Consider the following 288358-nt stretch of genomic DNA (forward strand, 5'->3'; position numbering starts at 1 on the left):
TACTCAGAAGAAGTAGAGCAATGTGTTTTGGGGTGTATTTTTACATATACCCATGCTGGGTGAGAGAAATATCTCTGTAAATTGACAACTTTGTATAAAAAAATAAAAAGTTGTAATTTACAGAGATATTTCTCACACACAGTATGGGTATATGTAAAAATACACCCCAAAAGACATTGCCCTACTTCTTCTGAGTACGGCGATACCACGTGTGACACTTTTTTGCAGCCTAGGTGCACAAAGGGGCCCAAATTCCAATGAGTACCTTTAGGATTTCACAGGGCATTTTTACGCATTTGGATTCCAAACTACTTCTCACGCTTTAGGGTCCCTAATTTTCCAGAGCAGTATAAATACCCCACAAGTGACCCCATTTTGGAAAGAAGACACCCCAAGGTATTCCGTGATGCCAATGATCGCTGCCGGCAGGCTGTAGATGAACTTCTGAACTGCGTAATCCCGTGAATGCGCGCTCCTGTGAGCGCACGTTCACAGGAAATCTCGGCTCACAAGAGATGACGCCGATAGGCGTCACTGAGCCTGATACTGCCGCTGCCTGGACGCCGATCGGCGTTAGGTGTGCGGCAAGCGGTTAACAGGGGTGTGTATACTTTTTATATCAACTGTATATAAAAATGAGTTTCTGTGTGTCTGGACGTTCTTTATCGACCAAACGACTGGACCGATCTTCACCAAATTTGGCACACATGTACATCAGGTGTCCGGGAAGGTTTTAGACCGGGTCTCAGCTCTCTAGGATGTACCGTTCCACAAAAATTACCTGCATTAGCCAATAGAAGCCAGCAAGCCTTTCACTTAAATCCGAACTGCCGTTTACACGGTGTCCCTTATTAGCCAATAGAAGCTTGCAGGTCCTACTCCAAGTTGTCATAACAACTGATCACAGGTTTTAACAGTTCGCAGGTGCGTAAATATTCAGTCATATGATGGCACAAGTACGCTGTTATATGCATGAGGGGCAGGGGCCACTATTAAACGGACGGGCACTGTGGAGTTCACTGTTAAACGGGCGGGCACTGTAGAGGTCACTGCTAAAGGGAAAGGCACTGCGCAGGTCACTGTTAAAGGGGAGGGCATTGCGGAGGTCACTGTTAAAGGGGCGGGAACTGTGGAAGTCACTGTTAAAGGGGCGGGTACTATAGAGGTCACTGTTAAAGGGGCGGCCACTATGAAGGTCACTGTTAAAGGGGTGGTGTAACAGGGCGCCGAAGGCGCACTCAGTCTCCCATCAGCCGCAGACCTGCTGCTTAGCTTCGGGAGCGAGGATCTGTGTTTGGCCTCGTTCCCTAGCTGGGAGGCTCCCTGCTCCTAGGTCTGCCTTGAGCGCCGAGCTGATCACTCTGTGCTCGTCTTGTCTGTCTGTCGGTCATGTGACGCTGGCCACGTCACATGACCCTCACTTCCCACTATAAATACAGGCAGCCTGCTGGCTACAGGTTGCCTGTGATTTTAGTCTCTTAGGCTATGTGTATTGTGAGCTACTCTATTGACTAACCTATGGAATTTGACCTTGACTGTTCCCTGACCTCCCTTTGCCTGCTCCCTTGGTTTTGACGCTACATCTCAGATTCTGACCTCGGCTCGTTCTCGGATTTGCCACCTGCCTCTTCCCTTTGTATTCATGTGACCTCCCGGACAGACCTCGGCTAGCTGACCCGCCTTTGCCTTCTCCTTCACAGGGTACCTCTCTCTTGTCCACTTCCTTGTCCATTTGTCTGCCTGCATCTCGCATACCGTTCTCTGCCTAGCTGTCTGGTACCCTCTCTGTTCCTTCCTCCCCTACCCGGCACTTACGGAGGTTAGGGACTATCGCCAAGTTGCGCCTCGTCACCTAGGGCGGGTGGTGCAAGTAGGCAGGGACAGGGTTGAAAATGGCAGTCTAGGGGGTGCACTTCCTTCTACCTTCCCTTCCTGTGACAGGTGGTCAATGTTAAAGGGGCAGGCACTGTTGAGGTCACTGTTGAAGGAGCGGCCACTATGAAGGTCTCTGTGGTCAATGTTAATGGGGTGGACACTGCGGTGGTCACTGTTAAAGAGGTAGTCAATGTTAAAGGGGTGGGCACTGTGGAAGTCACTGTAAAAAAAGGGTAGGTACTGTGGATGTCACTGATAAAGGGGCGGGCACTGTGAAGGTCAGGGTTAAAGGGGCGGGCACTGTGGAGGTCACTGATAAAGGGGTGGGCACTATTAAAGGGACGAGCAATGTGGAGGTCACTGTTAAAGGGGCGTGCACTATCGAGGTCACTATTAAAGGGGCGGGTACTGTGGAGGTCACTTTAATTGGCTGGCACTGTGGAGGTCACTATTAAAGAGGCAGGCACTGTGGAGGTCACAGTTAAAGGGGTGAACCCTGTGGATGCCTCTGTTGAAGAGGCAGGCAAAGTAGAGGTCTCTGTTAAAGGGACGGGCCCTGTGGATGTCTCTGTTGAAGAGGCGGGAACTGTGGAAATGACTGTTAAAGAAGTGGGCACTGTGAAGGTCACTGTTAAAGGGGCAGCAACTATGAAGGTTACTGTTAAAGGGGTGGTCACTGTTAAAGGGGCGGGCACTGTGGAGGTCACTGTTAAAGGGGCTGGCACTGTTAAATGGGTGGGCACCGTAGAGGTCACTGGTTAAGTGGCGGGCACTGTGGAGGTCACTGTTAAAGGGTCGATCACTGTTAAAGGAGCGGGCACTGTGGAGGTGACTGTTAAAGACGCGGTCATTGTTAAAGGGGCAGACACTGTGAAGGTCACTTTCAAAGGGGCAGGCACTGTGGCGGTCAATGTTAAAGTGGCGGACACTGTGGAGGTCATTGTTAAAGGGGTGGGTACTGTAGAGGTCACTGTTATGGGGGATACTGTTGATATCTTTTTAGGACACACATAAACATGAAATAAAAAATATGAAATATACCTGTTCTGTCCCCACATGAAGGCGAATGAAGGTGTAACTGATAATGACCTTGTGACTGTCCTACCTTCGTATCCAAGCAGTGGAGCAGACCGGACCGGCAGATGCTCAGGTTAGATGGACCCAGACGTAGACATGAGGGTGCAATCAAACGTGGGTTTATTTGATCCAGAGCAGTGACATACGGTGATGCAGTACAGGAATGCAGTAGATGCTGTCATGTGGATGTCTTTCCGGAGGCAACTGCTGAGGCAACTGCTGGTCAAAAACTGATGCCTTCACAAGCCATGGTGTAGTCTCCAGTCACAAGGAGTGCAGCACTGAAAATGGCTACAGGAAGTGACAAGAACCAAGGCTGCTAAAACCACGCCCAGCAGAGAAAAACTTTATAGATAAGGAACAAGGCGTGCAGCATACAAATTCCGGCCAGCAGATGGCAGCAGAGAAACAATACGTAGAAACAACATAGTAAAAGGAGATATAATATTACAGTGCATTAATTAAATTTGAAAGAAACAGCACACTCCCCGTCTGAAATTCACTTTGGGGATTTCACTATGACGAATGTCCATAAAATATAAACAACCTGTAAAAAAAAACATGTTAGAATGCAAAACATAGATAGTCCTGTTTTCAACTTGGAATGGAGAAGATCTGCGAAGCTAAATACAGTCCTGTTCACCCGTCAGGGACGTTCTCGATGGGTAGTATTAAGATGAGTTCATTGATTGGTCTTGAGAACGTTTTAAGCTCGCCTTTCCTGAAGATCTTCAACTCCACCTTCCGGACCTTACCATCCTTGCTAGGGAAAACCTTTGAAATTAGCCCAACAGGCCAGTCAATCCTTTCGGTTTGTTGCTCTTTCATCAATACAAGGTCTCCTTCCTTCAAGTTTGGTTTGTGGTGTTGCCATTTTCTTCTTCCTTGAAGAACACTGAGGTACTCCTTTCGCCACCTGTTCCAGAAGTAATCTGCTAGATATTGTACACGTTTCCAGTGTTTTTGATAGATGTTAGCATGAGTGAATTCTCCACTAGGAATAAGCGTACTCTCAGTTTTTTGGGTAAGTAGAATAGCCGGAGTCAGAATGGCTGGTGTCTCAGGATCCATAGACACTGGCACAAGGGGTCTTGAATTGATAATGGCTGAAACTTCAGCGAGAAGAGTAACTAGAGTCTCATGTGTGAGTCTAGACGAGTTTACATCCATCAACATAGAATTTAAGATGTTGCGTGAGATGCCGATCATTCTCTCCCAGGAGCCCCCCATGTGGGAACTGTGAGGAGGGTTGAAAATCCAGGTGCAACCTTTTTCCGCCAACTGATCTTGAATGGACTTGGTGTCGATGTTAAGTTCTCTACAGGCTCCGATGAAGTTGCTTCCCTGGTCAGACCTCAATTGTTTTACTGGTCCTCTGACGTCTTTACCGTACTCTGATTCTCCCTCTATTGCAGTGCGCCGAAGGCCGTAAGTTGCCACGGCCGGTGAAGGGCTGTTTCCAAATACGTGTACCCTCATTCGATACTCTGCCATCTCTGCATTGGTGTCATTATTCTTGTACCACAGAAACCTGAGGAAATTCCGGTGGTCCTCTCTGACTACGAAACAGTGGAACATCTGTTCAATGTCGGCGGTGATGGCAACGAGCTCTTTTCTGAACCTCATCAGCACTCCAACTAGGTTATTTGTCAGATTTGGACCTGTGAGAAGGACATCATTAAGAGATACACCTTGATGTTTGGCGCTTGAGTCGAAAACAACCCTAATTTGATTAGGTTTCCGTGGGTGATACACTCCAAATGAAGGCAAGTACCAGCACTCGTCGTTCTTCCCTAAGGATGGAGCTGGTTCTGCGTGGTTGTTGCGGAATATTTTGTCGATAAAGGCAACAATGTGTTCTCTCATCTCAGGCTTACTGTTCATGGTACGCTGAAGAGAGTTAAATCTAGACAGAGCTTGTTCCCTATTGTTCGGGAGTCTCACCCTGGTAGCTCGGAAGGGTAATGGAGAAACCCAGTGATTGGTTTCGTCTTTAAGGAACTCATTGTCCATTATCTTGATAAATTCTCTGTCTTCTACTGACAAAGCTACTTTATCATCGTCCTTGCTTGTGTGAAAGACTAATCTTCCCAAGTTGTTGGCAAAGAAGGGAGGAATGTCGTCAGGTGGTTGTATGAGGTCTGGAGGCTTCTCTTGCACCTCGTAGTGATGAGGGCAAGGCTTAATGCAAGTTGTGCGTCCGTCTCCACGCACGTACGTTTTGAAAGAGTGGATTCTTGGTTGATCCAAGCATACATTTCCTATGACTACCCATCCCAAGTCCAGTCTCTGGGCGTATGGTGCATAGTCGGGACCATTACACTGTTGACGCACCTTGTGTACCCTTAGATTGTCTCTGCCAAGCAGGAGTAGAATCTCGGCGTTGTTGTCCATAGGTGGGATAACGTTGGCTAGGTGCCTTAGGTGTGGTTGGTGAAATGCAGCTTCCGGGGTAGGAATTTCATCCCTATGGTTGGGTATTTGATCGCATTCGATCAGCGTCGGTAAAGGTATTTCTGTATTCCAACTGACGGAACAAGCGATGAATCCTTGTGCCCTCCTGCCGCTAGTCTCTATGCGACCCGAGCAGGTGTTTAAGATGTAGGGTTCTGACGGTCCCTTTATTCCAAAGGCTTCAAAGAATTTAGGTCCTGCTAGGGAGCGGTTACTTTGGTCGTCAATGATGGCATACATTTTTACTGCCTTTTCTGGTAGCCCCTCCGGGTAGACCTTGATTAGGCATATGCGGGCACAACATTTCTCACTCTGGCCCTCCCCACATACGTCCAAGCATGAGCAGGAAACAGCAGTGGCTGTGTTGGCGTTATTTTGGGGCTCCCCGCCGTGACTTGGAGCGGGACTGGTGGTGACAGCAGCCGGTGAATCCCTTGTGAGTGGAGTTGGGTGCATAGCTGAGGCGTGTCTTTCACTATGACACTCCTCACACTTGATAATGGATTTACAGTCCTTTGCCATGTGCTCCAATGAAGCGCAGCACCTGAAACATACCCCAAGCTCGGTGAGGACTTTCTTGCGCTCCTGTATGGTTTTGGATCTAAATCCTCTGCATTTGTTCAGCGAGTGTGGTTTTTTATGAATGGGACATTCACGATTGAAGGCCTTGTCTCCTGATGAGGTAGTGTACTGTTTACCAGTGGGTACTGCAGATGATGGTAGGTTAGTCTTCCTAACATTCACGCTGCTCTTAAAGTCTCTGTGTTTATGCACAATACTTTCATACCTTGATGATGGTGTCACTGAAGCTGTAGTATTGAACTCCAGGAAGTCGAGGCTGGGGTCGTTCCTCATCTGGGACTGTTCATCGATGAACCTACAGAAATGAATAAATGGGGGAAAGGTGACGTCATGCACTCTTTTGTACCTTGAGACTGATGCCGCCCACTTCTCTTGCAGGCTGTATGGTAGCTTCACGACAATTGGGTTCACCCCATGGGCAGTATCCAGGTAGCACAGCCCGGACAGACGAGGATCTCTTTTGGCGAGCTCCAGTTCCATGAGCAAATCACTTAAATCCTGAAGCTTGTGGACATCCTTGAGACTGATCTTGGGAACGTTCTGCAGTCTCCTGAATAGTGCCTTCTCTATTGCTTCTGCACTGCCAAAGGTCCGTTCGAGTCTCTGCCAGGCTGCAGCGAGACCTGCTTCTGCTTGTCCTACATAGACAGTTCTAAGGCTCTTGATGCGATTTGTGGAGCCTGGGCCTAGCCAGTTGATCAAGAGGTCGAGCTCCTGCTCTGCGGTTAGGTTGAGGTTGGCGATGGCGGCTTTGAAGGTTGCCTTCCAGGCTCTGTAGCTCTCTGCACGGTCATCAAATTTTGAGAGACTGGTGTTAATTAGCTCTCTGCTCACCATAAACCTGGCAAACTCAGACATATCTGATCTCTCACTGCTTGTTGCCACGACAACTTGTGATGCCCCTGGGGCGTATGGGCTGCATGGCGTGAAAGGGTGAGATGCTTCCGGGTAGAATGATGTTGCTGCAGGGTTGAGCTGTGGTCTAACCTCTGTAGATTCTGATGACTGCTGCTTGAGCTGTGGAGGTAGGCCAGGAAACACCTGGTAGCCATCTTGCTGTAATAGCTGTCCTTGAGAGGGCGCATCTGGGCGACTGTTATTGGATTGCTCGGGTGCTGTGGGTGTCACTGGCACTGTGGGTAGAGCTGGCTTGGAGGTTTCAGTGTTATTGGCTTGGACAGTACTGCACACTGGGGGTGGTGCAGATAACTGTTTCAGTACATAGTCGCTGGTCCGATCAACTGGATCGTCTATCTCCTCTGGTGGTAAACAGACTGAATCAAGGCCTTGGCTCAATGCTTGCTCAAGTAGTCTTACCTTTGCTAATGCAATTTCCTCTTCCCTCTCTGATTCAAGGATCTTTATTCGAGCCTCTGCTTCTGCCTCTGCCCTCTTGGCTTCTGCCTCCGCTTCTGCCCTCTTGGCCGCCGCCGTCTGTGCTTCTGTTCTCGCAAGGACTTCTTTTTCGGTGAAGGAACGCCTCACTTTGGATAGCTCTGCATTTATGCGGGCCTCTAGTAATCTGTCGCTCAGGGCGGAGCTTCTAGAGCATGATGATCTGTAGGACCGCGAGGAATGTTTGGATGAATGCGATCTGTGTGATCTAGTTTCTTGCATATGAGAGATGCGGAGTTCCACTTTATCTTTAGCGTCCAGCACCATGGCGTCTCTTTATCTGTCTATTAATTCTGCCTTGCACAATTCTGATGGGGCTTCTTCAATATTAGAGTCTTTTAGAAAGGTTATATACCTTGTGGACAGTCTCTTATATCTTTCATGGGCTGAGTTCAGCCGTCCGACGGCAACTTGTAAGCTGGTGGCATCGCCTGAGGAGGACTTAAGTCCTGATATGAGGGAGGAAACTCGTTCCCATAGCTCTTCCAGGTTGTCGCATAGCTCATCTTTCCTGGTGTGATAGTTTTCCGTGATCTTTATAGTTGGTTTGAGAGAGCGCCTTGGTCGCGTGACTTGGTCTGCTGGAAGTGTGGGTTCTACCTCCAGCTCTTCATAATCATCAGTATCAGGTTGCATTTGCTTTGTTTCATCACTGGGGAACTGTACGAGGTCCATTTCGGCCATTTTGATTTAAGGTGCGCTGTCTCTTTAAGAAAATAAACTTTTGAATTGGGGGCTGAAAATTGCCGTGCGGCTCAGATGAAGCACCCCGATAAGGTTTCTAAGGTGTTTTGAGTAAATTGTGGGGTTTTGGTTTGAGGGAGGCCCCGCGTGCGTGACCAGTTCTTATATCTTGCGAGCAAGGGTTAATATAGGATGTAGAAAGTGGCTTGGCGAGTAGTGGAGGACTTCCAGGCAAGAGTATATCTACTGCGGACACCCCGTGCTTCCCCTTAGGCTTATGGGACGTGCACTGTTGCCGGGCAGATTTGCTGCGAGTGGGCCTGTTGCAAGGGAGGTTCCCGAGTGTGGCACTGGGCTCTGAGGGAACCTGTAGCCGGGCATTAGACTTTGAGACGGGTATTTACTGGGGTATAAGGCTTTAAGGCAGTTTTTGACTGTTCTGTCCCCACATGAAGGCGAATGAAGGTGTAACTGATAATGACCTTGTGACTGTCCTACCTTCGTATCCAAGCAGTGGAGCAGACCGGACCGGCAGATGCTCAGGTTAGATGGATCCAGACGTAGACATGAGGATGCAATCAAACGTGGGTTTATTTGATCCAGAGCAGTGACATACGGTTATACAATACAGGGATGCAGTAGATGCTGTGATGTGGATGTCTTTCCGGAGGCAACTGCTGGTCAAAAACTGATGCCTTCACAAGCCAAGATGTGTGTCTCCAGTCACAAGGAGTGCAGCACTGAAAATGGCTACAGGAAGTGACCAGGACCAAGGCTGCTAAAACCACGCCCAGCAGAGAAAAACTTTATAGATAAGGAACAAGGCGTGCAGCATACAAATTCCGGCCAGCAGATGGCAGCAGAGAAACAATACGTAGAAACAACATAGTAAAAGGAGATATAATAATACAGTGCATTAATTAAATTTGAAAGAAACAGCACAATACCCGTGCGAAGCCGAAACCTTCTGCTAGTTAAAATAATAAAAATATCCCATACGGTGAGTAACATAACTGAAAGAAAACTCAAACTAGCCAATTAGCCATTTTTTCATCATTTTATCTCTCCCAACAAATGGAATGTAATCAAATAATGAAATGTGATAAAAAAAGTCATACACATCCCAAAATGATGTTATCAAAAACTACATATCTCGCAAAAAATGAGCCCCCACATATCTCTGTAGATATAACTGTAAAAAACATTTATGGTGGTCAGAATATGGTGATGAAAAGAAAAAAATAAGTTTGTCAAAATGTTTTTTTTCAGTATTAGGGCTCACGCACACGAGCATGTGTACACCGAAGGGTACTTTCACATCTGTAACTTCAATTCCGCTATTGAGATCCGTCAAAGAATTTCAATAGGCTTCAGTTTTGTCCCCATTCATTTTTAATGGGGACAAAACTGAACTGAACGAAACTGAATGCGCCAGAATGCATTCCGTTCCTTTTGGTTGCATCCCCATCGCGGACAGAATGACGTTGCAAGCAGCGTGGTGTGGGCGCAAGACGGATGCGATTTCTCTGACACAATCGAAAACTGATCCGTCCCCTATTGACATTCAATGGTGTTCATGACGATCCATCATGGCTATAGAAGACATAATACAACCAGATCCATTCATGACGGATGCATGCGGTTGTATTATTGTAACAGAAGCGTTTTTGCAGATCTATGACGGATCCGCCAAAAACCGCTAGTGTCAAAGTAGCCTAACCTGTATTACGGACCGCAAACATTAATTTGAACGGGTCCATGATCCACAAGATATGGAGCAAAGGCACGGATTGGAAGCACTACGAAGCGCTTCTGTGGGAATTTGGTCTGTGCCTCCGCATTGCAAAAAATAGAACAAGTGAATGGATCCGCATCCATAAACTGCGTGCACTCGGCTGGTACCCTTGAACTGTGGACCATTTGCAGTCCGCAGCATGGGCACGAGGCACAGACGCTTGTGTGCATGAGCCCTTATTGTCCACATTACAGACAAGGATAGGACTGTTCTATTAGTCAGGAAAGGGTCAAATGAATATCTTACAGGTCTTAGGGCTCATTCACACGACCGTATTCATTTTTTGCGGATCCGCAACACAAGGATAAAGGCCACATGCGTTCCACATTTTGTGGATCAAAACGTCCTTCTCCATGACAGAATGCAAATACGGACAAGAATAGGACATGTTCTATATTTTTGGTGGGGAAACCAAACGGAAGTGCAGATGCGGACTGCACACGGGCTGCTGTCCGCATCTTTTGCGGCCCCATTTAAATGAATGCGGTCAGAAAAATACGGTGGTGGGAATGGGTCCTCACTGAATCCTTTCCTATAAAACTATATATCAATCTGTACAGCTCTTCCTGCTCTATAACATGGTACATTGGTGACAAGTCAACCTGAAAGGTTGAGAACCTTGGGAGAACCTGCAGCACAAAGCCCACAGCACATGCCAGTTTATGCTATGGATTTTCTCCACATCTTGTGGATGATATTTCTGAAATCTCGTCCCCTTTGCTTGTACTGTAAATCCTGAGGATTTTCTATGAAAATTGCGCTGCTGAAAATCCTCAGCATTTACACCATGTGTGGCTGTACTCTTGGGGTTTAGCCAGATGATGTGGCTGTGGATAGGGGATAACTTCTAACAACCAGAATACCCCTTTAAGTGCAAAAAATATAGAGCATAGAAGAGGCTTGTCCAGTATGTAACTAGTTAAAATGTGTACCTTGCTGCGAAACGAGGTCAAGTCTGAAGATTTCAGAGTTTAATTGTCTGATAAGACTTCACATCACATAGAAGCTGGCAGCTGGCGGATTACACCATGTGCTGCATACCCATAAACAGTGTCCTTACTGATTACATGACCTGGCACTTGGCAGAGAGACGTATATATGTGTGTATATGTATGTGTGTATGAATGTATGTTCCGCGATCACTCAAAAACGCAACCATCGATTTTAACAAAACTTGGTATACACATCCCTTGCTACCTGGAAAGAAATCTTGTGGGGGTCTCTGCTCTCTAGGATATACCGTTCCTGAGATATTCTCAAACAATGACCTGCATTAGCCAATACAAGCCTGCAAGTCTTTTTCTTCATATCCATATCATCATCATCATCCATATTCCCAACTGCCATACACACGGTCACATGTCCCTTATCAGCCAATAAAAGCTCACAGGCCCTTAGTCTCCACATACACACAGTTTTACTCCAGATTTCCATAACAACCCAGCCATTTTTCTTCACTGCTGTAGGTCAGCTTTAGGCTAGGGCTACACGACAATAAGTTGCACGACACATAGGGCACAACTACACTGCTACATGTGCGGTGAGCTGGACCAGGGTATGAACTCTGATGCCAAATTATGCAATGGCTGGGTCAGGTGTAGGTGATAGTCTATAGTCTTATTCGTGACGCCAATTGCAGTGTGTGCAGGGTACAGTCACAGGGCCCTTTAAAGATGTTATAACTCACGCCCCAGGTTAGGAATGCCAGAGTGGTGTAATGTCTCTGTATGGTAGTGGCAATTGTGTCAGCGGTGTCTCCTACCTGGGTACGGCTGGACTCCTGGCTCACTTGCAATAAATTGAGTGTAGCGCTAGTTGGAGTAATAGAGGAATTTGCAGCAGAAATTGAGATCCAGACTTTTGGTGAAGTACAAACTTGTCTTTACTGATGGTAACTTTCATCCAAGCAAGATACAGCTTTAGTCTAAGGTCCCAGCAGGTATTGGCAATGGTTGGCAGGGATTTATCTTCTGCTCTATCAACCTGGAGCTTGCAGCAGTGGCGTAGGGATCGCCATAGCAACCATAGCAGTGGCTATGGGGCCCTACGCCACTGGGGGCCCGTCCGGACCGCATTCTTTTTTTTATTTTTTATTAACACACACAGGCACTGGCAGCCAGGCCCGCCCGCCCTCCCAGTGTAGTAGGCGGGGCGTGGGCGGGCGGTCCGCGGCTCGGGCCTGGCTGGGGATTAGGAAGCCAAGGAGTAGACAGGTCATGTGCTCCGCCTCCTTGTCTCAGTCTCCCGGCGGCCAGCGTCACGCGCCTGCTCCGCCTGCTTCTAAAGTGGGAGGAGCATGCGCGTGCGGCGTGACGGAGTGAGTGACGTCACGCTGCCGCCGGCTGCCTATTTTGAATGTGAAGAGTGGGAGCCTGCCTGCCCGCCCGTGCCCAGTGTGCCTAACTGCCCATGCCCAGTAGGCCAGAAGTGAACGGATTCTGATGATCTTCTTTTCTGCACTGCCAGCAGTCTGCCACAGTAAAAAGAAAAAGTCTGGAGTGGAGAGGAGTCCCGACTGTCCCCGACTCCCCAGTAAGTTAGTGAAGTGTCAAGTGATAGATAAGGATTATTAGATAGTAGTATACATACTAGTACATACTTTGCACAAGTTTATTATTTACAACTTAAATGACTGCTTCAATGCCACGCCGCATTGAAGCAGTCATTTCTGCAAAAGGATTCCCAACCAAGTATTGAGTGCATAACTGAACATAATTATTTGAAGGTTGACTTTTTTTTGTATTAAAAACACTCTTCTTTTATTGGTTGGATGAAATATGCAAATTTTTTTAGATAGGAAATTTGGGTTTTCATTAGCTGTATGCCAAAATCATCAATATTAAAACAATAAAAGGCTTGAACTGCTTCAGTTGGTGTGTAATGAATCTAAAATATATGAAAGTCTTATGTTTATCAGTACATTACAGAAAATAATGAACTTTATCACAATATGCTAATTTTTTTAGAAGGACCGGTATACTGTGGCAGGAATTTGGCTTCTGCACTCTATCTTCTGCTGTATGGGAACTGACTAGCTGAGGAGGAATGGCTTCTCCTGGGTCTCTGGACTTTACTCACAGTTATCTTCTCAGGGTATGTTTTCTTCCTGTAACTGGAGGTGTCTGCTTGCTTCATCCAGCCGAGGCTGCAGGGCTCAGACTGGGGGTGATGATCAATGCCTCAGTCGAGACAAGATCCTGGTTTTTTCCCTATATCTGGGAGCTCCTAACACACACAGCCTTCCCCAACAGGGGTGGTTGGCACACTGACTCTAACTTCCTTCTCTCCTCATGCTGCAGGATATGGGCATAGCCCACTCTGCTCAGAGAGGGGGGGAGCTAAACTGGAATGAACTATTCCCGCTTAGAAACACTAAACTGAAACTAAGTCCTTGCTAACACATTGCTGCCACCTGCTGGTGAACATGGAAGTTACAGCAATATACATTTAACAAGGTTTACAATGCACAGTTGTGAGGATATAATGTAAAATGACATCAGATGACAACATTAATGCTCTTAGGAGATTGTAGCGGGGTAAAAGAGTTTAGTAACACAACTCTGGGGTGTTACACATATGTTGCGTGACGCGCATGGATGGATTTTTTGCAACTGTCGTGTCGCAGTTCCAGCAGGTCACATGTCTCAGTGCAACACCATAGACTATCATTATAAAAATTAAGACAAAATGTTGCGCGACACATGTCATTGTGTAGCCCTAGCATTAAAGGGCAGGGTGCTGTGGAGGTCACTGTTAAAAGGGGGGGGTCACTGTGGAACTCACTGATAAAGGGGTGGGCGCTGTGGAGTTCATTGTTAATGAGGCAAGCACTGTGGAGGTCACTGGTAAAGAGGTGGGCACTGTGGAAGTCACGGTTAAAGGGGAAGGCGCTGTGGAGGTCACTTTTAAAGGGGCAGGCACTGTGGATGTGGATGGCTGCCTCAATGCCTTGCAACCAGCTGGTCTCAATAAAGATTACTGTTGGCAATAATTTTACAATTAAGTTGACCATGATTGTAATGCAATTATGAATGCTGATATTTCAACCTTGTGTCTTTTCTCTTTGTCTTATAGGGCCTTTGTCGTCCGGTAGCGAGTGGTGACCCTCGTGAAGCACGTTCCATGGGCCCCACTTCTACTGTCCTTGAGGTGATATAAGCACCCCTCACCCCCACCCCCGCCTTTTTTGGTTCTTTATACTGGTTGGGTTAATTATCAGGTTGCCAGTGGTAATCGGCTTTGCGGTTTGTGACATATACGTATATAAGATACCATGTTTATGATTTGAATACTATGTAGTGACATCTACATCTTGGTGTCCCACTTTCTCACTGTTGTACTGCCATATCAGTATGTGGCATATTCTGCCACTTCTGTTATGACATACTAATAGCCTTTTATACTGACAAGCGCTTTATGTCAGCATTAGTTTGTCTTACTCCTAAAATAGTTATCTTGTTCTCAGCACTCCTTGCGCCTGCGCGATAGCACTCTGCATGTTTGTCAAAATCTGCTCCTGCCCTTATCCAAGATAGTGATTGCATCCCCAGCGCCTAATGCGCATACGTGGTCACACTCCTAAGCCCCGGCATCATTCCAGAGCCAGATTCAATGTGTTATTGCTTTGATGCCCGCCCCTGATCTGCTCCGCCCACCAGGACTATTTAAGATGGTGCTGGCCATCCTTGCATCCCAGCGCCGGCGTCCACATGATTGTGCTTATACACAAGGGTAAGCTTAACAAATTTATTTTTTCAGACTTATTTTACTTGTTACCATAGGTTTCCCCCTTTTCTTTACTGCTTGCTTCGTCTCTTATACCCCCCCCCCCCCCCCCAAGGACTCACTTATTCACTGTATCACTACCACTTATATTCATCATCTATTGCTATTTATCTATTGTAAGAAGGAACAAGGAGCTGTCTTTGACGGAAGATACGTGTCACCGAGGTTCCTGGCCTCGGTGAGGTAAGAACCAGGTTTTTTCCTGAAGTGTCAGGTCTGTAGTGCAATCTGACACTTCAACTGTTAGAATGGCTGTAAAGCCAATCCGGGCCGGTTCTTATTGGGAGCAGCCAAAGAGCAGGGTGGGTGGCTGTTCCCCACGGTTCCAGGCCGGGTTTTGGCTGGAATATAAAAAACCCAGCCAGCATGTTCAGGTGGAAAATTATCCTCCATGACAGAGGAGCTGAGGAGTCTGTGGTTTGAGACACTGAGGGATCTGTTTGTGTGAGCCATAGGCTGGGGAAACAGGCCACTAAAGACTGCAGCGGACTCTGGGTGAAAATCATCTGCTGACCAGGTGACGTCTTTTTGCACTGTGAACTTTGTGTGGTGTGAACAGGCACCAAGACTGAACACTTTCTTTTGGCTTGTTTTCTGGCTATGTGTGAATAAACACTGAACTTTGATTTAAACCTTGTTTTTTGCCTCTGTACTGCGTCCACTTACCCTGCCTACCAAAGCGAATCCCCACATTTGGTGTCGGATGCGGGCAAACGCAGTGAGGCAGGCCTGAAGGCCAAAAAGTTTTTGTTTATCCGGGCACAAGTGCATGTCCTACATTAAGCCGGCAAGGTTACGACCCGTATCCCCTGACAAAATGGAGGCGGTCGTGAAGGCCCTCGTGGAGGCTAACTTGCAGCAGCGGGAGGCTAACAAGCAGCAACAAGAAACGAACCAGCTGCTATTGCAACATGTGATGGTGTTGCAGGCGTCAGGAGCGTCCCAGAATGTCCACGATGCCCGGAAAGCTGTCCGCGCGGCGATTCCGAAGATGACCCCCCTCGGATGACGTCGAGACCTATCTGGCGGTCTTCGAAAAAGTGGCCGTGAGGGAAAAGTTACCCCGAGACCAGTGGGCTGAGGTCGTTGCTCTGGTCCCCAGCAAGTATTGTTTGATCTCCCCGATGATCAGGCTGCCGACTACCCGACAGTAAAAGGTGAGATCCTGGCGAGACTCGGGGTGAATGTATTGGTCCGGGCCCAGAGGGTGCATCGGTGGGAATTTAACCCGGCTGAACCCGCTAGACCACAATATTATGATCTGCTGCACCGTTTGCAAAAATGGCTGCAGCCGGACATGTTGACTCCCACTGCTATGTTGGATCGGCTGTTGGCGGATGTGTTTTGGAGGGCTTTGCCGTACCCTCTCCAGCACTGGATCGGCCAGGTGTCTCCGAATAATGCCCTGGAGATGGTCGACCTGGTGGAGCGCTATGAGGCCACCAGAAATCTACAGGGGGGGTTCTTTTAGGGGGCCAGTCAAACCCCGGAAAACTCCGCCCCAGACCCGGCGGCCGGTGCCAGCTAGACCCGCCCGGGATGTACCCCCTGCCGACCTAAACCCGGTGGTCTGCTGGCGTTGTCAGGAGCCTGGACACATAAGGGCGGACTGTCCCCATCGGGGGGAACCCATGGACACCAACTATGGCTTCCGCCACTCATTATATGCCAGGATGTTGTGTGCCACAGGAACTTCAGAGACTATGGACAATAGCCACCTGTGCCAGGTGGAAGTGGGGGGCACTCTGGCGGTGGCTCTGCTGGTAAGAGCTGCCCTGGTGCGGCCGGCTGAGTATACTGGCCGAAAAGTCGGTGTTGTTTGCATACATGGGGACTTAAAGGAGTATCCCACCGCCCGGGTCTCTCTGTCAATGGTGGCCGGCAGGTGGATGCATGAGGTGGCAGTCGCCACAAAGCTACCATATGAATTGATCATTGGGAGAGACTTCCCCGGGTTCCCGGCACTCTGGCCGGATACGAAAGTTACCCGGGAGACAGATGTACCCCTAGCAGAGTGGCCTGACTCAGGGGGGAGGCCAGAACCTTGGGAACCGGAGTCAGAAGGACCAGCTGTAGGGGTGACCGCCACTTCGGTGGAAGAGGGGGAGACAACCCCGTTAAGTGTGATGGTGGGAGACGTAGAGGATTTGCCGCCGGGTCCTGAGCTGGCAGACCTCAATGTCTCTAGGGATAATTTCGGTACAGCACAACACCAGGATCCGACTCTATCTCGAGCCTGGGAAAATGTGGTAGTAGTTGAGGGTGAGCCGCAACAACCGGGGGCCGAATCTATGTTCCCCCGTTCTGTGGTTCAACAGGAGATGCTGTACCGGGTAAATAAACTACGGGGTGAACATATTGAACAGCTGGTGGTGCCCCAGGCATATCGCAAGCTCGTGTTGAAATTAGCCCACCAACATGTTCTTGGGGGACACCTGGGCCAGCAGAAAACGCAGGACCGGATTTTACAGAGGTTTTACTGGCCCAGTGTGTTCAGAGAGGTAGAAGAGTTTTGCAAGTCTTGCCCAACCTGCCAGATAACCAGCCCCCAGCCACATTTCCGTAGTCCTCTGGTCCCTCTCCCGATTATTGAGGTTCCCTTCGAGCGGATCGCTATGGATCTTATAGGCCCAGTACCGAAGTCAGCTAGAGGGCACCAGCACATCCTGGTCATCCTCGACTACGCCACGCGGTACCCGGAGGCGGTGCCATTGCGTCATACGTCAGCCAAACTCATAGCTATGGAGTTAATGGAAAGGTTTTCTAGAGTGGGTCTGCCTAAGGAGGTTCTAACTGACCAAGGGACCCCATTTATGTCCAAGGTCATGAGGGAACTCTGTAAGTTGCTCCAAATAAAACAGTTACGGACATCCGTGTATCATCCGCAAACGGATGGCCTGGTAGAGAGGTTTAACCAGACGTTAAAAAATATGCTGAAAAGAGTGGTGTCTAAGGATGGGAGGGACTGGGACCTTCTTCTGCCCTATCTCATGTTCGCAGTGCGAGAAGTGCCCCAGGACTCTACTGGGTTCTCGCCCTTCGAACTACTATACGGCAGACACCCTCGTGGTTTATTAGACGTCGCCAAAGAGGCGTGGGAACAACAAACCACACCGCACAAAAGTGTAGTTGAGTATGTCACCCAGATGCAGGGACGGATGGAAACAGTGTTACCTCTGGTTAGGGAGCATATGGAGGCAGCGCAGCGAGCCCAGAGTAGGGTCTATAATCGGCAGGCTCGGTCCGAAACTTTAACCCGGGTGATCGGGTGTTGGTTCTGGTACCAACGGTAGATAGTAAGTTCCTAGCTAGGTGGCAGGGGCCCTACGAGGTACTAGAAAAAATTGGACCAGTAGATTACAAAGTACACCAGCCAGGGAGGCGAAAGCCGGAGCAGGTGTACCATGTGAATCTACTCAAGCCGTGGAAGGAAAGGGAAACCTGTACGGAAGACAGCCCACGACCAGGGTTCCTAGGGGAAGCGGTTTTGGCCCCTCAGTCTGAAGCAGGGGAAGCGGCTGTCACAGTGAAAATTGCTGACAGCCTCTCCTCTAAACAGGCTCAGGAAGCCAGGGAGTTCATTAGTCGGAATACGGATGTGTTCTCAGACCTCCCTGGACGCACGTCCGTAATCCGGCATGACATTGTCACTGAGCCTCAGGCGAAAGTCCGGTTAAAACCTTACCGGGTACCCGAGGCTAGGCAACAAGCCATCACGGAGGAAGTGCAGCTAATGCTCCAGCTGGGTGTCATCGAGGAGTCAAAAAGTGAGTGGGCCAGTCCGATAGTATCAATACCCAAGCCAGACGGGACATTGCGGTTTTGTAATGACTTCCGCAAACTTAATGAGGTGTCCAAGTTTGACGCGTATCCCATGCCCCGAGTGGATGAACTTATTGAAAAGTTGGGCCAAGCCCGGTATTTTTCTGTGTTGGACCTCACCAAAGGGTACTGGCAGGTACCCTTGATGGAGGCTGCCAAAGAAAAAACGGCTTTCGTCACGCCAGAGGGGCTGTATCAGTACAAGGTATTACCCTTTGGTCTACATGGCGCTCCCGCCACGTTTCAAAGGTTAATGGATATTGTACTCCGTCCACATCGTCGATACGCTTCAGCGTACCTGGACGATATCGTTGTCCATAGCAACGACTGGGAAAGTCACTTACCTAAAGTCCAGGCTGTAGTGGACTCCCTTAGGAAGGCTGGCTTAACCGCTAACCCAAAAAAGTGCTCGATAGGGTTAGAAGAGACCAAGTACCTGGGGTATGTCATTGGGCGCGGAGTGATCAAACCTCAGGTGAACAAAATTGAGGCAATTAGGAATTGGCCCCGACCTGTCTCTACTCGGCAAGTAAAATCGTTCCTGGGTATGGTGGGGTACTATATGAGGTTTGTCCCCAATTTTGCTACAGTCGCCGCACCATTGACAGGCCTTTTGAAGGGACGCAAGTCAGTGACTGTCCACTGGAATGAGCAGGCGGAAAAGGCTTTCTCCGCTTTGAAGTCGGCCCTGTGTGGGTCCCCGGTTTTGGTGGCGCCCGACTTCAAAAGGGAGTTTATAGTGCAGACCGATGCCTCTGAGGTAGGTCTCGGTGCTGTACTATCTCAAGATATTGACGGGGAGGAGCATCCCGTTGTCTTCCTCAGCCGGAAGCTCACCCCAGCTGAGACTAGGTACAGTATAGTGGAGAGAGAGTGCCTGGCCATCAAGTGGGCACTCGAGTCTCTCCGCTACTACCTTTTGGGGAGAAGGTTCCGTCTGGTGACCGACCACTCCCCTTTGAAATGGATGAGCCAGGCCAAAGAGAGGAATGCTCGGGTCACCAGGTGGTTCTTATCTTTGCAAAGTTTTAAGTTTTCCCTGGAACACAGGGCAGGCAGGTTACAGGGAAACGCGGATGCCCTATCCCGCGTACACTGTCTGGCAAGTGTTCACCCCCTCAGGGTTGAACAAAGGGGGGAGGTATGTAAGAAGGAACAAGGAGCCGTCTTTGACGGAAGATACGTGTCACCGAGGTTCCTGGCCTCGGTGAGGTAAGAACCGGGTTTTTTCCTGAAGTGTCAGGTCTGTAGTGCAATCTGACACTTCAACTGTTAGAATGGCTGTAAAGCCAATCCGGGCCGGTTCTTATTGGGAGCAGCCAAAGAGCAGGGTGGGTGGCTGTTGCCCACGGTTCCAGGCCGGGTTTTGGCTGGAATATAAAAAAAAACCAGCCAGCATGTTCAGGTGGAAAATTATCCTCCATGACAGAGGAGCTGAGGAGTCTGTGGTTTGAGACACTGAGGGATCTGTTTGTGTGAGCCATAGGCTGGGGAAACAGGCCACTAAAGACTGCTGCGGACTCTGGGTGAAAATCATCTGCTGACCAGGTGACGTCTTTTTGCACTGTGAACTTTGTGTGGTGTGAACAGGCACCAAGACTGAACACTTTCTTTTGGCTTGTTTTCTGGCTATGTGTGAATAAACACTGAACTTTAATTTCAACCTTGTTTTTTGCCTCTGTACTGTGTCCGCTTACCCTGCCTACCAAAGCGAATCCCCACACTATTCAGCTGCTTTTCAGTTTTTTTCTGTTATATGTGTGGTTCTATTACATGGGGTACCTTAATCCTCATACACCTTACATTGCCTAATATGTTGCACAGTTGCATGAACTGTATTTGTCATATGTAAAATATTTCTGGATAATGTAAAAACATTTTCTGGATCATGTACTGTAAAATGATATACCTCCATCATGTATGCAAAAAAGGTTCAAGGAATCCAGCTTCACTTCGATAAAGGAATCTTTTATTTTGCTTGTGGTAAAATCTCATCCATAGTTAGGCTACTTTCACACTAGCGTTCGATCGGATCCGTTCTGAACGGATCCGATCATATTAATGCAGACGGAGGCTCCGTTCAGTACGGATCCGTCTGCATTAATAACTTAGAAAAAATTCTAAGTGTGAAAGTAGCCTGAGCGGATCCGTTCAGACTTTCAATGTAAAGTCAATGGGGGACGGATCCGCTTGAAGATTGAGCCATATGGTGACATCTTCAAGCGGATCCGTTCCCATTGACTTACATTGTAAGTCTGAACGGATCCGCTCGCCTCCGCACGGCCAGGCGGACAGCTGACCGCTGCAAGCAGCGTTCAGCTGTCCGCCTGTCCGTGCGGAGGCGAGCGGAGCGGAGGCTGAACGCCGCCAGACTGATGCAGTCTGAGTGGATCCGCTCCATTCAGACTGCATCAGGGCTGGACGGAGGCGTTCGGGTCCGCTCGTGAGCTCCTTCAAACGGAGCTCACGAACGGACCTATGAACGCTAGTGTGAAAGTAGCCTTACAAAAACAGTCTTGCTATGCGTTTCGGGCTACCAGAGACAATTCCAGCCCTTCCTCATGACACAGTAAGACATTAAAAGTGGCACCTTTTAAAAGGGATGCCGCACCTGTTTTCTCTGATTGTGTTCACATGACTGCAAATGCCCTCAAAAAGGTGCGACGCCTTTAGACAACTCTGAAAAGAAAAAAACATATAACATAGTAAAAAACTGAAAACTATGCAAAAACACACATAAGGTATATGCTGGATAGAAAATTACTAAGATATATTAAAAAAGGGGGGAGGAGGGAAGATTTTCTTATGTTCCTAAAAATAAAAGCTGCATGGGCTATAAAGGTATGGATTATTGTTGCAAGATTAAATCTAGACGTTTATTCAGACCATCTGGTTGGCGCGTATTTAATGCAAAGATCCAGAAGGACTCTCCATTTAATCATTTTCTTCTGTGGTCTCCTCCACATTTGGGCAGAAAAACCTTTTCTATGCCCTGTACCACCATATCCGATGTGTCCCCACCATGGCAAAGAGCAAAAAGCAAACTAGCTGCAGATACATTGCGGTTGTCATGGTGGGGCACATCAGAAATGTGTTTGCATATTCTAGCTTTGATTAATTAGTTAATTAATGGTGCACCCCACATATTGCAGCTTACATTTTTTGCATGTAATTAAATAAACTGCATGAGTTGTATTACAGTTGAGGTACGATTTTACTTGAAATACTCTATCATTTGATGCTGAAACAAAGGTCTTGGAGATCAACATATGTGTACAACAAATGCACCTATGGTGTCCACACCTATAGCTCCCTTTGGTCTTAAGCCAGACTGGTTGCAATTTTTTCTTTTCTTAATATAGATTGGGGCTGACATAGTTTGCGATTGTGGGTGCTCTTCTAGCTGCACATTGGACCCCATCTGCAACTATGTCGGTCCATTCCTTGTCATATGCCAGGACAGGAAAATGTTTTTTTATAATGCGACGTATTTGTTTAAACCTCCATCATGTAATAGAATTTTCTGCAAGAATATGGATCATATATAGTCATGTATACGTGTATTTGACATAACTATAAATTTTATCAAAATCATGCATTTAGTTAATAGTAATTTCCTGTTATTTCTTTATTTATTAGCCTGATGAAGGGCTACATATAGCCCGAAACGTTGCCTGAATTTACTATATACCATTATGTCCGGCTGAATAAAAAACACTATTTCACCTTCAATTTTGAAGTGCTAAATTTTATACCTATATTGGAGTTTGGAGGGCACACCAAAGTTATATTGCTATACAAGCTGTACACTGATTACTTTACATTGTATCAAAGTGTCATATCTTTAGTGTTGTGGGGTGTACTCAGTTTTGTGACATACTGTATGTATGTGTTAAGGAAATTATCCAGCTTTTCTGAAAGTGTATATAAAATTCATAAAATGTTTTTCATTTTATCTGTATACGTGATATAATTTGCTGACATTTGAAAAGAACAAACGCAAGCTAAAAAACCTATAGAAGTGAACTGTGTGTGTTAAGATAAGATAACATTTGTACTACTCCTGGGATATTTTGCCTCTCTTGCTTAAAATTCTAAACCCATTAGTTAACACATTTATGTAAAGTGAAACTTGAAAAATAACTAACCAATCAATAGATGGATTCAAAAGCCATTATTGAAATGTCTGTAAACCAATCATGTTTTACTTTGAGGGGTTACACCCTGTGAACTGTGTATAAATAAAGGGTGCCGGACACTTTCACTTTAGGGTCCTGACAAGGTTTTGAACTATACTCAGACTTCTGTCATTTTCCTCCGTTGACGTAATTCACCTGAACACGAGGCAACGATCATCAAGTGGCTGACCCTTGGCCTGCCGCAACATATGTGTGTGTGTATGTATGTATGTTCCGTGATCACTCAAAAACGCAACCATCGTGTAACGGATCTCCTAGCACCCCGACCTCGTACCTTCGTTGATGGATGCTCCCAGTGCTTCCCGAAGACTTCAAGCACTCCGCTCTACACCAAAACCACCACAGGAGCCAGGAACAGGAACAGCTCTCACAAGAGCTAGAAGTAATAGCCAGGGGAGTATACACGTATAGCAATCCCCAGACACATGAGACGAGGCTCTATGTTGAATGTAAAACAGTAACTCTTTAATGGGTTATTGTTCAGCCTTTTATGCAGGTCTCCTAGCAAGGGACACTCCCCCTGGGGCCCTTTTAGAAGACTGTGACAGTTTATATTTTAGCCAATCACATGCATTTACAGTATTGAAACCTTCCCAGCAATTGTACACGAAACCCCCTTCCCTCTGTCTGTAACGCAATCAACAAAATATAATGAGCATTGTCTTTGACGCAATTAACTAACACACTGGCATTGTCTGAGACGCAATCAACAAAATTAAATTACCAAACGTAATGGGCTAACTTAATCCCTCACAGACAGAAAACACACATTTTTCCCAACACACAGAAAACACCTCAAAACCCCACACATCCCCATAATGTATACATCCATGGATAGCTCTGATCTGGGTGAACAACATATCCAAAAATCACCCAGATCCGGGCAGGGGTTCCTGAATTCCATGGAAGTCACATTTGGCCGGCCGCAAGCATGGCTTTCCTGCCCAAAACAGTTCCAAAGATTTCAGCTGTGCAGCCAGTCTGTCTTCTCCTTCAAAGTTAGTATGGGCCATAATCCTGGGGGAAGAGGCTGGTAGCCAGGCCCCTCTAAAACCCAGTGGCGAGGTTGGTTTCGCTACACATCAATTTCAACGAAACTTGGTATACACATCCCTGGCTACCTGGAAAGAAATCTTGTGGGGGTCACAGCTCTCTAGGATGTACCGTTACTGAGATATTCTCAAAAAATTACCTGCATTAGCCAATTCAAGCCTGCAAGTCTTTCTCTTCATATCCCAACTGCCATACACACGGTCACATGTCCCTCAGGGGCGTAGCTATAGGGGAAGCAGGGGAAGCGGATTCTTTGGGGCCCTGACCTAGAAGGGGCCCATCCAGGAGGAGGAGGACTAAAAGGTTTTGTCAGGGCCCCCTCAACAGTATTAGGCCTCATGCACACGACCGTTTTTGTTTAAGGTCCGCAAAAAAGGGGTCCGTGATCCGTGACCGTTTTTTCGTCCGTGGGTCTTACTTGTTTTTTGGAGGATCCACGGACATGAAAAATGAAAAAAAAAAAAAAATCAAGTTTGCCATTGAAATGATAGGAAAAAACGGAAAACGGCCACGGATGCACACAACGGTCGTGTGCATGAGTCCTAACACAATGAAATTATATACAGTGGCAGTATAGAGGAATGGAACAGCTGCCGGGCCTGGTCTGAGAGAGCAATCTTTACTAGCCACAGGAATGGGGGCGGCATGAAAGGAAGGGGTTGCGAAAAAATTACTGGTGGAGGGGGGCCCCATTCAAAAATTTGCTGTGGGGCCCAGTCATTTCTAGCTACGCCACTGATGTCCCTCATCAGCCAATGGAAGCTCGCAGGCCCTTAGTCTCCACATACACACAGTTTTACTCCAGGTTTCCATAACAACCCAACCATTTTTCTTCACTGCTGTAGGTCAGCTTTAGGCTAGGGCTACACAACAACAATAAGTCGCGCGACACATAGGGCACAACTACACTGCGACATTGATGTCGCACCAATGTTGTGCAACAATTTTTATAATGATAGTCTATGGTGTTGCGCTGTGACATGCTGCGACTGCGATGCGACAGCCTGTCATTCTAAAAATTGTTAAGACAAAATGTTGCGCGACACATGTAGTCGTGTAGCCCCAGCATTAAAGGGGCAGGGCGCTGTGGGGGTCACTGTTAAAGAGGCGGGCACTGTGGAGCTCACTGTGGATGCTACTTTTAAGGGGGCAGGTCGCTGTGAAGGTCACTGTTAAGGGGGCAGGGGCGACTATTAAAGGGGCAACTGCTGTGGAGGTCACTGTTAAGGCAGAAGGGTACTGTGAAGTCACTGTTAAGGCAGCGGGGTACTGTGGAGGTCACTGTTAGGGTCCATTCATACGTCCGTAAGTGTTTTGCGGATCCCGAAAAAACGGAATTGTGGATCCCGAAAAAAAGGATCCCTGAAATGTGGATGCGGATCCCGGAAATGCGGATTTGCAACCGTTCCCATTTAAAGTGAGTGAATGCGGACCCAAATTACGGACGTGTGAATGAACCCTTAAGGGGGCGGGCCCCTGAGGATGTCACTGTCAAGGGAGTGGGGTGCTGTGAAACTCACTGTTAAAGGGGCGGGCTGCTATGAAGGTGAAAGTTAAGGGGATGAGCTTCTGTGGAGGTCACATTTTAAAATAGCAGGGCACTGTGGGGATTAGGGTCCCTTCACACGTCCGTAATTTGGGTCTGCATTCGTTCTGCAATTTGCGGACCCATTCACTTTCAATGGGGCTGGAACAGATGCGAAACCGCATTTCCTGGATCCGTATCCGCATTTTTGGGATCCGCATCCGTTTTTTCAGGATCAGTTTTTTCGGGATCCGCAATTCCATTCGTGAAAAAAAATTGCGGACCAGAAAAGGCATTTTCTATCATAGTATCTGTGATGTGCGGTCCGCAAAATGCGGATCGCACATTGCAGATGTCCATGTTTTGCGGATCTGCAAAACACTTATGGATGTGTGAATGGACCCTTAAGGGGTGGGGGACTGTGGAGTTCACTGTTAGGGTCTATTCACACATCCGTATGTGTTTTGCGGATCCGCAAAACACGGACACCTGCAATGTGAGATCCGCAATTTGCGGACCGCACATCACAGACACTATAATAGAAAATGCCTTTTCTGGTCCGCAATTGCGGACAAGAATAGGACATGTTCTATTTTTTTCAGGAACGGAATTGCGGATACCGAAAAAACAGATCCCGAAAATGCAGATGCGGATCCCGTCAAAGCGGATTTGCATCCATTCCAGCCCCATTGAAAGTGAATGGGTCCGCAAATTGCGGAAAGAATGCGGACCTAAATTACGGACATGTGAATGAACCCTTAAAGGGGCGGGGTGCTGTAGATGTCACTGTTATGGGGGATACTGTCGATATCTTTTAACGACACACACAAACATTAAATGAACTAGATGAAATACACCTGTGCAAAGCCGGGTCCTTCTGCTTGTCACATCATAATCAGTGATGCTAGTAACAGGGGGCTGGTCTCTGACAACCTCACAAAAAGTAAGGACGGGGCGCTGGCAACACAAAAAATGTTAAAAAGCTGGAGAACAGGGATGAGGGACTCCTGGCCATGCTGAGAGGCAGGCAGCTGTCCACTGTTCCAGTGATATACTATACGATCTATACTATATATATATGATCTTTAGTCACGTGACTTGTACACATGAAACACATTAAAACCAGTTTGATTTGGTTTCGACTGCAGGGTCAAAAATGTCTCCATACAGAGTTACTGCAAACGTATGACGATTATCACAGTCCGAAAAATCCGTTCCCTGCATAAGATCATGTTCAGACGAAGGATTTTGGGCATATGTAGGAGAGCGGATTCGGAGGTGAAAACTGGGCCGATTCTGGGCAGATTCTGCAACTGGTGCAACACACCAGACCTGCAGGGTATAGCGAAGTGAGGTCACGGTTATGGGCAATCGAGGGTTACTCACTGTATTGGAGAACCCTGGGCAGGCGCGTGGCAGTGAAGGAGAGGTAGACACGGTTCCTCTGGGGCACACTCTGTATGTAGGGACCAGGCCTGATGGTGGATGAGGTGCCCTGGATGTTACGGGTATTTTGAGTGCCTGGGGGCAAGGTCCCTGTTGGATTCGTGACTAGAGTTGAGCGAACACCTGGATGTTCGGGTTCGAGAAGTTCGGCCGAACTTCCCGAAAATGTTCGGGTTCGGGATCCGAACCCGATCCGAACTTCGTCCCGAACCCGAACCCCATTGAAGTCAATGGGGACCCGAACTTTTCGGCACTAAAAAGGCTGTAAAACAGCCCAGCAAAGGGCTAGAGGGCTGCAAAAGGCAGCAACATGTAGGTAAATCCCCTGCAAACAAATGTGGATAGGGAAATGAATAAAAATAAAAATTAAATAAATAAAAATTAACCAAAATCAATTGGAGAGAGGTCCCATAGCAGAGAATCTGGCTTCCCGTCACCCACCACTGGAACAGTCCATTCTCAGATATTTAGGCCCCGGCACCCAGGCAGAGGAGAGAGGTCCCGTAACAGAGAATCTGGCTTCATGTCAGCAGAGAATCAGTCTGCAAGTCATAGCAGAGAATCAGGCTTCACGTCACCCACCACTGCAACAGTCCATTTTCATAAATTTAGGCCCAGCACCCAGGCAGAGGAGAGAGGTCCCGTAACAGAGGATCTGGCTTCATGTCAGCAGAGAATCAGTCTGCAAGTCATAGCAGAGAATCAGGCTTCACGTCAGCCACAACTGCAACAGTCCATTGTCATAGATTTAGGCCCAGCACCCAGGCAGAGGAGAGAGGTCCCGTAACAGAGGATCTGGCTTCATGTCAGCAGAGAATCAGTCTGCATGTCATAGCAGAGAATCAGTCTTCATGTCATAGCAGAGAATCAGGCTTCACGTCACCCACCACTGTAAGAGTCCATTTTCATAAATTTAGGCCCAGCACCCAGGCAGAGGAGAGAGGTCCCGTAACAGACAATCTGGCTTCATGTCAGCAGAGAATCAGTCTGCATGTCATAGCAGAGAATCAGGCTTCACGTCACCCAACATTGGAACAGTCCATTGGCATATATTTAGGCCCCGGCACCCAGACAGAGGAGAGGTTCATTCAACTTTGGGTAGCCTCGCAATATAATGGTAAAATAAAAATAAAAATAGGATTGAATGAGGAAGTGCCCTGGAGTCCAATAATATATGGTTAAGGGGAGGTAGTTAATGTCTAATCTGGACAAGGGACGGACAGGTCCTGTGGGATCCATGCCTGGTTCATTTTTATGAACGTCAGCTTGTCCACATTGGCTGTAGACAGGCGGCTGCGTTAGTCTGTAATGACGCCCCCAGCCGTGCTGAATACACGTTCAGACAAAACGCTGGCCGCCGGGCAGGCCAGCACCTCCAAGGCATAAAAGGCTAGCTCTGGCCACGTGGACAATTTAGAGACCCAGAAGTTGAATGGGGCTGAACCATCAGTCAGTACGTGGAGGGGTGTGCACACGTACTGTTCCACCATGTTAGTGAAATGTTGCCTCCTGCTAACACGTTGCGTATCAGGTGGTGGTGCAGTTAGCTGTGGCGTGTTGACAAAAGTTTTCCACATCTCTGCCATGCTAACCCTGCCCTCAGAGGAGCTGGCCGTGACACAGCTGCCTTGGCGACCTCTTGCTCCTCCTCTGCCTTGGCCTTGGGCTTCCACTTGTTCCCCTGTGACATTTGGGAATGCTCTCAGTAGCGCGTCTACCAACGTGCGCTTGTACTCGCGCATCTTCCTATCACGCTCCAGTGCAGGAAGTAAGGTGGGCACATTGTCTTTGTAGCGTGGATCCAGCAGGGTGGCAACCCAGTAGTCCGCACAGGTTAAAATGTGGGCAACTCTGATGTCGTTGCGCAGGCACTGCAGCATGTAGTCGCTCATGTGTGCCAGGCTGCTCAGGGGTAAGGACAAGCTGTCCTCTGTGGGAGGCGTATAGTCATCGTCCTGCCTTTCCCCCCAGCCACGCACCAGTGATGGACCCGAGCTGCGTTGGGTGCCACCCCGCTGTGACCATGCTTCAGCCTCATCCTCCTCCTCATCCTCGTCCTCCTCGTCCTCCAGTAGTGGGCCCTGGCTGGCCACATTTGTACCTGGCCTCTGCTGTTGCCAAAAACCTCCCTCTGAGTCACTTCGAAGAGACTGGCCTGAAAGTGCTAAAAATGACCCCTCTTCCTCCTCCTCCTCCTCCTCTTCCATCATCGCCCTAAGTGTTTTCTCAAGGAGACATAGAAGTGGTATTGTAACGCTGATAACGGCGTCATCGCCACTGGCCATGTTGGTGGAGTACTCGAAACAGCGCAACAGGGCACACAGGTCTCGCATGGTGGCCCAGTCATTGGTGGTGAAGTGGTGCTGTTCTGTAGTGCGACTGACCCGTGCGTGCTGCAGCTGAAACTCCACTATGGCCTGCTGCTGCTCGCACAGTCTGTCCAGCATGTGCAAGGTGGAGTTCCACCTGGTGGGCACGTCGCATATGAGGCGGTGAGCGGGAAGGCCGAAGTTACGCTGTAGCGCAGACAGGCGAGCAGCAGCAGGATGTGAACGCCGGAAGCGCGAACAGACGGCCCGCACTTTATGCAGCAGCTCTGACATGTCGGGGTAGTTGTGAATGAACTTCTGCACCACCAAATTCAGCACATGCGCCAAGCAAGGGATGTGCGTCAAATTGGCTAGTCCCAGAGCTGCAACGAGATTTCGCCCATTATCACACACCACCAGGCCGGGCTTGAGGCTCACCGGCAGCAACCACTCGTCGGTCTGTTGTTCTATACCCCGCCACAACTCCTGTGCGGTGTGGGGCCTGTCCCCCAAACATATGAGTTTCAGAATGGCCTGCTGACGTTTACCCCGGGCTGTGCTGAAGTTGGTGGTGAAGGTGTGTGGCTGACTGGATGAGCAGGTGGAAGAAGAGGAGGAGGAAGCCGAGAAGGAGGAGGTGGCAACAGGAGGCAAAGAATGTCGCCCTGCGATCCTTGGCGGCGGAAGGACGTACGCCAAACAGCTCTCCGCCTGGGGCCCAGCTGCCACTACATTTACCCAGTGTGCAGTTAGGGAGATATAGCGTCCCTGGCCGTGCTTACTGGTCCACGTATCTGTGGTTAGGTGGACCTTGCTACAGATGGCGTTGCGCAGTGCACACTTGATTTTATCGGATACTTGGTTGTGCAGGGAAGGCACGGCTCTCTTGGAGAAGTAGTGGCGGCTGGGAACAACATACTGTGGGACAGCAAGCGACATGAGCTGTTTGAAGCTGTCTGTGTCCACCAGCCTAAATGACAGCATTTCATAGGCCAGTAGTTTAGAAATGCTGGCATTCAGGGCCATGGATCGAGGGTGGCTAGGTGGGAATTTACGCTTTCTCTCAAATGTTTGTGAGATGGAGAGCTGAACGCTGCCGTGTGACATGGTTGAGACGCTTGGTGACGGAGGTGGTGGTGGTGTTGGTTGTACATCCCCTGTTTGCTGGGCGGCAGGTGCCAACGTTCCTCCAGAGGCGGAGGAAGAGGCCGAGGCGGCAGCAGCAGAAGAGGCCGAGGCGGCAGCAGCAGAAGAGGTAGCAGGGGGAGCCTGAGTGACTTCCTTGGTTTCAAGGTGTTTACTCCACTGCAGTTCATGCTTTGCATGCAGGTGCCTGGTCATGCAGGTTGTGCTCAGGTTCAGAACGTTAATGCCTCGCTTCAGGCTCTGATGGCACAGCGTGCAAACCACTCGGGTCTTGTCGTCAGCACATTGTTTGAAGAAGTGCCATGCCAGGGAACTCCTTGAAGCTGCCTTTGGGGTGCTCGGTCCCAGATGGCGGCGGTCAGTAGCAGGCGGAGTCTCTTGGCGGCGGGTGTTCTGCTTTTGCCCACTGCTCCCTCTTTTGCTACGCTGTTGGCTCGGTCTCACCACTGCCTCTTCCTCCGAACTGTGAAAGTCAGTGGCACGACCTTCATTCCATGTGGGTTCTAGGACCTCATCGTCCCCTGCATCGTCTTCCACCCAGTCTTGATCCCTGACCTCCTGTTCAGTCTGCACACTGCAGAAAGACGCAGCAGTTGGCACCTGTGTTTCGTCATCAGAGACATGCTGAGGTGGTATTCCCATGTCCTCATCATCAGGAAACATAAGTGGTTGTGCGTCAGTGCATTCTATGTCTTCCACCGCTGGGGAAGGGCTAGGTGGATGCCCTTGGGAAACCCTGCCAGCAGAGTCTTCAAACAGCATAAGAGACTGCGGCATAACTTGAGGCTCAGACAGTTTCCCTGATATGCATGGGGGTGATGTGACAGACTGATGGGGTTGGTTTTCAGGCGCCATCTGTGTGCTTTCTGCAGAAGACTGGGTGGGAGATAATGTGAACGTGCTGGATCCACTGTCGGCCACCCAATTGACTAATGCCTGTACCTGCTCAGGCCTTACCATCCTTAGAACGGCATTGGGCCCCACCATATATCGCTGTAAATTCTGGCGGCTACTGGGACCTGAGGTAGTTGGTACACTAGGACGTGTGGATGTGGCAGAACGGCCACGTCCTCTCCCAGCACCAGAGGGTCCACTAACACCACCACGACCATGTCCACGTCCGCGTCCCTTACTAGATGTTTTCCTCATTGTTATGGTTCACCACAACAACAAAAATATTATTTGGCCCAATGTATTGTATTCAAATTCAGCTGAATATAAATTTGAGGCCTAGTATTTAGGCGCTGGGTGACCGGTATGGATTTAGTGACAGAATTAGACTTGGAAATGCACAGTAGCGTGTGTGTGAAGTTATTCTGAATGACCCTATGTGCACCTTGAATATTATATACCTTTTAGGGATAGATTTCAAATAGCTCTGATATAGCAGAAACCACTAAATTATGAAATTGCTAAATTGGGAATTGTATTTCAACCCAGAACAAAAAATGTGCTTTGACGGACACTAAATAACTTGCCCAGCCACAACAGTACAGCGGTAACGACAGATTTAGCGGGATATAAATTTGAGGCCTAGTATTTAGGCACTGGGTGACCGGTATGGATTAAGTGACAGAATTAGACTGGGATATGGCCAAAAAATAACCACACTATTGCTGGTTAAATGCACTTGGTGTGACAGCTTGACCAACCACACTACTAAGGGTTAAATGCACTTGGTGACGGGCACAGCTTGCCCCTGATGTAGTATATGGCCAAAAAATGAACAGACTATTGCTGGTTAAATGCACTTGGTGTGACAGCTTGACCAACCACACTATTGCTGGTTAAATGCACTTGGTGACAGGCGCAGCTTGCCCCTGATGTAGTATATGGCCAAAAAATGAACAGACTATTGCTGGTTAAATGCACTTGGTGTGACAGCTTGACCAACCACACTACTGAGGGTTAAATGCACTTGGTGACGGGCGCAGCTTGCCCCTGATGTAGTATATGGCCAAAAAATGAACAGACTATTGCTGGTTAAATGCACTTGGTGTGACAGCTTCACCCTGATGTAGGCTTTAGCCAAAAAACAACCACACCATTGAGGGTTAAATGCACTTGGTCGCAGCTTGTGCTGGCGCACCACAAGACACAAAATGGCCGCCGATCACCCCAGAAAAAAGTGACTGACAAACGGTCTGGGCAGCCTAAAAACAGTGAGCAATTGAATTTCAGCAGCTCAATGATCCACAGCTGCAGATCGATCGATTAATCAAGTCCTTTGGAGGAGTTAATCAGCCTAATCTCGCCCTACTGTCGCAGCCGCAACCTCTCCCTACGCTAATCAGAGCAGAGTGACGGGCGGCGCTATGTGACTCCAGCTTAAATAGAGGCTGGGTCACATGGTGCTCTGGCCAATCACAGCCATGCCAATAGTAGGCATGGCTGTGACGGCCTCTTGGGGCAAGTAGTATGACGCTTGTTGATTGGCTGCTTTGCAGCCTTTCAAAAAGCGCCAAGAAAGCGTCACAAAAGCGCCAAGAAAGCGACGAACACCGAACCCGAACTTTTATGAAAATGTCCGGGTTCGGGTCCGTGTCACGGACACCCCAAAATTCGGTACGAACTATACAGTTAGAGTTCGCTCATCCCTATTCGTGACGCCAGTCCCTTTGGACGGTGGCACACCGGTTGGTAGTTGGAATGATGAAGGTACACAGGTAGAATAGTGAACCAAACGTTACTTTTACTGAACAGTTCAACTTTGTACAGCAGGTAGTAACACAGTCTTTCAATCACAGTTTCACAAGTAGGCTTTCTTCACAGAATGGCAGGTATTAATTATGCAAGATACTCAGAGGGTAACTTCACAATGCACTCAGAAGCAGGTTGTACCTTTCCTCAGAAATAATGTACACTGTCCCTTCTAGAACTCCTGCTCTGGCTTTATATCTCAAGGCCCGGATGCCTAAAGGGTGGCTTAAATCCTTGGTAATTATATCTTCCTCAGGTATTAGGCTACTTTCACACTAGCGTTCGGGCGGATCCGTTCTGAACGGATCCGCCCATAATAATGCAGACGGAGGCTCCGTTCAGAACGGATCCGTCTGCATTATATTAGCTAAAAAAAGCTAAGTGTGAAAATAGCCTGGGACGGATCCGTCCAGACTTTCAATGTAAAGTCAATGGGGGACGGATCCGCTTGAAGATTGAGCCACATTGTGGCATCTTCAAACGGATCCGTCCCCATTGACTTACATTGAAAGTCTGGACGGATCCGCACGGATCCGCACGCCTCCGAACGGCCAGGCGGACACCCGAACGCTGCAAGCAGCGTTCAGCTGTCCGCCTGTCCGTGCGGAGGCGAGCGGAGCGGAGGCTGAACGCCACCAGACTGATGCAGTCTGAGCGGATCCGCCTCCATTCAGACTGCATCAGGGCTGGACGGCTGCGTTCGGGTCCGCTCGTGAGCTCCTTCAAACGGAGCTCACGAACGGAAACCCGAACGCTAGTGTGAAAGCAGCCTTAGATTCTTGCTGCACTTTCTACTGCATCTGCCCATCAGGGTTACTTATCTTTCCCTGGGATGTCCCCTTCTTGTGAGGTGGATGACTGTGGGTTTCTTCCAGGAGGTTCTGTCCTGCGACTGGGGTGTCTCTACTGAGCTAATCCTAGCCTCAGGAGCTTCAGGTGGACGAAGTGACTCAGTCCCCTGGAATGAACTAACTCTCCCCTGTCTGGGCCTTCCTATATGTATCTAGGGCTCTCTAGCTCCCTCTAACGTCTGGGAGGCTAAATTACACCCTGACAGGCCTGACACCCAGCTAATACAGGGAAAAACATGCACATGACATTCAATGCAATGAAACACATTAACCTGTGCAGTGCCCACCTTAACCTAGTGGGACACTACACTGGGACTCCACACCGCAGTTCATGCGGCCGAGGGTTTTGCTGCTTGTTTTCAAGACTGCGACAAGAACGTACAGGTCCATTCTTGTGCAGTTACCATGCAAAGCGACAGCAGGCGCCTGCTCACCACCTACTGGAGCTAAACCTAGAACATGGGCCCTGTACCCCCTGCAGCTGTCCTGAAATGACCGGAGGGGCTGGTCGTACGCGTGCACGGCCATTCCATTCATTTCTATGGGAGTTCCGGAAATAGCTGAAATAGCATACGCCAGTCATTTCAGGGGACCTGCAGGGGGTAGGGGCCCCAGTGGTAGGACCTCACCAATCTAATAGTTATCCCCTCCCCTGTGGAAAGAGGATAACTTTAACTAATCGGAATACCCCTTTAATGTCCACCTAGGTGTTCTTAGGCGCATTCCTTCTTTCTTAAGGGCACAGTACACCTGTACTCTATTCTCTCCATTTGTTTTAGGGCTCATGCACACGAAAATATTTTCTTTCAGTGTCCGTTCTGTTTTTTTTTGCGGACCGTATGCGGAACCATTCACTTCAATGGGTCCGCAAAAAAAAACAGAAGTTACTCTGTGTGCATTCCGTTTCAGTATGCCCGTATTTCCTTCCCGCAAAAAAAATAGAACATGTCCTATTATTGTCCGCGTTACGGACAAGGATAGGACTGTTCTATTAGGGCCAAGCTGTTCCGTTCCGCAAAATACAGAATGCACACGGATGTCATCCGTATTTTTTGTGGATCATTTTTTTGCGGACCGCAAAATGCATACAGTCGTGTGCATGAGGCCCTACAGGTGAATAGGAGAAAATGATCTATTATCCCCTGTTATCAGCAGTTTCAGGGTATGACCACATGGCCCGCTCATGTCACGGTTGTATCAATAGCCTTCAATCCCGCACAGTTTTTCAGCCGTGCAGTACTCAACCGGAGTGTGGCCACAACTGTGCCATGTGGTCGTACCCAGGGGAGGATTGGGAATTTACGCTGGGTTCAGACCTGAGCGTTCGCGATGGAGCGCTCTGTATGCGCGTTTGCAATCGCGCATACAGAGACAAGCGAACGCCCATTGTCGCGCGTTCCCGCTGAAGTCTATGTACGGGAACACGCGACAAGACGCCCCAAAGAAGCTCATGTACTTCTTGGGGCGTCGGGCTTTTTACAGCGCGATCGTACGCGCTGTAAAACGCTCAGGTGAGAACCATTCCCATAGGGAATCATTGGTTCTTGCCTGTTGAGCGTTTTACAGCGCATAGGAACGCGCTGTAAAACGCTCAGGTGTGAACCCAGCCTTAAAGTTGCCCCAATGTTGTAGGTGGGTCCAAACTGACAGACAGCGGGGCAATATAAGTAGATGGGGCCAATACCATAGTGCAGCACAAAATACCACCCCTCTCTGGTGGGCGTCAATAGCTGCTATGTTCTGTCCTCCCGTAATGAAGCAGGGGGCTTAGATACAGCCCTACATTCAGCATGCTGCCTGGACTTCTTCTAGTAATGACCCCTATAGTGCCCCCAGTAGTACTTACCTATCCAGAGGCAGTGAGGACGGCTCTAGTGGCCCTATGAGCATTGGCCAAGATGAAAATTTTCCAGTCCATCCCTGGTTTTACCCGTAGGGCTTATCCAAACGCCTGTAAGTGTTTTGTAGTCCACAAATCACGGATTCGCAAAACACAGATTCTGCATGCCGCCATTTTTTTTAAATTTAAGTTCTACAGGAATAACCTATCCTTGTCTGCAAAACAGACAACAATAGGACATGTTTTATTGTTTTTGCGGGGCTGTGGAAAGGACTTATGGATGCGGACAGCATACCGCCCCATTGAGATAAATAGGTCCACATCCAATGCGCAAAAAATGTGGATTGGATGCGGACCAAAACTATGGCCGCGTGGATGAGCCCTTAGATTGGGGAGAAGTTGGCTGCTGGAAAATATATCTATATACACTGGCAGGTTGATGGTTACTGATGATATTGTCCTCCACCCCACCCAGTGCTTGGGCAGCAGGAGCCGCTTAGCACAGGAACCGGTAAGCATGGACCCCCTTGTCCTTGCTAGCGCTGTCCAATAACATTTGTAGCTTTTTCACCCCAAGCACATGACTGACGGAGATGTGTCTAATTAATGACGACTGTTCTTTGTAAATTTGTAAATTACTCCCTATGGGTCTGTGAAAACCACGGACACAACATGGACGCAATCTTTGTTTGGTCCACAGTTTTCATGGACCTAGGATATGTTCTGGAAATTAATTATCAGCCTAGCAGGGTCCGTAAAATACAGGCAGGCATGCTCAACCTGCGGCCCTCCAGCTGTTGCAAAACTACAACTCCCAGCATGCCTGGACAGCTTACAGCTATCAGCCTACAGCAGGGCATGGTGGGAGTTGTAGTTTTACAACAGCTGGAGGGCCGCAGGTTGAGCATGCCTGCTTTATGGGAATCTTCACAAATGCACCACTGACCATCTTCTCACCGATGTCACCACAGACGTGTGAAAGAAACAGTGCTAAGGCAGGTGACAAGAGTTGTTGCTCTCATTTATCAGAGATCCTTTTGAATGTTATATCCGATACCTGATTGGCTAGGGTCACCATTTGTTTTTTTTCCCTTCAGTTACATGTAGTACATTTCCCCAAAAATGATATCTTTTGTATGAATTAAAGTTTAAAAAAAAATAAAAAAAAGAAGTTGCTGATGTCTGAAGCTTCCTGGCCCTCTGATATAATGTTGCTGCAGTTCTGCCTAGTGTCCACAAAGGGGCAGTGTCTGAGCAGTTCTCCTGATGGGGGAGGGATACATCAGGAGCACATAAGTTGCTGAGTGGAGCAGACACCTGCTTTATATTATGCAGATGGTGGGAGTTTGATTCCCTTCACAGGGGAAACAACTGAACCTCCAGATCTAGTAAAGAGTTCCAGAAAAAAACTGGTTGCAGGTCTGTTCAATTACATGTGTATTCTTCTGGACTGTGTGTATAACATCATAGTGCTCAGATATAATGGAATAAGTGTCTTCTAACAACTCAAATCTCTATGTTGGTTTATGATATGTTTAGTATTTGTAAGGCCTCATTCACACAGTCTTCTGGTCAGTGATTTCCATCAGTGATTGTGAGCCAAAACCAGGAGTGGAGCCTCCACGGAGATCAGGTATGCTGTGAAAACTGCAGTATTTAATGTTTTTTGTATAAAAGGGTATTTCAATAGGTATAAGTGTGGACAGGGCATAACTATCAGATCTGTGGGTGTCCTACTGCTAGGACCCCCACGAATCACAAGAACAGGGCCCCATACCCCCTGCACGCCCCTTACTGATCCTCTAATCCGCTCCATTCATTTCTATGGGTGTTCTGGAGATCGCCGAGTACAGTGTTTTTTGGGAGCAGCAAGGAGCCTGCAGGGGGTTATGGGGCCCCTGTTCTTGTGATCATGGGGGTCATGTAGGTAGGACCCCCACCGATCTGATAGTTATTCCCTATCATGTGGGTTACACATAACATGGAAAATAACCTCATCAAAAATGTTTTAAGAATGTAAAAAAAAAATTGATTTAAACAATAGGTCATTTTCTGATGATTAGTGTTGAGTGAACTTGTGGTGCAAAGTTCAGGTTATCTAAGAATTCCATTATGGATTCTGCTAATACGGACCATAACTTCACTGGTTGAATCTCACAAGTTTGTATATGATTTGAGCTTCAGATATAATAAGATGTAATGTTGCTACGCTGTATCCTGTGTCGCCATCTTCCTAGAATAGACGTAAAATTGTATGGTTTCATGTACATAATGTCATTTTGAAGCAGTGCAGATGTCCCTGAATGTCTACATCCTTCTTAGTGATCATACAATTTGGTCGTTATAAATCCTCAGTGTCAGTCCCCCGAGTACTGCCCAGAGCCCCAAAAATGTAATTCTGCTTCATTGTTCTGTCTGGTGCTTGGAAGACTGGATGACGTATAATTAGGCGGACTTGCCATTTAGGACTGAAACCGTCAATTATTAAGTGGCATACATAGTCATCACAGTAGATTAAGACTACTTTCACACCTGCGGATCCGTCTTGTATCTGCACAGACTGATCCGCACCGATAATGCAAACGATGGGATCCATTCAGAACGATCAGTCCTGACTGACATTAAAAGTCAATGGGGGATGGATCCGTTTTCAAATGCACCATTTTGTGCCAGTGAAAACGGATCCGTCCCCATTGCCTTCCATTGTAAGTCAGGACGGATCAGTTTGGCTCTGCATCGCCAGGTGGACACCCAAACGCTGCAAGCAGCGTTTTGGTGTCCGCCTCCAGAGCGGAATGGAGGCGGAACGGGGCCAAACTGATGCATTCTGAACGGATCCTTATCCATTCAGCATGCATTGGGGCTGAACTGATCCGTTTTGGGCCGCTTGTGAGAGCCCTGAACAGATCTCACAGGCGGACCCAGAAACACCAGTGTGAAAGTAGCCTAAGATGGCTGTAGAACATCCTATCAAGGCTGTGCCCAGTGGTGTAATGGCAACTATTAAATGGCTCTGTGAAAGTGTTATTCGGTGGCCTAAAGATATTAGACCTGGCCCGAGTTGGGCAGAATCTAGGGGAGAAGTTATTAGGAGCGCCACCTGGTGTTGCATTTTAAAGCTCTGTCCTGTGTGTTTTTTTTTTTTTTTTTTTTTTTTTTTTTCCCTTTCTTTTAACTGTAGGAAATTCATAGTAAAGATGTCGGAGTCTGGCTCTGCCACCAAGCGCCATAACCCGGTGGACAGCATCCGCCGGAAAATCAAAACCATCGAAATGCGAGATCAAGAGTCCAATCCATCTTTACAGATCCCCAAGTTCCAGTCCCGGAACTTTGACAGCCCGCAGTCCAACACGAAGAAAAACTTGGAGGAGGTTTTGAAGAATCGGGCCATGAGGAACACCAGCAAGGATCTGGTCAGCTTCTCCAGTCCTGGGAATGGCACTTTGTTCTCCCCAGCTGTGCAGTCTCCAAGTCTGCAGCAAGTGACAGACTGTGCCAGCCTAGTATCCAAGGATCAGAACAAGAAGGTGCGGTCAACCTGCGGGTCACAGAGCTGCTCAACCCCCCTCGTGGGACCTCGTGACACTCACTTTAAGTTTCAGTCAGTCCTCCCCAGCTCTGAGTATAAAAGCATCATACTGGAAGATCGACTCCTCCCATCTGTCCCCAGCTTTTACTTTGACCGTAAATCTGATCACTTTACATTGAAATCTCCTGTCGTGAAGAGGCTGTCGATGAGTGAGAGCGCAGGTAATGGGAGAAAAAAATCTGGCCTACAAAAGTAGCTGAAGGTCAAAGAGGACTTGTTGGGTAAAAAAGCAAAATAAGTCCATGTGCTCAGTCACTTGTTCCCTGAATATAGCACATTTTTGTTTTGTTTTTCTCTTGATTGTCCATAACATATCAGAGATCTGCCCCCCCCCCCCCCTCAATAGTATTTGGCATACTGTATGCTAATACTGTGGTCTGCCATGGGGCATCAACCACATAACTGTAAGTGATGTCTACAGAATCAGCGGTCAGCCTTAGAGGAATGCAGAAGCCTAGTGAGATCCTTCTCAAGAGACCAAGCTGGGTAAAGATCTCCTTCTGGAACAGAGTGGCATTGCAAGCAGATGGAATCTTCAGCAGAGACCAGCAGCTTCAGGAGACCAGTCATGGTAACAGTTTATAAGGCTGAAAAATACATTTGTCCATCCAGTTCGGCCTGTTATCCTGCAAGTTGATCCAGAGGAAGGCAAAAAAAAAATGAGGTAGAAGCCAATTTTTCCCACTTAAGGGGAAAAAAATTCCTTCCCGACTCCAATCAGGCAATCAGAATAACTCCGTGGATCAACGACCCCTCTCTAGTAGCTATAACCTGTAATATTATTACACTCCAGAAATACATCCAGGCCCCTCTTGAACTCTTTTTTTGTACTCACTATCACCACCTCCTCAGGCAGAGCTCCATAGTCTCACTACTCTTGCCGTAAAGAATCTTCTTCTTTGTTTACGTACAAACCTTCTTTCCTCCAGATGCAGAGGATGTCCCCTCGTCACAGTCCTGGGGATAAATAGATGATGAGAGAGATCTCTGTACTGACCCCTGATATATTTATACATAGTTATTAGATCTCCCCTAATCTTTCAGGGTACTGTAGTTCCCCCATTCCAGTTATTACTTTAGTTGCCCTCCTCTGAACCCTCTCCAGCTCTGCTATGTCTGCCTTGTTTACAGGAGCCCAAAACTGTACACAGTACTCCATGTGTGGTCTGACTAATGATTTGTAAAGTGGTAGGACTATGTTCTCATCGTGGGCATCTAAGCCCCTTTTGATGCAACTCATTATCTTATTGACCTTGGCAGCAGCTGCCTGACAATGTTTTCTACAGCTTAGTTTGCTGTTCACTATAATTCCTAGGTCCTTTTCCATGTCAGTGTTACCGAGTGTTTTACCATTTAGTATGTACTGGTGACTTGCATTATTCCTTCCCATGTGCATAACTTTACATTTGTCAGTGTTAAACCTCATCTGCCACTTATCTGCCCAAGCCTCTAATCTATCCAGATCTATCTGTAGCGTATACTGTCCTTCTGTGTTAATTACTTTACACAGTTTAGTGTCCTCTTCAAAAATGTATATTTTACTGTGCAAGCCTTCTACAAGATCATTAAGGAATACCGTATTTTTCGCCCTAGAAGACGCACCGGCCCTTAAGACGCACCTAGGTTTTTGAGGAGGAAAATAAATATTTTGAACCAAAAGGTGGGCTTTGAACTAATGGTAGCCTGTGGATGACACTGTGTTATGGGGGGGGGGGGGGGGAAATCTGTGGATGACACTGTTATGGGGGGGGATCTGTGGATGACAGATAAATAGTATCTTATGCTATGTCTCATCCACAGATTCCCCCACCCCCCATAAGTGTCCCTGTGTATTGACCCCCAAAACAGGGGGTGGGGGCTGGCATCTACACTAGTGTTATAATGGCAGCGGGGCTCGGTGCAGTCATTGTATTCTATTGCACCGGGCATCACTGTACTAATCGTAACTGCAGGCAATGTTTAACTATACAATATCTTCAATCCAGCAGCCTGTACTCATGAATGTAGGAGGCAGGAGACTGGGTGGGTGGTCAGGCACTAGTCACGTGCCCGCGCCGCCTGCTTCATTCACAAAGTGGGCGGAGCAGGCGCGTGACATAGTGAGTTGCACTGCCAGTGCCCGCCTGCCCACCCTCCTGCCTGCTACGGACATAAGTACAGGTTGCTGGATTGAAGATATTCTATTGTTAAACATTGCCTGCAGTTAGATACGATTAGTACAGTGAGCGGGGCCGGTGCAATAGAATACAATGACTGCACCGGGCCCCGCTGCCATTACAAAACTAGATGCTGGCCCCCAGCCCCTCCTTGCTGATACACCTCCGACCGCTCTGTGCAGCATGCGGTCAGCGGTGTATCAGTGTAAACGGCAACATTCACCCCTTAAGACGCACTGCCATTCTCCTCCCCCCCCCCCCCCCCCCACACACACACACACCCACACAAAAATACGGTATATTGAGGATAATAGGGCCCAATACTGACCCCTGAGGTACCCCACTAGTGACAGTGACCCAATCTGAGTGTGTACCATTAATAACCACCCTCTGTTTTCTATCACTGAGCCAGTTGGGCAGACTAGATGGGCCAAATGGTTCTTATCTGCTGACTTATTCTATGTTTCAGTTACTTACCCAGACTTTTTCTCCCTGTCCAAGCATTTTCATTTTCTATACTAAACTTTCATGCAGTACAGTGTCAAATGCTTTGGAGAAGTCCAGATATACGACATCCATTGATTCGCCGCTGTCAAGTCTCTAGCACTTACCTCCTCATGGAACCTGATTGATTAGTTTGACATGACCGATCCCTCATGAAGCTATGCTGATATGGCGTTATTTGCTTATTTTCATTGAGGCACTCCAAGATAGCATTTCTTAGAAAACCTTCAAACAGTTTACCCACGACAGATGTTAAACTTACCGGCCTATAGTTTCCAGGCGCTGTTTTTAGACCCTTTTTGAATATTGGCACCACATTTGCCATGCGCCAATCCTGTGGGACATTCCCTGTCAGTATAGAGTCCGCAAATATCAGAAATAATTCTCTGGCTATGACATTACTTAATTCTCTTAGAATGCAGGGGTGTATGCCATCTGGTCCTGGCAATTTTGTCTCTTTTAATCTTTTTAAGACACCGCTGTACTTCTTCCTGGCTTAGACCTCCCATCCCACTGATTGCTCTTCTGAAGCTTCTGTCTACTTGAGATGCTGTTGAGCTTGTTTGTCACTTTGAGGCTATCTGCTGGGAATGGACAGCATCAGAGTGGTGCTGTATGTAGACATCACCCAAGAAATGAAGATGTGGTTGCTGCCCTGATAAAGGACCACACTCTATAAAACATACCGATTTACTATGGGGGTCAGCTATCGGGAACAGGTCTGACCAGAAAATAATAAAAGCGCTTTACTCAAGGAGCATAGAACAGTAAGTACATGAATTTACTTTGCACTTTTTACTCCCATGACAGATCCTCTTTCACACCTCCGGTATTATGGTTTTAATTCCAGCAGGCTGTTCCGGTAGAGAAGGATCCGTTACTAAATAGATTGAAAGTCAATGGGTGACCGTTTTATACTTTTATTTTTTTTTACGGATCAGTCACCATTGACTTATATTGATTTCAGTGCCGGATTGTTTTTTTCCGTTTTTATGACTGGCACAAAACCACAGCTTGCAGAAAACTGAATGCTGATGAAACTAAAGACATCCTGAACGGATCTCTTTCCATTCAGAATGCATGAGGACTAAACTGAAATGTTTTCTTTTTCCGTTATTGAGCTCTTCTGCCGGATCTCAATACCGGAAGACGACACAAGTGTGAAAGTAGCCTGTGTGGTTTTTTTTTTTACTGCTTTGATCACCCAGCTTTGTCTGTAATGTTGCTGGTAGGATCGTTTATAGCAACGATCTCATGGACAACTGATCATCTGCATTGTGGCCGATCAAATCATTTTGTTTATGGGTAGCTTTACTAGAGATGCGTAGTGGTGCTCTGACAACTTTTCAGACATAATTATAAAAAAGAAACTGGCTACACACCATTTTACATACAAACAATAGAGCTAAGAAATGGGGATCATTCTAGATAAAATTGGTACAATACCTACTATAAATGAGTCAATGGAAGCTCTTAGCACACATAGTTGATCAAACGTGTGTTGGGCCCATCTACCAGGCATCAAGGTAGCTTCCACAGATGGGTCCCTAACACTAAATATACTGCTTCTCTTGGACTTGCCTAAGCCTACAATATTCAGAGCAGTGTAGGAACCAGCTACAAACGTATTCTGCTCAGAAGCCCCAGGTAGATGGGCGAGTTCAGTGCTACCCTCAATTAATACTACAAGAAAATTTAGACTAGAACCTTCAGAATCACAGGTGCATATCCATGAAGCAAACATGATATTAAAAAAGAAAATGGCTGCACAACATTATACCTTTCAGACCTGCTATAGAGGCTGGTTGTCAGCAGTAATAGATGGAATAGCTGTTACTGTAGTATAAGGTGTGTGATCTCATGTCTGATCACAGTGTAATTATATTACTATTATATTCAGTGATGTCAGTAATGGGAGCTGTGACAAATTAATGGAATAAATTCATACTTTCGAATAATCTTGTTGTAGGTCTCAGGCTTATGATGGAGAACAAGCCGGAGCCCGCTGCTGAGGTCAGCCTAATCTGTGAGGAAGACTTATTGAACAGTATCTTCTACGCATGTGATACAGAGCACAGAGGTGGGGAGTAGAGGGTTATTGAAATTATGGACTGACGAATTTGTCGCTTGTGCCAATTTTCTCATCTTCTACGACAGGTAAAGTGGCAGTGTCCAAGATTGTGGATTACTTGCGGCACACAACTAGTCGTGGCTCTGAAGATAGCGGCCTTAGTGAGCTGTGTAACATGCTAGACCCTGAAAAGAGGGACATCTCCATGGACCTGGACACCTATCACGCCATCATGAGGGAATGGGTGGATGACTGCAGAAACAATGGGTGAGCAGCTTAACCTCCTCCCGTCACACTAACGCCGAAAGGCGTCAATGCTGCGGCGCTCCCAGGTCACACTAACGCCAATAGGCGTCATCTCGCGAGACGCGAGATTTCCTGTGAACGCGCGCACACAGGCGCGCGCGCTCACAGGAACGGAAGGTAAGCGAGTGGATCTCCAGCCTGCCAGCGGCGATCGCTCGCTGGCAGGCTGGAGATCCGAATTTTTTAACCCCTAACAGGTATATTAGACGCTGTTTTCATAACAGCGTCTAATATACCTCCTACCTGGTCCTCTGGTGGTCCCTTTTGTTAGGATCGACCACCAGAGGACTCAGGTAGGTCAGTACAGTCGCACCAAACACCACACTACACCCCCCCCCCCGTCACTTATTAACCCCTTATAAACCCCTGATCACCCATGATCACCCCATATAAACTCCCTGATCACCCCCCTGTCATTGATCACCGCCCTGTCATTGATCACCCCCCTGTCAGGCTCCGTTCAGACGTCAGTATGATTTTTACGGATCCACGGATACATGGATCGGATCCGCAAAAAGCATACGGACGTCTGAATGGAGCCTTACAGGGGTGTGATCAATGACAGGCGGGTGATCACCCATATACACTCCCTGATCACCCCCTGTCATTGATCACTCCCCTGTAAGGCTCCATTGAGACGTCAGCATGCGTTTTGTGGATCCGATCCATGTATCCATGGATCCGTAAAAAATCATGCGCATGTCTGATTGGAGCCTTACAGGGGGGGTGATCAGTGACAGGGGGGTGATCACCCTGATTACCCTGATCACCCCCTGTCATTGATAACCCCCCTGTAAGGATCCATTCAGACGTCCGCATGCGTTTTGTGGATCTGATCCATGTATCCATGGATCCGTAAAAAATCATGCGGATGTCTGAATGGAGCCTTACAGGGGGGGTGATCAGTGACAGGGGGGTGATTACCCTGATCACCCCCTGTCATTGATAACCCCCCTGTAAGGCTCCATTCAGACGTCCGCATGCGTTTTGTGGATCCGATCCATGTATCCATGGATCCGTAAAAAATCATGCGGATGTCTCAATGAAGCCTTACAGGGGGGGGTGATCAGTGACGGGGGGTGATTACCCTGATCACCCCCTGTCATTGATAACCCCCCTGTAAGGCTCCATTCAGACGTCCGCATGCGTTCTGTGGATCCGATACATGTATCCATGGATCCGTAAAAAATCATGCGGATGTCTGAATGGAGCCTTACAGGGGGGGTGATCAGTGACAGGGGGTGATCACCCTGATTACCCTGATCACCCCCTGTCATTGATAACCCCCCTGTAAGGCTCCATTCAGACGTCCGCATGCGTTTTGTGGATCCGATACATGTATCCATGGATCCGTAAAAAATCATGCGGATGTCTGAATGGAGCCTTACAGGGGGGGTGATCAGTGACAGGGGGGTGATCACCCTGATTACCCTGATCACCCCCTGTCATTGATAACCCCCCTGTAAGGCTCCATTCAGACGTCCGCATGCGTTTTGTGGATCCGATACATGTATCCATGGATCCGTAAAAAATCATGCGGATGTCTGAATGGAGCCTTACAGGGGGGGTGATCAGTGACAGGGGGGTGATCACCCTGATTACCCTGATCACCCCCTGTCATTGATAACCCACCTGTAAGGCTCCATTCAGACGTCCGCATGCGTTCTGTGGATCCGATACATGTATCCATGGATCCGTAAAAAATCATGCGGATGTCTGAATGGAGCCTTACAGGGGGGGTGATCAGTGACAGGGGGGTGATCAGGGAGTCTATATGGGTGATCACCCCCCTGTCATTGATCACCCCCCTGTCATTGATCACCCCCCTGTCATTGATCACCCCCCTGTCATTGATCACCCCCCTGTCATTGATCACCCCCCCCCCCCCCCCCCCTTGGTAAGGCTCCATTCAGACATTTTTTTTGGCACAAGTTAGCGGAAATTTTTTGTTTGTTCTTGTTTTTGTTTTTTCTTACAAAGTCTCATATTCCACTAACTTGTGTCAAAAAATAAAATCTCCCATGAACTCGCCGTACCCCTCACGGAATCCAAATGCGTAAACATTTTTAGACATTTATATTCCAGACTTCTTCTCACGCTTTAGGGCCCCTAAAAAGCCAGGGCAGTATAAATACCCCACATGTGACCCCATTTCGGAAAGAAGACACCCCAAGGTATTCCGTGAGGGGCATATTGAGTCCATGAAAGATTGAAATTTTTGTCCTAAGTTAGCGGAAAGTGAGACTTTGTGAGAAAAAAACAAAAAAAAATCAATATCCGCTAACTTATGCAAAAAAAAAAAAAATTCTAGGAACTCGCCATGCCCCTCATTGAATACCTTGGGGTGTCTTCTTTCCAAAGTGGGGTCACATGTGGGGTATTTATACTGCCCTGGCTTTTTAGGGGCCCGAAAGTGTGAGAAGAAGTCTGGGATCCAAATGTCTAAAAATGCCCTCCTAAAAGGAATTTGGGCCCCTTTGCGCATCTAGGCTGCAAAAAAGTGTCCCACATGTGGTATCGCCGTACTCAGGAGAAGTTGGGCAATGTGTTTTGGGGTGTCATTTTACATATACCCATGCTGGGTGAGAGAAATATCTTGGTCAAATGCCAACTTTGTATAAAAAAATGGGAAAAGTTGTCTTTTGCCAAGATATTTCTCTCACCCAGCATGGGTATATGTAAAATGACACCCCAAAACACATTGCCCAACTTCTCCTGAGTACGGCGATACCAGATGTGTCACACTTTTTTGATGCCAAGGTGGGCAAAGGGGCGCATATTCCAAAGTGCACCTTTCGGATTTTACCGGCCATTTTTTACACATTTTGATTGCAAGGTACTTCTTACACATTTGGGCCCCTAAATTGCCAGGGCAGTATAACTACGCCACAAGTGACCCCATTTTGGAAAGAAGACACCCCAAGGTATTCCGTGAGGGGCATGGCGAGTTCCTAGAATTTTTTATTTTTTGTCGCAAGTTAGTGGAATATGAGACTTTGTAAGGAAAAAAGATAAAAAAAAAAAAAATCATCATTTTCCGCTAACTTGTGACAAAAAATAAAAAATTCTAGGAACTCGCCATGCCCCTCACGGAATACCTTGGGGTGTCTTCTTTCCAAAATGGGGTCACTTGTGGCGTAGTTATACTGCCCTGGCAATTTAGGGGCCCAAATGTGTGAGAAGTACCTTGCAATCAAAATGTGTAAAAAATGGCCTGCAAAATCTGAAAGGTGCACTTTGGAATATGTGCCCCTTTGCCCACCTTGGCAGCAAAAAAGTGTGACACATCTGGTATCGCCGTACTCAGGAGAAGTTGGGGAATGTGTTTTGGGGTGTCATTTTACATATACCCATGCTGGGTGAGAGAAATATCTTGGCAAAAGACAACTTTTCCCATTTTTTTATACAAAGTTGGCATTTGACCAAGATATTTTTCTCACCCAGCATGGGTATATGTAAAATGACACCGCAAAACACATTCCCCAACTTCTCCTGAGTACGGCGATACCAGATGTGTCACACTTTTGTGCTGCCAAGGTGGGCAAAGGGGGACATATTCCAAAGTGCACCTTTTGGATTTCACCGGTCATTTTTTACACATTTTGATTGCAAAGTTCTTCTCACACATTTGGGCCCCTAAATTGCCAGGGCAGTATAACTACGCCACAAGTGACCCCATTTTGGAAAGAAGACACCCCAAGGTATTCCGTGAGGGGCATGGCAAGTTTTTAGAATTTATTTTTTGTCGCAAGTTAGTGGAATATGAGACTTTGTAAGAAAAAATAAAAAAAATGAAATCATCATCATTTTCCGCTAACTTGTGACAAAAAATAAAAAGTTCTATGAACTCACTATGCCCATCAGCGAATACCTTAGGGTGTCTACTTTCCGAAATGGGGTCATTTGTGGGGGTTTTCTACTGTTTGGGCATTGTAGAACCTCAGGAATCATGACAGGTGCTCAGAAAGTCAGAGCTGTTTCAAAAAGCGGAAATTCACATTTTTGTACCATAGTTTGCAAATGCTATAACTTTTACCCAAACCATTTTTTTTTTTGCCCAAACATTTTTTTTTTATCAAAGACATGTAGAACAATAAATTTGGCGAAAAATGTATATATGGATGTTGTTTTTTTTGCAAAATTTTACAGCTGAAAGTGAAAAATGTCATTTTTTTGCAAAAAAATCGTTAAATTTCGATTAATAACAAAAAAGTAAAAATGTCAGCGGCAATGAAATACCACCAAATGAAAGCTCTATTAGTGAGAAGAAAAGGAGGTAAAATTCATTTGGGTGGTAAGTTGCATGACCGAGCAATAAACCGCTAAAGTTGTGGAGTGCCGATTTGTAAAAAAGGGCCTGGTCACTAGGGGGGTATAAACCTGTGGTCCTTAAGTGGTTAAAGGGGGTATGCTTGATTGCTTTTTCTTCTTACCTCATGGGGTCACTGTTTATACTAGAAACAGACTAGAAGTCAGAGGTTATTGGGTGAGCTAAATGCCAATTCCTTTATATTTTTTATTTATTTCATATAGGACAGAAAACAAAACCAAAGAGTCCATCCTGGCTGCAGAAGATTCTTTGATAAAACTACGAGAGGGTCTTATTGCAGGTAAGAAACTATTGTTCCAAGAGAATCATAATTTTTACACAGTGGCCATTGTGTATTGAGGAACAAATAAACCACTTACATACCCTGCTTATTACAAGGTGGATCCCATCTTTATGATGGATTCAAAACTCTCAATGGAGGAGGCCCCAGGACAATTGCCCCTTCTGTCCTGTAAACATCTAGTTCTGATTGCACCTGTATGGTCTCATCCTTCTGTAGAATAAGCTCCACAGCTCTCAATCACCACACCTGGTCGTACCTGGTACTGCACTACCCTACATCACACACCTGGTCATACACTGTAGTGCACTGTACTACCCTACATCGCCATACCTGGTACTGCACTACCCTACATCACCACACCTGGTCATACTGCACTGCACTACCCTACATCACCACACCTGGTCATACTGCACTGCACTCATCACCAGCCACTGATCTCTAGAACAGGGGGATATCGCGCTCTCTCTCCTCACTGCCTCATAGGAAGTGAGACCCACTCGATGGAAACTCTAGGGGCCCATCTTGCTACCATTTCATGTAGCGAGAAGAGCGGGCATGATATGCGTGTGCTTCTCTCACCTCGTTGTAGAGATCAGTGGGGGTCTCAGTGCAAAGACCCTACCAACCTAAACTTTTGATAAGTCCCTACAACTTATAAAGTTTTTTTTTTTTTCAGTGATTGATAGCATTCTATGTGTAAGGGTCCATTAACACACCTGTAGAATGGGTGCGGACCCATTCATTCTCAATGGGGACGGAAAAGATGCGGGCAGCACACATTGTGCTGTCCGCATCCGCATTTCCGGTCTGCGTCTCCCAAAAAAAAAACAAAAAAAAAAACAGGTCCTATTCTTGTCTGCAATGGATCCGCAATATGCTACGGACGTGTGAATGGACCCGGAGTGTGTATACACAGGTAGCTGTCGGTCACTGATGACATGACCCCCATGTACAACTGGGCTCAGAGAGAGTAGAGATATAATGTATAAAATGCAGTTTTTACTGTATCTTTCCCTACAAAATAATACACCAATCTGCCCAGCTCCTCCTGCTCTATAACCTGGTGCCTGCCAATTGCATTCCATGGTGACAGGTTCCCTTTAAGTTTGCACTGTCTAAATATTAAACCCGATCAGCAAATCTGTCCCGTTGTGCTTTCCTTGTGTTTAGTGCGAAGAATTTCTGGCACCACTATGAATGTAACCTGTGGAAGTCTGGAGGCTTTCGGAGGCGATGTATCCAGAGGAGATCTGTGAGTGGCAGTAATATGATATATACTGCACCGATATAAGAGATAACAGGATTCACTGCCCTTGCAGAGGCATCACACAATCAAATATGTGAAAGGAACACCCTGCACCCCTGCCCATCAGGTGTAGCCCTGGCACCGTAAATCAGCGTAAAGACTACACAGCTCTGCCAACCTTGTAGTGGAGGGTGCTTGCTACTAATGCGCTGCTCCTAAGTCAATGAGAGCAATGCTGTAATAATGAGGTCCCTCCACTATAAGGTTGACGGGATGATGAACAGCTGATCGGCAGGGATGCAGGTTGTCAGACCCCAACATAAACTAGTGATGGCCAATCCTGGGGACAGGCCATCTCTTGGTAACGGCTGGAAAACCCCTGTAAATTCTGTTGCCAACCTTTCACAGTTGCGTTTTAGCCTGATCCGGCAGGGATCAGCAAAAACACATCCATTTCTGATAATACAACTATCTGTGTCTGTTACGAACGGATCCGGTTGTATTGTCTTTGAAAATAGCCATGTTTGATCCGGCAGTAAAACCGTTAATGGGGAACAGATCCGTTTTGATATTGTGTCCAATAAAATGGATCCGACACCATTGTATGTCTATTTTGCTCAGTATCCCGTGCCGGACAGAAAACCACAGCCGTTCTGTTCAGTTTTGTTCCGGTTGATAGTGAATTTGCACAAAACTGAAGCGTTTTTCTCCGGTATTTAGATCCTTTAATGGAAAAGTTACACAAGTGTGAAAGTAGCCTAACACTATAAGAATATAGATTGATTGTATCTTGTCCTGCTCGTACAGAGGAGTTTGTTACAATTTATCATGTATGTAACAGCTATAAGGCCCCTTTCACACGAGCGAGTTTTCTGTGCGGGTGCAATGCATGACATGAACACATTGCACCCGCACTGAATCCTGACCTATTCATTTCAATGGGTCTGTGTACATGAGCGTTGTTTTTCACGCATCAGTTCTGCGTTGCGTGAAAATCGCAGCATGTTCTATATTCAGCGTTTTTCACGCAGCCCTGGCCCCATAGAAGTGAATGGGGCTGCGTGAAAAAACGCATTGCATGTGCGGGTGCGATGTGTTTTTCACTGATTGTTGCTAGGAGATGTTGTTTGTAAACATTCAGTTTTTTTATCACGCGCGTGAAAAACGCATCAAAACGCATTGCACCCGCGCGGAAAAATCTGAACGCAATCGCAGACAAAACTGACTGACTGAACTTGCTTGCAAAATAGTGCGAGTTTCACTGAACGCATCCGGACCTAATCCGTCACGCTCGTGTGAAAGGGGTCTAAGGCCTCTTGCACAAAGCCGTAGTGCTCCCGTGGCCGTATTGCGGGCCGCATACGGCAGTTCTGCATTACACGGGGCACCAGCCGTGTGCATTTCGCATCATGGATGTGGACCCGTTCACTTGAATGGGTCCGCAAATCCGGAGATGCGGTACGGAACGGAAGCACTACGGAGTGCTTCCGTGGAGTTTCTCTGTGTTTCCGATGAGCAAAAATATAGAACTTGTTCTATCTTTTTGCGGAACGGAAGGATCGTTGACAGCATTCAAGTGAATGGGTCCGCATGCAGCTGGCCCACGGTTGGTGCACGGGCCCGGCCAGCACACATGGTGTGCAAGAGACCTAAGCCTGGAGTCAATGGCTGGAGTGATCTTGCAGTACACAGTCTGTCCAGCAGGGGGCTCGGCACACTTCAGAATAGTACTGCGTATAGCCCTGACAGCGGGTATAACTTTTTATATGGCTTCTAATAGTATTGGTGAAGACATTACAGCTTGCAAAGATTCCCTTACTGACTACACCCTTCGTATATGTGTTATCAATGGAGCGTACTGATCTACAGAAGATCATCTCTCTAATCAGATATTCTACACATTGTCTATTCCTTCCCTATTTGAGGTTTTCAGCTGAGCTATGTAAAATGCTCCTGCAGCTCTTTCTCCTGTGTAGCAGTCGTTTGGCATCTATCTGTTAGTACATTTATAGATTGTTTCCACTTACTTGTTCAGTGTCTGCACAGATCTTGCTTTGATGATTTGCATTCTGGAAAGTGTCATTTATACATGTATTTTACACAGTTGTCTGATCTAGGAAAGAGTAAGGGTACAGCCACATAGTCAGTCAGGTTTCTGCATGCAGCTCTGGAAGCTAAAATTAGGAGTGGATTATAAAAGGAGAAAAAGTATAAAGGAGAGATTTTTATTTTTTATTTTAACTCCTGGCTTCGGCTTCCAAAATTGCATCCAGAAATTTAGTCGTACCCTAACTGCCCCTGCATTATTGAACAAATATCCACCAGCAGAATAGTGAGTGAAGCTCTGTAGTATAATACAGTCCATGTCTAATACAGAGATACTGCCATACGGAGCTGTGTATAAAGAGGGGTGATCTCCTGCTTTGGGACATAACTCGTGACCCTATTTTCCCACAGTGACACCTCTGACCTCATCACCTGCATTGCTGATCTTCAATTTAACAACCAGAAGCTAAAGGAGCAGCATGGCAAACTGAAGGCGGCCATCGAAGCGCAGGACGAGTCCAACCATAGGCTCCTGGAGGAAAATGAAACGTTACGCAACCATTGGAAGAGGTAACATCCCATATGCCAGTTTTTTACTTTTTCCCCCTAATCCTCACTATACCATCATTGGTTTAACTTTTTGCAGCCTCCTTGTCCTTAGTGTAATTCTCAGGCCATGGCAATGCAGGTTAATGAACCACTTACCTTCCTTTTGGTAATGGCCGGAATTTGGGGCAGAGCCTTTAGGGGAGGCCCACATGACGGGGGTTTGGTTCAGAGAGACCCCAGGGAGTAGGGATAGGTCAGTGTGGTTAGAGGGGTTGGGTTAGGGAGAGCCCGAGGGGGTAGGGATTGGCCAGTTTGAGTTTAGGGGTGGGGAATAGGGGGTTAAGAGGGGGATGCAGGGGGAAGAAGGGTGCCATTTTGGGTAAAAGAAAAGATCTACGCCACGTTCTTGCAGTGCAGGGCTCGCCTTAGCAATGGAGCAGCTTGAGGAGGCCATCAGAGAGTTGAGGGCTGCAGCGAAGGTTTGTGGCACCAGGTGGGTCCATGACCAGGTGCAGTAGATGCTAAGGGGAGCTGCTGAGGCATCTGTTTCACCTCAGCCAATGGCAGAGCCCACGAGGTGGCCGGGCTCTGTCACCTCGGCCTGCAGTGAGGAGAGGCGTGGGAGCGGGACCAGGCATGGCGGGCACCTTCTCATATCCAGGGGAGGAAGGTGCCCCCCAGCATGCCCAAGATATCAGGAGGCACAGGGCTGCTGCGAGGTCTACGGCAGTGTGCAAGCAGCCCGCTTTCACCAAGGCGGCAGTAGCAGAGGAGGGTCACAGCAGGCGGCAGCCATTCATGGAGGAGAACAGCTCGATCGTTCCTGGCTTGAGCCCAGCCGTGGGACAGAGTTTGGAATCCATTTCTACAGGATCCGGAAGGTCATCGCAGAGGAGTGGACAATTGGAATCCAAGATCTGCGGCTGAGGGGGTCACAGCAGCCAGGTGAGATACCGTGGGGACCTTTAGCACAGTTAGTGGCGGGTATGGGTAATGGGGGTGGCAGAGGGCCCCAGTTGGATTTATATAGGGGCTTCGGACAGTTAATGGGGGGGGGGGGGGTTGGCAGGCTTGCCGGCATGGGGTCTGGCGGGGGCCCCTGAAGTGTCCGAAGTTGTGGGAGGAGGTTGGTTAGGGATAACGGGTAATCTGGCGTTGGTACAGAGGAAGGCGGCACGGCGGAGGAAAAAACTGAGGTTGGATGATAAGGCAAGAGGGGAGGTATATTTGTTTTGAGGGCCCGTTGGGGGCTCATTTAAAGCAGGAGGTAAGGGAGCGAATTTGGGAAGTGGAATACGTGGAGATTTTTTCTTTGTTCCCATTGGAGAAGTTTAACCTGGATAGGGCAAGGAGAGAAGAGGGCAAGAAAGAGGATGAGGGAAAGTATAGCTATCGGTTAATACCTCAAATGTTTCCGAATTGGTTACAGGCATTTGCCATATTAGCTAGTCTGCAGGGGGGGAAAGGCGCCGAAGTGTTCGGCGCTGTTTTGCTATTTGGACGCGATTGGCCAAGCGTATTGGGTATACGGGGGTATAGATAGCATGGCTGTGCTATGAAGAGCAGTTTCTGCAGCGGAAGGTGGTGCGTCCAGAAAGGAGATGGATCACAAAGAGAGAGAGGGAGATATAGCTTTGCGGTTGAAGGTAACTGCGCAGTTTAGATCGGGTCAACCATTTCAAGGGGAATCCGGAGATGGGGGTCAATCCAACATCACGGCAGCGTACGCAAGGGAAATGTGTTTCTTGTATAACGAAGGGGGCTGTAAATTCAGAACAAAATGCAAATTTAAGCATGAATGCTCCATATATGGTGGGTCCCACGGTGCGGCGTGATGCTTTAAGGGTAATGGGCAAAGGGGTGGCGACATCAATAGCAAAGGGGGAGATGCCGGTCCGTCTGGAAAGGATGGAGCCGTCCCTTGATACCGGTAGATACCCGAATAAAGGGGCTGCGGCGTTGCTACAGTAGAGGTTCTCATGGGGTTTTAAAATTCTGTTTGTTTCAGGGGATGCAGTGTTGCTAAAAAGGAATTTGAGGTCTGCTATGGAACATCCGGAGGTAGTGGCAGAAAAACTAAACAGAGGTCATGCTAGGTAGGATGGCGGGCCTGTTTTTTGAACCGCAGCTAGCAAATTTGCAGGTATCGCCACTGGGGGTGGTCCCAAAAAAGGAGTTAAATAGGCTTCAACTTAATCACCTGTCTTTTCCAAAGGGATTGTATGTCAATGACTGTATTGACCCTGCCTTGTGTTCAGTAGTTTATACCTCATTTGAGCAAAGACTGATATTGAGGCGGCGTTTCGGTTATTGCCAGTGCATCTGGATTGTTTGCATTTGTTGGGGTGTTTGGGACAGGGGATTTTTTGTGGATCATTGTTTGTCGATGGGTTGTTCCTTGTCCGCATATTTCGAGATGTTTAGCTCGTTTTAAGAATGGGTGGTGGCGAACGGGTCAGGTTGTGAATCCATCAGTCACTACTTGAACAATTTTCTTTGTATTGGGCCCCCAGATTTGAGCATTTGTGCATTGTTATTGCACACTTTGAGTACGTTGTTTGGGGTTCCATTAGCAACGGAAAAGACGATGGGGCCAGTCACAGAATTGAGTTTTTGGGGATAGTGATTGATACGATTAGGATGGAATGTAGACTGCCTATAGATAAGTTGGAAGACTTGAAGTGGGAAGTAGCGAGGATTATGCCCATGGGGAGGGTTTTTAGCAGAAGGTTAGCGGGGCCGACTGCAGTGGTAGTTGCACCACACCATTACATTTGTTTAGGTAAGGAATTGCATGCGGACTTGCTAGTTTGGAGCTCCTTTCTGGAGAGTTATAACGGTTGCTCGCTATTCATGGGGGAGGTGGTGGACTCGGCGGGGGGTTGCGGTTTTGGTGTTTGTTGCGGCTATTAACCTAATCATCTGAATCAACTAATTAACTCTAAATACCTGCAAAAGATTCCTGAGGCTTTTAAAAACTCCCAGCCTGGTTAATTACTCAAAACCGCAATCATGGGTAAGACTGCCGACCTGAATGCTGTCCAGAAGGCCATCATTGACACCCTCAAGCAAGAGGGTAAGACACAGAAAGAAATTTCTGAACTAATAGGCTGTTCCCAGAGTGCTGTATCAAGGCACCTCAGTGGGAAGTCTGTGGGAAGGAAAAAGTGTGGCAGAAAACGCTGCACAACGAGAAGAGGTGACCGGACCCTGAGGAAGATTGTGGAGAAGGACCGATTCCAGACCTTGGGGGACCTGCGGAAGCAGTGGACTGAGTCTGGAGTAGAAACATCCAGAGCCACCGTGTACAGACGTGTGCAGGAAATGGGCTACAGGTGCCCCATTCCCCAGGTCAAGCCACTTTTGAACCAGAAACAGCGGCAGAAGCGCCTGACCTGGGCTACAGAGAAGCAGCACTGGACTGTTGCTCAGTGGTCCAAAGTACTTTTTTCGGATGAAAGCAAATTTTGCATGTCATTCGGAAATCAAGGTGCCAGAGTCTGGAGGAAGACTGGGGAGAGGGAAATGCCAAAATGCCTGAAGTCCAGTGTCAAGTACCCACAGTCAGTGATGGTCTGGGGTGCCATGTCAGCTGCTGGTGTTGGTCCACTGTGTTTTATCAAGGGCAGGGTCAATGCAGCTAGCTATCAGGAGATTTTGGAGCACTTCATGCTTCCATCTGCTGAAAAGCTTTATGGAGATGAAGATTTCATTTTTCAGCACGACCTGGCACCTGCTCACAGTGCCAAAATCACTGGTAAATGGTTTACTGACCATGGTATTACTGTGCTCAATTGGCCTGCCAACTCTCCTGACCTGAACCCCATAGAGAATCTGTGGGATATTGGGAAGAGAAAGTTGAGAGACGCAAGACCCAACACTCTAGATGAGCTTAAGGCCGCTATCGAAGCATCCTGGGCCTCCATAACACCTCAGCAGTGCCACAGGCTGATTGCCTCCATGCCACGCCGCATTGAAGCAGTCATTTCTGCAAAAGTATTCCCGACCAAGTATTGAGTGCATAACTGAACATAATTATTTGAAGGTTGACTTTTTTTGTATTAAAAACACTTTTCTTTTATTGGTCGGATGAAATATGCTAATTTTTTTAGATAGGAAATTTGGGTTTTCATGAGCTGTATGCCAAAATCATCAATATTAAAACAATAAAAGTCTTGAACTACTTCAGTTGGTGTGTAATGAATCTAAAATATATGAAAGTCTAATGTTTATCAGTACATTACAGAAAATAATGAACTTTATCACAATATGCTAATTTTTTTAGAAGGACCTGTATATATAAGACCGCGGCACTCGAGTTGAAAGTAAATGTTTGTTTATCCATCCAGAGAATTAAGGCCAACGTTTCGGTCTCATCCCGAGACCACCTTCACGGCCTAAGATAAAATAATAAGTTGAAATGCATATATTATATATAGGGTTGTACATAATCCTGGATTTTAGAGGTGTATATATCGGGGGTGTATTATTGTACAAATCCATAACGCATATAGTAATGTAGCAACATTAGAGATCGTGGGGTAAGGGTACAAGGTACACAAAAAAAAGTCATTATTTAAATATCTGGATATCATGTATCAAAGGAGACCATAAGCAACCATTAGAAACAGCAGTCAGGTGCAATGTAGTACAAAGGGTCAGAGGATTCCTAGTAAGCAAATGGAACATGTAAAAGGAATGTATGATTCTCTATTAGTATAGGTTAGTGTTGGGGGGGGGGGACACACTATATCTATGTATCAATATTCACATACTAGTTATACATTGATATGGAATTCGAGCATTGTCAATCTTATCATTGTCCAAATGGTGCCAATATTTACCTAACGGCAATAGATGATACAAGTCTGATATATAGCATAATACAGACGGAGACAAAATGAGGAGAAGGATACAGCTGCATTTGCGGTAACCAACCTGAGTGAAAAAGAACGTCTGCTGCGGAGGATGGAGTTTGATTAAGGTTTGATGAGGTATACAACATTGGGTTGGAGATTTATTGGTGGGAGGGGGCAGGTAAGTATGAAGGGGTGAACATAAAGTAACCAATACCACCGTCATGTATGGCCATTTATTCTAATACATGTAGCTACATATACACAGTAAGTACTGTCTGCTGTACAGTAGACGACTGACATTACCGCTGACCACCTCGCCATGCTGCACAGTCTAGTTATAGGACCCCTGACAATAGGATTCAGTGAGTCACTGTTTTTTAGTTTATTTTTATTTATGATCCTCCTCAACCTGAAGTGTAGTTATAAGGGATCTTATCCCAGACACATAGGAGAAGATGGTAGATGTGGGGAGGGGGCTGTTACGGATTTTTCACTGAGAACCAACTGCTTTAGCTCACCCCTCTGTCCTTACCTGAATTGCTCTTCAGTAATTTTTTTCCATCTTTCTGTGTCTTATAGTGCTCAGCAGTCCATCACCAGAGTGCGGACCCTTAAAGGTGAAATAGAGGAGTTAAAGTTAAATATGACAGCACTGGAGGAGTCCAAGTCCCAGCTGGTCGCACAGAACAAACAGATGGTAATCAGGTTTGATTTTGCCCGTTAAAATGTAATATTTCCAGGACGTCCCTCCATGACAGCACCCATGGAGGTTGTCCTATTGGTCTCTGTAGGGACAGGAAGCGAGAGGGATTAAAAGGCCCCCACCCCTCCCACTCTCCAGTGTTCTTCCTGTCCCTACGGGGATAGGAGCAGAGAGTCATTCCCTGCTCTGGAAATACAAGTGGGGCCGAGTCTGGTCGGGGGGGTTCTCCTCTCTTCTTCAGTCTCCTGGGGCCTAAAGATGCTAGCACCTCTCGGGGTAGAGGTCCCCTAGCTGTCCCCGATACCTTTCCGTCGCTGTACCTCTGGCCGCGGTATCGTGGGAAGCCAAGGCTGCTTCTTCCGGGTGGGAGCTCTGGGATCGGCTGCGGCTCCTGCGCTCGGACACTCCTCCTGTTCGGCATGCAGACCATGTGACCGGAAGTCGAGGTCACATGGTCGGAGGAAGATGGAGGCGCCCAGGGAACGCTAGCCCGGACGGAAAAAGCATGCAGGGGGGGTTGACTCTTCGTTTGAATGAGTCCCCCACCAGGAAATAAGGAGGCGGAAACGGGTGGACCAGGTAGGACATAAATTGCGTGTCAGTTTCTTGTCCAGGTGAGGTATGGAGGTCCAGATGTCAGCTATGCAGGACACTAGCGCAGACATCCCTACCCCGGGTCATGTAAGTGCCTATGAGGCTAGTATTCCGGTTTCCTCTTCTTTTATGCACACGGCTAACGGTCTCTCTCTCTCTTCCTGCCAGGGAGAGAAAGACACCACGGTTAAATCCTTGGGAGAACCTAGGAAGAAACCCAGAAGATGTGCTTTATGCTCAAAAAGACTGGCGGAGTCATATAAAAAAGCCCTGTGTAGTGACTGCCTGGCGAAAATTCTCAAAGACGAACAATCTTCCCTCCTGGCAGACTTGAGAGTGATTGTGAAAGAGGAGATCCAGACGGCCAGCTCTAGTATGGTTCAGAAACACTGTGCTGCTTCTCCTCCCCCCAAAAGACCCCGTATACTAAGGGAGTCTGAATCTGAAGAAGAGGGATTATATCTTTCAGAGGGGGAAACCTCAAAGGGGGATGACTATCAGGGTTCGTCTTATATAGCTGACGATCAGAGAAGATATCGCTTCTCACAAGAAGCTCTAGATCCCCTCCTGTCAGCCGTAAGGCAGACAATGGATATAGAAGAAGAGGAACAGACTCGCTCGGTACAGGACGAGATGTTTGGCGGGTTAAAAGCTAAGAAAAAGTTGTTCCCGGTAAACGAGAACTTAAAAGATTTAGTAATCGACGAATGGGCAGATGCTGATAAGAAATTATATATACCACGTGATATTAAAAACAGATTACTGTTCAACCCTGAAGATACAAAGCTGTGGGATGTAGCCCCTAAGGTGGATATTCAGGTAGCAAAGGTGGTGAGGAGGACCACACTACCCGTTGAAGATTCAGCCCAGTTAAAAGAGCCAATGGATCGGAAGATTGACGGATTACTCAAAAGAGCATAGGAAGTCTCTGGCAACAGTATCAATACCAATATTGCTGCTACCTCTGTGGCCAGATCTCTGTATTTATGGGTGAACCAGCTGGAGGAACATCTTAAGCAGGACACCCCTAAAGAAGAAATCCTGGCATCACTACCCCTTTTTAAGATTGCCACATCCTTTGTAGCAGACGCCTCGGCAGAGTCCATAAAGTTCGCAGCAAAAACGGATTCTCTAACCAATACGGCGAGGAGAGCATTGTGGCTAAAATCCTGGTCAGGGGATATAGCCTCCAAAAATAAATTGTGCGCTATACCCCTTAAAGGTTCCCACCTCTTTGGACCTGTACTAGATGAGATCCTGGAGAAGACAGCGGACAGAAAGAAGGGGTTCCCGGAGGAGAAAGGCAAGAAACCTTTGCCCTTTCGTAAACCGGCCAGCAGCTTCCAAGGCACTCCCAGAGGTAAAGGGAAGACGGGGAGGTGGAGCTACCCAAAAGGGGGGAAGAGGTCGAGGTTTCCTCTTTAATCCCAACTCCAAAACTGAGAGACAATGACGCCAGACCAGTAGGGGGCAGACTCCAGTTTTTTTGGGAAGAATGGACCCGAATAACCAAAAATCGGTATATTCTGGAATCCATCCAGAAGGGGTTCAAAATAGAGTTTTGCCTTCCTCCTCCACAACTATTTCAGACCACAGTTTTTCAGTCGACTTCACTTCAGGATCAACTTCTGACAGATATCCAAAAACGTTTGAATTTAGGCGCAATAGTGCAAGTCCCTCCTTCGGAGGAGTTCAAGGGTCACTACTCAAAGCTTTTCCTCATAACGAAACCAGATGGATCCAAGAGAACCAGCATCAATCTGAAATTCTTAAACAGATGGATAACACATTACCATTTCAAGATGGACGCCTATTATCACGTCCCCATTCACCCTCAATTTCAGCAATACTTGAGGTTCGCAATCAAAAAGGACGGCAGGATAGTGCATTTCCAGTTCCAATGTCTCCCGTTTGGTATATCGTCAGCCCCACGCATCTTCACAAAGGTAGTAGCGGAGATAGTTGCCTATCTAAGACAAAGACGGGTAACGATAATTCCTTACCTAGACTACTTTCTTCTTGTTGCAGACTCAAAGGAGGAATTAGAGCTTCACAAAGGAAGGACTCTATCTTTACTCACACGTCTAGGATGGAAGATAAACCTGGAGAAATCGGATTTACAGCCAGCAACACAAAAGAAGTTCATAGGAACCCTCCTAGATTCGGTGACTTAATATTCCCTTCTTCCCCTGGACAAACAAATCAGCATAAGGGAAAGGATAAGATCCTTCAAACTAAAGAAAAGGCGGACACTACGGAAGGCCATGCAGGTACTAGGCCTAATGACCTCGTGCATCACGACAGTTCCTTGGGCCCAGTTCCATTTAAGAACTCTCCAGGCGGAGGTCCTCTCATCTTGGGACAGGGACCACAGATCATTAAATGCCAGGATAGCTCTCTCAGACAGAGCAGTAAACTCCCTCTCCTGGTGGTTAGTGACAGAGAACCTGTCCCGGGGGGTTTCCTGGAACATGATACCACTCAAGACAATAACCACGGACGCAAGCAGCCGGGGTTGGGGTGCTCACTTAGAGGATCAGTTCTTTCAGGGCAGTTGGTCCGACAGACTCCCTAAAATCCTCAAACTACAGGGAGTTAAAAGCGGTTTGGGAGTCCCTGAAAGCTGCAGAACATCTCCTCATAGGCAATCATGTCCGCGTACTATCGGACAACATAACAGCAATCTGTTACATAAAGAGGCAAGGAGGGACAAAAAAATCCTCAACTCCAGGAGTTAGCGAATCTCATCTTCAGCTGGTCAGAAAAGATCTTGTCCATTTCAGCCACACACCTAAAAGGATCTCTCAATTACACAGCGGATTTTCTCAGTCGACAGTTAGTCAAACCAGGGGAATGGAAGTTGAACCAAGAAGTATTCCAGATGATTTGCCAGAAATGGGGGGGAAACCTCAAGTGGATTTATTCGCGTCCAGCAGAAATACTCAGCTGGACTATTTCTTCTCGCTAGACCCAAGAGGGAGACCACTGGCAGTGGATGCTCTTTCCCAGCAGTGGGACATGAGTCTAGCTTACGCCTTTCCTCCACTTCTCCTCATACCGTTAATCCTAAAGAAATTGAGAGGATGTTCAACCACGCTGATTTTGGTAGCTCCAGCTTGGCCCAAGAGAACCTGGTTTTCGGTTCTAAAGACCATGTCCATCAGAGAACCGATAACCCTTCCAAAAAGACAGGATCTACTGTCACAAGGACCACTGTTTCATCCCAACCTGGACAAACTGAATCTTACAGCGTGGATCCTGAGAGGCAAACCTTAAGAAACAAAGGGCTCTCGGATAAGGTAATTTCAACTCTACAGGGCTGCCGCAAACCCGTCACGAGAGCAATATATAACAAAATATGGAACAAATTCTCATCCTGGTTGTCACAGAATCATACGGATACCAGATCCCCTTTGGTAGGTTGCATATTAGAATTCCTTCAGGAGGGGTTTGATGCAGGACTAAAACCCAGCACGCTTAAAGTACAGATCTCGGCACTCAGCTGTTGTCTGGATACTCCCCTTGCAGATCATAGATGGATTAGAAGTTTTCTAAGAGCAGCTTCTAGATTGAGACCCACCTTGAGACAGTCGGTTCCCCCCCTGGAATCTAAATGTAGTTTTAGAAGGTTTATGTGACCCTCCTTTTGAGCCGATCGGTCAGATATCCCAAACATTTCTTTCTCTCAAAGCGGTGTTTCTTCTGGCCATAACCACAGCCCGCAGGATAGGGGAAATTCTGGCTTTATCGATTAAACAACCATATCTAAGGATTCTGGATGATCGCATAATCTTGAAGCCAGATCCAACCTTTTTACCTAAAGTGGTCTCAACCTTCCATAGAGAGCAAGAGCTAACACTCACTCACTTAATTTTGTTCCTTTCCCAAAAATATACAGGAGGAAAGATTCCAGAGTCTGGACGTTAGAAGAACAGTTCTAGCCTATCTTGACAGAACAAGTACTTGGAGATCAAGTAACCTGTTCATCCAGTTCGGTGGGAAGAATAGAGGCTTGAAGGCTTCAAAACAGACGCTGGCACGGTGGATTAAAGACGCCATCAGAGAAGCATACAGGCTGCAGGAGATGACCTGTCCTTTAAACCTGAAGGCACATTCTACGAGAGCTATGGCAACTTCCTGGGCAGAAAAGGCAGACGCTACAATTGACCAGATTTGCAGGGCAGCAACCTGGTCTAATGTCCTGACTTTTGCTAAACATTACAGACTAGATATATTGGCCGGACAGGACTTGGCTTTTGGGCGAAAAATCCTTCAGGCAGTAGTCCCCACGTCCCCCCCCCCCCCCTCCCCCTAGAAGATTCAGTTGTTAGTTCTCCATGGGTGCTGTCATGGAGGGACGTCCTGGAGATCCTTTTCCAGGAGTCCGACATGACAGCACCCTGTACTACCCTCCCCGATATACTGGTTCCAACTTTGTAGGCAGTGTGAATGTAACATTGTTGTTAATAAAGGAGTTGGATCCTATCCGGTGTAGTAATTTGGAAAAACACTGGAGAGTGGGAGGGGTGGGGGCCTTATTAATCTCTCTCGCTTCCTGTCCCTACAGAGACCAATAGGACAACCTCCATGGGTGCAGTCATGTCGGACTCCTGGAAAAGGATTTACCGGTAAACTAAACCAGTATTTTTTATTTTATTTTTTTAATTTTTTTTGCTTTGTTTTTAGGAAAAAGAGAATTTGTCACTAATCCATAAGATCAGCTCTCTACAGGACGAGGTGGGTGCAAGACTTGCTTGGCAGTTAGGCCTCTTTTACACAAGCGTGACGGATTGGCTCTGGATGCGTTCAGGGTGCATTCAGTGAAACTCGCACCATTTTGCAAGCAAGTTCAGTTCATTTTTTATTTTATTGTTCCACGTGGATGCAATGCGTTTCTCACTGAAGCCCCATTCACTTCTATGGGGCCAGGACTGCATGAAAAACGCTCATGTACACAGACCCATTGAAATGAATGGGTCAGGATTCAGTGCGGGTGCAATGCGTTCACGTCACGCATTGCACCCGCGTGAAAAACTTGCTCGTGTGAAAGGGGCCTTACTGAGAACTGGATTCTGTTGGGCTGAGCCCTGCATTAAGTTTTAAGGGGAGCACTGCCAGTCATAGACTAGACATAGGAACAGTTGGACACATGCTGGTTATATTAGATGTTTTCCATCCAAACTAAACACAGTGACTGGTTTGAGTGTTTTTAATACTGATGAGCTATCCTGAGGATGGGTCCTCAGTATCTGATGATCAGTGGGGGTCCAACTCCCAGCACCTCACCCATATTTTTTTTTTTTTTTTTTTTATTTATTTTTTTTATCTGTTTAGAAGCAGTGACAGTCACAACCTATTTCTTTTTTTTCTAATTGTATTTTTATTCAAATGTAACAGTACACATTTGTTACACGGTGAAATAAGCAAGGCAATACGTACAAAGCATTTGGCAGATGAAACTAAAATAAAGTATCTAAAATCGTGAGCAATTTAAGTCAAATGAACACTAATAAAGACTGTGATTACCTAGCTTCTTGTTGTATTTTAAAAGAGAAAGGGACAAATATCAAGCCACAGCCTATTTCTAAGCAATGTGTTGTCACTTTCATCGGTCACATGGCCCAGGAGCAGCTCAGTCCCATTCAAGTGAATGGGACAGACTTGCAATGCCAAACACAGCTTCTATGTACTGGATGGCGCTGTAATGAGGCTGTGGCGCTCAACTTAGCTCCGCTGCCTCTTCAAATGGATTATTTCTGGGGGTGCTGGGAATTGGGCCCCTACAACAAGATACTGACGACCTATTCTTAGGATAAATCGTCCGTATTAAACACTCAGAAAACCTCGTTAAAGCCGCGGTTAATATGATGGGTGGGCAATTTAAAGGGATTGTCTTTGTTTTATATTGATGACCTATCCTGAGGATGGGTGAATCAATATCAGATCCGCAAGGGTGCCTGGTTTCAGATCCCTGCCGATCAGCTGCTTGAAGAGAAAGCAGCGCTTTTATAAGCGCTGCCTTCTCTTCATTGTTTATCCAGTATGCTGTTGCAACTGCAGTGGTGAGCAGTGTAATTACAATTATGGCGTCGCCATTCACTTTAATCGGATGGCTCTGTCCTCTTTCAAGTGAATAGGATGGGGTTGTTCCATAGAAGTGAATCCGGACCCCTTTAAATATTAGCATGACTACATATAGAGGATGGAGACCAGTGCATTGACTACATATGAGTCACCACACACACAAGTGACTGTTCTTCCTGGGTCTTGATGTTGTCTTGTTTCATTCACAGAATTTGCGCAGCGCCCTGGAAGTTGAGGACATCAGAAAGACTTTGTCTCAAGTCACTGATAAAGCTGCTGAGCTCCAGGTAATACCCGGACTCTGTGTCCACTGAGAGTCTTCATCTCCCATAAAACCCTATACAATGGGGGGGGGAAGGAGGGTGATAATAGTTTGGAGTCCTCCCCTGTTCATTATTTTCTTTGATCGTTTCCATCCAGTTACAAATGACTGATTTGGAGAGCGCGCTGCAGAAGAAGGATGCAGGATTGTTGGTGGTCAGTGGAGTATTATAGCCCCTTTATCAGTCTCTGAAGTTCTGCAAATTGCTAACATTGTGTTTCAATTACCATTTATAAAATCTTTGCTTGCTGCCAATGAATGTTGACATTTATCATTTACATTCAGTGGACCTAATACACTGCAACAACTTCAAAGTATCAGCCAAGGCAATCCTCTGTTTTGACCAGTGGCTCCCTTTAGGGGTAGATAAAGTACACGATAGACCTTGGGACGTTCCCCAAACCTTGTGGGAACGTCACATGTACAGTCAACCCCCATAAATAAATTCAAAGCCCTAATACAGACCCTGGACAAGAAAAACTATATATTAGTTCCAGAGGCCAGACAACTTGCCCTCCTATCTCTGACATGTTTCAAGTCTAGGCCTATATAATATCATGATCTGAAAAAAAGAGGGTCATTTCTGAGACTCTCGCCTTGCCATTACAGTGGTAGCTGCCATCTGGGTTTTTGCTCTTCCAGCTTCTGCCCCCATGCTGCCTTGTATGTAGTGCATTTATCATATATGAAAAAATGAGTCCTTATAGTTCCAAATTAAAAGCATTATTTTATTAAATTTCTTTAAAAATAGACAACTCAAACCACTGATAAGGCAGTAAAAATATGAATGTATCACTTCCATGTATGACTATGTATTAACACCCTATGTTATCTCTGTAAAATGAAGGCCAGTTTGACTGACCATGGATCTCCTAGGTGCCCCGGGCAACCACCTGAACCACCACTATTATAATCCGCCGCTTCTCTTCTTTATTGCAGAAAGATCTTTATGTCGAAGAAATGAAGTCCTCACTAATGGAGTATAGCTCAGTCATCGAGGTAACAACGTCCTCTTAATCTACCCACACAATGGAAGGAAAACCTTTTTTGTGATAGTGCTTCTTTAAAGGAGTCCTGAACCCCAGGCCTGGTTCATCTTGTATGACACTTTTCCCAAGATAATATAGGTGTGCTCTGATTCTTTAGATGCTACTCTTCCTGCTTCTTAGAAGTTAGGCCATGTCTTCTTTGCCTGCACTTCTGATTAGCTAATGGCTCACAGAGGGAAGGGATTTGTGTAACAAGCCATTTTCCAGGGGGGAGTCATTCAGTAGGCACAATTGCACAGCAAGCTTTAAGCTTATTAGAGCATCCATAATGGGGTATAATATAAAGGAGGCCTCATCTGGTGCCTTTTTAACCTAACTTTCTTCATTAAAGGGCGAAAATGCCCCTTGGACAACTTCTAGTGATAATTGGGTCAGACTTTCCTGTGAGTGTGGGTTGACCGTGTCAGCCTTTATTAAGCCTAAGATTGCTCCCATATAATAGATGCGCCACGTTGGTGGAACGCCCTCTTTAATTCTCCTTTCTTCTAATGTCCTTCCCAGAACTTGAGAAACGAGAAGAGCAAAATGGAGAGTATTCTGCAACGAATGGAGCAGGAGCTTCTCTCGTGAGTCCCACAAGCAGATACCTTAGATTTGTGACCTTAAATCATGATCCTTTATCTTATGACTGGATTCATTCTGCATCCATTCCAGGAATGGAATAAACTCTCCAATTACCTGCCAACTTAATCGTGTCATTAACGGAGGCCCAAACTCGCTGCACACAGAGCTGGAATATGCGCAGCATTCATTAGAGGTGACCGCCATGTGAATTTACTATGAAACTCCAGATGCCTTTCTTTTTTTTTTTTTTTTTTTTTTTTTTTTTTTTTTTTTTTTTCTTCGCTCAAGTCACCTGCATAGACATTGTTACATAATGATATTGTCTGTCTGCAGCCACCACTAGAGGGAGCTCACTGCATATACAGTGCCTATTGAACTCCATAATATATGCGTCTTCACTAATATCTTTCTAGTGGTGGCTGCAGGCATTCAGAATATTATGCAATTCTTCTGTGCAGGAAATCTGGAGCTATGTATCTGAAACCGAAGTTCTGACTCCTGTCAAGATGAATTAAGATTAAACTGCTTTAAAAAAAATTTTTTTACCTAACTGAAAAAAATATAGTGGTGAATGGAAGACCTTTATGCTTCCTAAAGGTCTCTGCCCACTGAGCCTTATCTTCTGTGCCCAGGTGTCTACAGCTGACTGGATGTGCTCTGCCGGACGAACATCTTCTCTTGACGTCACGTTGGATCGGGAGGTTTTGTTGTTGCTTCAAGGACCTGGCCACGAACAAGTAGCTGCAGATTTCAAAGCTGTTTTGCAGACACTGGTGAGGATGGTGGTTGGTTGTTTTGGTACCTATATCAGTTGTTTTAGTCCTTGTGCAAAAACCTGGACCGCAGGGCAGAGACCTCTAAGAGGATGGGAGTGGTGGTAGTTACTCATGGTGACCTGTCCTTCAGCTCTCCCTGGGCCAAGTGTTCAGTATATGGCGGGGTACAACCCTTCTTTCCTTGATGGCTGTGTGGACAACTGGGTGCAAGGCAGGAGAACAGGTGCAGCTGCATGGTGGGTGGATGGTGGTGGAGGAAAGGACGGGACCGTTTTGGTTATAATAAACAGTCTCTCTTTACTGAACAGATGAATTGCAGCACATACAGCAGTAATCAGCACAGTTCTGAGGTATAGTGGAGAGTAAGCTTTTCCCAATAGTTATTTATAAGCAGCAGCAATGCTTGTACAGTCCTGATCAAAAGTTTAAGACCACTTGAAAAATGGCAAAAAATCATATTTTACATTGTTGGATCTTAACAAGGTTCCAAGTAGAGCTTCAACATGCAACAAGAAGAAATGAGAGTGAGACAAAACATTTTTTGAGCATTCAATTAATTTAAAATAATGATTAAGGCTACTTTCACACTTGCGTTCAGAGCGGATCCGTCTGAGACGGATACGCTCATATAATGCAGACGGTGGATCTGTTCAGTACGGATCCGTCTGCATTATATTGTTAAATTTCTAAGTGTGAAAGTAGCCTCAGACAGATCCGTCCAGACTTTCAATGTAAAGTCAATGGGGGACGGATCCGTTTGAAGATTGAGCCATAGTGTGTCATCTTCAAACGGATCCGTCCCCATTGACTTGCATTGTAAGTCTGGACGGATCGGCACGGCCAGACGGACGGCTGAACGCTGCCAGACTGATGCATTCTGAGCGGATCCGCGTCCACTCAGAATGCATTAGGGCTGGACGGATGCGTTCGGGGCCGCTTGTGAGCCCCTTCAAATGCAGTAAGACAGTCATTTGGAATTTTTTAAATGATCCTGGGGGTTTTGGAACAAAAGTCAAGTGGAAGAGCCAACAAAATTTCATCAGCACTGAGCCGGAGGATCCAATTGGCTGTCCGTCAAGACGCTGGACGATCCTCGACCCAAATTAAGGCCCTTACTGGTGCTGACTGCAGCCCCATAACCATCAGACTGCATCTGAGACTGAAGGGCTTTAAAAACTAAAAAAGTATTCAAAGACCTCGTCTCCTTGGACGCCACAGAACTGCTTGTTTGGACTTTGCAAGAGAGCACCAAACATGGGACATTCAAGGTGGAAGAAAGTTTTATTCTCTGATGAGAAAAAATGTAACCTTGATGGTCCTGATGGTTTCCAATGTTACTGGCATGACAAGCAGATCCCACCTGAGATGTTTTCTACCCACCACAGTGGAGGGGGCGCCATAATGGTCTGGGGTGCTTTTTCCTTCAGTGGAACAATGGAGCTTCAGGAAGTGCAGGGACGTCAAACGGCCGCTGGCTATGTCCAGATGTTGCAGAGAGCATTCCTCATGACTGAGGGCCCTCGTCTGTGTGGTAACGACTGGGTTTTTCAACAGGACAATGCTACAGTACACAATGCCAGCAGGACAAGTGACTTCTTCCAGGAGAATAACATCACTCTTTTGGCCCATCCTGCATGTTCCCCTGATCTAAGTGCAATTGAGAACATTTGGGAATGGATGGCAAGGGAAGTTTACAAAAATGGACAACAGTTCCAGACAGTAGATGGCCTTCGTGCGGCCGTCTTCACCACTTGGAGAAATGTTCCCACTCGCCTCATGGAAACGCTTGCATCAAGCATGCCGAAACGAATTTTGGAAGTGATAAACAATAACGGTGGAGCTACTCATTACTGAGTTCATGTTTGGAAGTTGGATTTCTGTTTTGGGGGGGTTTATTTTTTTGGAGGTGTGGTCCTAAACTTTTGATCAGCTGAAAAACAGCCTGTTTCAGTTTATTGTTTTCATTAAATTGAATGCTCAAAAAATGGTTTCTCACTCCCATTTCTTCTTGTTGCTTGTTGAAGCTCTACTTGGAACCTTGTTAAGATCCAGCCATGCTAAATATGATTTTTTTATATTATATTTTTTTTTTGCCATTTTTCAAGTGGTCTTAAACTTTTGATCAGGACTGTAGTAATCCTCACTGAGTCTCACCCCAAGTACACTTTGCAACCGTCCCAAATAACCACAGGCATGCAATGCCATTCTCATTGAACCTTTCTGCAGTTCCCAGTATGCGGGGTGCAGAAACTAGATCTAGGTGACCAGTCCATCTCAAACCGTGGTGTGTGTACAGTAAAGCCTTTTGCCATAAACAAACGCTCTTGATGGTTCTGTACCTTCCATAAGTCTGTTCCCTTTCTGTCAGGGGTAGTCTTTTTTTGTTTTGTTGATGAAGGTTCCCTGGATCAGGCTTCCATCTGGTTTCTACAGCCAGCTATCTCTGGGTATTGTCAAAGGGGGGATAGAGCTCCATCAGCCACTAGAGCCAAAGGGCAACTGCTACATCTGCACCCTGTATAGGTACACCTTTTATCCTATGAACCCACAGAAGACTATATGAGGTCTGGTTGGCTGATGAGGCTGTCTTTTTTTTTTTTTTTTTTTTTTTTTTTTTTGTTTTTTTTCTCTCCAGCAAGAAGACACCAGCACAATATTTGACCAACTGTTGGTCCCCCTCCAACATCTGATTGAGTCAGATATTGATGTGAAGGTTCTCTCTGGGAAGATGCTGGAGGTAAACATGTCCCTAGAGTGTGTGTTATGGCCAAACAGAAAATGCTGCAAAAAATACACCAGGAGGAATGTTTCTTTACCCTATAATCTTCTTTATGTCCTTTTGTGTGGTTTCTTCATCCACTTCATTTGCCATTCTGTAATCTCGGAAAGCGGTAAGAGTCCCGATTTGCATCCATATTGGTTGTCATCCAACTTTTCCAGTAGCAGATTTTACTGGGGCTTTTATTCTATAGGTTTGTATTTTGGGTCCTTTCCCCTTGAACCTTATGCTTCTCCATAGATATTACAAAAGGATTTGCGGGAAAGGAGGAAAATCTGGGAGCAAAGCCTGAAGCAGCTTGAGAAGCATAAGAATTCTCTGGACAAGGAGTTTGCACAGTTATCGGGAAATCTGCGGAGAATGAAAACTGAGCAGCTGCACCTGAAGAAGGAACTTACTGCCAGGTGTGTAATGGGGAGGGGAAAGGTCATCTGCTCCATGTGGTGACCGAATCATATTGCCAAATTAATGATCTCTACTTAATATGTGGCTCCTGCAAAAAAATGGTAAATTGCACTTGCGAGTTGGCTCATTGACTATAATGGGTAAGTGTTCAGTTCGGGTGTTGTCCATTTTATGCTTAAACAGCATACAAACATTAACGTTAGTAGTCTGAATGGGCACAAACCTGACATCTTATAGGAAGTCATGTTTAAATAATCTACCCAGTCAAATCTATGCACTCTATAGGGGGCAGTATTATAGTAGCTATACCCCTGTACATAGGGGCAAGAGTTATAGTATATCCCTGCACATATGGAGCAATATTGTAGCAGCATTTCTCTTGGACATAGAGGCAGCATATTTGTAGTTTTTTTTCTGAATATGTACAGTACATGTATTCGGAAAGTCTCTAGACCCTTTAACTTTTTTTTTTTTTTTTTTTTAATATATTTTAAGTTGTGGCCTTGTGCTACAATAAAAAAAAATCCAAGCTTTCCCAGTCAATCTGCACAGGTACTCTGTGGGCATTCCGTTTACATATGTCCGTATTTCTGTTCTGCAAAACGATAAACATGTCCCATTATTGTCCGCATTACAGACAAGGATAGTACTGTTCTATGAAGGGCAAGCTGTTCCATTCTGCAAAATACATACGGTCGTGTGCAAGAGGCCTTACTTGAATAGAATTCAATCCAGACAATATTGGATCTTTCTCTTGGCTCCAGCAGGTTTTGGGGTAAATTGGCAGGCAAACTTGGATACCTTGCTTTCTTTCTCTGGCTTCGGTCTGATAGCTGGACTTTTTGACCGTTCTGGTACCTTTTGAGCAGTGTGCCTTTAACTGTTGACCCCATCATAATACTCGGTCTGTAAACTGTAAGGAGTTATGGTGCTCTATGAGCCGCTTCCCGAGAGACTCCTGCTGCAGGAGGCAGGCCATTTCCCTCCAGCGCCATGTCTCCTTTCAACTCTAGACTATCTGTAGCTTCCTGCAACCCTTCTCTTGGTAGAAAGCAGGACTATCCCACTCGAGCCCAGCAAGGGGGGGGGGGGGGGGTGAAATGGTGAGTTCCATTCTATCGAGAGATTTCTCTGTCAGATACATTGCCATCTGCAAGTGAACCAGGCACAGTACATGAACATAAGTTTCATAGCAATACTATTAAGGCACAGTGTAAGAGGACCTGGAATAAATACACAGATGACATTATTGGTTAGCCATTAGAGACAGTAGCAGGGTATAGGAATGGTAGTGCCCACTCTTGGGTACTACACCTTTGTGCACATGGGAGAAAATTGCCAAAGGTCAACCATCACTGCAGCACGCCACCAATTCAGGCTTTATGGCGGAGTTGACAGAATGAGTCTCTTCCCAATAAGACACAAAGTTTGCAAAAATAAAAAAAGCACCTAAAGAAATCCTACTGTGAGAAAACAAGCATTTTTGGTCTAATTAAACCAAAATGTAAATTGTTGGCCTAAATTCTAAGCATCATGTCTGGAGGAAACCAGAAACTGCTCATCTCCCCACTAGCATCCCTACAGTGAAGCATAGTGGTAGTAGCATCATGCTGTGGGGGTGTTTTTCAGCGGCTGGAACAGGAATACTGGTTATGTTTGAGGGGAAACTGAATGGAGCAAAGAGAGATTAATGAAAAACTGATCCTGAATTATCTGGGTCTTAGACTGAGCTGAAGGTTCACCTACCAACAAGACAACACAGGAGTGGCTTTGGGACAACATTGTGAATGTCTGAGTGGCCCTGCCAGAGCCCTGACCTGAATCCAATCTAACATCTCTGGAAAGACCGTAAAATGGCTGTTCAGAGTGTCCACATCCAAGCTGACAGAGTTTAAGAGGATCTGCAAAGAAGAATGGCAGAACATCCCCAAATCTAGGTGTGAAAACCTTGTGGTATCATACCCATGAAGACTGGAGGTTTAATCACTGCCAAAGGTTCTTCAACAAAGTCCTGAATAAAGGGTCTGAATACTTGTTGTATGTCTGCAAGATTCTAAGCTTTACTTTTCCAGTAAACAGCAAAGATTTCTAACATTGTTTTCACTCTCTCATTATGGCGTATCCAGTGCAGATTGATGGGGGTAGGGGTTGAATTTTTATTTTATTTTAGCATAAGGCCACAACATAATGTATAAAAACTGAAAGGTTCTGAAGTTTTTTTTCTAAATGCACTGTAGGACAGTATTGTACTTATGGGGGCAGTATTATAGTTAAATTCTTGTACATAGTGGAACAGCATCACCCCAGCCTGATATGGCTGATAACGGGGAGAATTACTGTATATGGTATTCAGCTCTACAGGAAACAGAGGAGCCAGACTACAAAAGTAGTACCCTTTTTAAATTCCTTGACCCACATGAGGGGGTTAATGAGCTGTACTTGACATTTGGGGTTGTAGAGATTTGGCAGGTGGAGCAGGAGATTTGTCCTTGATGGCGCCTGTGTACTGTATTCATGATGTGTATGTAAACATTACTTAATCGTTCGGCGAAGCGTCATGTAGGGAGACAGATCTCTCTCCCGCCACTGTACTGAAATCACGTCATGCAAGCATTTACTGCTCGGCACCTCCCCTGACCTTTGCTAGGTTTACTGCTGGTGCTTAAGAGTCTGTTAGGGTTTTAAGCTAGACATGTCAGGATGATGTGACTGGGGTGTTTTTTTTTTTTTTTGGTTACAATATAGTTGTGTTTTGCTCTACACTTAAGGCCTCATGCACATGGCCGTTGTGTGTTTTGCGGTTCGAGGATCTGCAAAACACGGATGGCGTCTGTGTGTGTTCCGCAATTTGCGGAACGGCATGGACAGCCATTGATATAACTGCCTATTCTCTTCCGCGAAACGGACAAGAATAGGACAGGTTATAATTTGATTTTAGTTTTTTTTTTGCGGACCACTGATCGGACAGCACACTGAGCATGAAACTGAGCATGTGCGGCAAAAAGACAAACAGCAGGTGGCAGTATACAAATACATTTTGACTAACAGTGTCTATGCTAAATGTTTAATTACATGCAATTATAAAATAATTCAGAGCCTGGTGCTGGTTTGAAAACTGTAGAATATTTTTCGCTGAACAACCTCTTTTAAAGTCTCCAAACTGTAAAGATGCCCCTTAGTGCCTCCTCACATGGTATGGTTCCACCTTAGAGCCTCCCCACACAATATTGTGCCTCCTAAATTGAAATGCACGTAGCCCATGTTCCCATGATGAATGGAGCAGATCTCTCACTGCAGTTCTGGTCCAGTCAATGCTGTCTCGGGCTTGGCACAGCAGCTGCGATGATGTAAGTGAATCATGCCCACCTGCACTAATGGCATGTGTTACAGGGTGAATTAGGAAGAAGGGAGCAGACTGCTCCTAGCTTCACCATTTTATTCAACTGTATCTGCTTCCAGAAGAAGCTGATACATCGGCAATTGGGACACGTGGCCGGACTCCGGAACTGGATCCGAGATAGGTGGGAGGCATGCCTTCTCATAGTTCATTTTCTTTTCCCACCTTTATGGTTTTACACTTCCTTCCTCTCTAATCCCCATTATCATGTAGTTTCTGCCCTTCTGTCTCCTTTTCCATTAATTGTAGTTTTCTTTCCTCTTTATCTCCTGTCCCTTTCATCGTCAATTCTTCTTCTTTTCTTCCAGGTTAGCAATCTTCTTTAGATATGCAGAAAGCCGGACCTCAGGGGCAATATGTAAGTGTAATGGTGATGATGTGCCGAGTGAGGGTAGTAGTACTCACAGTTCAGTTGTCCCCTGGGCCGGCCTGCAGTGGAGGGGAAGATGGCACTAAATCCTCCGGGGCACTCTCTATTGCAGGGAACACCAGCCAGATGGAAGTTGAGATGCTCTTGATGGCAATGGGTATGCTTGGGGTGCTTTGGTGGCTGGGCCCCTGTGTTGTTCGTGACGCCAGCACCATAAGGTGCAATTAGGAGATAGTTGAATGATGAGCGAGACAGTTGTTGAACTTAACAGGAACTTTACTTGTCTTGCCATAAGTATAGCAGCACTTTGTCATAAATACAGATGGTAAAGCTGTAAATCCCAATAGCATGCTCAGTGAGGTGGTGGATGTAGGTTCCAGCTCAACTGTATAGGAATGATGATCTTACTTGTACTTGGTTCCTGATCTTGCTCTGGTTACTCAGCCTTTCAATAATAGTTTGGATCCTATGTAAGTTCTATTCTACACTTAGCAATTTAGCAATATTCAGTGCTTCAGCGATTCAGCAACCCAAGGGCAGTCTTCCTCATGGCAGGCAAACTCTCTGCTCTATTCTTCGTGAAAGGTTGCACAAGATACAGCAATTATGCTCTTAATCCCGGGAAGGGTCCCTGGGAGTGGTATTACAGAAAAGGATCAATAAGGATCAATAAGTCCTAGTCTTGGACTACAAAGGTTGAAGTAGCTTCACTTCCTTGGCTAGGTCTAGGAGGACAGAGATAAGTCTGTCTCCTTTCCTCGCCTCCTCACTCCTAATCTCCTCTCTAACTTCCTGTGTCTGACCTATATAAATGGTGTTAAAGTGACACCTAGAGGTGGATATGTGTAATGCATTGAACCAGCCTGAAATGGGAATTTAACAGCATTGACAAAGGAAAATACAATAAATGACATAGGATGGCACAAACTATTTTGGAGTGTTCCCATCCACCTGGAGTGGGACACTACAGATATCCAATATGGCCACCTAAATGCTGCAGCCAGGCTCATCCATCTGTCCACCCGCTATACTGATGCTACTAGTCTGTGCCAGTCACTTCACTGGTTGCCATCCACCACAGAATACAGTTCAAACTTCGCACCCTCACCCACAAAGCTCTCCACAGTGCTGCACCTCCATACATCTCCTCCCTCATCTCCATCTACCACCCTACTCGTGCTCTCCGTTCTGTTAGCGACCTAAGATTAATAACCTCCATAATTCGTGCCTCTCACTCCCGTCTTCAAGACTTATCTTGAGCTGCACCCACTCTCTGGAATACTCTGCCCTGAAATACTAGGTAAATTCACAACTTCTCCACCTTCAAACGTGCCTTAAACACACATCTTTTCAGGCAGGCTTATCAGGCTACCTAAACTGACTATTCCCCGACTAAACCTCTCCCCCACCAACTCCTCTGGCCTAAACTCGATCCTCTAGTTCCCGAAGCAGATCGTCCGGCACCACTCCTGTCAGTTCAATAATGACTCAAATCCTACTTATTGCAATCCACTACCTTATGTACTTGGAAAGTGTAAACCGATGGCTCACTGTGAGTGATCACGCTAGGTGCTCTGGACGAAAAGAGCCACCCCTTGCTCTGGTTGGGTAAATTGATAGGTGATTTGGACCGGCACTCAAAACACCCAGAGGAATGTGAATCCAAACTAGTTTATTCAGATACAATAAAATAAATCTAATATATATGACAGAAATACAATATTATCGATGGATATCGATTATAAAAAAAATCGATTACAACTACTAGTAGTTGATTTTTTTTTTTCATAATCGATATCCATCGATAATATTGTATTTCTGTCATATATATTTTATTTTATTGTAGCTGAATAAACTAGTTTGGATCCACATTCCTCTGGGTGTTTTGAGTGCCGGTCCAAATCGCCTATCAAACTACCTTGTGTCACCCCAGTTCCTCATAGATTGTAAGCTCTTGTGAGCAGGGCCCCGACTCCTAGTGTTTCAGTTGTAGATTAGCCAGTTACTTTTGTTTTGTACACTAACCCTATGAATTTGTAAAGCGCTTCGGAATATGGTGGCGTTATATAATTATTCATTCTTATTAATCTCCCCTAAAGCGCACCTTTTCCAGTTTGCTTAAAATCCACTTTTCAGTACACTGCTGACTTCTGAGCTGTGTATGGAGTGCAGGCACTTTATGAATGGGGCCACAGTCCCCCGAGGTTTACTAAATGCTGGCATAGCACATGGGTACTCTGTAACCATGTACTATGGGCTCCTGCCTGTGCCTGATTCGCTAAGCTATAAGCTTGCATGTAGGACTCTTAGCTTAGCGTCGCAGTCAGAAGCCCGCTCCTCTCAGCTATTCCTGGCATAGCACATGGTTACAGGGTACCAATGTGCTATGCTAGGATTTAATAAACCTCTGGGAGGCACAGGCAGGTGTGGCAATTTAGGCTCCTGCCTATGCTCTATGCATTACAGCCCATACGCCATACACCGTTGAGAAGTCAGCGGTGTACAGAAAAGTGGATTTTAAGCGTACAGGGAAAGCTGTGCTTTAGGTGGTTGGGGGGGGGGGGAGAGATCTCTATAAAAAATTCAACGTTTTATTAGGGTATTTAGGACATTTTACAAAAATTTATTTTGGTTACTCTTTAAATTATCCTCTATCCACAGGATATGGGATAACTATTAGGTCGGTGGGGTCCTACCGCTGGGAACTTCCACTAATCCTAACAGGGTCCTGTACCCCCTACAGCCTCCTTGAAATGAAAAGAAAGGCTGGACTGCACATGTGTGTGGTCACTCTATTAATTTCTGTAGGACTTTCTACATTCAGCTATCTCTGGAATTCCCATAGAAGTGAATAGAGCAACAAAACACATTCCCCACTGGCCGCTCCTTTCATTTCAGGGGGGGTACAGGGCCCCTTTCTCGTGATCGGTGGGGATCCCACCGATCGAATAGTTATCCCCTATCCTATCTAACTGGAATACCCCTTTAATCCAGCCTAGGTAAAGCTCAAGCCTTTTTTTATTCCATATGTATTTGATGTCTAAGGCTATAAAAAAATAATACAATCGCCATAGAGCAGATAACCACCCAATATATTCTATTGACTGTAACCGGGACGATCAGGTTTCCTGTACGAACTCTGGCATTGTGCCAGACAAGCCACTGCATGCAACGATATTGTGAGAGAGTGTGTGTGTGTGTGTGTGTGTGTGTATATATATGTATGTGTATATATATATATATATATAAAATTTATATTCACGAAATCAACTATGGAAGCTCCTGCCAGAACCTCCACTACAGATGTAAACCTAGTCTTAGCTGTCACCTGAGGAAGATCCTTTTGGAGCCATATTGAATGGTTGCCAAACTTTTACAGGAGCTGAAAACAACCCAAAGACGCAAACTTGTGTTTTATTCCTTTGATGTGGTGAGCTGCACTTCGTTACAGTCTCACCTTATTAAAAATCCTGCTCTGCTTTATATCTGATCTCAACGAGGAGTCAGCTCATGGTCCTTTATAGCCTCAGAAGGTTTTAGACCGGGTCCCAGCTCTCTAGGACATACCGTTCCTGAGATATTCCCCAAAAATGACCAACATTAGCCAATACAAGCCTGCAAGTCTTTCTCTTCAAATCCCAACTGCCATAAACAAACCCAGCCATTTTTCTTTACTGCTTAAAGGGGCGGGCACTGTGAAGGTCACTGTTAAATGTGTGGCCACTATGAAGGTCCCTGTTAAAGGGGCGGTCACTGTCAAAGGGGTGGTTATGGGGGACACTGTCTATCTTTTTACGAACCACGGAAACATAAAATGAAATATACCCGTACAAAGCCGGGTCCTTCTGCTAGTCTCTTTATAAATGTATTAAAGGGGTTGTCTCACTTCAGTAAGTGGCATTTATCATGTAGAGGAAATGAATACTAGCCACTTACTAATATATTGTGATTCTTCATATTGCTTCCTTTGCTGGCTGGATTTCTTTTTCAATCACATTATACACTACTCATTTCCATGGTTACAGACCACCGTGCAGTCTATTAGTGGTGGTCGTGCTTGCACACTATGGGGGAAAAAGGAGTCATCATCCTCTCTGGTGGCCGTGACCGTGGCACCGCACATAAGCTGGCGCTTTTTCCTATATTGTGCAAGAACGACTACCACTAATGGATTGCAGGGTGGTCTGTAACCATGGAAACGAGCAGTATATAATGGAATGTGATGGAAAAATTAATCCAGCCAGCAAAGGAAACAATATGGATAATAATTTTATATTAGAAAGTGGTTCAAACTGCAGAACGTCTCTATGCTATCTAGGCATTTTAGAGAAGTTAATCAGGGTGACCTGACAAGCCTGAGTGTTATGGGTATAGAAAGGGTATATAAATCCGCACAAGGAGACCAGAATAGTCGATTGCTGAATAGAGAATCTTTCTGGATTTTGAGTACTGACTCGCTCCCTTTTTTGTTTTTTTGTTGTTTATAATTGAGTAGCATTTTAAGTAAGCCATTGGAAGCGGCACTAGATTAGAGCTGATTATTCGGCACCTGGCTGGGGGCGTGCCTCATGGCAAGAGGATTTTTAAACCAGAGTATGTGACAACACAATGTGGTCATGATTAAGACGTGCAGTCGAAACGTGTAGACGTTGCCTGTCTGGTCAGCCTTTGGATTTTATAATGAAGAAATGAAGAAATTGGATTTTATCCTGCTGCTGGATATTTTTTTTTTTTTCTACTGTTCTGATTGATTTCTGGTCCAGGATCCATGTGCTGCGAAGGAAGACGGTGGGTGAGCTGAAATCCCCCCCCCCTTTTTTTTTTTTTTTTCCCCACCATACATTAGTAAGTGCCTTGTATTAACTTTCTCTACATAATAAATGCCGCTTATTAAAGTGAGAAAACCCCTTTAAGTCTGAGGTGCGCAATATCTGTTCAGATGCAAATCTGTGCAGAATTCTTATTCTGAGACCTTGGAAGGAAAAGATACAGTAGTATGACTTTATCCATAAGTGGCGTTATTACAGTAGTAATCTTGTACGTGGGTATTATAATAACTATAGTCTTTTATTTAGAGAACAGTATTATAGTAAATATATTTTTGTACCTAGGAGGCAGTATTATAGCAGTTATATTCTTGTACATAGAAGGCAGTTTTATAGCAGGTATATTCTTGTACATTGGAGGCAGTTTTATAGCAGGTATATTCTTGTACATAGGAGGCAGTATTATAGTAGTTATATTCTTGTACATTGGAGGCAGTTTTATAGCAGGTATATTCTTGTACATAGGAGGCAGTATTATAGTATATTATACTCTTATATATAGGTATAGTATTATAGTAGTTACATATTTGTACATAGGAGTCAGAATTTTCAAGATTTCTTTATACATTTGACCTAAAACTCTAGTAGTCCTAAAAGTAGATAAAGGCAAACAAATCAAATTAGTCAAAATATTAGACTTAGGTGATTTATTTATTTAGGAAAATGATCCAATATCACATGTCTGTGAGTGGCAAAAGTATGTGAACCCTTTCTTTCAGTATCTGGTGTGAACCCCCGCCCCCCCCCCCCCCCCCCCCCCCTCCTTGTGCAGCATTAACTGCAACAAAATGTTTCTGGTAATTGTTGATTTAGTCCTGCACACTGGCTTGGAGAAATTTTAATCCATTCCTCAAACGGTATCAAGTCTGTTATGTTGGTTGTTTCCTCCCATGAAATGCTCTCTTCAGGTCATTTCACAACATTTCTATTAGATAAACCACCTCCCGTCTGCACGTTGACTATAAACGTCCGGGAAGTGGTTCTCCATCTCTGAATGGACGTTTCTGAACGTCCATTCAGAGATCACAGCTGCAGATCGGGTTGACCGTTGTCAGTGACAGCAGGGCAATCCTTAGAGAAGGCAGGGACAGTTCCAAGGTGTCCCTGCCTTTTCGATCGCTGTATACACAGCGCTCACCGAGCACTGTGTATACAGAGCAGGAAGCGCTATACGCATGTGACCGCAGGGGCTGGGAGAGTGCAGGAGCTGTCGGGTCTTTCCCACACCTCGATCAGCCCTGCACTGAGGCTTTACAGTGCAGTATATCGCTGTACAGCCTTCTCTGGGGGGTGCATTTCCTTGTAACTGGGGCTACTATGTCCCCAGTTACAGGAGAAATCAATAGTGGAAAAAATTAAAAATAAAATGAAGTTAAAAGGTCTTGTATGATTATAGGGGACGAAAAGTGTTAAAAATAAAAAAAATAAGGTTTCACATGTAATAGGGAATTATAAAAAGTTATAATAATTTAAAAATAGAAAAAATAAAATAGACATATTTGGTATTGCTGCGTCCGTGACGTTGGGCTCTATAAATATCACATGATGCACCCAGTCCGATAAACACCATAAAAAAATTAAAACGGTGTCAAAAAATGCCATTTTTGTCACCTTTAAATAATAAAGTGCAACACCAAGTGATCAAAAAGGCACATGTCCCACAAAATGGTACCAATAAAACCGTCACCTCATCCCGCAAAAATTGAGCCCCTACATAAGAAAATCATTTAAAAAATAAAAAGACTATAGCTCTCAGAACATGGACACATTAAAACATATTTTTTTTTCTTTCAAAAATGCCATTGTGTAAAAATTAAATAAGAAAGTATACATATTGGGTATCGCCACATCCGTAACATCTGCTCTATAAAAATGTCACATGACCTAACCCCTCAGGTGAACGCTGTAAAAATAAATAAAAACTGTGCTAAAATAACCAATTTTTGGTCACCTTGCCCCATAAAGTGTTATAATGAATGATCAAAAAATCATATGTACCCAAAATAGTACCAATAAAACTGGCATCTTATCCCCTAGTTTCCAAAATGGGGTCCCTTTTTGGGAGTTTCTACTGTAAGGGTGCATCAGGGGGCTTCAAATGGGACATGACATCTAAAAACCAGTTCAGCAAAATCTGCCTTCCAAAAACCATGTGGCGCTTTTTTTCTTCTGCGCCCTGCCATGTGCCCATACAGTAGTTTGACCACATGTGGGGTGTTTCTGTAAACCGCAGTATCTGGGTAATGTTAAATTTTGTTTGGCTGTTAGCCCTCAATGTGTTAAAGAAAAAAAAATTGGATTAAAATGGAAAATCTGCCAAAAAAGTAATTTTTAAATTTGATCTCCATTTTCCTTTAATTCTTGTGGAACGTCTAAAGGGTTAACAAAGTTGGTAAAATCAGTTTTAAGTAACTTGAGGGGTGTAGTTTCTACAATGGGGTCATTTTATGGGGGTATCCACTATCTGCTCTCTGGTAGAATGACCTGAGTGCTTATGGTCAGTCTTGCTGCATGGATGGTTCTAACACTCCCTGGGCTTGTGCAGTGATGGGAAGGCACACTGGTTCTCCCCTTTTAGGGCACACCCTGATTTTGGGGTTCTCACGCCTATTGATGGTTGAAGTGCCCTTGGTGTTGATGTTTTTTGAGGTGCAAAGCAGGGTCCCAGTTCATGACTCCAACATCTGCAGTGCATGAAGCAATGATGCAGTTGTGCAGCAGAACAGTTCTTTACTGAAGATTCAAATGCACACAGATCTGTTCTTTAGCATGCAAGGGACTGGTAGATGTTCACAAATGCACTTTCCACGGACTACAGGTTTTATGGCCGCCCAGGTAGTTAATAAGCCAAAGTGACTCTTTAGTAGTCTACTTGCTCTGCAACACATTAAAGCCTCATGCAGACGTCCGTGGAACACGGTCCATGAGATACCGTACTGGCATGGCAGGAGCGCACGGCGTTGTCGCGCTGCTGCTGTACAGTGATACACTCCTATGATCTATAAGAGTGTATCGCTGTACTGCGCCGGCACAAAGCACACAGCGTCATGGCACCCAATGATGCCGTATGCTCCTGCAATGCCAGTCCGGTATCTCGCGGACCGTGTTCAACGGATGTCTACATGAGGCTTAACACATAATCATACATGCATGCTTGGGAGGTACACTTTAATTTAGGAAATGCAATTCAACCAACTGGGAAGTTCCCCCTAACAGCAAAACTCTCTGCTCCTTTTTTGAAAAAGTTGCTGTACTCCCAGTACACTTCCACAGAATCCACCTTGAAATGTGGGGGTAACTCTCACTGCTGGATATGATCAGGCACTGGAAGCAACTCCTGAACATAGATGCCGTATTGTCAATAAGTCCGCATAGACAAGTTATCTCTACTTGGCATTTCACTACATCTCCTTTTTACATAGGACTTACTCTTGTAGCTGTTCTTTTTTGGCCTTGTCCTGGTTGGTACCGGCTTCAGGACAGGGAAGTCTGTCAGCACTACATCTTTGCAGCCATTGTGTTTGCTAGTTAGACTCAGACTCTACTGATTGATTAGATTAGACTCCTTTTGAATGTTTTTCCCCTCTGTGTATATAGTGGGTGACACTAGCCCCATCTAGTGGTGGCTAAAGATATGGTCTATTAATGCTGTGTGCATACAAACACATTTTAAAATTTCTTTTTGCACTTTTTAGTTTACCACTACTCTGGAGTTGGACCCTGCACATGGCCAACATTCTCTTTAGACATAAAATGGTACAGTGCCTTAGGGCTCATCCACACAACCATATGTATTTTGCAGTTTGCAAAAAACGGATCCACAAAAAACACGGATGAGGTCCGTGTGCATTCCGTATTTTGCGGAACGGAACAGCTGTCCTCTAATAGAACAGTCCTATCCTTGTACGCAATGCAGACAATAATTGGACATGTTCTATTTTTTTTTTTTTTTTTTTTTTTTTTTGAGAAACGCACATACAGAGACGGAATGTACACGGAGTAACTTCAGTTTTCTTGTGAACCCATTGAAACGAATGGTTCCGCATATGGTTTGCAAAAAAACTGAATGGACACGGAAAGAAAAATGTTTGTGTGCATGAGCCCTAAATGGAACTTTTATGCTGCCGTAAGTCCTTGGGGTACTTTCATACTTGCATCAGAGGATTCCGGCAGGCAGTTCCGTCACCGGAACTGCCTGCCGGATCTGGCAATAGACGCAAACCGATGGCATTTGTCAGACGGATCGGGATCCTGATCCATATGACAAATGCGTTGGAATGCTGGATTCGTCTCTCCGGTATCATCCGAAAAAACCGGATCCGGCACTTATTTTTCACATATTACTGGTCTGAGCATGCGCAGACCGTAATGCCGGATCTGTTTTGCCGGCACGTATTCCGGAATTTTGGACAGAGCTTAAACCGCAGCATGCTGCGGTATTCTCTCCGTCGTGAAAAGTCAGACTGAACTGAAGACCTCCTGAGGCATCCTGAACAGATTGCTCTCCATTCAGAATGCATTAGGGCAGGCATGCTCAACCTGTGGCCCTCCAGCTGTTGCAAAACTACAACTCCCAGCCTGCCCGAACAGCCTACAGCAGGGCATTGTGGGAGTTGTAGTTTTACAACAGCTGGAGGGCCGCAGGTTGAGCATGCCTGCATTAGGATAAAACTAGACTCTGCATACTCTGGAGCTGTAAGGACTTGGGGAAGTGTAAAATTGGTGACATATTCTCTTTTAAGCACTCTACTATTGTATATCAAATTTTAATTAAGATTGTCCTTGCCACTCTGTACCCACAATCTGGTAGAGAAAAAGTATTTATTTATTAGAGCTCTATTAACCTTTTGAATGCTAGTGTGCTAGAGGTTAACCTGTTTGACGCTAGAGAGCAAAGTGTCATTGTGTGCTTATGCATTAAAGTGTCGGCATCTCATTGACAGTAAGGGCCCTTCCACTCAGTTTTGTGTCGCTGATTTTGGTGCATTTTTTGCACAAGCAGCCTCCTATTCATTCCAATGGGAACAGGACTTGCTTTTTTTCCACGTGAGAAGAAAGAAAAAAAAAAAAAAAAAAAAAAAAAAGCAAAACAGTATGTCTTATCTTGGCGCAGAATACAAGCTGAATCTCCCATTTGAAATTAATAAGAATCGAGAAACTGCACCGTATGGTTTAGCCTCAAATAAGTGTTTAAGAGGGGGAATGTGGAAAGATTAACACCTAGTTGCATTCAAGTCATGTGCAGGGAATCATGCGTCTGTTATATTCTTGTACATAGAGGGCTGTATTATAGTAATTATATTCTTGTACATAGAGGGCTGTATTATAGTAGTTATAATCTTGTACATAGGAGGCAGTATTATAGTAGTTATATTCTTGTACATAGGAGGCAGTATTATAGTAGTTACATTCTTGTACATAGGAGGCAGTATTATAGTAGTTACATTCTTGTACATAGGAGGCAGTATTATAGTAGTTATATTCTTGTACATAGGAGGCAGTATTATAGTAGTTACATTCTTGTACATAGGAGGCAGTATTATAGTAGTTATATTCTTGTACATAGGAGGCAGTATTATAATTGGTATATTCTTGTACATAGGAGGCAGCGTTATAGTAGTTATATTCTTATACATAGGGGGCAGTATTGGGTAGCTTGTGGCTTGGGATTTTGCACAGGAGATGATCAGCCCAGTATTTTGAGTTTTCCTCTGAAGTATCTCCCTGTCTCGTCCTCTGGAGCTTGGCGTGAGGCAGAATGCTCTGCAATCATTGTGAAGGACATGTTTGTTTTACCCGTTTTTTTTTTTTTTTTTTTTTTGTGACATCATTCAGTGGTTTATAAGGAACAAAGAACCTTCCAAACAGGTGCCATTTCTGTGTTGTGTGTGTTTTGTTGTGTGTTGTTGTTTTTTTTGTTTTTTTTTTGTTTATAAATATAATGCAGTATGTCATTCTCTTGTGGTTTCCACTCATTGAACAGACTTCACGATCTGGAGGCTACCCGGCATCAGCAGGAGGTATCTGAGGGGAAGGAGGCTACCATTCTCTCCCAACTACAAGCCTCTGCATTGAAACGAGAGGACTTGACCAAGCAGGTAATGTTCTCTCCCAGTATACCCTGTGGCACTGCCCTTATCTGTGGGTGAATTTGACACTGGCCGTCCTTCGTGGTTGCTCAACTTTGGCCAGTTGGGGGTTGGTTATGGGGAAGTTGTCATTACCCAATCTGCTGCTCTTCCTGTGGAATTATGAAGCTTGTTCATGCTCTATACTCTGGTGTCTGCTAAAGCTCTGATAACCATGACTGCCACAGTCAGAGCCGTCAGTTTTACGTATGGTGGCACTGATATTCTGTATCTGAGGGTGTGGGTGTAATATGAACATCCAGCCGCCTGAGGATCTGCTAATAATGATGCCCTTTAGCCTCTTAGATTAGGTTGAGCCCAGCTTGGGTAGCCTAGTGGAGCCTCTTCCTGTGAGTGCAGCACCTGCTGCTTCTCATGGGTAAAATATTTGCATCTTTCTTTCTTTTTTTTTTTTCCTGACATTTCTGCACAACCCTTAAGCCTGATTGGCTGGAGGTTCAGAAGTGGACTTAACACTTACCTTACTACAAAAATGTGAACTGTTTTCAGCACTGGCTTCTCGCTATGTAGTTTCCTGATTGTTAATGATATCTCATGCCATCTGCAGATTGAGGAGTTGGAAATCTGTCTCCACACTGTGCGGTCAGAGGCAGACGAGCTGCAGAGAGACTTGAAGGAAGCCCAGAGGCAACAGCAGGAGCTCCAGTCAGCAGTAGAGGTGTTAACTAGTGACTGTCGTAGCAGAGAGCAGAAGACCACTGAGCAGGAGGGTGAGTGAGTGACCAGAATCTATTTGACAATGTGTCGTCTATACCAGCTGGAAAATCGCGAGTTAACTTTACAGTTACGGAATTGAATTGTACGAATTTACTCAACTCGGGTCTGCACTCAACATCTGCAAAATTAAGACTTGATAGATCTAGGTTAATAAAATACTTTTTATTTTTTTAATCTTTTTCCCTTATAGTTTCTGAGCACAAAACGTTAAAAACTGTTTTGGTGTATTTGCATCTAGTTTTTCATCATTTTAAGTTTGCTGTTATGTTTGTACATTTCTAAAATATACTATACAAGTATTTAAAATATTATTCATTTATAAATTGAGATTTTTATTTTAGTGTTACATTGTTATGTTCACATCAGTTTCTGCTTCATTTGATGTAATACTTCAATTTTCTGTAAATTGATGTGACTGGAAAAGGATCTAAATTTGAAGATTGAAATGCCTTACATTTTGCTTTTTATTCTTCCAGAGACTATTCATTTTCTGCAGGACAGATTACTGGATTACCAGGTAGAGACCATCATTAAATAATTTGTGAAACTTTAAGGGACTTTTGTTATTAAATTCTGCAATTACTTGGGTCTTTCTTCTCCAAACTTAGTGGCACTGTGCTTTCAATAAACCTATGATGTGTCTCTATAACATAGCGCTAGGACCCCCACCAATCTAAACTTTTGATGAGACCTCCACTGATCCCTCCCCTTGTTCTAGAGAAGCATACAAGGGGGAAAGACAGACTTAACAGAGTCTGTGGACCCGTCTCCCTCATCTTTAGTGCAGTGAAAGGGAGAGCACCTAATAAGCGCACACTTTTTTTCCCTCTAATAGAGATCAATGGGGGTGTCAATGCTCAGACCCCCACCAATCTAAACTTTTTCATACGTCCCTATAAGCTATCAAAAGTTGTTAATGCCACTTTCTTTACCAAGAGTTTTTGCGTAACAACCAACATGATCATCTTTACACAGTGGCGTAGCTAGAAATGACTAGGACCCACAGCAAATATTTGAATGGGGGGCCCCCCTCCCCCAGTAATATTTTTGCAACCCCTTCCTTTCATGCCGCCCCCATTCCTGTGGCTAGTAAAGATCTCTCTCTGACCAGGCCTGGCAGCTGTTCCATCCGTCTATACTGCCACTGTGTATAATTTCATTGTGTAATACTGTTGAGGGGGCTCTGATAAAGTCTTTTAGTCCTCCTCCTCCTTGATGGGCCCCTTCTGGGTCAGGGCCCCAAAGCAGCCGCTTTCCCTGTAGCTAGGCCCCTGTCTTTACAGCTTCCTTGGGGTTGACCCAGCTTTCAAAGTCCTAAATGGCTTATCTGCCTGTTTTTAATAAACTGATGTGACCATAGGTAAAATTACTGTTCGGGATTCTAGAAAAGCGGGGTGTCAGCCCCTGTGTGAGCTATCATGTTGTCTATATGGATTGTTACCCAGCTTTCCCTGAAACCGATATAACTAGAGAACCTCTGAACAACTTGAGAATGACACAAGGACCATGGAAGTTCTGATTGTAATGTCTGAATCTGCTCTTTCTCTGATTTAGAGTCGGGTAGAGGGGTCGGGCGGTGAAGCTGAAGTGGAGCCCCCAGTACGTGGAGTAGAGGTAGGTGTGGGGTCCTCTCCTCAGTCTGTGCCATCTCGCCATAAACCCACTGTGCTCCCAGTAAACCAGTCTGTGTAGGATTTTATCTGAGGAAGTTTTCTTCGGCAGACGCTCCCCATGGTCTGGTAACTTGTACAGCCTGGAACAGCTGTGATAAAATCCTCAAAGAAGGAGCCGAGGGTGTGGGTTGCCTCCCTCCTAGACCTTATAATATGGGGGAGTCATCAGCATAAATATTTGCTCTTAATATACAAACTTGCTCTCTACTCTTCCAGACAAGTTGCATTTGTGAAGAGTTTGGTGTCCAAGAATCCAGCTGCTTCTCTGGACGTCTCCAACCCACACCACGGAAGGAGGCTCGGATCAGATACACACCGTTATTAGGTAACCTCTTTTGCTGAGATGCATCTGGGTTCCAGTTACTTTATTCTGTGCCCCCCTTCTACCACCTCTGCTGGGTGTCAGCTCCAGATGTCCATTACTACTTGAGTACAATTGTCCAGGCTAGTTTGGTGTAAAAGATAGATTTAGGAAGTGTTAGTATACAATTTTGCATAATGTCTTCACAGATTCACAAAAAGTATGGGTGTGTATGGCCCCATTGTATGTGAAAAAGGCAGACAGCACATGAATGAGAAATAGTCACGTGCACGAGGTCTGAAACACCCCTAGATCTGCCCCTTCCCCAGCCACAGAGATGATGTGTAAATAAATTAATATACATTTCAGACGCGCTGTCTCTGGAGGGAGGGAAGCAAGCACCAAGTTATCACCCAGCAACGGCAAATCGCTGGAAACCTGACCCTGGACCTCAGGACGAAAAACAGAGAGGATCTGCCTCATCACAAGAAGCTTCACTGATCCCACAGCGGTGAGTGGCCTTGTACCACAGGATTAGGGGGCGGTTAAAGGGGCAGAGAAGAAAAGCTGCTGCTGTTACACCAGTGTACTGAACAGCTGCAAAAACATACACCCTCTCATACACCGCCGAACCCCTCAGTTACTGATTTCTGGGACAATGACTGGTGATGCCATCAGAACACTGCCTCTTTCAGTGTTCTGATGGCATCACCAGTCACTTGTCCCAGAAGTCAGTCTTCAACTTTTCTAGAGTCCGAAAAGGCAAATTTCTGTAGTTACATAGCAATGCATCATTTAGTTTAGGACTAGCTGAGATGGTGACCATATCACCCAGCTTTTCCAGAAATGGAAATATTGCTATATAATTTTTTAATTTTTATTTTTTACTCTAGTCTTATTGACATCAGCAAATGGCCTAAAAAATCCTGTCTCAGTTGTCTCTGTGCTAAACACAGCCGTGGAGCAGATCCAAGTAGTGAGAGAGAGTGGGGTTCAATGGGTACCATTATATTGGTGTCTATGATGGGAGCTGCTGCGCAAATAATTTAAGTACTAACGTAGATCATGATCAACCCATATTTGACCCCCAAATTATGTAAATAAGAGGGAGGAACCAGACTCTCCAGAAGGTCTAACACTGTAAGGCTATGCTCATATTTCACTATTAGGAGCCTCATGTTTGACTGGAAAACTAGTGCAGCGTGCTGCACTTCTTGTCGTACTGAAAGACACTGTGATGGTGTCTGTCAGGCTCCATTGGTGCATCATAGGTTGGATCCAGGGCCCCATTATTTTAATTCATCTGCTCCTGTGAGGGAGCCAAAAAAACACTGTTTAGTGAAAAGAACCCAAGAAAGATTAGGGTTCATGATAATTTATGTAAGAGAGTTGGAGGTGAGTGGAGATTATCTACCGCTTCGGACCGTTCTGTACAGATAAAGTGGCTTCTTACGACCAGGTATTTTTATGATTCAGTCTCGTCATCAATAACCTTTTGGTTCCTGTAGTGATGGGGATGGTGACAGGGTTGGAAGATTTGAATACCTTCTTGTGGGTTCATTACACTGAACACATGCAAAGCTCGGCAGACAATACATATGTGTGGAAAGAATGAGGAGATAAACAAATCAGGGTGTAAACTTTCCCTTCTGGGCAAAGCGTTCTAATAGAAGCTGCCAAGTGTGCTGGTGTGACCATCTATAGAGCAGAGCGGCCCTATCATTTGAGAGGTAAGAAGGTACATGCCTGAGGGGGGGATTGGTCATTAAAATCATTTTTCTTGCCATGAGTTCCCCCCCCCCCCCCCCCCCAAAAAAAAAAATCTTTAGGGTGGGGGAGGACACAGGTGGACAAAGGTGTAACCTAAACAAGTTGAACGTTATATGATTCGCATTGGGCAACAAGCTTGGTGATTACAGTAGTTCTTGGACAGGTAGTGGTTATAGCCTTTCATTGAAGGCACAGGCTGGGTTGTAGGCAATCTGTTAATTAGCTAAACAGGCAAATAAAACACACTTCCTTTTAAAAGGCAACAACTATCTCCCCCTGCCTTAGGTTGCACCTTCCGACCTGGGCATAAACATTCTGGCTTTATTCACCTCAGTGGGCATCAATGAAGATGGTTCCATCACCATGGCTTTCTCTCCACATGACACAGTATCGCACACTTGGCACAGTCCCAATCAGTCATGCTGTGCCTTTCCTCGAGACACACAGTATTGTACACACAGTCTTTTATACAGGATTGCTTACAGGTAGCAGGCTAGATGGTCTTGGTTACAAGCCAGACTATTATACAGCCCTTGGCTGCTTCCAGGTTGCACAGATGAGGTGGCTTGTTTCTTCCCCTCCGCTCTGGCCTCAACTCCTTTACAATGCTCATCTGCTCTGTGGCCCTATCTATAATCTGAGGTCTGTGTGCTTCATGTCTAGTACCAATCACCTCAACTTGTTAGCTAGCTTCAAGCAGTTATATTGCTGGCATTATTTCCTTCATCAGATTCCCAGCTCACTTCAATTTGCCTGTTACTGTCTGCTGTTTATCATCTCTCAGATGTGCTATTGTTGTCGCAAATTCTACGAAACACTTCTTCTTTGTGGCTCCGAATCAGTTAGAATTATAAGTATGAGCTCATACAGCTTTCTCAATGAGACCAATACAGGCTGGTATCATGGAAAATATGCAGTGCTTTATTACAGTTACATACACTTATATAGGCAATATGAGGTAGACAAAAGGGTGTTCCTAGATGAAAGTTTATTGGCTCTGACAAAAAGGGAGTAGTTTACTAACTTTATTCCTGAGTTTGATTGGCACATTTGAAACTAGCAACTTAACTCCTCCTATCTTTCACTAATGATCTTAGAACAAAGAAAATGTGCACGAGGCACTTAATTGATTTCTAGTGGAGAATAATGTGTACTACAGCAGAGAGAGTAAAATAAAATCCTGTCTCTCACACTATCATTATTGCTTAAGGACCTAAATACAATGTCATATGGCCAAGATGTTCTTGTGCATCAACAGCATATTATTTAAAAGCAATAATACATGGCTAGCATGTGACAGCATACCACCATCAGTGCAGTTCTCCACACACATTTACAGTACAGCGACCTATACTTATGTCACAGTGCACTATATCCACAGGACATTTGCCACTATCCCCAGTGCAGCCCACCTGCATGGTCCATGAGCATCATACATAAGGCAATATGACTGCCACAGGCTGCAGGACAACATCAGTATGCAGCTATGTCCTGGTCTTGTGCACATGGCACTCTTTACCCACCCTAGTGCTATACCTTCTTTTGTGGTACTCTTTCTACCATGTCCACAGCAGTGTAAGACCTGCATAGCACATATGTGACATTTCACATTACATATCCAACATGTCATATCTATTTTGGTAAGACTGTGGGCCCTTTCCAGTGCGGACAGATGTATGAAGCATAACGTAATACATTGGCATTATATTTTACCAACACTTCAAGTTGGAGTAACCACTGTTAACAAGGTCAAACTGTAACCCAATGAAACAGTGTGCCTGCTGGGCCCATGCTGCGGACCGCAATTTGCAGTTCTCAATGCACGGGCACCAACCTAAGGACTCTGCAATCGGACCCATTCACTTGCATGGGGTCCGATCCGCATCCGACTGTCCTCTCAGCAAAAAAGTAGTGCAGAGGCATGGAGAGAAACCCCACGGAAGCACTCCGTAGTGCTTCTGTAGGGTTCCGTGCCTCCATTCTGCACCGACCTTCTGGATTGCGGACCCATTCAAGTGAATGGGCACGTATCCGTGATGCGGGGTGCACACGGCCGGTGCCTGTGTATTACGGACCTGTTTTAGTCGCAATACGGCAACGGCCATGTGCATGAGCCCTTAATGGAGTAAATTACTCCAGCCCTTTTCTGGAGTAAATTAATCAAAAATCTGTTGCAATGTAACTTTTATGATACATGTGTGGCAAAGGAGACTGGCCCTGTCCACCCTTTTGAAAAGTGATGTGAGCGGTGGGAAATATCTAAAATGGTATGTTGCACAAAAATTCTACTTTTGTGCAATGGTGTACAACTTTGATAAAGTCCCCCCCCCCCCCCCCCCCCATGTGTTTAATGTGCTTGCCATTTTCAAGATCTCTACTTGCTGTCAATGAATGGGAACATTGACGGTTAACGTTCTGACCTAATATTTCTCAAATCTGAATGTTGTTGTTTTATACAATTCTACCCAATGTAGACAGTCCTCTGTGAGTAAAGTAGCATGGATTCCAGACGGCTTTACCTGTGCTAATACATTGTTACAAACTAGTTCAGAGGATTTTGTAGACTGGAAATATTGTGACAAACCCTCATTTGCGAGTAGTTTTTGGTCATGGGTGGCTTACGTGTAAACTAGAATTGTCCCATTCACTGCCAGGAAGCAGGTCTCTTGAGAATGGTGAGTAATTGACACAAAGTTAGAGACTCTACACCGGAGTCTGTTTTTGGGTTTGCCTCCTATCTTTAGACGTCCACATCCTGATATTTGCTGTATTTTTTTTGTAATTTGCAGTTTCCAGTTCTCCATTTTTGCACCTGTTTTAGTTGCACGTTTTTGTCATAAGAACCAAAAGCCAATATAAAGTCCTACACTAAAACCCCCCAGGGGTGGCAGAAAGCAGGCATTTTGTTAAATCTGCATTTAAAGGACTGGTAACCACAATATCCAGCTTTTACCTGTGCAGGAGTGTTAGAGGAGCGGCTGATGTATCACACACATGAATGTAAATGCCCTTGAGGTTCTCAGCACTGGACATGTGTGGCAAAGAAGTCGTCATGGGGGACAGGGGGACCTCTACACTTCCTGTCACCCATCCATCCCACTGAAAAATACTGCTTTCTCTCACCAACCTGAAATTGCTGGTAACTGCGCAATAGATTATATTCATCAGTGTTGGTCGTCTTCTCTTCTGCTTGAATTGGCTGATAACGGAGAGCAACAGATATTTGCCTTCTGTCAAGAACATCAACTGCTGCTGTGAAGATGGAAAACTGGATATGTTATGCTCTTTCTTGTCATGTGCACTTTTGAGGAATGAGGTTAAGATTCTGCTCAGTCTAGAAAATATCATTTTGAAAATGTCACTATCTGAAATTTCATGACTTAACCATAAGTAGAACAAAAAGTGAAACTGGAGGAGATAACCAGCAAAGAAAAGCAGAAGTCAGACAAAACAGGAAAATATATTGGTGTATAGTATAATTATATTTCTTTATCTCTATTAGGCAAGAATTTGCAGCTGTTGGGGTCCAGACGGATGAGGAGATTTCTAGTTGCTCTGAGATGGAAAAATCTTTCTCCAAGGTAAGAACCTGACAATTACTAATACTGCCTCCTATGTACAAGAATATAACTACTAGAATACTGCCTCCTATGTACAAGGATATAACTACTATAATACTGCCTCCTGTGTACAAGAATATAACTACTATAATACTGCCTCCTATGTACAAGAAGATAACTACTATAATACTGCCTCCTGTGTACAAGGAGATAACTACTATAATACTGCCTCCTGTGTACAAGGAGATAACTACTATAATACTGCCTCCTATGTACAAGGAGATAACTACTATAATACTGCCTCCTATGTACAAGGAGATAACTACTAATAATACTGCCTCCTATGTACAAGGAGATAACTACTAATAATACTGCCTCCTATGTACAAGGAGATAACTACTAATAATACTGCCTCCTATGTACAAGGAGATAACTACTAATAATACTGCCTATGGAGGGGTACAGGTAGCTGATCACTTACTCAGTGATTAGTTGTTCTCTGAGGGATGATGATTGTGGGATCCATTTCCATTTTGTTTTAGGATTGCCACTGTGGCTGCTGTTGACTGCAGACCCTTCTGGGTTCATACATCTACTAGATTATATTCAACTGCCTCCATTTCTATCTAAGATTTTTATTTTATTTTTTTGCTTTGTGGCAATTGATCCCTAGAAGCTGCTGACCTGTAATTTGCTGATTTATGGGACACTCTGGATAGGATTCAAGCCAGAGGCTCGGGATGAGTAATCTCCAGTTGTCAGGATCTGTATGTTTTTTTTTTTGGGGGGGGGGGGGGGGTTGTGATTGCACAGTATTTGTCTGTAATTCGAGAGAATTGAGTTTTTCTTGACATTCGTTTGTGGTCCGATTCTAACAAATCTGTCGAAAAATTTGATTAGTCAGAATTGATTCTACCCAAATGAAAAGTATGCTATGAGAGAGCTATGAATTTAATTTGTATATTAATGCAGCAGTATAATACGTTGAACTAGTATATTGGCACAGTAGTACAATGCATTGAACTGCTCAATTTTAAATGGTAGCAAATTTGGAGATGGATTTTAGAAAGAAAAGGCACGATTGTGTAGCATAGCAAGAGAAATGCATATTGTGGTGCTGGGATTAACTGGGAATATGCAAATAAAACACATTTTAGAAGCTTTTAAAAACATGGCTGGTTGATAAAATGATGTTTCTGCATAATTTTGGTTATTGTAATAACTTAGCACTTGCCAGCAACTGAACCACAAAACTCTGACTGGCCCTATGCTCCCAGGTAAAACTCTGACTTTTCTACCTATTGATTCAATGTTCCTAACTAAAAAGTCCTGCCCCCTGATTGGCTCACAGGTTGTCTAAGACTAAGCACCCTAGTTTTAGACCTCATGGACATGGCTCCAGATGTGGATATAGAGCCCTTAACATACTAGTACTAGTCTTCCATATGGCGCCCCTGAAGCGACTATATCCTCTGGGGCCTTTTTTTTTTTTTTTTTTTAGGTCTGTAAAATTTGCTAGATACTAGTCCGTTGTCAGCCCTTTCAGACTGAGAAGATGTTGAGTGCAGAATACTGCTGAGGTTGCCTCTTATCAGCACGGATGAAGATGTGCCCTGGGCTAACAATCCACTTTTCACCCAGGGTATTAGGTGGATGGGGCCAAAAACCTGAGTTTTTACACCAGATAAAGGTCAGGTAAAGCCTCTGCCACCCTTGATTCCCACCTCATACATCTACTTGTAATATGTCTGTGTTGCCGCCGGGTAAGCTTTGTTAGGCGCCACTGGCGGTGAAGTGGTTAATTTGCGTCTTGGGTGATGATCGCTGTTTAGTATAATAATCTGAAGTGTTTCTGTAAGACTCAGCTCAGGGCAAACATGGCTCTAAGTAGCTGAAGAAGAAGCAGCGGCTCTTATGTCAGGAGCGTAAATCTTCCTGTCAACTCCGGCTGTAAGGCAGTCATAAAAAGATGGAAAAATTCCTGCAGTACATGGGGGGGGGAAGAGGGGGACACAATGGTGAGATGCGATTAACGCTTTGTGGGAAAGCTGACCATACTGTGGATATAGAGCCCTGTCCCCCAAGATGGCAACTTCTGTAAGGTAATTCAGCTTTATATGTTGTATCTGTTAGGGAAAGCTGGCTGACAACAACCAAGAAGGTCAGCTGTGCAGCTGAACTCCCATGGGGATTGCGGCCCAGCTTTCCCGGACTCCTCAATGGCAAGTATTCCTCCTGGCACACACTCCTGAAAGGCATGCTTTGTCTAGTTTTAAAGCAACACAGAAGTCTTGGAAAAGTTGAGTGACCTCCATTGTGGGCCCTAAGTCTCATAATATTGGTTGTCGCTCCGCTTCCAGAAACAGATCTATGAAAAAACGCTGCTTGGAAAGTATTGGAAATTTTCCGCAGTACGAAACTCATCAGACAAATTCTTCATGGGAAAATTCTTACATGTTTATTAGAGACACAGCAGCAAGATGGGCAACAATCTAGGTGGAAGGCATTGAATCAGTAGAGTAAGGTTGATGGTAGGGACGTCGATGCTCTACACCAGGCATGTCCAAACTGCGGCCCTCCAGCTGTTGCAAAACTACAACTCCCAGCATGCTCTAATAGCTGCAAGCTATCCAGGCATGCTGGGAGTTGTAGTTTTGAAACAGCTGGAGGGCCGCAGTTTGGACATGCCTGCTCTACACTATCGTCCCGTTCCGCGTCAACTTTTATACCCCAGAGAACGAAGGAAGATCATTAGTATAATTCAAGATTGCCACCGTCCATAAGCATTAATCTTTCTTCTTAAATCCTTAATATCTTAATATCCATTTGTATGAGATCGCACCAATTCTTGACTGGTTAAAAGTTCTTGCTATGTGACAACCTCCAAACCTCAATATGCACAAGAAAGACATACTCCTCCTTGTACTTCATCATGAGAGTTAATTGGCCAAAAGTTTTCTAGCACGTGTGAAAATGAATATCTAATGCACCTTTTGATCCATCGTCCCCTGATCTCATTGTCCTTAAAGGGGTTGTCCAGGTTCACAGCTGAACCCAGACATACCTCCATTTCACCCCGACAGCCCCCCTAACATGAGCATCTGAGCAGTTCATGCTCCGATGCTCTCCTTTGCCCTGGCTAAATCGCGCAGGGCAAAGGCCTTTTTTTTTTAGATCCGGTGACTTATCGGGGCTCTCCATGGGGCTGCCAGGAACCCCGGGAAAGTCACCGGCACTGATGGGTGGGATTTAGCGCTGCCTTAGCTAGTGAAACTGCTTGGGCAGCGCTAAAGCCCACCCATCAGAGCTGGTGACTTCACCGAACACACGGCTGGGCGGAAGTTTCCGCCCGGCAGTGTGGTATTGAAAACAAAGTAGACCTTGCAGTGCGCATTGGAGCATGAGCTGCTCCGATGCTAGCCTCAGGGGGGCTGCCTGGGTGAAAATAAGGGTATGTTCGGGTTAAGCTCTGAACCCAGGCAACCCCTTTAAGTGTTTGCCATACACTAAAGAAGCTGACAAGTGTCCAATATTCAGGTATCTAGAACAACCACTACATGGCATAAATGTCACGAAGACTCCATAATCTCATGGCTAGCTAGTGCTAATCAGAGAACATCTCCTGGGGACCTCTATTTTCTTTAAAAATAAAAAAAAAAGTACATCAGACTTATTCAGTAACAAAGATATTTCTTCACGCTAACCCTTTGCTAAACTTTGAGGTACAAATAGAAGAAAGAAATACAAGATGTCTGACCAAGACAACATGGGGACCCACAGTTAGTATCCTACAGAAAGCTGGGTCCATAGTCCTCATTTTGTGGCCAAGAATAGGACATGTTCTACATTTTTGCAAAACGGACACACTGATGTGGACAGCGCACAGATGACATCCGTGCAATCCACAAAAAATGCAGATTGGACACTGCAATGAGGACAGTGGACAATTCAAGGATTCTTAACCATTTTCTAGATTGCTGTCAGTTAATGCAAACATTTATTTACACTCAATCTTGTTTGTTACAATTGTATCCAGTCTAGAAAGATCCTGTTGGGTACACTGCCTGGCCTCCGGACTGATACATTGTAACAAATGACCAGCATAGCAGAGGGACTTGTGTTTTAGCCTAGAACAGGGATCAGCAACCTTCGGCACTCCAGCTGTTGTGAAACTACAACTCCCAGCATGCCTCTTACACTTCTGTGGGAGTTCAGAGAACAGCTAAGCAAGTGTGCATGATGGGAGATGTAGTTTCACAACACCTGGAGTGCCGGAGGTTGCTGATCCCTGGCCTAAAAGAACACAGTGAGCTGTTGCCATCTGCATGCAGTGTGGTTAAAGGGGCAGACAGTGAGATCTCCAGAATTGCCGGTCATGGTTTAATGACCTCCTCTGCTGCGACAGATCCTGCTGAATATACTCACTTTCTGCAAAGATTCAAATCAGATGGAAAAAAATAGCCAGGATTTGCATGATGTGAATTATGAGCTGCCCTCGGTCGACAGCACATCCCCGCTTCCTCTTTTAGAAGCCTTGGCTCCTAAGCGGATGTCTCTTCTAACCAGTTTTAAAGGACCTGTAATGCCACAGTCTGGAGTCTGTAATCGTGCAGGAGCATTATAAGACGGGCTGCTGATACTGGTCACAAATATGGATGTAAATGCCTGAAGGTTAATCATTTTGTCCTTGCTGTCACAGAAATAATTTTACATACTCGCTTCCTGCTGAGAATGTGCTTATATACAGTAGTCTGGACAAGCGTAGCTTCAGTGTAAAGTAGGGAGGTGGACATTAGACTAACATGGCTTTCTGTTGGAGTCTCTGATCATAGCAGCGCCCAGTGTAATGCATAAAAACAGGAGTCTGAGTGTCAAACTACTACAGACACCCATAGACAATGCATCTGATCTAGAGTCACTAAACTTGACACATGGTAAACTACATCCCACCACCCAGGGGCGTAGCTATAGGGGGTGCAGAGGTAGCAGTCGCTACCGGGCCCAGGAGCCTGAGGGGGCCCAAAGACCCTTGTGCCACATAAGACACTGGCATTATAGAAAGTGCATACTGGTCAATTTACACCTCTGGCTGGAGGGAAGGGGTTAGGTTAAGAATTTGGCATGAGGGGGTGCCCTTTCAATGTTTGCCTCTAGCAGCAGGAAGGCTATGTGCTCCCCTGCCCCTTGCCAACAAGCACTGAGGGACGGGGGCCCCAAGCTGAACTCTTGCACCAGGGCCCATGAGCTTTTAGCTACGCCCCTGCCACCACCGCCACCATTGGTAGCACAAGCTATGACTCCCTCCTGGCTCCTGTGTCACTTTTTATATCTAGGCTGATTTTTCAGGACTCTAAGAAAGCAGAGTGACCAGCATTAATGGTGGCAATATTGGTGTTGCCAAGCTTTTCCAGGACCCAATCTATTTCTATTGGTGATCTTCAAGTCTTGGGGAGACCCTCTTAATAAGAGGTGTTCCATTTTTTTTTTTTTTTTTCTCGTGGTTGGTTTTGGTTTCTCCTCTGGTGCTTACTGACCGATTTTGAGAAGAGAGCCCTTTATAAATAAGATTATTTGCTTCATTTCCACAGTTTACATGTGGTTTCTGTAGATACTGAGGAGGTGGTGGGTTCCATGAAGCACAAGCTCTCCAGCTGTAGCTCACTGCCTTCCCCCAAGAGCGCTCCACCCCTTGACCAGGACCAGAAAACAAAAATTTGGTCAGCCACTCTCCGCTACTATGTAATCCTGTCTGTATATCTTCAGTATAGATCTGGCATTCTATTCACGAGCACGAACTAGGAGGCTCAGAATAAACAGACCTTTTTATGTGTGTTTTAACAAATGTGATCCTTCTACATTGGTCTATATACAGCTGAATCATGGTTTGATATTTATAGTGGGACCTAAATCTGAAATACACCCACATAACTTCAGTATTTACTGCCATTAACTTTTTCTGGGAAAGCTAGATGAGACATTCTGGCCACCATTATAGTCTCCCAGCGGTGACATGAGCGCCTTAAAACAAGGGCTATTGAAAGGTCCCATATTCTCAGGAAAGAAATGTAAGTCACCAGGGGGCCCGGCCTTGGAGTAAAGGCCCCTAGATAGGTGGACACTAAGTTAGTTGGTGGACACCAATATAGTTAGAATAGCTGGTTCCAGCTAGTCCGTGGCAGGCTTTTACTGGAAATAGGCAATGTGCTGGGTGGGTGCCTGTTCCCCATGCTCCAGTCCGGGACTTAGGGCATGCTAACGTCTAGGGATTCCATTTAATCTGGTTGCTGGAATTGGGTGTCTCTCACTCTGGAGAGTGTGCAGACGGAACTGGGCAAAAGAAGAATGAGGCAGATTTATTTTGGCCTTAAAGGGGAATTCCAGTTACATGACGTTATACCATAGGATTGCTGGCACCCCCACTGAACATACCCTTGAAATAAATGAAGCAGCAGTTCGAGCATGTGCACCGATCCATTGGACTGCCCGAGTACAAGCGCTCCACTTCCAGCTGTCCCACAGTGATGAATGAGTGACAGTGCGTGTGCTCAACCTGCTGCTCCATTCATTTCAGGGGTCCCCATGGGGTATGAGGCCCCCATTCTCGGTAGGAGTGTCAGTGGTTGGCCCCCTACTGGTCTCTAATAGTTATTTCCTATCTTGTGGTTGGGTGATAACCTGATGTAACTGGAATACCCCTTTAAATGTAGACCACTTAAAACGAGACCAGATGTGCCAAATTTATCACATTGGCGTGCACACTGAAAGATGTGACTCTTGCCAGATATGTTAGATATTTCACTCTTCCTTGTGCCTCTTCTATTGGTGTACTTTTAATATTTTTTTGACTAAAATGTTGGCACAGACTTTGACTCCACTTGGCCATATGTCTTTTTCTACTCCCCTCATTGACCTAGGTCAAAAGTCTGCAACATCTTTTTTCTAGACACTTTAGAAAACTTTCTAGGTGCAGAAAGTGTCTGATACATAATCTGGAGCAAGGCATGGATCCCAGATTTGTCACAGGTTAAACCTGAATTCTGGCACATTTTATCTTGGTATATCTTCCCCCCCCCCCTCCCCCCCAATGTATCAATCTGTTTTGTCAGGGACTTGGCGAGCACAGTGAAAAATATTCTGGCAGTATAAATTAATCCATTGTTGTGTTATGTTGCAGGAGATTTGCACTAACAGTCCTCCAGAAACTGTGGACACGGCCAGGTTAGGATTCTGAAATTTTGTATTTTTATTTTTTTTTGTATTTTGTAGCTTGTTTTATTCTAATTTTTTTTAATGTTTTTTTTTTTTTCACTTTTTCAGCATATGTGTGAATTCTCGGACCTCGGCTGACTGTGTGTCCTCTCCCCTTGATAACACACTCTCATCATCTGGTCAGTGGCTGTTTCCTGTCACTTTGACAATTTAAATGTGCTTGTAGTGTGATGCTATTAGTAGAAGCTGTATAAATATGGGTGTTGTATGCTCCCTCTAGTGGTGGCTGTATAAACATGGATGTAGTGAGCTCCCTCTAGTGGTGGTTGTTACTGTTGAGCGAGCATGCTTGGCCGAACTGCTGTTCAGCTCAAGCATCGCTATGCTCGGTACATGGCGGTACTCGGCCAAGTACTGCATGTCCTCGAACGCCATGCTAGAGTCTCCTCCTCCTTCCCACACGTTTTGCGGCTGCTAAGTACTGCCATCACTGTAATGCCAGTAGCCATGTTGGCTACTGGCATTACAGTGATTGGCTGGCCGGAACACGTCGTCTGGTGCTATATAGCACCCGATGACGAATGTTCGGCTCATTTGTAGTCAGGGAGAGCTGCGCTTCAGAAGGGACAGATGGTGTAGGGAGTGTAATCGCAATATAGAGGGTGTCTGCAGTGACTTGTGACATCTGTCCAATACCTTCTGCGTGTCAGGGCCAGAGATTGGAGAAATATAAGTGAAATCTATTTTCCTTTTTCCATACTTTTCCATACTTTTTCAATATGCTTGGCTTGCTGTAAACTGTGACATGCGTGCATATAACATATTTAATATGAAGAAGGCGAGCACTAAGGGATGGGGAAGTGGTTGTGATGCTCATGGTTCACACAGAGGCTGTGGCCCTGGGCGTGTTGAAACTGTGCCTGCTGCCAGAGAACAAGAAAAACAATCCTCCACGATACCTAGCTTCAAGTCCCAGTTTGTAGGGCGTTGCAGGACAAAACTCTTGAAGTCAGACCAGTGCGACCAGGTGGTCGGTGGGATTGCGGGAGAATTCTTCCAGTCTGTTAAGCACCACCCTGTCTTCCACCAAGTCCAGTCTCCGTTGCCAAGAATCTGATCAACAGAATCCTCTCCCTGATCCTCCTTCCTTCCACCATGGAGAGTCTGGTGGTGATCCCACACTTGGAAATTCCGAAGAGCGCTCTTTTCATCGCCATTACTTGATTTGGCCTCTCGACAAGCACGCTTGAAGAGGGACATGAGATCTTGTGCCCTGATTCCAAACCTCTTGAGCATCCACAGTCACAAGAACATGGCGGTGGGGAACGGCAATTCATGAGGTGGATGATGATGAGAGACAGTTGCAAATGAGTCAACTGCAATTACTGTCTCAAGAGGTTGTCAATCACTGAGGTTGTGGTTAGGTCAACAAATCAAGAGGATGTTCAGAGTGAGGAAGAGGAGGTGGTGGACGATGAGGTCGCTTACCCAACCTGGGAAGGTAGAAAGCCGAGCGAGGACAGCAGTACAGGGGGGGGGGAGGGATCCGCAGCACCGCAACAGGCTGGAAGAGGCAGTGGGGTGGCAAAAGGGAGAAGGCGGGCCACACCAAACAGGCCCGCAACTATTCCACGGAGCAATACGACAAAAAAAAAATATAGTTTGCAACCTGTGCCACACCAAAATGAGCCAGGGCGTGAACACTAGCAACCTCACCACCACCAGCATGATTTGCCACATGGCATCAAAGCACCGTAATAGGTGGGCCAAATGCTTGGGTCTACAATCTGTCTGTGGGTCACACCACTGCCTTCTCTTCCCCTATGGTACGTGCTGGCCAATCGCCTGTCGAAGGCGCAGGGGAGGATGCCTCCTGCCCTGTGCCTGGACCTTTGCAAGCATGATCAGCGACCACATCAACTTCCCTGTCCCAGCGTCCAAATGTAATTAATCCAGGCATTTGAAAGCAAGTGCAAATACCCAGCCACCGCCGACAGGCCATAGCACTAAATGCGCACCTTTCAAATTACTGGCCCTGGAAATGTTGCCATTTAGGCTTTTGTACACTGAGGCCTTCCCCAGCCGCCACTATTTTTCAAGGTGTGCCGTGCCTGCCTTACACCAACATGTGTCCCGAAACGTCACACTTACCCTGACCAGCGCAGTTACTGGGAAGGTCCACTTAACCACGGACACATGGACAAGTGCATTTGGCCAGGGACGCTACATTTCCCTGACTGCACACTGGGTGAACATTGTGGAGGCCGGGAGCGAGTCGTACCCTGGGATGGCACAGGTGCTACAGACACCAAGGATTGTGGGCCCTAATTCAATCAGTTTCCGCCAGTACCTCAATTAGTGCCTCCTCCGCTTAGGGGACAAATGGCACACCGCCGCAGAGCTGTTGCAAGGGATAAGAGACCAGACTGAGCTGTGGCTCTCGCCACTCAACCTACAACCAGGCACGGTTGTGTGTGATAATGGCCATAACTTGGCAGCTTTGGAGCTCTGCAAGCTCACTCGCATCCCATGCCTAGCCCATGTCTTAACCTTAGTGGTTCAGCGGTTTCTCAAAACCTACCCCAATTTGCCTGAGCCTTTGGCTGTGTGGGCATGCTGGGAGTTGTAGTTTTGCAACAGCTGGAGGCACACTGGTTGGGAAACACTGGCCTAGAAGTTATCTAGAGTCGTCAAAGTGGCAGCAAGCCCTCACCTACAAGTCCAGTCTCAGTAGCCAAGAGTCTGGTCAACACAATCCTCACCATGATGGCACACTGGGCGAACGTTATGGAAGTTGAGAGCAAGTTGGCTGCTGGCACCAGACTTGCCCTCCAATAGATCCTCATTAATAGAAAGTGTACTCATTCCAATAACGGGGCTGCTTAGGAGTGCTGTATTTTTATTTAGCATCACTACCTCCCAAAGTTGGGAGTGGGTAATTGCCGCGCGCCTGCTGCCTTCCTTGGATGCTTGTGCTTTAATAACTTGACCCACCCTCTCTGGGTGGTTCACAATTGGGACAAAAAAGGGGGCAAGGAATCATCATCAGATTTCAGCCATTGACCTCACTTGGATGTGGTAGACAATTCTCAGGCTCCCTCTCCGGCATCGAACCATGATTCCCTGTTACCCATGATCACAATGGTAGGCGCAGAAAAACATCGAAAGTTTATAGGGCAGACATCCGACTGTATCGTCGCTGTCACGGAGACGTGCAATCACCCAGAGGTGATCTAGAGTCGCCAATGCAGCAGCAGGCCCTCGCCCCTAATGTTTTAGATGGTCAGATCAGCAGGCCCTTGCTCCAAATGTTTGAGGGTCACCAGCAGGCCATCAGTCATAATTTTTCAAGGGTATGTATGATGCCCTCCTTTATGTGTAACGAAGGGTGTTTTGGAGTGCCAGTTCCTTGAAATTTTTGGCAGCCCTTTCACGTAGTGCATAGGCTTTATGAATGTAGGAGTCTCACTACCTGAACTATTGTACCACAATGTGAATGAGGCCCTCCATTAAGTAATATACAGGTTGTATCGGAGTACCTCTTTGTAATTTTTGGCAGCACTTGCACTTTATATACAAGTAAATATACAGGAAAGAATGTTTTTAACAATTTCTCCCCTAAGCAGGGGGTATCTGGATTAATACTCGGGTTGTTCCATTGACTTCCATTATACTCGGGTGCTCGGTCGAGCACCCAAACATCTCGATGTGTTCGGCCCGAGCACTACGGTGCTTGATCAGAACTAGTGGCTGTATAAATATGTAGTGAGCTCCCTCTAGTGGTGGGTGTATAAATATGTACTGTATGTAGTGCGCTCCCTTTAGTGATGGCTGTATAAATATGGATATAGTGAGCTCTCCCTAGTGGTGGCTATATAAATAAATATGTGCTGTATGTAACGAGCTCCTTGTAGTGGTGGCTGTATAAATAAGGATGTAGTGCCCTTCCTGTAGTGGTGGCTGTGTAAATAAGTGCTGTATGTAGTGAGCGGCCTCTAGTGGTGGCTATATAAATATGTACTTTATGTAGTAAGCTCCATCTGGTGGTGGCTGTATAAATATATACTGAATCTGGTTAGCTCTCTAGTGGTGGCTGTATAAATATGTATGTAGTGCCCTCCCTCTAATGGTGGCAGTATAAATATGTACTGTATGTAGTGAGCTCCCTCTAGTGGTGGCAGGGGTGGATCCAGGATTGAAGCCTTGCTGAAAAACATTTATTGTATGTGTATAAACCTGCTGTAAAGGGTGCGGCAGATCACAGTTGACTGACCATAGCATTTACAGCAGTTGCTATGTAACTGTATGTATACCCAATAATGGATATGCAGCTTGTACAGTGTAGATCTGGAAACCAGATGTATATTTAAAGACTGCCCAAGGTTAATTCCTATAGTACAAATACAGTAAAGAATTTTTGTACAAGTAATTTCCATAAAACTGTTATAGCTGTGGGGAAACTAATCTTTACAGAACCAGCACTTCTTCCTTAACAATCCTCCATACAAATAATAAATAAATAATAAAAAAAATCTACACCCATTTCCTTGTCTTGTTGCTGTGTACTAAATACAGCCCCTATTCAGGCCAATGGGAGTTGCACACAGCTGAGTACAGATTGGATTACTCGGGTGGCAGTGGGCTGCGGAGAATCCTAAAAGTATTTGTATGAAGAACATTAACCTCTACAAGGGTAAGCTTTGCGTACTCATAAACGCCATGGTACTGATGTGAATGGTTGTGGTAAGTTGAATTGACCTACTATAAAATATTTATTGGCTGCTGATCAGAATCGTCATATATTGGACAAGATGCATTTCATGAATTTATTCTACTCTACTGGATTTTCAGTGCATGATGAAGTATATCCTCACAGGGCCATACACAGATATCATAGGGCCCCATGGCAAAACTATGGCTGTGACACCATATCCAGGGACATAGAGCCCGGTTATGGGATTAGGGTACCCCGCCCAGTGGCATTATGAAAAAAACATGGATGTAGTAATTTCTCCCTAGTGGTGGCTGTATAAACATGGATGTAGTGAGTGCTCCCTAGTGGTGGCTGTGTAAACATTGCTGTAGTGAGTTCTCCCTAGTGGTGGCTGTATAAACATTGCGGTAGTGAGTTCTCCCTAGTGGTGACTGTATAAACATTGCTGTAGTGAGTTCTCCCTAGTGGTGGCTGTATAAACATGGATGTAGTGAGTGCTCCCTAGTGGTGGCTGTGTAAACATTGCTATAGTGACCTCTCACTAGTGGTGGCTGTATAAACATTGCTGTAGTGAGTTCTCCCTAGTGGTGGCTGTATAAACATTGCTGTAGTGAGCTCTCCCTCGTGGTGGCTGTATAAACATTGCAGTAGTGAGTTCTCCGTAGTGGTGACTGTATAAACATTGCTGTAGTGAGTTCTCCCTAGTGGTGACTGTATAAACATTGCGGTAGTGAGTTCTCCCTAGTGGTGACTGTATAAACATTGCGGTAGTGAGTTCTCCCTAGTGGTGACTGTATAAACATTGCTGTAGTGAGTTCTCACTAGTGGTGGCTGTATAAACATTGCAGTAGTGAGTTCTCCCTAGTGGTGACTGCATAAACATTGCGGTAGTGAGTTCTCCCTAGTGGTGACTGTATAAACATTGCTGTAGTGAGTTCTCCCTAGTGGTGGCTGTATAAACATGGATGAAGGCAATGCCCCCTAGTGGTGACTGTATAAACATTGCTGTAGTGAGTTCTCCCTAGTGGTGGCTGTATAAACATTGCTGTAGTGAGTTCTCCCTAGTGGTGGCTGTATAAACATTGCTGTAGTGAGTTCTCCCTAGTGGTGGCTGTATAAACATGGATGTAGGCAGTGCCCCCTAGTGGTGGCTGTATAATTATGGGTGGAGGGGTCACTACACTGGTGGCTGTATAAATATGGATGCAGTTAGTGCCCTCCCCGAAGTGGTAACTGGAGGCAGCAAGAATTATATTACATTTTATTGCACTAAAAGGGAAATGAGACAAATCCCTTTCTGTAGATGTTTTCTGGAATGTTGGAATCCTGTTTGGCTTCCATTTGCTGGACAGATTTTGGGATATAAAACAGCTGCTCATGATCCTAAAAGCCACAACCTGTAACCACAATGGTGCTGAGTTTTGCTTTTACGGTGCCTTTTTCTATTTGTCTCCATATTTTGAGTGCGGCTCCTCTGGTTCATGTCTCTCCTACCGTCAATATTATTAATGACCACACGAAGCGCTGACTATTAAGTGATTGGCGATTAAGTGGCGGTTTGTCCTGTAAACAGGAGCAGTGCCTGGTACTGAAGCTCATGGAACACTAGGGCTGCTCAGGACGTTTACATTACATACTCCTCACACCTAGGAGCCGCCATTCCGGCTCTGCTACATCGCACTTTCTGGGAAAGCTGGGTCATGGCCAGTATGGTTGATATTACATACGGATTTTTCCTCTACCTGCTCATTCTTAGAGAGGCAAGAGATGTATTGTTACCTGTCTGACGGTCTTATTAGATCTCACCCAGCTTTCCCAGGAACACTCAGAGCAGCCTGGGGTTCTTATTTACCTGGGATTTTTGGGGGAAGCGCCAGCCATTTGTCAGTGATCATTCATCCCATTCTCTGTGTAGCAGAGGCCAGCGCTGAAGTGATCATAATGCAACAAAAAGACTCCAATGCAGAAAGTAAAGACGTCGCGGAGAAGGGAAACGCGGTGGAACGTTCAGAGGATTCAAGCTTCTCTGCAAACGGTGGTGAGTCAGGAACCACCATAGTATCTGTAGGCTACATTGATCCCATTGTTTGGTTAAGCGCTTGGTAGCGGTTATGATTATTTTTTTTGAAGGAGTTGCCCAGAAATAGAAAAATATGGCTGTTTTCTTCTAGAAACAGCACCTCGCCTGTCCGTGGGTTATCTGGTATTGCAGCTCAGTTCCATTTGAAATGAATGGAGCTGTCGCTGTAAATATCGCACACAACCTGTGGCCACTGGGTTTGGTAGAAAGCAGCCATGTTTTTCTAAGGGTCCATTCACAAATCCGTGTGTTTTGCGGATCCGCAAAACACTGACACCGGCAATGTGCGTTCCGCATTTTGCGGACCGCACATCGCCGGCACTAATAAAATGCCTATTCTTGTCCGCTATTGCCGGGCCACACATCGTGCGGCCCCATAGAAATGAATGGGTCTGCAATTCCGTTCCGCAAAATGTGGAACAAAATTGTGGATGTGTGAATGGAGCCTTATCCTGGACAAACCCTTTATTAAAGGGAGCCTGTCACCATGACAATACAGTGCAATCTGCAGATAGTGCGTTATAGAGCAGGAGGAGCTGAGCAGATTGTATATAGATTTGTGCGAGAAGATTCAGTATAACCTGTATTTCATTCATTTAAATTCCTGCAGATTCTTGGCTTTGAAGTGAAGGAGGCGGTCCTACCAGTGATTGACAGCTCTCCCTCTATAACTGGCAATCACTGATCGGACCGCCTCCTTGACCTCACAGCCCAGAAATCTTTATATCAATCTGCTCAGCTCCTCCTGCTCTATAACATGGTGCTTGCAGATTGCACTGCATTTTCATGGTGATTGGTTCCCTTTAAGGTGGCTGCCATCTGTACAGATTAGTGAGCGACATATGGTAATTCCTAGAAGTTACAATGTGTCTGTCTGTCTTGCAGCCTCATCCGTGCAACACAAATCTGGAGACTGTTCCAAAGAGGACGGCTCTGTGAGTAGACAGTGTTGATTTAGGACGACAATCCTCAGCAAGCAACAAAGACAACTAAGGGGAACATTACCCCAATGCTCCCTGTATTTTATACAGGATTATTTGGCTCTGGTCACTAAATGGTTACACTTTACGTTTTTCTAAATAAGACCTCTTTTCTCTTTTCCTCTAGGAATCCTCACATGTGAAGCCTGAGAGCGAGGAGAAGCGGCCACCTCCAGAGGAAGGTGAGTTGGTAATGGGTACGGGAGAACTTTGGGGGGTGCAGCATGGGCACCAATCCTTTGTCCCAATAAGATTTTTAATGCAGGCTGTAAACTGCTTTCTTTCCTGATTTGGACTTTAGTGCTGACCTCTAGTGGCTAATAGTCAAACTGCAGTATAACTGTAGCATCACTGTTGTATCAAATACCTCTGATATAGTAATCTACCAGAAGTTTGTGTTACCCGCATCATCACCCTTTTAATCCTTGGAGTAGTAATGAGCAAATCGATTTGTTCATCTGCACAAACTTACACCTCTTGCACACGACCGTATGTATTTTGCGGTCCGCAAAAAATATGGATGACGTCCGTGTGCATTCTGTATTTTGTGAAACGGAACAGCTGGCCCCTAATAGAACAGTACTATCCTTGTCCGTAATGCGGACAATAATAGGACATGTTTTATTTTTTTGCGGAACGGAAGTGACTTCCGTGCTTTTTTTTTTTTTTTTGTTTTTCAAACCCATTGAAGTGAATGGTTTCACATACGGTCCGCAAAAAAAAAAATGGAATGACACGGGAAGAAAATCCATTCGTGTGCAAGAGGCCTTACACTGAGGCGTTCCCACAGCTTCAGACATTCCCTCTGCTGACGGATTAACATGGCCGCACATCACACGCGCTGTTACTGCGATTCTTGAAGGGACATGCACTGCACGGATGATATGCCTAGGAGTCCACATCAATGAATTTACAAGAGCCTCTAAGTGGATTTTAGCGGAGTAGGTACAAGCGCTGATCTGTTTTTGTAGGCATATCATTTGCGCTCGCGCAGATACTTGCAGTAATGGCACATGTGCAAGATGTGCGGCCATGTTACTCCTCCAGCAAATTGTATAGGGGCAGTCCCTCACAAATGGAGTATTCCTTCGGATGAAGGGTCAGAAGCAGTGCCCCATGTTTTATTTCCAGCCTCTGAATTTGCTCTGTCTTCTGCACGTTAGGATCCTTGGCTGCATCTCTAGTGATGAATTCCCAGCCTGTGAAGGAGAACCAGTAAGTGCTGCTGGAGTCCTCCTTTACTCCTGAATTGTGCTTCTTCTTTCCTCAATGTAATATCGGTTTCTTCTGTTGCAGTTCCACAAATAATGAGAAGGAGATGGAGGTGAGTTCTGCACAGGCTCTGAAGACGGGTGTTTATCTTACCATCATGATTTATAGTTGAGTTACATCATTTTCTAAACTCTAGTCACATCCAAAGCTGCCTTCAAGATATTGTTGACTCTGCGCTTGCACCTTCTACCATCTCCTGCTTACTCAGGCAGCGCTCCCCAATCTGTGCCTCTCCAGCTGTTGCAGAAGTACAACTCCCATCATGCCATGCCAGGCCTCAGCAGGAGAGTTATTTAGTGTAATGAATGCAGCTCTGGATATGGCTTGAGAACGAAACCTAATGTAACTCAAGACTAAGGCTCCATTCAGACATCCGATCCGCAATTATCCAGAATGGGTGCGGACCCATTCATTCTCAATGGGGCCGGAAGAGATGCGGAGAGCACACTTTGATCTCCGCATCTGCATTTTCCGGAGCGCGACCCCGATCCGGTCCGCAGCTCCCCAAGAAAATGTATCATGTCCATTTGCAGACAAGCAATGAAAATGGCGCGTGGCAATTGTGGACAAGAATAGGCATTTCTATAGGGGTGCCGGCCGAGTGTATTCCGGATCCGCAATGCACTACGGACGTCTGAATGGAGCCTAAGGCTTTTATTTTTTATTTTTAGGGTGAGTTCTTGCGTCTTTCCCTTGGATTCAAGTGCGACATCTTCACATTGGATAAGAGGCTGCGTCTTGAAGAAAGGTCGAGAGAGTTAGCTGAAGAAAATTTAAAGAAGGAACTGGCGGGCTGCAAGAAACTATTAGAGGTTTGTGTGGAAATAAAAAGTGAAATCCACTCTGTCCAGTTACTATTAAGGCCCCTTGCAGATGAGCGTGTCCAGATTAGGTCCGGATGCGTCAGTTTTGACTGCGATTGCGTTCCGATATTCAGTTTTGCACACGCGTAATAAAAAACTGACTGTGGTACCCAGACCCGAACCCGGACTTATTCGGGTTTGGGTTAGGTGTTCTGTATATTTTATTTTTTTCCCATAAAACATGGTTATAAGGGAAAATATTAGCATTTTTCATACAGAATGCTTAGTAAAATTGTCGATTTGAGGTGTTAAAAAATAAAAAAAATTAACTCTCCTCATCAAATTGATCGCGCAGCCGGCATCGTCTTCTTGCTTCTTTCAGGACCTGCAAAAGGACCTTCGGTGACGTCATCGCGCTCACCGCGTGGTGAGTGTGGTGACGTCGGCGCAGGTCCTGCTGAATGAAGATAAATCTTCCATCTTCATATCTTCATTCAGCAGGACCTACACTGACGTCACCGCGCTCACCACGTGGTGAGCGCAATGACGTCCCCGAAGGTCCTTTTTCCAGCCAGGTCCTGCAAGAAGAAGAAAAAAGACCAGCCCGGCTGAGCGATCAATTGGATGAGGCGAGTTACATATTTTTTTTTTTTTTTTTTTTTTTTTTAACCCCACAATGTACCTTTTTTACTTAGCAGTCTGAATTATAGAATGCTATTATTTTCCATTATAACCATGGTATAATGGAAAAAATTAAAGTAAATGGGATCCTGGGTAACTCATCCCTTGTTTCCTTAGCAACCATGCATGAAAATCGCATTGCATCCACACTTGCTTGCAGATGCTTGCGATTTTGCACGCATCTCCATTCATTTCTATGTGTCCTGCGTTGCGTAAAAAACACAGAATATAGAACTTGTTGCGATTTCACCGCTAATCTACACAGCCCCATTGAAGTGAATGGGTCCGGATTCAGTGTGGGTGCAAAGCGTTCACCTCACGCATTGCACCTGTGCGGAATTCTCGCCCGTGTGAAAGGGGCCTAAGAGATTTAATTCTGTTTAGCGCATCTTTTCCTCAGGAGGTAGTGATGATGCTGAGACGTGAGGCCTCCTGTGCCTCAGGATGGCAGGGAGCTGATAGGCTGTACATTACAATGGTGCGTGCGGCACAGATATTTATCTAATATAATTTTTTATTTTTTACCTGTATTTTGGCTTCTGGTTGCAGGCGCTGACTCCGCTCTGTGAGGAAGATAATCAGACACATGAGATTGTGAAGAAGTTGGAGAAAAGTTTACAGTTCCTAAGCCAGCACACGGCACGGGTGGCCAGCCGATCAGAGATGTTGGGCGCCATTCATCAGGTGAGCATTGGCGAGGAAAACCGTTTCCTAGAAGTCTCGTGAAAAAGCAATTCAGACAATGAATGGAAAATGGTGCAAAATTGTCTCTGCCACATGTTAAAGGCACAAAATAAATCATATCCAGTTTTTTTTTTTTTTTTTATGCACATACAGTTTAATTATCATATTAAAGGAGTTGTCCAGAAAAGCCTTTTGATATTGCCAGGCAGGTTGCATGGGTTTAACAAAAAAAATACAGGTGCACCAAGCTCCCTTCTCCCCTTTACTTTCGGCCCCCATTGGACTGCCATATTCATGGCCAATCTGTAAGCAGTGTACCAGGGTGGGCTCCCCAGGATACAGTGCAGTCACGAACTAGAAAAGCAACTCTGACACCAGCTTTTGCAAAACAGACTTTTTACTGAAATATGACATAGAACGCAAACCTCAGCCTCTGGGAAATATAGAATGGATTTACATACACTGAGCCCGCAGGCTGAGACACTTGCGTTGCACGGCGCCCTGCAGTGGCTACCAGACAGAATCGCACTAGTTTGCCTACTGGCGGGCACAACTCAAACGGCCCTGTTATTACCCTAGAAATTACACAAACTATTAGGTGGGTGTATGATACGGGCTGGCCTGCGGTGCAGCACAAAAGTTCACAATCTTATAATAAACTACAATATTCCCCCTCCCGTAACTGGTTCTATGGCACGTGCATACGTATTACTCCTGCGCAACACGCTGAGCTGGATTGAGCTGGTGAGACGTCTATCAGTTCTCAACTCTGCAATGTCGCTTTTTAATTTGGAGACTTTTTGTGAACCGTAGAAGCACTTTTTGGCCTGACACACGAAACAGAAGCCCTAACTAGCTAACTACAGGCCTGGTCTAGTGTCTAGGTGCCAATATTTCAATGAGGTGCGTGCACAATCTTACCAACCCGGGTCTGCTCTGTCTCCGCTGATTCCGAACCGAACAAGCAGTATATGTGCAGAAAAAGTAGTTTTGTTCCTCAGCTCCCATCAGCACTCCTGTCAGAATTCTTCTGTCCCCTGGGCAGAATCCAGGTCCTGAACAACGATCAGCTTAACTGTAGATGTGGTCGCAAAATGTTGATCCCACACTTGGCTGTGTCTGTATTCACTCCTCTGTGTCCTTTCTCAATCAGTCTGATAACTCCACCTCTCATGAATATGGAAATATGTATAGCCAGTCAGTCAGCTGTGCCTGGGAAATGGCGGCCCCTTGTTGCCAAACAGCAGGATGTCAGTCCAGAACATTTCATTTAATTTACCGTATTTTTCGCCCATAAGACACAACTAGGTTTTTGAGGAGGAAGATAACAAAAATATTTTTTAACCAAAAGGTGTGGGTTTTGAACTGGGGGATCTGCGGATGACACTGTTATTGGGGGTGGGGGGGGGGGGGGTGGTCTGTGGATGACACGGTTATTGGGGGGGGGGGGGTCTGTGGATGACACGGTTATTGGGGGGGGGAATCTGTGGATGACACACATACATAGCATATTTTATGCTATAGAGGTGTCATCCACATTTCCCCCCCCCAAATAACACTGTCCTTGTGTAAATAGTGACCCCCCCCCCAATACAGGGGCTGGAGGCCAGCAACTTGTGTTGGAATCGTGGTGGGGCCTGGTGGTGTGGTCACTGTTCTCTATTACACCGGGCCCCGCTCACAGCCGTATTAAGTAAAGTCATGGGTAAAGCTTTAAGGTATAGCAATCCTCTGCAGCAGTAGCGCACGTATACTCACTATGAAACTCCCATAGCAGGCAGGGCGGCTGGCAGCGTAACGTCACTCACTCCATCACGCGCCTGCTTCATTCATAAATTGGGTGGAGCATGCGTGTGAGGAAGTGAGTGACTGGCCAGCCTGCCTGCTACGGGAGTTTCATAGTGAGTACTACGTGCGCTCCTGCTGCAGAGGATTGCTATACCCTAAAGGGATTCTGTCACCAGTTTTTGACCCCCACATTCAAAAATATGGTTGTGCATGGAGCCCTTGTGATTCCTAACGTGGTCTTATAAGCTAAATCTGTAGGCTCATTTAGTGTAAAAAACGTTTTATCTAACCGGTCATTCATCAGATTAAGGTGCCCAGGAGGACGCTCATGTCTCCAAGATGCCGCCTGCCGCCGTTCGTGCCCAGCTCCTCCTTTGCTGTCATCAGCGATGTGCCCAGCTCCTCCTTTGCTGTCATCAGCGATGTGCCCAGCTCCTCCTTTGCTGTCATCAGCGATGTGCCCAGCTCCTCCTTTGCTGTCATCAGCGATGTGCCCAGCTCCTCCTTTGCTGTCATCAGCGATGTGCCCAGCTCCTCCTTTGCTGTCATCAGCGATGTGCCCAGCTCCTCCTTTGCTGTCATCAGCGCCGCCTTAGAATCCTTTTTAACGCCTCCGGCTCTCCCTCACTCCCCCCTCCTTCTCTAAGATCCCGCGCGTGCGCACAGGCCTGTGCCTGATGCGCCCGTGCGGACTTCTCCATTCAGCTTCATTGAGCGAAGTGCGCATGCGCCGGCACTTCGCTCAACCTCCCGATGACCTGAACAGTTCAGGTCATCGGGAGGTTGAGGAAGTGCCGGTGCATGCGCACTTCGCTCCATGAAGCCGAACGGAGAAGTCCGCACGGGCATTCCGATCCCTAGGATGAAATTCTTCAGCCTCAGCTCGTAGTTGAGGAGTGATACCTTGCTCACTGTATTGAAACAGGTCAGGACAGTAGTAATACCCTTCATCTGAAGAATCTGAGTCTGTGCTTTCTGCATTGCTGTTAACTTCAGGTCTAGCTACTGGTCTGGTGTGAATCCTCTTCCCTGTTTTTCTTGGTGTGTTTTCCAGAGGTAAATCTCTGACAGGAAGCAACAAATTGCGATGAATCACTCTTGTTGGTTTATTGCCTTTTTCTGATTCAACTTTATAAATATGTTCTGGCCCTATCTGTTCAACCACCCTGTATACATCTTTTTCCCAGTAAGTGCGGCGTTTCCCTGGCCCTCCCTGCTCTGACAAATTCCTTACAAGAACACGGTCACCAGACTGAAGAGCGACTCCTTTGACATGCCTGTCATAGTACTTTTTCCCCTTTTGAGATGACTTTTGGCTGGTCTCAGATGCAATTCTATACGCTTCCTTCATTTTCAAAGCCCATTTCTCAGCATAGTCTTGAGGTGAAGCTGCTCCGCTTCCATTATCCAGGTCAAATATCAGATCTATTGGTAGACGAGGTGTCCTACCATAAAGCAGGTGGTGAGGGGCGTAGCCAGTTGCCTCATGCCTGGTACAGTTATATGCATGGACTATGTGCGGGAGTTTTCTTTTCTTCTTCTAACGTCCGAAGCATTTGCAAAAGTGTTCTGTTCAGTCTCTCAACTGGGTTGCCTTGTGGGTGGTACGGTGTAGTCCTAGAATGGGCTATTCCTGACAACTGTCTCAACCTTCTAAAAAGGTGGTTCTCAAATTCCTTGCCTTGATCGTGATGTAATTTTTCAGGATATCCAAATACAGGGATGAAATTATCAAAAATCTTCTCTGCAGCTGTTTTTCCCGCTTTGTTGCGAGTAGCATATGCCTGGGCAAAACGGGTGAAATGGTCCATGACTACCAGTATGTATTCATAGCCACCTCTGCTCTTCTCCAGGTGAAGGAAATCTACTGAGACAAGTTCAAAGGGAGCACTTGTTTTAATAGCACCCATAGGTGCCCGGTCTGGTACTGTTGGATGCTTCTGTTTGAGACAGCTACATCTTTTAGTGACATAATCTGTTATCTCTTTCTGCATGAAAGGCCAGTAAAATCTTTCTCTTGCAAGCTGCATCACTTTATCTGCTCCACAGTGGCCCATGTCATTGTGTAAGTATTTCAACACTATTGGGGTTAGTTTCTCTGGAACCACTATTTTGTTCTGCCGTAGTAAAATGTCATCTTTCACACTCAGTTTGCCCCAATCATGTATGAGTTGTTTCCCTCTCCTTCCCAAGTCCGTTTTGTCTTCCCTTGAGGGTACGTCCTTCTTCAGTTTCAGATCCATCACCACTCAAATATCTTTGTCTTCTGCCTGAGCAGTTCTGAGCTTATCCTTTGTAATAATTACCTGAGGATCAATAGCTCGAAATTTTTCTTCAACTTCTGGTTCTAGGGCTAGTGACATGGCCCAAAGATCTGCTTCATCAACCCTTGCATTGCTTCCTTTCCATATAGCCAGGGGCGTAGCTATAGGGGGTGCAGAGGTAGTAGTCGCTACCGGGCCCAGGAGCCTGAGGGGGCCCAAAGACCCTTGTGCTGCACAAGAAGACACTGGTATTATAGAAAGTCCATGCTGGTTAAGGGTACTTTCACACTAGCGTTGTTTGAATCGGCCGGGCAATTCCGTCGCCGGAACTGCCCGGCGGATCCGGAAAAACGTGTGAAAACGGATTACATTTAATGTATTCTGATCACAATGAAAAAATGCATTGGAAAAAAACGGATCCGCCATTTATGGACTTTTTTTTCACATTTTTAGGGTTTAACATGCAAAAGCCGGATCCGGTTTGACGGAACACACGGCGCCGGCATTAATGCAAGTCAATGGGAAAAATGCAGTTCAGTCAAAGTGTTCCGGATTTTTGGCCGGAGGTAAAAATACAACGTGCTATGGTTTTCTGATAAGCCTGATCAGTAAAAAAGACAGAACTGGATGCATCCTGAACGGATTGCTCTCCTTTCAGAATGCATGGGGATATGCCTGATCAGTTCTTTTCCGGATTTGAGCCCCTAGGACGGAACTCAGCGCCGGAAAAAAGAAAAACGCTAGTGTGAAAGTACCCTTAGTTACACCTCTGGCTGGAGGGAAGGGGTTAGGTTGGGAATCTGGCATGGGGGGGGTACAGTTTCAATTTTTGCCTCAAGGCAGCATGAAGGCTATGTGCTTCCCTGCCCCTGGCCACAAAGCACTGACGGAAGGGGGGGCCCAAGCTGAAGTCTTGCACCAGGGCCCATGAGCCTTGAGCTACGCCCCTGCATATAGCAGAGATAATCTGTGATGGAATCACCTTTGTAAATTCATCTTCATCTTCGGCCGTATTCAATGGCATCCTTGACAGAGTATCAGCATCTGCATTTTTCTTCCCTGGTCGATATTTAATATCAAAACAGAAATCAGCTAACTCCCCTACCCATCGGTGTCCCACGCTATTTAGTCTTGCTGAGCTGAGGACATAGGTCAGGGGGTTATTGTCGGTAAAAACAGTGAAAGTCGAAGCATAGTACAGATAGTCCCCCGAACTTATTACAAATGGCCCACTTCAAGGCTAAGAATTCCAGTTTACCTGAGTGCAGGTGATAATTTTTCTCGGTGGGTGTCAGTGTCCGTGAACCAAACCCAATAATACGTAGTTTATTCTCCTGATGTTGGTACAGCACTGCACCCAACCCATCCTGTGATGCGTCAGTATGCAAAATAAATGGCAGGTTAAAGTCCGGATAAGCAAGAATTGGGGGTTTGGTTAGCAACGCTATTATCTTGTCAACGGTTTCCTAATGCTTTGTTGTCCATTGCACTGAAGTTCCTGAGGGTAACTGTTGTGTTTTTCCTGCCTTTACATGCAGCCTCTCCTTCGCTAAATTATTTCTACTTGTCTTCTTGGATTCTTTCTTTGTCTGCAGCAAGTCATATAGAGGTTTCGCAATTCGGGAGAAGTTTTGTATAAAGCAGCGGTAATAACTCAAGAACCCCAGTAGTTTTCTCACATCTCCCACTGTCCTTGGTGTTTTCTCTCTGACTGCTTGAATTGCTTCTGTATCTTTTGGGTCCAGTCGAATCCCATTGCCCGACACAAGTCTTCCTAGGAACCTCACTTCTTTTTTGAAAAGTTCACACTTATTTGGTCTCAACTTAATCCCATATGCACGCATTCTCTGAAAAATCTTTCTTAAACTTTCAATATGTTCTGGAAAAGTCTTAGGCTGAGTTCACACGAGCGTGACAGATTTGGTCCGGATGCGTTCAGGGTGCGTTCAGTTAAACTCGCACCATTTTGCAAGCAAGTTCAGTCAGTTTTGGCTGCAATTGCGTTTAGTTGTTCAGTTTTTTCCGCGCGGGTGCAATGCGTTTTGATGCTTTTTTCACGCGCGTGATAAAAAAACTGAAGGTTTACAAACAACATCTCCTAGCAACCATCAGTGAAAAACGCATTGCATCCGCACTTGCTTGCAGATGCAATGCGTTATTAACGCAGCCCCATTCACTTCTATGGAGCCAGGGCTGCGTGAAAAACGCAGAATATAGAACATGCTGCGATTTTAAAGCATTGCAGAAGTGATGCATGAAAAAAAATGCTCATGTGCACAGCCCCATTGAAATGAATGGGTCAGGATTCAGTGCAGGTGCAATGCGTTCACCTACTGCATTGCACCCGCGCGGAAATCTCGCCCGTGTGAACTCAGCCTTAGAATAACACAGAACGTCATCAAGATAAGGTGAGCAACATTCATCTCTCAGCCCTTCCAGGGTCTCTTCCATACACCTTTGGAATGCTGCTGGGGCATTCATCAAGCCAAAAGGGATCCTCACCCATTCATGTAGCCCCCATGGTGTACTGAATGCTGTCATGTGCTAGCTTGGTAACTATTTCTAGCAGCACATCATCACTTGTAGATAAGTCAGAAATATATAACTTAATCTCTCTTCTAATGTCACTATATTTCTCACTTAACCCCTGAAATAACGTGTGAAGAAACACTCCTTGTACCAAATTCTTGTCATAGGTAATTGCAGCACCAACTTGTTGGGAAGACCACAAAACTTTCTGTTTTAGCCCCATAATTCTATACACAAACTGCTGCGGAGTTTCTTTATCATGCTGTTTAGCGTTCATCAGTTCCTGAAACAAGTCAGTGCTGCTCCTGTCCTGAAGATGTGAGCGCAGAAACCTTTTCAGCTCTGCTACAGAAAGATCCTCCTTGTTTACCAGCATCTCCTTAAAAGTTCCTGGTTTCACAGTTTTCAGCACAGTTCTGATGATTTCTGACTCTGAGTATCTTTCTTGTATACCTTCATCAATCTGTCTACATACACTGCTATATGTCAGTTCAGAGTCCCAGTCTGAAATTTGCCCACCATGAATTTTAAACTCCTTCCTTGGCAGGTAAGCTGCTAAGTCCTTTAATGTAAACCCACTTTCTGCCATTTGCCCTGTCCTGTCCTTTGTGTGAGTTGTGCTGTGCTCTCTGTTCACACTTCCATGTGGAGTGTCAGTGTCTTTCTCCTAGCAAGGACTCAGCCAGTTCTTTTATCTGAAGCAGGTATGCCTTGCCACTGTCCTCCATGCTGTACACCGCTTCTCCCTGTAAATGTCCCAGGATGTACTCACAGATCTCCTGCTCACTTGAACCTGTAGCTTGGGGAACTTCTTTTCCAGCATCTCCCTGAATCTGTACAGCAAGTGAGTGCAACTGATCCTCAGACAATGTGTGCAGCAGCTTCTGGATCTGCCACTGCAGCTTCTTCACTGATGCTGCGTCCACCATCTTAGATCCTGTATAGCTTGCTTGAAGCCTCCTCTCTCCCTTTACTGTAATGGCAGCCTTCTCACTCTGTGACTGTCTTGCACGATAATTACATATCACGGACGAGCCCCCAAATGTTAACCGTGTTTGTAGTAGTAGTGCAGACTAGTGCCACGATGCAGCCGACAGCGTCTGTTTTAACAGAGGAGAGACATGACATGTGGCTCAGTTGATGTCCAACTTTAATATATCAGTATCTTGTAATAATATACAGAAGAGAAAATAGGCAACCCTATAGGTTAACGTAACAACAATTATATTCCATCTATAGTTATAACACTAACCTGTTTTAACAGAGGAGAGACATGACATGTGGCTCAATTGATGTCCAACTTTAATATGAGCACCAGGCCCTAACTCTCCTCAACCAGTGTAATCATGTTAGAGCTCCCTCTAGTGACAGCCTTATGTTTTTGTGCTGTTGGGAAGTCTGAATTTAACCCTGTCACACCACCGGTAGGCACCCTGCTTGGCAATAACTAAAGGAGTTCACAATCTTGGAGAACCCCTTTAATAGTCAACAATTTTATGATGTCCTCTTCCCTTTTTGGCATCAGTGACTAGGAACATTCATTGTTTATATGCAAAGCCTGAAAACCTGTGCTGTCCAAACACTTCTTACATCTGAGGGTTTGTTACAGAGTATGCAATCCTCCGCCAGGCTACAACAGTGCAAATCTCCCTTCTGTCCACCTAGTTTGTTACAATGTTTTAGGGCAGGTAACGTATCGGTCTGCTAAGCTCACAGATGTTGGCCCAAGCTGGATACAGTTGTAACAAACCCACAGCTGTGAAGAAAGATTTCAGTCAGGACAGGTATCCAGCCTCTGGATATAAATTATGAACTCTTCCATTCACTGGCAGCAAATACCCATGGAACTTCTTTGTATTTTAGGAAAGCAGAGTCAGTAAAGCGGTCGAGGTCATGATCCAGCATGTGGAGAACTTGAAGCGAATGTACACCAAGGAGCACACGGAGCTGGAGGAGCTGCGGCAGACCATGCACCAAAACGAACGCTCCAGCTGCGCCACGGACAGAGGTGAGAACTGTTATTCGGTGGGGTCAGAACGAACTGATCACGATTGTATTTGATCACCGCTACCCCTACTGGCAGCAGGAATGGTAACTTCTAATGTCTGCTCTCTTCCAGAGGATTCCCAGAAACTGGCGTCATCTCTAGTGAGTAAGGCAAGTCCAGCGAGGAGCAGAATGCTGCTGGGTCTTGGTTTTTATGGTCTTCCCTGTTTTCCATGTTCTGTGTGCCAGGTGTCACCAGCTAGGAGAGTCAGCATGCCAGCGTACCCCAGAGGCCTCTGCACCGGATCACCCATGGTATATCTCCTCCTGTAAAATTAATAATTTTGTGCACGTTTTTGCAAGCTTTTTCTATAAATAAAACTTAAAGGGTTTCTCACAGTTGACCTTTTATCACCTTTCCATAGGATCGGGCAGGGCTCGGCAACCTTCGGCACTCCAGCTGTTAACTAACTACAACTCCCGGCAGGCTCTATTCTTTTATGGGATTTCTTAGAAAAGCTGAGCAAGTAGGCATGCTGGGAGTTGTAGTTTTACAACAGCTGGAGTGGCGGAGGTTACTGATCCCTGGGATAGGGGAAAAATGTCTGACCATTGAAGCCCTACAGATCACTAGAATGGGGCGCCCGCGCCTCCATCGCACCTCACTGCTCGACTGCTGCTTTATGCAGACTGCTCCTCTGTCATTCAGTAAGAAGGAAGGGGGGGACTTGAAAGCCCCATTCTGGTGATCCCGGCAGTGGGGCCCTCAGTCATCCGTTCTGGGCAACCCCTTTAAGAAGGATTATACTGACTGGGTACATTGCAACAAGCCCTCAACTGTGAGAACTGAGTGTTTCTATTCACTGACTAGCAACCAAAGTATTAGAAAGTTGCTGAGGTGTTTTTTTTTATGACTAGATGATTAAAGGGGTCGTCTCACTTCAGCACATAGCATTTATCATGTAGAGAAAGTTAATACAAGGCACTTTCTAATGTATTGTGATTGTCCATACTGCTTCCTTTGCTGGCTAGACTCCATCACACTATAGACTGCTCGTTTCCATGGTTACGACCACCCTGCAATCCATCAGTGGTGGTCGTGCTTTCACACTCGGAAAAAATGTCAGCCTCTCTGGTGACTGGGACTGTGGGAGCTCACATAGCTGGTACTTTTTTCTATAGTGTGCAAGTACGACCACGCTGCTGGATTGCAGGGTGGTCGTAACCATGGAAACAAGCAGTGTATAATGTGATGGAAAAATGAATCAAGTTGGCAAAGAAAGCAATATAGACAATCATAATTAAGTGCCTTGTATTAACTTCCTCTACGTGATAAATGCTATTTGCTGAAGTGAAACAGCCTCTTTAAGGGTACTTTCACATAGCGTTATTCTTTTCCAGTAGTGAAATCCGGTAAAGGGTCTCAATACCGGGAAAAAAACTTATCAGTTTTGTCACAAAGCATTCTGAACTAAAGCAATCCGTTCAGTATGCATCAGGATGTCTTCCGTTCCGTCCCTTGTATAGTATTTGACCGGACAAAATACAGCAGCATGCTGCGGTATTTTTTCCGGCCAAAATCCCGGAACACTACTGCACTTGCTGGATCCGGCATTAATTTCCATTGAAATGTATTAATGCCGGATCTGGTAACAAGTGTTCCCGGAAATTGACGGATTCGGTTTTCCGGTCTGCGCATGCTTTGAAAAAAATGTAATACCGGCTCCGTTATTCCGGATTATACCGGAAAGACTGATCCGGTATTTCAGTGGAAAAGTCTAACGGATCCATATCCGGAAGAAAGATAACCATTTGCATACGGATTTCCGGATCCGGCAGGCAGTTCCGGCAACAGAAATGCCTGCCGGATTCTTCTAACCCAAGTGTGACAGTAGCCTTAGGTTTATTTACTGGAAGCAGAGTGCAGAGTGTGGGATCTTATAGAAAAAGTTGTATCTGGTGACTCTACATAGAGCATCATCTCGTGACATCATGGAGTGCTCCATATTTGGCATGATCTGGTTTTTTATGCCTCCTACCAGGTTTTCACTTTTGGGTATGGATTTAATTTTGTGCCACAGTCCAAGATTCTAAAATATTTCTTACCTACCCCCCTTCACTTAGGACTTATTTGGAGAGAAACCTGATGGAAAATTACAGCACAGAAGATCAAACAGCTGGTGAGGGAGTCATCTACATGTTAATCAACTGGACTAATAATATGGATTTTCCTTTGGCCTCCACTACAGGAGTTCTTATTGTAGTGGAAAACTGTCAGTAGGGAGATTCACTTGCTTAGGGCCCTTTTAAATAAATCATGATGCTTGTATCCTCCAGGAAGCTGGTGGGATCCAGACAGAACGAGAACCGCCCAACACTGCAGCGCTTTGTGGACAATTACACCCGGCCAGAGCCAAGCGAGGACATCATAAAGGAGTAAGTAGTGACTCCTCTGCCCATCACATCCCATAGCCATCTGATGGTCCAGCCCTGTACAGCCTTACTCCTGCAGTTAAAGGGGTATTCCGGTTACATTGTTATCCCCTTTCCACAGGATAGGGGATAACTATTAGAACGGTGGGAGTACTACCGCTGGGACCCACACTGATCACAAGAATGGGGGCCCCGTATCCTCTGCAGCCCCCTGAAACGAACAGCGTGGCCGGTTCAGCATGCATGTAGCCACGTCATTCATTTCTATGGGAATTCCGTAGATGGTGGAATACAGCGCTCGGTTATCTCCGGAATTCCCATAGAAATGGAGGGCCGCACACATCTGACTGGACACTTCATTCATTTCAGGGGGTACAGTGCCCCCGTTTCTTGTGATCAATGGGAGTCCCACCACTTTGGATAGTGGAATACCCCTTTTTTTAAATACTGATTTCTACTGAAACCAGATTGGGGGAAGTTAGCGACTTTCTCTTGCGCCAATACTCTTTCCACCATTTCATCATCCTAATACACAAACATTTGGTCACTGGTTCACAGACCAATTCAGTCATGTCCACGGACAGTGAGAGGGACAGATCTGTTATTGCCAGAGACAGCTGACAGAAAACGCAACTCCATGAGCGAATATATCTGCCAATGGTAGGTGATGTGATCATGTGACAGGCCGGCTGTCTCTGCCCATGAGGAATATGTTGGATCAGATTTGGAAGCCAGTCCATGCGACTTTCTGTATGACTGCCCTGCCAATATTTTCACTATGGTAGTATAATGATTTGAATGGAGGGTTTCACTTCACCCAGTCTCCTGACCTCAGCTGTAACCACAATCTGTTGTACATGACCTAGGGATGAGCCGAGCACGGCACTGGTGGAAGATGCAAAAGAAGAGCTAGTCCGAAAATATAGCTACATCCAGAAAACCCTCCCGCCAACAAAGGCCAACTCTACGTAAGTTTGTGATTTTAAAGTTCAAGTTATGAAGTGAAAAAATGACAAAGGTGCATGTATACTTATAGATGCAGCTTTGGATGTGACCAGGGTATAATTCTGATTCCGGCAGCACTAAAGACTTAGAGCTGTGCCTTATGGGATCACTGCTAAGCTACAATACACTGTAGGAACTTTTCTCTCTGTATAGCACCAGGCGTAGACGCTGCAGCTGCTACATTGTAGATCGGCAGAGGATCAACCAGTGTGCTGCTTAGAGATGTGATTTAACAGGTTTTTATGCTGCACAGTATTTAAATTTCCTATGTTATACAGTTGTGTTCAAAATAATAGCAGTCAGACATCATTAACCTGATCAATCACAGTTTTTGGTAGAAATGATATTTCTACATGGCAAATTTACTAGCAGGTGTAGTAGAGTAATAGAAATCCAACAGACCCAACAGTCAGGACATGCATGCTGATGATTCTGTTTAATTGAATCACTAATTGAAAGGGGCATGTTCAAAATAATAGCAGTGTGGAGTTCAATGAGAGAGGTCATTCATTCTTTGAAAAACAGGTGGCAATTATTGCCCTTAAGTAAGGAAGGCAGCAAATGTCGTACATGCAGGTTACAGTGCATTTCTCTCAAATTCTGAGGAAAATGGGTTGTTCCAGACATTGTTCAGAAGAACCACGTACCTTGATTAAAAAATTGATTGGAGAGGGGAAAACGTATAAAGAAGTGCAGGAAATGATGGGCTGCTCAGCTAAAATGATCGCAAATGCTTTAAAATGGCAACCAAAACCTGGGGGCGTGGCCTGACCGAGCTTGATGGCGGCAGCTTGAGACCAGAGCTCCTGCCACTAGAACCTCTCTCAGCACTAGTCTAAGCATCACCCGACCTGCGGTATGAAGATTCAGCCGAAGGATTCGAACAGAACCATTGCAGACCAAAAAAAAGACCCCCCCGCAGCAGTCCGACATGGACAAATACTTGCAGAAGCAGGCACCTCAGGCAACCTCGCGTCCTGGCAAGATGGCGCCGAAACGAGGAGAAGAGGAAGAAGGAGCAGAAGACGCTGGCGGTGCAGCGGTGTGTGAAGCTCCGACCGAGGTGAGCAGAAAACATATGGGGGAAGACCCGACAGCTCTGACTAGGGACTTTCTAGAATGTGCCCTGCAACGGGCTTTAGCTCCGATAGCAGCCGACCTAACCACCATAAAAGCAGAGGTCCGCCATATTGGGGACAGGGTAGAGGCGCTGGAGCAAACACAAGATGCCATAATTACCTTCAATTCAGCGGTTAAAAGCTCCCTAAGCTCACACACCAGAGCTATGAATAGCTTACTGCTTCAAATGGAGGATCAGGAAAACAGAAATAGAAGGCGTAATATACGAATAAGAGGGTTTCCTGAGTCTGAGACCAGCGAAGATTTATTTACAGTGATGGACTCACTTTTTGTTTTCCTGCTGGGCACTGAAAGGGCCAAAGGCATTACAATTGAGAGGGTGCACAGGGCACTCAGACCTAAACCAGGGTCATCTGAAAACCCCAGAGATATAATATGTGGGTTGCTCAGTTACAGAGACACAGAAGATATTCTACAAAAGGCAAGAGAGAAAAAAGAGATATTAGTGCAGGACAAGAGCGTGCACATATACCAGGACTTAGCTGCCTCTACGCTTCAAAAGAGAAGGCTGCTAAAACCGCTGACTGACACACTGCGCTCAGCAAAAATCCCTTATAGATGGCTGTTTCCCTTCGGCCTCCTGGTCTCAGCAGGGAATCGTCGCTTCACAATACGCACTCCAGACGATTTGAAACCGTTCTGGGAAATGACGGACATAACTCCTGTTGACATTCCATCATGGTTGCCGGTAGCATCTGAGGAAGAACTGCCGCCATTGCCAAAAGCGTCGTCCTGGTCTAAACCAAAGCATCAGAGGATGGGACGGAACAAGAAAGCAACGTACAGAGACATGGATATCTGATCACCAGTTGGACGGGTGAAAGGGTTATGCCTGATGTATCTTCTTACCAATTACCTCATGTCTGCTAGCAGTCTGACATGTTAATGTTATATTATATTGCTTTTAGCGCCTATATCTTTGGGCAAAACTTTACCTTGTAATGGGTTAAAACCCCCTTTAGGGTTAAGCAATGGGTTAAAAGTAGTTAAGCAAGTGATCTCTTAAATTGTTGAATTCAATCCGATTGATAATGGATATATAGATCATAATCGGGTGTTTAGTTGCTATTGGTAACTACCTTGGTAGGCTGAGAGAGTTCTAGGCCGATCAGGGTGTACCGTTGACAACGGATCACCTCCCCCCCCCCCCCCCCCCTTCCCGGCCAAAAGGAAGTACATGCTGACAATGCAGTCGTCCACTGTATCATGTGGTTCCTCTTTGGTTGAATGTTGGTTTGCACTCCATTTGTTATTTATGTTTAATCTTCATGTCTGGTCACATTGGTCATGCAGCACACGTATTGCTCTCATCACGAAACATAGATGGCGCCACTGACACTAAAAATAGCAACCTTTAATGTTCATGGTTGCATAGGCCCTGTTAAAAGGAGCCGTATATTTAGTACAATTAAGAAAGCGGCAATAGATTTAATAATGCTGCAGGAATCCCACTTTACACCTCGCAGATTGCCCAACTTGGGTAATACCTCATTTCATAACTGGTTTCATGCCTGTTCGGATAGGTCTGCTTCTAAAGGGGTTAGTATTGGGCTGAAAAAAGGGATACCTTTCACTTTTCATTCCCAACTAAGTGACCCAAACGGCAGGTACTTATTGGTAAATTGTGAAATTGGTCACACAAAATTCACTTTATGTAACTTATATGCACCAAATATTAAACCAGTGAAGTGGCTAATGGAGACTCTGGACAAGATATCTGCATTTTCTACTGGCTGGTTGATTATAGGAGGCGACTTTAATCTAACTTTAAATCCTTTATTAGATTCCTCATCCCAGAGATCGGTTATCTCCTTCAAAGCGCTTAAATCATTGAAAACGCGTATGAGAGACCTTCATGTAGTGGATGTATGGAGATCAATACATGGTGATAGAAAAGACTATACCTTCTATTCAAACCCACACAAGTCTTATCAGAGACTAGACTACCTCCTAATCCCAGATCACTGTTTAACGTTAGTTAAATCAGCTGAAATAGATGGCATAACAACGTCAGACCACGCCATGATGCATCGCACCATTATGATCCCAGGGATATCAGGAAAGGAGTGGTCGTGGAGACTAAATCACACATTACTGGATACACAAAAGCATGTCGAAGGTATATCTAAGAAACTAAAAGACTATTTTGATATAAATAAGTCCCCGGATATATCGCCTACTATAGTGTGGGAAGCGCACAAGGCGGTTATACGAGGAGAATTCATAGCTCTGGGATCCCATCTCAAGAGGGAACGCACAAAAAAGTTGACGGATTTGTTGTTGAGAATCTCTCAGCTAGAGAGGACACACCAAAAATCTCTGGCAGTAAAAGATTACGAAGCGCTGGTTAATCTTAGGCAGGATTTGAAATCGCTTCTTAATGTCAAATCCGCAAAAGCGTATTTAAGAGTTAAACAAAAACATTATATACACGGGAACAGGGGTAGTAAAATTCTATCTGCAATGATTAAAAAGAGAACAGAACAGGCGTTTATTAAACAAATGAGAAAAACTGATGGTTCATTGACCACGAAAGCTGAGGATATTTCTGAGGTGTTTACAACATATTACCATGAACTATATAACATAAGGAATAATGAGCCCATAGAGGAAAGCCAGGCCAGGAGTGATAGGATAAAGGTCTACTTAACAAATCTCAATCTACCAGTAATGTCAGGAGGAGACATCGAATCATTGACAGCCCCCATAACCGTAGACTAAATAGAGAAAGTTCTGAAAAGCATTCCTAAGGGTAAAAGCCCGGGACCGGATGGTTTAACGGTTGCTTATTATAAAAAAAAATTCCCTACGCTAGGCCCTCATTTGGTATCTTTTTAACGCCCTATTACAAGGAGTACCTTTGCCCAAACAGTCACTAGAAGCACATATTACAGTGCTGCCCAAACCGGGTAAAGACCCGGCCATCCCAGCTAGCTATAGGCCAATATCACTGCTTAATGCAGATATTAAACTATGGGCCAAGATCCTAGCTCACAGGGTCGCTCCCTTGCTCAAAAGTCTGATATCGCCTGAGCAGTCGGGGTTTGTGGGAGGCAGGGAGTGCAGAGACAGCACATTTCGGGTAATACAGGCTCAGCAGTATGCTATGTCTCGAGGGGAAGGGCTCACATTCCTGAGTACTGATGCCGAGAAGGCTTTTGATAGGGTAGACTGGCAGTTTATGGAAGCTACTCTGCATAGGTTTGGCTTTCCTGCTCAGTTTGTGACCGCTGTGCTGTCTCTGTACTCCTCACCCACAGCAAGGATACGGGTAAATGGTAATCTTACACCTCACTTTGATATTAGAAACGGAACCCGTCAAGGCTGCCCTTTGTCACCAACGCTATTTATCTTGTGTCTGGAGACCTTTATTCAAGCCATCAGACAGGATGACGGAATTCAAGGACTTAAAATAGGTTCACAGACACACAAGGTAGCGGCATTCGCGGATGATATGCTTTTACTGCTCCCCAAACCATTAGAAGCGTTCCCAGCATTACTGAGACAATTGGATAGATTTGGAGATCTATCCAATTTTAAAATTAATCTATCAAAGTGTGTCGCGCTAGGTGTTAACACTTCTCGAACCACCATAGCCCACCTTAAGGACAATTTTCCTTTCCAATGGCAGGAGGACAACATAAATTACTTAGGGGTTTGCATAACCAGGAATCCCGACCAGCTATTTTTACAAAATTACCCCAAACTATTAAAAGACATTAAAACTCAATTGAATGAGCTTAAAATCCCCTTTTTGACATGGCTGGGGAGGAAAAATGTGTTGAAAACATATATATACTTCCCAAATTCCTATACCTGATGCAGACAGTGCCAGTACCTTTGCCACCGCACTATCTGAGCCAGGTGAGAAGGACCTTTTCCAACTTTGTATGGAATCAGGCCAAACCCAGACTAGCATATAGGAGATTAATCCTACCAAAACACAAGGGAGGGTTTGGATTACCAGATATAAGTGGATATTATTGTGCGATTCAGATGAGATTACATTCGGAACTAGCGAATCCCCGAGTTACTAAACTCGGTTGCCAAGTTGCTAGGAGGATACTAGGGCAGAGGAACTTAGCCCTGTTATGGGACACGAGTAGAAAGCCCTCTAGTAGAGATAATATACCCAGCTCACTACGAGGTGTATTTGATTACTGGTTTAAGGTATCGAGACATCTACATCCCTCCAAGAAAATATCACCCTTCACGCCTATCAGCTATCTTCCCTATCTGTTACAGGCGGATTTCCAGGATGACATGGGTATATGGGCAGCTATGGGAGATGTGGCAGTTGGAGACACGTTAGAGAGCAGAGAGGTCCCACCTATGCATAGCCTAAAAGACAAGTTCAAACGTATCCCATGGGCTCCAATCCAATACTCACAATTTCACAAAGTATGCTCTCAGTACTTGGCGTGTACCACGAGCAATTACGTCCCCACCTGGTACGACACGTTATTTAATCAACAGACATATATGAAGGGGGTTGTCTCACGTCTCTATAATAAAATACTAGAGATAGGAGCGGACCTCAGACCACCATTTATTACAAAGTGGGAAGAAGAGATTGGGCAACCAATGGATGATAGCACAGTTAGAAGACTACTTACACACTCACATGGCTATTCCAGGTGCATTAAGATACAAGAGAATGCGTTTAAGATAGTCACGAGATGGTACAAAACGCCGGATAAATTGCATTCTATTACACCGGAAGTATCTGCCGAATGCTGGAGATGTGGAGGGGCTGATGGCAACATGCAACATATATGGTGGTCATGCCCGCAGGTCACTAGATATTGGGATTTGATATCAAAGGAAATCCAAAAGATTTGTAGGATAAAATCGCCCCTTACACCGCAAGTAGTACTTCTCAATTTACCAGATAGTCACTATAAGCTGACCAAAAATTTGTTACCGGCGCAACTGATAGCTGCGGCTAAGCTCCTTATTCTGAAATATTGGCTATCCAAGCAGATACCCAGTTTAAGGGAATGGGTTTTTAAAGTTCAGGAGATCTACCAAATGGAAGAACTCACTAGTTGGGAGACTTTATCCCATGACAGATTTTTACTAATTTGGGACAAATGGTCTGAGTGGTATAGGGAGTTCACTTCCAGAACGATTAATACATGTGGGCTGATTACCTGAGAGGGTGTTTAGTATGGATTCATTAATGTCGGCTTCACGTTTAAATACGATAGCTCTTCATTTAGAATTTAAAACCATTTAAATGTATATAGAAGGACAGAAGAAAAGATAGAGAAACCCTCTTGAAGCAGTAGCATTATGGGCTGCTAAAGAATTTTCACGCTGCCGTACCATCGAATGTGTAATTCTTTTTCATAAGGGAGCTAATGTAATAGCACTTGTAAGAAATATAACTTGACCAAGTTGTGACAACTAAGGATATGGAGTATATTCTTTGTTCATTTTATTGTGGTTTGTATTTATCTGCAAATGTCTTACTATTGGATATGAGCACTAAAATTCTAAATAAAGAGTTGACAAAAAAAAATGGCAACCAAAACCTGAAAGATGTGGAAGAAAGCGAAAAACTACTATTCAAATGGATAGAAGAATAGCCAAAATGGCAAGGACTCGGCCAACAATCAGCTCCAGGAAGATCAAAGAAGGTCTAAAGTTACCTGTGAGCACTGTTACAATTAGAAGACTCCTATGTGAAGCCAAACTATCTGCAAGAAGCCCCAGCAAAGTCCCACTGTTGAAAAAAAGTCATGTGCTGAAGAGGTTAGAATTTGCCAAAAAGCACAATGACTGGCCTAAAGAGACATTTTGTGGACTGATGAAAGTAAGATTGTTCTTTTTGTGTCTAGTGGCCAGAGACAGATTGTCAGACGACCCCCAAACACTGACTCCAAGCCACAGTACACTGTGAAGACAGTGAAGCATGGTGGCGCAAGCATCATGATATGGGGATGTTTCTCATACTACGGTGTTGGGCCTATTTATCGTATACCAGGGATCATGGATCCGTTTGAATACATCCGAATACTTGAAGAGGTCATGCTGCCTTATGCTAAAGAGGAAATGCCCTTGAAATGGGTGTTCCAACAAGAAAACGACCCCAAACACACCAGTAAACGTGCAACATCTTGGTTCCAGACCAACAAGATTGACGTTATGGAGTGGCCAGCCCAATCCCTGGATCTTAATCCAATAGAAAACTTGTGGGGTGACATCAAAAATGCAGTTTCTGAGGCAAAACCAAGAAATAGAGAAGGAACGTAGTCCAATCATCCTGGGCTGGAATACCTGACAGAAGTTGGTTGACTCCATGAAACACAGATGTACAGCAGTTCTCAAACAGCGGTTACACAACTAAATATTAGTTCAGCGATTCAAAGGAAAGCAAAATCTTCAAACGGTTTTCAGTTTATATAGTGAATGTTTGAGTTTGTAAAGAAGAATACAATTTTTTTTTTTTTTTTTTTTTTTTTTTTTTTAGAGGAACAACTCAAAGTTGATATATTTTTCTTCATGGTTTGATTTGGAATAGAATGTGTAGCGTTCCCAATGCATTTGTGTGTATGGAACTAAGAGCCATTAGAAGGATTTTGAGCTTTATTCACTTTTTTAAACACACTGCTATTAGTTTGAACACAACTGTACATAATATCATCTGATTTTAGAAGCCGGCATAACATTTTTCTATATTTAATTTTCTTTATTTTTACTATTTTTGTATATTGAGTGCAGTCATTGCAGCTTCTTGTATTTGTAGTTACAGTAAAATTCTGTCCTGGACGGCAGACCTGAAACGATCCATCACAAGCATCAACAAGCCTGTGGTAATCGCAGTCCTGGCCATCTTCCTGCTCGTCACGCTGCTTAGCTTCCTCGTGGGCCTTTCCTTCTACAAACCTGCCGATGGAGCTCCTGTGGGAACTGGCACTTCATGGACTTCAGTCCAGCAGCTACTGTGGCCCTACACTGGTCTCCACCACAATGCGCCCCCTCCAGTATGAAGCACAAATAAGACAGAACTTTTATATATTTTTTTGCTTTCCTAGTTTCCAGCTCTGAGGTTTTGTACAGTAGTGTGAGGATGTCGGGTGACGTGGCTATAATATAATTTAAACATATATATATATATATATATATATATATATATATATATATATATATATATATATATATATATAATTTTTTATTACAGGCAATCGCAGGTTCTCAAGGGGGTACAACCTGTTCTGTAGAGCAGATCTCCAGGACCTGAAATATTTCAAGAGATTACATTTTCTTAGATTTTGTCCCCTCCTGTCCTGAGCGGTTTTTATGTGCCTGAATGTTGTTGGTTGTGGTATTTATTTAATAAAGTCTTTAGGAGTATGTCAGCACTCTAGTCCCGTTCAGCAGCCCGTAGACGCAGTCTATGAACAGGTGGTCGGAGCGCTGCAGCCTCTCGGTGGCCTCGGGGCTGCAGTAATCTCTGATCATGTGATAGAGAGTGGTGTGGAACTCGCTGCCGTCGTAAAGCTCCTCAGAAAAGGTGTCGCTGGATTCTGAGATCTTGAGGCGTTGGGTCCTCTGTGTGCTCAGTAGGTACAGGGACCAGTCCTCCTCGTTGTGGAATCCGGAGCTTTCTTTCACCTGAAAGGTAACAGACTTTACATTAAGCAGTAGAAAATAGATTTAGACAAAAAAAAAAAACATTTGTTTGCTGTCCTGGCCTGTGGAAGAAGCAAGCTCCCCCAACTCATCCCCGCCCCCCCTTCCTCCATTTAACCCGGCCCTGATAATCTTGCGGGTGCACCGATGCTTCGAGTAGCAGCCGAAGGACAAAGACTCTGCCTCCGCCGCTACCTCTATTGTTAGAACCTTGTATTGTGCACACCTCTTACTCCTCTTGGAAATGTGTAAATAGGTGTTAACATTTGCTTTGTCAAAGGGGTGTGTCCCTACAGTCTGACACTCGGCATTGCCTGGTCAGAGTGCAGGGCACGCCCCATTGATAATGTCCTGTTATTAATTTATTCACAAATTGCTCAGGCCATGCTCGCTCTGCACCTTCACAATGATCTCCTCGTAGCTGCAGTTATGGTTCCATTTGCTCCACCCGAAGGTAAATGAAGGTGACAGAAGAGCCATTTCCTGGTATGCCATTTTTTCCACTTGTTCATTCTGGCAAAAAAAAAATAGATTACAGAATAAAGTTATAAAATACAGAGATGCACGATTCAGCCGTATCTGACAATGCTGCGTCTGCTTCATTACCAGCCAGCTCCATATTGGTGAAAAATATCAGAATGTTAGTTTGAGGGAAGATGTTACAGCAGATTAAGAAACCACATAGCCTGTTGATATAAAAATATAGAGAGGCAGTTCTACCTCCCAATCCCAATCATCAACTCTGGGAGTATGTGAGGTCATTATGTGCAAGTAGAAGTGCTTGACTTTTGTTGCTACCTTTTTATTGACGCTGACGTATTTCCCAGAATCCTCTTCAGGGAAGACGTTCAGTCCAACTCTTTTCATTGCAGCTTTGAGACACAGAGGAGTCATCCACCTCCCGATGATGTGGGATAGGTCACCATCAATGCTAGACACGGCCGCCAGTCGGCATTGCTCCTCCTGCACCATACAGATAGTTAATACAGAGTTAGCCTGACACTTCAGAGAACTGGTCGAAGATGCCCGCACTGTGTCATAAATTGCCACAGTTTTGTTATGCGGTCTTAGAACTCAAGGCAAATACAGGTGAAGCATTTTTATTTATTTTTTATGTTGGTGAGGCCTAAAACCGTATTGTTAAACTGTGTGCAGCTTTTAACTTGCAGTTCTGTGTATGGACACCCTTAAAAAAATTGCCACCAAAGGTGTACATAGCATTTATTATTGCATTGAACTCATTTTGAGCTAAAACATTTTTTTTCAACCAGTCTTTATTAAAAATGATGAGCCGTTTTCCCTGCACAGCTTTGAGTTTATCTACTAGCAGAATCTTTATTTTCTCTCTGCTCTTTCAGGCAGGGAGCTGATGGGCTCCTTATTTCTGACCTTATAAACACTCATTAAAGAGGACCTTTCATCCATTTCCCCCCCCACCCCCGATGATTTGGCGCGCTGTATTATAATGAGCATTAATGGGAAGGAGACGCAGTCTTCTGCTGTGGGCGTCTCCTTCTCCCTGGCTGTAGGCGTGATCCAGAGCGGACTGCTCACAGCCAGGGAGAAGAAATCTTGCTACTTCTCCCTGGCTGTGAGCGGTCCGCTTTGATTGGATTGCTCTCACAGCCAGGGAGAAGACGCCCACAACAGAAGACTGCGTCTCCTCCCCGTTGCGAGTTTAATGCTCATTATAATACAGCGTGCCAAAAATCATGGGGGGGCCACAGCGGACGAACTGGAGGGGTTTAAAAAAATATATGTATGTATGTATGTATGTGTATATAAATAATTATACCCATACCCATGACATCAGCGGGGGCCGCCCTACAAGGTAATACCATAATTAGCCTATGTCAAAATGCATGAAAGGTCCTCTTTAAAGCTCAATTCTTATCTAAGTGTTAATGACCTTTTAGTAATTTACAGATGAGGGTTATTAGATAACTGGCAGAAACTGTAAGTACCATTTGCACAGCTAGGAAAAAAAAAAAGTGAAAGGGTTTCTGTAACCAGATTTAACCCCATTAAGCTAGCTGACATTAGTGATGTGCTAATGTCAGCTAACCCTAACTAGCCTATTCCTACTTTTATCTATGCCTCCCTTACAGCAGAAATCTAACTTTTATAATATGCTAATTAGCCTCTAGGAGCAGGGGGGTATTGCTCCTGCTCCTGCTCGTAGAGGCTCTGTTCTTCCACCTTTGTCGCCTCCCTCCCAAGTCCTGATCGACAGGGCCAGGCAGTGCTCGCATCTGTCTGCCAGCCCTGTGCTCTGGTGAAATTTTGCGCCATTCGGCACAGGCTCGGTGTGGGAAAGACGCTCGCAGGCTGCCAACTTCCTCACCGCGCCTGTGCCGAATACTGAATGGTGTGAGATTTCACCAGAGCACAGGGCTGGCAGACAGATGCGAGTGCTGCCTGGCCCTGTCAATCAGGACTTGGAGGGAGGCGACAAAGGTGGGAGAACGGAGTCTCTAGGAGCAGGAACAACGTCCCCCCTGCTCTTAGAGGCTAATTAGCATATTATAAAAGTTAGATTTCTGGTGTAAGGGAGGCATAGATAAAAGTAGGAATAGGCTAGTTAGGTTTAGCTGACATTAGTGATGTGCTAATGTCAGCTAGTTTAAGGGATTCTGTCACCAGATTTAACCCTATTAACTTTTTGTGACAGAGCAGCTCAATATTTTTAATTAAAAAAATGAGGTAAAAAATTGTCCCTGAAGGCCTACATAGCCTTTAAAGGGGTTATCCTGGAAAAGATGAGGCCTCTTGCACATGAACGTTGTGCATCCGTTCTGTGCAATAGGAACCGCAATTCCCCAATGCACGCGCAATGTCCGTGCGGCGGCCGGGACAGATCGAGACCCATTCAACTTGAATAGGTCCATGATCCATCTGCACTGCAAAAAAAATTTGAACAAGTTCTATTTTTTTTTGGGGGGGTGTGGGGGCACGGACAGAAACACCATGGAAGCACTCTGTAGTGCTTCCGTCATGCATCTCCGTGATTGCGGGCCCATTCAAGTGAATGGATCTGCATCAGTGATGTGGAGTGTATATTAAGGTAATCAATTATCACAATGGTGGGGGTCCGAGTCCCGGCATCCCAGACGATCGGCTGTTTCAGGGAGCCATGCTTGGTACTGCAGCTCTTCCCCATTGATATTGAGGATAGGTTAACAATATTTTTTGGGTGGATAACCCCTTAAAGGTCTTCTAAATTTTTCTTGCACCTCGCTAATTTCAAAATCTTTGACTGCTACATTTCAAAGGTCGGTGTGCAGTTTTAAATAAATAGTTTGACTGTACACTGGAAAGTTCTACATAGACTTTTACTAATGAGTGCATATTGAGCAAATTGTGCCAGAATTTGGTGCATCCAGGTTTAGATAAAATATTAGAGCCTAATCAGAAAAGGATTGTGGGCTATTGTGCTGCCATTCTGTTGTAAGGTAAGCCAACCGATAGTTGGCATGCTATGCCAGATTTGTCATCCATCTGGTGCAGGTCTATAGACACCATCTCTCTATTCTATAGCATTAATACATCTGCCATGTTGTGTTTCAGTTCTTCAGTTTTCAAGATTCTTGCTTGAATATCCTTGTTTACATCCAGAGGTTAAAAATCCATCCCACCCTAGTCCTGCTTACTCATCTGGGGGGTTACAAGGGATGGAGTACAAATAGCATTTCCTAGACTGGATACAGTTGTAGCAAATCCTCAGCTCTGAAAAGTATCAAGTCAGGATGAGGAGTCTGAGTGTAAATCAGGAGGATTGTGGTGTGAAACTAACAAAAGGGGGGGACATTTATCATTCCACTACACCAGTTTACTAGCAAAGTTGCAAAATTTGGTGCAGACTACACTTGCGCAAAGATGTGTGGCCTTTACATTCTGCTACTTTTCACAAAAAACAGGGGGTGGGGGCCAGGCATAGCTGTCCTAGCACATTTATTATAAGCTATGACTGGAAACTGGCATGGTTATACCTTCAATTTAAACTAGTGCCCTTAGTCTATGACCCCTGCTTAAAGAGGACCTGTCACCACAAAATGCAATCTGAAAGCGCCATGTTATAGAGCAGGAGGAGGTGAGCAGATTTATAAACAGTATATTTTTGTGGGAAAAGATTCAATATGACCTGTGATTTCTACATTTAGATCTGTTCTTTTCCACCACCTGTGAACAGCTATCGGTACAGGGCGGAGGGGTTATCAGTGATAGCACTGAGCGTATAACGTCTCCCTCCTGTACCGATAGCGGTGATGGCACTGAGCGTATAACATCTCCCTCCTGTACCAATAGCGGTGATGGCACTGAGCGTATAACGTCTCCCTCCTGTACCGATAGCGGTGATGGCACTGAGCGTATAACGTCTCCCTCCTGTACCGATAGCGGTGATGGCACTGAGCGTATAACATCTCCCTCCTGTACCAATAGCGGTGATGGCACTGAGCGTATAACGTCTCCCTCCTGTACCGATAGCGGTGATGGCACTGAGCGTATAACGTCTCCCTCCTGTACCGATAGCGGTGATGGCACTGAGCGTATAACATCTCCCTCCTGTACCGATAGCGGTGATGGCACTGAGCGTATAACATCTCCCTCCTGTACCGATAGCGGTGATGGCACTGAGCGTATAACGTCTCCCTCCTGTACCGATAGCGGTGATGGCACTGAGCGTATAACATCTCCCTCCTGTACCGATAGCGGTGATGGCACTGAGCGTATAACAGCTCCCTCCTGTACCGATAGCTGTTCACAGGTGGTGATAAAAAGTAAAGCTATAAATGTATGTTACAGGTTTTACAGAATTTTTTTCCATAAAAATATATATTTCATTCTGCTCGGCTTCTTCTGCTCTAGAACATGCTTCCTACAGCTTGCATGGAATTTTTCGGTGACTTGGTCCTCTCTAACTCTTTTTACCTTGATTTCTATCTGGATGTCTGTAAGGGCGGAGGCGATCGTTAATGACACCTCATTTACGCCTTTGGGGGTGAGTTCCCATGATTCATATGGCATGTGCAGGTGGGATTCCTGGATCAGGGCGAAGGTGTAGAAGGCGTCCATTTTGAACGTCAGCTCCCGCAATTCTGGATTGTAGTTTTTGTCTGTGATTGCATCGGTTTTCCAGTTCCTGCCTAAAATACATAAAAATTGAGTTTAACTGATGAGCAGGACATGAAAATAATGCCAGAGGTGGTGCAATTCAAGTAAGGAGGGAAAAGAGGAAGTGCCACTATAGCAAGATGGCTGCCAATAGCTGAAGAATTACTCTAACAGACCTACTAATGTCAGTGAGAAATGTTAATGCATTAGAACTATTATAAATTTTTTTAAATTTACATTAGTACTTCTTTTATTTTTTTCTATACATAAGTAAGTCTACTTTCCCACTGGCGTTTTGGCTTTCTGTTGGTGAGATCCGTTCAGGGCTCTCACCAGCGGTCCAAAATGGATCAGTTTGCATTCTGAATGGAAAAGGATCCGCTCAGAATGCATCAGTTCAGTCTCCGTTCCGCTCTGGAGGCTGCCTGCAGCATTTTGGTGTCCGTCTGATTAAACTGAGCTAAATGGATCCGTCCTGGCACACAATGTAAGTCAATGGGGACGGATCAGTTTTCACTGGCACAATAGAAAACGGATCTGTCTTGGCTATGTTAAAGATAATACAAACGGATCCGTTCTGAACGGATCTGTCCATGCTGGATCTGCACAAAAGTAGCCTAAAAACTGTCTGGAGTAGTTTATGGTACGTTACTTTCTGTGTCCCATCGAGCCACCTGAGGTTCTTCAAAGAAGATCACGTTACTAGGAACTTTAAAGGAAACTCCAACTGGGGGAGAGTTCAGAGCCTCCATGTCCTTCTCCTGCAGTGACATCCCCAGACTGGTAGAGAGGTACGAATCCTGAGGGAAGGGGAATTTCTGCAGACCTCCTGCCAGTAGCTGCAGAGGAAAAGAAATCGGCACAGATCATAGGCATGGAGCAGGGAACTACGGCAAAGCCCAGTATAAGGGACATACACACACACACCATTTTTTGGGCATCAAAAAAACCGCCTGTATTGAATTTTGCCCATATGGTGCTTTACCACCTGGTATTTTTATTTGCATGCCTAGATGTTTTTAACTTTTTTTTTTAGGAAAGTATATAACGCCATAATGTCACTTCCTCTGTAGAGCTGTATTGGCTTCAAAAGCATTATTAAAAACACATTGCACATATGTTTCTTTAAAAAAAAAAAAAAAATCCACAATACCCTAAATAATGAGTGCAGCTCTGGAGTATGAGGCTGCTTTAACGCAGCAGATTTCGTTGCAAATTGTTCTGCAACTCAAAATCAGTTCCATCCATTTGAATGGGGCAGCAAACCTATGGATTTCTGCAAGCCCCATACAGGTTAATGGAACTGATTTTCAGTTGTGGAAACTTCTGCAACATGTGAAGGTACCCTAAGGCCTCCTGCACAAGAATGTGTGCGCCCCGTTGCCGTATTGTGGACCGCAATATACTGGTGCTGTTCTATGAGCATTCCGCATCACTTCAATGGGTCCGGAGATGCGTAATGGTGCGGGACGGAAGCATGAAATGGAACCCTACGGGAGCACTATGGAGTGCTTCCGTGGGGTTTGTTCTGCAAAAAGATAGAACATGTTCTATCTTTTTGCCGAATGGCCGGGTCGCGGACCCATTAAAGTGAAAGGATCCGCTGCGGCAGCCCCACGAACGGCGTTCGTGCACTGCGGCCTGCAGCACAACCACGGGGCGCACGCGTTTGTGTACAGGAAGCCTAAGGCTATCTTCACACGTTGCAGATTTTTATGCCAAAGAAACACTGTGTAAGGGCTCACTCGCACGACTGTGGTTTGGTGCCACATATTTTGCGGATCTGGAGCGGACCTATTCACTTCAATGGGGCCATAAAAGATGCGGACAGCACTCCGTTCCGTTTTGCGGACAAGAATAGGCATTTCTATAAAGGACCTTCTATAAATTCTGGAAGGCACACGGGTGGCATCTGTGTTTTGCGGATCCGCAATTTGCAAACTGCCAAACATGGCACGGTCGTGTAAACAAGCCCTAATACTGTATTAGCAAAGTGAATTTGCCAAATCTCATGTACACTTTGTCTATTGTTTGTAATCCGCAGTATGTCAAGTGTTTCTGCAGATTTTTAGTGCACATTTCAACCTTTGCAATTTAAACGGTGAGACCAGGAAAAATCGCAACAAAATCCGAAAGTAGCAGATGTGGATTTTAGTGCAGGTTTGGTAACAGAGAAATCCGCACCTATGTGCAGACAGCCTACGGCCTCGTCCACACTTCAGTGTCATGTCCGTGTATCATCCGTGAAGGATCCATGAGTCTGTTTTTTACTTCTGTGTGTCATCCATAATTCATGGAAGTTGCTCAGCTGAAAATTAATTTCAAGAGCATTTTCGATCTGTCTTCTGTGAAAAACTGATGCCATCCATGTGTTTTTACAGGCCCATAGACTTCAATGAGTGTGCTTGGTCTGCATCACTGATCAAAATAGTGCAAGTATCAGTGATTTTTTTTTTTATTCACCCATGGTCAGTACAAAAATACTGAAATGTGAACAGACACATTTAAAGCAATTGGTACTCGTGCTGTCCATGGAAAATGCTGACAGCGCACGTCCGTGCAAAACGGAAGTGTGGACAAGGCCTAAGAGCAGGTTCAGACAGAGGCACTAATACCGCGCTGAAACCTGCTCCCAAAATCTTCCATGTGAACCTAAGGATGCCTTCAGATGTCGGGAGAAAACTCTGCCAGAAAATCTGCAGGTGCGGATTTTGTTGCAGATTACATCCCCTATTGAAATAAATGGAGATATTCTGCTTTAAAAAAAGCACATTATTTATACTGCACAATATAGGGCAGGGATTGACAATTGTACACCATAAAATAAAAGGGGGAGGTATTTATGCTGTGTATTTTCTGGTGGATGAATGCACCCTAAGGCCCCTTTCACACGGGCGAGTATTCCTTGCGAATGTGATGCGTGAGTTGAACGCATTGCACCCGCATTGATTCCTGACCCATTCATTTCTATGGGGCTGTGCACATGAGCAGTGATTTTCACGCATCACTTATGCGTTGAGTGAAAATCGCAGCATGCTCTATTTTGTGCGTTTTTCACGTAACGCAGGCCCCATAGAAATGAATGGGGTTGCGTAAAAATCGCAAGCATCCGCAAACAAGTGCGGATGTGGTGCGATTTTCACGCACGGTTGCTAGGAGACAATCAGGATGGAGACGCGATCATTATTATTTTCCCTTATAATATGGTTATAAGGGAAAATAATAGCATTCTGAATACAGAATGCATAGTAAAATAGCACTCACCTTAATCCACTTGCTTGCGCAGCCCGGCTTCTCTTCTGTCTCTTTCTTTGCTGATTGCAGTCAAAGGACCTGTGGTGATGTCACTCCGGTCATCACATGATCCATCACCATGGTAAAAGATCATGTGATGACCGGAGTGACGTCACCACAGGTCCTGTTCCTGCCACAGCAAAGGAAGACAGACAGAAGAGATGCCGGCTGTGCGATCAAGTGGATTAAAGGGCTTCTGTCACTCCACTAAACTCATTTTTTTTTTTTTGTCTCCCTACAATCCTTATGCTGCGATTTCTTAATATATATAGCTATTACACTGTTTGGTTCAGTAGTTCTATAAAAAAACTGACTTTTATATTATTCAAATTACCTCTAGCAGCAGGTAGGGCAGCTACCTGCTGCTAGCAGCCGCATCCTCCATTCATAATGACGCCCCCTCCTCATGTTGATTGACAGGGCCAGCGGACGCGCTCGTCCTCTGACTGGCCCTGTCTTCGTTTTAAATCTCGTGCCGGTCTTCAGTTGGTGCAGGCGCACTCAGAGGAGGACGCTCGCTCAGCCGCTCCATCCTCAGCGCGCCTGTGCCGATGACGTCACATGTACACCCGGCGCAGGCGCACAGAGGATGGAGCGGCCGAGCGAGCGTCCTCCTCTGAGTGCGCCTGCGCCAACTGAAGACCGGCGCGAGATTTAAAACGAAGACAGGGCCAGTCAGAGGACGAGCGCGTCCGCTGGCCCTGTCAATCAACATGAGGAGGGGGCGTCATTATGAATGGAGGATGCGGCTGCTAGCAGCAGGTAGCCGCCCTACCTGCTGCTAGAGGTAATTTGCATAATATAAAAGTCAGTTTTTTGATAGAACTACTGAACCAAACAGTGTAATAGCTATATATATTAAGAAGTCGCAGCATAAGGATTGTAGGGAGACCAAAAAAAAAAATAATGAATTTAGTGGAGTGACAGAAGCCCTTTAAGGCGAGTTAAATTTTTATTTTATTTTTTTTAACCTCTCCAGCCCTTTTGTACTATGCATTCTGTATTCAGAATGTAATATTTTCCCTTGTAACATGGTTATAAGGGAAAATAATAGCAATCTACAGAACACCGATCTACCAAACATGCAGATTTTTCTCACGCGAGTGCAAAACGCATTACAATGCTTTGCACATTCGTGGAAAAATCGTGCATGTTCCCGCAACGCCCGTCTGAAAGAGGCCTTAGGCCTCATGCACACGACTGTTGTGTGCATCCACGTCCGTTCCGTCATTTTTCAAAGTTTAGCGGAGGTCCCATTCATTTCTATGGAGCTGTAAAAAAAAAAAAAGTGATAGTCCTCCGTTTTTTGCTCCGTGATTCCAGTCCGTCAAAAAAAAAGTAACTTGTCCTATTCTTGTCAGTGGAAAACGGAGGACGGACCCATTCAAGTCAATGGGTCCGTAAAAAAAATAAAAACGGATGCACAACTGATATGTCATCCGTGTTTTTTTCTACAAGACCATGTTGCAATAAAATTACACTTTTCATTAACCTTCCTTTTTTTTCCCCTGTCAGACAAAAAAAAAGGAATACACAAGGAAACACAACTGAAGCCAAATCACTGACAGTGAAGGCCTAACCCTAAGTTCACACCTGAGCGTTTTACAGCACGTTCAAACGCGCTGTAAAACGCTCAACACGTGAAAACCAATGCTTCCCTATGGCCCTGGTTCACACTTGAGCGTTTTACAGCGCGTTTGAACGCGCTGTAAAACGCCCGACGCATAAACAAGTTTTGAGCTTTTTTTGGGGCGTTTGTCGCGGGTTTTGGCCCATAGACTCATTGGACAACACTGCAGTCAATCACACAAACGCGCGTTTACTATTGCAAAAAAAGCGTGACAAATACGCGCGTAAAACGCGCGTCTCAGAAACGCTCAGGTGTGAACCCAGGGTTATTCACACATCAGTGTTTGGTCAGTGATGATCATCAGTGATTTTAAGCCAAACCCAGGTGCGGCTCTAAACACAGAAAAGGTGCAGATCTTTCCCTTGTACCTTATGCCTGTGGAGGCCCCAATCCTGGTTTTGGTTTAAAATCACTGATGGAAATCCCTGACCAAACACTGAAGTGTGAATGAGTGCTAATTCCGGATTAGTACAAGATAAGTAATGTAATCTATGTGCACTGTGGCCCAGATTTACTAATGTATCTGTGCCACAAATACATCTAAAAGGTGGCTCAATTTGGCACATCTAGAGTTTCTACCCTCTACCCTTTTTTCCCCAAAGTGCTTGACAAGAGGGTGGGGCCTAAGATGTTTTAAAGTAAACCAACCAATAGTTGGTATAGTCAGCGAAAAATGTCTATCCCTGCCCCACGTTCATCATCCAGCCTGAGCCCCTGTGATAGATCTTCTGCAGGTCTAGACCGCCTGTCTAAGCTCACACCATCTTTAAGATTAGTAAATCTGGGACAGTCTATACTTGCAGAATGTGAAGTATAATATGTATGCTCACTACCTGTGTAATACATATTTAGGCCGCCTGCACATGACCGTAGGTGTCCCGCTACCATATTGCGGACCCGCAATACACGGGTACCGTTCCGTGTGTATTCCGCATCACAGATGCGGACCCATTCACTTCAATGGGTCCGCAAATCCAGAGATGTGGAACGGAAGCCTTACGGAGTGCTTCCATGGGGTTTCGTCCCGTACTTCCGTTCCGCAAAAAGATAAAACATGTCCTATCTTTTTACGGAACGGCCGGATCACGGACCCATTAAAGTGAATGGGTCCGTGATCCGCTGCGGCTGCCCCACGGTCGGTGTTCATGCATTGCGGGCAGCAGCACGGCCACGGGGCGTTCGTGTGCAGGAGGCCTTAATAGCAGTAATCCACGCTGCTCCAGGTTAATGTGGTCATCACTTGTCCTCCTCACCTGCACCATGCTCCAGCTGTTCACCTGCTTACACTGTGGTGGCAGAACAAGGACATCGAAATAATAAACTCCTCCCAGACTTGTGAACTGACACAAATCTACGACATCTTCGTCCTCCAGCAGTTCCTCATCTTGGGCCTCGCTCAGTAATGAAGTTTGAGAATGACCTGAATAACACATAGTGAAATTCCTTAATTCCCGATTGTTCGGGTTTTTTTTCACAAGAAATCTAACACTTAGGCCTCTTGCCCACTACCGTATGCCCTCCGAGATATACGGTCCGTGAGCTCCCGTGCACACGATCAAGGCCGCTTCGGGACATATGGCCCATTGACCGACCGTATATCGCGGAGGGCATATGGTCCCGTGCAAGAGGCCTTATAATCAGCTAGCTGCTTCTGTGATTTTTTTGCAGCAACTTACAAGGGTTCTTTTAAGGGCTCGCGCACACAACTGTGGTTTTTGTCTGCATCCGATCTGCTGACCTATTCACTTCAATAGGGCCGCAAAAGATGCGGACAGCACCATGTGCTGTCCATCTCCGTATGTCCATTCCGGGGCTCCGCAAACAAAAAATCTGAACATGTCCTATTGTCGTCCGTTTTGCAGACAAGGATAGGACATTTCTACAAAGGGCAGGATGTTCCGTTCCACAAAATGCGGAACACAGAAGGCCATGTGCATGAGCCCTAACACTGCTAATTATTGCTCATCCCAATAAGCACCATCATAGGATTCTGATTGTCACAAAGTCCAGTCCCATCTAAAGCTGCATCCACGGACCTGCTGCTTTCCTGTGCAGAACCTGACCTTATACTGGTGTTTGGTGCTGCCAGATTCCAAACCACATCCAGCAGAATATGATGTGATACCCAAAAAATGTGAATGCAGCTCTAGATGGGACTGGAGTATGAGACATGATGTAATAGGAGAATTATGAATGTAACAGCAGAATTGTGAACGTGGCTCTAGATGGGACTGAAGTATGAGACATGATGTAATAGCGCACTGTGAATGCAGCTCAGTGAGGGAATGAACTATAAAATACAATGTCTCAGCAGAATTATGAATGCAGCTCTAGATGGCACTGGAGTAGAAGAGCTGAAGTAACAGCAGAATTGTTAATGCAGCTCTAGAAAAGATTGGAGTATGATATAATGAGATTCCTATGAAGCAATGGCATACACATCATAGAGGCATTTCGTGCAGCATCTAATAAGGGCTTGAAAAGGCATTCAGCACTGTATAGAGTATTAATAGAGGAGGAAACCTCCTTTCTCTGATACATGGAGCTAGGGAAACAATCCGCAGGCTGCTCTCTAACAGGATGGCGGGGTGTAACGGTATTGACCGGTCCCATAGTGGGTTCACACTCATGTCCCTCTTTTCTGTTCTTACCGACCTTCACTGGTGTCTCCAGCCTGACTCTCAGTCTTCCTCTCCACTTCATTAGCGGTCTTCTCCTCTAGGTCAGTCACATTTGCCCTGGGTGACGTGGCGCTGAGGACACTCTATGATGGAGAAAACATTGTGCAGGTTTTGAATTATTTCTATGCTGCTGCTGTTCCTGATATGAATTATTCACCATGACAAAAATACATTTGTGAACCTGAAAGCTCAGGATGAGCAATGCCATAGGTCAGTATGACTTGCAACAGAATGGAGCCTGAGCTAATAGAGAACTTTATGAAGATGCACTTATTTATCCTCCTGTGTAGTCATAGCTTTACCTTCCTCTCCTCGGACTTCACCTCCTCCTCTTCCGCTGCTGCAACGATTTCGGGTGCAGGATTTTCATCTTCGTCAGCCGGTGGCTTCCAATCTTCGGCTTCGCTATCTGGGATGATGGTCTCGGCAGCTGGATTTTCTTCTGACTCCTTCACTTGTAGCTGAGAAACCTGACATTGACAGGACAAGTGGTCATAGTCCGTGTGAAGGATGCGGACCGCAATGTTACTCAGGGCCAAAGGTTTCGGCAAATCGAAAGCGATCGCCTCCTCCTGGAACTCATAACCCCGAAACCTGTGTGAACGAAAGCAGAATAGTAAATCCCCAATACTAAAATACCTGGAATATCTCAGCCTTTACGAGTGTTTGGGTCTTACCTGGGGTTCTTGTTAAGATTCGCCCAGATACAGAGAGTGACGTTGTTATTTTTAATGACTTTCTGCATGTTGCCTGTATCAATGTCGGACAGCGCAGCCGCGTTCTGCAAGACAGACATTACACACACAGTAGAGTAATTGGATCAGTGCAGTTACTTACACCTACATCTACATCAATTGTTGAGGTGCAAATACTTATGCTGTCCTCCAGTCACATCCAGAGCTGCACTTACAACTGTTAGCTGTCAGAGTGCAAGACATTACATCACCCTTCTGCCCAGCATCTACAGATGACACATTCTGCTGTGCTGTAGTATGGTGGCTCGGCACTAAATTTGCAATGCTAAGATCCTTATCAACATCTGCGTGAATCCTGTATGATTTTTTTGGGCTTACTTGAGACCGGGATGAATTGATGGGATCGATGCATAAAACGCTGCCAAGTATGTGAGCGCTATAAAAGTATTAGGAAAAATAATAAAATACACCATTCCCGCTGCACAGCAGTGCAGAGAGATTGCAGCATAACTGCAGTACAAGCCAAACATGGACTGTAAGGCGTCATGCACACAACCATATTCTTCATCCACAATAAGGCCTCATGCACACGACCGTAGTTCTGGTCCGCATCCGAGCTGCAGTTTTTGCGGCTTGGATGCGGACCCATTCACTTCAATGGAGTCGCAAAAGATGTGGACAGCACTCCGCAAAAAAAATATAACATGTCCTATTCTTCTCCGTTTTGCAGACAAGAATAGGCATTTCTACAATGGGCTGCCCGTTCCGTTCTGCAAATTGCGGAAGGCACACGGGCGGCTTCAGTTTTTTGCGTATCCGTGGTTTGCAGACCACAAAAAAAGGCATGGTCGTGTCCATATAGCCTAAATGTGGCTAGCACACTGACCCAATTTTTTCTTTGGGCTCATGCACATATCCGTATTTTTTGCAGATCTGTGTGGCTGTTCTGCAAAGTTTGGAACATGTCCTATTGTTTTGCATATAGCAGATGAGAATAGTCCTTTCTATTGATGGGAGTGAGAAAAACGCAGAGTGCACATGGAAGGTATCCATATTTTGCAAATCTGAAATACGGCCATGTGATTAATGGCCTAAGGCTCCATTCACACGTCCGCAAAATGTGTCCGCATCCTTTCCGCAATTTTGCGGAAAGGGTGCGGACCCATTCATTCTCTATGGGGACGGAATGTGCTGTCCGCATCCACATTTGCGGATCCGCACTTCCGCATCCGTGCTTCCGTTTCCGCAAAAAAATAGAACATGTCCTATTCTTGTCCGCAATTGCGGACAAGAACAGGCATATTCTATTATGTCGGCAATGTGTGGTCCGCAAAATGTGGAAAGCACATTGCCTCTTTCCGTGTTTTGCGGATCCGTGTCTCCGTGTATCCGCAAAACACATTGCGGACGTGTGAATACAGCCTAATCCTGAGATGAACAGCAAGAAACTAGTGCTCCCCATAATGTCACCACGTTATCATTTTTTACTTTGGGTTCAGCCCTGGACGATGGTTACCTTCAGGAGATGCTCTGTGGCCTCATCGAATTTGCGCTGCAGTAGCGCCTGCAGCAGTCGGATAGTCTGTGTGTACTGGGCGGCTTCAGCTTCTCCCAGTTCCTCCGGTGGAGTGTCAAGTAGAAGGAATTCCAGCTCCTCAATCAGCTACAAAGTCACAAGAAATCAGTTTACTGACATGAGCCACCATCAAACTGACATTTATATATTAACCCTTGGAACACCTTATCATTCATGTAAAGGGGTTGTCTCACTTCAGCAGATAGCATTTATTATGTAAAGGAAGTTAAGACAAGGCACCTACTAATGTATTGTTATTATCCATATTGCCTCCTTTGCAGGCTGGATTCATTTTTTCATCACATTATACACTGCTCGTTTCCAGGGGTTATGACCACCTGCAATCCATCGGTGGTGGCCTTGCTTGCAAATTATAGGAAAAAGCACCGGTCTCTCTGGTGGCCGGGACTGTGGCACCACACAAAAGCTAGTGCTTTTTTCTACAGTGCTGCTGGATTGTAGGGTGGCCGTAACCATGGAACAAGCAGTGGATAATGTGATGGAAAAATAAATCCAGCCAGCAAAGGAGGTAACATGGACAATCACAGTACATTAGTAAGTGGCTTGTATTAACTTCTTCTACATAATAAATGCTATTTGCTAAAGAGAGACAACCCCTTTAACTTAACCCTTTCCTACCATGTACAACGCTGGAGCGATAGGCAAACATGGCGCCCGCTCGCACGAGCAGCGGGCATCAATAATTCTGATTGCAGTAATTAAAGGCTTTAGATGGCGTGATCAAGTGTGATCACGGCATCTAAATGCGCAAAAACCCGGAAGCGAGCGCTTCTGGGCATCCTACTAGCATCCCCTGCGGCCAATGGGGATGCCGGTAATTGGTTTGAATGGGCTAAGCCTCGCTGGACAACTCCCTTTAAGCGGCTAAGGAACTGCATAACCATACACTGTCCAGCATGCACTCTTCAATAGGGTCACAGGACTGCAGGGAACGCCCAAAGCATCCATCTACAGGGTGCAAGTGCAATTTACAGAAGCCTGTATTCTGTCTCATACAGAATGCTGAGATAAAACATTGTACAAAATGCAACCGAGCTGTAAACTCACACTCAGAACCAGGCTGCTTTTATTGAGCACGGACTGAAAATCCTCATCAGCTTCCTCACTCCACAGACTCATGAACGTGTTGATCTCCTGGGGTATTGTAGGATCAGGGCTTCCATCGCAGAGCATGTAACGATCCCACTGCGAATGTCACAGCAGACAATTAGTGGAAAGAACAGAGATCATTGAGAGTTAGGAATGTAGGGGTTTACGATCTCTGCTCGGCGCTCAAGCTACCATACCACCCCATATACAGTATTTGTCACTGCTGCACTTAGACTTTTTTGCTGTTATGTCTCCCCCTGGTGGTGACCACACAACACTACAAGCTGCAGGACACTAGCACCACTTCTTCAACACAGGAGCAGCTACACATAAGGGAGCATTCACACGACCGTGTTGGTTTTGCGGTCCGTAAATCACAGATCCATGTGTTACGTATGTCTCCAGTTATCTTTCCGTTTCCGTTCCGTAAGTCCGTATAATACGGACGTGGTGCTTCCGTGTGTCATCAGTTTGTCATGGTCCGCAAAAAAAAAAAAGAAGGGTTAAAATTGACAAATTTAAATGTTCAACCTATGTCCATCTAATGGGTCAGCTTGCTAGAATTAACGAAGTTAACGAATATAGAATATAGCAGTGCTAAGTTAATATTGCAATGTGATTAATATAACTTGAAGTAATGGCATTGCGATTTCAACTTAGCACTGCTATATTCCATATTCGTTAACTTCGTTAATTCTAGCAAGCTGACCCATTAGAAACCCAGCTCTAAGTTGAAATCGCAATGCGATTACTTTGTTATATTAATCGCATTGCGATTTCAACGTAATTCTCAAATCCGACAGTACATTCTAGTATGGAGGCGTTCCCATGGTGAAGTAAGTCGGCAGAAGCGGCAACCAGTTCTGACCTGGTGTCCCATAATAGGGGCCGTTCTTGTACAAGAATGATGAGCTTCTCAACATTGATGATGGCCATGATTCTCTTGCAGCCTCCTTTCTCTACTTCCTGGTCCTAGGTGCAGCCACATGTGACTGAAATGGGGTTTCCTAGAATGTTTTCAGTCCAGGGGTCCGCAAAAAACGGATGACATACGGATGCATTTCCGTGTGCTATCAGTTTTTCACTGACCCAATGACTTTCTATGAGGCCACGGACCGCAACTTGCGGCCAAGTATAGGACATGTTCTAAAATAAAATGAACGGACACACGGAACGGACAGCACACGGATGAGAATAAAAGGCATTCCGCAATTTTCGCGGACCCATAGAAATGAATGGGTCTGTGCATTGTCCACAAAAATTGCGGAACAGATACGGAATATAAAAACACGGTTGTGTGAATGCTCCCTAAGAAAGTGCTTCCTGGATGGGACGTGATCTCGACAGCCCAAAAGATGCCCTCCATAAGCCTCGAGGAGGCAGAATGAAGGCCGGGTGTCTGCGCCCCATTTTGATGGCAGCAGTGTTTTAGGAGAGCAACAAGACCATTTCATTTCATTTTTATTTTTCTATTTCCATCTGATGACCCAGATTATTATTTTTTTTTTGGGGGGGGGGGGCAGTTCTAAAGAGTTGTAGATTTGGAGCAGAATGGACCGGTTGTGTTGAGGATGTCATGATATTAATGTGAAGCCATTTTGAGGATGTCATGATATTAATGTGAAGCCATTGCAATATGGCGCTGGCACCAGAGGCGTAACTTCCATGGTGGCAGACCAGGCGACTGCTATGGGGTCCAGGGCAAGAGGGGCCCAGTTGGGATTATCTTCTCTTCTACTGGAGGTGAAAACTTGGTCAGGACTCTACCCTCTAAAGCAGGCATCCTCAACCTGCGGACCACCAGCTGTTGTAAAACTACAACTCCCACAATGCCCTGCTGTAGGCTGATACCTGTAGACTGTTCGGGCATGCTGGGATTTGTAGTTTGCAACAGCTGGTGGGCCGCAGTTTGAGGATGCCTGCTCTAACCCTGCTTTCACACCTGAGCGTTTCGCAAACGCGCGTTTTACGCGCGTTTTTGTAGCGCGTTTTTTGTAATAGTAAACGCGCGTTTGACGCGCGTTTGTGTGATTGACTGCAGTGTCCTATGGCCACAAACGCGCGTCAAAACGCCCCAAAGAAGCTCAAGTACTTGATTATGCGTCGGGCGTTTTACAGCGCGATCGTACGCGCTGTAAAACACCCAGGTGAGAACCATTCCCATAGGGAAGCATTGCTTTTCATGTGTTGAGCGTTTTACAGCGCGTTTGAACGCGCTGTAAAACGCTCAGGTGTGAACTTAGGGTAAAGGAACAACTTTTAGCAAATGAGGCAGTGGAAAAATAGCCCAATGGTAATTGAAAAAGAGTTTAGGCAGAAACCCTTCTGTCCTGTGTGGGGGGCCTGGTTTGATCCTTGCTATGGGGTCCTTACTTCTCTATGTACGCCACTCTTTGGCACCTAGATAATTACATAGTTTACATACCAAGGTTTGTAAAATAATGCACAATGCGCAGATGTCAAGTGTCATCTCTTTTCTTGTATTTTAGCCAATGAAACAATGGCGTGAGCCTCAGTAGAGGAACGCCCTCTCTGATGATATAACAACTGCTTAACTTCCTGTAATAAATGAGTTCTGCGTTGATACTTGGTATCAGCGTGGTCCTTCCATGCACGATAAACTAACACTTTGTCATTTGGAGCAGACAGTCAATAAACTGTAAGATGTATCCTTTGGATCATACTCAGACCTTCGCCCGTATCCGCAGGTCTTTCTTCCACTGAGCTGCAGCTTCCAGTTTTTCATCGACCAGCACTCGATATTCTCCCAGCTCCTCCTCACGGTGTTCTAGTCTCTGTTATAATGAGGGAACAGAGATGGGAACACTTTACATTTTAAAGGGACACAACACCTAAAGGGCAAGCGCACAGAGTCTATTGCTCTTTGTTATCATTTCAGGGAGACGGAGACTGTAAGACAATTTTAGGCAGAGGAGAGGCGGATTGTAGGACAAATGAATATAATCTATTGTTTCCTGTTATCAGCCATTTCAGACTGTACTGACTGTAGTGTTCTACAATGGGATGACTGAAGAATCTTCCCAGACCCCCATGATTACTACTTTATGTCACATATGCCCAGTTCCCCCCAAAAGTATATATATCTCTAGAACATATATATCTACTTGTGACTTATAACACTCCTGCACTATTATAAGCTTAAAGGTTCTCGGGCATTAAAAACAGCAAAACAGTCCATTTTTAACAGCAGTTTTTTTCCACGGATGCCTTTCTGAAAAAAAAAAAAATGCCATTAAAAACCAGTCCCCTTCAATTGTATAGGGCTGTCCGGCGGGGATAACAGACAAAATAGGATATGTACTATTTAATAAAATAGAACCACAGACAGTGATTCTCAAAACAGATGTTGACGGCCGTAAAAAAATAAAAAATAAAAAACCGCCGTCCCATGGCCGTTTTTCACTGTTTTGTGAATGTACCGTTACAGACTTTTTAGCTCAGGATAAGGATCTGGGCCTCACCTTTGCTTCCAGACGCTCAAGCTCTTCTCTTTCTAGTCGCTCTTTCTCCAAACGAGCTGCTTCAATCTGCTCATTAAGAAATCGAGCTTCTTCTAGAGAACACAAAGACATAGGAAGGAAATTGTTAAATCCAAATTTTGCTAAGGGGTCTTCTACTCTTCTATAGATGAAGCTTAAAGGGAATCAGTGGACTTTCACACAATTTCATATAATTTAATAGAGAAAGGTGTAAATAGCAGATTTCTAAATCACTTCATTTAAAAATCTGGCTGCAGACACCTGAAAAAAAAGCTGTCAAGTCATGGCCACTAGGTCTCAAGTCCACCTAACCTGTAGTCCACTGCCTTTTGTCAGGCAAGATCCGGCCCTGGTAACAGAGACACAGAAAACGGCTGAGAGGAAGTGGGGGGTGGGGGGGGGGGGGTCAGGGCTAGCTGAGGTCATGAGCCTAATCAAAGAACTGCTTCTACACTGCTTCCGGCGTCTGTAAGTATGATCTCTCCCTTCTTATCTGTTCTGGGAGCTCAGGAGCTGAAAACAAACAGTAGGAAGTAAGGGAACAGACGGCACAGCAGCACAGTTCTGGCAGATTCAAAAGAAGGGAGACACCCCTTGCTTGTGAGAGAAATGCATCTAGCTGTGCAGCTGAAACAGGGAATAATAACATTAGGGAAACCTAAAAAAATTACCTGTTCCTTCACAGTTGTAATTTTACAACTAAGCACAGCCATTATGCAAACGTTTTATTAAGGGGGATTTATTATCTGCCTAATGCCAGTTTTCTGGTGGAAAAAAGTTGCAGACTTTTTAAATAGCACTGTGATAAATAGTAGTTGCAAGAGGAGTTTCTGCATGGGCATGGCGAGGGCAAGAATAGGACGGGACCAGCGGGCCTGGCACATTGATCTTCTTTTACATCATTTTTCTGGTGAAAATGAAGACTGCAATCTACAGTATGGACTGCCTGAGAATGCAAATAGTTTATGCTGCTCCTCATCATAAATTAGGCGCATGCCCTGACAGGGAATATCAAGACCGTTGTAGCACACACTTGATAAATCTCTCCCTTGGTGTTTTCAATTCCTTGCCAGCTCTGCTTTCAGTCAGTGAATTGGAACATTCTCATTTACATCCAGAGCCTGAAGAAATATTTTTTTCACAGCTGATAGTTTGTTACAATGTATAAACCGTATAGCATTAAGGAGTGATTGGTGTAGAGTTCAGTAGGTATGCAAGCAAAGCATCATCCAGAAATACTGCTAAAATCATACAGTCACGTTATGACTGACTTGTGAGCTTTCCGTGTGATTATCCGGACCGCTGGATGCATCCTTTACCTGCAGCCTTAGGCCTCATGCACACGACTGTTGTTTGGGTCCACATCTGAGCGGCCGTTTTGGCGGCTCGGATGCGGACCCTTTCACTTCAATGGGGCCGCAAAAGAAGCGGACAGCACTCCGTGTGCTGTCCGCATCCGTGGCTCCGTTCCGCGGCCCCGCTAAAAAAATATAACATGTCCTATTCTTGTCCGCGCTTTGCGGACGAGAATAGGCATTTATATTGCCGGCACCCGTTCCGTTCTGCAAATTGCGGAAGGCAACACGGGTGGCTTCCGTTTTTTGTGGACCGCAAAAAACTTCACGGTCGTGTCCATGAGGCCTAATGTAAAACACCAGGACACCATGAAGCAGTGGATGAACAAAGTGGAAAATTCCTTTAAGAGTTAAATCAGGTCATTTGATAGGAATGCACACAGAGGTAGACCACCCAAGAGCCCCCTGGATGCATGATGACCACTGACCTTCTTCTCTCTGCCTTCGCTCCTCCTCCTCTTTCTGCAGTCGCAGTTTTTCCGCTTTGCTGACTTTTCCTTTCTTTCGAGAAGTGGCCGACGTCCCTTTTGATGACTGAAATGATGAAAGAAATGTGGGTTGTAATAATAATCTCATATAATGGTGCTAAAGCCAATAATGTAGAACTTCTTCACTCCAAAATCCGATCATCTGGATATTCTGACAGAAAATTGCAAAATAGTCATAAAAGCCGAAGACTGAGAAGAGAGAAACAATGATTATAAAATACAGGGACATTTTATCTCGGGCTTCATAGAGTTGAATGGCCTTTTCTAGGACGGTGTGATAATCCATCACCTGTGGATGTTGGATTAAAGGAATTTATTTCATTCTACTGTAATATGTCTGCTACACATTTCTAATCCATTTTTGCAATCGTTAAGATCCCATAAAAGGGAGATGTGTGTGTTTCTATGGTAACAGACTACAAACAGACCTTGTGCAGTCTGATTTTGCATTCACACCCATGTATGTACTTCTTGTTATCTTGCTGGGCAGTCATTAGTGGACAGGCAGAAGGTAATAACATATGGCTGAGATCAGGAATGTAACGCGGTGAACTATGGTCTATATCAGGGGTCAGCAACCTCCGGTACTCCAGCTGTTTGGAAACTACAACTCCCAGAATGCTTCATTCACTTCTGTGGGATTTAGAAGAACAGCCGAGCATGTTTGCTGGCTGGGAGTTGTAGTTTCACAGCGGCTGGAGTGTCAAATGGTCTATACGATGACATATTCTTCACCATTACAAATACATAAATGATAGAGGTAAAGGATGCATTTCAGCCACTTAGAAAATGCAATGGAAGGGGGGATCTAACATCATGGAGCAATTTCATAATGAAGCACCCCTGCCCTGGACCCCTGGTCTGTTCCTCCCATTCTGTTTTCAAATACTTTCGCATCAGTAGGGAAGCGAGATTCAGAGGAGTCTCTGGGACCGCGGGTCAGGCAGGAGAAATCAGTAATTGATCAGCCTCTAAAGGGGACATGGATAGGGCCCATAGTCATTCTCTTTTTGGGGGGGGAGACGATGCGGTCCGCAAACTGTGGATACGCAAAAAAACAGAAGCCGCCCGTGTGCCTTCCGCAATTTACGGAACGGGCATTGTAGAAATGCCTATTCTTGTCCACAAAACGGACAAGAATAGGACATGTTATATTTTTTTTGTGGGGCCATGGAACGGAGCAACGGATGCTGGGGATTTTTTGGGGGATCCGCTATGATAGTTATACCCCGGCCTGGTGCACATTACTGGGTCCGATACCAGACTGCTGCTCTGTTGTACTCATTCACACTAATCAGGCTGTAAATATGATCTATTTCTACTATTACCGACTCTTAAAGGGCTCCTCCACCTCAATGAATGTTTACAGAGCTATGATATAGTAAATACTGGACATCGCAGGTCACCTCACACCTCAGCTCTCTAGTTACTTGCCTTTCTGTTCTTTTTCTACAGATCAGTGAAGAAAGTACAAAGATATAATCAATGAGAAGAAAGACCCTAAGTCTGCAGCAGAAACAAAGTATCAACCTTACTAGACTTTAATAGCACATCCATAGGACATAAGAGAGATGAGGGAGAGCGGCGAGAGTCCGGACACTCGGACCTCACTTACGTCCATGGCACATCAGATAACTCTCTCGAACGGTGATTGTTGGTGCACACACTTTATGGGGGCCCTTATCAGCATTTTCCAGGTATTTTTTTTTATATAAAATCTGAGGACGGGACTTATTTAGACTCCTATATAAAACACTCTTTGTACAGAAACATGGAAGGTGCTATTTAATATGGCCACTAATGATAGAGAGGCACTATGTGGCCATAACCAGGGCCATGTGACGCACCACAGTCAATCAGGCTATAATAAGATTCCCCTCCCAGATTTATCCTGACGTCATCATTAAAGGAGTTAGTACAAGGCACTTATTAATGTATTGCTATTGTCCATATTGCCTCCTTTGCTGGTTGGACTCATTTATCCATCACATTATACACTGCTCATATCCAGGGATTACAGCTGCAGGGCAGATACGAGGTGGCTGGGATGCAAGCTAATGGACATTCCTACTTATGCATGCTCCCATGGTATCAGCCACCGGAGAGGCCTGAACTTTCTCCTATAGTGGGCAAGCATGACCACCACTACGGGGCTGCAGGGTGGTCGTAACCATGGAAACGAGCAGTGTATAATGTGATGGGAAAATTAATCCAGCAAAGGAGACAATATGGACAATCACAATACATTAGTAAGTGCCTTGTAATAACTTTCTCTACATGATAAATGCCATTTTCTAAAGTGAGACAACCCCTTTAAGAATTACTCCTAGATGAGAGACCCAGACCATGGCACTATCATCTGAGAGACCCTCCACACTGTGACAATCCCTACATACTAATAGTCCATTAATGAAACGTGTGATTAGTCCTCAAAACTGCCCCCCCCCCCCCCGCCGAGATACCCTATTTAAAAATACTCTTTAATACCACTGCCCCCCATTAATAACCCCCACCAAGTGCTTCCCCAAACCATAACTTGCACTCTCTTGATTAATAATAACTCCTCATATGTCATCGATCCCTTTAATATAACTCTCAGTACTTGAGTGTTCTCAGGACTGACTGACACTCCTCAAACCTACCCTTCTCGCCCACCAGATTAATACTCCCAATACCCGAGGGACTATGACCGACCCTTCTTATTATTAAATCCCCCTCACATCTCATTCAAATCCCCCCTCTCGTCTCACCATGTTGTCTCGCTTCAATCCAGGCGCAGCGTCTCCGTTGCCATAGAAACCGCGGGGACTTCTGGGAGCGCGGCACGTCTGGTGACGTCATGAGAAGGCGCCTCCTTGTTGCCGGAAGTGGTTTGGAGGTCAGTACAGGGGATTGCTAGCGAAAGACTCCTACCCCAAATCCTGTATCCTCCATTCCCGACCCCTCCACAAGGCCCCAAAGCTTTACTTCATATCGGTGACCCTCACTTTGCTAGCAACAAACTCTCTGGGCATGCTGGGAGTTGTAGTTTTACCACTGCTCTACCGATGCTAGCCCTGTGTGTCACCATAGTAACCAAGAAGTGGAAGGGGCAGGATTTTATATGCATTTGTCGTCATCCCTGGTCACTCAGCCTGCCAGGAGTTCATAGAAATCACAGGGAAATTCTCTAGAGGAAAACACATTACTTTTGTTCACCGCCGTATGCGTTGTGGCCATATTGGAGTATTATTTATGTGATGGCAGGCGCCGTGTATATCAGTGAGGGTGATTTAGGGTTCATCTACCCTGATTTTACAGTAACAGCAATTTTCCCAATGGATTTCACCTGTTACAGTGCATAGGGTAAATCCTGCAGCCAAAACCACTTGGCGCTGGTTCAGATTTTGCAGTTTATGTCCCCTGTGGATTTGCCCTTAAAGGGGTCCTAAACCTTTGTTGAAACCATGGTTGTGCAGCAGCGCTTCTCAGAGTATGGATCCTGCAGCACCATCATGGTATCACTAAAGGCTTAGGTCCCCTTTAAGGGACGGTTTGCAGTGCTCTCAATAAACCTGAATCTTTGCGTAAGGAAACTTGATGCAGCGCTCTGATTTAGTGTTTGGTCAGTGTTTTTCATCAGTATTTGTAAGGCAAAACCAGTAGTTGTTCCAAAACATGGAAGTTACAAATATGTCCATTATTGGGGTAATTTATTAAACTGGTGTAAAGTAGAACTGGCTTAGTTGCCCCTAGCAACCAACCACATTCCACCTTTCATTTTTGACAGCTCCTTTGGAAAATGAAAGGAGGAATCTGATTGGTTGCTATAGGCGACTAAGCCAGTTCTACTTTACACCAGTTTGATAAATGACCCCATGTTTTCTCTGTAGGTTCCATTCTTGGTTTTATCTTACTATCAGTATTTGTATCAAAGCAAAATCATCCGAACTTAGCAATTTTCCCAGGACCATTCTACTGTCTCATGTGTACGGAGCCTCCTTTATTTTTCTGCAGACCAATGATGATGAGGGAAAGAAGGATCAAGCGTGTTAAATCATTTTTCAAAGAGGAGATAAGCTGCTGCCAGAGCTATATGGCAATGGCCTACTCCTCTGTCCTCATGGACAATACATACACTGAATTAAAGTGTCCAAAACCCGAAGCAGATCACCCGGCACCACTCCTGTCAGTTCAATAATGGCTCAAATCCTACTTATAACAATCAATCAATTACCTTATGTGTCACCCCCAGTTCCTCATAGATTGTAAGCTCTTGCGAGCAGGGCCCTGACTCCTAGTGTTTCAGTTGCATATTAGCCAGTTACTTTTGTTTCGTACATGAACCCTATGAATTTGTAAAGCGCTGCAGAATATGGTGGCACTATATGAATAAATATTTTATTATTATTAATTAAAGGGGTTGTTCAAGATAATTAAAACTCTCAGACAAGCCCTGCAGACAAGCGCTGTTGTCTGTGGCACTGATCTGTCCTTTCTGCTGCTGCAGCGATGTGCCGGGATACAGCACATGACCGCTGCAGCTAAGCACTGTCCTCAATGGTCTAATGCTAAGGAAATTGATTGGCTGCAGCGGTCACATGCTGTATACTGCCACACCACTTAGCCTGTACTGATCCTGAGTTACATCCTGTATTGTGGTGTAAACGGCCGACCATGTAATGCATAGGGGGGATTCCCGACTGTGCCCAGATGTCAGAGGAGTCTTCCAGTGGCTTTCTCTTCTTACTGAAAACACGTTTGCTCTGCCTAGGTGAGCAGATATGTTTACGTGGGTATCAGAAATGATAGCTGTCAAGTGTTTAGCTGGCATCTATCTTGTATGTAATGGCTGGCCTAAATCAGGAACCGTACAGGATAAGTAATGTAGTGTATGTACACGTTGAGCACACTACTTACATCTCTCTGTTTCCTTACAGCTATGCTCCCCATGATGTGCTGATCAGAGCGATCTATCCTGTAGGATGGCCAATCCATTGCGAGGAGAGGTCGTGAAGCTGTACAAGAATGTAAGCCCCCCCAGAATCACACATTATAAGTATCCCGAAATCCCAATCACAGGGAAGCTTAGATTTTTCTATTTTTATGAACGTTTCTTAGTTTGCTCTTCAGATATATACAGTGCACTGCAACACTTCCTATCTGGGAGGGATCTATAGATAGCTCTTTTCATCCTGAGCCTTCTGGTTCACAAACTATTCTATATTCACTTTCAGAGCCTTCTCCCAGTCCGTGGTTCATTTACAGTGTTTTGTTACATGCAAATACAAGGTTTGTAACTACAGAACAATTCAGGGTTTTTGGGTGACATTCAGTGCGGTCACCCATCAGGAAGAGAAACAGCTGAAGACTTAGGTGCCGACACCTCATTTTTCAGCAAATCATCCATCCTTCTCTTCTTTGCAGCTTCTCTTCTTGGGACGGGAATACCCAAAAGGCGAAGTTTTCTTCAAGGAACGGTTGAAGAAAGCCTTCATGAAGAATAAAGACGTCAGCGACCCTGAGAAGATCCGGGAGCTCATCGCTCGGGGGGAATTTGTTATTAAAGAGGTGGAAGCGTTATATTATCTGCGCAAGTACCGGGCAATGAAGCAGCGATATTACGAGGACAGCCCAGGGTCCTAGCACCTCAAAGAAATAAGCAGCATCACCTCACGGAGGGTTAGGTTACTCAGAGATACTTACATTGGGGAGGAACATAATGGGAAAGAAAATATTTTTGTGCCTTACATTACGCAGCTCACACACCAGGGCAGATTTACTGGATTGTGCTTAATGAGAAATCCGCAGAAAAATGTACACAAAATGTAAGAAAAATGTCTAATAAAGCATAATCATTGCATCGTGAGAAGGTCTCATCTATACACATTGGCCAAGATTTACAGGGTCTACATTTTTTCCAACATGCTCGACAAGGGGTGAGACGGCACTTAGCAAAAAGGGGACGGGGGCTACGACACACCATTTTGCTCCAAAATTTCTCTGCAATTCTGGCATAAAAATGGGTCTCAAAGTAGGTATAGAGTCAGAAAAAAGTGTCTGTCCGTGTACCAGATTCATCATCCAGCCCGAGCCCCTGTAATAAACCTGGTGCAGGTCTAGACAGCCTGTCTAAGCTTACACCATCTTTAGGATTAGTAGATCTGAGCCATTGTGCTCCTATTACTCAGGATCTCAGCTTGCAATCATTGATAAGAAACACTGCTGTTCATGTCCAGATGCTGAACCTCATCCTGATCTAAAGGTACAGAGTGTTATTACGGGACATAGTCGGGAAGGAAGCCTTCCTTCCCGACAATCTGCTGATCACTGGTGGAAGAGACTGCTGCATTTACATGAACCGATCTCCTCCACAGTATGGGGAGAAGTGATCGCTAATGCCATCACTTTTCCCCATACTGTCTCGTTGTTTCCCGGCAGCAGATCGTGTTCACACAGCACAATCTGCCACCGGGAAACAAGGATTTTTGTGTTTGCACAAACGATCCAATTACCCGATGAATGTGCATTTTGCTAGTTCATCAGGTAATCGGCGGTACATTTACACCACCTGATCATCGCTATTGATCATTCAATAATCCGTGCGATTCTCGGCCATGTAGAAGGGAGGCCTAGTACAGTTGTATCTAGACAATCTTCTGTGAATAAGGCCACCTGCACACGGTGGAAGGTAAATGCACATAAGATCCGCACGAATTGCCATGTGGATTTATGTGCGTTTCTGCAGCATATCTGCACCAAAATCCACAATGTCAAACTGTGGTTTTTGTTGCGGATATGATGAAAAGGGTTTGAAATCCGCACTGCAGGTCAATTTCCACACATAAAAAAGGTGCAAAGTTTAGATGAGATTTGTGTAATCTCATACACTTTGCTGGTACTGTAATACAATGCGGTTTGTCTGCACGGGAATCCACTCAGAAAAACCGCACGTATTCTGAAGCGTGCGCAGGTGACCTAAAGCTAAGACCATGCAACCCAGTCCTTTCACTGCCACACTTCTTTCGAGTACCACACAGCTGTACGAGCCATAGCAGGCTCTAATTAAGCTAATTATGACCCGACTGTTTAGTCGGTCGGTATTGTTAAAGGGGCATCTTTTATTTATTTATTTTTTATAACATTTTTCTTTACTCATAATACAAAAATACATAATATAGAATTATACAAAACAATCAATTATTTTTTTCCATTTTCTTTTTCCTTCCCTCCACCCTTTCGTACTCAGAGAGAGAAAAAAAAACCACAATAATTTATACCATATTATTCAACCAACAGTTCCAAAATTCAACTAATTAGTCTTTTCCCTATTACTATATATTATTCTCTCTACCTTTATCATATTTTCCACTCTGCCACCAGAGGTGGGTCTTTTTCAATCCATTTTTTTAAAAGTGGTTGTCCTAGATTGGTGTAAGTGTACTAGAGTGACATACATATTACACACATGTATGTCCTACCTTTGCCACACATTTCTGAAGCCCCGTTTTGATATAACAAATTCTTAGCTGGAAGTGCCTATTTTCTTATACTCAGTGACGTACCGGGTCCCTTGCAGGCGAGCTAAGGCTCTTCTTCCGCTTCGCAGGGAGCCCAGTGATGTCACCATCAGCCTAAGCAATTATGCAGAGCACACGGAGGGGCGGTAACTAGGCTGGCAGACATTGCGCTAAGCCACGCCCCTCTGGTTCGGTGACATCACCGGGCATCATGGAGATTTCTAATGAACGAAGGAGGCAGATCACTATGCTACTTAGCATAGAAAACTCCTCCCATGTAAAATACAGGCTAATGGGGCAGAAGGCTGGAGAATTGGGGGGGGGGGGCGGATACATGGAGGGGTGGATGATGTATGAGGGGGGCGGGTGCAGGGATGAGTTGATAGACAGTTGAAACCAGGAGATGCTGACCCACAGTGCAATGTGGCAGGAAGTCGTCACACACATAAACATTGATGTCAACAATCTGTTGGGGACCATAGGAGCCATGCAGAAGTGTAAAAAAAAACTAAAAATAATGGGGGGAACCTTGACTCGTTAGTAAGCTAGTAATAGTGAGTAAAGTATTTAAAATAAAATAAAAAATTTGATCCCGGACAACCCCTTTAACTATAATAAGTCTTGCTTGGAACAGGAGTTTACAAAGTACCTTCTCATCTATTTTTCAGATCGACAGCTGTATTGTACCTCCTAGTATACAGGCCACGGGATCTTTTTCTATTTGCACTCCCATAATTTTTTTTAATAACATCCGCTATCCCAGTCCAATAATGGAAAAGTTTGGGGCACCTCCACACTAAATGAAGAAGACCAGCTTGTTCCATACCACATCTAGGACATTCATCAGTGGATTTCAGACCCATCCTTGTAACAGTGGGGAATAGTACAGCCTATGAATAAAAAAAAGTGAGGCCCTCATTGAGACCAGAGACCTATTTCTTAATATATCTTTCCACTGCCCCTCCAATATACCATTAATATCTTTCTTCCATCTCTCTTTAGCCAATAACTCAATCTTACTCTGATTAATTTTTTACAATAATCTGTATCTTCTTGAAATACTCCTTTTTTCTTCCCTATTATCCAAAAGCTGATTGATATTTTCCATAGGTGCTTTTTTTATACCTCTGAAAGTCTACTTCTGATGAAGTAATTGCCTCTCTTAATTTTAGATATTTAAAACGCTCTATTCGAAATCCCAAATTCTTTTCTCAATGTCTGAAAATCTTTAAACACCTCTCCATTAAACAATTGTGACAAAAAAATAAACCCCCTATTCTCCCAATTGACATGCTGCTTTATTTTCTGAATTTCTTTTAAATGAAACCAAATAGGTGTGAAATCTATATATCTTTTAATTTCCATAATTATTTTAATTTCTCTCCAAACGTGATCCATTAAATTGTTAGTGTTTGTGCTCTTCAATATTCCAGATTCTAATACTACCATCATCTTAAAGTAATAATCTTTGAACCCCAAATTCTCCAAGTGCCATCTCAAAATAGGTGCTATATTATCCCCAGCCACAAACCAAAATTGTGCCACCAGAAAGTATAAATACCAATTTGGAAGTGCCATTTCCCCCTCTTTAATTGGTAACTGGAAAATTTCCTTCCTTATCCTAGAATTCCTACCATTCCAAATAAACTCCCTCATCACTATCAATAATAGTAAAAACCCTAAGTGCCAACCACACCCTGCTTTCGAGTGCCACAGAAGCTGTACGAGCCGCAGCAGGCTCTAATTAAACTAATTATGACCCCACTGTTTAGTCGGTCTGTATTGTTAAAGGGGTTATCTGAGATGTGCCACCACTTTAAGGCCTCATTCACACATACGTGGACCATGGTCCGTGAAAACCCATCCTGCTGAGTGCATGGCGTCATTGGTTGCTATGACGCTGTGCGTCGTGCCACTGTACAGTAATACACTAGTATGATCTATACTAGTGTATTACTGTATGGCAGCACAAAGTGCACGCGTAATAGCAACCAATGATGTCGTGCGCTCGTGCACTCACGGACCGTGGTCCACGTATGTGTGAATGATGCCTAAGGGGTGAGCGGCGCATGCAATACCATGCAACCATTAACAATACAAACTGACTGAACAGTTTGGTCATAATTAATTGAGCCCACTGCAGCTCCAAGGGCTGTGTCACAACTGCACTGTGTTAGTACTATTTTATAACTTTTCAGTTCAGACTTGTATTAGTGCACTCCTGTATGCTAGTTCATGTGTCTCTAGGACAGAGAACAGACAGCCCATGCGGTCCTTTATATGTCCTCAGGACTGTGGATGCTTCTCCCCCTTTTTTTTTGTTTTTGTTGTCCTGCTTAAAAAAAAGCAAGTACCCTTACACGTGTTTTTATGTGGCTTTTTAATGGAATTTTTTGTAGTAATTTATTTTTCCCATACTGGTCTATAGGGGAAGTGACATCCAAGTGGGGTAGATTCTTCTATATATAAAAATTTTAACCATGCAAAAAAAAAATATATATATATATATATATATATATATATATATATATTTATTTAAATAAATAACAGCAAGTAGTCAAACACTATTTGAGCACAAAAAAAACAAAAAAAAAAAAAAAAAACTTCTAAGCTCTGCTTTCCTAAATGATCTTTGAAGAACTAGAGAGTGAGCAGTCTGGCATATTTGAGGGTATGACTACACTGGTCATAGTCAGCATCGCAGAGTAGCAGTGATCCCATGGAAATGAATAGGATCGGAGCACAAGTCACCAAAAAATCCAGCAGCACTGGCTCACCGCTCCAGTGCAATCCTGGCCGAAACCAGTGTCACTGCGTAGTCGTACCCTCAGTCTATATGGCTCCAAGCTGCCTGCATTGTACGTGAAGGTGTACATAGCATTTAAAAAGGTATTCCCATCTCAAGTGGATATACTATGAATTACTGATATGTAGTAGTCCCATCAACCTTGTGTACGGTCTGCCTTTATATCCGCTTCAATATATGGCAACACTTGCGCATGGCTATCCACTGAAATACATGCTGCTTGCTCAACTCTTTCCTTACCTATTAGAACGCATGCACATGAATGTGTGCCTGCCGAATCACTTGAAGGGGTCTGCAATCTGGAAGATACAGAGAAGAAGGCCACGGAAGCACTACAGAGCACTTTTGTGGCATTTCAGTCTGTGCCTCCGCATCACAAGAAATTTAAGATTACACTTACTGGTAATCACTTTTCCATGAGCCCATGACAGCACCCATGAGAGGCCGCCTCCATCCAAGACCGGAAACGGGAACTTTCGTGGAGAGCTCTTAAGGAGGGGCCCTGCCCCTATACCACCAGTTAATTGCAAAAACTTGTCTTAGAATACATCTAACACAAACTCTTAATTTCCCTTACACCCATGACAGCACCCTTGAGAGACGACTAGAATAGTAATAGCTTAGGGGAGCTACATCCTGCAGGAAATAGCAAGCTTGAAACAGCGTCTGCATCCAGCCAAGAATATTCATTACATGAGGCCACAGACCCCTTGACAAAGGTCGGTTGTCGACCGAAACGTTGGGACTAATCATATGGCCCTCTATAATATTACAAAGTCTGGATAAAGAATGAATACAGAATTATGTAATTGCACATTATATATTAAAAGCATCACTTAACGCCTCTAGGGGGGGAAAATGAGAATCCATCCTTTTTGGCTTTCTCTCCTGACCCAGAACGATAGAATCCCTGACCAGTTGCGGGTTTTTCTGGAAATGCAAGGAGATGAGACGGAGAGCTTATTATTATGGGACACCCTGAAAGCCTATCTGAGGAGTTGTTTAAAGTCCTCAATATCTTATGTAAAGAAGGATACGGCTAGACAGGAACTGGATCTGCACACTAAATGTAGGGAAGCTGAGGCTGCTTTCTGTGCTGACCCCACGGAAGCGAATAGAATGGAATGGATGGTTAGGGGCAGGTCCTACATGCTGCGTCTTAAAGAAAAAAGTGAGCGCAGGATATTCTTTATGAGGCAGCAGTCGTTTGAATCTGGAGATAGGGCGGGTAAGCTTTTAGCTCATATTGCTAGAACCAATCAAATGTCGTCGTCCCCAGGGTTGCGTATACTGAACCCAGATGGACAACTGGTGGAATCCGTAGGTGACATTTTAGATGGCTTCAAGCGGTTCTATCAAACACTGTATAGCTCCGCAGTGCATTACACTGAAGGGGAGCTGAGCGACTATGTCGGTGAGGTGACTCATCCTAGACTTAGCACAGAGGATAGGAATTTGCTAGATGCGAACATAGCCTTAGAACTACAGCTTGCCATCCACGATCTACCTGCTGGGAAGGCGCCGGGCCCGGATGGGATTCCTGTAGAAGTCTATTCTAAATATAGCGAGATTCTAGGCCCCCAACTCCTTGAAATGTACTCAGCTTCGTTTCAGCGGCATCAACTGCCTGAAACGCTATACGACGCTACTGTGGTAGTGATATTAAAACCAGACAAAGACCCAAATTAGTGTGGTTCTTATCGGCCAATCTCATTGCTAAACTTAGACTATAAGATTCTGACTAAGTTACTTGCCTCCCGCTTGAACAAAGTGATTACATCTATAGTGCACCCAGACCAAGCTGTATTTATACCTGGTAGGACTACTTCTGATAATATCAGGAGAGCGCAGGTCATAGCACAGATAGGGCTGGCGGAAGGGAGAAGGTGGGCCATGGCGTCTCTTGACACGGCTAAGGCCTTTGACTCTGTTGAATGGCCTTTCCTCCTGCAGGTCCTACGGGAATTTGGATTCGGCCCAAGGTTTATTAGAGGGGTTGAAATCCTGTACCAGAGACCCAAAGCTAACATACTAGTTAATGGCACCCAATCGGATCACTCACGCTCCATAGGGGAACCAGACATGGGTGTCCCCTCTCCCCACTGTTGTTTGCTGTGGTGATAGAACACTTAGCCCTACGTATCAGCCAAGACAAGTCCTTTAAGGGGATCTCCAGGGGAAATAGGGAAGAAAAGATAGGCCTGTATGCCGACGATCTCCTCCTGTTTATGGATGAGCCTGAGCGGACTCTACCGAGTGCAATTGCTGTGATAGGGAAGTTTGGTATATACTCGGGCTTGCACATAAACTGGACGAAATCGGTCATTATGCCTCTTTGGGCACACGACTGGCCGGAGAGTTTTCATAACCTACCAGTAGTGGAGCAATTTAAGTATCTCGGCATTGTAATTACAAAGGACCCTCATGCATCGGTGGCGAGAAATATAGACCCTATAGTACTTCTGTTTATGGATAAGTTTAAGACATGGACATCTTTGCCGCTTTCAGTGATGGGGAGGTTAAATTTAGTTAAAATGATACTGCTACCTAAGGGCTTATATCTCCTGTCGCATGCATGCTCCCCGATTCCCAAGGCTTTTTTTGACAGACTCCATTCTTTAATTACCACTTTTGTTTGGGGCAAGGCAAGGAGGAAACTCTCTGAGAGTGCTACAGAGGTCTAAACTTCAAGGTGGAGCGGCCCTGCCGGATTTTTTCTTGTACTACTTAGCTGGTCAGCTGAAGTATATTGCGTCGTGGGTGAGGCAGGGGGAGTTGCCCGGGCCGGAGTATTGGCTGAGGGAGTGCCTTGGTATTTCTACCCTGTGGCAGGTGTTGGAGTCCCCGAGTCTAGTCCCTGGGAGACTACTTCCTGTCCATAGGCTAGCTAACCAAGTGTGGAAGGCTGCCAAATTTAACACGTTTAAAGATCTACCTGATGCTGCTCCTCTTTGGGACAATCCTATGTTCCCACACTTGGCTAACCTTGAGGGTTCAACGGTTGGGAAAGGCTGGGGGATCATATCATTGGAAGAGTTATATGTTGGGGGTGTACTTAGATCTTTGCAACAACTACAGGAGAAGTTTGAGATTCCTCATACTCTCTTCTATAGATACCTTCAGCTAAGACACGCTTTGGATGCGCAGTTTAGGGGGATGAGCCGCAGCATCTCCAAGTATCCTTTGATAGGGGTGTTGAGGTCTCAAGGTCCTAAAGGAATCATTTCTGTCCTATATACACAGCTGCTTGGGGATAGAATGCTACTCCAACCGTTGGAGATGGAAGCTAAATGGAAATCCACTATTCCTACACTTGATGCTGAAGAGTGGGAGGAAGCTCTGCTGATTCCCACTAAGGTTTCCCCGTCGGTAAATAATAGATTAACTCAGCTGTTTATTCTGCATAGAAGTTATCTGTCCCCTCAGGTTGTATAAAATGGGGAGATTATCTAGCAGCCGATGCCACGGGTGTCAGGAGGAGGGAGCTGACTTCTGGCATTTAATATGGAGCTGTAGCTATGTGCAGACCTTTTGGGAGAGAGTTGTAGTGATTCTGTTGACATTGGTGCCCGCTCCGATAACACTTTGCCCTAAAATATGTATTCTGGGAGTTTTAGATGAGGAATTGTGGACACATCATCAAAGAGTTTTTTTGGGAGAGACTCTGTTCTTGGCCAGAAAAGCGATAGCTCTGAGGTGGATGGCGGACAGGCCCCTTACCGTTAGTCAATGGAAAGGCTTGGTAAACCAGGCTATGTCTATGGAAAAAGTAGTTTATATCCATAGGAAGTGCCCGCAGAAATTTGAGAAGGTATGGGGGGAGTGGTGCTCCTCAACTCATTCCCTACATCACACTCACTTGCACTCTGTATCGGAGGAACCTTGGGGATGATATCTACTGCTGACTGACTTATCTCAAGGTACCGGAGATTTAATTGATGCGATGTGTTGCGTTGGTTTGTCTGCTGCTCTCATGCACAATACCACTGCCTCTGATGTTGTCCTCTGTGATATGTACCTGAACATTTGCCTGTGAAGTCTGGGACTCCCCTGCGTGGGCTGTCACTACTTCTTGCTGTCTTGACTTATGCCTGATGTTAAACTTCAATAAAACGAGTTTAACAAAAAAAAAGCATCACTTAAAAAAGAAACGCTGGTGTGCCATAGATTCCTCTATTGATAAATCTAATCTGTAGTGACAGACTTCTAGGTAGCAGCCCTACAAATTTGTTCTAGAGATGCATAAGCCCTCTCTGCCCAAGAGGTAGAAATGGATCTGAGCACCAAATCCCAAGGAGGAGTTTCCCCCGCTGAGGAATAGGCTAAGGTAATAGCACCCACTATCCATCTAGATAGTGTTCTATAAGAAGCTTTGAGACCTCTGTTTCTACCCCCAAATTGTACAAAAAGTCTAGAGGATTTTCTCCATTGACTAGTGACTTTCAAGTATTTAGACAGGCATCTTTTCACGTCTTGACAATGGAGCCTATTCTCTTTCTGATTCTTTGGGGACTGACACAAGGATAGAAGAACAATGTCTTGGGTTCTATGAAACAGAGAGACCACTTTAGGTAGAAAGGAAGGATCTGGTTTAATGCGCACTCTATCGTCCAAGATTTTAGTATAAGGAGGACAGGCTGAAAAGGCAGAAATCTCCCCCACGCGCCTGGCAGAGGTAATTGCCACTAGAAACACGGTTTCAAACGACACATTTTTAATAGACAAATCCTGTAGTGGTTTAAAAGGAGGCTCCATCATTCTAGACAAAACTAGATTAAGATCCCACGGGGGAACTGAGGGTCTGATCATAGGTTTAATCCTACTAATTGCTTTAAAGAATCTCCTAATCCAAGTATGATTGGCAATAGGGAAATAAAAAAAAGCACTAGGGGTAGAAACTTGCATCTTAAGAGTGCTAGGGTCTTAGGTTCTTATCGAATATTTTACACATAGAAGGATAACTCAAGGGATCTACTGGGTTTTTAGAGAAGTTTAAGAAAGTCTTCCATATTCTGAGGTAAATGGTAGAGGTTACTTTTTTTTCCTACATGATAATAGGGTAGATACAACTTCCTTAGATAGACCTCTGCGTTATAGGATTTCCTTTTCAAATACCAGGCTGTTAGATGAAGGTGTCTCACTTCCGGACGGAAGACAAGACCCTGAAACAACAGATCCTTCCTGTCCGGGGGCGATCAAAATAATCCTCACCTGTTGCTGCCTCTGCTTTTGTAAGACTCTCGGAAGAAGCCTCAGGGGAGAGAAGGCATACAGAAGCTGATTCGGCCACGGAAGGAGTCTATTCCTGTCGGAGAATCTTCCGATTTTAGGGAAAAGAATAGGTTGCATTTTTGGTTTTCTCTGCTTGCGAATAGGTCTACAAGGAGGATGGCTCCAGAGCTGAATTATCTGGTTGAAGACTTCTTGATCAGGTCCCTCCTTGACGGTTTAGGTAGGATACCACCGTGGCATTGTCCGAGATGATTTTTATTCCCTTTCCTTGTATTATGGGTAGGAATTCTCCAAGGCAAATAAAACTGCTCTGAGCTCTCATGTTCTGGGAGTCCTGACTCTCCTTTGAGCTCCATACCCCCTGTGGAACGCCCCACTGACAATAGGCTCCCTACCTGGTCGGACTGGCGTCTGTGGTGATGGTTATCTGCTCCTGTAGATCCCAAGGGAGCTCCTGAGACAGATTTGAAGGATCCAGCCACCAGATTAAGGATTTTATCACTTGATGGGTGAGAGGAAGTGGGGCATCCAATGGGATAGTGATCCCTGCCACACCTTTAGAATCTGCTATTGAAGTGTTCTCGAGTAAAACTGGGCCCAACTGATTGCGAGTAACGCGGAGGTCATTCTGCCTAATACTGCCATTCCCTGTCTGATGGTTCGATCTTTTGAGGAAACCAGGGACTGCACATCTTCTCTTAATCGGGATATCTTGTGCTGAGGAAGGATACAAGTTTACTGAGGCAGGAAGGTTTACTGAGTCCAGAATCAGTCCTAAAAATACACAACTTTGGGAACAGGTCAGTTTTGACTTTCCCCAGTTTATCTGCCGCCCTAGTTTTGTCAAAATTTGCAATACTTCTTGGAGATGAGAGGTTAAAAGGTTTTCTGATTCTGCCACCACTAGAAGATCGTCCAAATAAGGAATAACCAAAATGTCTCTTTCCATTATGTGGGCCATTACCTTTGTAAAGAGTCTGGGGGTCTGAGATATTCCAAACGGAAGTAGATGATGGACTTGGCCTTCCATGGAAACTGCCACTCAGATATTTTGGGAAATCTGCATGAATTGGGATGTGGTAATAGGCATCTTTTATATCTATGGTGGTCTTTGAATAGATGTTCTATAGATGCATTATTGTGGGGAAAAAAAAACATTTCTCAGCTTTTATTTACATTTGGGCAAAAAGTGTCCAGTCCAAAATTATTCATACCCCTTTCAATAATCAATAGAAAAGCCTTCATTAACTATTACAGCAATCAAACGCTTCCTATAGTTGCAGACCAGCTTTTTGCATGTCTCCACAGGTATTTCTGCCCATTCATCTTTAGCAATGAGCTCCAAATCTTTCAGGTTGGAGGGTCTTCTTGCCATCATCCTGATTCTTAGCTCTCTCCACAGATTCTCAATTGGATTCAAGTCTGGACTCTGGCTGGGCTACTCCAAAATGTTAATGTTTTTGTCTGCTAACCATTCCTTCACCACTTTTGCTGTGTGTTTTGGGTCATTGTCATGCTGAAATGTCCACTGGTGCCCAAGGCCAAGTTTCTCTGCAGAGTGCCTGATGTCGTTGAGAAGCCTCATGTATTGCTCTTTTTTCATGGTGCCGTTTACTGTGATTAGGTTCTCTGGTCCATTGGCTGAAAAACACCCCAAAGGATTAGGTTCCCACCACCATGTTTGACAGTGGGGATGGTGTTCTTTGGGTTGAAGGCTTCTCCTTTTTTACGCCAAATGAAGGAAACATCATTGTGACCAAACAATTCAATTTTTGTGTTTCATCTGACCAAAACACAGAAGACCAGAAGTAGTCTTCTTTGTCCCCTCTGTCCAGATAAGCTTTTGCAAAAAGGTCAAAATATTACTTGCTGGTTGAATAAAAGTAACTAAGTCAAAATTTGCCAGGGGTATGAATAATTATGGGCAGCACTGTAAATCCCTCAGAATTATAATAAGTCTGAATGCTCCTTCTGGTTTGGGTACAAGACAAAAGGACAAATAAAACCCCCTCCCTTTCATTGAGTCCAAAACAGGTACTATAACCTTTTTCTCTAGAAGGGAAAAAACTTCTCGTTTTAGTGCTAGGTTTCTTGTTGAATTTTGCATAAGATTTGTAATCTTTAATCTTTCCAGTGGGGGAGAAAAACTGTAGATGAAACCAGTCTTTTATAATACCAAGAATCCACAGACTTGATCTGATTTTTTCCCAAGCCTGAGAAAAGAGAGAGAGAGTCTTCCCCCCCCACTGGACCCTGAAGTGGACTGAGAATTAAAGAGGAATCCTTTATCCTTCCCATTTCTGTTTTCTTGTCGAAAATTCAGTCTTTTGTCTCTATTTTTTTTAAATATATATTTCTACGAAAAAGCTGTTGTCTTTTGGGAGGTCTGGAAACAGGAAACCCCTTTTTTGTTATCAGAGGCAAATAGCTCTCCTGGCAGAATTAGATAGAGCAGCTGACCTTGCATTTAATTTTAATGCATCCGAGATGAAGTCTACTGCTTTAAGGATGGTGGGGAACACTGCTAGTAATTGGTCTCTGGAGGTTTTATTCTGGATATGGGACTCAGATTCTTGTAGCCATAAACTTTAAAAGGGGTTCTACAGTTTTAACTGATGATCTATCCTCGGGATAGATTATCAGCATCTGACCGGCAGGGGTCCGACACCACCGCCGATCAGCTGTTTGAGAAGGCAGCGACGCTCCAGCAGTCGGCCTTCTCACTGTTTACTGCTGGCCCAGTGACGTCACGACTAGTATCACTGGCCTGGGTGTGGCTAAGCTCCATTCACTTGAATGGAGCAAAACTAACGATCTGGCAGTAGAAGTAGTGGCAATATTCGGTTTAAATGCCTGTGTAGAGGCCTCCCATACTTTTTAAGGTAAATTTCTGCTAGTCTATCCATAGGATCTTTGAAAGGTGCCAAGATCTTCAAATGGCAAAGATTATATTTAGAGATCTTAGAGATAGGGGCATCCAATTTAGGAGCCCTATCCCAGCAGGAGGACTCAGCCTCAAAGGGGTATTTTCTTTTCACATTTTTGGGACTAAAAAAATTGTCAGGTTTTTTCCTTTCTTTCTGAATTAAAATGTGTATGTTTTCATTTAATGGAAACACTTGATCTTTTGTGCCTCAGATCACCAAACATTATATCTTGGACAGACTTGTTCTCTAGAATCATCCACTTTCATAGTGGCTCTAATAGTAGTCAGCAGAGATTCCGTATCCTCAGGGGAAAATAAAGGTCTACCAGTGGTTTCTTCATCCGAAGACGAGTTTAAAAACTTCTAGGATTTCTCCTTGCTCGTTCTCATCTGAATCAGATACCATGGTAGAGTGACTGTTTGCCTGAGGCTGGGGAAGGGAGGCACTTTTTAAACATTTTCAATGAATCAGAAACTTCAGATTTAACAATATCCTTAATACCCTGAAGCAGAGATGGGGATTCCTCTTCTACCACCTTATCCACACAATGCTGACATAATAACTTCGACCAGGAAGGGGCGAGCTTTTTCTTACATACAGCACACTCTTTCCCTCTGGTCTTTGTGGTAGCTTTCCTAGGGCCCTCTGACACTCAAAAAAAAAAAAAAAAAAAAAGAGAACAAGCCCTATTAGAACCTGACAGAGGAAAATAAAATTGGGGGATTGACGCCCTTACCCCACCAGAGTACCGGTCTGGCATCATGACCCTCTTGGATGTCGGCACGCCAACTCCTCTCATCCTCCATTATAGCAGGGGATAGAGCGTCTTCCATAAGAGATCCAAACGATGCTTGTAGGCTGGCTGGGCTCCTTGTGACTGCGCGCTGAAGGGTTTTAAATACCCTAGGTCAGGTCCCTGCCGATGCTCCCATGCAGCCTCAGTCAGAGAAGTCCCTCCCCCACTTCCGGAACGCTCATCACGTGCGTTCCAAATACCGGAAGTTGCACCACGCAACTTCTGGTTCGCGCACAGGACATGCGGAACAAAACTCTCCCCCACCTCTGTAAGTTGCCCAGGCAGGGAAAGGCCCCAGACTTCCTGAACACCGCCAGGAAGATCTGGTGTGTCAGCATCACCTCATGGTAATGCTTGGACTGCCCAGGAACAATCAGCCTGATGATGTATCCAGGACCCAGGAGGACCCCAGTCTTTGCAAGCGGCTCCTAGTGGAGACTTGCGCCGCACCAGGTAACCCCTATCAAGAGTGTCTTCAGGGGCTCCTGCAGCCTAACTCTTGCTCTCCACAAAATATAGTCTTATCCATAGGACAGGAAACGGGAACTGGTGGTATAGGGGCAGGGCCCCTCCTTAAATGCGCTCCACGAAAGTTCCCATTTCCTGTCCTGGATGGAGGCGGTCTCTCAAGGGTGCCGTCATGGGCGTAAGCAAAAATAGAACATGCTCCATTTTTTTTTTTCAGTGCAGATGGATCGCAGACCCTTTCAAGTTGAAGGGGTCTGCATCCCTCAGCGCCGGCCTCACGGACTGTGTCTTGGGGACCACAGTTTGCAGTCCTCAATGCACAGCACACATTCGTGCACATGAGCCCTTAGGCATTATGGCTTCATTTATGCATCCAGATAACAGACTGGTAGCCCAGGCCCAACCACAGGTTTACTGACTGGAGCTCACAGCATCACCGATCACACTGAGACAGAGTTTGGGTCCACAAAAACCCACAGTCTGGTCAGAACACGTCTGTTGTATACTTATGGTCTTCTAGATGTCAAAGAGTTTCCACCTCTCCACACACTGGACATAGCGGACACATTAGATCAGTGAACAGAATCACTGTACTTCCATTCTCCCAATAGGTAAGGCATGAGATGAGAATGACCCTTTACTACAGTAAAAAGTGGAGTCATCCCTAGAACTAAAGTAAATGTGGAGCACAGCAGAACGAGGAGGAGAAACAAACTTGACGGCCGCCTCCCAGGGATTAACGCACATTATAATAGTCACCAGAAGTCGTTTATTACATTACAATAAATAGGAGCGTTACAGTTAATGACAAAATAAAATGACGACATCCCACAGAACAAACTCCTATAAAATCCTACAAATGCAGTTTAGAAACAGTGGTCATTGTAAGGTTGTAGTTCATTGTGTCGACACGTGGCCACTACAACATATGAAGACAAACAACAAAAAAAAAAAAAAAAAAGTAAAATTTATAATAAAAAGCACAAATGTACAAAATGTGCACGTTCTATACAAAAATAGTTCAAATACATTCCAAGTAAACAGAGTTCGGTTATCTCCTTTCACGCTGGAGGGAGGAGTGCGAGACACAGCAAAGCGCAGAGCGGGGGAGGGGAGCAGAATACAAGATGTCAATTACAGTCACTCTACAATGTATCACCCGCCACCAGTCATTTCATTAGTCTCGACAGATCGCGAGAGTCTTCACATTAGTTGTAGCTGGATGATGCCAAAAACAACGGCAGAGCGGCTTCCCCCAGAGCTGGGCGGAGAGAATTTATTAATTAGTCCATGGTCATTTCATCATAATTAGTGAATTGATGGGACGCTTGGTTAATAAACACAAATTATTCCTACACAACCGATCGGCAATTAACCCCCCTTCCCTCCACAAATCTAGAAGGGCCCCCCCACATGACTCCTGCAGCTGTCAATATGAACAGGTGAGACTTTTTATTTTTTACACGAATCAGGCTGATAAGGAGCATTTAAAAAGGGTAAGGGCTCATGCACACAAACTTATTCTCTTTCCGCTGACTTTTTTTTTTGCGGGCCATATGCAGAGCCACTTTAATGGGTCCGCAAAAACCAACGGAAGGTACTTGCTGTGCATTCTGTTTCGCAAAAAAGGAGTGCATGTCCTATTATTGTCCTGAAATCATGGTCCGAGGGCCCATTTAAGTCAATGGGTCAGCAAAAAATACGGAACGCACACAGAACACATCCATATGTCATCTGTATTTTGCAGATCTATACTGTAGAAATGCTATGTCCAGCCTATTTTGCTCATGTGTTTGGTGATTAATAAGTTACCGTTTCCAATCCACAAAAAACGGATTGCATACAGATATGTTTTGTGGAATAACAGTACGGAAGAGGACTTAAATCAGAGGGGGGAAAAAAAAAAGAACACCTCAGATACGGAACGAATCGGTGAAAAACAGAACGCAAAACAACAACGGTTGTGTGCATGAGCCCTAAGGCTATGGCTATACGGAAATCTTGGCCCCGACACGTCCTGCAACCAAGGATCGATGTGGAACAGTGCAGCAATAGAAATGAATGGGGTCGTATAGTGACTAACGAGCTTCCACCACCTCATTCATTTCTATGGCTACACAGCGATTCTTGCTCGCGGAACAAGTGTCAGCCAAAATTGCCATATAGTTAGATGAATCTTTATACTAGATCCCATCCACCTTGCTTGAGGCTCCTCCGACTAGACAGGAAGACATTTTATTTCACTGCCGATTTAGTTCCTTTTAGTTTGAAAATGTCCTTGCTCTAATGTAAATCAGCTGGCTCTCCATGTAGTGACTGCCTGCAGAGCGTCTGCACACAGCAGCAAATGCGATTGCTGCGCAGTACTGCAGCACAAAGCATGGAGACAGAACAGTGCAGCAGCAGAAGTCTACCTCACGCTCCGAGAGAAGACTGAAAAAAAGACCAAAAGTGGCCCACATGCCAAGACTTCACCAGTGGTACACCAATAAGTATTGTGGCTAAATTGGGGGGCCAGCTACAAAAATCCTAGTACAAGCTCCTAGGCAGAGAACAAGACCAAAAAAAAAAAAAAAAAAAAAAAAAAAAAAAAAAAAAAAAAAAAGAATGGAGCTCACAAAGTACAGGTAAAAAGGTATAGTATTTTATTAAATCACAAAATAGAAAAGACAAATGTCACATTAGAAGGAAAGGTAGCAGAGTATCATAGTACCAGGGAGCGAAATCACATACATTCCCTTACATGGAGAACCTAGGAACTGCTGCATGGAACTCACCCAAAATACTGTGCAGACAAAGACACGCCGAAACGCGCATCGGGGTAGCGCCATCCTGGTTTGTGCACAGTATTTTGGAGCAGTTCCTAGGTTCTCCATGTAAGGGGATGTATGCGATTTCGCTCCCTGGTACTACTTTTATTCTATTTCCCATTTAACCAATGCCGATTGCTATGGGTATCTGACATTTCCCATTGCTGCATTATATATGGGACATACCCGCATACATTTTCTTTATAAGACTTTGTAATATACTCCTATATTTCGTCCGTGTACTGCCAGGATGGTGCGTTTCTCTCCGCTACCTTTCCTTTTAATGCAACATTTGTCTTTTATATTTTGTGATTAATAAAATACTATACCTTTTACCTTTGTGAGCTCTAAGTGACATGGCTAGGCTGGAGTCACTGATCATAGCGGTGTCCTAATGTAGCAAAGCAAATAGAGAGCCAACAGGCAAGTAAAGATCAACTGACTCCAAGGCCTAATGCACTGAAGGCAGCTGCAAATGTATTTTAAGGCCTCATGCACACAACCGCATTTGTATTTTTCGTCTGATCGGCATTTTTGCAAATTGCATATGCACCCATTCATTTAGGAGTCTGCAAAAAATAAATGATGTCATCGGTCTGCATCCGTGCCACAATTGATAGAACCTATCCTATTCTTAGCCATTTGCAGGCAAGAAACATTTTTTTTTTATATAACAGTGCCTGCTTCCGTATTATGAGACAGACCGCATCCGTATTATGTAGATCCACAAAATGGACATGGTCATGTGCAGAAGGCCCAAGAAGAAGCTCTCAGGCAGTTGTACCCATTGCAATAAAGTGAGGTAAGCGCAGACTCCCAGCTGCAGTTCAGGAGTCCTACCATCTCAGACCTAACAAGCCAATGCCTGTATAGCCCCCCCTACAAGGCAGGCAGGCAATCTGGCAGGGCTGTGGTGCCTTCTTGAAATGTTGTGCCCCAACTTGGATGCACTTAAAGACTAGCCCTCCCACGAGTGGATCCATGGATAAGGAGGAAGGGCTGGTACATATTACATGTACTCTCTGCTCGGTATGTAATCTATCTTTCCACCCCCTTCCACAAAAATCAGGGAACCCAAATCTAACGCAATGTATATTAGAAAGTTTGAATGCTACTCAGCTCCTACATGCATGAAAGGACAACAGGTACAAGGCCCAGGCCCCTGCAGCGCACAGGTCAGACATCGGATCTAGGCCACACACACTGTAAGGGCCTGTGCATTAACCGCACCAACCTCAATAATAGCTTATAATGGCACATAAAGAAAGGGGTGGGGGGTAGGTAGACACAAACAGCCCAGGGTGACAGAAGGACTAATATATCTGCAATGCACTAGTCATTTACCTTTGAATATCTATTCCCAGCCTCCAAGACATTGGATGATGGGAAGTGTAGTTCTACCACAACTGAAGATACATAGATCACTTTTAACTAGATATGTTACCCACGCCAGTTATAATGTAGCATGGAGCACATGCACTCGCTGAGTGTAGTAGTTCTTTTGGGAAACATTCCTACAACTGGGGAGGGAGCTACATAAACGGCTAAGAACGTTTTCACAAAACTCAGAAAATGGAAGACTTGATTGACAGGCTGAGCCCCACCTTCAAAAGAAGCACCGGGGTCAATCCATATATACTACCATGACCGCCCCCTCTCCAATTAGCTTCACTAAAATAAGTCTATACTTCAAAATATACCATGAACTGTCCCTAACTAGTCAGGAATGTACATAAGCTTGATTTCTCTCCCCACATCTTGCAGCCCTATATTAACTTTGAATACAATGTCAAAATATAAGATAAATCTACATAAAAGTCACTACAGTCTTTTTATCCTGTACTGATGCTAAATTACATCCTGTATTACACTCCAGAGCTGCACTCACTATTCTGCTGGTGGACTCACTGTATACATACATTACTTATCCTGTACTGTTCCTGAGTTACATCCTGCATTATACTCCAGAGCTGCACTCACTATTCTGCTGGGAGTCACTGTGTACATACATTACTTATCCTGAGTTACATCCTGTATTATACGCCAGAGCTGTACTCACTATTCTGCTGGTGGAGTCAGTGTATAGAGCACTTGACTGACATCTGGTCACAGTGTGATCTCACATCACTAAAGCCATTGTAAAAGTCAGTTATTGGGTTCTAGCCATTGTTTACAGAGGCTGCTATCACATCTCCGTCAGAGATGATCCAGCATAAATGCCAACCAGGTTTGGGGGGGGGGGGGGGGGGCCCCCCCCAATTAAAAACTTCACGCAGTGGTACATGTCCTGCCAAAACCTGCCATTTATGCCGGAAAGCTGACAGACACCATCCAGTGGTGAACCAGTGAATTCCGCAATGCTGGATCCAGTAAACTCCAGCAGGGTTTTCTCTGCCAAAGATGTGAACACAGCCTTAAACGGGTTCTGCGAGACTGGGAGAGCCTTCTCATATGGCCAGACAGGGTATTTATACATTTTAAAAAAATTAGAACCCCCCCCTTCCCTTGTTTAGTTTGAAGATGAGGAGTGCTACATCAGCCAGTACATTCATCCTGTAGCATATCCCAGAGACATACTCCCAATGCTCCAGCTTCTGAGCTTGAAGGCCTCCACATTCCTTGCTTGTTCAGTGTCTACACAGAACCTATGCTGGTGATTTGCGCTCTGGGAAGTATCATCTTATGCCCCCTGACTCTTTTCTAAAACAAACCATAGGGAGTGCAGCTCTGGAGTACAATATAGGATGTATTGATTCTATAAAATGAGTTTCAGAGTTTGTAGAATTAAAAACAGGAAGAGATTGTTCTCCAGCCTGGTAGGGGAGTCCCGACCAGGAAAAAACCTTGGTGAAAGGGGAGCAGCATTCATTTGAAGATTTAAAACCCCCATGAAGGGGAGTAAAGCATCAACACATCATGCATAAAATCACACAGCTCCAATCATCGCCATTAGCACCAGTGTGTCACATTGTAGGTATGGGGTTGCTTTTAGTAGAGTCATAAAAAGTCACCAATGCAGCTCGAGTGGTGGCATACATTAAAAACAAGAAACCCTGCAGGAACCTTGCTCAGCAGTGGATGCAGGCAGCCATGGCCTCTGCATCACTTCTTACAATGTCTTTATTCTGTCCATTCCTGGGTTTTTGGGGGTAAAGCTGGAGGACGAGCAGAACACCAGATGCTGCATGCACACAAGCCAAGGCTCCAGCTTTCACCTGGTGCTTCCGTATGGACACAATACTGGCACAACCGGCAGAGGGATGGAGGGCTGGAAGCAGGAGCCAGGGTTCCCATAGAAGAGAGACCAAAATGCTAATAATTTAGTGTATAATGTACAAGATGGGGCGGAGACGAGAGGGGTTACGTTCCAGGATGAATCCCAATCACAGGATGAGACACTTGGACTTCGATTTTTTCTTCTTTTTGCCTTCCTTGCTCATCTTCTCTTTGTGCTTTCGGATTTCTCGTACTAATGTGTAGAAAGCATCATCAACACCCTGGATAAAGACAAAAAGTCTCATTACCAAAAATATCATACAAGGCAGAAGATAACTGCACCCTCCCCAACCAACCAGTGCCCCTGTATGGGGCTCCCCAAATGCAGGTGCCATAGATCGTGAAAGGATAGAAGATTGAGACTCTTGCACCAGTCACCGCTCCCACAAGGTCATACAGCAAGATTCCTTTAATCCAGTAAATAGCAGCTAAATCCATTGATTAGCAAGAAAGTAACTGGAGACTGGGACCTGCACCTCCATGCCTGGTGTCTCCCAGCATCTCTGGAGTCAAAAGGTTTGGGGCACCCGAGTGTAGATGGGTTCTTTGCATCCTGTCACCCAGAGGGGATCACTTCGTTCACAGACCACCCCAATGACCCTGCACACAGATGCATTATTTTTTGGGGGGGCTCGCAGCCCCCTGATATGAACTTACCCAGTCACATTACAAGGCATTTTTTTATTTTCACACAGCCAGGCGTCTTTTCTTCTTTGCTCATCTTTTTCAATCTGTATTGTCGGATTTCTCGCACCAATGTATAAAAAGCATCCTCCACTCTCTGCATTGTAAAACACAACTCCTTTTAAAACACTATTATAGGGATAAAATGTCCACTAGGGGGGGCTCTAAATCAGGGGTCTCCCCTTCATAAAAGCTGCATGTAGCAAGTGTATTATTTCCTATTAAAGATAATAACTATCTGGGAAAGTTGGGCCAGTGTGTGGTTTCCAGGCTCCTGATATTGATGGCTTCGGGCTTGTTCAAACGCCCGTATGGCTTTTTCAGTGTTTTGTGGGCCTTTAACGGATCGGTTTTTCCGTTTTTTGTTTCAGTAGCGTTTCCAGTTCTATATGGCATATACAGTAATTACATAGAAAAAAAAAAATTGGGCTGGGCATAAAACTTTCGATAGATGGCTCCGCAAAAATGGAACGGATACAGAAGATGTACGGAGTACATTCCGTATTTGTTCTGTTTTTTTGCGGACCCATTTACTTGAATGGAGCCACGGAACATGATTTGCGGGCAATAGGACATGTTCTATCTTTGAACGGAAAAGAAATGCATACGGAGTTTTATTTGCGGAACCATTAAAATGAATGGTTTCGTATACGGAACGCAAAAAAACAGCCGTGTGAATGAGCCCTTAGGCTCCATTCAGACATCCATAGTGCATTGCAGGTCCGCCGGCACCCCCATAGAACTACCTATTCTTGTCCGCAATTGCGGACATGCTCTATTTATTTGCAGAGCTGCGGATCGGAAGGCCGTGGATGCGGAGAGCACAGTGTGCTCTCTGCATCCATTCCATCCCCATAGAGAATAAATGGGTCCGCACAATTGCGGACATGTGACTGGAGATCTAGCCTGAGGAAAAAGCTCCAATGTCAGATTGGAGAGGACTGGACACCCCGCATCCCCACAATCAGCTGTTCACTGCAGCATCTGGCACTGTGAATCGAACAGGAAGCACAGCGCCGCTCCAAGTGTAGTGACCATGCCAGGCTACTGCAGCTCAGTTTCCATTCACTTCAGCGGGCAGTCCAGGTGCAGTAACCCAGCATGACCACTAGATTTTGAAAGGGGCTGGGCTTCCTGTTCCATTCACAGCACTAATTCCAGCAACAGGGAACAGCTGATCATGGGGTGCAGGGTATCACACCCTCACCGACTGGATATTAGTGGTCTGTCCTGAGGATAGGTCATCAATATCAGGAGCCTGGAAAACAACTTTAAGGGAACAGTCTATGCCAAATTATCTTAACCAAGTGTGCAAAAAACTGCTTGATTTGCAGATCTTTAGGACACAGGTTAGCATCTGTAATGGCATTATATGAAGGACTTCAGTAAAACATGGATAGGTTTCTGACTAGATCTAAAGTAACCATCTTACAACTCGTAATGGGTGCTGAGGGGCGCTCCAGCCTCCAGAAGATAAACCTTCATAACGGAAAGTTCTGCAACTCCATATTCAAGATTGCAGCATGATGTCTGCACATGAAGGTTTCCATTCAGCAACGCTGAAAGCCCCTCATGGCCTAGTCAGGCTCATACAGAGGATAGGTTTGTTACACTAGATCAGTGCAGGTAAGGGAGGGTTCACATCACGTTTGACATAAAGGTTACAAAAAAAACAAACAAAAACCTATCAGTCTAAGGCTGCTTTCACACTAGCGTTCGGGTTTCCGTTCGTGAGCTCCGTTTGAAGGAGCTCACGAGCGGACCCGAACGCAGCCGTCCAGCCCTGATGCAGTCTGAATGGAGGCGGATCCGCTCAGACTGCATCAGTCTGGCGGCGTTCAGCCTCCGCTCCGCTCGCCTCCGCACGGACAGGCGGACAGCTGAACGCTGCTTGCAGCGTTCGGGTGTCCGCCTGGCCGTGCGGAGGCGTGCGGATCCGTCCAGACTTACAATGTAAGTCAATGGGGACGGATCCGTTTGAAGATGCCACAATGTGGCTCAATCTTCAAGCGGATCCGTCCCCCATTGACTTTACATTGAAAGTCTGGACGGATCCGTCCCAGGCTATTTTCACACTTAGCTTTTTTTAGCTAATATAATGCAGACGGATCCGTTCTGAACGGAGCCTCCGTCTGCATTATTATGGGCGGATCCGTTCAGAACGGATCCGCCCGAACGCTAGTGTGAAAGTAGCCTAAATCATCTGTTTAAAGTGAACCTGTCACCTTTATGCTGTCCATACCAACAGCAGAATAAAAGTAGAGAAAGGTGAGTTTATTTCAGCAGTCAGTCATTTAAGAGTAAGTGGTTGTCAAGAACCAACATCACAATCCTTGCAGACTGGGCCTGGAAAAGAGTGATGTCCACCTGAGAAGAGTCCTGGTTATTCATGACTTCCCGCCCACCTGCTGATGACTGACCGTCTTCTACCTAGTTTTTCCCCCCCCTCTAGGAGAGAACTGCCAATCATCGGCAGGTGGGCGAGGAGAGCAGAAGATTATGTATAACCAGGACTCTTCTCAGGTAAATTTGACTCTTCTCAAGGCCTGGGCTGCAATGATTATGATACTGGTTCTTGGCAACCACTTAACTCATGAGTGACACACCGCATAAAGTTGATGACGGGTTCCCTTTAACATATACATTAAAAGGAGATTGGGGGAAAAAAAAAAAACACAAAAAAAACGTGATGTGAACACACTGAGAGCCACTGAACACAGCAGCAGCACAAAAATTGTACACAGTCTACACTGATATATTGCAGTAAACCCTCAATTGTATGTTTCCATTCACTGACATCAAGCAGAGTTCTTGAAAATGGTGATGAACTAGGAAATAAAAAAATAAAAAAAGAGGATAGTGGAAGGCTACAGAACTTTTGGATATACAATGATGACAATCAGGAGGTTCACCATTAGCTCAGGCACATAAACATGGCCGCCTTCAATATCAGGACATGAGCAGTTTGGAGCCATCAGGGATTTTTTTTGATTATTTTGTTTGATTATTCCATATTCATTAAGGAAGCAGAGTGTTTTATCAATGCAGAGAGAAAGCAGAGAAGGAGACCAACACCAAGAGCAGTGATCAGATCGCCCCATGCAATTTACAACATGCACTTATCGGAGGGGCATCACTACTGGGGTCTTTCAACCAAAGCAAATCACTCGCATGGACCGATCAGTGATGCATATGTGCAGACCCTTCTATCACACTGCCCCAAGGCTGAAAGCTCCAGCAGTGAAAAGCCAGCCCCTTAATGATTGGGAACCTTCATACATTGGTCAGTGCCCACCCAGTTGTGGTAGAGGAGAGGATAAGAATGGGGCAAGCCTACATGTGGCCACAATACAATGATTATTCGAAAATTAAGGCAAAACCACATTTATATATTGATTAGAATATAGTCAAGACGTCTCAAAGTAATCAGCTCAACAGCCAGGATTCATTGAGTTTTCTCCTTAAATATTTCCACTGACAAGTCACAATTCGGGAGACAGAACACAGCTTAGCTGTGGCATCCTTAAAGGGGGAAGTCCACCTAAAAACCCACTGTGATATATGGTGCAAGAAACAAGGGAGCGCACCACAGAGTCCAAGACTTGAGTTTCTGTGCAGGCTGGTAAGGAACCTTCTTTGAGGGCCACAGCAGCCAACCTACAATGGTGTGGATTCCCCTTTAACTCTAGCACAGTATGAATTGTGTTGAGTTCATTTCAGCCAGATCACAAATTATGGAGCATAGAATTTCAGCACTATTACTGATTGACAGGATTGGATATTTAGTTGTAGATTGAGCTTTATATAATGAAGGAAACAAAAATCACAGACTGAAAGTATCACACAGCCATTCGATGCACCAAACGAGTCATTCCACGGCAAATAAAATGTAAAAAGGGATTTTTGCTTTGACCAATCCCCCTTTTCTTTGACTGTTGAAACTAAACTAATGGGAACCCTGCCAGCAAGTGTTGAATTCCCATGCAGCATCACATGTGGTGGCACATGTCTGACCATGGGTTACCAGGCTACCTTCTCAGGGAAGCATGTGATGTTCCTCTTTATTTCAGTGCTGTGCGGGTGCTGCCCCTTTCAGTCCAGAGGAACGCACATCCCTCTATATAATATATAAGGACTGAATGAATGAATGAGTGCAAGCTTCGGCACATTCGTTACCTGCCATAGAGTGAGGATGCTACAAGCACCGGTGCGCTAACCCTCCATCTGGCTGCAGAGCTCAGGATAGCTTACAGAGGAGATACTGGACTCCTGGTTTAGGCATAGAAAATGGTCTAAATATAAAACAGCTAAGAAGCTGTCTTATATTTACAAGAGGTGGTGGAACCACCTCAGTTATATAGAGGCCTGCACCTCAACATAACCTGTGCGGATCCACTGCTAGCTATAGGGGGAAGACCAGTGTCTAAAAGGCCAGTCTTAATAAACGACCCCCTACAAGTGCAAAGGTACACAGCTGCCGTCACATCCGTCCTAGAGGGGATTGTCAGGTTCAAGGATCTTCTGAACATCAGTAGCATTCTGATCCTGAATGCAGAGTCCTCAAACTTGATATGTGCAGACACAGATCAGGAGCCTGCACGAGTATGGTCTAGGTCACTGCACAACATAACATCACATGAAGGGCCTTCTATCAGCCCGAGGAGGGAACCACTACAAGAGAACAGCTCCATCTATGGAAGACACGGCATGTCGTCACAGGAACATTCTGCAGTGTAGGTCTACATTAGTGGAGGAGCAGCTCCACAAATCTATTAAATTCTACAACTTTCTTCTAGACTGCTTCGATTCCTCACCATTTTCAAGATCTTTGCTTAACATTTGTGGATTATCCAGTGGGATAAAAGATCAGTAGAACATCTTTGTGTGACAATTTTATCTGTACATTATGGATATGTTCACACAGCAAAGTCTGCAGCAGATGTCTAGCTGAAAACAGGTAGTTTTTGGCGGCTGTTTTGAAGGATTTTTTTTTTTTTTTTTAAAGGGCTTCTGTCACCCCACTAAAGCGATTTTTTTTTGGGGCTAGTGAAATTAGTTATATTGCGATATATGACAATATAATTGTGTTACTTACTTTGATCCAGCAGTTTCTGCAAAAAACGAAGTTTTATAATATGTAAATTCGGTCTCTACCAGCAAGTAGGGCGGCTACTTGCTGGTAGCTGCTGCAGAAATCCGCCCCTCGTCGTGTTGATTGACAGGGCCAGCCGGGATCTCCTCCTCCGGCCAGCCCTGTCGGCATTTCAAAAATCGCGCGCCTGTGTTGATTCGGCGCAGGCGCTCTGAGATGAGGAGGCTCGTCTCCTCAGCACTCCCTCAGTGCGCCTGCGCCGATGACGTCTTCTATTTCGGTGAGGTCATCGGCGCAGGCGCACTGAGGAGACAAGCCTCCTCATCTCAGAGCGCCTGCACCGAATCAACACAGGAGTGTGATTTTTGAAATGCCGACAGGGCTGGCCGGAGGAGGAGATCCCGGCAGGCCATGTCAATCAACACGACGAGGGGACGGATTTCTGCAGCAGCTACCAGCAAGTAGCCGCCCTACTTGCTGGTAGAGACCGAATTTACATATTATAAAACTTAGTTTTTTGCAGAAACTGCTGGATCAAATTAAGTAACACAATTATATTGTCATATATCGCAATATAAAAAAAAAAAAAACACTTTAGTGGGGTGACAGAAGCCCTTTAAGCGTTTCAGAAGAGTTTTTAGAACAGGTTGTCAAATTTTCTAATCCAGCCCATGCGTGAGAAAATTCAGAACCGCTTTTAAAACTGCTAGGGGTTTCTTCCGTTTTCCAACTGACTTCAATGCCAAAAAAACAAGAATTCTGAATCCACTTCTAAGCAGCAACAAGCCACTTCTGAAGTAGACTTATAAATTTGTGACAGGGGGGGGGGGGGGGAAACCCTGCACTACTAGGTTTACATGGGGCTTTTTCAATTGAAGTCAATTGGTGGCAGAAATGGCAGTTTTCCGCAATGGATTTTACACCCCGTAACAGACTCTGGGATGAATAAGAATGTTCCCATTCACTGACAATAAGCAGAGATCTTAAAAATGGTGAAGTAAAACTATATTATAATGTAGCTCCAATGTATAAAAGAAATGATGCCATATTGCTGAATTAGCATTTTTTGTATACAGCTCCTCCGTAAAGCTAGATCATTATTTACGCGAGACTGAAGAAGCGCTTCATCTACCATTACTTTCACACAGGCCGTGCTGCAGGCTGATGCTCCATAAAATGTCAGTCTTTATGTGGAGACCCACACCTAGTACATAAAAGCCACCTGTCAGCGCCACTTGTTACCTGTCTGGTTTTTGCGGAGGTCTCAATAAAAGGTATGCCGTAACTTCTCGCTAGGTCCTGAGCTTGTTTGGTGTCTACTGTTCTAGAAGGTAAGTCACATTTATTGCCGACTAGGACCATCGGTACATCCTCAGAGTCCTTCACTCTCTTTATCTGCTCTCTGTAGGGATAGAGAATACAGGTCAAGTAAAGGAATAAAAATAAGACACACAGATCATTCACCCGTCTTTGGTTCTGAAGCCGCTGCCTTCCTGCATCTCCTGCTGGCTCAAGATCTTTACAGCATTTGCTTCACCAAAATGAGATCATGGGATGCCAATGGACTGCCATGACAATCTGGCTTAAACAAACGGCCGCCCATTCCTGCAGTGCTTTCCTGTTAGGCCCTGCCTAAGGCAGGACCTAATAGGCAAAAATACAGTAGATTACGCAGTTACGTCACATAGTGGGACTAAAGAAAAAAAATCCACAAGTTTATATTTACCCCAAATCGGTACTATTTCCATAACGATTCCTACTCCTTACCTATAATGATGAATGTCCTCAAACGATTTAGTATTATTAATGGCAAACACGCACAGAAAGCCCTCCCCCGTCCTCATGTACTGGTCTCTCATGGCACTATACTCCTCTTGACCTGCAGTGTCCAGAATATCCAAGAGGCACGTCTCTCCATCGATTACTACTTGCTTCCTGTAGGAGTCCTGTGGGGAGAACATATGAGGATTTCATGGCATAGCCTCTGAACAACCCTAGCAAACTATCTGCCGATTAAAGGGGCTGTCCACTTTCTGGTAATTGTTGAGCAATGTGTTTGAGATTATATGGCACTTGCCAATATAGTCCTTGTTGAACTTCTGCTCCATTTTCTATATTTTATCAGGTATGCTCCCTTGTTTATAAAGTCTGTTGAGCTGTCCACACAGAGGTCCTGTCCATGAGATGGCCGCTGATGGAGGGTCACGTAACCAGAGAAATCAGGTCCATTTGATGGCTCCTCCTTTCAAACACACTGTACCTGCACTAGACTCCCAACAGAACAAGTACAGACGGCAGGTGCGGTGGCTTTGAATGGAGGAGACATCAAATGGAGATGATTATCCTGGTCCCATGACCCTCCATCAGCAGCCATCTTAAGGACAGCTTAAAGAGGACCTTTCACTAGTTTAAAAACAAACTATATCAGTGGGCAGAGCGGGGCCCAGGGGTCCCCCTGCACTTACTAGTATGTCCGGGCGCCGCTCCGTTCGCCCGGTATAGGCTCCGGTGTCCACAGCTCCCTCTGTTGTACAGCTCATAGCCTGGGACTCGCTAATACAAAAACTCTGCCCAGTACAACAGAGGGAGCTGCAGACACTGGAGCCTATACCGGGCGAACGGAGCGGCGCCCAGACATACTAGTAAGTGCAGGGGGACCCCTGGGCGCTGCTCTGCCCACTGATATAGTTTGTTTTTAAACTAGTGAAAGGTCCTCTTTAATGGGTGGACAGCTCAAAAGACTTTGTAAGCCAGGGAGCATGCCTTATGAAATCTAGAAAATGGTGCAGAATTTCAACAAGGACTATATTAGTAAGTGCCATATAATCGCCTCACAAACACATTGGTCAACATTAGCCAGAAAGTGGAAAACCCCTTTAAAGTGAACATGACCAAAATGATTATTGTGACGAGGAGCACCACAAGTCAGTATTTAAGAGGAGCTGTTCATTTGCCGTCTTTTCTTAGAACTCTGCCGTTCCCGTTATTCCTCCTGGAAATCAATGGGTGTTCCCATTCCCCTGGTCAAACAGTGCAGCTCAGAATTTCTTCATTAGGGTGTGTTAAAGAGAAGAATGGCCAATTGAGAGACCTTTTACAGTTTATATATAGATTCTGACCGTTTGTGGAAAAAAGCTGGCAAGCCTGTAAGCAGACAATCCCCAAACAGCTCAGAGCTCCTACAACGCAGGGGGGGTTAGTTCGTTTTTTCCTACCCTAAATGCATTAGCAGAGCCTGATGTAACAAGGACACTGCTCCAAGTATAAAAGTTCTGCGCAGAAAATGCTGGGAGATTTCAGCTCTGAAGCCTGCAGAATAGTACATGCAGCTCTAAAGTATAATACAGAATAAGGAGGTTACATCACATACATAGTGACCGCTCTTTATAGGGAGTACTTCTATATGGCGTTTATAGCAGGTACGCACAGAGAAAAGAGTTAATCACGTGAGAAAACACCGTATAGAAGAGAGCGCCTCTCACCTCTATAGTGGGATCATACTCATCAACAAAATGGTTCTGTATGAGTTGTATCGTCAGGGCGCTCTTCCCTACACCTCCAGCGCCGACCACTACCAGTTTATATTCTGTCATTTTCGATAAATCTGAAAGACAAAAAAAATAAACCAAGTATATTAATATGCAGTTACAATTTTGAGACTAGAAAACAGGAAACATGTTCTATTAATAAGCCACCAGCCAACATTGTGGTCCCACAGGATGGTTTACAAGGTAGTCACCTGCATTCACTACCAACAGTTTCCCACCCAAAGTAGACAGGGGTGGAACTGTAGATCTGAAGCCAACTGTAATTATATTCTATAAATGGAGTAGAAAACAGACCAAAAAAATAATAAGGTTGGAAGCTGTCAAGGACAAATATGTACACAAGTGGGAGAAGGGGGTTATGAGGCCAGTCTGCATTTAAAAATAAAGAATATGGTCTTTGCACTTCTGGTGAGGATATGTAGAACTTTCTGCTTGGGTTACACTTTTATTCACCCATATGAACTTTTGTGCAATTTTTGTATGAAAAATGAGTTTTCAGCACATTTTGACAATGTGTTTATGTTCAGAAACTATAGCAGTGTGGCCCCTTTCTCTCTCCCCCCCCCCCCCCCCCATTTAAAAGGGAACCCGTCACCGGGATTTTGGCCATAGAGCTGGGGACATGGACTGTTAGTCACAGAGCTGGAGCGCCGAAATCTCGTGATGCGCGAGCTAGCGCATGCATAGTTCGTTCCCTGTGCTGATGCCAGCACAGGGAATGAACATGATGCTGACACTGCGCATGCGCTAGCTCGCGCATCGCGAGATTTCGGCGCTCCAGCGGGGCGGTGCTGGGCTCCTTTCCGCTGGACTCATCTCCGGATACAGGACACATATGCGGTTCATTTGCATATTGATCAAAACAGTTTTTTAAACACAATAAAAGCACACATTGCTATGGGGACTGGGTATTGCAGATGTGCTAGCGGCCATCTAGCAGCCCATGTCCTCAGCTCTATGTCCAAAATCTCGGTGACAGGTTACCTTTAAGTTTTATTTCTACATGTCAAAACTAAAAATTGTCCTGGCTAACAGAGGTGCAAAATGCCCAAGAACTCCTAGCAGAACTCCGTTTGGCACACACTGTACTGCAACTTTTTTGTGTGTGGCGTGTAATACCCCAGTCTTAATAAATGTCCCTTTAAGGCTAGGTCTACATGACAACATTTATTGCGCGACATTTTGTCCCACCAATGTTGTGCAACAATTTTTTATAATGAAAGTCTATGGTGTCGCACTGCGACATGACAGTCGCAACAAATCCATTCAAGATAGATTTTTCTGCGACTGGCGTGTCGCAACATGTCACCGTCATAGACTATCATTATAAAAGACTGTTGCGCAAACGTTGCAATGTAGTTGTGCCCTGTCGCGCGACACATGTCATGTAGACCTAGCCTAAGATTTATTTGCATTTTTGTTTGAAGGTTCCCTTTACGAGTAGATCACAGCTGTGATCAATATGGGAACAGCAACAAGTTTTCAATTCCAGGGATAGTCCCCCAAAAAATAAATAAAAATGCATTAGCCAATAGAAGCTTGGTCACATGACCCTCCTCAGCCAATAGAAGCTCGCAGGCCGTTAGCCTCCACATACACAGTTTTACTCCAGGTTTCCATAACAACCCAGCCATTTTTCTTCACTGCTGTAGATGAGCTTTAGAGGAAATCTGTCACCAGGATAAATCTCTATTGAAGTAAAGCCATGGCCTAAGAGCACTTAGTACTTTATTTCTAGATGTGCCTTTGTTCCAGCAATAGATGTTTTTATCCTCTGAAAATCCAGTTTATTTGGTATGCAAATGAGCCAGTAAAGGTGCCCAGAGGGGAGTCACTCCTGCAGGAAGGCGCCCAGACACGCCCTCTGCCACAATGTGTCCACCCTCAAAAGACAAACTTAACCCCGCCCCCATCCACTCCTGCCGACAGATTGAGAAGGAAAACAAAAAAATAAAAATCAACTTCTAGTTCCCGCTAAGCCACGCCCTGATATTGTTAGACTACGCCCCTCCTACTCAGCTGACAGGGATTTAAAAAATGAAGTTAAAAAAAAATCAACTTCTGTCAGCTGCAGGGGTAGGATGGACTTTCTTCCTGAAGCTCACACTCAGACAGCAAAGTGCTGCTGCCTGAGAGTGAGCTGTTCAAAAGGACATCCCTGTGTCATCCAGGTCCTGCACCAAACCGAGGACGGAGTCTGAAAGCATGACTGTCCAGCCCAAAACTGGACCTCTGGCCACCCTAGGGGCAGGATGCTGTGGAGGTCAAAGTTAAGAGGGTGGGCTGCTGTAAAAGGTCAAAGTTAAGGGGGTGGGCTGCTGTGGAGGTCCAATTTTAATATAGACGGGGCACTGTGGAGGTCACTGTTTTGGGGGTGGGGTGCTGTAGATACCACTGTTATAGTAAATAGTGTTAATATCTTTCAACAACACAAACATTAAAATGAAATAAATGAAGGACCGGGTCTTTCTGCTAGTTATACATAAATCACACAGATGTGAATTCCCCTGCAGTTGGAGGGGAAGGGGGGGGGGGTCATGTCAGGAACCCCATAGCCATCCAAAATACATGATATCAGCTAGACCCACCCCACAGTCATGGTTGAACACAGTCGGTAAATGACAAACCTAAAGATTGCAGCAAGTAAAAACTATATAATATACCTGTAGATTTGATCTATATCTCTACACACCTCAATGTGTCCTACACAGCAGCCAAGTGCAGTCTGGAGGTGTGCACCCAGACCCAAGGTCAGGATTAAAGTCCTTTGTTCAAGATGGTGGAGACCAGCGATAATCCTTGTTGTAAATTAACCCGAGCACCTGAGGCTTCTTAATCCACCAGGAGCCGGCCTCTGTGTAGGGGATTCCAAAGTCTAACAGGCACACATGATCCCACATGACTTGTGAAGGTGCCTATTGCAGGGCAAAGGAGGCCAAAAAGGAAAGCATATCTAGATAGGCCATTTCCATTACACTCAGAACTGTGCACATGCATGGTAATCTCTTCATTCTCTGCCTGGATGGGGTGGCCACCTCATTAGGTGGGGCATGGGTCTTGATAGAGGTGCTTGTACCAGAAGCAGGATATGCCACAAATGTCTGAGAAGTGAAATACAATGAAACCATTCCCGATCGTTCTGTAAAGGATCATCATCCCTTCTATCCTGTGTAAATTGGCCTCTGAGAGGAACCTCCCTCTGAAAGATCACTTTCACTGCCACTTCACTCACAGTTTCAAATTTGCACTAACCGAGATGCCAAAATGGATGGCCTTCATGTCTCCAGTCTGGTCGTCGAGATCATGTGATCAACATGGTAGTCAAATCTTCTGCAAGTCAGTGTACTGGACCATTTCTGGTCAGGAGCAGGTTATTCCACCTGCTGACATTTACTGAAGACACCCCAGGAGGTAAATAAATGTAACATGACGTAGACTGACCGCTACAGGAGGAGACACTTGCAGCTTCAGGATAGACGAGGAAAAGTGCCAGACAGGTGCAGCGCGGGCGTGGTAACCTGTTGAGCAGGCTCCAGTGCACGTTTGACAATTGAATGTAGGCATTCCATGTACACTGGCACCGCACGCCACATCCAAGGCCAAAAACCACCATCCATACTCACACTCTGAAGACACATACATTATAGCAATGAGGGTCCGACGTAAGAAAACACAGCGGTGCCTGCAACCATAGTCCAAGGCCACAGCTCAGCTCCACACTGGGGGGAGGGGGGCAAAGTTTTTGGCTTTTGGAAAGTTTGCCACTTACCTAAAGTGGGTAGCACAGGGCTAGGCATAGCCAGTCTGGCACGTTATAATCTAATTAATAAAACGGGCACAGAGGATACATGTACCTCTTCCAGTAAGGGAGGGGGGGGGGGGCTATGCTGGTCTTAATTCCATAATGTGTGAGATCCGTTTCAGGGCTCTCACAAACTGTTATAAACTGATCAGTTCAGCCCCAATGCAAAGTCAATGGGAGCGGATCAGTTCTTCACTGACACAATATGGTGCAATTGAAAACTGATCCGTCCATTGACTTTCAATGTAATTCAGGATGGATCAGTTTTGAATTTGCTCTTCATAATGCAAACAGATCCGTTCTGAACGGATACAACCGTTTGCATTATAGGTGCGGATTCGTCCGTGTAGATGCCAGACGGATCCGCACCTAACGCAGGTGTGAAAGTAGACTTACATGTATCACAATGATCCTCACCCCAGCTGGAAACAGCTGATAACAGGGTGCAACAGAATGTATTCACTTGCACAGAAACAGAGCAAAGGCAAACTATAGGTTTAGCGTCCCTTAAAGAAACCTAGATGAATAAATAGCACGAGTACTGGCCCGACTCCAAAAGTCTCATCAAATATGAAGTGTGAGCCCGGGGAGAAATTCACTTTGCATACAGTACAGCACGCATGGTGTGAAGAGTCATGACATAAAAGGGGCTATCCTGAGAATTTGGAAAACTTTTTTTATATTTTACTTCTCTGCAGGACTTCTGTCTTCCCTTTCTGTGGGTGGACAGCAACTCAAGCACTTGCACCTCCCTCTTATTAACCCCTCTCTCCCCTGAATACAAGATAGTCCCCAGAGATACACGTTGCATTAGGTAATTCCTCCACAACTTCCTCATCCACCGTCTAGAGATATAGCTGTACACTACTCAGAATTTACTAGTAGGGATGAATGAAGCTTCTCTGAGATCACAACACCATCACTGAGGCAAGGGAAAGGTAGCAAGGAAGCTACGGTGCATGTTAGATTGTCTTCTGTCCAATACAATCGCTTCCTCTGTAGCTATTATACACCGCTCCATTTCAGCACAGAGAATCCCACCACTGGACCAGAAGAGCGACATCTCCTAGGCTACTTTCACACTGGTGTTCGGTGCAGATCCATCTTTATCTGCACAGACGGATCCGCACCGATAATGCAAAACGCTTGTATCCGTTCATAACGGATCAGTTTTCAATTGCACCACATTGTGTTAGTGAAAAACTGATCCGTCCCCATTGACTTACATTGTAAGTCAGGACGGATCCGTTTGGCTCTGCATAGTCAGACGGACACCAAAACGCTGCAAGCTGCGTTTTAATGACCGCCTAAAAAACGCAACGGAGACCAAATTGATGCATTCTGAGCGGATCCTTATCCGTTCAGAATGCATTGGGGCTGAACTGATCCGTTTTGGGTCGCCTGTGAGAGCCCTGAAACGGATCTCACAAGCAGACCCAGAAACGCCAGTGTGAAAGTAGCCTTACGTGGTCACATGCATTGCTGCAGCCAGTCCTCAGCGATAATGCTTCCCCAAACATCAGAGCATCTGCAGTCATGGGCAACATCACTGTTAAAAGGTTTTTCCAAGATTTATTTGTTATTTTTTTTACTTATAAGTTATAACCTATCCTTTGGATAGGTCATCAGTATCTGTTCGGTGGGGGTCCGACACCACAGACAAGCATGTATACAGCAGTGTATACCAGTTAGCCATAATTAAAACCATCTGCCTTATACTGTGTAGATTCCCCTTGTGCTGATAAAACAGCTCTGACCGATCAAGGGATGTACACCACAAGAAATCTGAACGTGTCTTCCGTTATTTGGCATCAAGACAGGAGCAGCAGCTCCTTCAAGTTCTGGATGTTACAAGGTAGGGCCTCCATGTATCAGACTTTCTTCAGCAGATGCTCAGAGCCCTCTCCGTCTGTCTAACTGCCGCGGACGCTACTAACTGCAGCATCTAGGCAATTAAGTAGACAGGTTCCAGTCACTGCCAGGCTCCCGTGGTGATTTGGCGTGCTGTATCAATGCAGCCTGTGTGGGGTCTCTTCAGTTCCTAGCTCCTGGACCATTATTAAAGGGGTTGTCCGAGATGCCACACGATGCAGTGCGGCCAGCACTTCAGGGATCACATGACGTACACTTGGCGCATGATCCTGGGAAAGTGGCAGCCGCATGGGATCATGCAGCATCTCGGACAATACCTTTAATACTGCAGCCGACAGGGACTCGGACTCTACACAGGCTGTGCCGATACACTGCTCTCCAAAGGGGGGGGGACGGAGGGAGTTTCAGAGTTTCTGCAAAGCGTTACTTACCCATGGGAAGAACCAGGTTGCAGAAAAGCACACAGCCATCCACATGATGGAAGAGAACACAATTCAGACCAGGCCACCTTCTTCTGTTGCACCATGATCCAGATGCTCACATGCCCAACGTAGGTGCCTTCAATGGTGGCACCAGCATGGGCACTTTGTAAGTGGCTGAATAAGTACAGAACACAGTGCGCTGTGATGCCCTGTGTCACCTTTCCATCATAGCCAGCAGTAACTTTTACAGTACCCCTTCTATAGGATCAGTCGAGTTAGTACACATCCATGAGCCCTGGGTGCTCATGACTCCATTGCTAGTTCACCACTTGACCTTCCTTGGACCACTTTTGTTAGGTACCGACCTCTACATACCAGGAGCACCCCACAAGCCCTGCGTTTGAGTCGCTCTGACCCAGTTGTCTAACCATCACAAAATTTGGCCCTTGTCACAGTCACTCAGACCCTTGCGCTTGTCCGTTTTTCCAGCTTCCCACACATCAAATTCCATAACTATGGAATAATCACATCCCATGAAAGATGCCATTGTAATATTAGCCAATGTTATGTCTGTCATCTATAGGTGGGTTTAACATTGTGGCACTCTGGATTCAGGAGTATGCTGGATTGCTGGAGATTAGTGTTGAGCGGACCTGTTTTTTTTAAGTTTGGCGTCCAAATTTCGGGTTATCGAAGAATCCCATTATGGATTCCTAATTCAGTAGTAGTCTGTGGTAGCAGAATCCACGGGAAACGGGATTCTTCGATAACCCAAACCTTGGACGCCAAACTTTAAAAAAAACAAGTCCGCTGAACACAACTTGAGAGGTCACGTGGTACTACTATTCCCACCAAATCAAAATATTGGGATCTAAACTTAGAAGTGAGTGCATCAGGATGCTTACTGGAGTACTGGTTCTAGGATGCATCCAGCGGGGCTACAGATACATTATATACATCGCTATAGGGGAGTCTCGTATGTGGGGCTCCATGAAACTAGGACTGCCCACCGTCCATAGAAAAATTTCACATGCCCACTATTCGTTTTTTAGGACGCTGGAAATGTTTTGCCAGGTTCAGATTTAATGGTCAGTCATTGCTCTGATGTGGTCATATTCTGGGCTGTACACATACATCACAACATGTAGGTAAGGGCTCTTTCACACTTGCGTTGTCCGGATCCGGCGTGTACTCCATTTGCCAGAATTACACGCCGGATCCGGAAAACCGCAAGTGAACTGAAAGCATTTGAAGACGGATCCGTCTTCAAAATGCGTTCAGTGTTACTATGGCAACCAGGACGCTATTAAAGTCCTGGTTGCCATAGTAGTAGTGGGGAGCAGTATACTTATCATCCGTGCGGCTCCCGGGGCGCTCCAGAGTGACATCAGAGCGCCCCATGCGCATGGATGACGTGCCATGCGATCACGTCATCCATTCGCGTGGGGCGCCCTGACGTCACTCTGGAGCGCCCCGGGAGCCGCACGGACGGTAAATATACTGCTCCCCACTACACTTTACCATGGCTGCCAGGACTTTAGCGTCCCAGCAGCCATGGTAACCATTCAGAAAAAGCTAAACGTTGGATCCGGCAATGCGCCAAAACAACGTTTAGCTTAAGGCCGGATCCGGATTAATGCCTTTCAATGGGCAATAATTCCGGCCTTGCGGCAAGTCTTCAGGATTTTTGGCCGGAGCAAAAAGCGCAGCATGCTGCGGTATTTTCTCCGGCCAAAAAACGTTCCGGTCCTGAACTGAAGACATCCTGAACGGATTTCACTCCATTCAGAATGCATTAGGATAAAACTGATCAGGATCCTTCGGCATAGAGCCCCGACGACGGAACTCTATGCCGGAAGAAAAGAACGCAGGTGTGAAAGAGCCCTAACCCTGCATGTAGCCCCATCTTCTCTATGGGGGTGCAACTTGTGCAGTTGTTTAGTTGGATTTTTGGGCACAGAAGTCCTACTCTAAAATTTGGAGGTGCAGCCAAAGGCAAACCTTAAGATAACCATACACATTCAGTAGCTGAATACGGTATATGTGTTGTCAGTGAAGAGAACGCAGTTGTCAGAGGCTTCTCTCCTGGTAGAAGATGGGGATCAGGGGAAAGTATTCAGTTAAGCTGATCCTTCTCTCCCCCAAAATCCTATGCCAGGGGGCTCCCCATACACATTAGACTGTCAGCCAACCCCATTGTTCTCAGTGGGTGTGGCCGCCTTCAAGGTGTTCTCTGGGTGGGTATATATCTCTATATGCACCTCTTCTGCTCTGTTGTGAGAAGGGTTTGGTCAGTACTTTCCCCTTCCTCAGGCCACCGATTCCGCTCAATGGCTGCAGGTTCTTCTGTTCAGGTCCTGACAGACGTGTTCCCGAGTCTTCTTGTTCAGCTGCCCATCAGTGTAAGCACAGCAGAGAAGGCAGAAAGGACGGTCCGACTGAGGGGTAAGTACTGCCCAAACTCTTCCCACAACAGGAAGAGTTGGGACAGATTGTTTTGAAAGCCTGGAGAACCCCTTTAAGGCTTAAGAACCTGCACATTCCTAAAGGACTTCACCAGATTCATAGCACTTTAGGTCTTATGCACCTTCTTATCACAAAGCATGCCTCTCATCAGAGATCCGGTATTCATGTGTGTAGTAAACAGTCAGAGCAGGAAAAAGTAGGCCCCAGGAAGTCCATACCCAGGTCACAACAATCACCCCTGATATACAAGATCACAGCCCAGGTCACAGACTATGGTGGGGGGAGAGATCATGCAATTGTCACATGACTACTATAAAAGGATGGGACCCACACTTTCCTCCATTATTGCTTACCTGACTCTTGCATGTAATGAGCTAAACGGCAACTACATTACGGGGCCCAGTGATCTTTGCCGTTTAAGGGCCACACCACAAAATATCAAATTGCTGCAGATTTCATTCCATTTATGAATGGATACAAATTGTATCATACAATATAAACTATACAGACCATGTCTAGTAAAGCTACTTTCACACCTGCAACAGTGTGATCCGGCGGGCAGTTCCGTTGTCGGAACTGCCCACCAGATCCACCAATCTGCATGTGACTGAAGGCATTTGTGAGACGCATCTATATGGGGGGGGGGGGGATCAGTCTCTCCGCACAGACCAGAAGGACAGATCCGGCATTCCGAACACCGGATTCAGCACTAATACATTCCTATGGGGAAAAATGCCAGAGGCGGCAGGTCTTCCATTTTTTTTTTCCACCAGAGATAAAATCATAGCATGCTATGGTTTTATCTTTTGCCTGATCAGGCAAAATGACTGAACTGAAGACATCCTGAACCAATTACTCTCCATTCAGAATGCATGGGGATATGCCTGATCAGTTCTTTTCCGGTATAGAGCCCCTGTGAAGGAACTCTATGCCAGAAAAGAAAAGCGCAAGTGTGAAAGTAGCCTTACCCATCAGTGGCAGAGACCCCTGATCCATTACAATCAATAGATCAATCCCATCAGCCCAATCAGGGGGAGAACAATGGTGTGGTCACCATAATCCAAGAGGATTGATGACTGATCACAGAGGACACCCCCAATCACTGCAATCAATGACCCCCATCGCCTACAGACAGTGATCAGGAAGGAGACTGCTGCAGTAATGGGGACCTCACTGCGCCCACACACTGCAGTACAGCCCGGTGATCTCCAGCCCTGGCCGAACACCCCACCCCCCAATCCCCGGGGCACTCACTGGACTCAGGCGGCTCACGGTTGTACGTCCATTATCCTACGGCCGGTGGAAGCAGTGTAATCCCAGGGAGCGCGCGTCCAGGCCAAGGTGCAGCGAGGCCGAGTCTGAAGTCCTATTCAGCAGGCCGCGCAGCCGGAGACTCCCAGGGGCTCTTTAAATACGATCTATAAATACTACAGCCGCTCTGCGTGACGTCATCAGCCTATAGCGCCAGCGATTGGTCAGGGGGAGGGGACTCGCTGGAATAAACCGCGCCCTCGGTTGGGAAAGACACGCCCTCCAGTCCTCCCTGTCCTAGCAGGATTCTTCCAGGAGCGAGGGCGCGCGACGCAAGAGAAGGGAGAATGCGGGAACAATGGGCGTTATAAGTCACCATGAAAGATAATGGGGAGGGGAAGAGAATAGAACTGCATGTAACTATAATACAGAGAGGGGCGAGTCAGGAAGGACAATGTAGAGGGCCCCTGTGCAAGGAATGTGCCTGTCCCTATATAATGCTACCATATGTCTTCTCTCCCTCACTTCTCCATAGTGCCCCCCATAGTGTGTGCCAGTATATAATGCCCCATAGTGCTCCTCTCCCCACTTCTCCATAGTGCCCCCCATAGTGTGTGCCAGTATATAATGCCCCATAGTGTCCCCCCCATAGTGTGTGCCAGTATATAACACCCCCATAGTGCTCCTCTCCCCACTTCTCCATAGTGCCCCCCCATAGTGTATGCCAGTATATATTGCCCCCATAGTGCTCTTCTCCCCACTTCTCCATAGTGTCCCATAATGTGTGCCAGTATATAATGCCCCCATAGTGCTCCTCTCCCCACTTCTCCAGTGTCCCATAATGTGTGCCAGTATATAATGCCCCATAGTGCTCCTCTCCCCACTTCTCCATAGTGCCCCCCCATAGTGTATGCCAGTATATAATGCCCCCATAGTGCTCTTCTCCCTACTTCTCCATAGTGTCCCATAATGTGTGCCAGTATATAATGCCCCCATAGTGCTCCTCTCCCCACTTCTCCATAGTGCCCCCCCATAGTGTATGCCAGTATATAATGCCCCCATAGTGCTCTTCTCCCCACTTCTCCATAGTGTCCCATAATGTGTGCCAGTATATAATGCCCCCATAGTGCTCCTCTCCCCACTTCTCCATAGTGCCCCCCATAATGTGTGCCAGTATATAATGCCCTCATAGTGCTCTTCTCCATAGTGTCCCCCATAGTGTGTGCCAGTATATAATGCCCCCATAGTGCTCCTCTCCCCACTTCTCCATAGTGCCCCCATAATGTGTGCCAGTATATAATGCCCCCATAGTGTCCCCCATAATGTGTGCCAGTATATAATGCCCCCATAGTGCTCCTCTCCCCACTTCTCCATAGTGCCCCCATAATGTGTGCCAGTATATAAGATAGGGCCCCCAGTAGATGCTCCCATAGTGCTCATCTCCTCCATTCCCCATACTGGGCAACAGCAGAGGCGTAACGATCGCGGTCGCAGGGGGTGCGACTGCGACCAGGCCCAGCGTGGGGGAGGGGGCCCACTTAAACATTCGTTTGATGGGCACAACTAGAGTGAGGGGGCACAAAAGTGGGCATCTCTACTGCCATAACTACTGTGAGGGGGGCACATAATCTGGCATAACCACTGTGAGGGGCACATATGTGGGCATATCTAATGTGAGGGGCACATAATCTGGAATAACCACTGTGAGGGGGGCACATATAAAGGCATAACTATGAGAGGGCACATATGAAGGCATAACTACTGTGGGGGGGGGGCATATCCATGAAGCAAACACAATTACAAAAAACAAAAAGGCTGCACACCATTATACATGCAAACAATAGAGCTAAGAAATAGGGGTCATTCTAGATAAAAGTGGTACAATACCTACTATAAATGAGTAATGGAAGCTCTTAGCGCACATACATGTCGGGCCCACCTACCAAGCGTCAAGGTGGCTCCCCCATCTGCGGAAGCCACCTTGACGCTTGGTAGGTGGGCCCGACACGTATGTGCGCTAAGAGCTTCCATTACTCATTTATAGTCGGTATTGTACCACTTTTATCTAGAATGACCCCTATTTCTTAGCTCTATTGTTTGCATGTATAATGGTGTGCAGCCATTTTGTTTTTTGTTACTGTGAGGGGGGCACATAATCTGGCATAACCACTGTAGGGGGCACGTATCTGGTCATAACTACTGTGAGGGGCACATAATCTGGCATAACTACTGTGAGGGGGCACATATCTGGCCATAACTACTGTGAGGGGGCACATATCTGGCCATATCCACTGTGAGGGGCACATATATGGGCATAACTACTGTGAGCGGGCACATATCTGGGCATAACCACTGTGAGCGGGCACATATCTGGGCATATCCACTGTGAGGGGCCACATATTTGGCATAACTACTGTTAGGGGGCACATATCTGGGCATAACTACTGTGACAGGAACAAAGGTGGGCATAACTGCTGTGAGGGGCCACAAGAAGGACATAACTTTTGTGAAGGGACCACAAGGTGGGCTTAATTACTGTGAAAGGCCACAAGTTGGCATTAGTACTGTGTGGTAGCACTTAGGCGAAATGTCCTAAATTACCCTGCTATACATTGGCATAGCTCAGTCTACCAGGCCAGCAAAGCGCCCCCTGCTGGTAGTTTCATAGGGACAGTCACCATCCCTTCCTTATGTGATTATTCTTTTTTTCTCTATCACCACAGGGACCTTGTTCTGGATCCAGCGGCCATCACGCCGACGCCAGCGACACCCTGGATGAGGTAAAACCAGATTTTATTAGGACTAGGTGAGTGTAGCCATGCATTGGGCTTAGGGCTCTTTAACACGAGCGGATCCCGTGTGGCTAATCCGCTGTCTGAATGAGAGCCAAGCCCCGTTCCGGACAGCAGAGACACGGACTAGTAACATGGATGATAATGCTCCGTGCCCCTCTGTGATCGTTTTACTACAAAATCACAATGACAACTTTGTCTCACTGTGATTTTGTAGTAAAAAGGTCACAGAGAGGCACGGAGCATCATCAATCATGTTACTGCGCCGTGTCTCTTCTGTCCGGAATGGGGCTTGGCCCTCATTCACGCAGCAGACTAGCCGCACGGGAAAGAGCCCTTAGTAAGAAAATCTGCCGCTTCTTTGTAAAAATGGGAGGGGGGAAGCCCGATCCAAAGTTTGCACTGGGGCCCTTAACACTCTAGTTATGCCACTGGGCAACAGCATAGGGTAAATGAAAAAACATGTATACTTACCTCCATGCCGCTTTCCGCAATGCGATGCAGGCCTCTTCTGGACTGTGTCCTGCGCGGTTGAGACAACGCCGTGAAGGCTGGTGGAGGTCCCTAGGCATAATTTGATTCTTTTGAAGCCGTAGCAGCAGGAACTCCAGTAGTGAGTGCAGGACAAATATATATTGTATTATGCACATTATATAAATGTATACAGATAGATCACCCAGTGTAAGAAAATGAAAACAGCAGCATAAGTAGCCATAATTAAAGGTCTGTATAATAGCACCATGTATGAGAAAACCTGCATTATAGCAAAAAGCCATCATGTTGCTATTCCCCACAAAAAGGTACAATGTTTTTGCACCTGATTGGACCCCCTCAACCCCTGGGCCCCATTGCAAAAGGAATGACTGCTATGATAAGGGAAAATCCACGGTATAGATTGACATGCTGCAGATTTCAAATCCACACCGTAGGTCAGTTTGTTGATACAGGAAAATGCATTAAATTTGCAGCACAAAATCCACGATGGCACATCTACAGCGCTTCAGTCAGTCTGGACATACCCTAAATGCTGATTTCGGTCAGACCACAATCTTATGTAAATTGTCTGGTCGGTCCACAATCAGGGCTCATGCACACAACCATAGCCTGTTTTGCTATCTGTAAATTGAGCGGAACGTCTGGCCCATAATAGAACAGTCCTATTCTTGTCTTGTCTGGGGACAAAAATAGGACACGTTCTATATTTTTACGGATGGCACAGAACGGACATGCGGATGTGGACAGCACACAGTGTTCTGTTCGGATCTTTTGCAGCCCCTTTGAAATGAATGGGTCCGCATCTGACCAGCAAAGAAATACAGATTAGATGCAGACAAAAAATACTCATATATTAACACACACATAGATATATACACACAAATACATACTGTATATATACACTCACCTAAAGAATTATTAGGAACACCTGTTCTATTTCTCATTAATGCGATTATCTAGTCAACCAATCACATGGCAGTTGCTTCAATGCATGTAGGGTTGTGGTCCTGGTCAAGACAATCTCCTGAACTCCAAACTGAATGTCAGAATGGGAAAGAAAGGTGATTTAAGCAATTTTGAGCGTGGCATGGTTGTTGGTGCCAGACGGGCCGGTCTGAGTATTTCACAATCTGCTCAGTTAGGCCTCATGCACACGACCGTTGTGTGCACCCGTGGCCGTTGTGCCGTTAGACGTTTTTTTCTGCGGCTCCATTGACTTTCAATGGGGCCGTTGAAAACTCGGCTTGTGCACCGTTTTTACACCGCGCCCGTGACCCGTGTTTCTAGGCCGTGAAAAAAATAGGACCTGTCCTATTTTTTTCACGGCCAACGGTTCACGGGCCCATTCAAGTCAATGGGTCCGTGAAAGAACACGGATGCACACAAGATTGGCATCCGTGTCCGTGATCCGTGGCCGTAGGTTGCTTTCATACAGACGGATCCGAAGATCCGTCTGCATAAAAGCTTTTTCTGATCTAAGTTTTCACTTCGTGAAAACTCATTTCCGACAGTATATTCTAACACAGAAGCGTTCCCATGGTGATGGGGACGCTTCTAGTTAGAATACACTGCAAACTTTGTACAAGACTGCCCCCTGCTGCCTGGCACCACCCGATGTCTTACAGGGGGATATGATAGCACAATTAACCCCTTCAGGTGCGGCACCTAAAGGGGTTAATTGTACTATCATATTCCCCTGTAAGAGATCAGGGCTGACAGGCAGCAGGGGGCAGACCCCCCCCCCCTCCCCAGTTTGAATATCGTTGGTGGCACAGTGTGCGCCCACCATCGCCCCCCCTTCCTCCCTCTATAGTTAAAAATCGTTGGTGGCACAGTGTGCGCCCACCATCGGCCCCCCCCTCTCTCTATAGTAGTAACAACCATTGGTGGCAGTGTGCGGCCTCCCATCCCCCCCCCCCCCCCCATCATTGGTGGCAGCGGAGTTCCGATCAGAGTCCCAGTTTAATCGCTGGGGCTCCGATCGGTAACCATGGCAACCAGGAAGCGACTGTAGCCCTGGTTGCCATGGTTACTTAGCAATAGTACAACAGTAGAAGATTCATACTTACCTGCTTGCTGCTGCGATGTCTGTGACCGGCCGGGAGCTCCTCCTACTGGTAAGTGACAGTTCTTTAGCAATGCGCCGCACAGACCTTTCACTTACCAGTAGGTGGAGCTCCCGGCCGGTCACAGACATCGCAGCAGCAAGCAGGTAAGTATGAATCTTCTACAATTGTACTATTGCTAAGTAACCATGGCAACCAGGGATGCAGTAGCTTCCTGGTTGCCATGGTTACCGATCGGAGCCCCAGCGATTAAACTGGGACTCCGATCGGAACTCCGCTGCCACCAATGATGGGGGGGGGGGAATGGGAGGCCGCACACTGCCACCAATGGTTGTTACTACTATAGAGAGAGGGGGGGCCGATGGTGGGCGCACACTGTGCCACCAACGATTTTTAACTATAGAGGGAGGAAGGGGGGGGCGATGGTGGGCGCACACTGTGCCACCAACGATTTATTACAATAGAGGGAGGGAAGGGGGGGGGCGATGGTGTTCGATATTCAAACTGGGGAGGGGGGGGGGTCTGCCCCCTGCTGCCTGGCAGCCCTGATCTCTTACAGGGGGATATGATAGTACAATTAACCCCTTCAGGTGCGGCACCTGAGGAGTTAATTGTGCTGATCACGGCCCCCTGTAAGAGATCGTGTGCTGCCAGGCAGCAGGGGGCAATCATGTACACAGTTTTTCAGTGTATTCTAACCTGAAGCGTCCCCATCACCATGGGAACGCCTCTGTGTTAGAATATACTGTCGGAAATGAGTTTCACGATGTAGCTCATATCCGACAGTATATTCTAACGTAGAGGCGTTCCCATGGTGATGGGGACGCTTCAAGTTATGTTCGGGTGTCCGCCTGGCCGTGCGGAGGCAAGCGGATCCGTCCAGACTTATAATGTAAGTCAATGGGGACGGATCCGTTTGAAGATGACACACTGTGGCTCAATTTTCAAACGGATCCGTCCCCCATTGACTTTCAATGTAAAGTCTGGACGGATCCGTCTGAGGCTATTTTCACACTTCGAAATGTTTTAACAATATAATGCAGACGGATCCGCTCTGAACGGAGCCACCGTCTGCATTATGAACACAAGTGTGAAAGTAAAGGGACTCCTGACTTTACATTGAAAGTCAATGGGGACGGATCCGTTTGCAATTGCACCATATTGTGTCAACGTCAAACGGATCCGTCCCCATTGACTTGCATTGTAATTCAGGACGGATCCGTTTGGCTCCGCACGGCCAGGCGGACGCCAAAACGACTTTTTTTTCATGTCCGTGGATCCTCCAAAAATCAAGGAAGACCCACGGACGAAAAAACGATCACGGACCCGCGGACCCCGTTTTTGCGGACCGTGAAAAAAAACTGTTGTGTGCATGAGGCCTTACTGGGATTTTCACGCACAACCATTTCTAGGGTTTACAAAGAATGGTGTGAAAAGGGAAAAACATCCAGTATGCGGCTGTCCTGTGGGCGAAAATGCCTTGTTGATGCTAGAGGTCAGAGGAGAATGGGCCGACTGATTCAAGCTGATAGAAGAGCAACCAATAACCACTCGTTACAACCGAGGTATGCAGCAAAGCATTTGTGAAGCCACAACATGCACAACCTTGAGGTGGATGGGCTACAACAGCAGAAGACCCCACCAGGTACCACTCATCTCCACTACAAATAGGAAAAAGAGGCTACAATTTGCACGAGCTCACCAAAATTGGACTGTTGAAGACTGGAAAAATGTTGCCTGGTCTGATGAGTCTCGATTTCTGTTGAGACATTCAAATGGTAGAGTCCCAATTTGGCGTAAACAGAATGAGAACATGTATCCATCATGCCTTGTTACCACTGTGCAGGCTGGTGGTGGTGGTGTAATGGTGTGGGGGATGTTTTCTGGGCATACTTTAGGCCCCTTAGTGCCAATTGGCCATAGTTTAAATGCCACGGGCTACCTGAGCATTGTTTCTGACCATGTCCATCCCTTCATGACCACCATGTACCCATCCTCTGATGGCTACTTCCAGCAGGATAATGCACCATGTCACAAAGCTGGAATAATTTCAAATTGGTTTCTTGAACATGACAATGAGTTCACTGTACTAAAATGGCCCCCACAGTCACCAGATCTCAACCCAATAGAGCATCTTTGGGATGTGGTGGAACGGGAGCTTCATGCCCTGGATGTGCATCCCTCAAATCTCCATCAACTGCAAGATGCTATCCTATCAATATGGGCCAACATTTCTAAAGAATGCTATCAGCATCTTGTTGAATCAATGCCACGTAGAAATAAGGCAGTTCTGACGGCAAAAGGGGGTCCAACACCGTATTAGTATGGTGTTCCTAATAATTCTTTAGGTGAGTGTATATACACACACAGATATATACACACAGACATACAAACACATACACACACACACACAGATAAACACATACATACACACATATAAGAAAGGCTGTTGTATCAGCCTGCATTTGTGGGAGGGGCATAGGGCTACATAAGGTCCCCATAGCTCCTGCACACAGGCGTACCTGCACGGTATTTCCTGCAACACACGTGGCCGGAGCCTCAGGGGTAAGCAGGGTCCGCACCCGCAATCGTTCCTGCGCACCCTTCCTGGTAAGTTTTCACCACCTCCACTCCCACCCGCAGCCAGGTAACGCTGCACGTCGCGGTGCCTCAGATGCCAGCAAGTGCTGCTGCAGCCACCGGGGTGATCTACAGGACCTTCCATGAGGTCACGATCACCCATAGGTGGAGTCCAGATTAACTTCCCACGGAGGGGACCGCTCCAGTGCTCAGGTACAGGAGAGCAGGTGTGGAGGCGGTAGAGGTCTACCCGCCGGTTTGTTTGTTGCTATGTGTCAGGTCAATCACCGCACCTTCCTCATCAGGGACAACGCAGGCACATGCCATATTCCGCTACTGCATTGTTTACCTCCTGCATTTGTTTCACCCCTCGAAGTGCATCTGCAGCATACGGGTAGGCTACCCGACACTGCTAGATTTGAATGTGCATTTCCCTTTAAGCCAGTCAGGCCGGTTACCGGCAATCCTTATCACAGCCAGCAGAGGGAGCCCCCAGTTCAGTATAAATAGGCTAGGGCCTAGCTCAGGAAGAGGAGAAGTTTCCAGACTCAGTGCAGAGAGGGTTCCCTCCTGAGTCCGTATGCATAGAAGTCAGAAGGGCCTAGCTAAACAGCCTGAAGACACAGAATACCACAGAGGCCGATCAGATAAAGCAAGAGGTACTCAAGATAACAGAGGAGGTACTAGATAAGGACAGCTTCAAGGGTACGCCAGATAAAGGGCATTAGACCTTGGAGAGAAAGTCACATGTAGCAGGACCAGTCAGGAATAGTGGGCAAGCCGCCTGTACTGCATCTCCTGTAATCAACACTCTGTATAATGCCTTGCTAAGACCGGCCATTCTGTACTCCCAAGAACCAGCTGTATTCACTGATATTCAGTAAAAGTTCCAGTTTTTGTTGGCTATCCTATGCTTGCTTCATTCTTCTACAATACCATACACGGCGTGTCACCGTTTAATTGACACTGGCGTCACGAACTGTTAAATACCTGCCTGTTCCAGTATTTGCCCCAATTGAAGACGACAGTGGATCCCAGGTTAGCGGTCAATCTGCACTACAAAGCCCAGCATACACTACTGACCCCCTGGGACACTGCATCGCTCTTTTTTGGCGTCACGAACAGGATCCGCATACTTCTACAGTGCAGAGAAGTGTGAACTGTGTGCTTTAACTATTCCACCACCGTATTGCGAGGACTGTACCCTTTATTTCCAAGCCGGTGGATTGAAATTGTGCCTGGGAGGAATCAGAGACGCTGTACTGTGTTGCGCTACCCCCAGAGAGAAAATCGTATTTGTGGACTGTGATTTATTGGACTTTGCAACACCCTGCTTGCTGTCAGGGAATCGTGATCAAGATGGCCACCGGCCGCCTGGAGTAAAGTTTCCCGCGCTGCTGAGGACCTCCGTGGGCGGATCCCTTCAAAGACACAGAGAATCCCGCCCCTCTTCCTCATCACACCGCCGCGGCCCTGCTTTTCCTGCGTCAGCAACGTCACCGCGTACACAGGACGTCCGGAGTCTCACGAGATTTGGCCTGCGCACACCCGGCGAAACCGGTAAGAACTTGCATCCGGAGGGAAGGGGATTGTTCCGGCCCCTTTAGTCACCAGCGGCCACCTCGTAGTAAGTTAACATGTCAGATCCGGGAGTTGCCGAGCGGCCGGACCCGGGAGAGCTTGCGGCTCCTAATCATCCTATAGCCCCCAGCATGATGCCCTTTACCATGCCTTACTACTTTGGGGCCCCATGGTTTCCCCGCTATAACGGAGAGGTCCATACCCTAAGAGACTTTAAAGAAAAGTTGCTGGCCTTATTCAAACTGTACCCCATAAATGCCGATCAGCAAATGGAAATCTTGCTAGCGCAACTGGAGGGGGCTGCCCGCAGAGAGGTATTATCCTGGCCTGCTGCTGAAAGGAGTACTCTAGAGCAGATATTCACCCGCCTCAGGGCCACTTTTGAAACGAGGACTGCCTCAGAGATAAAGATGCACTTCTTTGGCAAGAAACAGAAGTCCGGTGAGTCCCTCCGTGACTATGCCCTATCACTTCAGGAGGCTTTGGGGGCTGTAATCCAGATAGATCCCAAGAAAGCTGATAACCAGGATCAGACCCTGAGGGAACAATTTATTACCGGAGTGTCTAGTGAGCAAATAAGGACCCAATTAAAGATGCTGTCCGCCCAACACCCTAACAGTACCTTTCTGGACTTTAAAGAACTGGCTATAAAAATTCTGGGGTCAGCAGTATCTACAGAGCTGAGCACCCCACCTGAGTTATCAGCCTGCAGGTCAAAACCGCTTATCATTAACCGAGCTGAGGCCGGTCAAGCTGTTCAAGCTACAGCTACCGATACTATCGCCATGCTGACAGAGCAAGTAAATCACCTCCATACCAAGAGACTCACCCCAGGGATCCTGGGAGGCGCAATAGGGGTCGCCAGCGGCCCGTGTGTACATACTGCAAAAAGATGGGACACACAGAATCCACTTGCTGGCAGTTAAACGGGCAACCCCTGAGGCTGAGGACCACCCCTCGGGAGGTAGAACACTAGGTCCAAAAGATCCAAATTGGATGCCACGGTATGTAGGATCCCATCCTAAAATCAATGTGGAGATTAACGGGGTCCCCTTTGAAGCCCTATTAGATACTGGGTCTCAGGTCACTACTATTCAGCTGCCCGCCTTTGAAAGATTCTGGGACACCAATCAATTGACCCAGCCGCCTGAATCCTGGGTAGAGATTATCGCCAGCAATGGCAAACCGGTAAAGATCCATGGATACTGGGAACCCACCCTGCAGGTGGGAGAAGTAACCTTGCCTCAACAGGGGGTGATAGTAGTACAGGCCGGCGACAGAGGAGGACATCCTGTCATTCTAGGCACCAATGTCTTCAAAAACTGTTATGCTGAAATACTTGCCGTATTACATCAGACTCTGCCCACCGCTTCCTCTGCGTCCAAGAGGGTGATTCAAAAGACTATCACTGTGTTAAGTGCCCAGCAGAGGTTTGCTAACGGGAAAGGAGAAATTTGTACTGCCAAGATTCGTGATAATAAGCCTGTGACTTTGCCTCCTAATTCCCAAACTCTCTTATGGTGTCGTGCTGTCCTGGGAGTCCAAGGCCAAGATTATCCAGCCCTGGTGGAGCCAATCCAGATGGAGAACTACCCTTATGTGAGAGCTGCCAAGTGCCTGGTGAACGTCTCCCAAGGTAAAGTACCTGTCCGTCTGATTAACCTGAGTGATCATCCTGTGGCGCTTACTAAGCATTACCCTGTTGCCCAGCTTTCTCAGGTGTTCTTCCAAGACATCATCCGTCTTCCAGTGACAGAAAAGCCGCCAGCTGCAGTCAGCGGATGTCCGCCGGTGCCCCAGTCACAAGTACCCTGGTGGGAAGAGCTACATGTCGGGGACGAGACTACCCCCCAACATCACCAAGAAGGGATACTACGGCTTGTCAAAGAGCACCACCAGGCCTTCAGTAAACATGCTGCTGATTATGGAGAGGTTAGTGCCATACAACACACCATACCTACTGGCTCTCATCCTCCTATTAAGGAGAGATACCGACCCTTACCGCCTACTTCATATCAGACTGTAAAAGAAATGATCCAAGAGATGAAAGACTCTAATGTAATCCGGGACAGTCGTAGCCCGTGGGCGGCAACCCTGGTCCTTGTAAAGAAGGAGGATGGTGGTATCCGTTTCTGCGTGGACTATAGAAAAATTAACCAAATAACCCACAAAGACGCGTACCCACTGCCCCGCATTGAAGAGTCACTAACTGCTCTGGGCTCCGCTGCCTATTTCTCCACATTGGACTTGACCAGTGGCTACTGGCAAGTACCCATGGCCCCGGCAGATAGGGAAAAGACTGCTTTCACCACTCCCATGGGCCTGTTTGAATTTAATTGTATGCCGTTCGGGTTATGTAATGCCCCAGGAACTTTCCAGAGACTAATGGAGCGGTGTTTGGGTCACAAAAACTTCGAAACAGTGCTGCTGTATCTAGATGACGTCATTGTGTACTCAAAAACATATGAAGACCACCTGAAACACTTAGCAGAGGTCTTTGAAATCCTTGTCAAATATGGCCTGAAGGTAAAGCCATCTAAATGCCACTTGCTCAAACCTGCGGTAAAATACCTAGGGCATGTGGTAAGCGGAGAGGGCGTACAACCTGACCCTGATAAGTTAGCGGCTGTCCGTAACTGGCCGGTACCCACTACCGTCAAAGAGGTGAGGGGTTTCCTTGGTTTTGCCGGCTACTATAGACGTTTCATCCCCCATTTTGCTCAAATAGCCGATCCTATCCAGGAACTCTTGAGGGGGCAGCCCAAGAAAAGTCCTAGAACTCCAGTGCTCATTGAGTGGAATGAAGAGAGAGAGATAGCGTTCCAGTTGTTAAAAAAGAAACTGACCGAGCCTCCCGTGTTAGGTTATCCCGACTACAGCAAGCCCTTCCATCTGTATACTGATGCTAGCAAGCGGGGCCTGGGGGCTGTGTTAGCCCAGATTCAAGAGGGAAAAGAAAGAGTGATAGCTTATGCAAGCCGCTCCCTGAAAGGAGCTGAGAAAAATGACCAGAATTATAGTTCCTTCAAACTAGAATTCCTGGCACTAGTGTGGGCAGTGACGGAAAAATTCAAAGATTATCTAGCCGCTACCCCATTCATTGCATTCACTGATAATAACCCTCTGGCACATCTAAATACAGCTAAATTGGGGGCTTTGGAGCAAAGATGGGCCTCTCGTCTCGCCAACTATGATTTCTCTGTAAAATATCGCGCTGGACGTACTAATGACAATGCTGATGCTTTATCCAGACTTCCCACAGAGACAGCTCCTGATGATGTGCGAGATGCTTGGGAAGATGTAGAAATGCCGGCCTTCTACCATAAATTTGCTCAACAGGATCAGGCTCGGGCTACCAGTAACAGAGCTGCAGTTCCTTCACCCTCCAGTAGGCCGGAACTCAAAGAAGAAAGGTGGGTGAAACTACAGTCTGAAAGTAGAGTGCTGGGTGAATTGTTGGACTTCATTACCAGTGGCAGAGCCCCTGAGAGGATTCGGCGTAAGAGTACAGATCCTGAGCTCATCAAACTGTGGAGACAGCGCCATCAACTCTTCATACAAAAGGGCCTGTTGCTACGGAGAAGCCTAGACCCAGTGTCCAACGAAAGAGTGCATCAAATTCTCATACCCCGACGAGATGCAGGTATGGTGTTGGAGATGTACCACAATCAATCCGGTCACTTTGGGGTCCAAAAGACTGAGGCAAATATCCGCCAGCGGTTTTACTGGGTGGGCATGAGAGAAGACATGGAGAAGTGGTGTCGGGAGTGTGTAGCCTGTGCCTTGAAACGAGGTGAACACCATGATCAGAGGGCACCACTGAGACCCATTGTGAGTACTCGTCCTCTTGAACTTGTCGCCATCGACCATGTGAAACTGGAGCCTAGTCGCTCAGGGTATGTGTACGCTATAACTATTATTGACCATTTCACTAAGTTTGTTGTAGCGGTGCCTGTGAGAGACCAGACGGCCAAGACTACAGCCGAACTGTTCTGGAAACACTTCCTCCTGCCCTACGGTTGTCCAGAAAAGATCCTCACCGATCAAGGTCCTGCTTTTGAGTCCCATCTGTTCCATGAACTGTGCCGCCTGCACAACTGTAAGAAGATCCGGACGACGGCCTACCATCCGCAAGGTAATGGATTATGTGAAAAAATGAATCAGACCTTGATAGAGATGCTGAGGACCGTGCCTCCTGAAACCAGGGGAGATTGGCCTAATCTGTTGCCACAGCTCATGTTCACATACAATCATACCATACACTGTTCCACCGGGTATACCCCCTTTTATTTGATGTTTGGGCGCCAAGGATTATTGCCTGCTGACCACTCCTTGGATGTACTCGTACCTGATTGCATCAACCCATTCCCTAATACCGACTGGGTTGCTGAACACCAAAGGCGATTGAATACGGCCCAAGCTATTGTTCAGGAACGTATGGACTATGCTAGAGACCGGCAGCAGAGAGACTATGACCAAGCAGCCCATGCAGAACCCTTGACAATAGGGGCTGTGGTATGGTTAAAAAATAACCGCCGTACCAGTAAACTGGACAGTAAATGGGAGCAAAGTCCCTATGTTGTCACTGCAATCCCAAACGTTGGAACTCACACTTATGAGATCACCCGGGAGGGCAGGGGATCCCAAATTGTGCACCGAAACCGGTTAAAGCTCTGCCTGACACCAGGACCCAGTGCCGAGAGTTCTATATCTGAACCCCCTGTGTCAGAGTCATCGATACAGCCCGAGGATCCTATGCAGGCTGTCCGAAATCTAAGGTATGACGCTGATCCCATGCATTGGCTTCTGACACCATGGTTGAACTTGTTGGTGCCCGCTCCGGCACCTACTGTACCTTTACTTCCAGAAGAGCCGGTTCAAGATGCCCCGGATCCAGTTCCCCCTCTAGTGGATCCTGTTGTTCCCGTTGGAGATCGGATGGAGATCCTCCTGTTGCTCCTCTCTCTTCTACCTCGGTGCTAAGGGAAGAGGAAACCCCTGTGTTGAGAAGGTCCACCCGGATGACCAGGGGACGTCCGCCAGTCCATTTAAGAGACTTTGACTATGCTGGTGGTGTCTCCTCCCGAACAGTTACTATCGGAAATAGCCTGCTTGATGTTTGTGCGCAAGAATGGACTCCTCCACGTGAGCCCTTGCCTGTTCTACACCCACGGGGAAACCCTGTGTAGTTCCTTATTATACTTCAGTCAAGAAAATAGACTAACCTGGTTCGCCTTAAGTCCGCTGTGCGAGGTCAGCGGCCGTGCCTAAGAAGAAAGAAGACGCCCCTTTTTCTTGCGTCATTTGTTGCGAATGTTATATCTTTTGTGTGAAATAATTGTTTATCATATTTATAATGCCATGTTTAACTTATGCATCAGCTTATGTTGGTTCAGGGATGTGTGTGAGTACGAGGCCTTACTCACGTTAAAGTCTGGGGGTGTGCAGCATATGGGTAGGCTACCCGACACTGCTAGATTTGAATGTGCATTTCCCTTTAAGCCAGTCAGGCCGGTTACCGGCAATCCTTATCACAGCCAGCAGAGGGAGCCCCCAGTTCAGTATAAATAGGCTAGGGCCTAGCTCAGGAAGAGGAGAAGTTTCCAGACTCAGTGCAGAGAGGGTTCCCTCCTGAGTCCGTATGCATAGAAGTCAGAAGGGCCTAGCTAAACAGCCTGAAGACACAGAATACCACAGAGGCCGATCAGATAAAGCAAGAGGTACTCAAGATAACAGAGGAGGTACTAGATAAGGACAGCTTCAAGGGTACGCCAGATAAAGGGCATTAGACCTTGGAGAGAAAGTCACATGTAGCAGGACCAGTCAGGAATAGTGGGCAAGCCGCCTGTACTGCATCTCCTGTAATCAACACTCTGTATAATGCCTTGCTAAGACCGGCCATTCTGTACTCCCAAGAACCAGCTGTATTCACTGATATTCAGTAAAAGTTCCAGTTTTTGTTGGCTATCCTATGCTTGCTTCATTCTTCTACAATACCATACACGGCGTGTCACCGTTTAATTGACACTGGCGTCACGAACTGTTAAATACCTGCCTGTTCCAGTATTTGCCCCAATTGAAGACGACAGTGGATCCCAGGTTAGTGGTCAATCTGCACTACAAAGCCCAGCATACACTACTGACCCCCTGGGACACTGCACATCTGTTTTTGATAGCACATATCCGGCCAGCGTTCGTTAACCCCTGCAATTTAGCCACGCTTCTCACCACTGCCTGCGGGCATGTGCGTCCCCCCTTACAGCTTCACAGGTTGATGACTACGTGGCTGGCAGGACCATGCCTCAGGCAGCAGTTGGGGCAGGTTACATCAAAAAAAAAAAAAAAAATTATAAAAAAAAATATGCACGTTTCCCCCCGCATCTCATGGTCAGTTCCCATTGCTTTCCTTCAGATCTTTTTCTCCACCGTCGCCGTTGGCTTCGGTTGCTTTCTTCCAGGTCCAGCCAGTTGCAAGGTTCAGGTAAAAAATAATAATAATTTTTCTTTCATCACCACCGTGCTACCACTGCCCTCCTCTCCCTTTTGCCATTTCGCACTGCTTACCGTTACCACGTAAAATCCGCATTCGCCACCAGCTACGCAGACAGCTATCTTTCGTTTACTCACGTTCACCTTTTTCTTCCAATTCCGCCACTTCCTCGGTGCACAGTTACTAGAATTCGTTCTACTGTAATTTATCCTTATTTTTCAATCAACCATGTCCCACGCTTCAGACATTGAAGACACGCTGTCGGTTGCAGAATCCGCAGGTGCTGAACAGACCAGCAACTTGTCATTCAGGAGCTGGACAATCCCAAAACTGATCGCTGAGCTAAGTAGACGAGGCATTCGTTACTCAGCTTCCGCCCGGAAGGCGGAACTTTACAGGCTGTTGGTATCAGATGCATCAGCCTCATCTTCCGAACAAGCTTCTATATCTACCATCCAGCTTTCCATTGCGCAGTTACACTCAGCCATCAACTGCATTTCCAGCTCGGTTTTGGACATTCAGAACAGACTACTGGCCGTTGAAGCCAGAGCTCCAGCACTCAGCTGCTCGGACCGGCCCACTCTGGGTCCTTCCACCCCTCGCCCCGTCTCCCCAGGTAGGGGCTCCGGCGTGCCCGACATTGCCCCATCGCGCCCGACAATATTAAAAAGGGATATTCTGGCAGGCAAGGACGTCAATCTGGCGTCCATCCTTATAGCCACCCATGACTCTCTGGACAACAAGACTATCGCCTGCGGCGATGTCTCTATCGTGCTTAAATCCAAAGACGTACGCCTAAAAAAAAAAAGCTCTCCATCCCCGAATTCATACTAGCATTTAGCCTGTTCAGGGACATTATTTGTTCAGCGCAGCCCAGCAGACATGAGGAGCTCGAAACCTATTTATACAGGGTGACGGACATGGGCCATAAATACGGCAGACATGCGTTCTACGATTATCATCACTCCTTTTCAGCTAAAGCTGCCACCGCCCTAGCTCAGTTCCAGCACGTAACCAACTGGGCAGTTATGGATATGGAGTTATTTTGCAGGCACTTTGCAGGGCTCAAGGCTCTTGCTTGCTCCACTTGCCAGTCCATTCTACATTCTTCTGAATGGTGTCCTAATATGGTCCCCACCTTCCAGAATAGATTTGTTCCCCCTCTTCCTGCCCCGCCCAAGCCCATCCAGACGGTAGATAAACTAGGTAGGCCCATAGTGTATCTAGGCAAATCCCAGGTCTGTAACAATTACAACCTCTCCGTTTGTAACTATAACAAGTGCAGGGCCCTCCATGTCTGCTCCATCTGCTTCTGGGCTCATCCTCAGTCCACTTGTCTGCAGAGGTCATCTCGGAGCACCTGACTAGATGGGGTCAACGTGGAGTTGCTGGCATCCCTCCTTTTACAACACCACAATCCCAAATTCGTTCAGTTCCTAGTTTCCGGGTTCAGAGATGGCTTTCACACCTGATTAGTGGCTCTTCCCCAATCGTCCTGGGAGAGTCCCAACCTCCTCTTCGCCCTCAACGATCCAGACTCGGTCGAGGCACTAATCCAGTCTAAATTGCAAAAGGGATTTTTGATAGGGCCCTTCTCCACGCCCCCCTTCAATTTCTGGCGAATCACCCCCATCGGGCTTGTAACCAAAAAAAATTCTAATAAAAAACTTAATTTACGATCTTTCAGTGCCTCATGCTTCCGACATCCCAAGTATTAATTCTCTCATTTCTTCAGAGGAGTTCTCTATGAGAAACTCCTCCATTGACGAGGCCATTCAGCTCATTCTCAGCGCAGGCAAGGGTGCTTGGTTGGCCAAAGCGGATATCGCCAATGCATTTAAATTACTCCCGATCCACCCTCAGTTGTGGAAATTCTACGGGATCAAGTGGTCAGGGCTGTATTATTTCGCAATTCGTCTCACATTCGGGTCCAAAAGCAGCCCGTGGCTGTTTGACCAGTTTGCCAAGGCCCTCCACTGAATCCTAGTCAACCATGCCGACTGTCCCCTGGTCATACACTATTTGGACGATTTCTTATTAATAGAGCCACCCGGCCACAAGCCTGTCAGTCTACACAGTCTCTTACGGATCTTTTCTGCATTAAACGTTCCGATAGCCCCGGCAAAGGAAGAAGGCCCTTCCACGGTGTGGTAACTTTCCTGGGCATCGTTTTGGATACCCAAAAAATGCAAGCCAGGCTCCCCGAAGATAAGCTTTTAAAAATCAAGCAGACAATAGCCGATTCAGTTAAATCCAGGACACTAACCAAGGTAGAACTCCAATCGTTGTTAGGTATGCTAAACTTTGCTACCAAGGTCATGCCCAAGGCAGGGCCTTCCTATCCAGAATGCTGCAACTCCTCCCTTCAGCCCCGGGTCAGGATTCCCTGATTTACCTAGACAACTAGGCTTCCGCCGACCTAATCATGTGGGATGTATTCTTGTCTGGTTGGAACAGGGTTTCTTTGTTCGTGCCTCAGTGGAGTCAGGCGTCCCCCAGGATTTTCTCTGAGTCCAGCGGATTCGCAGCAATTTTCGGTAATCAATGGTTCGCCGATCATTGGCCTCCTGAGCTCGCCTCTTCAGGAGAATCATTAAAATCCCCCCCGCTCCTCGAAATCTATCCCATAGTTGCCGCCACATCAGTATGGGGCAAGCAGTGGACTAACTTGTCATTCGCCTTTATTACCGATAACCAGGCAGTCGTAGACACTCTCTCTAAAGGCAGGTCCAAATCCCCTCAGATCATGCCGTTTGTACGCAAACTAGTGTGGTTAGCCCTAAAGCTCGGGCAGGAATTCCCCCACCAGCATTCAGGGAATTGATTATGGACTAAGAAGGCACCTCTCAGCAGCAAAGGCTCTCATACACAAGTCACTGTCAGCTAACACGGAACGCAATTACAGAACAGGCTGGAACATTTTCTCGCGATTCTCGCGACTTCATCCCTGAGTCAACGTCAACCTCACCACGTACATTATGGCTTTTCTAGCCTACTGTCACGAGGAGCTCCATCTCTCATACAACACCATTAGACTCTACCTGGCAGGGGTCCAACACTTCCACATTTTAAAACACCCAGACAGTGCCTCGTTTTTTTCTTTGCAAGCTGTGAAAGCCACCCTAAGAGGCATCCAAAAAAGGTCCATGGGTTCCGGCCCGGTTAGACAACCGGTTATTGGGGACCTATTCAGGAAACTTTCCAAATCCCTAGATGGTAATCCTTTTGGGCCCCACACCAGTACAGTCGTCAAAGCCGCAATGTAACTCTGGTTTGATGGTTTCCTAAGGCCTGGGGAATTCACTAGTCCCTCTTCCAGGGTTAAAGGGTTATTCATAAACCAGCTGGTCTGGCATAACGACCGATTCACGCTATATCTCCCTTCCACTAAAACCTCTCAGGTAGGGCCATCCACCAAAGTCCAGTATTTCGTCACCCATATCCGCTCTCTGGCCTCAGGTCTCGGCTACAACCCCAAACGCATATCTGATCACTCATTCCACATCGGAGCAGCATTCTCGGCTTCGAGACATGGAGTTCCAGCCCACATAATCAGGAAAATGGGACGCTGGCGTTCCTCCTGTTTCTCCCGCTATATACCAAACCCTCAAGTTGCGATTTCTAAGGCATTCACTTGCCTAGCTTTGTAATATAGCCCATGTCTCAATAAAGAATTTTTCTTTACCTACTCTGTTTGCTTTTTGCCCCCTTATAGGCCTACCCACGTCCTTAGCTAAGGGCGCACTTCCAGCCATTAGTAGTTAGAGGTAAGTTTAGTCGAGTCAGAACTTCCTAGACGGGTCCGGCTTCCCCGCAGCCACGACCACAAATAAGAAAGGCTGTTGTATCAGCCTGCATTTGTGGGAGGTGGATAGGGCTACATAAGCTCCTCATAGCTCCTGGACACAGGCGTCCCTGCATTTCCGGTGCCCCTCCCACCCCTTCTTCTCGGGGGTATGCCCCCTTATAGGCCTACCCACGTTCATGGCTAGGGGCACACTTCCAGCCATTTGTAGTTAGAGGTAGGTTTAGTCGAGTCAGAACTTCCTAGACGGGTCCGGCTTCCCCGCAGCCACGACCACAAATATATATATATATATATATACACATACACACACACATGCACAGACATACACACATAAATTCACACAGATAAACACATATACCTACAGTAGGTTCTCTGTTCTCCTCTGATGTCTCTTGGAGGCTAAAGGACCTTCGACCATATGACATGATGACATCATCAAAGGTCATTTAGCCTACCATTACTGCATTCCAAAGGTCCTTCATACTGGTGTGTACACCTTTTCTAGTACATTTCAGGCTGGGCCCCCTTCAGATACAGTCACACTGGGGGCCCGGCCTGACCTGGATTGTACTAGAAAAGACACTGCTCCCGGGTCCCTTCTCCACTCGGGCCCCGAAGTAGCTGCTTCACCTGTAGTTACGCCACTGCCCAGTAATAATACTCCTATAGTGACCCCATTATTACTAATGCCACTATAGTGCCCCTAGCCATCATAAGGCTACCTGCACACACTGTGGAAAAAACATAGCATAATATAGTTCCAGAAAAGTGAATGAGATCAGAGAAATGAAATTAACCTGTCGTGCAAATTTAGAAATCTACAGCATGTCAGTTGTTAGTGTGATTTTCTGGGCAGATTTCACCCTCTACAATGCAAGGGTAAGATCTGGGGAAAGTCCACACTAAACACTGCAAGTAATACATGCATTCTTTGATGCAATTTTGTGCAGAAATGCACAGAAATCTGCATGATATTCTCTTTCACAACCTGCACCCATATGCAAGTACCCCAATGCCTCACTAGTGTTGCCAGTGTTAATGCCACCTATAGTGCCTCCAGTAATTATAATACCACTATAGTGCCCCCTATAATTCCCCCATGAATAATAATGCCCCTGTAGTGTCTTCTATAATTTTCCCACTATTTTTTATTCGGTTTCGATACCATGAAAAAGTATTGCGATACTCAATACCATTCGATACCACGCGAAAAAAATAAACCAAAAAAGCCACATGCATTCCGCATTTTTTAAAATGGCGAATCGCGCATTTTTTATTTATTTTTTTCTGTTCCGGCGTTCACCACCTAGATTTTTTTTAATATTTCAATAGTTTGGACTTTTCTGACGTGGCGATATGTAATATGTTTATTATATATATATTTTATATGTGAAATTGGGAAAAGGGGGTGATTTATACTTCATATTTTGGTGGGGGGTTTTTTCCCTTTTTTTTTTTTTTGCACTTTTTATTTAATAACTATTTCCCCCCTTAGGGTGAATAGGACTTCACACTGTCCCTGCTGCTCTGTGCTTTGTGCACACAGCATCAGGGATGTTACCATGGCAACCAGGGCTTCTGTAGCTCCTGGCTGCCATGGTAACCGATCGGAGCCCCAGGCTTACACAGCTGGGGCTCCGATCAGAAGCTGCCACTGCACCACCAATGAGGGGGAGGGGAGAGGTCCCTGTGGCCACTGCCACCAATGATTTTAATACTGGGGGGTTGAGAGGGGCCGGCGCACTGTGCCACCAATGATTTTAATGGGATGGGGGGTTGGGGGGGGCACACTGCACCACCAATGATAATTACCCCTTTATACAGGAGGCGGGTACTGGCAGATCAGCGGCAGTTAACCCCTTAGGTGCTGCACCTGAGGGGTTAACTGCTGCTGATCGCAGCTTCCTGTCAGGGGCAGGGTGCCGGCAATGCGATTCTGCTGCCGACCCCCGCCTCCTGTATTGTGTTAAAGACTGACTACTTTATATGAGACTCCAGACTTTCACTATCAGGCCACACAGAGCGGCGCCCAGCGATGTCTCAGCACTCACCATTAGTCCTGGGCGCCGCTCCGTTCGCCCGCAGTGCCCCATTACTGTCTCCTCTCCTGCACCACATGCTGCGGATTACTATCGGAGCGATGGGAGGAGACATCAGCTTCACTAGTGGGCGTTTCCTTCTCCCTGGCTGTAGCGCTGTCCAATCGCAGGGAGAAGGAACGCCCACTAGTAAAGCTGATGTCTCCTCCCATCGCTCCGATAGTAATGAGCAGCATGTGGAGCAGGAGAGGAGACAGTAATGGGGCACTGCGGGCGAACAGAGCGGCGCCCAGGACTAATGGTGAGTGCTGAGACATCGCTGGGCGCCGCTCTGTGTGGGAAATGGGAATAGTCCTATCATTGGTGGCGCAGTGCGCCCGCCCTCCTCCGCCCCTCTCTTCTCATTGGTGGCAGCGGCAGCAGCACAGGGGGAGGGAGGAGGACAGCTTCCTTCTCCCCGTGCTGCTGAGAGAACATGAGTGCGCAGAAGCGCAGCCCAGTATCGAAAAAACTGAAATCCCGGTATCGTATCGATACCGGGACAAAAGTATCGATTGGGTATCGAAATTTCGATACCCGCAACAACCCTACCACAACTAATAATGGCCCTATAGTGTCCGCTATAATTCACCCAGTAATAATGACCATTTAGTGTCCTCTATAATACCCCTAGTAATAATAATGTCCCTATAGTGTCTTCTATAATTTTCCCAGCAATAATAATGGCCCCTATTGTGCGTGCCCCCCATTAATAATAATGCTGCCTATTGTGCCCCAGTAATAATAATGCTCACAATAGTGCCTCCAACAATAATGAACAACGATAATAACTCCTCCTACTTTTCCCCCCAGTAATATTAATGCGCCCAGTATTAATAATGCCCCAGTAATATTTACATAGTTAATACGGTTGCAAAAAAGACAAAAATCCATCAAGTTCAACCAAGGGATAGGTGGGGATATGAATCAGTTCAGTCGCTCTCTTTTGTCCTTTTTCCAGCTCCAGAGCATCCTTTCTATGGACTGGTGCCCAGAACTGAACTGCATATTCCAGATGAGGCCGCACCAGCGCTTTGTAAAGTAGTAATATTACATCCCTGCCCCGCGATTCCATGCCTCGTTTAATGCATGAGAATATCCTGGTGGCCTTAAAAGCAGCATTGACATTGAATGCTATTATTTAATCTAGCTGTCTGAGCAGATCTCAGTGTGGTGAAGCTATAGTGTATGTGCAGGGCCGGCGCTACCATAAGGTAGACCAAGCGGCTGATGGCTGACATGGGGGGCTAATGGCTGACATGGGGGGCTAATGGCTGACATGGGGGGGATAATGGCTGACATGAGGGGCTAATGGCTGACATGAGGGGCTAATGGCTGACATGAGGGGCTAATGGCTGACATGAGGGCAGGATAGCTGACATGGGGGGCTGATGTCTGACATGGGGGTCTTATCTGAGGCATTTGGGGCCTGATCTGGGGTCTGATCTGAGGTCTGATTAACATTGGGGGTCTGATTGGGGCTGTGAGCTGAGGTCTGATTAACATTGGGGGTCTGATTGCTGGTCTGACCTGAGGTGTAATGGAAATTTTTTTCTTCTTATTATCCTCCTCTAAAACGTCTTAGAGGGCGAAAAATAAGGTCCTCAAACCAGCGACTGTCTGAAGCAGAGAGAAGATACCAGGACCACACAGAGGAGAAGCCAGCTTCTGCAGAGGGGACAGGGCTAGATGAGCTGGGGGGGGGGGGGGGGGGCGCAAAAATATAGCTTCGCTTGTGTTGGCAAAAATCCTTGCACTGGCCCTGTGTATGTGATATTTTCATGCTAACCCACAGCTCTAGGACAGGGCTCTGCCCTCAGCCTGCTGTCTAGTCCTGTCAGTCAAGGGGAGGGGGGGGGGGGTGCAGAGCTCAGGGGGTGTTACATAGCAGTGCTCAGGTAATTCAGCCCCGCCTCTGAGTGCTCGAAATTGTAATTTGCATATGAATACAAACGCTGATAACTCTGTAGCCGTTTATCATACAGACAAAAGAAAGATATAGTTTTATTCAGCACGGTGAGCCATACCAGGCAGTATGTCTGGTTTAATAGGGTTGATCCTGGTGACAAAGCCTCTTTAACCGCCTCCGGACCGCCTAACGCAGATCCGCGGTCCAGAGGCGGCAGCTCTGCGCAGAGTCTGGGATCCAAATGTCTAAAAATGCCCTCCTAAAAGGAATTTGGGCCGCTTTGCGCAACTAGGCTGCAAAAAAGTGTCATACATGTGGTATCGCCGTACTCAGGAGAAGTTGGGCAATGTGTTTTGGGGTGTCATCTTACATATACCCATGCTGGGTGAGATAAATATCTTGGTCAAATGCCAACTTTGTATAAAAAAAATGGGAAAAGTTGTCTTTTGCCAAGATATTTCTCTCACCCAGCATGGGTATATGTAAAATGACACCCCAAAACACATTCCCCAACTTCTCTTGAGTACGGCGATACCAGATGTGTGACACTTTTGTTCCGCCTAGGTGGGCAAAGGGGCCCACATTCCAAAGAGCACCTTTGGGATTTCACAGGTCATTTTTTACACATTTTGATTTCAAACTACTTACCACACATTAGGGCCCCTAGAATGCCAGGGCAGTATAACTACCCCACAAGTGACCCCATTTTGGAAAGAAGACACCCCAAGGTATTTTGTGATGGGCATAGTGAGTTCATGGAAGTTTTTATTTTTTGTCACAAGTTAGTGGAGTATGAGACTTTGTAAGAAAAAAAAAAATCATCATTTTCCGCTAACTTGTGACAGAAAATAAAAAGTTCTATGAACTCACTATGCCCATCAGTGAATACCTTAGGGTGTCTACTGTCCGAAATGGGGTCATTTGTGGGGTGTTTGTACTGTCTGGGCATTGTAGAACCTCAGGAAACATGACAGGTGCTCAGAAAGTCAGAGCTGCTTCAAAAAGCGTAAATTCACATTTTTGTACCATAGTTTGTAAACGCTATAACTTTTACCCAAAACATTTTTTTTTTTTACCAAAACATTTTTTTTTTATCAAAGACACGTAGAACAATAAATTTAGCGAAAAATTTATATATGGATGTCGTTTTTTTTGCAAAATTTTACAACTGAAAGTAAAAAATGTAATTTTTTTGCAAAAAAATCGTTACATTTCGATTAATAACAAAAAAGTAAAAATGTCAGCAGCAATGAAATACCAAATGAAAGCTCTATTAGTGAGAAGAAAAGGAGGTAAAATTCATTTGGGTGGTAAGTTGCATGACCGAGCAATAAACGCTGAAATTTGTGTAGTGCCGAAGTGTAAAAAGTGGCCTGGTCATTAAGGGTGTTTCAGCTAGGGGGGGTTGAAGTGGTTAAAGAGGTTGTTCAAGTGGTTAAAGAGGTTGTCTCACTTCAGCAAGTGGCATTTATCATGTAGAGAATGTTAATACAGTTTCTAATGTATGGTGGTTGTCCATATAGCTTTTTTCGCTGGCTTGATTCATTTTTCTATCACATGACAAACTGCTCGTTTCCATGGTTAAGACCACCCTGCAATCCAGCAGCAGTGGTCGTGCTTACACACTATAGGGAAATGCACTAGCCTATGTGCACTATCACGGCCTCGCCTACCAGAGAGGCTAGCGCTTTTTCCTATAGTGTACAGCACGGCCACCTCTGAAGGATTGCAGTGTGGATGTAACCATGGAAACGAGCAGTATATATTGTGATAAAAAAATGAATCCAGCCAGCAAAGGAAGCAATATGGATAATAACAATACATTAGTGCATTGTATTAACTTTCTCTGCATGATAGAGGCTGAAGTGAGACAAGACCTTTAAGAGTCCTTCAAACATTTTTCCCACAATAGAAGTTAAGCTTACTGGTCTATAATTACCTATGGAAGACCTAGAGCCCTTTTTAAATATGGGCAACAAATTTGCCTTGCGTCAGTCACTTCGCACTGTACCAGTCCCTAGAGAATCTTAAAAAATTGTGAACAGGGGTACAGCAATAACTGAGTTTTTAAAGAACACTTGGGTGTAGCCAATCTGGACCCGGAGTTTTGTTCACATTTACCGTATTTAACTTAGCTTGGACCGTATCTACAGTTAGCCAATTGAGTATATTACTGGATGTACTAACAGCCCCAGCACCACCAATATCAGCTCCTTTCTCTTCTTTTGTATATACAGAGCTAAAAAAAACATTTAGTAACTCTGCCTTTTCCTTATCTTCAGTGACCCCCCCCCCCCTCTTTTTCCGTTATTGGCTCTAACCTATTTTAGGGATTTGTTTTGCTATTTCACTACTTGCTGTTCATTTATTTTTGCAGGTGTTATCTCTTTTTTACTGATTTTATTAAGACCTTTGTAAATTTCAAAGGCTACAGCTGACCCCTCAGAATTGTATTTTTTAAATGCCCTTTTTGTTATTTATTGCCCTTTTTACAGTGGCTATAAGACATGTGGGGTTTAATTTTAGCTGTTTATTCTTTAAAGCTCTCCCATTTATCCTCAGTATTATTATGTGACAGTAGCTGCTCCTAGTCTATACCCTGAAATGCTGCCATCAACCCGGGGAAACTGGCCTTTTTTAAATTCAGTGTATTTGCTCTCCCAGCCAGAGTTTGCTTTTTATAGTTCAGGCAGGGGGAATATAATTATATTGTGGTCACTATTATCTAGTACACTGCCCGTCCCAAAAAAAAAAGTCGCCACCAAAAATATTTAGTTGGACCGCCTTTAGCTTTGATTAGGGCACGCATTAGCTGTGGCATTGTTTCGATAAGCTTCTGCAATGTCACAAGATTTATTTCCATCCAGTGTTGCATTAATTTTTCACTAAGATCTTGCATTGATGATGGTAGAGTCTGACTGCTGCGCAAAGCCACCTGCGCCAAACATTCTTAATGGGGTTGAGGTCTGGACTCTGTGATGTTCCCTGAACCATTCTTTCACAATTTGAGCCCAATGAATCCTGGCATTGTCAGCTTGGAATATGCCCGTGCAATCAGGGAAGAAAAAATCCATTAATGGAATAACCTGGTCATTCAGTATGTTCAGGTAGTCAGCTGACCTCATTCTTGGAGCACATACTGTTGCTGAACCTAGACCTGACCAACCCCAGATCATAGAACTGCCCCCACAGGCTTGTACAGTAGGCACTAGGCATGATGGGTGCATCACTTTATCTGCCTCTCTTCCTACCCTGATGCGCCTATCACTCTGGAACAGGGTAAATCTGGAATCATCAGACCATATGACCTTCTTCCATTGCTCCATAGTCCAATCTGTATGCTCCCTAGCAAATTGAAGCCCTTTTTTCTGGTTTGCCTCACTGATTAGTGGTTTTCTTACGGCTACACAGCTGTTCAGTCCCAATCCCTTGAGTTCCCTTCGCATTGTGCGTGTGGAAATGCTCTTACTTTCACTATTAAACATAGCCCTGCGTTCTGCTGTTGTTTTTCTTCAATTTGATTTCACCAAATGTTTAAGTGATCGCCGATCACGATCATTCAAGATTTTTTTCCCACCACATTTCTTCCTCAAATACGATGGGTCCCCACTATCCTTCCAGTTTTTAATAATGCGTTGGACAGTTCTTAATCCAATTTTAGTAGTTTCTGCAATCTCCTTAGATGTTTTCTCTGCTTGATGCATGCCAATGATTTGACCCGTCTCAAACACACTAACATCTTTTCCACGACCACGAGATGTGTCTTTCGATATGGTTGTTTAAGAAATGAGAAGCAACTCATTGCACCAGTTGGGGTTAAATAACTTATTGCCAGCTGAAAGATAATCGCCCATGCAGTAATTATCCAATAGGAGGCTCATAACTATTTGCTTAGTTAAATCCAGGTGGCAACTTTTTTTGGGACAGGCAGTGTATTTCTCGAACAGTAACACTTCCAACAAGCTCTGCATTGTTTGAAATTACCAGATCCAACAGATCTCATGGGATCTTCTACAAACTGGCCCATAAAGTTGTCCTGCAGCAAGGTGAGGAATCTTCTCCCTTTTGCAGTTGAGGGAGAACCATGATCCCAGTCAATATCTGGGAAGTGTGACACAGTGAGGGGTTGCTTAATAGATGGCAGATACTTTCCTCCCAGAATGTGCTGCTGGACTGATTGATTGATTCAGGATCGCTAGCAAAAGTTTTAGTAATCTCAACTTGGGTTTTAAGTTTCTCGGTTAGGCTATTTAGATTAATTATTTCCTCTTCCAATAAAAGTGTCATCAGTTGGAGAGAGCTTTTTGTAGCAAGTTGCTCCCAACGGGTATTAAACCCTGGGCTTCGTTGTTTATGCACGGGGGTAACAGAGATACGAAGTCTATGAGGTACAATGCCTTGCTTGATATAATTATCAAGGCTTTGTACCTCCCCACCAGCTTGCCAAATTTTCCTTATAGAGTCGATTAAGCTCTTTAAAGGCGACCTTGAAAGAGCATATACACTTTTTCTGTTGATAGGATCTGTCAGAAAATACCTCTTAAGCCTCCTCTAACCATGTCTCTGTATTAATACCACCATCCAAAAAGCCTGCCATACCTAAATTACAATCAAATAATAGTAAAAAAAAGTGAGAGGTCAGATCTGATATATGTCTGCGCTCTGGATTACGTGGAGTCAAAACATAAATCAGAAAAGATAATCCTAAAACATAACAACATTTATTTAGAAATTGCAGATAAAAATGATAAGATCCTAAATATAGTGTGCAAAGATGAACATTGGGATAAGTAGGTCAACAACCTTTCAATTTGCAATAATTATCCCAAATGAAAAATATACATAAATATGAGTGTGCGGCGGCACTTAGTAACCAGCAGGTCCTACCGGTACCCAGGGACGGTCGCCAGATGCTTTACCACACGTTGTGTTGGTAATCATACATCCTTGAATATATCTGACTGCTACAGTTCTGAACCCTGGGGCGTACCATGCACTATGTACTAAATCACACATAGCATTTTTTTTTTCTGGTGCGTCACTCCATGGGTTGCCTGTGCCATTGTGGGGTAGAGGAACCTGGGAAGGCAAAGTTTCCCTTGGAACTGTATTAGGCCTTCCTCATTTGTAGTCCCCCCCCCTTTTCATCCTCCAGTCCCTTTCCTCCTTCCCCAGCTGGTTCTGTAATGTCTTAAGAACTTACAGTGAGACAGGAGGTGTTATTTCAGGGACCTGAGCTGTGGCCGCTAAGGCAGGGTTCTACCTAGGCAATTTGGCAGCCATCTTTGCCGCCTGATCTGCCGTGGTTTTTTCCTCTGAGTTTGTTTTACAGTGACCTTTTATTGTCACCGCCACTCAAGTTAGTGACATAAGGGCTTCCATCAGAGACCTCACTGCTTCCCCATTTTCGATGGGTTTACCTGAAGCGGTCAGGAAGTCTCTGGCTTTCCAAATGGGCCCATAGTCGTGGGCTATCCCAAAAGGCATACCTGGAATCAGTATAAATGTTGGCTGTTTTTCCATATGCATATCTGCAAGCCATCTTCAGAGTCTTTAGCTCCACTACTTGAGCAGACATGTGTGGTGGTGTGGACTATGCTTTTTTTAGAGTGTCATGTTTAATCACCACTGCCCAACTGTGTAGTACCTGCCATCCTGGTCAACCTCGATCCATGCACAAAGAGCACATGATTAGAGTTGAGCGAACACCTGGATGTTCGGGTTCGAGAAGTTCGGCCGAACATCCCGGAAATGTTCGGGTTCGGGATCCGAACCCGATCCGAACTTCGTCCCGAACCCAAACCCCATTGAAGTCAATGGGGACCCGAACTTTTCGGCACTAAAAAGGCTGTAAAACAGCCCAGGAAAGAGCTAGAGGGCTGCAAAAGGCAGCAACATGTAGGTAAATCCCCTGCAAACAAATGTGGATAGGGAAATGAATTAAAATAAAAATTAAATAAATAAAAATTAACCAAAATCAATTGGAGAGAGGTTCCATAGCAGAGAATCTGGCTTCCCGTCACCCACCACTGGAACAGTCCATTCTCAGATATTTAGGCCCCGGCACCCAGGCAGAGGAGAGAGGTCCCGTAACAGAGAATCTGTCTTCATGTCAGCAGAGAATTAGTCTGCATGTCATAGCAGAGAATGAGGCTTCACGTCAGCCACCACTGCAACAGTCCATTGGCATATATTTAGGCCCAGCACCCAGGCAGAGGAGGGAGGTCCCGTAACAGAGAATCTGTCTTCATGTCAGCAGAGAATTAGTCTGCATGTCATAGCAGAGAATTAGGCTTCACGTCAGCCACCACTGCAACAGTCCATTGGCATATATTTAGGCCCAGCACACACACAGGCAGAGGAGAGAGGTCCCGTAACAGAGAATCTGTCTTCATGTCAGCAGAGAATTAGTCTGCATGTCATAGCAGAGAATGAGGCTTCACGTCAGCCACCACTGCAACAGTCCATTGGCATATATTTAGGCCCAGCACACACACAGGCAGAGGAGAGAGGTCCCGTAACAGAGAATCTGGCTTCATGTCAGCAGAGAATCAGTCTGCATGTCATAGCAGAGAATGAGGCTTCACGTCAGCCACCACTGCAACAGTCCATTGGCATATATTTAGGCCCAGCACACACACAGGCAGAGGAGAGAGGTCCCGTAACAGAGGATCTGGCTTCATGTCAGCAGAGAATCAGTCTGCATGTCATAGCAGAGAATCAGGCTTCACGTCAGCCACCACTGCAACAGTCCATTGTCATAAATTTAGGCCCAGCACCCAGGCAGAGGAGAGAGGTCCCGTAACAGACAATCTGGCTTCATGTCAGCAGAGAATTAGTCTGCATGTCATAGCAGAGAATCAGGCTTCACGTCAGCCACCACTGCAACAGTCCATTGGCATATATTTAGGCCTAGCACACAGGCAGAGGAGAGAGGTCCCGTAACAGACAATCTGGCTTCATGTCAGCAGAGAATCAGTCTGCATGTCATAGCAGAGAATGAGGCTTCACGTCACCCACCACTGCAACAGTCCATTGGCATATATTTAGGCCTAGCACACAGGCAGAGCAGAGAGGTCCCGTAACAGACAATCTGGCTTCATGACAGCAGAGAATCAGTCTGCATGTCATAGCAGAGAATGAGGCTTCACGTCACCCACCACTGCAACAGTCCATTGGCATATATTTAGGCCTAGCACACAGGCAGAGCAGAGAGGTCCCGTAACAGACGATCTGGCTTCATGTCAGCAGAGAATCAGTCTGCATGTCATAGCAGAGAATGAGGCTTCACGTCAGCCACCACTGCAACAGTCCATTGGCATATATTTAGGCCCAGCACCCAGGCAGAGGAGGGAGGTCCCGTAACAGAGAATCTGTCTTCATGTCAGCAGAGAATTAGTCTGCATGTCATAGCAGAGAATGAGGCTTCACGTCAGCCACCACTGCAACAGTCCATTGGCATATATTTAGGCCCAGCACACACACAGGCAGAGGAGAGAGGTCCCGTAACAGAGGATCTGGCTTCATGTCAGCAGAGAATCAGTCTGCATGTCATAGCAGAGAATCAGGCTTCACGTCAGCCACCACTGCAACAGTCCATTGTCATAAATTTAGGCCCAGCACCCAGGCAGAGGAGAGAGGTCCCGTAACAGACAATCTGGCTTCATGTCAGCAGAGAATCAGTCTTCATATCATAGCAGAGAATCAGGCTTCACGTCACCCACCACTGTAAGAGTCAATTTTCATAAATTTAGGCCCAGAACCCAGGCAGAGGAGAAAGGTCCCGTAACAGACAATCTGGCTTCATGTCAGCAGAGAATCAGTCTTCATATCATAGCAGAGAATCAGGCTTCACGTCACCCACCACTGTAAGAGTCAATTTTCATAAATTTAGGCCCAGAACCCAGGCAGAGGAGAAAGGTCCCGTAACAGACAATCTGGCTTCATGTCAGCAGAGAATCAGTCTTCATATCATAGCAGAGAATCAGGCTTCACGTCACCCACCACTGTAAGAGTCAATTTTCATAAATTTAGGCCCAGAACCCAGGCAGAGGAGAAAGGTCCCGTAACAGACAATCTGGCTTCATGTCAGCAGAGAATCAGTCTTCATATCATAGCAGAGAATCAGGCTTCACGTCACCCACCACTGCAACAGTCCATTGGCATATATTTAGGCCTAGCACACAGGCAGAGCAGAGAGGTCCCGTAACAGACAATCTGGCTTCATGACAGCAGAGAATCAGTCTGCATGTCATAGCAGAGAATCAGGCTTCACGTCAGCCACCACTGCAACAGTCCATTGTCATAAATTTAGGCCCAGCACCCAGGCAGAGGAGAGAGGTCCCGTAACAGACAATCTGGCTTCATGTCAGCAGAGAATTAGTCTGCATGTCATAGCAGAGAATCAGGCTTCATGTCAGCCACCACTGCAACAGTCCATTGGCATATATTTAGGCCTAGCACACAGGCAGAGGAGAGGTTCATTCAACTTTGGGTAGCATCGCAATATAATGGTAAAATGAAAATAAAAATAGGATTGAATGAGGAAGTGCCCTGGAGTCCAATAATATATGGTTATGGGGAGGTAGTTAATGTCTAATCTGGACAAGGGACGGACAGGTCCTGTGGGATCCATGCCTGGTTCATTTTTATGAACGTCAGCTTGTCCACATTGGCTGTAGACAGGCGGCTGCGTTTGTCTGTAATGACGCCCCCTGCCGTGCTGAATACACGTTCAGACAAAACGCTGGCTGCCGGGCAGGCCAGCACCTCCAAGGCATAAAAGGCTAGCTCTGGCCACGTGGACAATTTAGAGACCCAGAAGTTGAATGGGGCCGAACCATCAGTCAGTACGTGGAGGGGTGTGCACACGTACTGTTCCACCATGTTAGTGAAATGTTGCCTCCTGCTAACACGTTGCGTATCAGGTGGTGGTGCAGTTAGCTGTGGCGTGTTGACAAAAGTTTTCCACATCTCTGCCATGCTAACCCTGCCCTCAGAGGAGCTGGCCGTGACACAGCTGCCTTGGCGACCTCTTGCTCCTCCTCTGCCTTGGCCTTGGGCTTCCACTTGTTCCCCTGTGACATTTGGGAATGCTCTCAGTAGCGCGTCTACCAACGTGCGCTTGTACTCGCGCATCTTCCTATCACGCTCCAGTGCAGGAAGTAAGGTGGGCACATTGTCTTTGTAGCGTGGATCCAGCAGGGTGGCAACCCAGTAGTCCGCACAGGTTAAAATGTGGGCAACTCTGCTGTCGTTGCGCAGGCACTGCAGCATGTAGTCGCTCATGTGTGCCAGGCTGCCCAGGGATAAGGACAAGCTGTCCTCTGTGGGAGGCGTATCGTCATCGTCCTGCCTTTCCCCCCAGCCACGCACCAGTGATGGACCCGAGCTGCGTTGGGTGCCACCCCGCTGTGACCATGCTTCATCCTCATCCTCCTCCACCTCCTCCTCATCCTCGTCCTCCTCGTCCTCCAGTAGTGGGCCCTGGCTGGCCACATTTGTACCTGGCCTCTGCTGTTGCCAAAAACCTCCCTCTGAGTCACTTCGAAGAGACTGGCCTGAAAGTGCTAAAAATGACCCCTCTTCCTCCTCCTCCTCCTCCTCCTCCTGGGCCACCTCCTGTTCCATCATCGCCCTAAGTGTTTTCTCAAGGAGACATAGAAGTGGTATTGTAACGCTGATAACGGTGTCATCGCCACTGGCCATGTTGGTGGAGTACTCGAAACAGCGCAACAGGGCACACAGGTCTCGCATGGAGGCCCAGTCATTGGTGGTGAAGTGGTGCTGTTCTGTAGTGCGACTGACCCGTGCGTGCTGCAGCTGAAACTCCACTATGGCCTGCTGCTGCTCGCACAGTCTGTCCAGCATGTGCAAGGTGGAGTTCCACCTGGTGGGCACGTCGCATATGAGGCGGTGAGCGGGAAGGCCGAAGTTACGCTGTAGCGCAGACAGGCGAGCAGCAGCAGGATGTGAACGCCGGAAGCGCGAACAGACGGCCCGCACTTTATGCAGCAGCTCTGACATGTCGGGGTAGTTGTGAATGAACTTCTGCACCGCCAAATTCAGCACATGCGCCAAGCAAGGGATGTGCGTCAAATTGGCTAGTCCCAGAGCTGCAACGAGATTTCGCCCATTATCACACACCACCAGGCCGGGCTTGAGGCTCACCGGCAGCAACCACTCGTCGGTCTGTTGTTCTATACCCCGCCACAACTCCTGTGCGGTGTGGGGCCTGTCCAACAAACATATGAGTTTCAGAATGGCCTGCTGACGTTTACCCCGGGCTGTGCTGAAGTTGGTGGTGAAGGTGTGTGGCTGACTGGATGAGCAGGTGGAAGAAGAGGAGGAGGAAGCCGAGAAGGAGGAGGTGGCAACAGGAGGCAAAGAATGTTGCCCTGCGATCCTTGGCGGCGGAAGGACGTGCGCCAAACAGCTCTCCGCCTGGGGCCCAGCTGCCACTACATTTACCCAGTGTGCAGTTAGGGAGATATAGCGTCCCTGGCCGTGCTTACTGGTCCACGTATCTGTGGTTAGGTGGACCTTGCCACAGATGGCGTTGCGCAGTGCACACTTGATTTTATCGGATACTTGGTTGTGCAGGGAAGGCACGGCTCTCTTGGAGAAGTAGTGCCGGCTGGGAACAACATACTGTGGGACAGCAAGCGACATGAGCTGTTTGAAGCTGTCTGTGTCCACCAGCCTAAATGACAGCATTTCATAGGCCAGTAGTTTAGAAATGCTGGCATTCAGGGCCAGGGATCGAGGGTGGCTAGGTGGGAATTTACGCTTTCTATCAAATGTTTGTGAGATGGAGAGCTGAACGCTGGCGTGTGACATGGTTGAGACGCTTGGTGACGGAGGTGGTGGTGGTGGTGTTGGTGGTACATCCCCTGTTTGCTGGGCGGCAGGTGCCAACGTTCCTCCAGAGGCGGAGGAAGAGGCCGAGGCGGCAGCAGCAGAATAGGCCGAGGCGGCAGCAGCAGAAGAGGTAGCAGGGGGAGCCTGAGTGACTTCCTTGGTTTTAAGGTGTTTACTCCACTGCAGTTCATGCTTTGCATGCAGGTGCCTGGTCATGCAGGTTGTGCTCAGGTTCAGAACGTTAATGCCTCGCTTCAGGCTCTGATGGCACAGCGTGCAAACCACTCGGGTCTTGTCGTCAGCACATTGTTTGAAGAAGTGCCATGCCAGGGAACTCCTTGAAGCTGCCTTTGGGGTGCTCGGTCCCAGATGGCGGCGGTCAGTAGCAGGCGGAGTCTCTTGGCGGCGGGTGTTCTGCTTTTGCCCACTGCTCCCTCTTTTGCTACGCTGTTGGCTCGGTCTCACCACTGCCTCTTCCTCCGAACTGTGAAAGTCAGTGGCACGACCTTCATTCCATGTGGGGTCTAGGACCTCATCGTCCCCTGCATCGTCTTCCACCCAGTCTTGATCCCTGACCTCCTGTTCAGTCTGCACACTGCAGAAAGACGCAGCAGTTGGCACCTGTGTTTCGTCATCATCAGAGACATGCTGAGGTGGTATTCCCATGTCCTCATCATCAGGAAACATAAGTGGTTGTGCGTCAGTGCATTCTATGTCTTTCACCGCTGGGGAAGGGCTAGGTGGATGCCCTTGGGAAACCCTGCCAGCGGAGTCTTCAAACAGCATAAGAGACTGCTGCATAACTTGAGGCTGAGACAGTTTCCCTGGTATGCATGGGGGTGATGTGACAGACTGATGGGGTTGGTTTTCAGGCGCCATCTGTGCGCTTTCTGCAGAAGACTGGGTGGGAGATAATGTGAACGTGCTGGATCCACTGTCGGCCACCCAATTGACTAATGCCTGTACCTGCTCAGGCCTTACCATCCTTAGAACGGCATTGGGCCCCACCATATATCGCTGTAAATTCTGGCGGCTACTGGGACCTGAGGTAGTTGGTACACTAGGACGTGTGGATGTGGCAGAACGGCCACGTCCTCTCCCAGCACCAGAGGGTCCACTAACACCACCACGACCATGTCCACGTCCGCGTCCCTTACTAGATGTTTTTCTCATTGTTATGGTTCACCACAACAACAAATATATTATTTGGCCCAATGTATTGTATTCAAATTCAGCGGGATATAAATTTGAGGCCTAGTATTTAGGCGCTGGGTGACCGGTATGGATTTAGTGACAGAATTAGACTTGGAAAGGCACAGAAGCGTGTGTGTGAAGTTATTCTGAATGACCCTATGTGCACCTTCAATATGATCTACCCTTTTAGGGATAGATTTCAAATAGCTCTGATATAGCAGAAACGACTAAATTATGAAATTGCTAAATTGGGAATTGTATTTCAACCCAGAACAAAAAATGTGCTTTGACGGACACTAAATAACTTTCCCAGCCACAACAGGACAGCGGTAACGAGAGATTTAGCGGGATATAAATTTGAGGCCTAGTATTTAGGCGCTGGGTGACAGGTATGGGTTTAGTGACAGAATTAGATTTGGAAATGCACAGTAGCGGGTGTGTGAAGTTATTCTGAATGACCCTATGTGCACCTTGAATATTATATACCCTTTTAGGGATAGATTTCAAATAGCTCTGATATAGCAGAAACCACTAAATTATGAAATTGCTAAATTGGGAATTGTATTTCAACCCAGAACAAGAAATGTGCTTGAACGGACACTAAATAACTCGCCCAGCTACAGCACTAGGGACAGATTTAGCGGGATATAAATTTGAGGCCTAGTATTTAGGCGCTGGGTGACAGGTATGGGTTTAGTGCCAGAATTAGACTTGGAAATACACAGTAGCGGGTGTGTGTGAAGTTATTCTGAATGACCCAATGTGCACCTTGAATATTATATACCCTTTTAGGGATAGATTTCAAATAGCTCTGATATAGCAGAAACCACTAAATTATGAAATTGCTAAATTGGGAATTGTATTTCAACCCAGAACAAGAAATGTGCTTGAACGGACACTAAATAACTCGCCCAGCTACAGCACTAGGGACAGATTTAGCGGGATATAAATTTGAGGCCTAGTATTTAGGCGCTGGGTGACAGGTATGGGTTTAGTGACAGAATTAGACTTGGAAATACACAGTAGCGGGTGTGTGTGAAGTTATTCTGAATGACCCAATGTGCACCTTGAATATTATATACCCTTTTAGGGATAGATTTCAAATAGCTCTGATATAGCAGAAACCACTAAATTATGAAATTGCTAAATTGGGAATTGTATTTCAACCCAGAACAAGAAATGTGCTTGAACGGACACTAAATAACTCGCCCAGCTACAGCACTAGGGACAGATTTAGCGGGATATAAATTTGAGGCCTAGTATTTAGGCGCTGGGTGACAGGTATGGGTTTAGTGACAGAATTAGACTTGGAAATACACAGTAGCGGGTGTGTGTGAAGTTATTCTGAATGACCCAATGTGCACCTTGAATATTATATACCCTTTTAGGGATAGATTTCAAATAGCTCTGATATAGCAGAAACCACTAAATTATGAAATTGCTAAATTGGGAATTGTATTTCAACCCAGAACAAGAAATGTGCTTGAACGGACACTAAATAACTCGCCCAGCTACAGCACTAGGGACAGATTTAGCGGGATATAAATTTGAGGCCTAGTATTTAGGCGCTGGGTGACAGGTATGGGTTTAGTGACAGAATTAGACTTGGAAATACACAGTAGCGGGTGTGTGTGAAGTTATTCTGAATGACCCAATGTGCACCTTGAATATTATATACCCTTTTAGGGATAGATTTCAAATAGCTCTGATATAGCAGAAACCACTAAATAATCAAATTGCTAAATTGGGAATTGTATTTCAACCCAGAACAAGAAATGTGCTTGAACGGACACTAAATAACTCGCCCAGCTACAGCACTAGGGACAGATTTAGCGGGATATAAATTTGAGGCCTAGTATTTAGGCGCTGGGTGACAGGTATGGGTTTAGTGACAGAATTAGACTTGGAAATACACAGTAGCGGGTGTGTGTGAAGTTATTCTGAATGACCCAATGTGCACCTTGAATATTATATACCCTTTTAGGGATAGATTTCAAATAGCTCTGATATAGCAGAAACCACTAAATTATGAAATTGCTAAATTGGGAATTGTATTTCAACCCAGAACAAGAAATGTGCTTGAACGGACACTAAATAACTCGCCCAGCTACAGCACTAGGGACAGATTTAGCGGGATATAAATTTGAGGCCTAGTATTTAGGCGCTGGGTGACAGGTATGGGTTTAGTGACAGAATTAGACTTGGAAATACACAGTAGCGGGTGTGTGTGAAGTTATTCTGAATGACCCAATGTGCACCTTGAATATTATATACCCTTTTAGGGATAGATTTCAAATAGCTCTGATATAGCAGAAACCACTAAATTATGAAATTGCTAAATTGGGAATTGTATTTCAACCCAGAACAAGAAATGTGCTTGAACGGACACTAAATAACTCGCCCAGCTACAGCACTAAGGACAGATTTAGCGGGATATAAATTTGAGGCCTAGTATTTAGGCGCTGGGTGACAGGTATGGGTTTAGTGCCAGAATTAGACTTGGAAATACACAGTAGCGGGTGTGTGTGAAGTTATTCTGAATGACCCAATGTGCACCTTGAATATTATATACCCTTTTAGGGATAGATTTCAAATAGCTCTGATATAGCAGAAACCACTAAATTATGAAATTGCTAAATTGGGAATTGTATTTCAACCCAGAACAAGAAATGTGCTTGAACGGACACTAAATAACTCGCCCAGCTACAGCACTAGGGACAGATTTAGCTGGATATAAATTTGAGGCCTAGTATTTAGGCGCTGCGTGACAGGTATGGGTTTAGTGACAGAATTAGACTTGGAAATACACAGTAGCGGGTGTGTGTGAAGTTATTCTGAATGACCCAATGTGCACCTTGAATATTATATACCCTTTTAGGGATAGATTTCAAATAGCTCTGATATAGCAGAAACCACTAAATTATGAAATTGCTAAATTGGGAATTGTATTTCAACCCAGAACAAGAAATGTGCTTGAACGGACACTAAATAACTCGCCCAGCTACAGCACTAGGGACAGATTTAGCTGGATATAAATTTGAGGCCTAGTATTTAGGCGCTGGGTGACCGGTATGGATTTAGTGACAGAATTAGACTGGGATATGGCCAAAAAATAAACAGACTATTGCTGGTTAAATGCACTTGGTGTGACAGCTTCACCCTGATGTAGGCTTTAGCCAAAAAACAACCACACCATTGAGGGTTAAATGCACTTGGTGACAGGCGCAGCTTGCCCCTGATTTAGTATATGGCCAAAAAATGAACAGACTATTGCTGGTTAAATGCACTTGGTGTGACAGCTTCACCCTGATGTAGGCTTTAGCCAAAAAACAACCACACCATTGAGGGTTAAATGCACTTGGTGACAGGCGCAGCTTGCCCCTGATTTAGTATATGGCCAAAAAATGAACAGACTATTGCTGGTTAAATGCACTTGGTGTGACAGCTTCACCCTGATGTAGGCTTTAGCCAAAAAACAACCACACCATTGAGGGTTAAATGCACTTGGTGACAGGCGCAGCTTGCCCCTGATTTTGTATATGGCCAAAAAATGAACAGACTATTGCTGGTTAAATGCACTTGGTGTGACAGCTTCACCCTGATGTAGGCTTTAGCCAAAAAACAACCACACCATTGAGGGTTAAATGCACTTGGTCGCAGCTTGTGCTGGCGCACCACAAGACACAAAATGGCCGCCGATCACCCCAGAAAAATGTGACTGACAAACGGTCTGTGCAGCCTAAAAACAGTGAGCAATTGAGGATCAGCAGCTCAATGATCCACAGCTGCAGATCGATCAGTTAATCAAGTCCTTTGGAGGAGTTAATCTGCCTAATCTCGCCCTACTGTCGCAGCCGCAACCTCTCCCTACGCTAATCAGAGCAGAGTGACGGGCGGCGCTATGTGACTCCAGCTTAAATAGAGGCTGGGTCACATGGTGCTCTGGCCAATCACAGCCATGCCAATAGTAGGCATGGCTGTGATGGCCTCTTGGGGCAAGTAGTATGACGCTTGTTGATTGGCTGCTTTGCAGCCTTTCAAAAAGCGCCAAGAAAGCGTCACAAAAGCGCGAAGAAAGCGACGAACACCGAACCCGAACCCGGACTTTTACGAAAATGTCCGGGTTCGGGTCCGTGTCACGGACACCCCAAAATTCGGTACGAACCCGAACTATACAGTTCGAGTTCGCTCATCCCTACACATGATCTGAATTACCACATCCTGCTGTCTCTTATGACATCATCTGCAAACAGTCATAAGCCTCTTCCTCTGGATCTGGAAGAAAAGTTTAAGTTCCCTAACTCTTCCCTCCCTCCTCGTTCCAGAGGCAACAGGGTGGCTGGATTCAAAGTATTACACCTTTTGGACAACAACATTGTCAGGCAACAAAATCTAACACTGCATTCTCAAATAGCGGGCAACAAAAAGATTTTTAGGTTGTACTTTCATGAGGATAGATGTAATATCACTGTCAGTTTGTGGTTCAGGACTAACTCAGAGCTTTTATCAAGCATGGCTTGTACAGCTACTACAGCTCTGATGCAGAAAGGGGCACCTCTGGCCACAGGACCAAGTCTGGCTGAATAATATGCCACAGGGCGTTGTTGCTGGCCATCCAATTAGGTGAGGACAGCTGGGGCATGGCCATTCATTCTGAACAATACAATCTAAATGTAATAATCTGATAGGCTCAGTGCAGGGGAGCACAAAATTGCCAGGTTTGGGCATAAAAGGCATCTACCATCTCATCTGTGAGGTGGAAGAGACTAAAGGACAAACAATCATAAACAGGCAGCACCAAACTTGCTTATCCAAGGTCTGCAATAAGAAACAGGGCCTTGGAGTAAATATTTGAACCTTTTCGGGTAGATCTGATCTTCTCAAGACCTTCTGCAGACCTTCCATAGGTCATACATCTCATGTTCATCATACATCTGTTAAAGGCTTTTATGATCAACCCTTCAGATTCTTGCTTTCATTGTGGTTCACCACAGGTGGATATTGCTCATTATTTATGGTTTTTGATGTCTTTCTGGTCCAGGGTTCACAAACACACTTAACCAACCTTGAAAGTTACGCCACGTGATCTCTGCAGCAGCGTGCAAAGAAATTCTACAAAAATGGATGTAACCACAAGCCCCATCTCAGAGATTTTCCTCAGACAAACTTACTTTTTATTTATGATAGGCTTGATTTAGGTAACAGTTTAAAATAAACACAATCAAACAGTTTTCAAATATTGGAAAGTTTTATAGTCATTTTGCTTATATCCAGAATAAAGTCAAAGTTAACTTCAGATGCACAGCCTGATATTTGGAAACTGAAATACAGGATGACCCTGTGATCTGATCCTCTTATATACAATATAGTGCCACTTATCAATGGAACAGCCTTAGGGCTCTTTAACATGAGCGGATGCCGTGCGGGTAATCTGCTGCGTGAAAAAGAGCTAAGCCCCGTTCCGGACAGCAGAGACACGGAGCATTAACATGACTGATAATGCTCTTTGCCTCTGTGACCTTTTTACTACAAAATCACAGTGACAATTTTATCTCACTGTGATTTTGTAGTAAAAGGGTCAGAGAGGCAAAGAGCATTCTTAATCCTGTTAATGCTCTGTGCCTTTGCTGTCCGGAACGGGGCTTGGCTCTCTTTCACGCAGTGGATTACCAGCTTGACATCCGCTCGTGCGAAAGAGTCCTTTGTCTCATAGGCCTTTCTTTTGCAAAAAACAAGTTATGGCTCTTGAAAGGTATGAAGGAAAAAAATGACAGCTCAAAATCGAAAATGAAAATTGTTTTATCCTGTCCTGGCATGCTGTTCCACTAAAAGTGCACAAAGGACATCTAGTGGTAGCTCAATGAGATGGCAGGACAATATGTCTCTATTAGGGCCTATTTTATGTGGGACAAGTGTATTTTAAAGGTACCTTTAAATCTACCATATCTTGTATTGGAAAATGGGGAAAAAAAAGTCTTGAGGTAAAACTGGGAAAAAAAAAAGCAATTCTGCAGTTTTTTTTTTTTTTTTTACAGTGTACACCAAAACAGAGGATCACACTCCCACACAGAGAGTGATTCCCACAATGGACAGAGCCCAAATACAATAATATTGTCAGCATATTGTCATGAAAGAAAAAATCTATGTACATGTTTATGCTGCAATGAACTCAACTGTATGAGAAAATTTGATCACTATGTCCTCATACATGTGTCATGTTTCATAGCAGCAGATTGCTACTCAACGCACAATCTGCTGCACAGAAATTACAGTGTTCTTGCACTGACTGTTATTTCACTTGAGGAATGAGCTTTTGACTCATTCTTCTACTGATATGCAGCAGAAATGTTCATACCCGATAATCTGACTCATTGTTTTCACAATGACCTGTATGGAGCAAATCAAAAATTATTATCTCTTTACTATGCTCGGCTCTTTTTCCATGACGGAAATAAGAAATAAAAACATACACAGACAGTAGTAAAACCCCCCAAATTTTGTATTAACATAATAAGTTAACAAACCAAAATAAAAATAACATCATAACTGCTGAAACTGAGGTGGTGGGGGGGTGGACCGTCATGGCCTTGGACCGGCAATGGTTGCCCCTCTGTCCTCCGTCAATCCTGCTGACAAAAAATCACGAGGTCTGGAAATAGATGCAGAAGGGATTTGTGGGGTGTGGAGAGAGGAGGGTTTGGATGGTGACGAGGGTTCCCGAGCATGTGTATAGGGAGTGGGGAAAGAGGTTGGAGGAAGAAGTGAAGAGGAGAAGAAGTAAAAGAATGAGAATACACATGCTTGGGGGGATGGAAATGGGATGGATGTTGGGAATGGGACGGGGATAAGACTGGGAGGAATAGCATTTGCACGGGGGATGGGAGTGGGATGGGACTGGGACCGAAGGCGGTGCATGATTTCCCAGATCCCGTTCTCAAGCAGTAGCTTGACCTCATGCAATTGCTCAGGCGTCATTAGGCCCATCTGGGTGAGAAGAGTTAACAGATAATGATGGGCTGGGGTGAATTGATGCGAGGTCTCCGTCCTCTCTAGGCATTGCATTAAGTCATCTCATCTGAAAAACTTTGTAAGGTGTCAGAAACAATCCTTACAAGTTCCTCTAAATCCCCCTGACGGCTCCTACCGGTCCTCTGACGAGCCAAAAATGGCTGGAAGACGGCATTAATCCACTCCCGGGGGAGTTTGACAGAGGAACCCGGTAGGGGACCAGCAGTATCCTGAGCAGCGGCATTTACTCCATCTGACTGTAGGTGGCTGCTCGAGACAGAGAGGCCAAAAGCTCCTCTGTCTTGGTCAGCCCCTTCCGGTCAAAAGGAGCAAACATTAATCTTACAACAGAAACAATTCATATCACACTATAATTTTTTTTTTTTTAAATAACCTTTGCAATGCCAGCGTCAGGCGTAGGAACCCTAAGGCATCATGGAATCGGTTTTGGGGCCTTGAGGTTCCTCCAGATCGACTCAGGGCTCGAAGTTCTTGATTATAACCTTTCTAGAAGCGGTCCCCTCATTGACTGCCACCTAGTCATAACCATTTTCACTGTAAATCAAAGAAAACATTTTTAACGTGTAAGTATTGGAAACAGCGTTCACATTTTAACCCGTAGGATACCAGTGCCGTACCCGTAGGATACCAGCGCTCTGATCGGGCGAGTGCAGGAGCTGCGCCCGCCCGATCAGCTTCAGGGGTCTGGCAGTTACCGATAGCCACACCCCTGCTGTATGCGTTGGCATCGGTGAAAACACCGATGCCGGCGCATTAACCCTTGCATGGCCACGATCAGCGCTGACCGAGGCACGTGCAGTATCCTGACGGGTCGGCGTGGCCATCGGGTCCCCACGCTGCTGTGACGGGGACCCAATGGCAGGGAAGGCAGATGATGCCTTCCTACGGAGTGCTTCTGTGGTGTTCCGTTCCGTGCTTCCGTTCCGCACAACCTGTGGGGCCGAACACTTTTACTCACCAAACAGTGTGTTCTGGATAGGACATTGGCATTCCCTTGCAGTTTGCCTAACCTGTGCTCAACCAAAAATTTAAAGTTTTGTAAAGTCAGAAACCACCTTGTGACCTTGGCCTGACTCATCCAAGTAAGGGGGGAGTGATCTGTCACCAACCTGAACTGTCAACCCAACAAGTAATATCTTAGGGTCTCTAGAGCCCATTTAATTGCCAGACATTCCCGTTCGACAATACTATATTTTTCTCTGCGTATGTAACGGGATGTTCTTCTCCCCAAACCTCCTGTGGCAGGACTGCCCCCAAACCGACATCAGAGGCGTGAGCCTGTACAGTGAACACCTTTTTTAAAAAAATCTGGGGTCATCAACACTGGTTGTCTACAAAGGGCAGATGTTAACTCCTGAAATGCACTCTCGGCTTCTGTGCTCCATTTTACCATGGCCGACTTACTTCCCTTGGTGAGGTCTGTCACGGGTACTGCTACACTAGCAAAGTTTGGGATAGACCTACGGTAGTACCCCACAATTCCCAAAAAGGCTCTCACTTGTTTTTTGGTTATGGGCCGGGGCCAATCTTGAATGGCTTCTACCTTATTCACCTGAGGTTTTATTACACCTCTCTCAATTATATACCCTAGATAACGTGCTTCCTCAAGACCTAAAGCACACTTCTTAGGCTTTGCTGTTAACCCAGTTGCCCGGAGGGAATCCAACCCCGCCTGCACTTTTGGTAAATGACTTTCCCAGTCACCACTAAAAATAATGATATCATCTAGATAAGCAGAAGCATATCCACGATGCGGTTTAAGGATGATATCCATTAACTTTTGGAAGGTTGCTGGAGCCCCATGTAACCCGAAGGGCATGGTGACATACTGAAAAAGGCCTTCTGGAACGAGAAAAGCCGTTTTTTCTTTAGCACTGTTAGTAAGGGGAACTTGCCAGTACCCCTTGGTTAGGTCAAGAGTAGAGAAATACCTTGCATGGCCAAGTCTCTCAATTAATTCATCCACTCTCGGCATTGGGTATGCGTCAAACTTTGACACTTCATTTAATTTTCGGAAATCATTACAGAATCTCAGTGTACCATCTGGCTTTGGGATTAGGACTATGGGATTGGACCACTCACTTTGCGACTCTTCAATCACCCCAAGTTCTAACATCTTTTTTACTTCTTCAGATATAGCTTGTCTCTGAGCTTCAGGTACTCTATATGGTTTCAAGTGAACTCGTACCTGCGGCTTAGTGACGTTTGATAACTGAAGTGCGCTCAGGCAACTCTGAGAACACAGTGTTTCTTGAGACAAATTCTTTTGTCTTCTGCATTTGAAACTTGGACAAGGACTCTGAAATATGCACACCTACAGTATTATTACAAAGGTTGTTTACCTTATTTGCTGACAACTCTGGGGCAACATTGCCAGGGGAACTCGCTACTGACAGAGCCTCTCTGTCCTTCCAAGGTTTGAGCAGATTTATATGATACAACTGTTGAGGCTTTCTTTTACCAGGCTGGTACACTTTATAATTTACCTCTCCCACTTTTTCTATTACCTCCAATGGCCCTTGCCACTTAGCCAATAATTTACTTTCTACAGTGGGCACTAGCACCAACACTCGGTGACCTGGGTTAAAGGTTCTAACTTTGGGCCTCTTGAGCCTGCTCTAAGTGTTGTTTGACGATGGGCATGACAGAAGCTATTCTGTCTTGCATGAGATTAATATGCTCTATTACACTTCGGTAAGGGGTGGGTTCCTGTTCCCAAGTTTCCTTAGCAATGTCAAGGAGACCACGTGGGTGTCTGCCATATAAGAGCTTGAATGGGGAGAAACCTGTTGAGGACTGCGGTACTTCACGAACTGCAAACATGAATTAAGGTAATAAATAATCCCAGTCCTTTCCATCCTTGCTAACCACTTTTTTTTTAACATGCCCTTCAGTGTCTTGTTAAATCTTTCAACTAGGCCATCAGTTTGAGGGTGATACACGGAAGTACGCAGGTGTTTAATTTTAAAGCGCTTACATATTTCTTTAGTGACCTTGGACAGGAAAGGAGTCCCTTGATCATTAAGGATCTCCTTTGGTATGCTTGTGCGAGGAAACATGTAAAAAAGCACTATGGCAATAAGCTTTGGAGAGGCCATTTGATTAACAGCCATATGGGGAAACTCATGTTCAGCACCTGGATACTGTGGTATACCATTTAAAACCTTCACATTTTCCCTTGATCGTGTCAAAGTGGGGTCTCTGAGTTGAGCAGTCCCAAAATTGTCACGAGAGACCTCTAAATTAGGCATATCAGGAACCTTCCCCACATCTTCAGTATCACCAGCTAAAATGGCTAGAGGAAAATGATCAAATTCGTCAGTGGTCGCCCCTGCTGCGGGAACCTTAGAATCTGGGTCATATGGTTCAGGGGAAACCTCAATAACACACATTATCAGTCAGATTTTCTCCACAGGTTATTTCTGCTCTGCCACAAGTCCCAGAATAGGGAAAAGTCTCTTCCCAGTATCACACTATGCATTAGTGATTTAACCACACCCACTTCATGACATGATACACCACATGGAGTTTCTACTGTGACCCGAGCAGTTGGGTACTCTCTGGTTTCTCCGTGTATGCAGTATGTCCACTATATGTCCCAGGGTTTACCAGAGAGCCATGTACCAAGTCACCAAGCTCCCAGAGTCCAACAGCGCCTCAGCTGTACAACCTCCTATGGACACAGTACACATTTGATGTTCTAACTTAGACACAGTTGCTGCAGAACACATGGGTTTTGCAAAAAGAGAAATAGATCTGGACATATTGCACTCCATTGACTCAGTTGTGAGGGGGCAATTAGCAACCACATGTCCAAATTCATGAAACCACCAGCACTGTACATGGCCCTGGTCCCCATTTTGGGACCCTGGCCTGGACCTCCAGGTCCCAGTGGAACGTGGCCCAGCTGGCTCCCCCTTTGAGCCATCTCCTCTTAAAGCATTTCTCATCTCTCTAGCAATTGGTACAGTCTTACCAGTAGACTTTGGTGACCTGCTGTCCCTGGGGATGGCATACCTGGAAGATGCTTGGAGTAGATCCTCTGTTGCACTGTACTGCTCCACGAGACTCACCAATTGGTCAGCAGTTGTAGGTCCTCCTTGTCCAACCCAGCGCTGGATCTTGTGGGGTACTGAGCTGATGAACTTATCCAGGACAACTTTCTCTACAATTTGACCTGGGGTACTTTCCTCAGGCTGCAGCCATTTCCTCACAAGATGAATCAGCATCTGTGAACGGGGTGGTAAGCTCTCAGAGGAAGTCCAGTTATGCACATGTCCTGCACGCACATGCAGAAATTAAGCTATGCATAATTTCTGGCATCTGGCTCACCCAAATCGTAGTAGGCCTTCTGCGGTTCCCCAGTTAAGAAAGGCGCCACCACATCTGGCCACTGGTCGACTGGTAACTTTTCACTCTCTGCTACTCTCTCAAAGACCATGAGATAGGCTTCCACGTCATCTGTGGGCATCATCTTTTGGAATGAACTATGTACTGAAGACCGTGCCGTTGGTAATGCTTCCCGGCTCCCTGGTGCGGCAGCGTTTTCACCGGTAAGTCGCAAACCCGCCATTGCCTCACTCAGCACAGCCATTTTCTCCATTAATTGGCAATTCATCTCATCCTGCCTGGCCTGTGCCTGGTGCTGTTGTTTGTCAGCCTGTGCAAAGGTTGCTGTTGAAGAATGGCTTGTCCAAATTGTTTGCTAAAGTCCTTCATTACACCAGCCGTGAAGTGAACTGGCAGCTCTGTGCAACAAACTTTTTAGGTGTCTGTCTCTTTAAGACTGCATTTTGGGTCCATAAGCCCGCATCCTCCACCATATGTGGGGGTCAGCTCAATAGTGGTAGGCACAGCAGTCAGAGACAGTGACACCAGGGTACAGTTCACACAGGGATTGGCCTGTTTTCTTTGTGGACAATCATTTATTTTTCAACAGGACAATGACCCCAAACACACCTCCAGGCTGTGTAAGGGCTATTTGACCATGAAGGAGAGTGATGGGGTGCTGCGCCAGATGACGTGGCCTCCACGGTCACCGGACCTGAACCCAATCGAGATGGTTTGGGGTGAGCTGGACCGCAGAGTGAAGTCAAAAGGGCCAACAAGTGCTAAGCATCTCTGGGAACTCCTTCAAGACTGTTGGAAGACCATTTCAGGTGACTACCTCTTGAAGCTCATCAAGAGAATGCCAAGAGTGTGCAAAGCAGTAATCAAAGCAAAAGGTGGCTACTTTGAAGAACCTAGAATATTGACATATTTTCAGTTGTTTCACACTTTTTTGTTATGTATATAATTCCACATGTGTTAATTCATAGTTTTGATGCCTTCAGTGTGAATCTACAATTTTCATAGTCATGAAAATAAAGAAAACTCTTTGAATGAGAAGGTGTGTCCAAACTTTTGGTCTGTACTGTATATACACACACTATATATATATATATATATATATCCATTTCACTCAGTGCTACTCGGCAAAGGTGTCATTGTTCAAAGGCGAATATTACAAATTAGGCCTCATGCACATGGCGGTTGCCCAGCCGTGCCCGTATTTCGGCCCACAAAGAGCAGTTTGGCAATATACGGTCACCGGTCATGAGCACACCCTTTCATGGCTGTAAACCCCCTTGAATGGGTCTGCAGTCTGGGACTGTGCGTAGGCACGTAAACCCATGGAAGCGCTATGGAGTGCTTTGATGTGGTTTCTCTCTGTGCCTCCACAACGAGGTTTGAAAATTTTTCATTTTTTGGAGGCGCAAATGGATCACGGACCCATTCAAGTTAAATGGGTCTTGATCTGACTGCGGCAACCGCACTGATTATGCCAATGCATTGGGGAACACAAATTGTGGTCCCCAATGTACAGAACAGCCGGCACGCTTTCGCTAATGCTAGTGAAGAAAAAACACACACTAAATAAAAAAAAGGTACTTACCTGGCAAAGGACCTTCTAGATGTGGCAAAGCTGCAACAACAAAATGGCCGAAACAAAATGGGCAAAAGGGGAGGGTTTAAATACATGACATGTGATTATCAATATCATGTGATAATCAACATGTCACAAATTAAACGCACATCAGTGGATCCGGCCAAACTGGATGCTTGCAAACCTGATCCGGCACCCATTGACTACCATTATTTTTGGTGCTGGATCAATTTTTATCAGTTTTGAAGCCCGGACACAAAACACAATGCTGCCGGTGCCGGAACGGAAGACATCCTGATGCATTCTGAACGGATCTCTTTTTGTTCAGAATGCATGGGGACATAACTGATCCGTTTTTTTTTTTTTTTTTTTATTTTTTAGTTCCTCTGCCGGAGAAGATGTGAAAGTAGCCTAAGGGCACTAGCGTTTAAGTTTTCCGGTATTGAGTTCCATCATAGGGGCTCAATACCGGAAAAAAACGTTCCGTTTTGTCCCCATTCATTGTCAATGGGGACAAAACTGAACAGAACGAAGTGCTCCAAAATGCGTTCCGTTGCGTTCCCAGACAGGAGAGCAAACCGCAGCATGTTGTATTTTGCTTTCCGTCCTGGGATGCGGAGCAAGAAGGATCTGGCATTACCCCCAATGCAAGTCAATGCGGACAGATCCGTTTTCTCTGCCACAATAGAAAACGGCTCCATCCCCCATTGAATTGCATTGGGGGTAATGTCAGATCCTTCTTGGCAATGTTAAAGATAATACAACCGGATCCGTTCATAACGGATGCAGATGGTTGTATTGTCAGTAACGCTACTTTCACACTAGCGTTCAGGGCTCCGCTTGCAAGTTCCGTTTGAAGGCTCTCACAAGCGGCCCCGAACGCATCCGTACTGCCCTAATGCTTTCTGAGTGGATGCGGATCCGCTCAGAATGCATCAGACTGGCACAGTTTGTCCTCCGCTCAGCAGGCGGACACCTGAATGTTGCTTGCAGCGTTCGGATGTCCGCCTGGCCATGCGGAGGCAAACTGATCCGTCCAGACTTACAATGTAAGTCAATGGGGACGGATCCGTTTGAATATGGCTCAATTATCAAATGGATCCGTCCCCCATTGACTTTCTATGTAAAGTCTGGACGGATCCGTCTGAGGAACTTTTCACACTTTTTCTAAACTATAATGCAGACGGATCCGTTCCATCGTCTGCATTATAGGAGCGGATCAGTCTGTGCAGACACCAGACGGATCTGAACGCCAGTGTGAAAGTAGCCTAACGGAAGCGTTTTTGCTGAACCCTGCCGGATCCAGCAAAAACGCTAGTGTGAAAGTAGCCTTATCTGTACAGAGGTGATATCATTACAGGCAGGATTGGAATTACAAATAAACAGGTAACTGCAGTAAAGTGATCTGTAAAGACCAAGAAGTAGCACCTGTTATTAGGCTTAGTGGCCAGTGCGAAAACTGCAGGATATTTAAATGAGAAATAAAAATACCATAAATTCTTTAAAATATGTTTAACTTAAAAACGATTTAAACAATAGGTCATTTTCTGATGACACATTCCCTTTAACAGGCAGCTTACCTTTAATAAGGCCCCAGGCTGCCATAGGAACTAATCGGAACCCCACAATTTCACCATGAGGACCCCTATCTGAGGGCAGAGGGATTTGGAATAGAATGTGTAGTGTTCCCAATGCATTTGTGTGTATGGAAATACAAGCTATTAGAAGGATTTTGAGCTTAATTCACTTTTTTTAAACACACTGCTATTATTTTGAACACAACTGTATGTGGGGTCATGCAAGTGAAGTGAAGGAGCAACAGCAACATGTGATGATGGTGCCAGAGGTTAATGTATTTCCACCCGAGACAGCAATGGGAAAGAAACAGTGGGTCACAAGAGCGAGAGAGCAGGTGGTGCTGGAAAGGAGGCAGCAGGACTGCAGGTGAGAGCAGGATAGACCATCAATATCTGATAGGCAGGGGTACAACACTCTGCACCCCTGACTGTCAGTGGTTTCAGACTATCTCCAGCAACTGAAGTCGGCACTGAGACGCCACAGCAACATCCACTGTTTAGTGAGTGGAGCTGGTTACTGCAGCGCTGTTCCCAATGAAGTGAACTGCAGCAGAAACCAGCTCTATCCAGTACACAAGTAATGTGGATGTGTAGTTCTGGCACCTGAGCTACTGCAGAACAACTGGTCTGCAGGGTGCTGGGAGTTGGACTCCTGCCAATCAGATGGATGAAGCTGGTTACTGCAGCACTGCTCCCACTACTGCAGTAACCAGCACTATCAAATACAGTCATTGCAGTTCCAGCACCTATTTATAGACACCAGAGCTACAGCAGAACAGGTGGTCGACAGGAGTGCTGAGATTTGTGTAACACCCCAGACTTGTGTTACTACACGCCTCTACCCCGCTACTATCTCCCAAGAGCCTTTATAATGTCATCTGATGTAATTTATATTATGTCCTCCATAGATGTGCATAAAACGATGTTAAATGCGATCGTTCATGTAATTTTCCTGGTATACCAGTAGGTGGCAGCAACTCATTGGCAAGTACAGCTTAGTGTTTAGTTAATCTAGGCTGGAATGGATTATTCCATCTTAGCTCCCCCTCTGTGAGAGAAGTGGGCAGTTCCCACATCCTGCAGTATGGGTGGAGAAGGCAGCTGGAGTCATTGTAGCCTCCCCCCTTCTAGGGGAAGGCTGTGTGATAGTGTCCAGGAGAACCCCTGCATAGGGGAGACAGCAAGGACCTACTCTCAGCTGAGACTTGGCCATATACCGTCTGAGCACCCTTAGCTCAGCTGGGTGAGGAAAGCAGAAAACTACAGCCAACCTCCAGCAGGGCCGGCTCTATCATAAGGCAGCCCAAGCGGCTGCTTGAGGGCGTAGAGAAGGGGGGGGGGGGCGCCGGGGCGGAAAACAAGTAACTTGCTAACTTACATTTACCTCGCTGAGCCTGTGTGCCGAGCAGCCCAGCCGCCCCCCGCCCTCACTCACTCACAGAGCGGCACGCAGCTGACAGGCTGAGGCAGCAGCCGCAGAAACACACACTCTGAGCTACGAGACCCTGGTGTATTTAAATCTCATTTAGCATGTCTTTCAGAAAAGTTTCTCCTGGGATTCAAACTCACGATCTTTCACATCAGAGGCCAGGCATTTACCCACACAGCTATGAAAGCTGTATTGCCAGTTACGTAAAAAAAAAATTGATAACCTAGTGTACATATACATGACAGCTGCCCCAGCACACTGTGTATGGAAGTTATCTACAGTAGAAGTCTTATATATATATATATTTTTTTTTTAAGTAACTGGCTAGACAGCTTTCATAGCTGTGTGGGTAAATGCTTTGCATCTGATACAGAAGGTCATGGGTTTGAATCCCAGCAGAAACTTTTATGAAAGACAGGCTAAATAAGAACACGAGCACCAAATCTTCAACACTAGAGGCTGCTGGGAACACAGGAAGAGGCTGCGCATTGCTGACATGGAGGTAAGTAGAATTTTTATTTTATTTTTTTAAATACCAGACTGTTACTTTACTGCCATGGGGGGGGGGGGGGGGCTATTGGCGCCATGATACTGGCACATGGAGGGGGAAGGAGAGAGGCACTTAATACTGGCACATTAGGGGGCAGGGGGAGAGGATGGAACTATGATATTGGCACATAGGGGGGCAAGAAATGGATATTAATCATGAGGGGCAGAAATGTGAAATTATGGGGGGGGGGAGAAATGGATATGAATCTTGAGGGGCAGAAATGTGAAATGATGTAGGGGGGCAAGAAATGGACATGAATCATGAGGGGCAGAAATGTGAAATGATGGGAGGGGCAAGAAATGGATATGAATCATGAGGGGCAGAAATGTGAATTGATGGGGGGGCAAGAAATGGATATGAATCATGAGGGGCAGAAATGTGAAATGATGGGGGGGGCAAGAAATGGACATGAATCATAAGGGGCAGAAATGTGAAATGATGGTGGTGGCAAGAAATAGATATGAATCATGAGGGGCAGAAATGTGAAATGATGGGGGGGCGCCAAACATACAGTCCCATATTAAAAAAAATCCCCCCCATCAATATACGGTCCCATGTAAATAACATCACTCTCCTCCCTTCATCCCCTCCAACATACAGTCCTATGTAAATAACATAACTCCCCTGCCTTCAGCCCCTCCAATATACAGTCCAATGTGAAAAAATATTGCTCCCCTCTAATATACAGTCCCATGCAAATAACATCTCGCCCCTCCCTTCAGCCCCACCAATAAACAGTTGCATGTAGATAGCATTGTTCCCCTCCCTTCAGCCCCTCCAATACACAGTCCCATGTAAATAGCATCGCTCCCCTCCCTTTAGCCCCACCAATACACAGTCCCATGTAAATACCATCACTCCGCCCTTCAGCCCCTCCAATATACATTCCCATGTAAATAATAATCGCTCCCCTCTCTTCAGCCCCTCCAAAATACAGGCTCCTCTCCTGCCGCCACCCCCCCCCCCCCCCCCCCCCCCCGTTTGCCAATAAAGAAATAACATTTATAAATAAACTGATAAAAACGTTAGGGATAAAAAAAATTTTTAGGCCCCTTTAACATTAGCATTGTTGGATTCCGGCAGGCAGTTTTGTTGCCCGAACTGCCTACCGGATCTGGAAATCCATATGCAAACGTATATCATTTGTTTACGGATTCAGATCCGTTTGACAAATGTAATATCGGATCCGTCTCTTCGGTGTCATCCGGAAAAACGTATCCAGAATTATTATTTTTTAACATTTTTAAAGGTCTGCACATGCGCAGACCGGATCCGTCAATGCAGCATTTTTAATACACTAATACATTTCAATGGAAATTAATGCCGGATCCGGCATTCCGGCAAGTGTTCCGGAATTTTGGCCAGAGAAAATACTGCAGCATGTAAAAGGGATGGAACGGAAGACATCCTGATGCATACTGAATTGATTCCATTCAGACCAAACTGATCCGTTTTTTTTCCGATATTGAGCCCCTATGACGGAACTCAATACCGAAAAACTTTAACACTAGTGTGAAAGTACCCTTAACCAACTTTGTTGCAGTAGCTAAAAAAAAATATACGTACCGTATATTTTCCGGCGTATAAGACGACCCCCAACTTTCCTAGTTAAAATATAGGGTTTGGGCTATACTCGCTGTATAAGACTACCCCTCCAACGCTATTTACTTTGGCATCAAGATCTGCAGGCAATTTTCGTCTTTTGCCTCAGTACCATATTATGCCTTTCCAAGTCTAGTACACCAGGATACAGTGGCCTTAAATCTGTTGCTGTGATCTGGGTTAGATTTGGCCACTGAAGTGCAAACAAACGTATTTTATTTTGTTTCACTACTACCGTTTTGGCGATGGTCATTCACCATGTCCGCTACATGTTTTTCAAGTTCTGGTCAATGTGGGGTGCCTCTCCTTAATGCACACTTACCCCTTGGCATACTCTTTAATGCTTTTAATTTGCTTTCCAGTCCCGAACCATCTTTTCTGTTACTCCATATTGTCTTGCAGCAGCGCAGTTATTATGTTCCATGGCAAAGTTTACAACTTTAAGAGCCATGATTGGTTCTTGACTGTTAACCATTTGTATACTATACTGTATGTACTGGTGCTGTACTGTATGAACCAGTATAGATACTGGTGCTCAGTGATGGCCAGTTCGCATTGTTCGCCCGCGAACACATGCGGGCTGCCATCTTTTTTCACAAGTCCGGCGAGGCACAGGTAAGCCCCTACCTGTGCCTGTGCGTGAGCTGGTCTGAAAACAAGTGCGGTCAGCGGGAGCAGGCAGTTCCGAGAACAGCCGCCAGGGGCCTTTATCGGACTGTTCTCGGAACTGCCTGCTTCCGCTCACCGCACTTGTTTTCAGACAGGCTCGCGCACAGGTAAGGGCTTACCTGTGCCTCGCCGGACTTGTGAAAAAAGATGGCAGCCCGCATATGTTCGCGGGCGAACAATGTGAACTGGCCATCAATGCTGGTGCTGAACTGTATTCACCACCACATGTATCTGCTCCCCAGATAGACACTGTTTTTTCACCACAGATAAGATGCACACCAAACTTCATTAGAGATCTGCCATTCCACCATTAGAATTGTCTTCAAGACGATCTGAGCGGTAGTACGCAATGTGATACTGCCGGCATGAGAAAACCACTGAGAGCAGGGAGAGGGGGTTGCTTCAGGAGCGGCTGGCCGGGATACAGCGCACGGTGGCTCAGCTAGAGGGCGCCTGTTCCTGAAGCTGGAGAAGGACAGCTTTTCTAGTCCGGCTAGGAAGTTTCAGCACGCCGTATACCAGCATATAAGGCGACACCCGGCATGTAAAACGACCCCCAACTTTTGAGAAGATTTTCACGTGTTAAAAGGTAGTCTTATATGCAGGAAAATACAGTATTTACCGATAATTATTGAAAAGTAAAGATGACCTTGCAAAAAATCAGCCCTCATATAGCTCAATACACCAAACTACAAAAAAGTTAGAGGGGTCAGAATATTGCTATCAGTGATGGCCAGTTCGCAGTGTTCGCCAGCGAACACATGCGGGCTGCCATCTTAACTCAAGTCCGGCGATGCACAGTTAAGCCCTTACCTGTGCCGCGAGCCGGTCTGAAACAAATGCGGGCCCGGGAGCAGGCAGTACCGAGAACAGCCGGTTCCCTGCTCCCGGTGACCGCATTTGTTTCAGACCGGCTCGCGGCACAGGCACAGGTAAGGGCTTACCTGTGCATCGCCGGACTTGTGAGTTAAGATGGCAGCCCGCATGTGTTCACTGGCGAACACTGCGAACTGGCCATCACTGGTTGCTATGAAAAGAAATGTTTTCAAATGAAAAAATTTTTTCCAGTATTAAAACACAAGAAAAACTATACATATGTGGTATCGCTATAATCGTACTGACCGGGAAAATAAAATAAATTTTACTAGTCATTTTCTAAATAATTTTCTAGTCATTTAAGAGTTAAAGAAGTTAGAGTATACCTAAACTTTTAAATAAAGTTTATTAGGCCCTATTGTAAGTGCTTTAAAATGACATTTCCTAAGGCCTCTTTCACACAAGCGTGTCCAGATAAGGTCCGGATGCGTTGCGGCAAACCCGCGCGAGTAGGTACCCAATTGCAGTCAGTTTTGACTGCGATTGCGTTCCATTGTTCATTTTTTATCGCGCGGGTACAATGTGATTTTCACGCGCGTGATAAAAAACTGAATGTGGTACCCAGACCCTTACTTCTTCACAGAAGTTCAGATTTGAGTTCAAGGTTGTGTAGATTGTATTATTTTCCCTTATAACATGGTTTATAAGGGAAAATAATAGCATTCTGAATACATGGGAGTAAGGATCTCACTGGGGCTGCCTGTCTGCTTTAGTTAAGCCGGGCATAGATGGGCTATGTCAGGCTTTAGCAGAGTTGGCACGGCGCAATATGTATGCGAGCACAGCTAAGCGAGTGCAGGGCAGGGGCCCACATACACATCGCTCCTCCTGCCTGTGCCCACTTTGCTGAAGCCTGACATAGCCCATCCCTCCACATCTGAACTGTTTTTGCTGCAGATGCTTAGTGTGCCCCCACCCCAATCCCACAGTTCATGGGCAGGCAATGCTGGGGGTTTCTGGAGTGTGGTGGTGTAGCGGTCAGAGGGGGGAGAGACCGCAAAGCAGATTCAAGTAAAGTACAGCGGACAAGGAGACTGAAGCAAAAAAAAAAAAATCAGCTTTATTAAAGAACCAGATGTAACTGCCAGAAAATCGGATTAACAGTATAAACAGGTTTACACAGATTATATGAACACAAGTTAGAATAAATGTGTTCCACAGTATACACATCAGAGTCCAGGCTACACTCAGCTAGTATACTCCTATCTAGCCCTGCTACCCAGGGGACGCTTCTACAGCGCACTGACTAAGTCCCTGACCCTATAACCTATCCCAGATAAGCACCAGTGCCACTCACAGTTCTGCAGACTCTCCTTGATCACATAAGATGCAGTGTGGCTCCAGGTCCGGTCGCTTGCTTGTCTGTCTTTCTCTCTCTGGTTACAGCAGATGCAGATCTTCTTCAGCTCTGGCAGGAAGGATCTGGCTTGTAGTGGTCTCTGACACACGGTCCTACTCCTCTGGAACGCACTGTGCAGTCTCTTTCTCTGGGTCAGAGCTGCAGCACTTCAGTTCAGAGTCTATCTTGGCCTGTCTCCAGCACAGGCAGCTTCTCAGGACTCCATCAGTCAGGCTCCATGTCCCATCACTAGCCTTTACTTGGCTCCTAACATGGAAGCCATCCTCTCCCAGCTCTCAGGGCACTCTCACCTCTAGCCAGGACTCAAACCCCGGGAACTACTGGCTCCTCCTACCTCTTGTGTATTTCAGAAACAGTTCAGCTTCCTCTGTCTCAGAGCCACAGTGGCCTCTAGTGGCTGACATATGTCATTACAGTCATGTGCACCATATTGTAGATATCTGTGCCAAGAACAGTATTCTAAGGGCTGACCCTTACAGTGGCGCAGGCTGAAGCAGGCAGCACGTGAGTCACTGCCAGGTCCTCCCTACTCAGTTCTGTCTGCTGGTGCGAGCGATACATTAGCCAATCAGCAGCAGGAGCTTAACCTGTTAAATGTTGATTGGCCAGTGCAGCGCCCAGCAAAAAAAATAGAGCGAGCGCTAGCCTGGCTGCAGTGTTGGCAGGGACATCGGTGCTGGTATGTGCACTGTGTGTGCACACAGTGGAGGAGGGGGGCCTAAGAAGAGGGGAAACAGGGCCCGCCGGAGCGGTATAATACATAAATAACTGCAGACATTATAGGAGGCAGGGCCAGTGGCGTACCGCCAATATAGGCAGACCACGCCGTTGCTATGGGGCCTGCAGCGCAGGGGGGCCCAGAGAGCACGGAAGGCCCCGCCCCCTCTATTTATTTTAGCCAGACACAGCGTGGGCCCGCGGCACTTGCCTTTGATCGGCGCCCGGCCCACTCTGCCTCACTGCTTGGTGTGTTCTAGTTTTCACAGACACTGGCCAATCAGCGCAAGTCAGCAGCACAAAGAGGCAGCTGCTGATTGGCCAGTGTTTACGGGCAGCAGGGGCGGGCGCCGGACCGTCGGTCGTTACACATACATTCTCTGAGTCTGTCTGACCTGAGCTGAGCCACGACTCGAGTGAAGTAGGCAGCCTGCACCCTGCATCGATCCCTTCCGAGCCCCAGACTGAAGGACTGCTTGCCCGCTCCTGACCGGACACGGTTGGTGCCAGTGGTTTGTTATATTGGGAAGGGTCCCCAGGGATAGATAGATAGGTTAATGCAGTCTGCAGCATTGCCAGGCAGCAAGAGAACTCATAGGGTGGGGGGTCCATAAAGGACAGTCTGCTTTCCTCCTACTCTGTCCTGTATGAGACCCCCCCCCCCCCCCCAATGCCCCCATTACCCCAAAATGTCCAGGTTGGAGGAAGAGTAGGAGGAAAGCGCACTGTCCTCTATGAGCCTCCCCCCCCCCCTAATGCCCCCCAAAATGCCAGGGGGGAGAGGAGTAGAAGGAAAGCACACTGTCCTGAGCATTTTGGGGGGCATTAAGGGTTTGGGGGGCTCATAGAGGACAGTCTGCTTTCTTCCTACTCTGTCCTGTATGAGCCTCCCCCCTGAATCCTCTATGAGCCCCCGTTATGCCCCCATTACCCCAAAATGCCTAGGGGTGAGAGGAGTAGAAGGAAAGCACACTGTCCTGAGCATTTTGGGGGGCTCATAGTGGACAGTGTGCTCTCCTACTCCTTCCCCCCGGGCATTTTGGGGGGCATTAGGGATTCTGTAATGGGGGGTGGCATGGGAGGAGCCAGGACAGGAGGTGGGACGGGCCAGGGGTGGATAGTGGGTGGGGTTAGGGGGCCCAATTCAGATGCTTGCTATGGGGCCCAGTGATTTCTATGTACGCCACTGGGCAGGGCCTTACATGTACTCTGGGCCCCCCTCTGCCACGGGCCGCATAGTAGTTGCATGGTCTGCCGCTATTGGCGGTACGCCACTGCTCCCCTCCCTTCAGCCCCTCCAATACACAGTCCCATGTATATAACATCGCTCCCCTCCCTTCAGCTACAGCTCCAGCCTATTCACCCCAATTTGAGAATCAAAGCATAATAGAGATGTTTATGTATTCAATAATGTGGACACCCCAAAAACAGTAAAATGAGATAGCTTAATCGCCACAATTTGAGAATGAAGGTGTAATAGAAACAAGGTGGACACCCCAATAACAGTAAAATTATACAGAATATTCACCCCAATTTCAGAGTCAAGGCGTAATGGAATTGTTTATCTATTAGGCATAGTGGACACCCCAATATCAAAGGTTATTCACCCCAATTTTAGAATCAAGGCCTAATTTAATTGCTTATGTATTAAACAAGGTGGACACCCCAATAACAGTAGAACAAGACAGGTTATTCACCCCAATTTGAGAATCAAGGCGTAATAGAATTACTTATCCATTAAAGAGGACCTTTCATGGGTCCAGACATTCTGAAATAACTAGCAGGTTATGTAGGGCACTGTGCACGGATGTAATATTGCTAACTAGTTTGTCTGGGCGCCGCTCCGTTCGCCCGCTGTGCCCCCCTGCAGTTTTCCCGCCTGGTTTGCTAATGAATATCATCGGTACAGGGAGGAGGAGACTGTCCTGTTTCTCAATCGGCGTCTACTTCTTCCTGGCTGTAGTGCGGTCCAATCACAGCAGAGAGAAGGTGAGGTTTTTTTTTCTCGCTGGCTGTGACGCTCTTCTTTGATTCTGTGTCCATATGTCCGCATTTCCGTTCTGTCCACAAAAAAGGATAGGACTGTTCTATTATGGACCAGCTGTTCTGTTCCGCAAAATGCAGAATGTACACGGCCGGGATCCGTCTTTTGCAGAGCGTGTGTCTGCAGAAGCTCCCGTCCTGACCTCCATAGAACTGATAGGATTGCATAGCATTATATTGATTTATGATGCTATGTAACCCTTAGGCCCCTTGCAGACGAGCATGTCCGGATTAGGTCCGGATGCGTTGCGGATGCGTTCAGTAAAAAACTGAGTGATTCGTGAAAACCAACACTTATGTACAGGGCCGGCTCCAGGTTCATGTGGGCCCTTGGGCGATAAATCCCAGTAGGCCCCCATGAGGCATTGTTTTACATTGACATGTCCCCCTGTGGCTCCCACACGGTATAATGACCCCCAGTGGCCCCTATACAGTATAATGACTACTAGTGGCCCTTCACACAGTATAATGACTACTAGTGGCCCTTCACACAGTATAATGAACCCCCAATTCCCCCCCCCCCCACTGTATAATGACCACCTGTGGCCCTGCATTCAGAATAATAACCCCCAGTCGCCCCCATTCAGAATAATGACCCCCCAGTAGCCCCCACACTGGGGGAATACTGTATGGAGGGGGCTCTGGGGTCATTATACTGAACGGAGGGTCATTGGTGATCATTATACTAAATGGGGACACTGGGGGTCATTATACTATGTAAAGGGCCCTCCATTCAGAATAATTACCCCCTGTTGCCCCCACACTGGGGGTTATACTGTATGGAGGGGGCACGAGGGGTTATTATATTTAATGGGGGCTCTGGTGGTCATTATGCTAAATGGAGGGTCAATGGGGATCATTATACTAAATGGGGGGCACTGGGAGTCATACTGTGTAAGGGGCCCTCACAGTGTGATGAATGACCCCCCAGTGGCCCCCTCACATACCTATCATTGCTGGAGAGCAGGGGAGCTGGTGGTCCTGTCATTCACTAACCGCAGCGCCCTGCGCGCCTTCTCTCCAGTGGCCGCTGCAGCAGTGAGCCAGGCCTGGAGGAGAGAAGGAGATGTGCAGTGATATAGCTAGAACTGACTGGGCCCCACAGCAAATTTTTGTACGCCCCCCCCCCCCCCCGCCCCAATGTGTGTTCACATCACGTTTTTTTCCTATCGGTTTGATGTATACAAATGTACAGCGCTCCACGTTTTTGTATCCTGCAGAGTCAAGTAAAAAATGCATACGTTAACGTATATGTTTTTCTACCATGTAACTGTATGGTGACCGGACGCCCCTGTACGGCATCAGTCTGAGGATTGTATGGTGACCAGACGCCACTGTACGGCATCAGTCTGAGGCATCTGTTAACGCATACATTTTTGGTATACATTAAATGGATGACACAAATGGGATGTGAACCCAGCTCTAGTGTCAGAATAAGCCCCAGTACACAGCGGAGCAGCGTGGCGGAGAGGGGAGGCCGCCATGTACTGACAGAGCGCTACCTGGTCCTGGTGGTCAGGGGTGAGGGCTATGCTTCCCAAGGATCATTTTCTACAGGGAAATACAGGGCCCAGTATAATACACTAGAATCTATATACTATAAAGATATTAGCCCTACCCCCGAATAATAATACAATTAGGGGGTCATTTATTATATAGAAATACGTCTATATTAGGCATATTTCTGACACAGATTGTGGCACAAAGGTCCTTAACACTGCAATCTGTATATTTTCCCGCTCATGCCAGGTCTAAAAAAAGTGGTGTGGGCATGGAAGGGGATACAGTTATGGCCATGCAGTTATTGGATACCACTGCCATATACAGGGAGTGCAGAATTATTAGGCAAGTTGTATTTTTGAGGATTAATTTTATTATTGAACAACAACCATGTTCTCAATGAACCCAAAAAACTCATTAATATCAAAGCTGAATATTTTTGGAAGTAGTTTTTAGTTTGTTTTTAGTTTTAGCTATTTTAGGGGGATATCTGTGTGTGCAGGTGACTATTACTGTGCATAATTATTAGGCAACTTAACAAAAAACAAATATATACCCATTTCAATTATTTATTTTTACCAGTGAAACCAATATAACATCTCAACATTCACAAATATACATTTCTGACATTCAAAAACAAAACAAAAACAAATCAGTGACCAATATAGCCACCTTTCTTTGCAAGGACACTCAAAAGCCTGCCATCCATGGATTCTGTCAGTGTTTTGATCTGTTCACCATCAACATTGCGTGCAGCAGCAACCACAGCCTCCCAGACACTGTTCAGAGAGGTGTACTGTTTTCTCTCCTTGTAAATCTCACATTTGATGATGGACCACAGGCTCTCAAGGATGCAGACTTCTTCCTGTACCACTGCTTGAAGAAGGTGTCTTCCAGAAACTGGCAGTAGGACTGGGAGTTGAGCTTGACTCCATCCTCAACCCGAAAAGGCCCCACAAGCTCATCTTTGATGATACCAGCCCAAACCAGTACTCCACCTCCACCTTGCTGGCGTCTGAGTCGGACTGGAGCTCTCTACCCTTTACCAATCCAGCCACGGGCCCATCCATCTGGCCCATCAAGACTCATTCTCATTTCATCAGTCCATAAAACCTTAGAAAAATCAGTCTTGAGATATTTCTTGGCCCAGTCTTGACGTTTCAGCTTGTGTGTCTTGTTCAGTGGTGGTCGTCTTTCAGCCTTTCTTACCTTGGCCATGTCTCTGAGTATTGCACACCTTGTGCTTTTGGGCACTCCAGTGATGTTGCAGCTCTGAAATATGGCCAAAATGGTGGGAAGTGGCATCTTGGCAGCTGCACGCTTGACTTTTCTCAGTTCATGGGCAGTTATTTTGCTCCTTGGTTTTTCCACACGCTTCTTGCGACCCTGTTGACTATTTTGAATGAAACGCTTGATTGTTCGATGATCACACTTCAGAAGCTTTACAATTTTAAGAGTGCTGCATCCCTCTGCAAGATATCTCACTATTTTTGACTTTTCTGAGCCTGTCAAGTCCTTCTTTTGACCCATTTTGCCAAAGGAAAGGAAGTTGCCTAATAATTATGCACACCTGATATAGGGTGTTGATGTCATTAGACCACACCCCTTCTCATTACAGAGATGCACATCACCTAATATGCTTAATTGGTAGTAGGCTTTCGAGCCTATACAGCTTGGAGTAAGACAACATGCATAAAGAGGATGATGTGGTCAAAATACTCATTTGCCTAATAATTCTGCACTCCCTGTAGTGAGAACACCGCCATACAATGATAAAACCACCTTACAGTGACTGGATAAAAGGGTATAAGAGGGCACAGTACAGGGAATGACTATGGGCACTGCACAGGGTGTGGTAAGAGGGCACAATGCAGGGTATAAAGGGGCACAGTACAGGGTGGGGGGCACAGTCACATGACCCTGTGACGTTAGAAGGTCCTTATGGTGAATGCGGTTCAGATGCCACCATAATGAGAGGCAGAGGAGTGAGACAGGGGCCCTGGATGGACAGGAGGGGTGGACACAGCAAGTAGGTGGAAGGGGCTCTGAGGGGGATTCATATAAGAAGTAGGGGCAGGAGGTCTGTGCAGGGCAGCAATAGGAGATAGGAGGGTGAAACAGGAGCTCTGGATACATGAGGGAGGAAAGGAGACAGCAAGGGCCCCATGAGGGGCAGATGTGGGGGGCGGGGTAGGTGTCATGGAGACAAACTGCTTAATGAAACAGTAACACAACTAAATAGAATGAAGCAGCAGCAAATCGAAGAGTCCCCCCCCCCCTTCTGTCCCACAGACAAGAGACAGTCACAGTGCAGACTCACTCACAGACTGTCTTCACACTTCTCTGCTCCAGCTCCAGCCCTCCGGTCTCTCTCCTCAGGCAGCATGTCCTGTGTAGAGGGGGCGTGTCCTGTGTAGAGGGGGCGTGTCTGAGTCTCTGCAGCTCAGAGGGCCCACCAGGGGGGTACTGCGTAAGTGAAATGACAGCAGTGAGAGCTCCTATCTGTATTGATGGAAGTGCTCATAGCAGCTCATCTGGCCCCCCCAGGAGCATTGGGCCCCGGCACTTGCCCAGGAATGCCGGGTTATGACGCCGGCCCTGCTTATGTACACAGACCCATTGAAATGAATAGGTCCGGATTTCGTTCGGGCGCAATGCGTTCGCATCATGCATTGCACCCGCGCAGAATACTCACTTGTCTGATAAGGGCCTTAGAGTTCTGGAATGTATTGTATAATACTCTAATGCGTTGAACTGTTGAACTTGTTCGTGTGAAACCAGCCTTAGGTGTCAGACTCAGGTATCAGAGTCTGTTGTGAGTGGTCAAAATCAGAGGTTAGATGTCAGATTAGGGCAGGTTCTCACCAGCGTTAGGTATTCCATTATAACAGAACTATAACGGAATATAATGGAATTTTAGGATGTAATGCAAAACGGAACCCTTTAAGAGGCATTCAGTTTTTCTCTGTCCTTACATGTCAGATTCAGTTAGGGCTCATGCACACGACAGTATTTTGCGTTCAGTATGCTGGACGTTTTTTGAGTTCAGTATGCGGAACATATACTGAACCATTCATTTCAATGGTTCAGCAAAAAATACTGAAGTGACTCCGTGTGTATTCCGTTTCAGTATTTCCGTACCGTGAAAAGATAGAACATGTCCTTTTCTTGTCCGCAAATCACGGTGCTTGGCTCCATTCAAGTCAATGGGTCTGCAAAAAAACTGAACACATACGGAAATGCATCCGTATGTCTTCCGTATCCGTTCCGTTTTTGATGAGCCATCTATTGAAAATGTTATTCCCTACCCAATTTTTTCTATGTAATTACTGTATACTGTATATGGCATACGGAAAAATGGAACGGAAAAACGGAAAGGAAACAGAAACACAATGGAAACAGAAAACGGAACAACGGATCCGTAATAAACGGACCGCAAAACACAAAAAAAGCCATACGGTCGTGTGCATGAGCCCTAAGGCTGGGTTCACACGGGCGAGATTTTCGCGCGGGTGCAATGCGTGAGGTGAACACATTGCACCCGCACTGAATCCGGACCATTCACTTCTAAGGGGCTGTGCAGATGAGCGGTGATTTTCACGCATCACTTGTGCGTTGCAGCATGCTCTATATTGTGCATTTATCATGCAACACAGGTCCCATAGAAGTGAATGGGGCTGCGTGAAAATCGCAAGCATCCGCAAGCAAGTGGGGATGCGGTGCGATTTTCACGCATGGTTGCTAAGATTTCCACTGGCCCTGGAATAATGCCCAGTGTTCAGAGGCCACGTACCCTGAACCCAAAAAATTCTGAGAAAATAGTTGACTGGCTTACACAGGACACCTAATCTTCAACAGCTTCCGCTAAGAACCTTGACGCACCATCCTCCTCCAGCTCAGCTTTGGTCACCACTCTCCTGCCCGCCGCCACCACCACCACAGCCACCACAGCTGCTTCACTTGATCCCTCAGAGGAGTTATTTACACATCAGTTGGATGAAATTAGTGATGCGCAACCATTATTGCCAGAGGATGTAGATAACAGGGATATGTCTCAGTCAGGCAGCATTACACACATGGACGTACAGTGTGATGATGATGATGATGTTGTACCCGCTGCTGCTTCCTTTGCTGAGGTGTCAGATACAAGTGAAGCGGTTGATGATGACGATGTGTCCGTGGATGCCATGTGGGTGCCTGCTCGAAGAGAAGAAGAAGAGGGGGAAAGTTCAGAAGGGGAGACAGAGAGAAGGAGGAGACGAGTTGGAAGCAGGGGGAGGTCGTCGCAAGGAGCTAGTGGCACAATCAGACAGCATGTATCGGCACCCGGGGTCAGCCAGACAGCACGCCAATCAACGCATGCTGTTGCCACCACCAGAATGCCGTCAAAGCTCAGCAGTGTGGCATTTTTTTTTTTGCGTGTCTGCCTCTGACAACAGCGATGCCATTTGCAACCTGTGCCAAAAGAAACTGAGTCGTGGGAAATCCAACACCCACCTAGGTACAACTGCTTTGCGAAGGCACATGATCGCACATCACAAACGCCTATGGGATCAACACATGATGACGAGTAGAAGCAGCACACAAGCTCAAAGCCACCACCCTCCTCCTGGTCCAGCATCTTTAGCCACGTCAACCACTGCTGTCCTCCTTGCCCCCTTTCAACCACCCGCCACTCCGCCTCTCACCTTGAGCAGTTCCATCTCATCTTCCCACAGTCAGGTGTCTGTTAAGGAAATGTTTGAGTGTAAGAAGCCAATGTCACACAGTCACCCCCTTGCCCGGTGTCTGACAGCTGGCTTGACGGAACTCTTAGCCCGCCAGCTTTTACCATACCAGCTGGTGGAGTCTGAGGTCTTTAACAAAATTTGTCGCTATTGGGACACCACAGTGGAAGGTACCCGGACTAATTTTTTTTCCCCAAACCTCTACTCTACTTGAAAAGGAAGTCATGGCATCTCTGGCATACAGTGTTGGGGCAAGGGTCCATCTGACCACTGATACCGTGTCTGCAAAGCACGGTCAGGGCAGGTATATCACCTACACTGCTCATTGGGTCAACCTGCTGACGGCTGCCAAGCATGGAATGCGTGGCTCTGCAGCGGAGTTGGTGACACCGCCACGACTTGCAGGCAGGCCTACTGCCACCTCCTCTACTCCTCCTACTCCATCCTCTTCCATAACCTCCTCTGCTGAGTCCCTTTCTGCTGCGGCGTCTGGCTGCAAATCAACAGAACCCCCCCAGCTCCCCAGGGGCTATTCCACATCCCGGATACGACAGTGTCACGCTGTCTTGGGGTTGACTTGCCTGAAAGCAGAGAGCCACACCGGACCAGCACTCCTGTCCGCCCTGAACGCACAGGTGGATCAGTGGCTGACCCCGCACCAACTGGAGATCGGCAAAGTGGTGTGTGACAATGGAAGCAATTTGTTGGCGGCATTGAATTTGGGCAAGTTGTCACATGTGCCGTGCATGGCACATGTGTTGAATCTCATCGTACAACGCTTTGTGTCTAAGTACCCAGGCTTACAGGACATCCTCAAGCATGCCAGGAAGGTGTGTGGCCATTTCAGGCGTTCCCTACACGGCCATGGCGCACTTTGCAGACATTCAGCGCCGAAACAACATGCCAGTGAGGCGCTTGATTTGCGACAGCCCGACACGTTGGAATTCAACACTCCTAATGTTCGACCGCCTGCTCCAACAAGAAAAAGCCATCAACAAGTATTTGTATGACCGGGGTGCTAGGACAGCCTCTGCGGAGCTGGGAAATTTTTTGCCACGTTACTGGACGCTCATGCGCAATGCCTGTAGGCTCATGCGTCCTTTTGAGGAGGTGACAAACCTAGTCAGTCGCACCAAAGGCACCATCAGCGACCTCATCCCATTTGTTTTCTTCCTGGAGCGTGCCCTGTGAAGAGTGCTGGATCAGGCTGTAGATGAGCGGGAAGAGGAAGATTTGTGGTCATTATCACCACCAGAAACAGCCTTGTCATCATCACTTGCCGGACCTGCGGCAACGCTGCAAGAGGAGTATGAGGAAGAGGAGTCAGAGGAGGAATGTAGCTTTGAGGAGGAGGAAGACCAACCACAGCAGGCATCCCAGGGTGCTCGTTGTTGTCACCTATCTTGGACCCGTGGTGTTGTACGTGGCTGGGGGAAGAACAGACCGTCAATGACATCAGTGAGGAGGAGGAACGGGAAATGAGTAGCTCGGCATCCAACCTTGTGCAAATGGGGTCTTTCATGCTGTCATGTCTGTTGAGGGACCCTCGTATAAAAAGGATGAAGGAGAACGACCTGTACTGGGTGGCCACGCTACTAGACCCCCGGTATAAGCAGAAAGTGGCGGAAATGTTACCAAATTACCGGAAGTCAGAAAGGATGCAGCAGTTCAAAACCAAACTAAAAAATATGCTATACACAGCTTTTAAGGGGGATGTCACAGCACAACGGGAATCTAACTGGGGAAGGGGAAGAGGTGAAAGTAATCCTCCTCCTACCACGGCGGCAAGGACAGGACACTTTACAGATGTGTTGTTGATGGAGGACATCAGGGGAGGACTGGCAGCCTTAGTCCTGGGGGGCAAATCTAGTCAAGTGGCCCATTTTTAGCCCCGCCCATCATTAAAAGCCCCTCCTACATATAATAGGCCACTCCCAACACACACTTTACAGCTGACATTCTATAGTTGCGGCCTGTCTCTACACATCATACGGAGAGGGGAGGCCGTCCTGGCTGCACTGCCTGCTTATATAACAAGCTACAGCCAGGAAGCTCATCCACTCTCCTCCCTACCCTGATCCTGCTCAAGGCCTGTGGTTCCCCCCACCATCTGCCACCCGCCCGTGGCCTGCTGCCCCCTTTCGTCATCCTCACCCAGTTCTGAATCCTTCTTCTGCAGATGTCAGGTGGAGGAGCCGGAGCATCTCTTCTCCTACATAGCGCCACATACCTCTTACATCCAGTGGTGTCACCTTTGTTGTAGACGTTCTCTTTCCTCATCTTCTCCATTCAGACCAGACCGCCATGATGATTTTTCTGCCATCTCCCTTCTCTGCAGAGATTGAGAAACAGACATTAGTTTCCTGCCACCCCCAATACTATACTGCAGAAACAGTCCCCCTGGAAATACTACTACCACACAGATAGTGCCCCCAATACTGTACCCGCTATGCCCCCAATACTATACTGCAGAAACAGTCCGCCTGGAAATACTACTACCACACAGATAGTGCCCCCTTAAACAATTATTGGCACACAGTGCTCTAAAAAATAACTGCGCCCAGACACTAATAGTATAAAGATAATGTCCCCCAAAAATAATTGTGCTAAGCTGATACTATGCCAGGGTGCCCCCAAAGTAACAGTGCTCCCCAAAATCCCACCAATAGAAATAATTCTCTGCCAGAGCACACTTAGTAGTAATAATGCCCCTATAGTGCCCTAGTAATCATGTTCTTCATAGCCCCTAGACCCTAGTAGTAGTAAAGCTCCCCATAATACCCCCTAGTAGTACTAATTTTCCCTATAATATGACAGTACATGAAATACCCCCGCTTAGTGCCCGCAGTTGAGCTAATGTCCCCAAAATGTATGCCAGTATAAAATACCCCTATATAGTGCCCCAGTAAATGCCCTCATACTGCTCCTCTCCCCCTTCCCCATAGTGTCCCCATAATATGCCAGTAAAAAAATGCCCCTTAGTGCCCCCAGCAGATGCCCCTATAGTGCTCCTCTCCCCGACAATGTACCAGTAAAAAATGCCCCCTTAGTGCCACCAAATGCCATAGTGCCCCCCATAATGTTCCAATACAAAAGGCCCCTTTAGAGCCCCCACTTCCCCATAGTGCCCCCAAATAATGCCCCTATAGTAGCACCAGATGCCCCATAGTGCTGCTCTCCCCTATAGTGCCCCCCCCAGAATGTGCCAATAATAAAAAAAAGCCCCTTTAGAGCCCCCAGTTACCCCCATAGTGCTCCTCTCCCCCATGGTGCCCCCCCATAATGTGCCAGTAAGAAATGCCCCCACAGTGCCAGCTCCTCCAATAGTGCCAGCCCTCCCCCATAGTGCCAGCTCCCCCTATAGTGCCAGCCCCCCCCTATAGTCCCCCCATAGTGCCAGCTCCCCCTATAGTGCCCCCCCATAGTGCCAGCTCCCCCTATAGTCCCCCCATAGTGCCAGCTCTCCCTATAGTCCCCCCATAGTGCCAGCCTTCCCCATAGTGCCAGCTCCCCCTATAGTGCCCCCCCATAGTGCCAGCTCCCCCTATAGTGCCCCCCATAGTGCCAGCTCCCCCTATAGTCCCCCCCATAGTGCCAGCTCCCCCTATAGTCCCCCCCATAGTGCCAGCTCCCCCTATAGTCCCCCCCATAGTGCCAGCTCCCCCTATATTCCCCCCATAGTGCCAGCTCCCCCTATAGTCCCCCCATAGTGCCAGCTCCCCCTATAGTCCCCCCCATAGTGCCAGCTCCCCCTATAGTGACCCCCATAGTGCCAGCTCCCCCTATAGTGCCCCCCCATAGTGCCAGCTCCCCCTATAGTGCCCCCCATAGTGCCAGCTCCCCCTATAGTGCCCCCCATAGTGCCAGCTCCCCCTATAGTGCCCCCCATAGTGCCAGCTCCCCCTATAGTGCCCCCCATAGTGCCAGCTCCCCCTATAGTGCCCCCCATAGTGCCAGATCTCCCCCCATAGTGCCAGATTTCCTCCTCATAGTGCCATATCTCCCCCCATAGTGCCAGATCTCCCCCCCCCCATAGTGCCAGCCCCCCGCAAAGAAGAAAAAAATAAATAAATACTTACCTCCATCAGCAGCGATGCTAGCCTGTGTCCCTGCTGTTTATTTAGGGCGGCCTGGGGGGCAATTGCCTCCCTGCCCCCCGGCCCAGCCCGCCCCTGGAGGACATGCAGAGCTTTTTCAGTCCTACACATCGCCACAGCCCTTCGGGATCCAGCCTTAAAGAACGACTCGACCGACAGGTGGCAGACTACCTCGCCTTAACTGCAGATATCGACACTCTGAGGAGCGATGAACCCCTTGACTACTGGGTGTGCAGGCTTGACCTGTGGCCTGAGCTATCCCAGTTTGCGATAGAACTTCTGGCCTGCCCCGCTTCAAGTGTCCTGTCAGAAAGGACCTTCAGTGCAGCAGGAGGCATTGTCACTGACAAAAGAAGTCGCCTCGGTCAAAAAAGTGTTGATTACCTCACCTTCACTAAGATGAATGAGGCATGAGTAGGGGATACGTTTAACTAACAAAAGGCCTGATGACATGTCTTGGCCTCAAAATGGTCCCCACGCTGCTGTATTTAATGTCTGCATACCGGATGACTTTCGTGAATTCTCTGCCACCAACTAGGGTTCAAGCCGCAATGTTTTAGTCACCTTTCTGCCTTGAAAACATAAATTTTTCTGGCTGCTGCTACAACAGTGGCTGCAACAATAACATTGTTTTTCAGGCATGTGTACATGCCTCATTTTTCTGGCCTCTGGTGCTGCACTGTGGCTGCAACAAAAAAAAAAGGCACATACAAGTGTCAATTCCCCTTTCGTGATCGTTACCTTGTTGTGGTGAAGGGGCCTGCGTATCACAATGAAGCGATCATCACCTCTATGAGTGTGTTGGCAATGTTGCCACACCCCAAATGATAAGGCCGTTGCTTCATTATGATCAGACCAAAAGCGATCGGGGCGGCTGGATGTTTTTTCATAGAAAAAAATAAAATTTATTTATTTATCTTTATTTAAGTTGTATCGGTGGGTTTTTAATACATAAAATAAAAAACATAATAAAGTCTCTTAATAGTTTATTAGAAATAATGCAGACAATTTAAAAAATCCCCAACAATTCCAATACAAATCAAGTACAAAGCTCAGAACTAAATTATTCCAGCATGTCGTAATGGTTCGTTAATTCGACAATGGTTAATCAATTTGACACACGTCCCCGGATAGTGGACGTAACAGGGATTAAACTGATAGGAATAGGACTAGTTAAGACACCACTCATATAGGGTGTCATAGCACATTGCTCCGTGCACGCGCAGTGCCCCAACTTGGGAGTAAGAGGACCGACCAAGCTGCTTTTTCCATCTCCCGGTTCCTAAAATTAATTCAGTTTGGTGTATCAGAGTTTGGTCTGTCACTGTGAAGGCAGTCGAAGATACCCGGCCTATATTTTTTTTCACAAAAGGCAATCCCACCCTGATATGGGACGTAACAGGGATTAAACTGATGAGAATAGTACTACAGAAAATACCACTCATAATGGGTGTGACAGTAAATTGCATGGTGCAGACGCAGTGACCGTGGCGTGGATTCAAACAAAGGGGAGGGAGCCAGCAATTTTTTAACCATCTCCCCGTTCGAAAAATCTATTTAATAAATGGACCCCAGATTGGGGACGTAACAGGGATTAAACTGATGAGAAGAGAGAACTACAGGAAATACCACTCATATCGGGTGGGACAGTAAATTGCACGGCGCAGACGCAGTGACCGTGGCATGGATTCAAACAAAGGGGAGGGAGCCAGCAATTTTTTAACCATCTCCCCATTCGAAAAATCTATTTAATAAATGGACCCCAGATTGGGGATGTAACAGGGATTAAACTGATGAGAAGAGAGAACTATAGAAAATACCACTCATATCGGGTGGGATAGTAAATTGCACGGCACAGACGCAGTGACCGTGGATTCAAACAAAGGGGAGGGAGCCATCGTTTTTTTATCCATCTCCCCATTCGAAAAATCAGTTCAATTCACCTTTCCGGGACCCTTGGTGTTGTACGTGGCTGGGTGGAGGAAGAAACCTTCAATGACATCAACGGGACATGGCTAGCTTGGTATCCAACCTTGTGCAAATGGGAAGTTTGCAGTTGGTCTGTCAATGTCTGTGAAGCGGGCGTAACCCTTACACTACCTGATCGATACAACATCATACCTGATCGTATACACACACTGGATGTTTTAAACCACATTGTTCAAAAAAAATTGGATTGTTAGGTGATTTATGCCCTTTATGGATGAAAATCCAACTCTGCGTCAACTATGTAATTTTACATGGGAGTTTTGCCATGGATCCCCCTCCGGCATGCCACAGTCCAGGTGTTAGTCCCCTTGAAACAACTTTTCTATCACTATTGTGGCCAGAAAGAGTCCCTGTGGGTTTTAAAATTTGCCTGCCCATTGAAGTCAATGGCGGTTCGCCCGTTCGCGAACATTTGCGAAAATTCGCGTTCGCTGTTCGCAAACGGAAAATTTTATGTTCGTGACATCTCTAGTGGTATCGCCGTACTCAGATGAAGTAGGGCAATGTGTTTTGGGGTGTCATTTTTACATATACCCATGCTGGGTGAGAGAAATATCTCGGCAAAAGACAACTTTTCCCATTTTTTTATACAAAGTTGGCATTTGACCAAGATATTTATCTCACCCAGCATGGGTATATGTAAAAAGACACCCCAAAACACATTGCCCAACTTCTCCTGAGTACAGCGATACCACATGTGTGACACTTTTTTGCAGCCTACATGCGCAAAGGGGCCTAAATTCCATTTAGGAGGGCATTTTTAGACATTTGGATTCCAGACTTCTTCTCACGCTTTAGGGCCCCTCTAAAATGCCAGGGCAGTATAAATACCCCACATGTGACCCCATTTTGGAAAGAAGACACCCCAAGGTATTCAATGAGGGGCATGGTGAGTTCATAGAAGATTTTTTTTTTGGGCACAAGTTAGCGGAAATTGATTTTTTTTTTTTTTTTTTCTCACAAAGTCTCCCTTTCCGCTAACTTGGGACAAAAAGTTAAATCTTTCATGGACTCAATATGCCCCTCAGCGAATACCTTGGGGTGTCTTCTTTCTGAAAGGGGGTCACATGTGGGGTATTTATACTGCCCTGGCATTTTAGGGGCCCTAAAGCGTGAGAAGAAGTCTGGAATATAAATGTCTAAAACATTTTACACATTTGGATTCCGTGAGGGGTATGGTGCGTCCATGTGAGATTTTATTTTTTAACACAAGTTAGTGGAATATGAGACTTTGTAAGAAAAACTAAAAAAAATCAATTACCGCTAACTTGTGCCAAAAAAATGTTTAAATGGAGCCTTACAGGGGGGTGATCAATGACAGGGGGGTGATCAGGGAGTCTATATGGGGTGTTCACCCCCCTGTCATTGATCACCCCCCTGTAAGGCTCCATTCAGACGTCCGTATGTGTTTTGCGGATCCGATTCATGGATGCGTGGATCCGTAAAACACATACGGACGTCAAAATGGAGACTTTGTCCACATTACTTGTCTCAATGCCTGTGATGTAATGAGTCTTTTGCTTATGAAAACCAAAAATGAATAAAATAAGATTACACATAAAAAAAAAAAAAAAAAATACACAGTAACTATTCACCTTGTCCCGCTGCTGAAGCTCACAGTCCTCTCTTCCCTGCAGGCACAGATCGCTCTGCAGCACTGTGTGGGCAGGACACGACGACATGTGTTGCGCAACATTTTGTCTCAACATTTTTTTATAATGATAGTCTATGGCAGGGGTACTTAACTGTCGGACTGCGTCTCGAATCCGGACCGCAGTTGACAGCTGTCCGGACTCCTGCATGCAGTGGCATGCTAAGGGTACCGGCTCTCATGGGGTGCCAGAGCCTAGAAGCAATGAGTTTTTCCATCAATACAGATGAAAGCGCTCATTGCACGCACCGCTCAGCTTCCCGCACTCCTCCCCTCCTTCAGGCCGGCGGCGCACAGAATTGTGGAGCAGGAAGATTTCTCCCCGCTCCACCATTCAGCCTGCAGACACAGATCGTGCTACCGGCCTTTGTGGGCAGAGCCTGCAGCCCAGAAATCTGCATAAGCTCCGCCCACCCAGTGCTGCAGAGCGATCTGTGTCTGTAGGGGAGAGAGGACTGTGAGCTTCAGGAACGGGACAAGGTGAGTAGTAACTGTGTTGTTGTTTTTTTATTTAACAGAAGGCTTTTCTACCATCGTGGGGGCACAGAGGGTATTTCTACTATTGATGGTGCACAGAGGGCAAAATTACTACAAAGGAGCACAGAGGGCATTAGTGCTAATACAAAGGGGGCACAGAGGGCATTATTACTACTACAAAGGGGGCACAGAGGGCATTATTACTACAAAGGGGGCACAGAGGGCATTACTACTACAAAGGGGGCACACACGTCTACACACTTCAAAAATAAAGTGGTGCGAATAGATGACGGATGATCGGGACGCTCCATGATCTTCCCAGGAGCTGCTTTTGGAAGCCGAGGTTCATTTCTGAGACGTCTGTGTGAGAATCCGAAGACCATCTCCGTGTACCACAGGATGTCCTCCTCCTGTGTTAGGAAAAATTTAATTTTTATTATAAAATGTATTAAAAATGTTATTATTAAATGTATTAAATATACAGGGAGTGCAGAATTATTAGGCAAATGAGTATTTTGACCACATCATCCTCTTTATGCATGTTGTCTTACTCTAAGCTGTATAGGCTCAAAAGCCTACTACCAATTAAGCATATTAGGTGATGTGCATCCCTGTAATGAGAAGGGGTGTGGTCTAATGACATCAACACCCTATATCAGGTGTGCATAATTATTAGGCAACTTCCTTTCCTTTGGCAAAATGGGTCAAAAGAAGGACTTGACAGGCTCAGAAAAGTCAAAAATAGTGAGATATCTTGCAGAGGGATGCAGCACTCTTAAAATTGCAAAGCTTCTGAAGCGTGATCATCGAACAATCGAGCAAGAAGCGTGTGGAAAAACCAAGGAGCAAAATAACTGCCCATGAACTGAGAAAAGTCAAGCGTGCAGCTGCCAAGATGCCACTTCCCACCAGTTTGGCCATATTTCAGAGCTGCAACATCACTGGAGTGCCCAAAAGCACAAGGTGTGCAATACTCAGAGACATGGCCAAGGTAAGAAAGGCTGAAAGACGACCACCACTGAACAAGACACACAAGCTGAAACGTCAAAACTGGGCCAAGAAATATCTCAAGACTGATTTTTCTAAGGTTTTATGGACTGATGAAATGAGAATGAGTCTTGATGGGCCAGATGGATGGGCCCGTGGCTGGATTGGTAAAGGGTAGAGAGCTCCAGTCCGACTCAGACGCCAGCAAGGTCGAGGTGGAGTACTGGTTTGGGCTGGTATCATCAAAGATGAGCTTGTGGGGCCTTTTCGGGTTGAGGATGGAGTCAAGCTCAACTCCCAGTCCTACTGCCAGTTTCTGGAAGACACTTTCTTCAAGCAGTGGTACAGGAAGAAGTCTGCATCCTTCAAGAAAAACATGATTTTCATGCAGGATAATGCTCCATCACACGCGTCTAAGTACTCCACAGCGTGGCTGGCAAGAAAGGGTATAAAAGAAGAAAATCTAATGACATGGCCTCCTTGTTCACCTGATCTGAACCCCATTGAGAACCTGTGGTCCATCATCAAATGTGAGATTTACAAGGAGGGAAAACAGTACACCTCTCTGAACAGTGTCTGGGAGGCTGTGGTTGCTGTTGCACGCAATGTTGATGGTGAACAGATCAAAACACTGACAGAATCCATGGATGGCAGGCTTCTGAGTGTCTTTGCAAAGAAAGGTGGCTATATTAGTCACTGATTTGTTTTTGTTTTGTTTTTTAATGTCAGAAATGTATATTTGTGAATGTTGAGATGTTATATTGGTTTCACTGGTAAAAATAAATAATTGAAATGGGTATATATTTGTTTTTTGTTAAGTTGCCTAATAATTATGCACAGTAATAGTCACCTGCACACACAGATATCCCCCTAAAATAGCTAAAACTAAAAACTACTTCCCAAAATATTCAGCTTTGATATTAATGAGTTTTTTGGGTTCATTGAGAACATGGTTGTTGTTCAATAATAAAATTAATCCTCAAAAATACAACTTGCCTAATAATTCTGCACTTCCTGTAATAAGCATGCCCTCCTTTTCATTCCATGATGACTGGGAACCCCTGATGAAGAGACTGGGCCCTGGTTGGTTTGAATCGTGATTAAATTCGCAACTCTTCCGGGCTCCAAGCAATCTTGAAGCTTTGTCTTCTTCTCATTGTCTGTCCCTAGTAGAGGCCTAAGCATGCCAGGCAGGTTCCCCCAGAAGTATCTTGCTGGATGAGCAGCCAATACCACACTTGCATCAATCTTGACAGGATTCGGCTCCAGGTGGAGAGTAATTTTTTTTTTTTAATGCTTTCTCCATAAAAAAAAAAGCATGTGGATGCCACTGTTATGGGCTGGGGGGCTGTGGATGGCACTGTTATGGGGTGGGGGGTCTGTGGATGGCACATATATAACAGTGCCACCCACAGATCCCCCTGTAACAGTGCCACCCACAGATCCCCCTGTAACAGTGCCATCCACAGATCCCCCCTGTAACAGTGCCATCCACAGATCCCCCCTGTAACAGTGCCATCCACAGATCCCCCCCCCCCCGGTAACAGTGCCATCCACAGATCCCCCCTGTAACAGTGTGTCAGTCATCCACAGATCCCCCCCATAACAGTGTCCGTCATCCAAAGATCCCCCCATAACAGTGTCCGTCATCCACAGATCCCCCCCATAACAGTGTCCGTCATCCACAGATCCCCCCATAACAGTGTCCATCATCCACAGATCCCCCCCATAACAGTGTCCGTCATCCACAGATCCCCCCCATAACAGTGTCCGTCATCCACAGATCCCCCCATAACAGTGTCCGTCATCCACAGATCCCCCCATAACAGTGTCCTTCACAGATCCCCAGTAATAGTGCCACCCACAGACCTCCATTAGTTCCAAACCCACCAAAAGCACACCTTTTGGTTAAAAATAATTTTTTTCTTATTTTCCTCCCCAAAAACCTAGGTGCGTCTTATGGTGCGTCCTATAGGGCGAAAAATACGGTAAATGGAATATTTGCATGTCTTCTGTGTTTTGTACCCACTACTGCTTTTGTCTACCAAATCACAAGCCAATTCTAATGGGAGCATACAGGCCTTACAGTTGCTACACAGACAGGATCTGTTCTGCGCCTTATTTTTCTTTCCTTCTGACAGATCAGAAGAAAGGTCAAATAAATGATGATGTCAGCCAGGCCAAAAGGCAAAATAGTGGCCCAGTCATGAAGTGGGGAGGGTGTGAACAGCATGTGAAGTCCACAGAGTGTCCATATGACAGAGTGGTGAGGTGGAAGAAGCATGAGGAGACCACACAGTGGCCCAATGACAAAGTCTGGAGGTGGCGGCAGCATCAGAAGGCCACATAGTGGCACAATGACAGTGTGGAAGTGGCAGCAGTATGAGGAGGCCACCGAGTGGCACAATCACAGAGTATGTAGTTGGCAGCAGTATGTGGAAGCCAGCGAGTGGCCAGGTTACATAGTGTGGAGATGGCAGCAGCAGCATGATTCAACAGAGTGGCACTGTGACAGTGTGGACATGGCAGCAGCATGATACAACAGAGTGGCACGGTGACATAGTGTAGACATGGCAGCACCAGGAGGCCACAGAGTGGTAAGGTGACATAGTGTGGACATGGCAGCATTAGTAGGCCACAGAGTGGCAAGGTGACAGTGTGGAGGTGGGTTGCAATACTAGTACTCACTGAAGATGGTGGGTGAAAGAAGGAGCACTTGGCATCAGATGTTTGGCATCAGGTGGGTAACAGCATCAGAATAGTAGCTGAGGCAGGTAGCCAGAAGAAAACGGTCTCTTTTGTCAAAATGTTGGTGTGGCACCGTGGATGATCTAGCCTGATGCATCAGGCATTGGTGTGTTGAAATCCTGGCTGATCCACGCCTGATTCATCTTGTCGCAGTGTCCCACTATGTGCTATCTGTGGGCACTTTAAACCCTTGCTAAATGTCATATCAAATGTATTGTGGTATCATGTTGTGCTGTAGTCCCCTTTAACAGGCTGGCAGTATTATTTACCTTTACTCGCCCCTAGGTGGTGCAGGAACCACTTAGATATATAGCTGAGGGGGGGGGGGGGGGGTAAGGTTAGCGTGTCCGATGGTAATGAAGAGATAAGGAAGTTAATAGAGGAGGTGGAAATTTTTATTTCCACCGAAATAATTAACAACAGATTTTACTGCATATCAGTGCAGAGCTTAATGCAGAATACAAGATTTTTTCTGAAGTGAACAGGACATAGCGGAGGAAGTAGGTCCGTGCTGGAAGAGCAAGACGCAGACCTTGTGCGGTTACTGTGCTGCAGAAAAGTCCCCGTAGTGTCCAGTTAGCAATACCGTAGATAGATGCGGGCTGGTTTGAATTATTTTGCATTTTTGTGCAGGGTTAGTGCATAGTGTATTTACCTGTATTGGTGCGCCGCTCTTATAGATGTCAACACAACGTAATTCAGTCCATACTTCAAAAAGGACTTTCCCACATATAACTGCAGCGCTGAATGCTGAATATATCTTGATTTTTGTACAGAAATACGCCAATAGAGGCTTTACCTCATATAACTGCAGTGAAAGCTAAATATATATTTATTTTTCTACTGATATAAATCAATAAATGTTTTCAAGATATAAGTGCAGCAGCGAATGGCGAATGTATATTTCTTTTTCTACTGATATACGTGAATAAAGTTTTTTCAAGATATAACTGCAGCAGCGAATGTATATTTCTTTTTCTACTGATATACGTCAATAAAGCTTTTTCTACATATAAGTGCTCCAGCGAATGGCGAATGTATATTTATTTTTATACTGCAATACACCAGTAAAGGCTATACGCTTTCAACAGAAATAACTGCGGAAGTAAACTGAGAATATATTTTTCTTTGTTTACTGAAATACGTTCCTATACGCTTTCAACAGAAATAACTGCAAAAGTGAACTGAAAATATATATTTCTTCTTGGACTGAAATAGGCCACTATACGCTTTCACCAGCAGTGCGTATGTATTTTTATTTTTTTAATGAAATAAGCCCCTATAGTCTTTCACCAGAAATTAATGCAACTGGTATTTCACACCAGTAGAAACTATTTGTTCCAATGGCGTTTGTCACTATCTGTAGCTGTGGTAACACAGCAAAACCACAAACAAATGATGCACTACCTAAATGCACTATATATAAAGTATATTATTGGTATATAACACCCCTGCTTCGATCATTTTTTTGGGGGGGCAACTGGTATTTCACACCAGTAGAAATCATTTGTTCCAATGTCGTTTGTCACTATCTGTAGCTGAGGTAACGCAGCTAAACCACAAACAAATGCTGCACTACCCAAATGCACTATATAGAAAGTATATTATTGCTATATAACACCCCTGCTTTAATCAGTTTTTTTGGGGGGCAACTGGAATTTCACACCAGTAGAAATTATTTGTTCCAATAGCTTTTGTCACTATCTGTAGATGAGGTAACGCAGCAAAACCGCAAACAAATGCTGCAATACCCAAATGCACTATATAAAAAGTATATAATTAGTATATAACACCCCTGCTTCAATCAGCTTTTTTGGGGGGCAATTGGTATATCACACCAGTAGAAATAATTTGTTCCAATAGCGTTTGGCACTCTGTGTAGCTGCAGTGTTGCAGTAGAACCGCACACAACTGCTGCACAATACAAATGCACTATAATATACTTTCTATGTTAGAAAGTATATTATAAGTATATTACACCCCACAGTTAATCACACCTATCGATAGCACACCTAAACCAGTCCTTAAAAGACTTTTGTGGCCCTATTAGCTAGCGGTTGGTGTCCCTAACAGTATGTCCCTGCTCCACACAGCAACCTCTCCCTACACTGGCAAAAGACTGAATGTAAAATGGCGGCCAGATCAGGTTTATTTATAAGGTCCGGGGTATGTCCATGTGCTGAAACGTCTCAATTGGCTGTCCTGTACCACGTGATGGATGTGTCATGGGTTAAAATTCTTCACAATGTAAAAGAATATGGCGCCGGTGGACGTTGCCATATGTTTGCCTGTTCTGCGAACCTCGGACGAGCAAAGTTCGCAGCGAAACCACCGCCGGGAGAACCGCAAGGCCATCTCTAATGGTAACCACGCGGATATAGATAATTTATAAGAGGTGATTCCCATTGATGCTGTTACGAAGCCACTGGTACCTTTCGTACAGCTCCTTCCTGCACCTTGAAACCCTCCAGCATATGATAGCCCACCCAATAACTAGCCGAAACTTAGTTAAGAGTGAATCAGACGGATTTTATTAACAGTGCCTGTACCAGGCCTTATATACACCTGGAGCCCACAGGGGGTCCAGGGACAGAACAATGGGATACAGCCCTGGCGCCGCTGTGTCTGGGAGATAAGGAATCGTCGAGCGAAATACACCATGGCTTGTCTCCGATCCGAGGAGCAGTTCCATGGGCTGAATCGCGTTAGTCCGTTGGATTCGAATATGGCGCTTGAACTCGAGCTATGCGTGGCCGGCCAATCAGCTTAGTCCTGGAGAGCGGCGCTCGGTGATTGGACAGTTCAAAAGTAAACAACCGTAGCTCTCCTGCTGATTGGCTGTCACTCTTCTCCGGCGGACTAGCGGGTCAGGTGGAAACTTGTAGCCCGCCCAGGGCTCTATTAAACTGCGGCAAAATGTCCCTGGGTACTCGCGTCTCTCTCAGGAGGCTATCTCCTTGTAGGTAGCACCTAAGAGAGCGCTTTACCCAGGGTGGAAAACAAAGGGGGAAAAGTACAACTGGGCCAAAGAGCGCCTGAGATGGGGCAGAACGGGTCAAACATAAGGGGGGGCTTTCCCTAACTGTCACAGTGCTCCCCCGTTATCAACAGTTCCGGCAGACTCAGCTCGACCCCAATCGGGTTGACTTGGAGGTGTCCAGAGAAGCAGGTACTTAGGGAGTAGACACCAATTCCATCTGGCGGGACAGCCCATCAGCATTCCCGTTCTGTTTGCCTGGCTGATAATGAATAGTAAAGTTATAAGGTTGCAGGGCCAGGCTCCATCTCAACAGTCTGGCATTGTCCCCGGACACCCTGTTGAGCCAGACTAGAGGATTGTGGTCAGTAAGAGGGAGAACTGATGGCCGTAGAGATATGGCTGCAACTTTTTGAGTGCCCAGACCAGCGCCAGGCACTCTTTCTCCACCACGGTGTATCTCACTTCTCTGAGTAGTAGTTTGCGGCTGATGTACGCCACGGGGTGTTCTCCCCCATCCTCTGCGACCTGGCTCAACACCGCTCCCAATCCAAACATAGAAGCGTCTGTATGGACAAGAAAGCGGTTAGATGTATTAGGGGTGGCCAAAATAGGGGCATTCACCAGGGCTGTCTTCAGTTGTTAGAACGCCATCGCACACTCCGGGGACCACAGGACTTGTCGGGGCAAACTCTTTTTAGTCAGGTCAGTCAGGGGCTTGGCTATGGCGCTATAGTCCAGGACAAAGCAGCGATAATAGCCGGCAGTACCGAGGAATGCCAACACCTGGGTCTTAGTCCGGGGAGTGGGCCAGTTAGCTACCACCTCTACTTTGGCGGGTGGGATCTGCCAGTATCCCTTGCATAAATCTATCGTAGTCAGGTAGTTACTCTTGGACAAGCGGTCTAGCAGTTCATCTACTCGGGGCATAGGGTAGGCGCCAGTCACAGTCTTGTTGTTTAACCAATGGTAGTCCACGCAGAAGCGAATGGATCCGTCCTTCTTAGGCACCAAGACTACAGGGAAGGCCCAGGGACTTTTGAAGTCTTCAATTACTTCTAGGTCCAGCATATCCTGGATCTCGGCTCGCATCCCTTCCCTGACTGCTTCAGGGATGCGATAGGCTGGCTGACGCACGGGCGTCTGACCGGGGGTTTCTACGGGGTGAGTGGCTAGGTAAGTATAACCCGGTTTGGCGGAAAACATCTTCCGCCGTTTGTGGAGTAGTTGGCGGACTTGGGTCAGCTCCCCCGGGTTCAAACCTTCTCCGAGCTGGACCCCCTTGACTGTCCCTCCTCGCTTCTGCTCTTCTAAGAGGTCAGGCAGGGGAAGGTTTTCACTATCATCAGCGGCTGGGGCACAAACTGCTGTGACTTCCTCTGTACGCTGCTCGTATGCCTTCAGCATGTTGACGTGGAAGGTCCGACGGACCCTTGCGTTAGAGCATGAGGATACAACATAGGTGGTCTTGTGGATCTGCTCCACCACCTGGTACGGTCCCTGCCAGGAGGCCTGTAGCTTATCGCGCTTGGTCAGTTTAAGGACTAGTACCATACCTTCTGGCACTTCTGGGCCACCTGGAGGTTCTCTCGGACCCAGTTACTCCAGATGGTCCTGTAGTTCCAGAACCTATGGGACAACAGGGGTCCCTTCCTCACTGGTGGCCCCCTCCCAATGCTCTCTGATGAGGTTTAGGGGTCCCTGTACCCGCCTACCATACAGTAACTCAAACGGAGAGAACCCAGTAGATTCCTGTGGCACTTCTCAATATGCAAAGAGGCAGGAATCGCTCCCAATCTCTGTAAACGGTGGCAAAGGTCCTGAGCATCTGCTTCAGGGTCCCATTGAACTGCTCACAGAGGCAGTTAGTCTGGAGGGTGGTACGGAGAGCTCTGCAGCGGCCTAATTCGGCAAATCCTCCAGAGCTGGTAGGTGATGGATGCTGTGAATTGGGTCCCCTGATTGGTAAGTATATCTCGAGGGAACCCAACTCTGGAAAACACCTTCATCAGCGCCTTCACCACCGTCTCTGCGTTGATATTAGGCAGCGCTACTGCCTCAGGGTATCTCGTAGCATAGTCCAGCACGGTGAGAATGAATCTCTTCTCTGATGGACTAGGCTTGGCCAGGGGTCCCACGATGTCCACAGCGATGCGGCCAAAGGGCTCGCTGACTATGGGCATGGTGCGGAGACTGCCTCGTGGGTTCTTCCCTGTCCGCTGGCAGGCATCGCACATTTTACAGTATTCTTTGACGTGCCCCGAAATTCCCGGACAGAAAAATCTTTGGGTCAAGCTATGTTACGTACGGTGGATCCCCATATGCCCTGCCAGGGGGATGTCATGGCTGATCCGCAGCAGTTTGGGCCGATACTTTTGGGGCACAACTAACTGCCATTTGGGGCTCCGTGCTGCCCCTCTCCCTGCTCCCTCTGTGACCCTATATAATTGGCCTTGTTCCCACTCAAAGTGATCCCCGTCTAGCCCTCCCTGGTCCTGGTCTGCTTGGGCAGGGTACTTGGCCAGAGACAGGTCCTGCCTGGTCTCTTCCTGGAACTCGGTCGGTGTGTCCCAAGCTACTAGAGGTACTGTCGGGGAGTTTTCATGCTCCTTACTTGTCGGGACAAAGGGGGGGTTCAGGTATAGTTGGGGGAGGTTCAGGGTCAATGGGTCTTACCTGGGCCTCTCCGGAGTGAGGGTGTTCTTGTGCTTGCCAGGTTTGGGACTGGGTGGTAACGGGGCGGGCCATTTCAGTGATGGCAGAGGTAAATGCAGAAGTCAACTGACCCAAATCATTCCCTAGCAGGACCGCCCCTGGTAAGTTCTGCATTACTCCGACCTCTACGATGCGGTCATCAACACCCCAATCCAAGTGAACTTTGGCAACTGGTAGATTGTGCCGCCCGCTACCTTGACCGCCACCCTGAACCCCGTTCTCTCTGTTTGGGGTACTCGGTGGGGTTGGATCAGGGTGAGGGTGGCCCGGTGTCACAAAGTCCTTCCGCGACTTGTCCATTCATTAGGACCACTTGTTGGTGATGCCGCCTGTTGTCTGGGTTGCTGGCTTGCTCCGGATCTGCCTTGTGCAGGACTCCCCAGCTTTCTTTTGCCGCCCAGGTATCGCTGTACTGAGGAAGTTGGTGCTTGTGGGGTGGTAGAGCTTGGTCGCAGTGCCAGGGTCGGTGTTGGGGTTGCCAGTTTGGCTGGGGCCCGAGCCTCGGGTTTTTACCCCGTCTTGCGTCCTTGTGCTCATCTGCAAGGCAGCTGGCTTCCTCCATGGTAAGGGGCTGTTTATCCCATACCCAGTCTCTCACCTCGGGCACTGTGACCTCGTAAAACTGTTCCAGGAGTATGAGCTCAACCACGTCGTCCAGGGTAGAGGCTCGATTGCCCTGTATCCAGCTCATTGCAGCCCTGTGTGCTCGGTAGGCCCATTCTGCATAAGTGTCTTTGGGCCCCCTTTTCAGAGCCCTGAACCTGCACCGGTATGCTTCTGGTGTCATAGCATACCTGGCGAGGAGTTTTTCATTGACCGAGCGTAGCTGGTACTGTCCTCGCCTGGTATCGCCTGGTACACCTCTGCGTCTATGTCACCCTCCAGGTCATCGAAAGCTTTGAACGCAGCCCCCACAGGGGGTCCAGGGACAGAACAATGCGACACAGCCCTGGTGCCGCTGTGTGTGGGAGATAAGGATAAGATTAGTCTGACTCACCTTCTCTCCCAGACTACAGAGTGCCCATACAAACAGGACACTTTTTACATGGTTACACACATTGTTCTTTGACACAATATATATCCCAAGATAGCTCTGAGGATGGGGAACACTTGGGGAAAATAGCGCTCGGATCGGAGCTAGGGGGGGCGGTGCAATCGTCAAGAGAAATACACCGGTACGTGGTTTGTCTCCGATCCGAGGAGCAGTTCCATGGGCTTAAACATGTTAGTCTGCAGGATTCGAATATGGTGCTTGAACTCGAGCTATGCGTGGCCGGCTAATCAGCTTAGTCCTGGAGAGCGGCGTCTCAGGGATTGGACAATTCAAAAGTAAACAACCATAGCTCTCTGCTGATTGGCTGGCACTCTCCTCCGGCGGACCAGCATGTCAGTTGGAAACTTGTAGCCCGCCCAGGGCTCCATGAAACTGCGGCAAAACATCCCTGGGTACTTACGTCTCTCTCAGGAGGATATCTCATCATAGGTAGCACCTGAGAGAGCGCTTTTCCCAGGGTGGAAAACAAAGAGGGAAAAGTACAACTGGGCCAAAGAGCGCTTTCCTCAGATGGGGCAAATAAACAGAACGGGGCAAACACGAGGGGGAGGGGCTGTCCCTAACTGTCACAGACGCTATCACTAGACAACAAGCTAGGGTACAAACTGGAAATAGTGTAGCTCAATGGAGACAAGAATCTACTAGTGAGGATCTGATTAAAAGCCAAAAGGAAGATCCTATACTTGGAATCTTCTATAGACATATTGAGGATCCTGGTAATAATCCAATATCGGAGGATAATTATGCCCAACAGAAAGAGCTCTGATTACTAATGAATACCAAATCTCAATTTAGTATTCAAGAGGGATTAATGATGAGGACTTCTAAAAATGGAATTCAGCAGTGGGTAGTTCCTAATACCTTTAGAGGCCTCATGTTACAGCATGCCCATGATGCGCCTACAGTTGGTCATCGTGGGGAAAAGATTACATATGAGTAACTACGTGATTATGCCTACTGGCCTCATGTTAAAACATGTACAAATTTACTGCCAAGTTTGTTTGGTATGTGCGCAATTTCAAACTCAAGGTCCTACACATCGTGCTCCGTTTCACAATAAAAGGGTTTTTCATTACCATGGTCCGATCTCCAAATTGATTTTATAGGTCCTGTTACCCCGTCATCCCGAGGGAACAAATACATGTTAACTGTTACTTGTGCGTTTACCAAGTGGGTAGAGTGTTTACCGGCCCGCAATAACACGGCTGAGACCTGTGCCTTTTTGTTGATTAACCATGTATTTTCCAGATTTGGGTTACCGTTAAGGATTTATTCAGACCGTGGATCACACTTTGTAAGTGAGGTAATGGCAAAGATGTGGAAGATCTTGGGTGTGAATAGAAGATTACATATTGCCTATTGTCCAGCATCTAGCGGATCCATTGAGCGATATAACCAGTCAATTGTCAACATCCTTAAAAAGTATGTTAAGGAGTCAGGTAAAGACTGGGATGTGAAGTTACTGTTAGTGCTCATGGCTATTAGAGCCACTCCAAGTGCTGCAACCAAGATGTCACCCTTTGAGTAGATGACAGGAAGGAGAATGATACTTCCGCAACATCCGTTGTATCGCATATCAGATCATAACCTGATCGATGTAGCTACGACACATCAGTATGTGGAGGACCTTCGTAAGTATTTTTAATATGCGTTTGCTTTCGCACAGAAGAACCTTGAGAAAGCCGCTGTAAGTAATAAACTTATTATGAATTGCAAACTATCAAGAAGGAGTATGAGGTAGGAGATAGAGTGTATCTCTACAATTTTGCCCGGGATCGGATAAAAGAGAGGAAGTTCCTTCCATCTTGGAAAGGTCCGTATGACATTATTGATAAAATATCACCTGTAGTATACAAGTTGAAAATTGATACAAAAGAAGGTTTCATAGACAAATGGGTCCATGTAAATCAATTGCGGGTGTGTCAGCCTAAGTCACAATTGAGAATATTGGAAGGTGATGCTGAAAAAGAGAATGAATAAGGATAGCGTTAATCTGATTTCTCTCAATTCACAGATGTTCCTATTTTGTGTCTCCTTGCAAAGGATTAATACATAGCAAAGCTAGGGAAATTGTATATATCAAATTATTAAAGAATAAGTATTGATACTCTAATTTTCTTTTATAGAAAAAGGACGGTTCGAACCAAGATGTGATCCACCAAGACGATGATGACAACTAAAGATGCAGCCGTTGTATAGATGGTGTTGATCTGTGATATCCCGTTCAAGACGGAATCTGTCAGCAAATCGGATCCCTCAGCAGGAATAATGTATTGACTGAGGAAAAGAGTGTAAAGACAAAAATGTTTGTGAAATTGGATCCAAGGACATTAATTGGATGAAGATACTAGATAACCCCATTTTAGCTTGGGAAAGGTACCAAATTGGTACATTGTGCATGGGAACAAAGTCAGAGCAATAATAGCATTAGTGCCAAGTTTAGCTTTTTCTTATATGCTAAAACAATTGGACACAGGACCTCTGTGATAGTGTACCTTTCCAAGATATGGCCTTATGAGATGAAGAAAAGACTCGGATGAAAAATTGATGGAGAGAATTCCAAAGAAAAACAATACCTTTCTTATCAGAATGAACGTAGAGGGTAGAATCCTAGGCCCAATAAAAATATATATTTTGACCTTTCTTCCGGTTATGTACATTACAGACTGGAATAATAGAAAAGGGGGGGGGGGGGATTTGTCAGAACTATTGGACATAAAAGTAATCCATGTTATAAAGGTCTATACAGATTACAATATGGACTGATATACAGTACAGACCAAAAGTTTGGACACACCTTCTCATTCAAAGAGTTTTCTTTATTTTCATGACTATACAGTACAGACCAAAAGGTTGGACACACCTTCTCGTTCAAAGAGTTTTCTTTATTTTCATGACTATACAGTACAGACCAAAAGTTTGGACACACCTTCTCATTCAAAGAGTTTTCTTTATTTTCATGACTATGAAAATTGTAGATTCACACTGAAGGCATCAAAACTATGAATTAACACATGTGGAATTATATACATAACAAGAAAGTGTGAAACAACTGAAAATATGTCATATTCTAGGTTCTTCAAAGTAGCCACCTTTTGCTTTGATTACTGCTTTGCACACTCTTGGCATTCTCTTGATGAGGTTCAAGAAGTAGTCACCTGAAATGGTCTTCCAACAGTCTTGAAGGAGTTCCCAGAGATGCTTAGCATTTGTTGGCCCTTTTGCCTTCACTCTGCGGTCCAGCTCATCCCAAACCATCTCGATTGGGTTCAGGTCCGGTGACTGTGGAGGCCAGGTAATCTGGCGCAGCACCCCATCACTCTCCTTCATGGTCAAATAGCCCTTACACAGCCTGGAGGTGTGTTTGGGGTCATTGTCCTGTTGAAAAATAAATGATGGTCCAACTAAACGCAAACCGGATGGAATAGCATGCCGCTGCAAGATGCTGTGGTAGCCATGCTGGTTCAGTATGCCTTCAATTTTGAATAAATCCCCAACAGTGTAACCAGCAAAGTACCCCCCACACCATTACACCTCCTCCTCCATGCTTCACGGTGGGAACCAGGCATGTAGAGTCCATCCGTTCACCTTTTCTGCGTCACACAAAGACACGGTGGTTGGAACCAAAGATCTCATATTTGGACTCATCAGACCAAAGCACAGATTTCCACTGGTCTAATGTCCATTCCTTGTGTTCTTTAGCCCAAAAAAGTCTCTTCTGCTTGTTGCCTGTCCTTAGCAGTGGTTTCCTAGCAGATATTCTACCATGAAGGCCTGATTCACACAGTCTCCTCTTAACAGTTTTTCTAGAGATGTGTCTGCTGCTAGAACTCTGTGTGGCATTGACCTGGTCTCTAATCTGAGCTGCTGTGTTAACCTGCGATTTCTGAGGCTGGTGACTCGGATGAACTTATCCTCCACAGCAGAGGTGACTCTTGGTCTTCCTTTCCTGGGGCAGTCCGTATGTGAGCCAGTTTCTTTGTAGCACTTGATAGTTTTTGTGACTGCACTTGGGGACACTTTCAAAGTTTTCCCAACTTTTCGGACTGACTGACCTTGATTTCTTAAAGTAATGATGGCCACTCGTTTTTCTTTACTTAGCTGCTTTTTTCTTGCCATAATACAAATTCTAACAGTCTATTCAGTAGGACTATCAGCTATGTATCCACCTGACTTCTCCACAACGCAACTGATGGGCCCAACCCCATTTATAAGGCAAGAAATCCCACTTATTAAACCTGACAGGGCACACCTGTGAAGTGAAAACCATTTCAGGTGACTACCTCTTGAAGCTCATCAAGAGAATGCCAAGAGTGTGCAAAGCAGTAATCAAAGCATAAGGTGGCTACTTTGAAGAACCTAGAATATTACATATTTTCAGTTGTTTCACAATTTTTTGTTATGTATATAATTCCAAATGTGTTAATTCATAGTTTTGATGCCTTCAGTGTGAATCTACAATTTTCATAGTCATGAAAATAAAGAAAACTTCTTGAATGAGAAGGTGTGTCCAAAGTTTTGGTCTGTACTGTATATATATATATTTGTGATCGGGGCTATGTGTAAAAGAACCTACCACCTCATTTACTCATAACAGATGTTAACGGTCTGAATTGTGCCATAACCGCTTTCATCGAAAGTACACCTGAGAGAGGCCAAAAACCCAGCATGAAGTTAAAAACATGTTTATT

The 288358-nt window shown here is 45.9% G+C and overlaps 4 protein-coding genes across 5 annotated transcripts; 2 read left to right on the forward strand and 2 right to left on the reverse strand.

Annotated features, from left to right (window-relative positions):
• The first annotated feature begins 38735 nt into the window (after window positions 1-38735).
• On the forward strand, window positions 38736-132225 carry IRAG2 (inositol 1,4,5-triphosphate receptor associated 2). Its single transcript, XM_044281311.1, has 39 exons — window positions 38736-39288; window positions 43757-43867; window positions 43945-44125; window positions 48698-48774; window positions 49948-50029; window positions 52481-52639; window positions 58057-58174; window positions 63461-63511; window positions 65068-65145; window positions 65279-65335; window positions 66120-66179; window positions 66731-66795; window positions 66884-66986; window positions 67426-67566; window positions 70205-70306; window positions 70589-70752; window positions 85330-85444; window positions 86043-86205; window positions 86689-86729; window positions 87767-87826; window positions 88102-88210; window positions 88556-88697; window positions 93459-93537; window positions 100691-100734; window positions 100834-100904; window positions 107355-107477; window positions 108405-108454; window positions 108627-108681; window positions 109663-109714; window positions 109796-109823; window positions 110443-110583; window positions 111805-111939; window positions 120384-120528; window positions 120640-120668; window positions 120756-120821; window positions 122631-122686; window positions 122844-122942; window positions 123806-123907; window positions 131836-132225. The coding sequence occupies exons 1-39, from the start codon at window positions 38736-38738 to the stop codon at window positions 132077-132079; spliced, it is 4251 nt and encodes a 1416-aa protein (XP_044137246.1). The 3' UTR covers window positions 132080-132225.
• Window positions 132226-132430: 205 nt separating this feature from the next.
• On the reverse strand, window positions 132431-156948 carry DNAI7 (dynein axonemal intermediate chain 7). The gene is made up of 15 exons (XM_044281312.1): window positions 156914-156948; window positions 154104-154209; window positions 152303-152394; window positions 151511-151615; window positions 148779-148916; window positions 147651-147797; window positions 146117-146220; window positions 145742-146033; window positions 145414-145522; window positions 144012-144178; window positions 138487-138673; window positions 137652-137866; window positions 133521-133685; window positions 133122-133235; window positions 132431-132704 (listed from the first exon to the last, which is right to left on the reverse strand). The coding sequence occupies exons 1-15, from the start codon at window positions 156914-156916 to the stop codon at window positions 132435-132437; spliced, it is 2214 nt and encodes a 737-aa protein (XP_044137247.1). The 5' UTR covers window positions 156917-156948; the 3' UTR covers window positions 132431-132434.
• Window positions 156949-156974: 26 nt separating this feature from the next.
• Window positions 156975-160011, forward strand: ETFRF1 (electron transfer flavoprotein regulatory factor 1). The gene is made up of 3 exons (XM_044281313.1): window positions 156975-157041; window positions 159083-159172; window positions 159570-160011. Exons 2-3 carry the CDS (start codon window positions 159128-159130, stop codon window positions 159786-159788), a joined length of 264 nt encoding a protein of 87 aa, XP_044137248.1. The 5' UTR covers window positions 156975-157041; window positions 159083-159127; the 3' UTR covers window positions 159789-160011.
• Window positions 160012-179565: 19554 nt separating this feature from the next.
• Window positions 179566-199254, reverse strand: KRAS (KRAS proto-oncogene, GTPase). Of its 2 annotated transcripts, XM_044281314.1 has the most exons (6): window positions 199118-199254; window positions 189236-189357; window positions 187521-187699; window positions 186996-187155; window positions 180635-180758; window positions 179566-180198 (listed from the first exon to the last, which is right to left on the reverse strand). In XM_044281314.1, the coding sequence occupies exons 2-5, from the start codon at window positions 189344-189346 to the stop codon at window positions 180639-180641; spliced, it is 570 nt and encodes a 189-aa protein (XP_044137249.1). In that variant the 5' UTR covers window positions 189347-189357; window positions 199118-199254; the 3' UTR covers window positions 179566-180198; window positions 180635-180638. The 2 variants fall into 2 exon arrangements, with proteins under 2 accessions (XP_044137249.1, XP_044137250.1); XM_044281315.1 differs by lacking the exon at window positions 180635-180758.
• Between the last annotated feature and the right edge of the window lie 89104 nt (window positions 199255-288358).

Source organism: Bufo gargarizans, chromosome 2, assembly GCF_014858855.1.
Source record: "Bufo gargarizans isolate SCDJY-AF-19 chromosome 2, ASM1485885v1, whole genome shotgun sequence".
Lineage (NCBI taxonomy): Eukaryota > Metazoa > Chordata > Amphibia > Anura > Bufonidae > Bufo > Bufo gargarizans.

Bases quoted from the DNA above. Each gene is read 5' to 3' on its own strand.
- DNAI7 (XM_044281312.1), bottom strand. The intron at 152,395-154,103 runs GTCAGTGGTCAT...TGTGTTCTCTAG, and splicing joins GCGAAGGCAGAGAGAAGAAG to AAGAAGCTCGATTTCTTAAT. The intron at 144,179-145,413 runs GTCGGTAAGAAC...TGTGTTATTCAG, and splicing joins GGCTGGAGACACCAGTGAAG to GTCATTCTCAAACTTCATTA.
- IRAG2 (XM_044281311.1), top strand. From the start codon at position 38,736: ATGTCGGAGTCTGGCTCTGCCACCAAGCGCCATAACCCGGTGGACAGC. The intron at 88,698-93,458 runs GTGAGTGGCCTT...TATCTCTATTAG, and splicing joins GCTTCACTGATCCCACAGCG to GCAAGAATTTGCAGCTGTTG. The intron at 100,735-100,833 runs GTTAGGATTCTG...TCACTTTTTCAG, and splicing joins GAAACTGTGGACACGGCCAG to CATATGTGTGAATTCTCGGA.
- ETFRF1 (XM_044281313.1), top strand. From the start codon at position 159,128: ATGGCCAATCCATTGCGAGGAGAGGTCGTGAAGCTGTACAAGAAT. The intron at 159,173-159,569 runs GTAAGCCCCCCC...TCTTCTTTGCAG, and splicing joins TCGTGAAGCTGTACAAGAAT to CTTCTCTTCTTGGGACGGGA.
- KRAS (XM_044281314.1), bottom strand. From the start codon at position 189,346: ATGACAGAATATAAACTGGTAGTGGTCGGCGCTGGAGGTGTAGGGAAG. The intron at 187,156-187,520 runs GTAAGGAGTAGG...CTATCCCTACAG, and splicing joins GAGGACATTCATCATTATAG to AGAGCAGATAAAGAGAGTGA. The intron at 180,759-186,995 runs GTAACAAGTGGC...TTTACAATGCAG, and splicing joins CCTCCGCAAAAACCAGACAG to AGAGTGGAGGATGCTTTTTA.